At 35.5% G+C, this 288,358-nt stretch overlaps 3 protein-coding genes across 4 annotated transcripts in view; all 3 read left to right on the top strand.

Moving 5' to 3' along the window:
* Positions 1-89,328, top strand: part of LOC148953580 (methylmalonic aciduria type A protein, mitochondrial-like) — a 310,721-nt gene extending 221,393 nt beyond the window's left edge. The window contains exons 7-8 of the mRNA XM_089087742.1: positions 66,949-67,110; positions 86,274-89,328. Coding sequence (XP_088943868.1) covers positions 66,949-67,110; positions 86,274-86,393 — 282 coding nt within the window. The 3' untranslated portion in view covers positions 86,394-89,328. The remainder of the gene's footprint in view (positions 1-66,948; positions 67,111-86,273) is intronic.
* A 62,101-nt stretch (positions 89,329-151,429) lies between these two features.
* On the top strand, positions 151,430-152,077 carry LOC148953579 (protein CFDP2-like). Its single transcript, XM_089088013.1, has one exon. It carries the CDS (start codon positions 151,430-151,432, stop codon positions 152,075-152,077), a length of 648 nt encoding a protein of 215 aa, XP_088944139.1.
* Positions 152,078-163,791: 11,714 nt separating this feature from the next.
* cpx (synaptic transmission protein complexin) lies at positions 163,792-288,070 on the top strand. Of its 2 annotated transcripts, none has more exons than XM_089087740.1 (5): positions 163,792-163,868; positions 217,390-217,475; positions 261,968-262,122; positions 274,449-274,581; positions 286,995-288,070. In XM_089087740.1, the coding sequence occupies exons 2-5, from the start codon at positions 217,421-217,423 to the stop codon at positions 287,066-287,068; spliced, it is 417 nt and encodes a 138-aa protein (XP_088943866.1). In that variant the 5' UTR covers positions 163,792-163,868; positions 217,390-217,420; the 3' UTR covers positions 287,069-288,070. The 2 variants fall into 2 exon arrangements, with proteins under 2 accessions (XP_088943866.1, XP_088943867.1); XM_089087741.1 differs by lacking the exon at positions 163,792-163,868 and adding an exon at positions 215,994-216,123.
* Positions 288,071-288,358: the final 288 nt, after the last annotated feature.

Below are 288,358 nucleotides of genomic sequence, written 5' to 3'. Positions count from 1 at the left end.
AGTTGCAGATATGTGTTTCAGCTATATTATGCTCCGAATGGATACCTTAGCAAAAGACTAGATATCTAGCTTGATTTTTCTGGTCTTTGGTGGTTTTAATAACTACTGATGACCATAAGGGGTATCCCTGAAAAGAAGCTAGGGCAAGATCGAACTGTTTGCATTTTGCCATTTTACAATCTGCAGTCACGAGGGGGGGACAGTTTTATGAAAGACATATCGCCGAACCTTTCTTTCTTTTAATTGTTCAGTTGGTGGGACAAAAACTTCTTTTTCTTCCAACGATTTATCTAGTCCAGGTTTTTGATTTTTAAAGGTATGGTAGGCATTGATGACCTTATCCATGTCAAAATCTAAAACACAATCATCATCGCTATCATTTTCACTTTTGACATGTTTTGATTCTCGCTGTCCAGGTTGATTTTCATTGACTTGCTCACATGCTCGGTTTTACATGTCTTCTAACCGTGATTGTCTTTGCTCTTCATTTTTCTTTTTGACACGCCACCGCTGTTCTTCTAACCGCGTCTATATTTGCTTTTCATTTTCATTTTCGACTCGGTCTCTTGCTGGGTGTCGCATGTCTTCTAACCGCGTGTGCCTTTGCTCTTAATTTTCATTTTCGACACGTCGCCGCTTTTCATCTAACCGCGTGTGTCTTTGCTCTTCAGTTTCATTTTTGACTTGCTTACTTGTTTGGTGTTGCATGTCTTCTAACCGCATGTGTTTGACCTTCATTTTCATTTATGACACGCTGTAATTGTCGTTTTCGCATATCTTCTAACCGCCCGTGTCTTTGCTCTTCATTTTCATTTTTTGTCACGTTTTTGGATTTTGATTACTTCAGACAAATTAGCAATGGCCTTTGCTTTAGCTGCCTGTATTGGTGTTGTCGCAATTGATTGTCCAGGTTGTCAATTTTCACGTCTTAACGCGTTTGATAGTTAAGGTGTTGGTTTCAAAGAATAATCATTAATAGTAACTGCAACTTCAAATTTTGATTTCTGGGCCTTCCAACAGACATTGTATTATATAAATAACTTATTCGTTCGAAACTCAACAATCTTATTTATGCTATGCATGACATCATATAAGAAAATGCTTATATGATGTCATGAGGAATGTTTATATGATGTACTAACATAGTAAATGACACCATTTGCAAAAGCCAAAGTTAATCCTCTTAACGAATTTTCTCAGATTTCTGACCTATATAGATCTTTTTTTTATGTGAGACTATCCCAAGATACCAATTTTCCCGAAAAAATACATAAATACATAAATATACATACATATATATATATATATATATATATATATATATATATATATATATATATATATATATATATATATATATATATATATATATATATATATATATATATATATATATATATATATATATATATATATATATATATATATATATATATATATATATATATATATATATATATATATATATATATATATATATATATATATATATATATATATATATATATATATATATATATGTAGCGATGGAGGTTTCTTATGTGGTTATAAAAATGTGGCTGTAAAAGCAAAGGACTGGGCTTGATTGGTAATAAATATTGACCTCGTCAAATCTAATATCGTACTTTTAAACTGTGAACTTACACCTTATAAGTTCTCCAATAGCGCCGCTTATAGCGCCAAAGATATTGCCATCGAGCCCTGCGCCACAACGATGGGGAGTGAAGTAAATTTATAACCGCGCCACCCTCAATTATTGAGAGAAAATAATATGTGTAGCCATATAAATATGACCTCTTTTCTTCGAGCGATCTGAAGATCAGATTCCCTGGGAACGTGCCTTTGGAGACATACGAACTAATTTGCTATCATTAGGCTGGATACGGACATATAAAATGAAATAAACACAGGTAAAAAGCAATGGATTTATTGAGACTTAAATATTTAGGTGAGCAGCAACGAGTCACTTCAAATGACAATAACGGTGACTGAGATACAACAACCAAAGAATTGCAAAGATCGTACGCCGAAATAATTCTATCTAAGTGGTCCTGATTCTCCAATACGAATACTTTCAAAAAGCACTTTTACCCCACTACCAACCGCAGTTCTTTCGTCCTGCGCTGTAAGGACTGGCTCGCGATTGGCTCAATTGGCCCAAGGATGCGAGCCCTTCGTCCAATAATACGTCTTAAATATTTTTGATGATTTAGACGTTCACACGGTTCTTATCGTTTAAACTTCCTGTGAAAGTGACTGCACTTTTTCTCTTTGCTGATTAAGGACTTTTCATTTTTGAAACTAGATTTAACTTAATTATTGGAAGTTGGAATTATCTTTAAAAGGAAGGAACTTTATTTTGGTATTTTAAATATATCGCATTTTGCTCATGGTACATATTACCCGTCCCATTAATTATTGACGTCCCGTCATTAGTATTTGCTTGCCTTTGGGCTTTTAAAATGTTCGCAATTTATTAACTATTTTTTCTACATAATTATTTTATATTTATGTTATGGCTTAATCAGGAGTGCTAAAAATTTTCTCTATTACTTTTCTTATTTTATTCTACGTCCCTATCTAAAATTCATCTACCGGACTAAGATTATTCATGGTTTTAGGCTAGCTACTATACTAAAGATTTTTTTTTTCTACATCTGACACTGATTACTTTTACGTTTCCAACAAGGTTGGGGCTATTCTACCTTCACATTTTTTTGAATTCACTTTTTACAAGTTTTTTTTTTTTTTTGATTTTGCTGTCTATATGGCACACTACTTTCTATCTACGCTACATTAAATGAATAACATGATAATACTACACCTAATTCTACTTGAACATCTAACACTAAATACAAAAACGATTTAAAACGCACAATATTGGGTTTACCATATTCACTGGTAAAATTAAAACACTTTCACTGGGGATGTTTTGCTACGCAACGTTAATGATGGGATATTGGGATTTCTGAGTAATCAAAGTTATTAGGAGGTTACATATATAAATTCACATTTATTTCAGCACCTTTGAGTCTTTTTAGCGTACCCAATCCTTCTGTTGTAAATTATTTTCCTTCACTGTTTTCGTCTTGGCAAAATTTTTGAAGCGTTTACGTTATGGTTTCTTCATGGGACAGTTCAAGCACGATTGTGTTCACACGACACGCTTTCTCTAATTGTCCACTGGGAAATGATGCTTCCAACTACAGGTGTGGGAATATGCCATCAGAGTTCATTCTCACCTGCTTTTCGATAGTTCATAGGGTGCCATATCTTTTGCGATACTTTGAGGCACTTAGAGAATGTATTCTGGTATGAAACTGTTCTTATGTGTCTCTTGTAAAATTGTTAGCTCATGGCTTGCGTTTATTAAAGTTTGTGGTGATTCTTAAGGTAATCACGGGGGAATTGAAGTTTGGATTTGGACGGGTTGACGTCAAACTATAGTGACTCCTTTAACATATTGTATTCAACTTGTGGGAGGGGCATATGGTCACTGACTTGGTCACTGTGGCTAATTTTGTTTTCTGTGTTCTTTTTTCAGAAATTATCTCGTACATTTATGGCATAACAGAGATATGAACTTTCCACACAGAGGGAATAGGATGGATTTTGAGAGATGGTCGAAAGGGATTTGACGAGTGAAACTGTGTTGTAAAAATAATTTTCGGGATCATCAAATATCATCACTATACAGTCAAATGGTTCTGGGGTCCATAATGATTGTCAAAGGCTATATTTATGTATTAATATCTTGTACTGATCGATGGGGTTCTCAGCATTTATGTGATTATATAGTTCGATAAAGCACTGGATACTGAGATTCAAATAAAATGTTACCTGATAGGTAATATGGTTTGTGGTCGAAGAAACAATGATCAAAGGTAACTGTTGTTTTCGTGGACGAAGCTGGGATGAAAATTGCCTGGAGTGTATGGTGAGTACTCTTCGTTGGTTGAGGTATGATGAAAATAGATGCTACTAGGTTGTATCTGCACTGGGAAACTCATTGTAATGCTCGTTATCCAATGTGTCAATCAACTTCCTGTAATAAAAATATCAAGGCAGAATCACACGTTCTTTAAAGTAAATGCTTATAGTACATAAAAGTCAGGTATTGATCGGATACATGAATTTTACGCTATAAGACAGAATTAAATGAATATACTAATATTATTGCAAAAAACTAATTTTTATCGAGTTCAACGTTCTTTCAACACTCAGTTAATTTTACATCGGATTTAAAATAATCATTTAAACAGAGTTTATGCTGTATGGTTAATTTTGAGGTCTAATTTTACAACATGTTTCATGCCTGCATTATTCACGCACGTCCGTGCTGTTTAAGAAATGCATGTTGCAGAGTCATAACCACACGGTTTTACGTAAACGATACTACAATGAGGGAACAAGACATAACAAGGACGAGTGGAGATCTATATACCACTCGCTTTCTAATTTCTTCCCTATTTCTTGGGTCAGACGTTCTCATGGGGCTCCGGGTATAACTCCTGCGTTTCAGTTGCTTACCTGTGTTCTTCTCTTGGTTTTCGTCTTATTAGTCTTAGGATTTTGCCGTAATTACAAGTCAATAGGGCTCTTATGGTCAGGGAAGTTGCGAATACGACAAATACGGCCAATAGTATGTTCCACCAGAAATTGGTTGAGAACAATCCGTACTTATTATCCACATACCTTAATCTCTGTTATTCATTTGTAAATAGAGGAATCTGTGACTTTAATACTTCTTTTACTTTTGTAAGCCTTATTGTACCTTTATTCTTTTCTATTTTTGACCATATCGAGGTTTTTATTTCCTCGTTTTCTAAATTGGGAATAGTGTACGACAGGTTGATCGTCGTGAAATTAGTTATTATGGGACTTAATATCTTTGTTCTCGTTGTAATTAACGGCGTTCGGACGGTTGACTCTTTAGTTACGAGTCGACACCCTTGTTTTATGGTTATCGTACCTACATTTTGTAATAGTAATTCTGTTTTGTAACTTGGGTCTATTCTTTCTGTTTTACTGTAACAAGACAAAGTTCCAACAGTTTCTCTTGGAAAAGAAATCATGATAGTGTTCATAAATATGAACAGGATCAGCTCATAATTAGACGCTTCTGTACTGGTAGTTTTTTTTTTTTTTTTGACATCAATTTTTGTTAGGATCTGGGTCGATTTTTTATAGAAAATCCGAGGGAACCGCCAAAACCCAGCAATTTAAACGCCACATGGGCCTTGAGTTTCTCCCCGGGCTTCCCACAAGACGTGGTCCAACACCACTTGTCGTTTTCAGTTGACCACGAGCTTCCTATCTTTGGTTATTTTCTGTTCCAACCTTTCTCTCTGATCACCAGTGTTTTGACTTTACTTGTACTATTATTATTTTTTTTTTTTTTTTTTTTTTTATATATATAACCGTTTTGTGGCATTGGCCAAAGAAAACTGGTTTGTAGGCGTAAAACAGAATAGATATATTAGGATTAGATAGGTTATGGAAGTAAAGTTGGAACTTCAAAGCTTTATTTTAGTTGCTATATGCCTTTTTGACCGATTGAGATATAATTTTAAATCTTAGTTAATAATCGCCTTGAAATATAATTTTTCATTGTATTTTTTGAGTAATCAGCAAATAAATAATTAAGCTAGCATCACATAATTATAATGTTATCCTATTTTTTTTTTTTTTTTTTTTTTAACTTATTCCCCCAAATTATATTTTTTTTCAATATACATAAAAAAAGAATCGCCTTTTAATGGTGATTATAAATATTTTTAATTTAATTATTTTAACTGCACCTATTTAAAAGTTACGTGTCACCTATTAACGCCCTATGTAATTGTTTCCGTGATAAGGTTTCTGTTAGCTTTCTAGGCACAATCTATTTGTCGACTAATTGGGATATAAGGGACTATTGGTTTCACTCTATTTGATTTCTACTATCAGATCGTATTTATCTGATATAAAATCTATCTGATATTCGACTAAACTCTACTGATTTATAATCAGACTAGACTTGAGGATGATTCGTCATTGAGTAACCGTAAGAGCGGACCAGAATTATCAATATCAGCTATCCCAAAAGGATGCATTGCCTTCTCTGTTTGTGCTAATATGGGCCTATATTCTTTGTAAACAAGCATGAACACTGTCTTATTTTACGTCTACATGGCTCTAAAGTACCCATGGTATAAAATTCAAATTTGAACTTTCTTGTGACTCATTTTGCGGAGCTAATTCAGAATTCAAATTTTTTCTAACACCATTATTCAGATGAAGGTCGTCTGTGTAGGTAAAGGAGACCCTTTTAAGACCTATCCTCATGCCTCCTTTTTCTGTGATTAACTGTTCCTTTCGCCAAATTTCTCACCTTATGCAGAGTTCAAGTCACAGCTGGGTAACAACTCTTTTTTTTTTGCTTCCTTCGGCGACTTTTGCTAAGCTTCCACTTTTGTTTTCTTACATATAAGGTTACTTTTCTCGTTTTTTTCATCCCTTTCCTCAAGTAATTTAATTATATATTTATATATCTTTTCCTTCCCTTTGCTTGTGAAACTACATAACTAACCTAGTATTTGTTAGCTTTAACAAAGGTAATTCTATTGCTTATTACGTCGTAAAATGCCATATTTTCGAAGCATCTCTACTCCCAAAACACTCGGAAATAGCAGCTTCTAACCTATAATTGTTCGGACCACAATTTATATGCTTCCTTTGCTAAATTGTAGCAGTGTTATCCTTGAACAATAAGTTTATAGCCTGCACCTGTAGTAAGGCTGAATTGGGTGCCCATTTGCTGCTATTATGCCTAAAATTCTTCTGTTTCTACCAACGTTTCATCGGTCCAGCTAGATTTTGTTTTTCTTTACGTATTATCTTTTATTTTGTTCTTTCAATTCACGGTACAAATACTTTATTATTTAGTAATATACGGCACTACTACATTGCATTTATTTCTAACACTAAAAAAACTACTAATTATACACTTGCTTCTACTTGTTAAAAACTGAATACTATTTTTTTTTTTTTTTTTAATTTTACAATTCTTCATTGAGCCTTTTCTCCATTTTTTCTATTGTACCCAACTCTTTGAGGGGATACAACTTTATTTATAATAGCCAAAGTTCAAGCAAAGCTGCTCGAAGCTTTGCTAATTCGAGCGCCGCTAAAAGCGAAGTCCATTTACCTTCCTCCTTTGACAAAGCCATTTCTGTTTCAATATACAATTTTGATTTAGTCAACTCAACCCAGTTTTCCCAACTTCCACCAGTTAAAACTTAAAGAAAATTAAAAATAGTATATATGTATACAAGAATTGAATCAACTCAAAATAAATTAATTTTTTCACTTAACTTAGTTTGTGGTAAGCTATTATCTCCTATGAGATATTCTAAAGGGTTTCCCTGTAGTAGCTTAGCGGTGATAGGCCTAATCACTTTACTTATATGTCTGTATCTCCCCAATAATTAAATTTAAATTACAAAGTTTTATAGCCTAATTAGTTCGCAAGTTTTCCTCCAATTTCAGACCGTGCCATTTGTAGCAATAAAAATTTTATGGCCGTCCTAATAGCGGTAAAGAAGATTGATCGCGTCAAGTCTAAAATTATACCTTAAACTGTGAACTTACACTTTATAGGTACTCCGATAGCGCCGCTTATAGCGCCAAAGGTTGTGCCATCGAGCCCTGCGCCACAACGATGGGGAGTGAAGTAAATTTATAACCGCGCCACCCTCAATTATTGAGAGAAAATAAAATGTGTAGCCATATAAATATGACCTCTTTTCTTCGAGTGATCTGAAGATCAGATTCCCTGGGAACGTGCCTTTGGAGACATACGAACTAATTAGCTATCATTAGGCTAGATACGGACATATAAAATGAAATAAACACAGGTAAAAAGCAATGGATTTATTGAGACTTACATATTTAGGTGAGCAGCAACGAGTCACTCCAAATGACAATAACGGTGACTGAGATACAACAACCAAAGAATTGTAAAGATCCTACGCCAAAAATTCCGTCTCAATGGTCCTGACTCTCAGATACCAATACCTTCAAAGAGCACTTTTACCCCACTACCAACCGCAGTTCTTTCGTCCTGCGCTGTAAGGACCGGCTCGCGATTGGCTCAATTGGCCCAAGGATGCGACTTTTCGTCCAATAATACGTCTTAAATATTTTTGATGATTTAGACGTTCACACGGTTCTTATCGTTTAAACTTCCTGCGAAAGTGACTGCACTTTTTCTCTTTGCTGATTAAGGACTTTTCATTTTTGAAAGTAGACTTAGCTTAATTATAGGAAGTCGGAATTATCTTTAGAAGGAAGGAACTTTATTTTGGTATTTTAAATATATCGCATTTTGCTCATGGTATATATATATATATATATATATATATATATATATATATATATATATATATATATATATATATATATACATAATTATTGCTCGTTTATATGGATAGCATATACATATGGAAATTTTAATGTTTTTAAAAATTGATTGTTTAATTTTAGATTAAATAGATTTCCGCATGCAGTTATCAATCTTTGGTAGTAGCGGGCAGCAAGTTAAAAACAAAGATAAAAAGAAAAGTAAGTGAGAAATAAGCTAAAAAGATACGTGGTACAAGACAGTTTAAGAAAGTGGAGTATTCATTGAAGGTGTAGTCGTCTTCAGGAATCAGTAGATTTGTAATGCTTGGATTTTTACGGATAAAAAGCGTTGTTAAATTTAGCTTATTTTGCTCATTCATTCTCATGGTTCAATTTGGCAACACTGATAAAATAGTGTACTGCCCTAAAAACCTCATAATTTAGAAACAAAAAAAGGGGGAAAAATATATAATAGACCTTAGATGTATCCAAGGAACAAAAGCAGTATTATTTTAATGTCCTTGGTACTTTAAACTTTAGCTATTTCTAATTATTATTTACCATAGGTATAATTTATAATGTATTTTAATGCCTAAAGTCAATAGCCAGCAGGAAAAAAAAAGCAATAAATGACTATCAAATTACAATAACATATTTCGATTCTCCAATTTTCGTTTTTTCGTTTTTTCAAGGAAAAAACTTTCATTTTGTTATAGATTTATAAAAGGAAATTGCGGTAATCCACCAATAACGAATTACTGAATTACCGTAAATCTTTTGTGGAAAGAGGAAATGACAACATTGTTTTCCTGCTGGATTGGATCAAGTAAAATAAATGAACCTTTTCCTTCTAAAATGTCAGAGTCTGCCACAGATTAAGGGTAAATCTTCCTTGGAAAGCTTTTTATTGAAAAGTCCTTAATATTTTGATATTTTGTCTTTTAAACTCTTTAAAGAACTTTATAGTAACACAGAAAGCGCCGTCCTGGTTAGCGGTAAGCTTTCTCCTTCCTTCCCCATCAACAACGGAGTACGGCAAAGGATGCACTGCTGCAACTGAGCTGTTTAACTTCGTCATCGACCACATTCTGAACGAAACACACCATGTCCACCCTTTCGGTTTCAGTTTTGCAGGGAGGACCCTCCCTGATATTGTCTACTCGGACGATGTAGCTGTCCTTATTGACAATCTTGACCAACTTAAATCTGCACTCGAGACACTCCTCTACATGCTCAAGAGTAGGGCTGCGAATTAATTGGAAGAAAACAAAGATAATGCCCATAGATAAGACCGCTTCGAGTTCACCCTTAACTGTTGAGATGAACGGCCAAGTTGTCGACTTGGTAAGGCAGTTCACATATCTGGGATCAATTATATCAAATGGCACACTTGACGTCAAAATCTCTGCCAGATCAACCAAGGCAAACTCTGTATTTGGACGACTCATGAGGGCAGTTCCTTAAACCACAAATTAGTCGCCAAACCAAAGCTGGAATTTACAACGCCACATTCTCAAGCATCATGTTATATTCTTCTGAGACGAGACCCTTTAACTTAGACACAGCTACAAAAAGTCGATGCCGTTCAAACTAGACACCTGCGTTGAATAGAAGGCTTTAAATAGTATGACAAAATCTGCAACACTGAGATCCTGACGACCTTCAAGCTGGTAAATCTCTCTACTCAAGCAGAAGCCCGTTCCCTGAGGTGGTACAGCCACCTACTCTGCCTCCCACTAAGTACCCCTGCAACGATCCTCAGGAATTTCAACCCTCGGGAAATGGGTGGTGACGTTTTAGAGGGAGACCTCGCACCAGGTGGGTTGATATAATAAACCAACGACTCCTCCGCCGCAATATCAACTCAAACGAGGCCCCGTCGCTAGCCCGGGATAGGACCACCTAGAGAAGACTGACGGTGATGTCAAATAGTTCTCTCTACGCTGGCAACCCTGCTGAGCAAGAGCGTTAAGTCAAGTCAAGTCTTTTAAATTCTGGCTTCAACTATGAGTAAGAATGCCCACCTACATTTTTAATGGGGATGGAGAGTCTGTTGAAAATGACCCTTTGGTGCAAAGAAGTAAAAACATTTTTCCAAGAAATTGCCATAATTATGTGAAAATACTATAAAATATTGCCCCTTATATGTTTTTTGGTCTTCTGATGGGAAGAATCATACTACCCTCTAAGGGCCCTTGTGTGTCAAAATTGCAATGAAGTTATGTTAAATTTGCCGATAAAAATCACCATTCTGTTATTGTCATTAATTTGCTGTTATTTAGGCTAATTTAAATTCTAATTTGCAATGATTTAATTTATAACTCATTATTTTACGCTGATTAAAAATATATGAAGCTTGTTAAATTTAAAGGTGTCCATCAGAAGTTATTAGCACAAATTTTGTATTCGGTGTAAATTTGTAATTAGCACAGTTCAAAAAAGAGAGAAAACATCCCTTGAAAATATTCAGACCTTGATGAAAAGTTAACCGCCAAATTGTAGATGCCCACAAAACCCCTACCCGGTTTTTCAAGACCCTAACTACGAAAAGATGCAATTTCATATTTTTCATTGCATCTGTGCGTGTTTACCTGAGTTTTTTTTTGTTTGTTTTTTGTTTTTTTTGTCAATATCTCATTTGAACGATATTTATGAGTTTTTGTGCCCTTTTTCAAAAGCCGAAAGTGGTCGTAATGAAACTAGCCCCCTCTCGCATCATTCTTGCCCCTAGGCCATATCTTAGCCAACTACGGTGTCGCATAAAAATTCAGGTTAGCCATTTTAATCAAATCCATTAAGTTTTAAAAAATAAATTTACGAAGGTTTTACTACTCTTCAGAATTCAGGCCAACAACCCAAAGTTATAAAGCACTGCTAACTTCATACAGAATATAATTAAATTTTCACTCATTCATAAATAAATATCATTCATAAATAAATTTTCAGACAAATGGTAGGCTCGTTAGGTTGTTGTTGAGTTCAAAATTTTCCGATTGTTATGGTCAAGCATAAAATATAGGTTTATAACGAAAGTTTTGGAAAATTGTTTGGAAAAACGTTTGGAAAAACAAGCTACAAGTGAAAAACTTGATCAATGGATTGCATTCAGTGAAACCTTTTCCAAGAAATTGCCATAATTATGTGAAAATACTATAAAATATTGTCCCTTATATGTTTTTGGTCGTCTGATGGGGGGAGCCATACTGCCCTCGAAGGGCCCTTGTCTATCAAAATTGCAATGAACCCAAAAAAAAAAAAAATCAATCCAATCTTTCATCCCTTAATTCTATGACTATCTACCTTAGTTTTGCCCTAGGAATGGCGTATGGACGGATGATAGATAGATTCGTCATAAATGAAATGACATAATTTTTATACAATCCTAGAAGAGCTTATCCCAGATTTGCCTCTCACTCACTCACTCGGACTATTTATCTTGACCTTTTCTACAGTTAATTAAAAAAACTTTTTCAACAAAATAATTTTTTCAATAAAAAGTAAAGAACTCCATTAAAAAGAATGAACAAAAATAAAATAAAATAATCTAACTATCGTGTAACTACCATATATCATCCTTAATAAATAAATGAAACCCAAAACGAACTAAAATTAACTTAAGTACGGCGCAAAACCCTTGTACTCTCCCAAGACCAGAAAATAAATTACACTTTACTGAAAAAATATAAATGTTTTTACTTTTATAACTTTAATAAATCAAATAATATTAACATTTTGATTACTAAATATCAGTATATGTATATTACACTGCAATGCACATTCATTTGTATTTTTTTCAGTAGAGTGCAAATTTTGTTCTGGCCTTGGGAAGGCATAGGGGTTTTGAGCCCAACTTAGGTTAATTTCTGTTCACTTTGAGTTTGACTCGGTTATTTATTGTAATTTTGTTCGTTTTGGGTTTCATTTATTTATCGATGCTGATTTGTGGTAGTTTCACGCTTAGTAGATTATTTGATTTTATTTTTGCTCATTTTTTGTTTAATGGAGTTCTTTACTTTTCTTTGAAAAACCTATTTTGTGGAAAAACTTTTTTTTATTTAATTTCTGTTCGTTTTATATTGACATAGTATTTTCAGGGAAAAAGAAAACAATACTTTAATTCTTTTCGTTTTTTTTAAGACTTTATAGTTTGGCCTGCTATTTATATGCTGGAGAAAAATTTTCAACAATTTTTAACAAAAAACACCGTTTTGAAAATCTGGACACAAATAGTAGTGTTTAATTTAGTTTCATACCTCCTCTAGTTGGCCTGAAATGGAAAACTTGATACCATTCGCAAAAAAATAGCTTGGATACACTTACGCTATTTTGATTTGGTCAAATTTTAAGAGCAGAAGTATTCCCTAAAGTTTGACATAATACCCTCAGTCGTTCTTGGGATACTGCTGAGATGCTTTATTGGGAATTAGCATTAACACAGTGCATTTTGATTTAATCTTAAGGCAACATTTAGATTTTAAACATAATGGCCAAATTAGAGGGTGGGCGTGGGAGGGGGATTAATTGCCCTCCAATCACTGTCGACTATTAAAAAGGGTATCAGCCCTTTCTGTTTTCAATCTAAGGAGCCCTTTTCGAAGTTCCCACGACAACTCCTTCGATACGAAGTGCCCTGGTCTAAACAACAACAGCCAAAAAAAATAATAGATTATACCCACATCGATCTTTACTATACAAATGTCAAGCCTTCCAATCACTTTCGACTATTAAAAAGGGCACTAGGCCTTTCGATTTCCAATCGAATGAGCCCTTTTTGAAACGACAACGCTTTCTATAAACCCCTTATATGCATAAATTACAGCCCTTACTCTAAGGGCTGTTAGGGTGGTTGTCATCCTCTAAGACTTAATTTCCAGAACTTTCAACTACGTTAAACAAAATGGCTATCTCAAAATTTTGATTGGATGTTTTTGGGAAACGGTGGGCGTGAGAGGGGCGTTAGTCGTTCTCCAATCACTTTCAACTATTAAAAATGGCACTAGCCCTTTCAATTTCCAATCAAATGAGCCATTTTGAAGTTTCTACGACAATACTTTTAATACAAACCTTATATCTCCAAGGCCATAACTTACAACCCTTGCCCTGAGGGCTGGGGGGTTGCCATTCTCAAAGACCTAATTTCCAGGACTTTCTACAACGTTTAACAAAATGGCTATCTAAAAATTTTGATTGGATGTGTTTGGAGGAATGGTGGGCGTGAGAGGGTGGTTAGTTACCCTTTAATTACTTTCGACTATTAAAAAGAGCACTAGCCCTCTCAATTTCCAATTGAATGAGGCCCTTTTGAAGTTTTACGACAACTCTATCTATAAAAACCTTATATGTTCCCAGGGCATAACTTACAACCTTTGCCCTGAGGGCTTTGGGGGAGTGTCCTCCTCAAAACATAATTTCTATGTGTAAATCAACTACGCTGAACAAAATGGCTATCTCAAAATTTTGATTGGATGTATTTCGGGAAATGGTGGGCGTTGAAGGGGTATTAGTTGCCTTCCAATCACATTTTACTATTAAAAAGGGCACAAGCCACTCTGATTTCCAATCGAATGAGCCCTTTTCGAAGTTTCTACGTCAACTTCTTCGATACAAACTGCCCTGCTGTAAAGGAAAAATATTAATAAATAATATATTGTGCCAACATCGTTCTTATATTCCCCCAGGGCGTAAATTAAAACCCTTGCTCTGAGGGTTGTGGGGGAGTTTCCTCCTCAAAAACATATTTTCTATCTGGAAATCAACTACGCTGAACAAAATGGCTATCTCAAAATTTTCATTGGATGTGTTTGGGGAAATGATGGGTGTGGGGGGGGCTAGTTGCCCTCCAATCACTTTTTACTATTAAAAAGGGCACGAGCCACTCCAATTTCCAATCAAATGAGCCCCTTTTGAAGTTTTACGACAATTCTATCTATAAAAAGTTATATGCCCCCAGGGTATAACTTACAACCCTTGCCCTGAGGGCTGTGGGGGAGTGTCCTCCTCAAAAATACAATTTTTATCTGGAAATCAACTACGTTGAACAAAATGCCTATCTCAAAATTTTGATTGGATTAGTTTCGGGAAATTGTAAACTTTGGAAGTGGGTTTTTCTAGGTTGAAACCTATAATTAAATTCTAAGTATCTGTCAAAAGGACCATTTCCTAGTCAAATCCCATTTCCTTGATAACTAAATTAATTCTGAATATTTGTTGTAATTCTTAGAAGTTGACAGATTAAAATAGAGCAGTTCTGTCAAATATCCGGATGTGTATCTGCATATTGTGCTGAATATAAGTTACCAATTTAGATTATTTGAGTCAGTTCGAATTCTGTATTTGTCCTTGCCTTATGTACAGTCACTGTATTATATGTATAAATACATATTTTATACTCTAAACATAAACTTATGATGGTTAGATACTCTAGACATCCTCCACCGGTAGAACCCAGGTAATAGGCCAACGCTACCATAAGACTCCAAAGAGAAGAAGTCACACTTTACAGAGTAGTGAACCCAGAAAGTTTACAAATTGATGGGCGTAGATGGGGTGTTAGTTGCCTTCCAATCACTTTCGACTATTAAAAAGGGCACAAGCCACTCCAATTTCCAATTGAATGAGCCCTTTTCGATGTTTCTACGACAACTTCTTCGATTCAAAGTGCCCTGCTCTAAAGAAAAAATTAATAAATAATACATTGTGCCATCATTGTTCTTATATGCCCCCAGGGCGTAACTTAAAACCCTTGCCCTGAGGGTTGTGGGGGAGTTTCTTCCTCAAAAACATATTTTCTATTTGGAAATCAGCTACGCTGAAAAAAATGGCTATCTCAAAATTTTGATTGGATGTGTTTTGGGGAATGATGGGTGCGGGGGGGGGGCTAGTTGCCCTCCAATCACTTTTGATTATTAAAGAGGGCACCAGCCACTCCCATTTTCAATCGAATGAGGCCTTTTTCGAAGTTTTTAAGACAACTCCTTTGATACGAAGTGCCCTGGTATGGAAAAAAAAACAAAAAAATAATAATACATTGTGCCAACATCGTTCTTTACTCAAGCAGCACGATTGCGCTGCCTATGATTAACCATGGCTTGCCCACAACTACGTGATTGTTGTTGTGGGGATGCATGCCCACAACTACGTGATTTTGATTCAAAATCAAGTTTATACGGTCCGGTCCATATTTGTATCCAAAACAATTTTAGGACCCAAGGCACCTTTCCATTTTTATGCAAATGCAATCTAAGCCCTTGGGCTGCTTCGTAAACTTTTTGAAAAGGTGAGTATATTGTAGATTTGTAACATTCAGAACTGAAAATTTAGAGCAAATATAATTTCGAAAGATTGGAGGACTGTATGCCCCCCTCATGACTTCCATGATATTCCCCCGCAACTTCGATCACGAGTGTGATGAAATCGAACCATGGGTCGATGAATATTGGATCATCCCCATTGTGCCACATGGAAAAAAAACGATGTGAGATTGAAAGTTGGATTTGACGAGATGAAAAGAAATGAAAAGAAATTTTTTTAAACTATTGGTCTGGATGCAATTTCCATGAAATAGCCTGACTTAAACAGTACTGCTCGTAACTAAAGATCAATTCTTGCTAGAATTAAATGAAAATCTAAAAAAAGAAATTCTACTAAGTGCGTCTATGGCAAAAGAATGTAATTATAATGATAATTCTAAATACGACGTGAAATCCAATAAGTTTCTTGTTGCTCATAAATAGTTACGGGCCTGATCATATCTGCCTAGAATTAGACAAAAGAGAAACAACTCCTAAATTGGGAATGATCTTAATGAAAACTGCACAATCAAATTCAGCATATCAGAGAACCCGGTTGCAGAGATTTGCAGCGATCTACAATAATATAACATTCTGTATTTAAATATGAAACTTGACATTAGTGATTATACAGATTTTAAACTTGAATATAAATTATAGAGTTTGAAAGAGGAAGTGGTAGTAGGAACCTAACAGGAGGTACAGGGGGCACCATATATGGGCATGTTTTATGGTTTTTCTCGCTGAGAATGTTTTTTCATGTTTTTTTTCACTGATGATGAAAAAACATGGTTTTTCTCACTTTGATGGATGTTTCTTGGATGTCAACAACTATTGCTGGATGTTTCTTGGATGTCAACAGCAATTTATGTATGTTTTTATGGTTTTTCTCACTGAGGATGAAAAAACATGGTTTTTCTCACTTTGATGGATGTTTCTTGGATGTCAACAACAACTGATGAATGGTTCTTGGATGTCAACATCCGGTTGGAATACTATGATAAGAAGGTGACATCATCAGATAAGGTTCATTATTTTCTTAAATGTCAACATCCGGTTGGAATACTATGATAAGAAGGTGACATCATCAGATAAGGTTAATTATTTTCTTGAATGTCAACATCCGGTTGGAATACTATGATAAGAAGGTGACATCATCAGATAAGGTTAATTATTTTCTTGAATGTTCGGTTGGAATACTATGATAACGAGGTGACATCATCAGATAAGGAAATTTCAATATTGGAATATTCTTATTAGAGAGTTGAAAAGACAGACAGGAAACGATAACTGATTGACACAATTTCTCCATGAGACATAATAAATTTGAAAGTAGAAACGAAAATGGTAAACCATCTGAGGGAATGCTAACTCCTATTAAGAGATACATATTGTTTTTTATTTGGACGATTCTTTTCTGTGGTCGTTATAATACACAAGCTCCATCTGAATAGTGTTATAAGGTCCCCTACCCCAACCCCAAATGCCTCCCGGGCCCCCAAAGACCCCCTGGGTCCCCAAAGGTCCACCAGGCCCCCAAAGGCCTCCCCTCCGGGCCCCCCTCAATCAGAGCCCCCAAAGGGCCCCCGGGCCCCCAAAGACCCTCCTCCGGGCCCCCTCCCCCAGTGCCCCCAAAGAGCCCTCTTCACCCCCGGGCCCCCTCCCCCACCCTATTATCCCCTCCTCTCTTCCCCCCAGGGTTGGTGTTTGCAAGTCCAAGAATTTGTCTTTGTTGGTTTGAATGTCTAAAGTGCCTGTTTTTCTCTGTTTGTATGTCTGAATCTATTTGTTTGCATGTCTGGGTTAGTGTTTACAAGTCCGTGAATTTGTCTTTGTTGGTTTGAATGTCTAAAGTGTCTGTCTTTCTCTGTTTCTATGTCTGAATCTATTTGTTTGCGTGTCTGGGTTGGTATTTGCAAATCCAAGAATTTGTCTTTGTTGGTTTGCATGTCTAAAGTGACTGTCTTTCTCTGTTTGTATGTCTGAATCTATTTGTTTGTATGTCTGGGTTAGTGTTTGCAAGTCCAAGAATTTGTCCTTGTTGATTGTATGTCTAAAGTGCCTGTCTTTCTCTGTTTGTATGTGTGAATCTATTTGTATGCATGTATGGGTTGGTGCTTGCAAGTCCAAGAATTTGTTTTTGCTGGTTTGAATGTCTAAAGTGCACGTCATTCTCTGTTTGTATGTCTGAATCTATTTGTTTACATGTCTGAGTTATTTTTTGCAAGTTAAAGAATTTGTTTTTGTTGATTTGTATGTCTAAAGTGCATGTCTTTCACTGTTTGTATATCTGAATCTATTTGTTTGTGTGTTTGGATTGGTGTTCGCAAGTCCATGAATTTGTATTTGTTCGTTTGAATGTCTAAAGTGTATGTCTTTCTCTGTTTGTATGTCTGAATCTAGTTGTTTACATGTCTGGGTTGGTGTTTGCAACTCCAAGAATTTATCTTTTTTAGTTTTAGTTTCTAAAGTGCCTGTCTTTCTCTGTTTTTATGTCTGAATCTATTTGTTTGCATGTCTGGGTTGGTGTTTGCAAGTCCAAGAATTTGTCTTTGTTGGTTTGAATGTCTAAAGTGCCATGTCTTTCTCTGTTTGTACATCTGAATATATTTGTTTGCATGTCTGGGTTGGTGTTTGCACGTCCAAGAATTTGTCTTTGTTGGTTTGAATGTCTAAAATGCCCGTCTTCTCTGTTTGTAAGTCTGAATCTATTTGTTTGCATGTCTGGGTTGGTGTTTGCAAGTCCAAGAATTTGTCTTTGTTGGTTTGAATGTCTAAAATGCATGTTTTTCTCTGTTTGTATGACTGAAACTATTTTTTTACATGTATGGGTTGGTGTTTGCAAGTTCAAGAATTTGTCTTTGTTCGTTTGACAGTCTAAAGTGCCTGTCTTTCTCTGTTTGTATGTCTGAATCTGTTTGTTTGATGGATGTTTCTTGGATGTCAATAACAATTTATGTATGTTTTCATGGTTTTTCTCACTTTGTTGGTTTGAATGTCTAAAGTGCATGTCTTGCTCTGTTTGTATAACTGAATCTGTTTGTTTACATGTATGAGTTGGTGCTTGCAAGTCTAGGAACTTGTCTTTGTTGGTTTGAATGTCTAAAGTGTCTGTCTTTCTCTGTTTGTATGTCTGAATCTATTTGTTTTTATGTCTGGGTTGGTGTTTGCAAGTCCAAGAATTTGTCTTTGTTGGTTTTTATGTCTAAAGTGCATGTCTTTCCTCGTTTGTATGTCTGAATCTATTTGTTTGTATGTCTGGGTTGGTGTTTGCAAGTCCAAGAATTTGTCTTTGTTGGTTTGTATGTCTAAAGTGCCTGCCTTTCTCTGTTTGTATATCTGAATCTTTTTGTATGCATGTTTGGACTGATGTTTTCAAGTCCAAGAGTTTGACTCTGTTGTTTTGAATGTCTAAAGTGATTTTCTTTCACTGTTTGTATGTCTGAATATATTTTTCTGCATGTCTAGATTGATGTTTGCAGGTCCAAGAATTTATCTTTGCAGGTTCGAATTCCTGAAGTGTCTATCTTTCACTGTTTTTATGTCTGAATCTCTTTGTTTGAATGTTTGTGTTGGTGTTTACAAGTCAAGGAATTTATCTTTGTTGGTTTGAATGTCTAAAGTGTCTATCTTTCTCTGTTTGTATGTCTGAATCTATTTGTTTGTATGTCTGGGTTGGTGTTTGCAAGTCCAAGAGTTTGTCATTGTTGGTTTGAACGTCTAAAGTGCCTATCTTTCTCTGTTTGTATTTCTGAATCTATTTGTTTTTTGCATGTCTGCGTGGGTGTTTGCAGGTCCCAGAATTTGTCTTTGTTGGTTTGAATGTCTAAAGTGTCTGTCTTTCTCTGTTTCTATGTCTGAATCTATTTGTTTACATGTCTGGGTTGGTGTTTGCAAGTCCAAGAATTTGTCTTTGGTTGTTTTAATGACTGAAGTGTCTGTTTTTCTCTGTTTGGATGTCTGAATCAATTTGTTTGCATGTTTGGCTTGGTGTTTACAAGTCCGAGAATTTGTATTTGTTGGTTTGAATGTCTAAATTTACTGTCTTTCTCTGTTTGTATGTCTGAATCTATTTGTTTGCATGACTGGGTTGATGTTTGCAAGTCCAAGAATTTGTCTTTATTGGTTTGAATGTCTAAAGTGCATGCCTTTCTCTGTTTGTATGTCTGAATCTATTTGTTTGCATGTATAGGTGGGTGTTTGAAAGTCCAAGAATTTGTCTTTGTTGGTTTGAATGTCTAAAGTGTTTGTTTTTCTCTGTTTGTTTATCCGAATCTATTTGTTTGCATGTCAGGGTTGGTGTTTGCAAGTCCAAGAATTTGTCTTTGTTGGTTTGAATGTCTAAAGGGTATGCCTTTCTCTGTTTACATGACTGAATCTTTTTGTTTGCATGTCTGGGTTGGTTTTTGCGAGTCCAAGAATTTGTCTTTGCTGGCTAGGAATGTCTTAAGTACATGTCTGGTTTGGTGTTTTCAAGTCCAAGAATTTATCTTTGCTGGTTTGAATGTCTAAATTGCATCTCTTTCTCTGTTTGTATGTGTGAGTGTATTTGTTTGCATGACTGGGCTGGTGTTTGCAGGCCCCGGAATTTGTCTTTGTTGGGTTGAATGTCTAAAGTGTCTGTCTTCCTCTGTTTGTATGTCTGAATCTATTTGTTTGCAATTCTGGGTTGGTTTTTGTAAGTCCGAAAATATGTAATTACTGGTTTGTATTTCCAAAGTATAGGCTTTTCCCTAGTTGTATGTCTGAATTAATTTGTTTATATATGTAGGCTGGTGTTGTAAGTCTAAGAATTTGTTCTTGTTGGTTCGTATGTCTAAAGTGCCTGTCTTTCACTGTTTGTATGTCTGAATCTATTTGTTTGCGTGTCTGGGTTGGTGTTTGCAAGTCCAAGAATTTGTCTTTGTTGGTTTGAATGTCTAAAATGCATGTCTTTCTCTGTATATTTCAATCTAGTTGTTTACATGTCTGGGTTGGTGTTTGCTAGTCCAAGAATTTGTCTTTGTTGATTTGAATGTCTAAAGTGTCTTTCTTTCTCTGTTTGTATGACTGAATCTATTTATTTGCATGTCTGGGTTGGTGTTTGCAAGTCCAAGAATTTGTCTTTGTTGGTTTCAATGTCTATAGTGTCTTTCTTTCTCTGTTTGTATGTCTGAATCAATTTGTTTTATCTCACTGAGAATGTTTTTTTATGGTTTTTCTCACTGTTTGATGGATGTTTCTTGGATGTCAATAACAATTTATGTATGTTTTCATGGTTTTTCTCACTTTGTTGGTTTGAATGTCTAAAGTGCATGTCTTTCTCTGTTTGTATGTCTGAATCTATTTGTTTGCATGTCTAGATTGATGTTTGCAGGTCCAAGAATTTATCTTTGTTGGTTTGAATGCCTGAAGTGTCTGTCTTTCTCTGTTTGTATATCTGAATCTATTTGTTTGCATGTTTGAGTTGGTGTTAGCAAGTCCAAGAATTTATCTTTGTTGGTTTGAATGTCTAAAGTGTCTATCTTTCTATGTTTGTATGTCTGATTCTATTTGTTTTTTGCATGTCTGGGTGGGTGTTTGCAGGTCCCAGAATTTGTCTTTGTTGGTTTGAATGTCTAAAGTGTCTGTCTTTCTCTTTTTCTATGTCTAAATCCATTTGTTTGAATGTCTGGTTTGGTGTTTGAAAGTCCGAGAATTCATCTTTGTTTCTTTGAATGCCTAAAGTTTCTGTCTTTCTCTGTTTTTATGTCTGAATCTATTTGTTTTAATGTGTGCTTTGGGATTTGCAAGTCCAAGAATTTGATTTTGTTGGTTTGAATGTCTAAATTTCCTGTCTTTCTCTGTTTTTATTTCTGAATCTATTTGTTTGCATGTCTGGGTTGATGTTTGCAAGTCCAAGAATTTTTCTTTGTTGGTTTGAATGTCTAAAGTACCTGCCTTTCTCTGTTCGTATGTCTGAATCTATTTGTTTGCATGTATAGGTGGGTGTTTGAAAGTCCAAGAAATTGTCTTTGTTGGTTTGAATGTCTAAAGTGTTTGTTTTTCTCTGTTTGTTTATCCGAATCTATTTGTTTGCATGTCAGGGCTGGTGTTTGCAAGTCCAAGAATTTTTCTTTGTTGGTTTGAATGTATAAGCTGTCTGCCTTTCTCTGTTTGTATGACTGAATATATTTGTTTTTATGTCTGGGTTGGTTTTTGCAAGTCCAAGAATTTGTCTTTGTTGGTTTGAATGTCTAAAGTGCATGTATGGGTTGGTGCTTGCAAGTCCAAGAATTTGTTTTTGCTGGTTTGAATGTCTAAAGTGCACGTCATTCTCTGTTTGTATGTCCTAATCTACTTGTTTGCATGTCTGGGTTGGTGTTTACAAGCCAAAGTATAAGTCTTTGTTGGTTTGTATGTCCAAAGTGTATGTCTTTTTGTGTTAGTATGTTTGAATATAATTTTTTGTTTTTCTGGGTTGGTGTTTGCAATTCCGAGAATTTTTCTTTCTTTTTTTGAATATTTTGGGTTCACACCTGTATCAGTTTTTATGTCTGAATATAGTTGTATACATGTCTGGGTTGGTGTTTGCTAATCCAAGAATTTGTCTTTGTTGGTTTGAATGTCTAAAGTACCTGGGTTTCTCTGTTTTTATATTTGAATCTAGATGTTTACATGTCTGGGTTGGTGTTTGCAAGTCCAAGAATTTGTCTTTGTTGATTTGAATGTCTAAAATGTACTTCTTTCTCTGTTTGTATGTCTGAATCTATTTGTTTGCATGTCTGGATTGGTGTTTGCAAGTCCAAGAAATTGTCTTTGTTTGTTTTAATGTCTAAAGTGCATGCCTTTCTCTGTTTGTATGTCTAAATCTATTTGTTGCATGTCTGGGTTGTTTTTTTGCAAGTCCAAGAATTTGTCTTTGTTGGTTTGAATGTCTAAAGTGCATGTCTTTCTCTGTTTCTATGTCTGAATCTATTTGTTTACATGTCTTGGTTGGTGTTTGGTTAGGTTAGATTAGGTTGGCTAGTAAACATTTCTCCATGTTTAATTTAGGTTAGGTTATCTTATCATGAGCGCTCATGATAAGCTAACCTAACCTAACTTAAACATGGAGAAATGTAACTTAAATGTTTACATGGAGAATATTAGAAAGGCAAATACCAACCCACCCATGCAAACAAATACATCCAGACATACAAACAGGAAAAATATACAATTTAGCCGTTCTATCAAGCAAATACAAATTTTAAGACTTGCAAACACCAGCCCAGACAAGCAAAAAAATAAATTCAGAAATACTAAGAGAGAAAGACATGCACTTTAGACATATAAACCAACAAAGACAAATTCTTGGACTTGCAAAAACCAACCCTGACATGCAAACAAATCGATTCGTATATACAAACAGAGAAAAACAGACACTTTAGACATTCAAACCAACAAAGACAAATTCTTGGACATCAAACATCAACCCAGACATGCAAACAAATAGATTCAGAAATACACACAGAGACATACATAAAATTCAGAAATTAAAACCATCAAAAACAAATTTTAGGACTTGCAAACACCGGCCCAGATATGTAAACAACTTTATTGAGACATATAAACAGACAAATATGGGCACTATAGAAATTTAAACCACTAATTATAAATTGGACGTGCAAACATAAACCCAGACTTACAAACAAATAGATTCAGACATACAAACAGAGAAACATAGACACGTTAGACATTCAAACCAACAAAGATAAATTCTTGGACATGCAAACACCAACTCAGAACATGCAAACAAATAGATTCAGATATACAAACAGAGAAAGACAGACACTTTAGACATTCAAACCTACAAATACAAATTCTTGGACTTGCAAACACTAACCCAGACATACAAACAAATAGATTCAGATATACAAACAGAGAAAGACATGCACTTTAGACATACAAACCAACAAAGACAAATCACTTGGAGTTACAAACACCAAACCAGACATGCAAACAATTAGATTCAGACATACAAACAGAGAAAGACATGCAATTTAGACATACAAACCAACAAAGACAAATTTTTGGATTTGCAAACACCAACTCAGACATACCAACAAAAAGATTCAGTTATACCAACAGAGAAAGACGTACGCTTTAGATATTCAAATCAACAAATACAATCACTTGGAATTACAAACACCAGCCCAGACATGTAAACAACGAGATTCAAAGATACAAACAGAGAAAGGCATTTACTTTAGACATTCAAACCAACAACGACAAATTCTTGGACTTCCAAAAACCAACCCTGACATGCAAACAAATCGATTCGTATATACAAACAGAGAAAGACAGACACTTTAGACACTCAAACCAACAAAGACAAATTTTTGGACATGCAAAAATAAACCCACACAAGGATACCGAGAGATTCAGAAATACAAACGAAAATCGACATGAGCTTTAGACATTAAAAAAATCAAAGAAAAATTCTTGATCTTGAAATAACCCACTCGTATATATATAGAAATAGATTAAGAAATATAAACAGTCAAAGACAGACACTTTAGATAATCAAACTATCAAAGATAAATTTTGGACTTGCAAGCACCAACCCAGACATGCATACAAATAGATTCAGACATACAAACAGAGAAACACAGACACTTTAGACATTCAAACCAACAAAAATAAATTCTTGGACTTGCAAACACCAACTCAAACATGCAAACAAATAGATTCAGATATACAAACAGAGAAAGACAGACACTTTAGACATTCAAACCTACAAATACAAATTCTTGGACTTGCAAACACTAACCCAGACATACAAACAAATAGATTCAGATATACAAACAGAGAAAGGCATGCACTTTAGACATACAAACCAACAAAGACAAATTCTTGGAGTCGCAAACACCAAACCAGACATGCAAACAAATAGATTCAGACATAAAACCAGAGAAAGACATGCACTTTAGACATACAAACCAACAACTACAAATTCTTGGACTTGCAAACACCAACCCAGACATGCAAACAAATTGACTCGGACATACAAACCGAGAAACACATGCACTTTATACAATCAAACCAGCATAGACAAAATTTTGGACTTGCAAACACCAACCCAGACATGCAAACAAAAAGATTCAGTCATACAAACAGAGAAAGACATGCACTTTAGACATTCAAACCAACAAAGTGAGAAAACCCATGAAAACATACATAAATTGTTTTTGACATCGAAGAAACATCCATCAAACAGTGAGAAAAACCATGAAAAACGTCCTCAGTGAGAAAAAAACAAATAGATTCAGACATACAAACAGAGAAAGACGGGCACTTTAGACATTCAAACCAACAAAGACAAATTCTTGGACTTGCAAACACCAACCCAGATATGTAAACAAATAGATTCAGTCATACAAACAGAGAAAGACATTCACTTTAGACATTCAAACCAACAAAGACAAATTCTTGGAATTGCAAACATCAAGCCAGACATGCAAACAAATAGATTCAGATATACAAACAGAGAAACGCAGGCACTTAAGGCATTCAAACTAACAAAGACAAATTTTTGGACTTGCAAACACCAACCCAGAAATGCAAACAAATAGATTCAGACATACAAACAGAGAAAGACAGACACTTTAAACATTCAAACCAACAAAAATGAATTCTTCGCGTTGCAAACATCAACCCAGACATGCAAACAAATAGATTCAGACATACAAACAGAGAAAGACAGGCACTTTAGACATTCAAACCATCAAAGACGAATTCTTGGGCTTAAAAACACCAACCCAGACATGTAAACAAATAGATTCAGTCATACAAACAGAGAAAGGCAAGTACTTTAGGCATTCAAACCAACAAAGACAAATCCTTGGACTTGCAAACACCAACCCAGACATGCAAACAAATAGAGTCAGATATACAAATAGAGAAAGGCAGGCACTTTAGGCATTCAAACCAACAAGGACAAATTCTTGGACTTGGAAACATCATCCAGACATGCAAACAGAGAAAGGCAGGCACTTTAGGCATTCAAACCAACAAAGACAAATTCTTGGACTTGGAAACATCAACCCAGACATGCAAACAAATAGATTCAGATATACAAACAGAGAAAGGCAGGCACTTTAGGCATTCAAACCAACAAAGACAAATTCTTGTACTTGCAAACACCAACCCGGACATGCAAACAAATAGATTCAGACATACAAACAGAGAAAGACGGGCACTTTAGACATTCAAACCAACAAAGACAAATTCTTGGACTTGCAAACACCAACCCAGACATGCAAACAAATAAGTTCAGACACATAAACAGAGAAAGACAGGCACTTTAGACACTCAAACCAACAAAGACAAATTCTTGGACTTGCAAATACCAACCCAGATATGTAAACAACTATATTCAGACATACAAACGGAGAAAGACAGGCACTTTAGACATTCAAACCAACAAAGACAAATTCTTGGACTTGCAAACACCAACCCAAACACGCAAGCAAATAGATTCAGACATACAAACAGAGAAAGACAGGCACTTTAGACATTCAAACCAACAAAGACAAATTCTTGGACTTGTAAACACTAACCCAGACATGTAAACAAATAGATTCAGACATACAAACAGAGAAAAACAGGCACTTTAGACATTCAAACCAACAAAGACAAACTCTTGGACTTGCAAACACCAACTCAGACATGCAAAAAATTAGATTCAGACATACAAACAGAGAAAGACATACACTTTAGACATTCAAACCAACAAAAACAAAGTCTTGGACTTGCAAACACCAACCCAGACATGCAAACAAATAGATTCACACATACAAACAGAGAAAGACAGGCACTTTAGACATTCAATCAACAAAGACAAATTCTTGGACTTGCTAACACTTACCCAAACATACAAAAAAATAGATTCAGACATACAAACAGAGAAATACAGACACTTTAGACAATCAAACCAACAAAGATAAATTCTTGGACTTGCAAACACCAACCCAGACATGCAAACAAATACATTCAGACATACAAACAGAGAAAGACATGCACTTTAGACATTCAATCCATCAAAGACAAATTCTTGGACTTGCAAACACCAACCCAGACATTGAAACAAATAGATTCAGACATACAAACAGAGAAAGACAGACACTTTAGACATTCAAACCAACAAAGACAAATTCTTGGACGTGCAAACACCAACCCAGACATGCAAAAAAAATAGATTCAGATGTACAAACAGAGAAAGACATGTCAATTTAGACACTCAAACCAGCGAAGAAAAATTTTTGGACTAGGAAACACAAACCCAGACATACAAACAAACAAAATCGGATATATAGACCTAGGAAGAAATACACTTTATACTATCAAACCAGCATAGAAAAAATTATGCACCTGCAAACACCAACCCAGACATGAAAACAAAAAGATTCAGTCATACAAACAGAGAAAGACATGCACTTTAGACATTCAAACCAACAAAGTGAGAAAACCCATGAAAACATACATAAATTGTTTTTGACATCGAAGAAACATCCATCAAACAGTGAGAAAAACCATGAAAAAACGTCCTCAGTGAGAAAAAAACAAATAGATTCACACATACAAACAGGGAAAGACAGGCACTTTAGACATTCAAATCAACAAAGACAAATTTTTGGACTTGCAAACACCAACCCACACATGTAAACAAATAAATTCAGACATGCTAACAGAGAAAGACATACACTTTAGACATTCAAACCAACAAAGATAAATTCTTGGAATTGCAAACATCAAGCCAGACATGCAAACAAATAGATTCAGATATACAAACAGAGAAACGCAGGCACTTAAGGCATTCAAACTAACAAAGACAAATTCTTGGACTTGCAAACACCAACCCAGACATGCAAACAAATAGATTCAGACATACAAACAGAGAAAGACAGGCACGTTCAACATTCAAACCAACAAATACAAATTCGAGTTGCAAACATCAACCCAGACATGCAAAGAAATGGATTCAGACATACAAACAGAGAAAGACAGACACTTTAGACATTCAAATCAACAATGACGAATTCTTGGGCTTAAAAACACCAACCCAGACATGTAAACAAATAGATTCAGTCATACAAACAGAGAAAGGCAGGTACTTTAGGCATTCAAACCAACAAAGACAAATCCTTGGACTTGCAAACACCAACCCAGACATGCAAACAAATAGACTCAGATATACAAACAGAGAAAGGCAGGCACTTTTGGCATTCAAACCAACAAAGACAAATTCTTGGACTTGGAAACATCATCCAGACTTGCAAACAGAGAAAGGCAGGCCCTTTAGGCATTCAAACCAACAAAGACAAATTCTTGGACTTGGAAACATCAACCCAGACATGCAAACAAATAGACTCAGATATACAAACAGAGAAAGGCAGGCACTTAAGGCATTCAAACCAACAAAGACAAATTCTTGTACTTGCAAACACCAACCCGGACATGCAAACAAATAGATTCAGACATACAAACAGAGAAAGACGGGCACTTTAGACATTCAAACCAACAAAGACAAATTCTTGGACTTGCAAACACCCACCCAGACATGCAAACAAATAGATTCAGATGTACAAACAGAGAAAGGCATAGCACTTTAGACATTCAAACCAACAAAGACAAATTCCTGTACTTGCAAACACCAACCCAGACATGCAAACAAATAGATTCAGACACGTAAACAGAGAAAGACAGGCACTTTAGACACTCAAACCAACAAAGACAAATTCTTGGACTTGCAAATACCAACCCAGATATGTAAACAACTATATTCAGACATACAAACGGAGAAAGACAGGCACTTTAGACATTCAAACCAACAAAGACAAATTCTTGGACTTGCAAACACCAGCCCAAACACGCAAGCAAATAGATTCAGACATACAAATAGAGAAAGACAGGCACTTTAGACATTCAAACCAACAAAGACAAATTCTCGGACTTGTAAACACTAACCCAGACATGTAAACAAATAGATTCAGACATAAAAACAGAGAAAAACAGGCACTTTAGACATTCAAACCAACAAAGACAAATTCTTGGACTTGCAAACACCAACTCAGACATGCAAACAAGTAGATTCAGACATACAAACAGAGAAAGACATACACTTTAGACATTCAAGCCAACAAAAACAAATTCTTGGACTTGCAAACACCAACCCAGACATGCAAACAAATAGATTCACACATACAAACAGAGAAAGACAGGCACTTTAGACATTCAAATCAAAAACGACAAATTCTTGGACTTGCTAACACTTACCCAAACATACAAAAAAATAGATTCAGACATACAAACAGAGAAATACAGACACTTTAGACAATCAAACCAACAAAGATAAATTCTTGGACTTGCAAACACCAACCCAGACATGCAAACAAATACATTCAGACATACAAACAGAGAAAGACAGACACTTTAGACATTCAAACCAACAAAGACAAATTCTTGGACTTGCAAACACCAACCCAGACATTCAAACAAATAGATTCAGTCATACAAACAGAGAAAGACTGACACTTTAGACATTCAAACCAACAAAGACAAATTCTTGGACTTGCAAACACCAACCCAGACATGCATAAAAATATATTCAGATGTAAAAACAGAGAAAAACATGTCACTTAAGACATTCAAACAAACAAAAACAAATTCTTGGACTTTCAAACACCAACCCAGACATGCAAACAAATAGATTCAGACATACAAACAGAGAAAAACAGGTACTTTAGACATTCAAACCAACAAAGACGAATTCTTGGACTTGCAAACACCAACTCCGGGGGGGGGAGGAGAGGAGATGATAGTAGGATGGGGGAGGGGGCCCGGGGGTGAGGAGGGCTCTTTGGGGGACCGGGGGCCCTTTGGGGGCTCTGGTGGAGGGGGGCCTGGTGGACCTTTGGGTGCCTTTAGGGTTGGGGTAGGGGACCTTATAACACTATTCAAATGGAGTTTGTGTATTATAACGACCAAAGTCGAGAATGACCCAATTAAAAAACAATATGTATCTAATAGTAAGAGTTAGCACTTCCTCAGATGATTTACCATTTTCGTTTCTACTTTCAAATTTATCATGTCTATGGAGAAATTTTGTCAATCAGTTATCTTTTCCTGTCTTTATTTTCAACTCTCTAATAAGAATATTCCTATATTGAAATATCCTTATCTGATGATGTCACCTTGTTATCATAGTATTCCAACCGGATGATGACATTCAAGAAAATAATTAACCTTATCCGATGATGTCACCTTCTTATCATAGTATTCCAACCGGATGTTGACATTCAAGAAAATAATTAACCTTATCTGATGATGTCACCTTCTTATCATAGTTTTCCATCCGGATGTTGACATCCAAGAAACATCCATCAGTTGTTTTTGACATCCAAGAAACATCCATCAAAGTGAGAAAAACCATGTTTTTTCATCCTCGGTGAGAAAAACCATAAAAACATACATAAATTGCTGTTGACATCCAAGTAACATCCAGCAATTGTTCTTGACATCCAAGAAACATCCATCAAAGTGAGAAAAATCATGTTGTTTCATCCTCAGTGAGAAAAACCATGAAAAAACATTCTCAGTGAGAAAAACCATAAAACATGCCCATATATGGTGCCCCCCTGTACCTCCTGTTAGGTTCCTACTAGTGGTAGCCTCCATTGCATTTAAGAAAGCCTTAGATCAAACGGTTCGTAGTAACAAACTGTAAGTAAAGAGTTACTTTTGTAGATAGAAACCGAAATTCTAAAAAACGAAGCTTTGATTACAATAACAGAAAGAAATTGTTCTTTATAAAAGGGAGTTTTAACACCCTCAACCCCCTTTCTTTACACCAAAATCTCATATTTTATTTCTCAGTGCTTCAGTTACGTAAGTAAAGGAGCAAAACTGCTAATTCATTTCCTTTTGGAAATATTAGGAGGCTGAAACAGTTTCTGCCGTCTGACGCTGTTCATCTGCTATATCATTCGTTGATTAGTCCTTACGTTTTCAAGCCTGTGTTCTATGGCCAATCAAATACAACCATAGGTTGTTTTAGGGGGTTTGACCCTTCCCCCCGAAATGTTTGTCCGACTCGTAACAAACGCAACGAAAATTAATATAAACCAATTTTTTATGCGTTTTTTAAAGCTTTTTTTTGTTTTTGTATAATTAAATGTATTATATATTTATGAACAAAAACATAATTTTTATTCAAATTTTAAACATGTGCAGATCTTACAAAACGTGGAAGCAAGACTATTTGGAAGATATTTAAAAGACAGTAATGACACGGTTTCATGCTCTAAGAAACTGAAGATTATGGATGTATGCCAGATAGGAGATTATCAGGCCGCTATTTTTGCTTATGAATGTTGGAATGATGCATGTCTTAAAGTATTTCACTCACTTTATACAAGAAATGTGAATGTACATGGTTATAATACGAGAAACGCCGAGGATTTGGTCGTAGAGCATTTCAGCAGTACGCGGGGTGGTTTTACGGTCCGGGATTTAGAACCGAGTGCATGGAATCCTGTTCTGGTAAGCTTTAGGGTGGCTGAACACAAACAGCTTTTTAAAAGTGAAATAAAAGCTATTTTTCGGTAGGGAGTTTTAGGCCCCATAGTTCTCTTTTTTTTCTTCTTATATTCACGAGAGACTTTGTTCACTGGTTCTTTTTTTTCATTGTTTCTTTGTTAGTATTTTGTTTTCGTAATTAGTTAGTTGTTTAGTAGCCGCTAGACTTCAGAGTGTTTAACGTGTCTTTTTTAGAGCGGCTACTGCTATTAATTGAGTATTGAAGCATTTAGGTTGTAATTAAACATATTAATATTAATATTTTGCTTTAAACCATAAAGTCTTCACACCAAATGTTTTGAAAGACAAAGGCATACAATTACCAGCTGGTTATGAACTCAGAAATGCTCAGTACCAGTTGAACTTTTGTCAGAGGTCTCCTATAGTAAAGACCATACGTCTACAATGTTTTATTATTATTATTTATTTATTTGTTCCAGTGGCACTTCATATGGAAGGAGTCATCGCATAAACTTCAAAGGGGGCTCATTCGATTGGAAATCGAGAGTTCTAGTGCCCTTTTTAAGAGTCCAGAGTGTTCGGAGGGCAAGTACCCCCCTCCCCTGCGTGCATCTTTTCTCAGATGCATCTGATAAAAGTTTTGAGACAACTGTTCTGTTAAAAACAGTTCAAAGATCATAAAATAAAAATTCCGGGGTCGACACAATCCGAAGGGACGCTCGTATAAACTTCAAAGAGGGCTCATTATTGGAAGTTGAAAGTTCGGGTTCACTTTTTAAGAGTCGAAAGAGATTCGAGAGCAACTTCCCCCCTCCTCTGCCTTTTTTTCAAACCCGTCTTATGAAAATTTTGAGATATCCATTTTCTTAAAAATAGTCAAAGATCATATAACAAAACTCTGGTGTTGAAACAGTTCCCCAGGGCGAGGCAGGCTTTGTAAGTTATGCCCTGGGGGTATATATGGTTCTTATGGAAGGAATGCTCGTATTAACTTCAAAGAGGGTTCATTTGATTGGAAATTGAAAGTTCTAGTTCATTTTAAGAGTCAAAAGAGGTCGGAGGGCAACTAGCCCCCCTCCACGCCCTTTTTTCCTCAAAACCATCCGATAATAACAGTGAGATAGCCATTTTTAATAAAAATAGTTCAAAGATCATAAAACGAAAACTCCGGGGTTGACAGAATCCCCCAGAGCCCGAGGGCAGGCGTTGTTAGTTACGCCCTGGGGAAATATATGGTTCCTATGGAAGGCCTGCTCGTAAAAACTTCAGAGAGGGCTCATCTGATTTGAAATTGAAAGTTCTAGTTTAGTTTTTGAGAGTCAAAATTGATTGGAGGGCAACCAGCCTCCCCCCCCGTGCCCCTTTTCTTCAAATGTATCCGATGAAAATTTTGATGTAGCCATTTTGTCAAAAATAGTTCAAAAGTCTTACAACAGAAACTCCGGTGTCGACACAACCCCCCAGGGCCTGGGGACAGGCGTTTTACGTTATGCCCTGGGGGTATAAATGGTTCTTATGGAATGGATGCTCGTACAAACTACAAAGAAGGCTCATTTGATTGGAAATTGAAAGTTCCAGTTCACAGTTCTAAGAGTCGAAAGAGATTCGAGGGTAACTGCCCCCTCCTCTGCCTTTTTTTCAAACCCGTCTGATGAAGTTTTTGAGAGAGCTTTTTTTTAAATAGTTCAAAGGTCGGATAAAAAAAACTTTGGTGTCGATACAGTCCCCCAGGGCCCGGGGTCAGGCGTTCTAAGTTATGCCCTGAGGGTACATAAAGTTCTTATGAAAGGGATGCTCGTATAAACTTCACAGAGGGCTCATTTAATTGGAAATTGAAAGTTCTCGTTCAGTTTATAAGAGTCAAGAGATTGGAGGGCAACTAGCCCCACGCCATTTTTTCCCCTAACCGATCCGCTACAAATTTTGATTTTTTAAAACAAATTGTTCAAAAACTAGATAACAAAAACTCCGGTGTTGACACAACCCCCGAGGGCCCCGGAGGTAGGCGTTGTGAGTGTTGTCCTGGGGGCGTATATGGTTCTTATGAAAGGGATGCTTGTATAAACTTCAGAGAGGGCTCATTTGATTGGAAATTGAAATTTCTAGTTCGATTTTTAAGATTCAAAGAATTTCCAAGGGTAACTAGCCCCCCCCCCCCACACACACTCATTTCCCCCAAACCCATCTGATAAAAATTTTGAGATACCCATTTCATTAAAAATAGTTCAAAGGTCAGATAAGAAAAACTCCTGGGCCGACGCAACCCCCCCGGGCTTGAGGGCCGGCGTAGGATGTAATGCTCTGGGGGTATATATAGTTCGTATGGAAGGGAGGCTCGTATAAACTTCGGAGAGGGCTCATTTGGTTGGAAATTGAAAGTTCTTGTTCACTTTTTAAGAGTCAAAAAAGATCGGAGGGCAACTAGTCCCCCCCCTCCACGACCTATTTTCCTCAAACCCATCCAGTAAAAACCTTGAGAAAGCATTTTTTCAAAATGGGTCAAAGATCATATAACGAAAACTCCGGGGTCGACACAATCCGTCAGGGCCTGGGGTAGGCGTTGTAAGTTATGCCTGGAGGGCATATATAGCTGTTATGGAAGGGATGCTCGTATAAACTTCAGAGACGGTTCGGTTGATTGGGAATTGAAAGTTCTAGTTCAGTTTTAAGAGTCAAAAGAGATCAAAGGGCAACTATTCTCCCCCGCGCCCCTTTTGCCACAAATGTATCCGATAAAAATTTTGAGATAGCCATTTTGTTAAAAATTGTTCAAAGGTCAGACAAAACTCCGGTGTTGACAAAACCCCCCAGGGCTCGGGGGCAGGCGTTACAAGTTCTGCCCTGGGGGCATATATGGTTCTTATGGAAGGGATGCGCGTATAAAACTTCAGAGAGGGCTCATTTGATTGGAAATTGAAAGTTCTAGGTCACTTTTAAAGAGTCAAAAGCTTATTGGAGGGCAAATAGCCCCCCCCCTCCATGTCCTTTTTTCAAACAAATCCGATAAGAACTTCGAGATAGCTATTTTTTTAAATAGGTCAAAGATCATATATTAAAAACTCCGGGGTCGACACAACCCCCCATGGTCCGAGGGCAGGCATCGTAAGTTATGCCCTAGGGGTATATATGGTTCATATGGAAGGGATGCACGTACAAACTTCAGATAGGGCTCATTTGATTTGAAATTAAAAGTTCTAGTTCAGTTTTTGAGATTCCAAATAGATTGGAGGGCAACTAGCCCCCCATCTACGCCCCCTTTTCCTCAAATGCATCCGTTAACAATTTTGAGATAGCCATTTTGGTAAAAAGAAATAGTTCAAAAGTCAGATAACAAAACTCAAGTGTCGGCACAACCCCCCAGGGCCCGGGGGCAGGAGTTGTAAATTATGCCCTGGCGGCATATATGGTTCTTATGAAAGGCATGCTCGTATAAACTTTATAGAGGGCTCATTTGATTGAACTTGAAAGTTCGAGTTCACTTTTAAAAGTCAAAGGAGGGCAACTAGCCTCTCTCCCCAAAACTTGTTTTCCAAACCCGTCCGATGAAAATTTTGAGATAGCCATTTTGTTAAAAATAGTTCAACGGTCAGATAATAAAAACTCTTGCGTCGAAGCAATCCCCCCCCCCGGTCAGGATTTGTAAGTAATGCTCTGGGGGTATATATGGTTCTTATGGAAGGGATGCTCGTATAAACTTCGGAGAGGGCTCATTTGATTGGAAATTGAAAGTGGTAGTTCATTTTCTCAGAGTGAAAAAAGATCAGAGGGCAAATAGTCCCTCCCGCCCTCCACGCCTTTGGGTGAAAATGAAAGTTCTCGGTCACTTTTTAAGAGTCAAAAGACATCAGAGAGCAACTATTCCCCCCTCTCCAAACCCTATATTCCTCAAATCCATCCGATAAGATCTTTGAGAGAGCCATTTATTCAAAATGGTTCAAAGATCATATAACGAAAACTTCGGGGTCGACACAATCCTGCAGGGCCCGGGGTAGGCGTTCTAAAATATGCCTGGGGGTATATATATAGCTGTTATGGAAGGGAGGCTCTTATAAACTTCAGAGAGGGCTCATTTGATTGGAAATTGAAAGCTCTAGTTTAGTTTTGAAGATTCAAAAGAGATAAGAGAGCAACTATCCCCCCACGCCAGATAAAAAAAAATTCGGTGTCGACACAACCCCCCGGGGCCCCCGGGCAGGCGTTGCAAGTTATGCCCGGGGGTATATATTATTATTATTATTATTTATTTATTACCCGTCTAAAAAAATGTACAAAACACGGAGTATCACTAAAAAAACACAAGCAACAAAAGAAAAAAAAACATATCGAACAAATTACAAAGACGAGAAACAAAACTCAGTTTTACACTGCGCTGCGGGTACGTAACCTATTTTACTTTATAAACTCCCAAGTACTGAACAAACATAAGCAATATGAGCATCGTTGCATCAAGCCGCAATTGGTAAAAAGTCAAACTAAATAATCATTAGTGAATTAAAAATATACAGTAGATAATCATATCAACTAGTCTAAATATGACAAGAGACAGTAAAACAATTAAACGACACTTTCGTCAGCTGGTCTTGAGTTCAGATCACTCTCAACAAATGTCAAATGGTTGATTTACTCCGATATGCATAAATATCAGAAACAAAGAAATTATTCAATCACGGATTTTTTTTTTTTTTTTTTTTACTTCCTTACATAAAACCAAATGCTTGAAAGAATGGATAATGAATAAACAGTTAAACTATCAGTAATATACGCAATATGTTATCAGAGAAAAATTTACACCAAGATTGAGAATAGCAGCGTCACATAAATTGGACTCTTACGAAAAGAGACTAAAACATCATTTCAATTTAAAATTGCAACAATTACAATGTTAACGCAATTACATCTGACTTAATTAAGGAAGCAACCGCCGATAAAATTATGAACTCCCACTTCCTAGATTTAAGGCAGGAAAGGCTTTCCCCATTTTTAATTAATTCTTTATTTATTTGTAACCCATCTACAACAAAAGGAAAACACAAACGGAGTTTAAACGGAAGAAAAAAAGGAAGGACGAGGCACTAGGGTGAACAGAATTAAATCGACAGCGGTTCACGGCCGTAACAAACGGTACCAATGGAAGGCAAGAAACCTTCTCGTTGTACCGTTTAATTTGTTCAGCTATAGCTGCCGTCGGGTCCACAATTTTAAAATGATATGGTTCTTATGGAAGGGATGCTCGTATAAACTTCAGAGAGGCCTCATTTGATTGAAAACGGAAAGTTCGAGTTCACTTGAAAAGATTCAAAATAGATCGAAGGGCAATTAGCCCCCTCCCCTCCACGCCCTTTTTTCTCAAACCCATCCGATACAAATTTGGAAAGAGCCATTTTGTTAAAAAATAGTTCATGCATCAGATAATAAAAACTCTGTGGTTGACACAAACCAATTTTTTCACTTTGAAATTGTTACTTTGATATCAGTTTTGATATTTTGATGAACATTTGATTTTTTTAAAAAGTTTGATTTTGAAATAAGGAATTTTTAAAAACTTTAAACATTTTGAAATCAAAAACAAAGATAATTAATTTAAAAAAAAAACTTTCCAAAAAATAAGTTTTTCAAAGAAAAGTAAAGGCAATTTTAAACTTAAGATCAGCAGATACAAATACCTGTTAAAATTAAAACTCAAAACGACCAGAAATTACTATTAAAGAATAAATGAAACTCAAAACGGACAGAAATTAAATAAACAATCATAGCAAAAACATACAACAAGTAATAATATAATGAATAAATAGATCTTAAAACAAGTAATGCATAGATTGAATATGAAAATCAAGCTTAAAACGAAAAAAAAAATCTGCTATTGAAGTATAAATGAAACTCAAAACGAACAGAAATGAAATAAAGAATCAATGCAAACAAACATACAATAGATATTAATGTAAATGAATAAAGTAATCTTAAAACGAGTGAAACTTAAACTGAATATGCAAATCAAGCTTGAAACAGACAAAAATAACTACAAACAAGAGTTTGGGTATCGCCTCCTTCTCTCACTGTAAAAGTCTAAAACCTACTGCGTCATTGGCGATTTACTGAAAACTATATGTGTCTTGAACAGTCTTGAAAAGTATAAACCACATCATATTGAATATTTGATATATTATTGATATTAATTTTTGAAAGATCCATCTGTCCAAGAATTTATTTTACTGTAATTTTATTTTCATTTTCATTGCTGTAAGAACTGGAAAATAAAATATTTGTAATGGAATTCGTTTTCAGGGAAGCGCCAATGACGCAGTAGGCTTTTGGTTTTCAAACAGTTCGTGGTAACGAACTGTAAGTATCAGAGAACCCTACCGCGGAGGTTTCAAGCTCCTATCTACAAAAAAGTGGAATTTTGCATTTTTTGCCTGAAGAAAGATCATGGATGCATGTTTATTTGTTTTTTTGTTGTTTTTTTCCCAGGGGTGATCGTATCAACCCAGTGGTCCTAGAATATCGTGAGAGGGCTCATTGGAACGAAAATTGAAACCCGTCAAAAAAAAGGTACATATACGGAGTAATCACTAAAATGACAAAAAAAAACTAGAGAGAGAAAAAAAAATTCATTACATACATTACATTAATACAAAAAAACTATTGTGAACAAATTGTTGACCATGGATGATGAAACTTACTTTGAAAACGGGATAGAGATTTATTAATGCTAATATTAGGGTCAGATAGCTTATACAAATGAATAATTTTACGGTTTCTTGTCCAAGGGGGCAAATGTAGAAGATATTTATCAAATCTGAAGAAGATTGATCGTAGGTACTTTTTATCTGTAACTGTAAAGAATCTCCAGAAAGGAGCAATGTAAAGCAGATGAAGAAGGGCTGTGGCGTTGTAAATGGATGCTAGAAGGTAACGGTTAAAACGTAGTTTACTTTTTACGATTACAGCGTAAGAAATGCTAATTTTACGCTCAACGTGAGAAATCAGCAAACGACGTGTGTGGGCTATAGATGTGCCAATTGGAAGGCCCATGTATGTAATATGGTCTGCGGGTTTAACAAGAGAACCGTCCAGATTAAGAAGAGAAATAGAGGGATTTCGCCAATTGAAAAGGATAACTTCGTATTTCTCAGGATTAAAAGACAGACCGATTTTTGAATATTCATCTTTGAGGATTTTGAAATTCTGCTCAATGCGCTGGATCGTACGGCTGAGATTCAAGATATCACCAGCATTACAAATATGGGACATATCGATTCTTCCAAGAATACATGAAGGAAGACACTTTGCCTGAGCTTCCAGGACACTAATTTTGAACAGGGTTGGGGAAGTGATTTCTCCCTGTCTAGTCCCTTTCTTAACGAGGATGGGGTACTGAGGAATCACAAGTATATTCGAGGCATTCGAAGAGTTTGGCCTCACACGAGAATTAATGCAATTATATTGGGATTGATGAAGAACCGATTGCAGGGGAAAACGGGATGGGAGTTTTAAACGCACTCTTAGATTCCTATATAAATCCCTGAGAACACGGACAACTGATGGGTTTACGATGGGATTACTAATAAAAACGTTCGTAAATAAAATTAAACAAGTTTCGAAAAAGCCATTTAACCAAATAAAAGTAAAATTAATATTCAAATTTTGTTTTAATTATTCATGTACGGTTAGCAAAAAATCTAAACCTGCATTAATTCAAAAATGTTCAAAAATTAAATAAAAAAACAAGTTTTTTTTAACTTAAAGTAAGAAATGACGTTAAAACTTAAAACGAACAGAAATTATTCCGTATATGAAAGGGGATGTCCCCTCCTCACCGCCTCGCTCTTTACGCTAAAGTTTGACTTTCTCACAACTCTTTTTTTTTAACAATGAAAAACTTTAGCGTAAAGAGCGAGGCGTTGAGAAGGCGACAGCCCCTTTCATATACGGAATAATTTATGTTCGTTTTAAGTTTTGACGTCGTTTCCTACTTTCAGTTAAAACTACTTACTTTCAGCTTGTTTTTTTTTATTTAATTACAGTTAGGGAAGGATATAGTATCCAAACTCTTGTTTGTAGTGAAGCTATATTCATCTTAAACAATTTTAGAAATAACTAATGAATTAAGCTGAATATTTGATTTATAATTATATTAATTGCTGAAAGCTCATCAGTTTAAAATTTACTATGATTTTAATGTTTATTCTCAATATTGTAATGAGTACAAAAGAAAATGTTTGTGATATAATTCACTTTCAGTAAAGTGCCAATGACGCAGTAGGTCTTAGACTTTTACAGTGAAAGAAGGAGGCGATACCCAAACTCTTTTTTGTAGAGATTTTAGTTCGTTTCAAGCTTGATTTGCATATTCAATTTAAGTTTCGCTCGTTTTAAGATTTATTTATTCATTTACATTAATATCTATCGTATTTTTGTTTGCACTGATTGTTTATTTATTACTGTTCGTTTTGAGTTTCATTTATACTCCTATAGCAATTTTTTTTTTTCGTTTTAAGCTTTATTTTCATATTTAATCTAAGCATTACTCGCTTTAAGATCTATTTATTCATTTATATTATTACTTGTTGTATGTTTTTTGCTATGATTGTTAATTTCTGTTCGTTTTGGTTTTCATCTATTCTTTAATAGTAATTTCTGGCCGTTTTGAGTTTGAATTTTTACAGGTATTTGTATCTCCTGATCTTAAGTTTAAAATGGCCTTTATTTTTCTTTGAAAAACTTATTTTTTGGAAAGTTTTTTTTTTGTAATTAATTGTAAAAGAAAAGTGGTATAGAACAAAATTATATAGAAAATAATTTTCATTAATTTTAGTTTTATTATTGATCTTTGCTTTCGCTCGACAAAAATGTTTTTGTCTTATTTAACTAAAAACAGCAACATTATCAAAAAGTTTGTGGCAACGAACCCTAAGTTTGGAGCGATGCGGTTCAATAGTAACCGAAACTCTAAGAAACTTGATAAAAATGGATACAGATAACAAGAGACTTGATAATAATGGATGCATCAAAAGGATCGAATTTTGATACTTATTAAAAATGAATAAAATTCATCAAGTTGAATGTTACCCATCAAAAGTAACGAGCCTTAGAAAATTTGTCAAATTTTTGAAAAAGGGGGAAACACCCCCCAAAAATCAAGTGATGATAATGAAAGTCACGCCAACAGATTCAGCATATCAGAGAACCCTACTGTAGACATTTCACGCTCCTATATACAAAAATATGGAATTTTGCATTTTTTGCCCGAAGCAAGATCACGGATGTGTGTTTATTTGTGTTTTTCTTTGTTTATTTTTACCAGGAGCGATCATATTGAACCAGTAATCCTAGAAGATTGGGAGAGAGCTCATTTGATCGGAAATCAAAAGTTCTAGTGCCCTTTCTAATTGACCAAAAATATTGGAGGGCATGTAGCCCCCCTCCCACGCCCCTTTTTTCTAAAAGTCGTCCTATCAAAATTTTGAGATAACCATTTTGTTCAGCATAGTCGAAAGATTATGTCTTTCAGGATGACTTAACCTCAAAGACATAGTAACTTTAAAAGAAGATTATTATTCGAATTAAAGGCCCTTCTGTTTCATTATTCATTCTTAAATAATTGGAACGAAAAGTTAGAATTTAGCGGAAACAGTGGGGTACTGAAGAATGAGCAAACCCCCTCATATACGTAATAATTTCTGTTTTTTTTAAGTTTTAATGTTTCTCTGTACTTTTAGATGAAAAAAACTTGCTTTTCTTATTTAATTACTATAGGAACAGCAACAAAAAAATAATATAAATGTAGTAAGCACTTTTTCAAGTATATCCTTCAGCAGAAGTATTTCAAAACAAAGTTTGAGTAAAAATAAGCGGCTTGTCAACTGCAGACATAGAAAATTTGGTTAAAGAATTGAGACTTTCAATAAATGTCTGGGGAAGTTTCTGTCAGAGCGAAATTGCTTAGAAGGGACTTTAGTAATTGTTTTATATTGTTAAATATTGTGTTCTTTAAGAAAAGCAGTCAACATCTTAATAATTGAAAAAACTCGCTGTTTAAAGTGACCTGCTATGAAACCCCGTTAAATTTTAAAATGAGGTCTATCAATATTATAATTGAATAACATACCCAACATAAAGACATTTTATGTCGTGGTTGCGAAGTTAGAGATAGATTAGTGAAGGTTGTGAATAGATTTTTGGAAAATAGGGAGGTAACTATTGTATTTAGGACAACTTTAATTTTATAAGAAGTATGATAAGAGTGAATGTGGTAATTATAGAGGCATTAACTTGGTTTCTTTAGGAAGTATAGTATAGTATAGTATATATAATATAGTATAGTATAGTATAAATAGTATAGTATAGTATAGTATAGTATAGTATAGTATAGTATAGTATAGTATAGTATGGTATAGTGTATAGTATAGTATAGTATATAGTATGGTATAGTATAGTATAGTATAGTATAGTACATAGTATAGTATATATAGTATAGTATAGTATATAGTATAGTATAGTATATATAGTATAGTATAGTATATAGTATAGTATATATATAGTATAGTATAGTATATTAGACACACACAAAAAAACGCAGGGCCATAGCCACAAAAAAGAGAACACCATGCAAATAAAATTAAAAGATTAAAGTTAAACTTTTAATCAAAACAACTAAGCAGTAAAATCATTCAAAAACACAAATATAAACAAACAAAGTCATCACATAAAACCCTCATGGTGGGTTATTCCCACGCGAATAAACCGCGCCAGATTCTTAGTACTTAAAAAACACCTATTTCCCAACAATTTTTCCACCCAAGGCTCATTCCCCTCATCCACTCCAAAAATCTCCTTTCTCAAATCACTTAATCCCTCACACTTTCTCAGAAAATGCAGCAAATGTTCCTCACACTCTCAAGACATAGTACAACCGCAAGGATCATTCTTCATTACAACCCCCAAGATCATTCTTCTTCCCCTAAGTCGGTTTTTTACTGTAAAAAAAATTGATTTCCAACAAAATGTTTGGCTCGAATTCAAACAAGTAAAAAAAAAAATCCCATCTCTTTATTGGAATTGTGACTTGCTTATTGAATTCAAACAAGTCAAAAAAAAATCTAATTTTTCTGTTGGAATTAAGACTTGCTAATTGAATTCCAGCAAATTATTGAATTATTATTATTTACGCAATTTTCAGTAGAAAAAATGTGATTTTCGACGCAAATAGGTTATATTAATCAAAATGGTTTAGACTTCAACAGTCGATTGAAATTCCTTGATATCATATTAAATTTGACTATAGGACCATTGAAGGATGAATTTTCCTTGGGGAAGGGGGGGGGGTCCACAGAAAAAATTTTCTACGAGGAAGGAAGTTTTCAGCCGAGAGTAAATTCTACATTGGAGGGGGGATTTCCTGGCATGATTTAAAAAAACGGTCAGAAACTTAATATCAAGAGCAAGTTTTTGCTACTGAAAGTAAGGAGTAATTTCACAATGGAAAAACGACTGAAACTTATTTTGTTTATGAGGGGGTTATCCCTTCCTCAACTTCACTCTTTATGGCAAAGTTTGACATTTGTTACAATTCTTTGAGAAAGAATGCTCAAACATATGGTATCTTGAGATTAATAAGAAGTATCTTAAAGTATTTGGACAGTGTGAAGTTAGAAAACAATTCTCACATCATAATATGCAGAATAACTGTACCTAACACATTTTGTATGCAGGCCTACTATACTTTAACCCCACCCGCCCCCCTAATGTGTAAATATATAGCCCAAATTTGTTTCTAAAGTATCATATTTTGTGATATTTCATTAGGATTAGTCAGAAAAATAGGTTCTACTTAGATGAAGAATTTAGCATAGGAGCTATAAAGTGATGCCATTCCACTGATTCATACTAAAAAATCAGACACCCATCTATACCGGCTAGAAAAAAAATAATAAGAACATAATTATTTACCTTCTTTAATAAAACAATTGTTCGAAAATATCTTCTTCAGAAATGATTATTCAAACCTTTGAAGGAGTATTTCGACTCATATACTTAGTTTTAAGTGCACACTTATATGAACCTTAATTAAAGTTCTGAAGAGTTTGGCCTTTATTTTAATATTTTAGAATGAACAGAGGAGGTGATATGTCATATAATGCAGAGCTTTAATTAGATGAAAATAGACAGTAAAGTGGCTACCGTTTGCTCACCAAAATCCAAAACTTAAATTAATAATTTTGGCACTTCTCATACGTTTGATTTCTATTATGCAAATCAACCTAAAAAACAACAATGTTGTAAAAACTACCCCGCTTCGCAAAAAAGCAAACCCAAAAAAACAAAACAGACAGCCAAAAAAAGTAATGATATCGATTTCTTCGCCTCAGTGCCATAGCAAGACTCGAAAGCAAATTTTTGACTTTTCACAGCCCCGTTGTGACAGCACAATCCTGAAATATCATTTCGACAGCCTAAAGAAGTTAGGATTTTAAATTTCCCCTCCTTGTTATTACGAAATGAAGATTTTCGCCCCCCAGTTGGCTTTTGGATGACAGAATGCCAAAGATCATCCTTGTCGGCCAGCCGCCTAGGGCCGAAAGAAAAGCACATCTTCCCTGTGTGGGGTGGGAAGATGTCAAAAGGGAAGATTTGAAGACTTGAGGAGGAGTTTGCGTATGTGTGTTGGCCTTAGATGGCCTGATGCTTCAGTGAGTTATTAGTAGTAGTAGTACTAATAATAAAGGGAGATCAGAAGTTAATGTGAATATTTATTCAATTCACAAATTAAATGGGGAATTTTGTATTATGTGGACAGTGACCTTTACCGTTCTTTGGTTGAGTTTATTTCCTGTTTTCAGAATTACACGAATTTTTCATGGGCTGATAGCAATTGATGAGCGACTTTAAAATTACTGTGTTCTGCATTTATTAGGAGGGGATCTGAAAAATCAAAATTAATCATAGAGTCATCATTTCCACTGGCCCTCCTCCATAACAGTAGAAGTGGGGGTGCCAGTCGTGACACCCACCCCTGCTGCCATCTACAATTTAGTCTAACTCTGTCAGTACACCAAATAAGGGCATAGAGTCCCTGGGGAGAACACGTGGTTAATGGGGTCAATGACCTAAATTTCCAAAGCTCAATGTTGTTGTTGATTCAGATACAAATGTCAAGGTCAATGGTGTAGTTTTTGTTGTAAGTGCACGCTCTCAGCGAATGTTATGATCCAGAAATAGTATTTGTTGTTGTTTCCGAGGCAATTGTCAAGGTCAATGTTGTTGTTGTTGTTGTAAGTGCACGCTCTCAGCGAATGTTATGATCCAGAAATAGTATTTGTTATTGTTGTTGTTGTAAGTGCACGCTCTCAGTGAATGTTATGATCCAGAAATAGTATTTGTTATTGTTGTTGTTTTGGGCATGTACATGCTCGAGGCGAATGTCATGGTGTCCAGAAATAGGAAACAGCATTTATTTGTTGTTGTTGTTTTGGGCAAATGTTAAGAGTTTCCCGGAAACAGTTAGATCACGTGTTTCCCTCTCAGCCAATCAGCGAGTCGGATACATCCCCCTTCTCAGCCAATCAGAGGGCTGGTTACATATGGTTTTCCCCGTTACATAACAATTCGCCCTTGAGATTTCGTATATAACGGACATGCAATGTGATTAAATTATCAGAAAGTATTTTGACACAGTGCAAACAGCTAGAATGGATAATATTGATGAGCTTGAGACCTTGGCAGCCGCAATTAGCAATGTAAGTGCATTTTTTATTTTCAAACGAATTTTCCTTGGACATCCTCCAGTATATTCAGCTAAAACGTAAATATTTTCCTTTACCCCAAACCCCCCCCCCCAAACCATTGTTTTACAATCAAATTCTCGCAAAAAGAAATACCATTTCGTTAAATTCCTTCCTTCTATATTTCCAGCTAAATCCCCCCCACCATTGTTTTACAATCAAATTCTCACAAAAAGAAATACCATTTCGTTAATTTACCTCATTTTATATTTCCAGCTAAATCCCCCCCCCACCATTGTCTTACAATCAAATTATAGCAAAAAGAAATAACATGTCGTTACAGTCGTTCCGTCTATATTTCCAGCTAAAGCGATCACTGACTTCTGTCAATTTTTAATGAAAATGCCGCTCTGGTTTTGACATAATGCTCTACGCAAGATTAAAATTAGCTGTCACCCCTTTTCCTATGTGTTTACGAGCGCGGCAGCCAAAGTCAAAAGGAACTGTTTCTCCGTCAAAATTAAATACATAAAATATTTTCTTTTACCCTCAAAACCTAACCCCCCCTCACTGTTTTACAACAAAACTCTCGCAAAAAGAAATAATTATCATTTCGTTAAATTTATGCAATTTTAAGTGTTCTATATCCTAGCTAAAAGCGACCATTGACTTCTGTCAATTTTTAATGAAAATGACGCTCTGGTTTTGACATAATGCTCTACGCGAGGTTAAAATTAGCTGTCACCCCTTTTCCTATGTGTTTCCGAGCGCTGCAGCCAAAGTAAAAATGAACTGGTTCTCCGTCAAAATTAAATACATAAAATTTTTTCTTTTACCCTCAAACCCTACCCCCCCCCCCTCACTGTTTTACAACAAAACTCTCGCAAAAAGAAATACCAATTCGTTCAATTCCTTCCTTCTATATCCTAGCTAAAAGCGACCATTGACTTCTGTAAATTTTTAATGAAAATGCCGCTCTGGTTTTGACATAACGCTCTACGCGAGTTTAAAATTAGCTGTCACCCCTTTTCCTATGTGTTTACGAGCGCGGCAGCCAAAGTCAAAAGGAACTGTTTCTCCGTCAAAATTAAATACATAAAATATTTTATTTTACCCTCAAAACCTAACCCCCCCCCCCCTCACTGTTTTACAAAAAAACTCTCGCAAAAAGAAATAATTATCATTTCGTTAAATTTATGCAATTTTAAGTGTTCTATATCCTAGCTAAAAGCGACCATTGACTTCTGTCAATTTTTAATGAAAATGCCGCTCTGGTTTTGACATAATGCTCCAGCGCGAGGCCTAAAATTAGCTGTCACCCTTTTTAAAGCACTTCCTGTAAAAGGTTTCTCAGATCAAAATGGGATGTTCTTCTCCTGTCAAATTAAAACGGTTTCATGCAGACCATTGCAATTTATTAAGCGCAGTCCTATATAATCTCTATTCGGAGAACCTGTGAAATCTCGTTATTTTCAAATTAAGGTCTAACAATATATCTAAGACATTGGCGAAAGGGGAGGGGGCCATGCCTCAATTCTAGCGCCATCATTTTAAAATGAAAAACAAAACTGTTTCTTCGCGTTAGGGCAGTAAGAGAACCGAGGGTTTCTAAGAAAAAAAGATAGCTTTATTATGTGTACATTTACATCCAAGATTGTAATTTAGGCCTATAAGCTGCTAGGCTAACAATTTTTTTTCTATTTTAAAGACCTATAGACGGGAAACATTTAAAAAATTTTCTCAGCATGGTAAAAATAGGGACATTTCTTGCAAATTTTACCTATTGCTGTACTTTTGGCATAGAGGTGCTTTCTTAGTGATAAATGCTTTTCTAGAAAAAATTATATGGATGAGGGTACTAATTTTCTTTCTGTAAAAAAAGGGGCATATTATTTTGATACAAATTTTTTCTCTTCTTTTTATGGCTAATTGTGAAGAATTTGTGCTCCCTCCTTCCAAAAGAGCCAGAGAGGATGAGCTAGCCCCAATGTAGTCTGACTGACAGTTTAAGAGACAGTAGGTGGATAACTACAATACTGAAGCTACGCAAGATCGTGAAATAGCTAGCCCAGCCGTGCAAGAACATAGTGCTGCCACCCTCCCCCCACACCCAAACACCGTACCTGGTCCTTAGGGTGCCCAAGCCCAGACGGATTATGCTAATTTAAGCATATTTTCCGACCTATCTATTTCTTACATTGTTTTTTTCTTTTTCAACCCCAATAGAAAATTTTCTCAGCGGGATATTAATCCCTCACCCCCCAACCATTGTTTTAAATTTCTATCCCTCGGAGATATCTAAATATAATTTTTTTGCAAAGAAACCACTCTTTTCTAATCTTCGCTATCGCTTCGATATCTCATAAGTGAATATTTTTATTTAATTTCTATTAATAATCACCGCCTTTGAAACTCAAAATGCTATTTTTTCTAATCTTTACTATTTTCTCTATTGCTATCACATATATTTTTAGGTACCTTTGAAACACCGACTGCTCTTTTTCACCTAATTTATTTCAACTTTTTGGGGGCATTATGTAAATGGCCGGGAGCCACGGAGCCGGTGGGTCCGGGAAGCGTCGGGGAAGCGCCATGGGTCCAAGAAGCGCCACGGGCTCGAAAAGCCTAGTGAGGAGCGATGCGGGCCCCGAGAAGCGCCACAGGGATGCGCTGTGGCTCCGAAAAGCGCCGAAAAAAAAAAATTTAACACTTTGAAAATAAACGAAAACCTTTTCTCGTTAGATTTCAAATATTAGGTTGGAACTTTAAGTTGTATTAAATCAATTTTTATATACAATAATAATCAACATTTTAAAAGCTGTAGGGGATGAGTTTAGCACACTGAAAATAAGCCATTTTTTCATCTGCAGATTGTCCCATTGGTTCCCTACTCCCCATCTCCCCCCTGCTCAGCAGTTGGAGACGGAGAAGAGGCACATGTGGAGTCCCCCAACAATTTAACATGGGACGATAGCATTGAAGTACCTTTTAATATTGACGAGTTTTTAGATGATTTTCTTTTTAATTTCGATAGTAGCACAGTTGAGCTGGTAGACTTGATCAAAAATCCCTTGAAATTTTTAGATTTTTTTCCACGGTACTTAACAGGGACCCCTCCAGCCTCCTTTCCCATCACGAGTCGACTTCGAACACCTGAAGGGGAACATTCGCCATTTATTGTTGAACACCTGGGGGGTGGGGGTAATAGACAAGAGGGGGAGGGGGGTACAACTCTCCCCGATTTTCAGCTGTCCAACAGAATTTTAAATAATATAGTTGTTTTCACTGCAACGTTTGGGGATCCTTTTAATTCACTTCTGGGGGGAAAATTTGTTTATGACCCTGTAGAAATTGTGCATGCATATGTAGATAAAATTCGTGCACTACTGGAGAATCAAATTCAATTGTGGGGGAGGGATTCAATTAAGGTCTCCATTGTTTTAAAGGTTTTTTATTTAAATGAGGGAAAAAGCGAGGTTTATTATCAGTATGTACATTCCGATATGCATTTGGTTTATTCGAATTTGGAAAATTTTGAGGGTGCTTTCATCAATTGGGTCGACCAAGTTATAACGCATCTTGAGAATTTTAACGAAAATAAGAGTGGGTCTCTAGTTCTTTTTGTTGAAAATTTAAAGATTAATATTTGTAAATTTAAGAAAGATTTTATTTTAAAAGGGAGGACAGGTGGGCATGAAAAGGATACAGTTTTAAAATATAATCCAGATCTGGTGGGTTGTCAAGGTGTCCATCGGATTTGTTTTGAAAAATGTCAAAAGTGTTTCAGATATGCTCACCTCATCTCAGCAAATGAGCCTCGATCTCGGGACCCTAGTAAGACGAATTTAGACTCTTGGGCTATACAAGGGAAGCATGGGTCCGTTTTCCCAGTCGTAGATTACTCTTGCGTAGAGGGAAAATACCCAGTGACGCTTCGTTATATTGACATTTTTGAAAGGGCTGATACTCATTTAAATATTGGCGGTACTGTGGTTCAAAATAAAACAGATTTTGAAGATGGAACTTGTTCTAAAAAGAAGGAAGTGGTCTTTCCCATAAGAGATCCGTCAGCTGATTTGGTTAACACTATGTCTGGTTGTTATACACGCCACCTAGTCAACCGAACATAATCGGTCATTTTAACCCTATCACTGACATTAGTAGAGGTTTGGGGGTGTGCAGGGATATAGGGGAACGTTTTTACGTTCAGAAATACCTGTCACAAGTCCGTATCGATTTGAAACGGCGGAATCATTTGAGGCACTGTAGACGGTATGGCTATCAGACAGTGGACACATTTTCTATTGGTAGGACTAATCTACGATTCAAAAATTTGCAAAAATACCCTTTTCCAGTGCGAAAAAATATCTTTAGACTGTGAAGCTAAGCTGGAGGAGGTAAATGACCTCCAATTTCCAAATCGAGTCAAAGAACATCAGGCTATTGCAGTGTCATACGCACACGCGCAAAGAGACAGTTCTAACACCATGCAGTTGTTAGAAATAGTTGAAACATTGGATGAGAATGAGCGCATGGTTAAGGCACTGACTAAACTGATTGGCACGGCTAATGGTGCTATTTCTCGTTTGAGAAATACCCATTATCCAATGGTGTTGTCTGCAGAGGATCGTCTCGCGATTAAAAATCAAAAAATATGTCGGGTATGTAAGGGAGAGTTTGCAGAGGAGGATACGGGGACTAAAGGGAAAAGAGGGGGGAGAGGGAAAGTCAGAGACCATAATCACGTGTGGCAGGAAATTTCTTCGGGAGGTAGTAAGTGTAGAGGAGTTGCGCATCAATCGGGTAATTTAAATGTTAGCCAACAGTTTTTTATCCCTGTTTTTATCCATAAGTCCAATTATGATTTAAAATTTATTTTACTGGCACTAGCACGTTTGCATGGTAAGGGAGGGGGAGTAGATGGTCCATGGGTAAATAGTTCATTTATCTACAACATAATTCCCAAATCAGCTGAGAAGTTATTGCTTCTCGAACTGAAATGGCAGGCAGTGGATAATGGGCATACGTGCTGGAATAAAATTAGGTTTTTAGATTCCTTTAGTTTTTTCCCCAAGGCATTGAGTCAATTGATTCAAGTGCAAAAAAGCGACAATTTTGATAGCTTTCCCTTGCTTAAACAGCACTTTCCAGACAGTGAAATGTATGACCTGTTGACCTGCAAAGGTGTATACGCATACGATTATTACTGTTCTGGCGCACGCTTAAGTGAGGAGAAACTACCTCCAATTGAAGCTTTTTACAATTCACTGACAAACTGTGAATGCACAGCCGAGGAGTAAGAGTTTGCCAAGTAGGTGTGGTCCAAGGGGGTTTGTAAAAATGTGTGGGATTATTGTAGACTGTTCTTGGCCAGTGACGTTCTAACTTTGTTGGATATAATCTGTAAGAACACAGAACAGATCTATTCAGAGTTAGGGCTAGATATAAGCTACTATTTTTCCCCGACCCATTTAGCGATGGATTTAATTTTAAAAATTAGCAGGGAGGAAATAGGCCTAATCACCGATGTAGATCAGCACCTTTTTGTAGAGCGTTCAATGAGGGGGGGGGTATGTTTTTCATGGGGACCGCGTCTTATCAACCGATCCGAGCGGACAAAGCACCGGTGCAAAGTCAAATGCAGTGTTCTTGGACATAAACTCGTTGTACACCTCGGCAATGTCACACTACTCTTTGCCGTGTGGGAACTATCAATGGCTTGAGAATCCTTGTGAGTTCCCCGACATTACCACCGTCGAGGACAATGGGCCACAAGGATGGTTCTTTGAAGTTGACGGTCACATTCCGCTGGCGCTTCACGACTCAGTCAAAGATTTTGTCTTTCCCTGTATCAATCGACCCGTGAGCAGGGGCTCGCTGAGCCCCTACAATCGTTCATTGGTTGAGGATATGGGGATGCACTGGACTCCCTCCAAACAGAAACTGATTGCTGATTTGGACCATAAGGAGAATATCGTTGTTCACCATATGCTTTTGCACTGGATGGTGAACAATGGTTTCAAGATCACCAAAATACACAGGGTCCTGCAGTTCAATCAACAACCCTACTTGAAAACGTTTATCGACACCTTTGTCGATAAACGCTCTTGGGCAAACTCAAAGGTGGAGAAGGAAATGAATAAGCTCATTCTAAATCCAGCGTTTGGCAAAATGTGTGAAAGCGTACGTAATAGATCTCGCTGCGACGTCGTGACTGACCCTCTAGAGTGTGCACGAATTATTGCCGACCCCAATTTTACATCGTTCACGAGCATAGAGACTGGCATGGCTCTTTTACACAGGCGAAAGCAAAATGTGGTACTGAACAAGAATATTGCAGGCGGCAGTTCAGTACTGGAAATTTCCAAAAAGCTCATGTTGTCGTTCTTTTACAATGTGTGCAAGGTGCAATGGCCACGGGAGGGGGAGGTTCAAGTTTATTATGGTGATACAGATTCTCTGCTGTTAAAGGTAAATGGGACTGAATTGATTTAGTTTGTGATTTGCGTCAGTGGATACATATCAGCTCATGAATTAATTTCACCGGTTGAAATATATCACTTTACCATGCGCTGGTAAAACGTCCAGCCCCCAACCAATTATTACTGTTAAAATAGTATACGGGGAGTAAGTGTGCCTCCAGGGGGGTGTTCCTGGTCCCCAAAGTCTATTGCGTGAAAACTCTTAGTGGAGATGAAAAGCAGGCGTGTAAAGGGGTGCCTACACATTTTGTAAAGAGTAATTTCAACATGAGTGTGTACAAACACTTTGTAGAAAGTAACCTAGTGCCAAAAGCACAAGTGCTTGCAATTCGCTCTCTACAGTATAGAAATTATACTGTTAGAGTGGAAAAAAATGCAATGTCATGTATATCCGACAAGGTCTATGTGCTCGAGAATGGTGTGACTGTCCTGCCCCATGGCCACTACCGTATTTCAGATCGGGTTGAATGCATAGACTATCGCAATCAACTTGGTCTGGATAAATTAACCTAATCTGAACTAACCAACTAACCACCCCCAACCTGTTCATAAATTAACTAACCCAATCTCACTACCTTAACCACCACCACCACTAACCTGCAGCGACGACAACTATTGTTTTTCCACCGCCGCCCCCGGGGGGAGGTCCCTTCCCGCGGCCGCCCAGGGTGGTGGGGGTCCCCGCCCGCGGCCGGCCGGCCGTCGGCCCCGCAGGCCCGGGGGGGGAGGGGGGGACACCACCTTTAAATTCATCGTAATGTTCAACTGTGCTAGCGTTCCAAGTGTGTGTGTATTTGTTGTACAAAAAGTGTTATTGTATAGAAAAGTGTTTTTTTTTTTGTACAGAAAAATGTTTAAGTTGTAAATAAGTGCTTTAAATTATGGACAGAAAAGTGTTGTACAGAAAAGTGTTTTACAAATATTTTGTAAAGAAATTTATTGTACAGAAAATTGTTAATTTACAAGTGTTATTCAGAAAAGTGTTTAAAGACAATAAGTGTTTATTAAAAAGTGTTATCATTGCCGATCTCATGTTGATCAAATAGATTTTTCATGTTGACCAAGTGTCATGTTGAACAATTTTTATCATTTTGTTGTAATAAACTTTGCCATTAAATATTGTTTTTTTTTTGTTCTTGAATAGATAGATCCTTGGGGAAATTACTACTTATTTTTTGAGCACATATGATTTACATTTAGTTGTAGTCCGACTGTTGTCAGCAGCAGCAAGTATCAATTAAAACCGCCCTTCAGATTATTTCTGTGTGGGGCCTCAATGTCGGGGAAAACAACACTTTTAGCTAGAATAATTCAAAATTGCGATAAAATGGTTTTGGAGAAGCCGAAAAAAATCTAATAGGGCTATAGTATTTGGCAGGGGTCCTGTGATAAAATAAAAGCTATTGCCATAACCATACCATTACAATTCATACGGGGACTTGATGTTTTCAATAGTATTGAATCGAACTCTTGGTTGATTATTGATGATTTGGCTGAATCCATTGAACAGTTCTCACAGGAAATGCTACAACTGTTCTCACATGAAATCGCTACAACTGTTCACATGTTCGCTCCCACCATGAACACATTTCCGTTACTCTGGTTCTACACAATCTGTTTCATCAGAGCAAATGTATGCGAACCCTTGCTTTGAATTGCACTGTCTATATTATCTATCGAGTCGTTCGTGATTCTAGCTCGCTAATAACTCTCAATAAGCAGATATACCCTGGCGCCCCTAAATGTCTGTTGTCAGCATACACTCAGGCGACTAGCAAGCCCTACGGTTACATTTTGCTGCATCTTAATCAGAGCACGCCCGAGGATCTACGTGTAGTCACTGACATTTTCAAAAATTAAATTACAGTAGATCTACCGCTGAACAGTACAAAAGGCTATTAGTTACCATTATGACACTGAAGAAACTAGGCAAACAACGGCATCTTTTTTCCGTTTTAAGCACTTCAAAACCATTGCTCAGGAAGGATATACTCAAACATGGTGTCGACAATGATTTCATTAATCTAATATCTGAACTTTGTTTAAATTTAACTGAGGGCAATTTTCAACGGTCATAAGGTTCTAGAAACCAGACAAACAAACATCTTACCACTTTCCGCGCGTGGGCTTTAAAAAAAATGTTAAAAAAATTTAAAAGGACACAGCTTCTTCAAGCAGGCGGTAGCTTTTTCACACTTTTACTGCCAATAATTGCAGGACTTGTAAACAGTCTTCTCTAGTAAGAATGGCAAAACCCTATAAATTGTCACCATTTGAGCTTGCCATCTCGCCTATCTAACATTTTAAAGACAATCTAAGCAAATTCATTAATGACGAGAATATTGCCGATGACAAAAAACTGCTTTTACTTCAATATGCATTGCGTCGTGTGGGCAAACATAAACCATATCGTGAGAGACCCGCCGCCACCATCACCACAGATCCCCCCAAACTGAAAACATCTCCTCAAGATTCTGCAGCATCATCAAAGGAGAAGGAATTGAATTCAATTGTATTGAAAATTGGAAACCTATTGCCACTCACCTATCGAGAACAGAGTAAAAGAGTATTATCTTATCTCATGTTGGAAACTGGCAATCAAGTTCAAGTCGAGAGCACAGGGAAACAAATTATAATTCAGGGAAAAACTTATAATATAGTTGATTTAATTTGTGATATGGTTACAAAACATAAAGGACTATTATCCTTTGACGATAATCTATACACCTTTCTGTGTGTATCAAACTTCCCCAAAAGTCTTATTGGCAATAATCAAATTCTAAAGAAACTAAGAAAATATAGTCCTCCTCCAACACCATTTAAAAAAGAAGAAGAAGATTCAATATTTGAAAGATACTATTAGTGCTACTGATTTTACAACACCTGTGGTTGCTAGTCAAAAGCAGAGACGAATTGGATCGCTAATCAGTGTGTAATAGGGGAGAGAACATTACACTACATGTTTACGTTCCAAATGGATGAAGTTCTGAAAGGCGTCTATGAAAATATTGGTAAAGTGGGGAGTTTAAGTTCTCCCAAAACGCTTTCTAAGGCTGTGTCCGGCACCACCACATTGAAAAATGCAAAAAAGTATCTAGCAAATGAATCGAGTTACACACTGCATTGGAATCACAGGTTTCGCAGCAAACAATATCGACAAACTAAATCCTTTTTTCCTCTGCATATAAGGCAAGCGGATCTATAAACTTTAGACAAAGTTCAACAGTATCAAAATGCACCCCATAAATATATTCTTGTGGCAATCAGTGTCTTTAGTCGCTATGCCTATGGTATTCCACTGTAGTCAAAGAGAGGTGTTGAAGTTGCTCGGGCCATTGAAAGTATTCTAGAACAAGATTCATATAGAAAAATTTAATCGGATCGTGGCAGTGAATTTGTTAATCCCCATGTGCAAAGGGTTCTTTTGAAATATATTACAACATAATATCATAGTCACAGCCAAATAAAGGCTGCATTGGATGAACTATTAATAAGAAATATTCTAATATTATTTTAAATATATTGCACATTGAAAAATACACCGGCTTTTATTCATTATTGATATAAAATCATTTTGATTTATAATCAAGGGCCCCATCGATCTCTGTCCAGCTCTACACCAACGGATGTTCACTACAATGAAAATACATTTGATGCCTTTCTAAAGAAATACTCCAATAACAATGAGAAAAAAGAGTAGGATAAATTTAATGTTGGTGATACTGTTTGAATTAATAGAACCACCAATATTTTTGAAAAGGGAAATTATTTATGGAGCACTAAACTTTTTAAAGTGTCCAAAATTCTGGACACAGAGCCCACAACGTAGGGACTGCAAGAGACCAAAGATGATGAGATTCTTGGAGGTTCTTATGAGTATGAACTGCAGACAGTTAGAAACACTAGTGACATATATCAAATTGAAAAGATATTAAAGAGTCGTACAAGCCATGGCAAGAAACAGGTGCTTGTTCGAAGGCTAGGATACAGCTCAGATTTTGATTCTTGGGTCATTGCTGAAGACATTGACAATGCCCAATGATTTTTATGTGACTTTCATGTTCAATGTTTCCGATCCTCTCTACAATGACTTGAATAGAACAAGTGATTTTTGGAAAAAACGCTTCCCCACCATCAAATTTGACGACAGGAAATATGAAGTGTCTCTTGCCAACTATATCCTCAAATATACCTACAGCATCCTGAGAAAAGATTGTAAATATGAAATAAAAATTAGACCCTATGATTGGCCACCGCCACAAAAAGGTGATCAAGAACAAAGTCAAAAAATCAACTGGATGGATTATCCTTATATTGAATTACCCTACGAGGACCTCACTTATATGAACGATTTATGTTGTTCTATTCATAAAAGAATGTCCACTCGTAAAAAAGGAGCTTTTCATTTCAACTATTCGAAGGAGGAGGGCAAGATCTACATTAGTTCACCTATTGCGAGTGAAAAGGTTATTCTCAATGATAATCTAAAGGATACTCTTGGCTTTCAGCTCCACATAATCAAAGGCACAGGTGCCGGAAACACGAATTTCATTTTTTGCTGACTATCTACATGCCTTTTTCACTGACACTTTTGTATTTCTCTATGCTTCATTTGTGGAAATATCACGGATTGTAAATTCAAATTTCACCCTCCTACAAGTTATAGAACGAAAAACCAATCAAGAACATATTCACCACTACAATATAAAGCATCTTCAGTATATTCCCGTAAAAACTTCCTATTTGGAACTCTGTCAGTTAACACTAAGAACCGAATTGGGTGATCCCCGAGTAATTTCAAAAGGTTTGGCTGTGATTACATGTCATTTTCGACGCATCGTTGAACAGCAAGCTGCCTAATAAAAAATTGGTATTCACTTGTCCCGATATTGACTGCTATGTTAATACTCTTTGTTTGAGAAAACCGGGAAATCGAATGAACTACTACACAGGTCACTTGTCAATGTGTGATTATGGTCTTGGCAGTTGATTTGCTAAGCTGTTTCGATCTTCACTACCACTGGCCAGAAAATATCTTGTACCAGCTGTGACAGATTTTACATCCTCTACACTCTAAGATTGGGGCTCTGGCAAGGATTTAAAAAAAAGTGCTTTGGAAAATCTTAGGTCCAGTGCGCGAACCCTTGGCGATAGATTAAAAAAAAATGGTAAAAGCTTAAAAAGGTCAAGAAACACCGCATCGTTCATCAGTCTTCACACACGTCGGAAACGAAAGAAATAACCCCTTTTGTCAAAGAAAAGAAGGAAAAAGACGACGCGTGTTGTAAACAGAAGTCCCAGGAAGGGAATTGGCAGATTAAAGTGTGATTTCTTCTCCTAAAATTTTCTACCTACCGCATAAGGATTCTCAACCTTCAATCACTACCTCATTGAATCTATTCAATGCTGAAAATGTCGATGTGAGTGTCAAGCATGGATACTATGAAGAATTTTATCATCAACAACCCCTCTCAGATAATATCCACTTTCAAATTTATTCCAATGAAGACTACTTTATGGATTTGTCTTCAACATTTATATATTTGAAAATGAAAGTTTGGAAATCCAATAATACAACGCTAATTCGGGCCGATGGGATATCCTATGAAAATTGTATAATACGTAATTTATTTCTTCAAATCAGTGTCTACATTAATGGCACGCTGGTGAGAACAAGCAACAATATCACAAATTACACAAGCTATATGCAATTCATGATGATGAAACCCAAGTCATACAAGGAATTAAGAGGTACTTCCATTGGATATGAATATATTACTAATATTGATAGTACAGATGTACTTAAAAATGCTGCATCTAGTGAATTACATCTAGGTGGAAAAATATATCATGAAATATTTAAAATACCCCAATGGCTGCCGCCGAATGTTAAAGTGGATATAAAACTAACGCTTGCAACCTCCAATTTCATATTGAGAAAAGAACTTGCTGCCAATCCTGAGATAAGTCTCTCCCTAACCTCGGAAATAATTCATGTACGCAAACAACAGGTCATGAGTTCTGTTGCTTTGGCCGTGGAAAAACTGAGACCCAATGGCAATAATATTAAACTACTTGGTCCACATACAATCAACAATCAGCGTCATATTGCAATGGGCTCACGTACCTTCACCTATACATCCATTATCAATGGTGAAATCCCGTCAAAACTAGCTTTGTCATTTGTAAAAAGCGCCAGTGCAATAGGATCATGGACTGAATGCCCACATAAATTCGATATGTTTTGACTTTCCTCTCTTGTGTGCAAAGCAAATAGTATCCCACTCTAAAATCTATCTTTTGATAGAACCTATAGAACATTGTATAAGTTAACCATGCAAACCCTAGATTATGACTCTCAACTATTTGAAAATGGTATAACAGAAGATATGTTTGCTAAAACACATGGTATCATTGTACTTGATTTGTCTGGCACACAGGATATGAGTATAGTAAGTACGGGGAGTGTGCGTTTAGAGTGTACATTTGCCGACACATTGGCTGAGAGTATTGCCCTAATCTCACTAAATCAATATGAAACCTATTGGGAAATCACTCCCAAAGGCAGTGTTTTACTAGACTTGGCGCCATGAACACCAGTCAAGTAATCAGTGAATTTGATCTGGACCTCTATATATCTCAGTACAACTCCTATTGTCGGCCCTCGGAAATTCTTGGAAAAATTCAAAGTGTCAATAATACCTTGATTATTGTTAATAGCAGTCCGTCGACTGTATTGACGGGTCATTGGCTGTTCGTCTTTCAAACAATGAAGACGATTGAATTTTTTTATCCTCTTGGTATACCATATACATTCTAAACGCCTCACATCAGCAACTGTATTGAGTGCAGTGGGACAACTATTATTCAAAATCGAAAGAGGGTTCAGGATGTAACGACTAGAAGCTGTGGCTTCCATGCGCTACTAGATTTGTGTTCCGATGCCGTGGATATACTTACAAGCAGTTTCTCCACATTTATGTTGACAATCCACGTCTGAACGACTTTCTAGTGGAAAATATCCTCTCAGACCTATATAGTATTGATTTCAGTGCACTAAGAGTAAAGTGCTTTAAAAATGTTTGTGAATTTGTTTATTAATAAAATGCGTATATATACAACATTATCTTTAAATTTACACTTTAGATTTCTTCATCTTTGATGTATAGGCAACTGTCGTGAACCACTAATGCTGGTAAATCATTTGGATTCACTGTATATTGATCTTGATTGACTGCAAAGTCAGGGTCACATTTTCTACAGTACAATTTAACTTCACTATTGTCATATATCTTTGTATAGTCAATGATACTATTTGCATTCATATTATGAAATTCATGAGTTTCAATCTGTCTATTTGAAGCAATATCACATACAGTGTTTTCAAGTGGTGACTCACATTCGGTAACTGCCAAATAAAAATCCCTCGGCTTATAGTCATAGTAGGCAGTGCCATCACAGCGATGACGTAGAAGCCAAATTGCCTGTTACCCCAACAGTTGAATCTTAGACCAGATTCCTCTTCCCAGAATAATTTAAATCCACGATGATATCAATCTCGTAGAAATAAACTGAAATCACGTTTAGGATTCTTTCCAATCATAGCGGGGTAAGTATTCTCCCACTGATCACATTTATCATTGTGACAATTGGAGCACAGGTGCCCTCTAGGGTGAGAGTCACACACCTCTTCAAGACATGAATTACATCCTTTAATTTGTACTGCATAGCCTCCATGTAATTTACAAGGATTACATAATTTACACTTTTCACTATAGTCATCAATAATTGTACAAGTCTCACATTGAGTCCAACTGCCAAGAGTGTACATGCACAATGGACATATATAGAACATTTTTTGGTTTCCGATGTCAACTCACTCACAGCTAAAACGAAACTGATCGTCCTCGCTCGATAAATTAAAGGTGGAGGAATGATGGAGAGGAGTAACTCTGTGACGTTATCTGTTTTAAAAGAGGGAGGAGCCATTTAGATGTAATCTGTTGGCAATGTTTACAAAAAGTATATCTACTATATGATTCTGGCTTGTTCTAATTAATATATCAAATACTTGACCATAAGCACTTGAGTCACATATTAAAAGATCAATACAATATTCCAACTGGGGAGAATCACTTCTCATTATGATGTCAAGTGTTCCCTGACAAGAGAATATCCTGCGTTGAAGAGATAACTCGAGAAAATCATCATCCAAAATCAAATGTTTTTCTATAAACACTAGATTTGATCTAATTATCTCTTTCTCATATTTATCCATTTTTCAATCCCTTTAATCCCACTGCTGACTTTTGACTGACCCTGATTGGTTAGCCCTGACCAGAAAATAAAGAGAAAATTTTTTATTTCTAGACGATTTTATTGATTAATTAGAACAACATTAATAATAAAGCTCATGTACAATTAGCGATACTGTTTATTGTCTTCATTATGTTTCACCAATGCACTTAAAGCACATTGAAGTCTATTCACATGTGCTTTATCAACTTTAGCGGCAAAACATAATTGATCCTCCATTTTAAATTTGCTCAAGCATATCACATATCTTGCATATACTGCATCCCATTCAAGACAAAGACGTGATCCTTTCGTGATTTCCACCGCAATGTTTGGTGCTCTTGTACTATTATCATCAGCTCCACTATCAACTTCTAATAGGGTAAACATTCCACTCATCTCTATCACAAATATATATCCAAATGAGTAAAGTCAAACTGTTCTTCTTCTCGCTCCTTGAATTCTAGTCACAGACTAATAAAACTCTAGTAAACATCCATTCCTTATATTCTATCCATCAGTATTATGTAAACAAAGCCCTCTGAGTGGCTGAGAAGGACATATATGATCTAACTGTTTCCGGGAAACTCATAACATTTACCCAAAACAACAACAACAAATAAATGTTGTTTTCTATTTCTGGACACCATGAGATTCGCCTCGAGTATGTACATGCTCAAAACAACAACAATAACAAATACTATTTCTAGATCAATAACAAATCACTGATTTCTGGATCATAACATTCGCTGAGAGCGTGCACTTACAACAACAACAACAACATTGACCTTGACAATTGCCTCAGTAACAATAACAAATACTATTTCTGGATCCTAACATTCGCTGAGAGCTTGCACTTACAACAGAAACAACAATAGTGACCTTGACAATTGCCTCGGAATCAACAACAACATCGACCTTTGGAAATTTAGGTCATTGACCCCATTAACCACGTGTTCTCCCCAGGGACTCTATGCCCTTATTTGGTGTACTGACAGAGTTAGACTAAATTGTAGATGGCAGCAGGGGTGGGTGTAACGACTGGCACCCCCACTTCTACTCATAACAAGCCGATGCGCTATCATGATTTACTGTTCATAATTTTGTCAAGTCTCAAAACAATCGACTTCGAACAATTTTTTTGTAGGAATGCCCCATGGACCCCGGCCCGGGAGCCAAGGGGCAATGCCGCGGAAACAAGAAGACGTTAAACAATATATGTAAATAGGAAAATGAGAATTATTCCAATGAAACTTTGGTAAAAACAAAGCTCTTGGTATCACTTGACCACGCACCACCCCTCCTTGGGGGATTTCCCGACGGCTCTTAAGATCCCCACACCTATCGCCTTGTTCGCTATCACTTTGCAACACCCATATTACAGGCATAGTCCAAAATTTTTCCCGGAAATCAAGGAGAATGAGAGATTAATTTTTACCTCCCTCCTCCCCCAAACTCCATCTAAGGTTCATAAATAGTTAGGAATTTTTGACATAAACAATTTTGGGGACTAGAAGCCCATTCCCCCTACCTACACAAAGATCCCCCGCCCCCCCCCCCGCCATAACAGACGATGCGCTATTATGAATTACTGTACAGAATTTTGTCAAGTCTCAAATCAATCCACTTAGCTAAATGAAGCTTTAACATAGATTAAATTTAAAAAAAACAAGTTTTTTTAACTGAAAGTAAGGAGCGACATTAAAACTTAAAACGAACAGAAATTATTCCGTATATGAAAGGGGCTGTCCCCTCCTCAGTGCTGCGCTCTTTACGCTAAAGTTTTTTATTGTTTAAAAAAAATAGAGTTGTGAGAAAGTCAAACTTTACCGTAAAGAGCAAGGCGTTGAGGAGGGGACAGCCCCTTTCATACACGGTATAATTTCTGTTCGTTTTAAGTTTTAACGTCTCTCCTTACTTTCAGTTAAAAAAACTTGTTTTTTTTAGTTAATTTTTGAACATTTTTTAATAAATGCAGGTTTTGGTCTTGGCTCACAGTACATGAATAATAAAAACAAAATTTTCATATTAATTTACTTTTATTTGGTTAAATGGCTTTCTCGAAACTTGTTTCATTTTATTTACGAACGTTTTTATTAGTAATAAATATACGTAACTTACGAATTAACTTACGTAACGAACTTCTATATTCATATATTTTTAATACGTATATTAGGGGGTTCACCTCCCAGTCAATACCTTGCTCTTTAAGCGAAAGTTCAAATTTTATTCCAATTCTTTAAAAATGACCACTTAATCACAGAGGACGTTAATTAGAATAAATAGCTCTTATGAAAGTACTAAAAAATCTTTGGCTTAAAGAGTGAGGTATTGACTAGGGGGTGAACCCAATCATATATGTAATATTTTCTGTTCGTTTAAAGTTTTGATTTTGCTGCTGTTGCAGTTGAAAAAACTTGTTTTTTTATATTTAATTTCTGATCTTTTTTTAAATAATGCTGGGAAGTCTGGCGTCCCCTTCATAGCAATGCCCCTTCCCCCATTAAAACTTCCTTTATGGAAAGATACTCCTACATACCCCCCTAGCCCTGGCACGTCCGTAGGAATTTTTTTCGGGTGGGGCCAAATCATTCAAATCCATTATTCTGTTAGAAAAATAAGAAAATTATGGGAAAATGAAAAAAATCGTGAGATTTCGGGGGGGGGGGGGCCGGGCCCGGAAGGCCCCCCCCTGCGTACGTCCCTGTCCGATCCCCCGCCCACTACCAGTAAAAATCTCCCCTGAAAACGTTTGTACTGTATACTTCCCAATAACCAATACTATATGTTAACATTGGGTAAAGTTCGTAACTTTCAGCCCTCCTCCTGGGAACTTCGGGTGATTAAGGCATCCTAAAAGACATACTTATAATATTTTCGAACATGCTGAACAAAATGGCTATCTAAAAATTTTGATCAGGTGACCTTGGGAAAACAATGAGCGTGGGAGGGGGCCTAGTTGCCCTCCGTTTTTTTGTCACTTAAAAAGGGCACTAGAACTTTTAATTTCAATTCCAATGGGCCCTCCCACGATATTCTAGGACCACTGGGTCGATACGATCACCCCTGGGGGAAAAACAAAAATAAATAAAAATAAACACGCGCCCGTAATCTTTCTTCTGGCAAAAAATGCAAAATTCCACATTTTTGTAGATAGGAGCTTGAAACCTCTACAGTAGGGTTCTCTGATACGCGGAATATGATGGTGTGATTTTCATTCAGGTTCTATAACTTTTTGGGGGTCTTTCCCCCTTTTTTCGAAAATCAGCAAAATTTTCTCAGGCGCGTAACTTTTGATAAGTACATTTAAACTTGATGAAACTTATATATTTGAAATCAGCATTAAAATCCAATTCTTTTGATGCATCTATTTGTATCAAAATACCGTTTTCTAGAGTTTCGGTTACCATTGAGCCGGGTCCCAATAACCAATACCATATGTTAACATTGGGTAAAGTTCATAACTTTCAGCCCTCCTCCTGGGGGCTTCGAGGGATTAAGTCATCCTAAAAGACATATTTATAATATATAATATAATAATATATATATAATAATATATAATATTTTCGAACATGCTGAACAAAATGGCTATCTAAAAATTTTGATCAGGTGACCTTGGGAAAAAAATGAGCGTGGGAGGGGGCCTAGTTGACCTCCATTTTTTGGTCGCTTAAAAAGGGCATTAGAACTTTTAATTTACGTTCCATTGAGTCCTCCTACAATATTCTATGATCATTGGGTGGATACTATTACCGCTAGAAAAAAAAATAAAATAAAATAAACACGCATCCGTGATTTTTCTTCTGACAAAAATTGGAAAATTCTACAGTTTTATAGACAGGTGCATGAAACCTCTACAGTAGGGTTCTCTGATGCGCTCAATATGATGATATGATTTTCTTTAAGTTTCTATAGCTTTTAGGTCGTCTTCCCCCCTTTTTTCAAAATCAGCCAAATTTTCTCAGGCGCGTAACTTTTGATAGGTAAAATCAAACTTGATGAAACTTATATATTTGAAATCAGAACTAAAATCTCATTCTTTTGATTTATCTATTGCTATCAAAATTCCGTTTTTTAGAGTTTCGGTTACCATTGAGCCGGGTCGCTCCTTACTTACAGTTCGTTACCACGAGCTGTTTGATAGATCTACTTACCTTTTAAATTGTATGGAATATTGGCATATTTAGGAACTAATGCGCCACTGCACTGTATTACTACTTCTGAAACTTCTAAGCTCAATATATATTTTAGTTTTTAAAGTTTTTTTTTATATAGTTTTTTTGATAATTTTGAATTGATTTGATATGTCATAATTTTTATTCAATGGCAGCAAATGGGCGAAAATTGTCATTTTGTGCCACAAAATGACATAAAACTACTTAGTAATGGCTTAATATCTTTTTCTTCTTAAAAAGGGCACTAGAACTTTTAATTTCCTGATATTGTAGGACTATTGGTCCAATACGATCACCCCTGGGAGTAAAGATAAACAAACAAATGAACACACGTCCGTGATCATCATTTTCGGAGAAAATTAAAAATTTCGTGTTCTAATAGATAGGGCCTTGAAACGCTTACAATAGGTGTTCTGATAAGCTGTCTTTAACGGTGTAAATTTCATTAAGAACGCTCGTCATTTTGAGTACTTATTTTACCTTTTTTTCAAAAATAAGGCAAAACTTCCGAGCTCGTAAGTTTTTGTGAATAACTTAAATGTTAACGAATTCTATTCATATTTCAAATCACCATAAAAGGTCATTTCTTTTGATGCATATATTGTTATAAAACACCTTTTTTCTCAGTTTTTATTACTATCAGCATGGACCGCTCCTTGCTCATAGCTCGTTACAACGAACCTGTCTGGAACCTTAGTATGGTGCGATCTTTTTTGGTGTTTCAAAAAGGCAGTAGAACTAAAATTTTTGGTTAGATTGAACTTAATTTTTGCACGTCCAACGATTGAACGTTCAATTTTTGACGACCACTGGTTCTAGATGACTTTGCTGATAACTTGATGAGTTGTTTTAATTTATACAAACTTAATATTTTAAGATCGTTTATTTAATTTTTAAGAACCACAATACGAAGTAGCCGTATTTGATGAAATCTATATACGGTTTCCAAAATTTTGGTTATATTTTTCTTGTTTGCTTACTATTGGCGAGGATGGCTTATTTCTTACCTTTCATTAACATGAACTCTGTGACCAACATCATTAAATATTCATGCAATGGAATTTGACATCTGCATAACTAATATTAATACTAATAATGGTGCTGTGTACGCTGCTCATCCACCCCAAACGGTTCAAAGGGTGACTAATCCTTCCCATGAAGTTTCGGTTCCCCTTAAAACCTTACTTATAGACAGGTTTTAATGGACATAGTAAAGGCGGTGGGTGCAAGGAAGATGTGAAAAGTAGAATAACCAAGGCTCAGGGTGTTTTTTAACAGTTGAAAAAGTTTGGAAAAATAAAAAGATAGTTCTTCAAAGCAAGAGTAAAATATTTGAAGCTGCAGTGATGCCAGGGGTCAAGTTTAGGGCTGATTTTCGGGAATAGTATATAATATTGCATGTATATTTCAGGATGAACAAACCTTGTCTTATCTTATCTTGAACAATAAAATAATAACTAGTATAATGAACTAAATAATAGAGAGAGCAATAGAACTGAAAACTGATTTATTTGTACTCGTTTTGACATAAAATATGGGTTTTTGTACAGTTGTTTAGATGGAGAAAAACAGAAATAATATTTTTACTGCATAACAAAAAATACAAATTGTAAACTGCTACAAAGTGCTGATAGTGCTGATTTCGAGAAGCTATGTCTTATAGATATAGATTCCCGACCCATTCCACAACGTCCTGCTTTTCGTTTGGCTGCAGGTGAATGGTCAAAAAGCCCGATTTTGGGCAACATATTATCTTTTATCCAGTAAACACAATTGAACAAGTTTAACCATTCTTGATGTATAGCCTTAGAAAGTGAGGGGGGACCACAGTTTTCTTGTTTCTTATTGTTAGATAGACGGTTAGTCAAATGAACACCTGAAGCTATCCTTAGAGAACTACTCTAGAAAATTGTATGGATTTAAAACTGAAATTCAGTAACTACATGAGTGCCCATAAGGGGGGGCAGGGAGGGTACCAGCTCTCCCCCTGCATGAATGACGCTGTCTTATATCTTATTTTTGTTTTGAGATTTCTATTATACAGCTTTGGAAGTACTGATTAGTTCAGGTAAGCCGCCTCCCCTGAAATTCAGCTTTTGGATGCCCATGAGTAACTACTTACCAGGTAGTTACGAGGTTAATAGACTTTGGGGTAAGAATTTGATGGGTATGCTCCAAGAACGTTTGGATGTAAAATTGAAGGGATCGGAATTGGATACTGTAGACGATGAATGGAATGGCGTTACGACAAAAGTCCATAAATTAGCAGACGCCATTTTGGGAAGGATAGTATGAAATGCAGTGTTATATTAGCGAATATATTAGCGGAAAATCTTTAGGTTTGGTAGAAGAGAGAAAGAATTTGTATCATCAGTTATTGAGGAATTGATTTTACGAGAATAAGAGGAAAGTAAGGGAATTAGAGAAGGCAATAAGGCATTGAATTAAGAATACGCGACATGAAAGCTGTGGATAGAATTGCTGAGCATGTTGGAAAATTTAGCCAGACAACATAGTATTGGTAGTGAGATATCAAATGGCCATGTTAAGAGTTTGAGGAAAGTAGTCAGTCTGGACTAGTCCAGACTGGTAAGGGTAGTAATTGGGTCTGAATTGATGACAAAGAGTGCTAATGAGAAAAGAAAAATGGCATCGGGAAAAGATTGTATCCTCAACAACGTTTTGTAATTATCTGAAAGGGATAACTGCATGCAGGATGACCCATAAATAAAAATCAAGTAAATAAAATAATGTCTTTTCGTGTCATACTTCTACATACAGCAACCACATAAAACATTACAATGTTCCTCTGGATTGTTTTCCACTAACAACCAAAAATCGAGACGAGACAAGATAAAACATCAACAATCAAATCTCTGAAACTCTTGTGCTTTTGTTTATTAACGTTGCTTCCATTTTGCTCATTACAAGGCTACAGTAGGCTAAATCCCGGAAATACATCTCCCCTCTGGACATGCTGCAATAACATGATGACTAGTTTTATCATATTGTCTACATACATCAACACTATATAATTTGTTGCTTTATTGTTTGTTTTTTAAAGGTTAAAAGGGTTTCTTCAACTACTGGAGATGGAATAGATGAATTATGGTCAGCTATAGAAGACTTTAAAGATGTCATGGACTCGACGGGAGAGTTACACGAAACAAGGATAAAGCAGCATAAAACATGGATGTGGAGACACATCAATAATCATATTATGGACGTAAGCAAACAGTTACTTTCTAAATTTTGAATTTTACTTGTCCATTAGTTCTCAGTGTCGGGCGTTACGATAATTCTATTAAGTAACTATCGTATTCGTATAGCCAAAGTGCCGAGGGTTATTTTTTGTAGCTGAGCTGGCTCTGATTAGGATTTTAGGTGTTCGTTTGATCAACCGTGTACAATGACCTTTTTCTCGCTTGTTTCTATAGTAACTATGTCCTGGAGGTGAGAGCAATGTCCTTCTTTATGATCTTGGCATCCAGTAACGTGCCAATAGTTCGGTACACAGATGACGTCCTAAATTTCTGTTGTGCTTCTTTTTAACTTGACAAAGTTCGAAATCTTCCTTAACAGCTGGAAGAGTTTCATCAGCTCTTGGAAGCTTAATAGTTAAACCTACTGATTGTCATAGTATATTTTTGCCTCTCCGTCACGTCCGCTTTACGTCATATCAGATCTCTTCTAATCTAGCATCTAACCGTCGATTTTTGACATCTTATGCATCTATTGTGATCTGCAAACTCTGCTTCAGTCGTCGGTTACTAGCTAGTGTTTATAATGCAGTACTCCCCCCCCCCCTCACACACACCATATTATCCTATGCATTGAGACGTCCTGAGAAAATCTTCAAAATCAGACCAGTCAAAAATCTGTTCACTTCGTTTCCCTCGCGCAAAATATTTACTATGTTCACCACTTTAGCACAGAAATAAAATAATTATTAAAAAAAACAGCGAAATACATATCTCGGGCTATTGAAGAACATACTACGATAGTTTTGTGATTTTTTTGGAGTTTTTTTTTGTGCCATTTTTTACGTTAAATATTTTGCTTCTATTGTCTTGTTTTCAATTGATCTCCCTTTTCTTGTGACAGGTTTTTCAGTAAATATAACAACGAGATTTGCAAAAACGTATTTGATACTGTTTATATGACTAAAATGAAAGGAAATAAAAATTATTATGTCAGATTTACAGATGAAGAACAACAGATTACCAAAGATTGTGCTTTTTTGGGAATTAAGCAGTGGCCAAAGAAAATTAACCCAATAGTCCAGTAGGAAAAATTTCGCATGTGCGCTGCCGCCAAAACATCTTCCCATTGGGGTTGTATCGTCGTGTGACTGTTGGACAGGTCCTGTCTATATCTGTGACGCAAGGTGTTTTTTGGTCAACCTCTCCTGCGGTTTCCCTGAGGTTGTCGTTCCAAGATCTGTCTTGGGATCTTGTCATCCTTCATACGGATCACATGCCAAAGGTATCGCCACCTTCGTTGCCGAATGATGTCCGTAACCATGGGCTGGCCTGATATAGATCAGGCTTTCTGGTTTCTGACGTGATGTCTCCAGTCGATATTCAGAATCCTCCGAAGGCAATTGTTTTCGAAGGCAAGAATTCATCTCTCTTGTTATTGGCTTAAATTCCAGCACTCACTGCTGTAGAGGTGTGCAGAAAGGACATTGCTATTAAATAGCCTCATTTTTAATTTCGTAGAATACTTTTTCAATGGTCATACTGGTTTTAGTCGTTTAAAAGCTCCACCGGCTTGGTCTATCCTCAACTGCACTTCCCGCTCGCTTGACCCTAAATTTTCCACTGTGTTGCCGAGGTACCTGAACTCTACGACCTGCTCGACAGTTAAATCAGGGGGAATTAGTTGTTGCCATGCTCTGTGTCTTCTCTGTGTTTATCTTGAGGCCAAGTCGGCCAGCATTTTAACGGATAGTATTGAGGAGATACTGGAGTTTGGTAATAGGAAATAAAATTAAAGGAAATAAATGAATAATCCAAAAGTAAAATAATCCAATAGGACGGGAACGTTTAAGGAGAATAGGCGGAGTGAGCTTCATGGTAGGAAGTAAAACTCAAGTTTGGAGCAGAGCGGGGTTGGAAAAAACTTTTCCAGATTTTTGGTGTTAATGTGGCCGGGTGCTTCAAAGAGTTGTTAGTAGTATCAGTCTACTGGAAAAAGAGACCTAAATTAGTTTTTGAGCTCGAAGGAAAATGTTGCATTAAATATGTTTATTTTAGCTCCTTCGAGCTTATTTATCCAATAAAAAATTTAAGATAGCTACAAATCTAGCAATTTGAGCTTGGGTTGATTATATGTGTCACATCTTAAGGAAGCTAAACTCCCCAAATTGATCATGTAAGTTTACTAGGACAAAGTTCAACCGAGCTAAACATTGTCCTACTTTCAACTGAGTAAACAAATTAAAGCAAAATTTAACTACTTAGCAACTTCAAATTCAGCTATCAGTAACAAGAATTTTTCACAACTTAAACTTATCTACTTACAGCATTTTTTACTCAGCAGAAACATTGTTTTATCCGATAAAATTGAACTTAGTAATTCATACCTCATTTTTCAAATCAGGTTTGATCAGACCTGAGAAATTATACTTTGATAAATCCAACCCTGGCTGAACGGTAAGGGAGCCAGTATTCTTATTAACTCAAATTTTTTTTTAATTTAAATTAAAATTACGATTTTATAGTTATGCACATATTAGGTAGCCTGAAGGCGGTTTTGCCGAATCTCAATCGCAGGTTTTACTTTATTCAAGACAAAAACCTTGCCTTGATGCTGAAGATTACAAATGTAGTGTAAACAAGATAGGTAATTATTTATTTTACTATCCCCGTTGGCAACAGCCAAAAGGTTATAATGACTTTGGCAGCTGTATCAAAGTTGAAGCGAACCTCGAGGTTTGGTGCAACCGAACCTCGCTCCATAGTAGAATAAAATTTGAAAAATTGTTTTAAAAGAAATTATCAAAAAATTGTTGTTTATTCAAAAATATTAACTATTGTTTAGGTTCAACTTAAGAGTGATTTGAAACTACGAAACTTTCAATTTGAAAAAAATAATACCCTAAAACCCCCTGAAAATACCGGCGAATCGAAAAACATTTCGTATCGGGCATGGCATGCACTACTACTGCTACTACTAATCCTCACAACTCACTGCAGCACTAAGCCGGCGGGGACCAACAAATCTACGCACGCTCTTTATCCACATCAATTTATGAAAATTTTTCCTCTTTACACCTTCCCAAGAAGTCCCAATTTACTTTAAATGCTTTCCTGCAACCTCGTCCCACCCCATTTGGGGAAAACCTGCTTTTCGTTTGGTCCTAGATGGTTGGCCAAAAGGCCGAATTTTGGCAATCTGTCATCCTTCATCCAGACAACGTGTCCTAGTCATCTTGACCTTTCTCTCATTATAAGCTATGGAAGTGGGAGAGAGCCACATTTTTAGCACAGCTTCCTGTTTGAAGTACGGTCATTCAGACGGGTACCGAAGAGAATCCATAGACATCTCCTCTGGAAAACATCTAACAGCTCCTCCTCCGTCTTTTAGAGCGCTCAAATTTCAGAACTATACTTGACTACTATCATCACTGTTGCTTCCAATATTCTAACCTTAAGTCTCAGACTTAATTTCCTATTCTTCCAAACTTTTTCAACTGGGAAAAAAGCGCTTGGCTTTTCTACTTTTAACATCTTCGATACATCCAGTATTGTTGCTGGATACAACCTAGGTAAGTGAATTTATTGACTTGATCGATCTTCTCGCTACCCAATATCACCTCTCCTACACTTTTTCCCAGTCTAAGCAACTTAGTCTTATTGACATTAATTTTCAAACCTATGCTCGCACCCTGATCTCCCGAAACCTCCAAAAGTTAAATCATTTTGCTAAAATTTTCATCTAGAATACTCAAATCATAATCGTAATCTAAGTTTAGGAGATTTTTATCGTCCCATGCGATTCCATTCTCTCTCATATCCTTTGCCGTGTTCCTTAGGATAAAGTCCATCAAAATGACCCATATAACCCGGGACAGAACTCAATCCTGCTTAACTTTTGAATTAAAACAAAACCAGCTACTAACCTCATTTCCTTCCTTAACCGTGGCAATGTTGTGCTCATGCATAGCACTAACCACTTTGATGTATTTATCCGGTATACCACACAATGTTTGCTCGATAAGGGTCAAAACCTCGTCGTGTGAAAATTGTGAATTAACAATCGATTCAACGTTATTGAAAAACTTTTTTACTTTGGTGTTTCGGGTTGATTCTGTTAAAAAAAAACTGAAAACAAATCAGACGAATTTACTGGAAAAAATGTGCATTGTCAGTTTAATATACATATGCTGATGTTTATTCCTTAAAATTCTAATTAGTTTTTGATTTGAGAAAGTTATAAAAGTGAAAACATTTAATAGAATTTTTTCAGCAAAGTACAAATTATATTCTAGCTTTTAGAAAGCACTGTGTTTTTCAACCCTACTTATATTAATTTCTGCTTGTTTTGAGTTTGATTCTGTTATCTATTTTAATTTCTGTTCGTTTTGGGTTTTATTTATTTATTGATACTTATTTGTGGTAGTTGTATGCTTGGTAGATTGTTTGATTCTATTTTCGTTCATTTTTGGTTTGATGGAGTTCTTTACTTTTTGTTGAAAAACTTCAAACCTTTTTTGAACTTTCTACGACAACGCTTTCTATAAAAACCTTATATGCCCCCAGGGCATAACTTACAACCCTCTCCCTGAGGGCTGTGGGGGAGTGTCCTCCTTAAAGCCATAGTTTCTATCTGGAAATCAACTACGCTGAACAAAATAGTTATCACAAAATTTTGATTGGGTGTGTTTGGGGAAATGGTGAGCTTGGAAGGGGTGTTAGTTGCCTTCCAATCACTTTAGACTATCAAAAATGGCACAAGCCACGCAAATTTCCAATTGAATGAGAGTAGGGAGGCCCTAACGACTCGTGACAGTACATAATTTATTCATGGTTTATTGATCCACTAAAGGGTCAATGACACCTTTTTTAAGGTCGATTTTTTTGTTTTTTCTAAGTGTATTGACTCTGGGACGAAGTTTGCACATGCGCGTTGAATACTAACGGGGCAATATATTGATCCACTAGAGGGGAAGCAGTATTCTGAGAACTTGATTTACATAATCTGACGGTGAATTATTGATCAACGAAGGGAAATTAAGAAACAATATGGCTATTTTGATCTTTAGGTCTGAGGGATAAATGGTCTTTAGTGACAGAGATAAATTAATATTCTATTTTTAAATATGGCTTCTCTGGTCATTAGGCTTAGTGATAAATTCTGGAATTAATATTCTATCGTAGTCATAATAGTGTAGCTAGGAACACCTATGAGATGAAGACAGATTTAATATATTTTATATTTTAAGGGTTTCCTCGGAATTTCAAATGTGACAGCGCAGGGATGCCGAAACAAAGGAACACGCTGAAATTACTTTTAGGGATTATTTGGGCGAAACCGTTTGAGACATTTTAGAAGATGATTTAGGCGAAACAGTTTGAGACATTTTAGAAGATGATTTGGGGTGAAACTCTGTGGTCGTTATAATACACAAGTTCCATTTGAAGTGTTGTTGAATTTGTCTTTGCTGGTTTGAATGTCTAAAGTGCCTTTCTTTCTCTGTTTGTATGTCTGAATCGATTTGTTTACATGTGTGGGTTGGTGTTTGCAAGTCCAAGAATTTGTCATTGTTGGTTTGAATGTCTATAGTGTCTGTCTTTCTCTGTTTGTGTGTCTGAATCTATTTGTTTGCATGTGTGGGTTGGTGTTTCCAAGTCCAAGAATTTGTCTTTGCTGGTTTGAACGTCTAAAGTGCCTTTCTTTCTCTGTTTGTATGTCTGAATCTATTTGTTTACATGTCTGGGTTGGTGTTTGCAACTCCAAAACTTTGTCTCTGTTGGTTTGAATGTCTAAAGTGTCTGTCTTTCTCTGTTTCTATGTCTGAATCTATTTGTTTCCTTGTCGGGGTTGATGTTTGCATATCCAAGAATTTGTCTTTGTTGGTTTGAATGTCTAAAGTGTCTGTCTTTCTCTGGTTGTATGTCTGAATCAATTTTTTTGCAAGTCTGGGTTGGTGTTTAAAAGTCCAAGAATTTGTCTTTGTTTGTTTGAATGTCTAAAGTGGCTGTCTTTCTCTGTTTGTATGTCTGAATCTATTTGTTTGCATCTCTAGATTGCTATTTGCAAGTCCGAGAATTGGACTTTGTTGGTTTGAAGGTTTAAAGTTCCTGTCTTTCTCTGTTTGTATGTCTGAATCTATTTGTTTGCATGTCTGGGTTGGTGTTTGCAAGTTCAAGAATTTGTCGCTGTTGGTGTGAATGTCTAAAGTGCCTGTCTTTCTCTGTTTGTATTTCTGAATCTATTTGTTTGCATGTCTGGGTTGGTGTTTACAAGTCCAAGAATTTGTCATTGTTGATTTGAATGTCTAAAGTGCATGTCTATTTCAGTTTGTATGTCTGAATCTATTTGTTTGCATGTGTGGGTTGGTGTTTGCAAGTCCAAAAATTTGTCTTTGTTGATTTGAATGTCTAAAAAGCCTGTCTTTCTCTGTTTGTATGTCTGAATCTATTTGTATGCATGTCTGGGTTGGTATCCTCAAGTCCAAGAATTTGTCTTTGTTGGTTTGTATGTCTAAAGTGCCTGTCTTTCTCTGTTTGTGTGTCTGAATTTATTTGTATGAATGTCTGGGTTGGTGTTTGCACGTCCAAGAATTTGTCTTTGCTGATTTGAATGTCTAAAGTGCATGTCTTTCTCTGTTTGTATGTCTGAATGTATTTGTTTGCATGTCTGAGTTGGTATTTGCAAGTCCAAGAATTTGTCTTTGTTGGTTTGAATGTCTAAAGTGTCTGCCTTTCTCTCTTTGTATGTCTGAATCTATTTGTTTGCATGTCTGGGTTGGTGTTTGCAAGTCCAAGAATTTGTCTTTGTTGGTTTGAATGTTTAGGTTAGGTATAAATAAATATTAATAAATAAATAGAAACATTTCTCCATGTTTGAGTTAGATTAGGTTAGCTTATCATGACCGCTCATGATAAGCTAACCTAACCTAACTTAAACATGGAGAAATGTTTCTATTTATTTATTAATATTTATTTATAACTAACCTAAACATTCAAACCAACAAAGACAAATTCTTGGACTTGCAAACACCAACCCAGACATGCAAACAAATAGATTCAGACATACAAACAGAGAAAGACAGACACTTTAGACATTCAAACCAACAAGGACAAATTCTTGGACTTTCAAACACCAACCCAGACATTCAAACAAATAGAATCAGACACACAAACAGAGAAAGACAGACACTTTAGACATTCAAACCAACAAAGACAAAATCTTGGACTTGCAAACACCAACCTACATATGCAAACAAATTGATTCAGACATACAAACAGAAAAAGACATGCACTTTACACATTCAAACCAACATTGACAAATTCTTGGACTTGCAAGCACTAACCCAGACACGTAAAAAAATAGATTCAGACATATAAACAGAGAAAAGACAGACAATCTAGACATTAAAGCCAACAAAGACAAATTCTTGGTCTTGCAAACACCAACCCAGACATGCAAACAAGTAGATTAAGACATACAAACAGAAAAAGACAGGCACTTTAGACATACAAAACAACAAATATAAATTCTTGTACTTTCAAACACCAACCCAGACATTCAAAGAAATAGATTCAGACATATAAATAGATACAAACAGGCCATTTAGGCCTTCAAACCAACAAAGACCATTTCTTGGTCTTGCAACACCAACCCAGACCTGTACACAAATACAGTCAGACATACAAACAGATAAAGACAGACACTTTAGACATTCAAACCAACAAGGACAAATTCGTGGACTTGAAAACACCAACCCAGACATTCAAACAAATAGAATCAGACCAACAAACAGAGAAAGACAGACACTTTAGACATTCAAACCAACAAAGACAAAATCTTGGACTTGCAAACACCAACCTACATATGCAAACAAATTGATTCAGACATACAAACAGAAAAAGACATGCACTTTACACATTCAAACCAGCATTGACAAATTCTTGGACTTGCAAGCACCAACCCAGACACGTAAACAAATAGATTCAGACATATAAACAGAGAAAAGACAGACAATCTAGACATTAAAGCCAACAAAGACAAATTCTTGGTCTTGCAAACACCAACCCATACATGCAAACAAGTAGATTAAGACATACAAACAGCAAAAGACAGGCACTTTAGAGATTCAAACCATCAAGGACGAATTCCTTGACTTGCAAACACCAACCCTGACATGAAAAGAAATAGATTCAGACATAAAAACAAAGAAAGACTGGCACTTTAGACATTCAAACCAACAAAGACAAATTTTTGGACTTGCAAACACCAACCCAGACATGCAAAAAAATAGATTCATACATATAAACAGAGAAAGACAGGCACTTTAGATAGTCAAACCAGCAAAGATAAATTCTTGGACTTGCAAACACCAACCCAGGCATGCATACAAATATATTCAGACATACAAACAGAGAAAGACAGGCACTTTAGACATTCAAACCAACAAAGACAAATTCTTGGACTTGCAAACATCAGCCCATACATGCACACAAATAGATTCACAAATAAAAACAGAGAAAGACAGGCACTTTAGACATTCAAACCAAAAAGATAAATTCTTGGACATGCAAACACCAACCCAGACATGCAAACAAATATATTAAGACATACAAACAGAGAAAGATATTCACTTTAGACATTCAATCCAGCAAAGACAAATTCTTGGACTTGAAAACACCAACCCAGAAATGCAAACAAATAGATTCAGACCTACAAACAGAGAATGACATTCACTTTAGACATTCAAACCAACAAAGACAAATTCTTGGACTTGCAAACACGAACCCAGACGTGCAAACAAATAGATTCAGACATACAAACAGAGAAAGACAGGCACTTTAGACATTTAAACCAACAAAGACAAATTGTTGGATATGCAAACACCAGCACACACATACAAAAAAATAAATTAACACATATAAACAGAAAAACACAGGAACCTTAAGCATTCGAAACATCAATGTCAAATTTTAGGACTTTCAAACACCAACACAGACACGCAAACAAATTTACCCGGACACGTAAACAGAGAGAGATATTAACTTTAAACACTCAAACCAACAAAGACAAATTCTCGGACTTGCAAACACCAAACCAGACATGCATACAAATAGATTCAGACATACAAACAGAGAAAGACAGGCACTTTAGACATTCAAACCAACATTGACAAATTCTTGGACTTGCAAACACCAACCCAGACACGTAAACAAATAGATTCAGACATGTAAACAGAGAAAAGACAATTTTGACATTCAAGCCAACAAAGACAAATTCTTGGTCTTGCAATTACCAACCCAGACATGCAAACAAGTAGATTAAGACATACAAACAGAAAAAGACAGGCACTTTAGACATTCAAACCAACAAAGACAAATTCTTGGACTTGCAAACACCAACCCAGACATGCAAAGAAATAGATTCAGACATACTCTTGTCTCTTGGTTTAATTTATTAGTAGCTTAAATTTAAATCTTGAATTACAAATAAAATCAAAGAAGCAACCTTAAAACTTAAAACGACCGTAAATTATCCCGTTTAGGGTGTGGGGTACCGACCCCCTCAACTTCGACTCATCATAAAGTTTTACTGGTACCTTTCTAGAATTCAAAAACTAGGCCTAAATAGCCAGTTGCTAATTGTAAGGGATTCTTATATAACAAATATTTTTCAAAAAATGTGTTCTATAACTGTTTTATTTAAAACAAATTTCAATTAAAAGAGCCCTCTCATTTTCAAAGCAGCATGATAAAAAAAAACTTCTTTAGACAAAACTTCTTATTATAGCCTGTTTTCCACAAGGATAAGAATCTACTTTTATTTTACACTCAGAATATTTTCGGGAAAACATAAAAACTGTCACACTCTCAGCACCAATAGTGTGTACCAGTCTAACCTCATTCCTCCAAATGATTGGATTTTAGGTTGTAAGTTAAACTCCCCCTTAATTTTAATCTCACGGCTTCTCATGGAACGTTCGATCATTGTGACCTAAGTTGGATTTTTAATTTTTTCACGTTTTGTGGGTACCGTTACCCCTCCCATAGAACCACCCACTTCTCCTCTCCCCTCCGACTACTTGCGAAATACTATGATTTATTAGATAAGCTTATTTGAGCCTCATTTGTAACGAAATTATAAATACAGATTTTTCTCCGGCAAAAAATAATATTTCGCTACTTATTAAAATTTCAGGTCATACAAGACATGGTAAGGGATTGCTTTTAAAAAGACTTTAAATAAAATGAACTCAGATTTAGTTTCTTGAATTGCCATTCAGTATCAGATTTTTTATTCAGTTACCCTTTCACCGTTACATGGAAAGGATCTAATTATGTTACTGACTGTCTTTTTGCGTTTTTTTTTATATATTTTAGTGATTTTGTTTTACGGTCTTTTATTATTCTTCTGTCTTTGTACTGAGGACGGCTGAGTAGAGGTCTCGGCCGAATTATTTGCATTGCATTTTCGGTTTTTGACAGGCTGGAAATATCCTCGTTTTTTCTTCTGCTTGAGTTTTTTTCTCATCTTGTCAAAAACATAACAAGGGTTGACACTTACAATTTATTGTCATTCGAAGGTATAAAGAAAATGTCACAAGATATTTAATAATAATGAAAATTATTTATATTTAATTTGAGTTTGAGGATAATACCTAAAATATGCTTTTCCCAAAAGTCCAGTGTTTGAAATGAATTACCATGATCTGCGAGCAAACCCCAAGCAGCGGCAGCCCTACAGATAACTATACGTTCTATCATAGGCAGCGCAATAGCGCTGCTTGAATAAAGAACGATGATGGCACAATGTATTTTTGTTTTAGACCAGGGCACTTCGTATCGAAGGAGTTGTCGTAGAAACTTCAAAAGGGATTGGAGGAAAACTTAACACCCCCCTCAAACCCACCATTTCCCCAAACACATCCAATCAAAATTTTGAGATAGCCATTTTGTCCAACGTAGTTGAAAAGTCCGGAAATTATGTATTTGAGGATGACACTACCCCCACAGCCCTCAGGGTAAGGGTTGTAAGTTATGCCCTGGGGGCATATAAGGTTTTTGTAAAAAGTGTCGTCGTAGAAACTTCAAGAAGATCTCATTCGATTGGAAATTGAAAGGGCTAGTGTCCTTTTTAATACTTGAATGTGATTGGAGGGCAACTAACCCCCCTCTCACGTCCAATGTTTCCCCAAACATATCTAATCACAATTTTGGTATAGTCATTTTGTTCAACGTATTTCAAAGTTTTGAAAATTAGATCTTTGAGTATGACACACACACACACACAACCCCCGCAGCCCTCAGGACAAGGGTTATAATTTATGCCCTGTGGGCATGTAAGGTTTTTATAGAAAGGATTTTCGTAGAAACTTAAAAAAGGGCTCATTCGATTAGAAATCGAAAAACCTAGTGCCCTTTTTAAAAGTCGAAAGTGATTGGAGGGTAACTAACCCCCCTCTCACGCTCACCATTTCCCCAAACACATCCAATGAATATTTTGAGATAACTATTTTGTTCAACGTAGTTGAAAGTTCTGGAAATTAGATCTTTAAGCATGAAAACCCTCCAACACCCCCCAGGGCAAGGGTTATAAGTTATGCCTTGGGGGCATATAAGGTTTTTATAAAAAGTGTTGTCGTAGAAACTTCAAAAATGGCTCATTCAACTGGGAATTCAGAGCGCTAATGTCTTTATTAATAGTCAAAAGTGATCGGAGGGCGAATGCCCCCCCCACGCCCATCTTTTCTCCAAACACTTTCAATCAATATTTTGATATAGCCATTTTATTGAACGTAGTTTAAGGGTCCGGAAATTATGTATTCTTGTATGACAAATCCTCCCCCCCCCCCAGCCCTCAGGGCTAAGACTGTAAGTTATGCCCTGAGGGCTTGTAAGGTTTTTAGAGAAAGCGCTGTCGTAAAAACTTCCAAAATGGGTCTTTCTATTGGAGGTCCAGAGGGTTATTGCTCATTATAATAGTCGAAAGTATTCGGAGAGTAAATCATCCCCCCCCCACCCATCATTTCCCCTAACATTTCCAATCAGCATATTGATATGGCCATTTTGTTCAATGTTATTGAAAGGTCTGGATATTATGTCTTTGAGGATGAAAACCCCTTGCCCCCCCCCCCATAGCCCTCAGGACAATGGTTGTAAGTTATGCCCTTGGGGCATATAAGGTCTTTATAGAAAGTTTTGTCGTAGAAGTTTAAAAAAGGACTCATTCGATTAAAGATTGAGAGGGCTAGTGCCTTTTTTATTAGTCGAAAGTGGTCAGTGGGAAAATGACCCCCCCCCACGCACACCCATCATTTTCCCTAACACTTCCAATCAAAATTTGACATAGCCATTTTTTCAAAGTATTTAAAAAAGTCTGAAAATTATGTCTTTGAGGATAAAAAATCCCCCCAGCCTTCAGGTCAATTGTTGTAAGTTATGCCCTGGGGACATTTAAGGTTTATATAGAAAGCGTGATATTATAAACTTCGGAGGGGGTTCATTGTATTGGTAATAAGACGCTCTGGTGCTTTTTTTAAGAGTCAAAGTGATCGGAGGGCAGCTACCCCCTTCCCCCCAACCGCACACGTCGTATTGTCCTGACATGTATCTAATAAAAATTTTGAGATAGCTATTCTATTCAAAATAGTCTAAATATCATAAAACAAGGCTTTTAGGGTTGAAACAAACCCCAGAGGTTAGGGACAAGGGTTGTAAGTTATGCCCCAGGGGGTTAATTAAGGTTTTTATGGATGGGATTGTTCCAAAGATATTTAATTGCATTTTAGTTTCTTATAAATTAATTACTATCGTTATTATCAGAGGGTGGCCAAAGATCAAAAAGTAATGTTTGTTGATTGAAAGCATTCTTACTTCTAATGCTTTAAATAAGCATTTAAAGCATTCCAAAAAAGATTAATGCTAATTAAAACTGTCCGAGACTTTAAACACTGCATACGTAATTTTCTTACGTGATTTTCAACGTTAAGTGGTCAAGTTACGTTATGTTACGCACTTCCTTTCAAACTTAAGCAAGTCTCTTCACACTAGACTAATGTAAAAATTCGTTTAACTATCAAAATCAAACTATTGAAAAATGAAAAATACGAAATAGAGATCGAAATCAGGCGTGAAAGGCTTTATAGGAAAATTTTAATAATTCATTTTAAAAATTTATTAATTGCTTTTTCATACAATCCATTTTGTTATTTTTTGCTGCTATTGACTTCTAGCTATTGACTTCTGGCTATTTCCATAACGTTCCATAATTCCATTTCCATAACGTAACATGCACTGATGTAGTGGAAAATTCTAAGTAGAGCTAGAGTCTCCTTATCATTGTCTATAGAACATTTGGTCTGAAGTTTACATAACGTAGCATAAAGTCTTAAGTTATGCTAAAGGAAAAGATTCTACAGCGTAGTGTGAAAGAAACATAAGGCTTTCAAAATACAATTTTTTTAAAAGTGAGTAAGTTTCAGTAGGTAAACAATAACTGTACTTTTCTTATATATTTTAAAGCTTTTATGAAATATCTTCGGAAAGTATGGGTTTTTACTGTAATTATCGCAGGGGGATTTAAGTCTGAAAAAAAAATATTGGCCAGAAAGCTTTCCCTCGAATCATTACCATTGTTCAAAAGGTTGTTTAATAGGGTTGTCATTTTTTTTTTTTTTTTTACTATTCTCTTTATACTCTTTGCTTTTAACTCATTCCTGAACCACAGCTAGATTTTTCACTCTCTGTGTAAATGCTAATTTACGGTTGTTGATAATACTCGTTCAAAGGGGCATTTTATTATTCGTGCATTTTTCGCATTTTTTTTCGTAATTTTTGTGTATTTCATATTTTTCCTAATACACAAAATCTCATTGTCTGTTTTTTTGTTTTTTTTGTGTTATAACAGATACATACTCTGCAATACAGACATAATTGACAAATTGGGTTTAAGCTGTGGAAAATCGATCTTACATGAGAATATCTGAGCGTTTCCATATCAAACAATTCGTGGTAACGAATTGTAAGTAAGGAGTGATCCGGCTCAATAGTAACCGAAACTCTAAAAAACGGGATTTTGATACCAAAAGATGCATCAAAAGAATTAGATTTTAAGGCTGATTTCAAACACATAAATTTCATCAAGTTTATCCTACCCATCCAAAGATTCAGCATATCAGAGAACCCTACTGTAGAGGTTTCAAGCTCCTATCTGCAAAACTGTGGAATTTTGTATTTTTTGCGTGTTTATTTGATTTTTGTTTTTGTTTTTTGTGTTTGTTTTTTTCCCAGGGGTGATCGTATCGACCCAGTGGTCCTAGAATATCATGGGAAGGCTCATTCGAACGGAAATTGAAAGTTATAGTGCCCTTTTTATGTGACCAAAAAAATGGAGGGCAATTAGGCCCCCTCCCACGCTCATTTTTCCCAAAGTCACCCGATCAAAATTTTGAGATAGCCATTTTGTTCAGCATTTTGTTCAGAAAATATAATAAATAAGTCTCTTAGGATGACTTAATCTCCCAAAGTCCTCGGGGGGAGGGCTGAAAGTTATGAACTTTACCCAATGATTACATATAGTATTGGTTATTGGGAAGTATACAGATGTTTTCAAAGGGGAATTTTTTCTGGTAGTCGGGGGAGGAGAGTTATGTGGGAGGATCTTTCCATGGAGGAAGTTTTCATGGGGGAAGGATATTGCTATGAAGGGGGTGCCGGATTTCTCAGTATTATTTAAAAAAAACGATCAGAAATTAAATAAAAAAAACAAGTTTTCGACTGAAAGCAAAAACTCACACACAAACTTATGACAAATAGAGATGTTTAAGCAATCGATTGTGTTAGACCCCTGGTGCATATTTTGTTATTTCAGGAAAAGGTTTCTTAGTACTTTAGAAAGATCTAATTGTTCCAATTAACGGCATATGTGATTAAGGGGTATTTTATAAAGAATTGCAACAAAATTCGAACTTTAGCGTAAAGAGCGAGGTATTGACTAGGGGTCGAACCCCCTAATATACGTATTAAATTTATATGGATACAGAAGTTCGTGGTGTAAGTAAATTTGTAAGTAACGTATATTTATTTTTAATAAAAACGTTCGTGAATAATACTAAACCAGTTTCGAGAAGGTCATTCACCCAAATAAAAATAAATTTGATATGCAATTTTTTTTTATTATTGATGTACGGTGAGCCAAAAACAAAGTCTGCATGAATTCGAAAACATTCAAAAATTTAATTTAAAAAAAATAAGTTTTTTTTAATTGAAAATAAGGAGTGATATTAAAACGAACAGAAATTATTCCATATATGAAAGGGGCTGTCCCCTGTTCAACGCCTCGCTCTTTACGCTAAAGTTAGACTCTTTCTCACAACTCTGTTTTTTTAAACAATAAAAAACTTTAGCGTAAAGAGAGATGCGTTGAGGAGGGGACAGCCCCTTTCATATATGGAATAATTTCTGTTCGTTTTAAGTTTTAATGTTGCTCCTTACTTTCAGTTAAATTTTTTTTCTTTTTTAATCAATATATAAGTTTAAAGCAAGAACTTGAAGACGCTTTGGATTCCTGAAGGTTTTATCCAATCTCTTGAGGATGGTTTGTCCAAAGATGGACGAAAAAAGAATGTAAATAAAGTCAAGAAACTTCACAAACTTCAAATCATTTAATTTTACATGGAATATCCTGCTTCGTCTCCATTGCAATCCCTCAGGAGTTCTTTAGAGAAAGTGAGCCTAACCGTTTTGTAAATAGACAGGGTTTCAATTTTAGTGCAATTTGCATTGCACTGAAAGAGAGTTAAGTAGCTAAATATTAGTCTTGAACGAGATTAAATTTTAAAAAAGGAGTTTTTCAAACAGTTCGTGGTAACGAACTGTAAGTAAGGAGCGACCCGGCTAAATGGTAACCGAAACTCTAAAAAACGGAATTTTGGTACCAATAGATACATCAAAAGAATCAGATTTTAATTCTGATTTCAAATATATAAGTTTCATCAAGTTTAATTTTACCCATCAAAAGTTACGCGCCTGAGAAAATTTGGCTGATTTTCGAAAAAAGGGGGAAAAACCCCCTAAAAGCTATAGAACCTTAATGAAATTCACACCATCATATTCAGCGTATCAGAGAACCCTACTGTAGAGGTTTCACGCTCCTATCTACAAAAATGTGGAATTTTGCATTTTTTGCCAGAATAAAGATCACGGATGCGTGGTTATTTGTTTGTTTGTTTGTTTTTTGTTTTTTTTTTCCCAGGGGTGATCGTATCGACCCAGTAGTCCTAAAATATCGTGGGATGGCTCATTGGAACGGACATTAAAAGTTCTAGTGCCCGTTTTAAGTGACCAAAAAAATGGACGGAGACTAGGCCCCCTCCCACGCTTATATTTTTCCCAAAGTCACCCGATCAAAATTTTGAGATAGCCGTTTTGTTCAGCATGGTCGAAAATATGATAAAAATGTCTTTTAGGATGACTTGATCCCCCAAAGTCCCCAGGGGAGGGCTGAAAGTTATGAACTTTACTCAATGTTAACATATAGTATTGGTTATTGGGAAGTATTTAGACTTTTTCAGAGGATATTTTTTCTGGTAGGTGGTGGACGGTGAGGGTCGGGCGCCAGATGGAAGGATCTTTCCATGAAGGAAGTTGTCCGGGGGGAAGGGACATTGCTAAGAAGGGGGCGCCGGATTTCCCAGCATTATTAAAGAAAAAGATCAGGAATTAAATAAAAAAAAAATAAGTTTTTCAACTGATCAACTGATTGTGATTAAGAGGTCATTTTTAAAGAACTGGAAAACAAATTCGAACTATAGTTTAAAGAGCAGGGTATTGACTAGTGGGCGAACCCCCTAATATACGTGTTAAAAATTTATGAATATAGAAGTTCGTTACGTAAGTTAATTCTAAGTTACGTATATATATTACTAAAAAAAACGTTCGTAAATAAAATTAAACAAGTTTCGAGAAAGCCATTTAACCAAATATAATATGCAAATTTTGTTTTAATTATTTATGTACGGTGAGCCAAAATCAAAACCTGCATTAATTCAAAAACATTCAAAAATTAAATAAAAAAAACAAGTTTTTTTAACTGAAAGTAAGGAACGACGTTAAAACTTAAAACGAAAAGATATTATTCTGTATATGAAGGGGGCTGTCCCCTCCTCAACGCCTCGCTCTTTACGCTAAAGTTTGACTTTCTCACAACTCTATTTTTTTAAACAGTAAAAAAACTTTAGCGTAAAGAGCGAGGCGTTGAGGAGGGGACAGCCCCCTTCATATACAGAATAATTTCTGTTCGTTTTAAGTTTTAACGTCGTTCCTTACTTTCAGTTAAAAAAACTTGTTTTTTTTTATTTAATTTAAGTAAGGATCTGCATTAGAACTTAGAACAGATTGATTTTGTTAAGTATATAAGCAAGTTTCCCCCCTTCTTAGCTCCCAACTCTTTACGCTATAGTTTAACGACTACCATACTAAAGGTATTTTAGAATGCAAAAATGAGAAAAAGGCTGAGATGGCTATGACACGTTCTGCGGATTAGAATTGACATATTACCAAAGATTGTCCTTTTCGGCCAACCATCTAGGGTCAAACGAAAAGCAGGTTGTCTCTGATTTGGGTGAGAGCAGCTCTTAAAAAAAGTTTTAAGGGGAATTGGAATTTCTTGGGAGGGTATAAAGAGGGAGACTTTAAATAGATAGAGATGGAGGAGGATCATGCGTAGCTTTTTTGGCGTCTGGTGTTTTGGTACTGCAGTGAGTTGTTAGTAGTAGTAGTAGGAGTAGGAGTATTATTAGTAGTATAAAGTGTATCCAGTTGTTAATTCCAAGCGTTAGCCTGCTGATTGTTTTTCAAAACATTGAACATAAGATGGCATTGTTTAAAGAAAATTTGAATAAATAAACTGTTCCATTCTCGAAGTATTTAATAAAAAAAACATTACTTGTGTGTTAGAGCATTCGTTTTTTAGGCATTGGGAAGGAGGGGGTAAACATCAACTGTAGAAACCAGAGCATTGAGAGGTTGGCAGTCTTCTTACATACAGGCTGTTGCCCCCATCAAACATCGATATTTTCTTTTAAGACCAACTTGTTACTGCGCTCCTTCAACATCTAAAATCTGTTCTTTAACGCTAAAAATTGTCGTTTTTACAATCATAGGGCAGCTGACACCCCCCAAGCTTCCATACCGCACGTTTAGTCCAAATAAATTCCTCTGAACCATTGGAAGTCAGTGATTAAATCCTCTCTCTACACTTATCTGAGACAGCTCCCGCTGAAAGTTTTAAAATTTAACCTTGTTGTGGAGCATTCTCTTTTGTTACTTGAAAAAAGACCTACCATTTTAGATTTCTAGTCGAATGACTCATTTCCTTATTAAATACGACAACTAGTGCTATATGATCACGGTTCCTTACAACAGAAGAAGAAGAAAATTGTCATGCGTATCCGCAACCATTGTTCTCGAGTCTCTGTTTTTGGTTTCATTGACGTCTTGAATTTCGTGGTATAAGTTTTGTCAACACCACACCCCTTTTTGAGGCTGTTTAACCTTTCTTTCTAAAATTGTGCAAATTTTCGTATGGTAAAAACTTTTGATGGACAAATATAGTTATGAGTTAATAATTTATATATTTATATATATATATATATATATATATATATATATATATATATATATATATATATATATATATATATATATATATCCAAGTAAATAAGTAATAAAATAAATTCAAACTTTATCATGTTAAATTCAACGAATTAATTTGAACGAAATTTAAGCAAGTAATCGTTATGCATTTTCTCTATAATGATAGGATATTATTCTTTTAATATTTGAGAAGCGACAAAACGCTGTATAAATGCTTTTTTTTAATGCTGCTCGCACTTTAATTGACTATTAAGAATATAATGAGTTTTCATTTTATGGGCATTCAAAAAAAAAAATTTAAGTGAAAAATCTCATATTCTAATTTGGATATGGATTTTTTCTATAATGCTAGGAAACGTCAGTTTTCATATTTGGTCTAGAAAAATTTAAATATAAAAATTTTAATAAAGAAAATAGATTTTTCTAATATTAATAACGTTTTTGGTTTAAGTTTTTTCCTGGGGATAATGTTACGCTCTTATGTTTTTTACTGTGGTTTCGCTTTCTGTTGTGCTCCCAAATTCGTTTTTTTTTCTAGGTTTTTCGGAGCCACCCATCAGTAAGAGCAAAGGTGCCAATGTTAGAGATAGAAGTGGCAAATGGCACAAAAACTCCTGGTTATGCTGCAGATTTACTACTTCGAGAATTTTTCAAATAAGGGACTTTATTTCTTATTGCAAACTTTCACTTTTCTTGTAGATACTATCTTGAAATTTTGTGTTTACTTTTGCGAAGGTTTTATAGCGTTTATGAAATATTTTCAAATATACTAGTGCATCCCATTTTTTTAAAGCAATAATTTAATCCATAATTACTTCGTATAAAGATGAGAAAAACAATGATGGTTGAAGTGAAAATCTGGATTTCAGAAATTGCAGAAGGAAGTTAAGAAAATAAGAATTATGTGTTATGTCACCTTTTAGATCTAACTTCATACCATCACAATTTCAACTAATTTTCAATATTTCTCAAAAGTACAGAAATTCTTGAGTAGGTCCATGGACAGACAATCTGTGTATTCTCCGAGAGACTTCATAGTATAAATTTGTGCTTTTCTTGTTGATTTTATGTGAAACTTTTGACACATTGTGTTTACTTTTGCAAAGGTTTGGTACAACTTTTCTTTTTGGTATTATTTTGAAATTCTGTGTTTACTTTTGCAAAGGATTTATAGACTTCCTCATATTTTTAAGTGTACTTATACATCCCAATTTTTTTTTTCTAAAACAATACATTTATACATAAATGTATTTAAATAAGGACAAGAATCATAACGAATGGCAGAGGTTGGGGATATAGTTGGTAAAAATGGGAATTTCAGCAATAGCAGATGGAAGTTAAAAAAAAAATATTGCAAGTTATGTGACCCTTTAGTTGAAGCTTTTACTTCATAACATCACGTTCTTAATTAACTTATAAGATTTTTGAATATTCAAAAATAGAAATTCACAGAGTTGGTACAGGGCTGCTAATAAAAGCTGCTACCCAAAATGTAGCCGAGAAATTCCTTGACCACAAAGGGCGTAAAAAACGAATCTGTATTTCTGACTGCACCATAAAACTAGTTGAAAAGAAGTGCCCTGTCGGTTGTGGCGCAAAATAACCCTTAAAAGCAGATCGTAAAGCAGTTAAACTATCAGTGAAATAGGACCAAGAATAGCACTGATTGAATTTTGCAAACGAACTGGAGCATGTGTCCAATAAACATAATAGCGAGAAAATATTTGAACAGCTAAGAGAAGCAACGGGAAAAGCCTTTTCAACAGCTGATACGCTGAAAGGCAAGTCCAGGGAAACCATTCGGTCCGAAAAAAGACAATCGGAACGCTGGGGATAGCACTTCTGAGCTACTGTATCCCATCGAAGCCCCACGTGTTCTGCCTCCTTACTCAGATACTACTAGGGAGTCTTAAGATGTAAATCTGGAGCATCGCAAATGTTCTAAAAGGGCTTAGGTGCATAAATAGCAGTAAGATAGCAAGGGAGGATGGGATCCCTACTGAAATTTATAAGGCCTCTCCAACTATATCACGCCACCTAACTGACCTGTTTGTTAAAGTTTAGACGACAAAGACTTTACCAAAAGACTGGAAAGTATAAGTCTTCGTTCCAGTCTACAAAAAAGGGGACAAGACGTGTATGCAAAAATTATAAAGGCATTTTCTTAATTGAATATGCGATGAAAATTTTCTGTGCCATACTATTGAATATATCTAAAGACGCATGAGACAAACTAATCCGTCCTGAACACGCAGGCTTCAGACCAGGGTAACCCTATCGCCCCCATTATTCAACTACACGATAGACTGTATAATGAATAGTGAGTAATGAATAGTTATCTTTTGACAACTGGATGGTTTTGTTCAATCCCTGACAGATTTAGATTTTATAGACGATGTTTTCTTGCTTGAAACCACCTATTAGGACGGCTTACAGAATATGGTTGATCATGTTTCCAAGGCTTCGAAGGACATTGGGTTTACTATAAGCAGCTCCAAGACTAAAGTGATGCCCGTCAACCATTTTGCTTCATATCAAATCATCTTGGATTACAAACCAATTGAAAATGTCGAGGTATTCAAGTGCCTTGAGTCTATTCTAATACCAAATGACGGAGCTGAAAAATATATTTCTTCCCTAGTTTCAAAGGCTGTAGAGAGTTTTCACCAGTCTAAAAAAGATGCTAAGGGCCAGACGTGAGATATCGACGAAAACCAAAGTTCAGTCTATGTAGTATCTGTTTGACATGTACTACTGTACGCCTGCGATACATAGCTAATCAAGGCAGAAGAGACTAGAGCTTTGGAGGCGTTAGATCACCGCTTCGTTCGCTATTTACTCTCATCAGGTGGTCTAGAATTCCCAAAAGCAAAGTAAGAAGTTGTTGTGGCTAGTCTGAAGAGCTATCTTTCGTCATCAAAAGACGCCGCTTCTAGCTCTTCGGTCGTATCTCGCGTCTCCCCATATATATGATGTGTCGAGACGTCCTTATCCGCGAGCTATCACCATCCTAAGGATGAAATCGTGGGAGACAGAAGAAAAATCTTTTGCAAAAATTCAAAGAGGATGTTGAACCATGCGGAAGCTTCTGGAGCCATGGTCCAAGATGGGAAAGAGACAGGCAGAAGATCACCAGGAAAGCTGCAACCGACAGATCGAAGTCGTTGTCGGAAGTGATTTCAAAGTGTATTGGTGCCGGGCAGGACAGTTCTTCGTCTGGCTCCTGGTAAAAGGAAGTAAGTAAGTAAGTAAGGATAAGAAAAATAACGAAGGGGGATGTCAGGCGGAAATACAATTTTCGCATGTTGTAGAAAAAAGTTTAAACAAACAAAAGCACGTGTTATTTGACGCTGCATTCGAAGATCTAGCTTCATACCATCTGATTCTGAACTAATTTATAAAAATTTTGAAATTTTGTTTTTACTTTTGCGAAGGTCTCGTAGCGTCCATGAAATAGCTTTAAGTATGCTACTGATATACTCAAGTATACCACTTAAGTATTAAGTATACTAGTGGCTTTTGGTATACTTTGGCCCGCGCAAGTTTTAACCTTGTGATTTAATTGTAATGATTTTGTGTTAAACTGTTAAACAATAAAATACATCAATCAATGAACTAGTGCGTTTAATTCTTTTCTAAACCAAAACATCACTCTATAATTATTTTATTTTGGTTTGTTTATTTTATATTAATTAAAAAAACTTTCCAAAGAAGACGTTTTAGAAATAAAAGTAAAAGCCATATTAAAATTTAGACCAGAAGAAATAGAAACCTACAATAACTCAAACTCAAACCGACCTGAAATTACTATTAAAGAATAAATGAAACCCGAAACGAATAGAAATTGAATAAACAATCATAGCAAAGAAACATGCAATATAAATGAATAAATAAATCCTAAAATGATTAAAAATTAAATTGAATGTGCAAATCAAGTTTGAAACGAACAAAAATCACTACAGACAAGAATTTAGCTATTGCCTCCATCTCTCACTGTAAAAGTCTAAAAACTTTTGCGTAATTGGCACTTTACTGAAAACTATATGTGTCTTGAACAGTCTTGGAAAGTACAAATAAAATCAAACTGAATACTTGATATATAATTACATTAATTGTTGAAAGATCATCAGTTCAAGATTTTTATTTCACTGTAATTTTTATTTTCACATTCAATGATGTGATAACTCATATTTTGTAACATGATTTGTTTTCAGTGAAGCGTCAATGACGCGGTATGCTTTAGACTTTGATAGTTAGAGAAGGGGGCAGTATCCAAACTCTTATTTGTAGTGAAACTATATTTGTCTTGAACATCCTTGGATAGAACTAATAAAATTAAACATAATATTTGATTTATAATGATATTAATTTCTGGAAGCTCATCAGTTCAAAATTTAACTTTACTGTAATTTTTATGTTTATTAATGATGTTGTAATAAGCACAAAAGATAATATTTGTTATATAATTCGTTTTCAGTAAAGCGCCAATGACGCAGTAGGTTTGTGACTTTTACAGTGAGATAAGGAGTCAATACCCAAACTCTTGTTTGTAGTGATTTTTTCGTTTCAAGCTTGATTTGCAAATTCAAGTAAACTTTACTCGTTTTAAGATTTATTAATTAATTTATATTCGTACCTATTGTTTGTTTTTTAGCTATGATTATTTGTTTAATTTTTGTTCGTTTTGGGTTTATTTATTGTAGGTATCTATCTCTTCTGATATTAAGTTTAATATGGCATTTACTTTTATTTCAAAAATTCCTTTTTGGAAAGTGTTTTTTTTTTATTATTATTTTCTGTTTGTTTTTTATTGCTATAGTTTCAAGTTTTTCAAATTGCCTATTTCAAAATAATTTTTTATTCCAGAATAAATTACAAAATAAAACTATATGTGTCCGGAGATAGTCTTGGCAAGAACTAATAAAATTAAATTATATGTTTGATATAAAATGATTTTAATTAAAAAAACTTTTTCCACAAAATAAGTTTTTCAAAGAAAAGTAAAGAACTCCATTAAACAAAAATGAGCAAAAATAAAACCAAATAATCTACGAAGCGTGAAACTACCGTAAATCAGCAATGATAAATAAATGAAACCGAAAACGAACAGAAATTACAATAAATAACCAAGTCAAACTCAAAACGAGCTGAAATTAACATAGGTTGGGCTCAAAACCCCTATGCCTTCCCAAGGCAAGAACATAATTTGCACTTTATTGAAAAAAATCTAAATGTTCTTATTTTTATAACTTTAATAAATCAAATAATATTAACATTTTGATTACTAAATATCAGTATATGTATATTAAACTGACAAAGCACATTGATTTGTATTTTTTTCAGTAAAGTGCAAATTAAGTTCTGGCCTTGGGAAGGCATAGGGGGTTTTGAGACCAACTTGTGTTAATTTCTGCTCGTTTTGAGTTTGACTCGGTTATTTCTTGTAATTTCTGTTCGTTTTTGGTTTCATTTATTTATCATTGATGATTTGCGGTAGTTTCACGCTTCGTAGACTATTTATTTTATTTTTGCTCATTTTTTGTTTAATGGAGTTCTTTACTTTTCTTTGAAAAACTTATTTTGTGGAAAAAGTTTTTTAATTAATTTCTGTTCGTTTTATATTGACATAGTCTTTTCAGGGAAGAAGAAAATAATACTTTAAATCTTTTTGTTTTTTAAGACTTTATAGTTTGGTCTGCTATTTGTATGCTGGAGAAAAATTTTCAGCAATTTTTAACAACATTCACCCTTTTAAAAATCTGGACACAAATAGTAGCGTTTAGTTTCGTTCCATACCTCCTCTAGTTGACCTAAAATGGAAAACTTGATACCATTTGCAAAAAAATCTCCTTACTTTCTTTGATAGGTTGGATACACTTACGCTGTTTTGATTTGGTTAAATTTTAAGAGCAGAAGTAGCCCTTAAAGTTTGAACATAATACCCGCAGTCGTTCTTGGGATACTGCTGAGATGCCTTATTGGTAATTTGCATTAACACAGTGCATTTTTGTTTAATCTTAAGGCAATATTTAGTTTTTAAATATAAAGGCAATTGGGAGGGTGGGCGTGGTAGGGGGATTAGTTGCCCTCGTATCATTTTCGACTATTCAAAAGGGCATCAGCCCTTTCTATTTTCAATCAACCCTTTTGAACCCTTTGAACCCTTTTGAAGTTCCTACGACAACTCCTTCGATACGAAGTGCCTTGGTCTAAACAACAACAAAACAAAAATCCTACATTATATCCACATCGATCTTTAGTATAAAAATTTCAAGCCTTCCAATCACTTTCGACTATTAAAAAGGACAATAGGTCTTTTAATTTTCAATCAAATGAGCCCTTTTTGAGATTCTACGATAACACTTCCTGCATGCTCCTTGTATGCCCCCAGGGTACCAGTTGCAACCCTCGTTCAAAGTTATGTTAAGGTGGTTGTCATATTCAAGAACCTAATTACAAGAATTTACATGAATTTTCGACAAAATGGTCCTCTCAAAACGTTGATTGGATATTTGGGAAAATGGTTGGCGTGAGAGGGGCTTTAGTCACTCTCCCATCACTTTCAACTATTAAAAAGGCACTACTTCAATTTCCATCAAATGAGCCATTTTGAAGTTTCTACGACAACGCTTTCAGTAAAAACCTTATATGGCCCCAGGACATAACTTACAACCCTCGCCCTAAGGGCTGGGGGGTGTAACCCTCAAAGACCTAATTTCTAGAACTTTCTACTACATTGAACAAAATGGCTATCTGAAAATTTTCATTGGATGTGTTTAGGGGAATGGTGTGCGTGAGAGGGTGGTTAGTTACCTTCCAATCACTTTCGACTATTAAAAAGGGCACTAGCCCTCTCAATTCCCAATTGAATGAGCCCCTTTTGAAGTTTTTACGACAACTCTAACTATAAAAACTTTATGTGCCCCTAGGGCGTAACTTACAACCTTTGCCCTGGGGGGTTTGTCATCCTTAAATACATAATTTCCAGAACTTTAAACTACGTTGAACAAAATGGCTATCTCTAAACTTTGATTGAATGTGTTTGGGGAAATGGTGGGCGTGAGAGGGGGGTCAATTACTCTCCACTCACTTTCGACTATTAAAAAGGGTAATTCAATTTCCAAACAAATGAGCCCTTTTTGAATTTTCTACAACAACTCTCTATATAAACCTTGTATGGCACCAGGGCATAACTTAAAACCCTTGCACTTAGGGCTCTGAGGGGTTTATCATCCTAAAATACCTAATTTCCAGAACTTTCGACTACGTTGAACAAAATGAATATCTCAAAATCTTGATTGGATGTGTTTGGGGAAATGGTGGGCGTGGGAGGGGGGTTATTTGCCCTTCAAACACTTTCAACTTTTAAAAGGGCACTAGGCCCTTCAATTTCCAATTGAATGAGCCCTTTTTGGTGTTTTTACAACATCGCTTTCCATAAAAACCTTACATGCTCCCTGGGCTTTACTTGCGACCATTGTCCCTGAGGGTTGTGGGGGGAAGGGTTGTCATCCTTGAGGACCTAATTTCCAAAACTTTCAACTATGTTGAATAAAATGGCTATCTAAAAATTTTGATTGGATGTGTTTGGGGAAAAGGTGGGCGTGAGAGGGGGGTTAGTTGCCCTCAAATCACTTTCGACTATTAAAAAGGCACTAGCCCTTTGAATTTCCAATCGAAAGATCTCTTTTTCAAGTTTCTACGACAAAGATTTCAATAAAAACTTATATGCCCCCAGGGCGTGAATTATAACCCGTGCCCTGAAGACTAAGGGGGGGGAGTGTCCTGCTCAAAGGTATAATTTCCTGAACTTTAAAGTGCGTGAGACGAAATGCCTATCCCAAAATATTGATTGGATGTGTTTGGGAAAATGGTGGGCGTGGAAGGGGTGTTAGTTGCCTTCCAATCACTTTCGACTATTAAAATGGCACTAGCCATTCCAATTTCCAATCGAATGAGTAATTTTTGAAGTTTCTACGACAACGCGTTCTACAAAAACCTTATATGGCCCCAGGGCATAACTTACAACCCTTGCCCTGAGGGCTGTGGGGGAATTCCCTCCTCAAAAACATAATTTCTATCTGGAAATCAACTACGCTGAACAAAATAGCTATCTAAAAATTTTGATTGGATGTGTTTGGGGAAAAGGTGAGCGTGAGAGGGGGGTTAGTTGCCCTTGAATCACTTTCGACTATTAAAAAGGGCACTAGACCTTTGAATGTCCAATCAAATGAGCCCTTTTTGAAGTTTCTACGACAAAAATGTCAATAAAAACTTATAACCCTTGCCCTGAAGACTGTGGGGGGAATATCCTGATCAAATGTATAATTTCCTGAACTTTAAACTGCGTGGAACAAAATGGCTATAGCAAAATTTTGATTGGATGTGTTTGGGGAAATGGTGGGCGTGGAAGTGTTTGAAGTGTTAGTTGGAAGTGTTAGTTGCCTTCCAATTACTTTCGACTATTAAAAAGAGCACTAGGCATTTCAATTTCAAATTGAATGGGCCCTTTTTGAAGTTTCTACGACAACGCGTTCTATAAAAACCTTATGTGCCCCCAGGGCATAACTTACAACCTTTGCCCTGAGGGCTGTTGGGGGGTTATCATCCTCAAAGATCTAATTTCCTGAACTTAAAACTCCGCTGAATAAAATGCGTATCTCAAAATTTTGATTGGATGTGTTTGGGGAAAAGGTGGGTGTGAAAGGAGGGTTAGTTGCCCTCCAATCACTTTCGACTATTAAAAAGGTCACTAGCGCTTTGAATTTCCAATAGAATGAGCCTTTTTTGAATTCTACGACAACGCCTTCTATAAAAACCTTATATGCCCCCAGGGCATAACTTACAACCCTTGCCCTGAAGGCTGTGGGGGAGTGTCCTCCTCAAAAAAAAATTTCTACGTGGAAATCAACTACGCTGAACAAAATGGCTATCTCAAAATTTTGATTGGTTGTGTTTCTGAAAAGGGTGGGCGTGGAAGGGGTGTTAGTTGCCATCGAATCACTTTCGACTATTAAAAAGGGCACAAGCCACTCCAATTTCCAATTGAATGAGCCCTTTTTCGAAGTTTCTACGACAACTGCTTCGATACGAAGTGCCCTGCTCTAAAGGAAAATAATAATCAAATGGAATATAAATAATCCTTTGTACCAACATCGTTCTTTTATGCCCTCAGGGCATAACTTAAAACCCTTGCCCCGAGGGTTGGGGGGGGAGTGACCTCCTCAAAAACAAATTTCCTATCTGGAAATCAACTACGTTGAACAAAATGGCTATCTCAGAATTTTGATTGGATGTGATTTGGGGAATGATGGGCGTGGGGGGGGGGCTAGTTGCCTTTTAATCACTTTAGACCTCTAAAAAGAGCACTAGCCACTCCAATTTCCAATCGAATGAGCTCTTCAAAGTTTCTACGACATCTCCTTCGATACGAAGTGCCCGGGTATGGAAAAAAAAAATAAATAAAAAATAAATAATACATTGTTCCAACATCGTTCTTTACTTAGGCAGCGCTATTGCGCTGCCTATGATTAATTTCCGAAAGCTTATCAGCTCAAGATTTTATTTAACTACATTTTTCATTTTATTTTCAATGTTGTAACAAGTACAGAAGAAAATATTTGAACATAATTCTTTTTAGTAAAGTGCCAAATTTGCAGGTGACTTTAGGCTTTTACCATTAAGGAAACGGGCAGTTGCCAAACTCCTGTTTGTAGTGGAAACTATAGGTGTCTTGAAAGGACTTGGATAGAAATAATAAAATTAAACTGAATTCCCACTATTATCGGAATAGAATATCGTTAATAATTTTTATTTTGTGTGTGTGTGTTAGGGGAGCGGTCCATGGAGGGAGGGCCAGGGGTCACCTCCCACGAGTTTTGGAATAAAATATCGTTAATTAGTTGTTTTGGGGGTGGGATTAAACCATGGAAGGAGGGCCAGGGGTCAGTTCCCATGATATTTGTAATAAAATGTTGTTAATTGTTTTTGGGGGAGGAGGGTCGGGCCAGGGTTCAGCTCACATGATTTTTGGAATAAGATATCGTTGATATTTTTTTGGGGGGGGGAGCTTGGGCAATTGAGAGAGGAGTCAGGGGTCAGCTTTCACGACTTTTGGAAGAAAACATCGTTCATAAGCAGTTGTTTGGAGCGGGGGGGGGGAGAGTCATGCAGGAAAGACCAGGAGTCAGCTCCCATGATTTTTAGAGTAAAGAATCATTAATAAGTTAGTCGTTTTTTGTTTGTTTTTTGGTGGGGGGGGGGAGTTAGGCCATGGAGGGAGGGTCAGGGATCAGCTCTCATGATTTTTGGAATAAAATATCGTTAATAAGTTTTTTTGGCTTTTTGTGTTTTTAGGTAGGGTAATGGAGGGAGGACCAGGGGTTAGCCCCGGTGATTTATCATGATTTATGGGGATGATTTATTGGGATCGGGCCATAGAGGGAGGGGTCAAAACTCATAAGTTTTTGAATAATATACCGTTAATAAGTTGTTTTTTTGGGGAGAGTAGCTCTTGGGGATTTTGTCGACCCCGGAGTTTTTGTTATCTGATTTTTGAACTTATTTTTTAAAAATAACTATCTCAAGATTTCGTTCAGGTGGATTTGGGGAAAAGAGGGCAGGGAGGGCTAATTTCCCTCCAGCCACTTTGGACTCTTAAAAAGGGAATTAGAACTGTTAAATTCCAATTGAATGAGTCCCTTCCGAAGTTTACATGACCACCATTCTATAAAAACCTTATATGCCCCAGGGGCATAACTTACAACACCTTTCCCCGGGCTCTGGAGGGTTGTTTCAACCCCGGAGTTTTTGATATCCGATATTTGAACTATTTTGAGCATTATGTCTATCTCAAAATTTTTATCGGATGCATTTGGGGAAAAAGGCCGGAAGGGTTAGTTACCCTCCAGTGTCTTTTGACTCCTAACAAGTGAACTAGAACTGTTAATTTCCCATCAAATGAGAGTAGTAATGATAGTGCTGATTTCAACTATACAAAACCTACCAGACAGCTTTCTTGGCCAATCAGACAGGTTTCAGGGCCAACCAGACAGGTTTCTGGGCCAACCAGACAGGTTTCTGGGCCAACCAGACAAGTTTATGGGCAAAAAGATGTATGGTATTATTTTGGGTACACCTCATATGGGAATCTAACTGGAATTTAAGGTTTGATAAAGTAAAATTAAGTCAATGTTCTAGTTTTTCTAAATCATTATTACCTATAACTTAATATGTTCAAATATTTTTTGAAAACTTGATTGGTGATTGGATATGAATGAAATGAATTCAAATATTTTGCCTATAAAATAGACCGTTGTGTTGTAGGCATTTCACAGTTTGATTAACTCGTTCAAAGAGTAAAATAGATTATTTGCTCTGAATATTCAAATATGGAGAATTTTAAGAGAGTACATGTGAGTATATTTTTTTTATGTTATATTAAAAGAATCTATTTTGCGTTGCATCAAGTTTTCACTGGCCTATATTGAACTAATGTGTAAACATGCTCTTATCAGATAGTGGAAAAACACCCTTTTCAGGTATGATGATGTAAAGCGATTTGATTATTTTATGGTGAACATGATAACAACCATCCGCATGGACATTGCGAAAAAAAAAGATAATCAGACTGGTTTTTACATTGCAAAAAAAAAGCTGGCAAGGTGTGCGCTGCTTCCTAAACATTGGAAAAAAGCAAAATATTTATTATAAATTTGGAACAATATCAATCTTTGGAAATGGTTAGCGATAATATTTTTTGGCAATTGGCATTTTTGTCTGATAACAGGTACCATTCATTGCGATCATAGCTCTAAAAAAAGAGAAAAGGGTTTAGCATTTGCGAATACTTTGATGTGTTCGGTATGATAGACAAGTGGAGTTTTTAACAGGGGTGACAGTTTAAAATAGAGTCTAACAAAGGCTTGTTAGCTCAGACAATTTGTTATAAATGGGTATTTATATTCTAGTCGCTTCTTGTTCCCCCAATTCTTAAAAGCTGGTGTTCACAACTAAGAGGAAAGTAGAAAGGCCTTATTGACTCCGACGCCCACAATACCCCTTCGAATCCCGAACTTCGCCCCGGAATTAATGAAATTCGCCCCGGAAACAATTCTACTGGTCGAACTCCAAAGATATTAATAAACTTGGCCATGGAAACAATTCTCCAAGAAACATCTTAGCGATGAAGAGATTAACGCGTGAAAGGGTTTCCCAGTAATTTGAAATGTGACAGCGCAGGGATGCCAAAAAACAAAAGGAACACGCATAAATTACGTTTAGGGGTTATTTGGGCGAAAGCGTTTTAGACATTTTATGGACTTATTTCGGTGAAACAGTTAGAGACATTTTAAAAGATGATTTTAGAAGATGTTTTAGAAGAGGTTTTGAGTGTGGTCGTTATAATACACAAGTTCCATTTGAACAGTGTCGTGAGGTCCCTGCCCCAACCCCAAAGGACCCCGATCCCCCGACCCCCGCCCCGAAGCAAGTCATCGGTCTCCAAGGGTTCTCCAGGCTCCCAAAGAACCACCCGACCCTCAAGGGCCCCCCAGATTCCCCAACTACCTCCCCGGGTCCTCCAACAGTCCCCTCCCCCGTTTGTTAATAATTTTTTATGCACTTTATTATATCTTTGAAGAGCAAGTTCCTTTCTTAATGTCCCTCCTAAACCCATTTTACAACTTGAAGTACACATCCTTCTCATCCACAACTTTACTTTACAGTTATTTGGATACCTCAACACCAAGAAATACTTTTCAAAAGACATTTCAGAGCGAGTTACTTTCTTAATGTCCCTTCTAAACCCATTTTCCAAGTTGAAGCACTTATCTTTTTCACCACAACTTTACTTTACAGCTTTTTGGATACCTCAACACCAAGAAATACTTTTCAAAAGACATTTCAGAGCAAGTTACTTTCTTAATGTCCCTTCTAAACCCATTTTACAAGTTGAAGTACCCATCCATATCACTCACAACTTTACTTTACATCTTTTTGGATACCTCAACACCAAGAAATACTTTTCAAAAGACATTTCAGAGCAAGTTCCTTTCTTAATGTCCCTTCTAAACCCATTTTCCAACTTGAAGTACCCATCCTTTTTACCCACAACTATACTTTACAGCTTTTTGGATACCTCTACACTAAGCAATACTTTTCAAAGGACATTTCAGAGCAAGTTACTTTCTTAATGTCCCTTCTAAACTCATTTTCGAAGTCGAAGCATCCATTCTTTTCACTCACAACTATACTTTACATCTTTTTGGATACCTCAACACCAAGAAATACTTTTCAAAATACATTTCAGAGCAAGTTCCTTTATTAGTGTCCCTCCTAAACCCATTTTCCAAGTTGAACTATCCCATCCATTTCACCCACAACTTTACTTTACAGCTTTTTGGATACCTCAACACCAAGAAATACTTTTCAAAAGATATTTCAGAGCAAGTTCCTTTTCTTAATGTCCTTCTAAACCCATTTTACAACTTGAAGTAGTCATCTTTTCCCCCACAAATATACTTTACAGCTTTTTGGATACCTCAACACCAAGAAATACTTTTCAAAGACATTTCAGAACAAGTTCTTTTCATAATGTCCCTTCTAAACCCATTTTCCAACTTGAAGCATCCATCCTTCTCATCCACAACTTTACTTTACTGCCTTTTTGGATACCTCAACACCAAGAAATACCTTTCAAAAGACATTTCAGAGCAAGTTCTTTTCATAATGTCCATCCTAAACCCATTTTACAAGTTGAAGCATCCATCCTTTTCACCCACAACTTTACTTTACAGCCTTTTTGGATACCTCAACACCAAGCAATACTTTTCAAAGACCATTTCAGAACAAGTTCTTTTCATAATGTCTCTTTTAAACCCATTTTACAACTTGAAGCATCCATCCTTTTCACCCACAACATTACATTACAGCTTTTTGGATACCTCAACACCGAGAAATACTTTTCAAAAGGCATTTCAGAGCAACTTTTTTTCTTAATGTCCCTTCTAAACCCATTTTACAAGTTGATTCATCCATCCTTTTCACCCACAACTTTACATTACAGCTTTTTGGATACCTCAACACCGAGAAATACTTTTCAAAAGGCATTTCAGAGTAAGTTCCTTTCTTAATGTCCCTTCTAAACCCATTTTACAACTTGAAGTACCCATCCATTTCACACACAACTTTACTTTACAGCTTTTTGGATACCTCAACACCGAGAAATACCTTTCAAAAGGCATTTCAGAGCAAGTTACTTTCTTAATGTCCCTTCTAAACCCATTTTCCAACTTGAAGTACCCATCCATTTCACCCACAACTTTACTTTACAGCTTTTTGGATACCTCAACACCAATCAATACTTTTCAAAGGCTTTTCTGAACAAGTTCTTTACGTAATGTCCTTCATAGACCAATTTTACATGTTGAAGTAGTCATCTTTTCCCCCACAACTTTACATTACAGTTTTTTGGATACCTCAACATCAAGCAATACTTTTCAAAAGGCTTTATTATATCTTTTCATAACAAGCGCTTTATGTAATTTTCTTCCTAAACCCATTTTACAAGTTGAAATACTTATCATTTTCCCCACAACTTTACTTTACGACTTTTTTGCACACCCAAACATCAAGCAATACTTTCCAAAGGGCTTTATTATATCTTTTCAGAACAAGTTTTTTTCTTAATGTCCTTCTTAAACCATTTTTACAAGTTGAAGTAGTTATGTTCTTCACCACAACTTTACTTTACGACTTTTTGCACACCCCAAGATCAAGCAATACTTTTCAATAGGCTTTATTATATCTTTTCAGAACAAGTTCCTTTCTTAATATCCTTCTTAAACCAATTTTACAAATTCTAAATTTTTTCTTAGGAATATTTCAGTAGTGTTTTGTAGTGGTTTACCTCGTCACAGTTACACTTTCTTGATTTTTCAAAGTTCATTTTGGATTTCTTTCGATGAGATGCAAGAGTTGGAATATTTCAGTAGTGTTTTTTCATGATTTACCATGTCACAGATACATTCTCTTTATTTTTCAAAGTTTATTTTCGATTTATTTTGTTGAAATGCTAGACTTGGGATATTTCAATAGTGTTTTGTCGTGGTTTACTTTCTCACAATTACATTCTCTTTATTTTTCAAAGTTCATTTTAATTTATTTAATTGAAATTCAAGAGTTTGAATATTTCAGTAGTGTTTTGTTGTGTTTTACCTTGTCACAGTTACATTCTCTAGATTTTTCAATTTTCATTTTGAATTTCTTTCGTTGAAATGCAAGAGTTGGAATATTTCAGTAGTGTTTTGTAGTGGTTTACCTTATCACAGTTACATTCTCTTGATTTTTCAAAGTTCATTTTGGTTTTCTTTCGTTGAAATGCAAGAGTTGGAATATTTCAGTAGTGTTTTGTCGTGGTTTACCTTGTCACAGTTACATTCTCTAGATTTTTCAAAGATCATTTTGAATTTCTTTCGTTGAAATGCAAGAGTTGGAATATTTCAGTAGTGTTTTGTCGTGGTTTACCTTATCACAGTTACATTTTCTTGATTTTTCAAAGTTCATTTTGGTTTTATTTCGTTGAAATGCAAGAGTTGGAATATTTCAGTAGTGTTTTGTTGCAGTTTACCTTGTCACACTTACATTTTCTTAATTTTTCAAAGTTCATTTTGGACTTCTTTCGATGAAATGCAAAAGTTGGAATATTTCAATAGTGTTTTGTCGTGGTTTACCTAGTCATAGTTACATTCTCTTAACTTTTCAAAGTCCATTTTGAATTTCTTTCATTGAAATGCAAGAGTTGGAATATTTCAGTAGTGTTTTGTCGTGGTTTACCTTGTCACAGTTACATTCTCTAGATTTTTCAAAGTTCATTTTGGTTTTCTTTAGTTGAAATGTAAGAGTTGGAATATTTCAGTAGTGTTTTGATGTGGTTTACCTTGTCACACTTACATTCTCTTAATTTTTCAAAGTTCATTTTGGATTTATTTTGATGAAATGCAAGAGTTGGAATATTTCAATAGTGTTTTGTCGTGGTTTACCTAGTCATAGTTACATTCTCTTAATTTTTCAAAGCTCATTTTGATTTTCTTTCATTGAAATGCAAGAGTTGGAATATTTCACTAGTGTTTTGTCATGGTTTACCTTGTCACAGTTACATTCTCTTGATTTTTCAAAGTTCATTTTGAATTTCTTTCATTGAAATGCAAGAGTTGGAATATTTCAGTAGTGTTTTGATGTGGTTTACCTTGTCACAGTTACATTCTCTTGATTTTTCAAAGTTCGTTTTGGTTTTTTTTCGTTGAAATGCAAGAGTTGGAATATTTCAGTAGTGTTTTGTAATGGTTTACCTTGTCACACTTACATTCTCTTAATTTTTCAAAGTTCATTTTGGAATTTCTTTCGTTGAAATGCAATAGTTGGAATATTTCAGTAGTGTTTTGTCATGGTTTACATTGTCACAGTTACATTCTCTTTATTTTTCAAAGCTCATTTTGAATTTCTTTCATTGAAATGCAAGAGTTGGAATATTTCAATAGTGTTTTGATGTGGTTTACTTTGTTAAAGTTACATTCTCTTGATTTTTCAAAGATCATTTGGGTTTTCTTTCGTTGAAATGCAAGAGTTGCAATATTTCAGTAGTGTTTTACTGTGGTTTACCTTGTCACACTTACTTTCTCTTAATTTTTCGAAGTTCATTTTGGATTTCTTTCGATGAAATGCAAGAGTTGGAATATTTCAGTAGTGTTTTGTCAAGGCGTACCCTGTCACAGTTACATTCTGTTAATCTTTCAAAGTTCATTTTGCATTTCATTGATTGAAATTCAAGAGTTGGAATATTTCAGTAGTGTTTTGTAGTTGTTTAATTTATTATATTTATATTCTTTTGATTTTTTAAAAAGTTCATTTTGGATTTCTTTCATTGAATTGCAAGAGTTTTAATATTTCAGTAGTCTTTTGTTGTGGTTAACCTTGTCACAGTTACATTCTCTTGATTTTTCAAAGTTCATTTTGGTTGTCTTTCGTTGAAATGCAAGAGTTGGAATATTTCAGTAGTGTTTTGTAGTGGTTTACCTTGTCACACTTACATTCTCTTAATTTTTCAAAGTTCATTTTGGAATTTCTTTCATTGAAATGCAAGAGTTGGAATATTTCAGTAGTGTTTTGTCGTGTTTTACCTTGTCACAGTTACATTATCATGATTTTTCAAACCTCATTTTGGATTTCTTTCATTCAAATGCAAGAGTTTGAATATTTCAGTTGTGATTTGTCATGGTTTACAATCTCACAGTTACCTTCTCTTGATTTTTCAAACTTTATTTTGAATTTCTTTCAATAAAATGTCAGAGTTGGAATATTTCAATAGTGTTTTGTTGTGGTTTACCTTGTCACAGTTACATTCTCTTAATTTTTCAAAGTTCATTTTGAATTTCTTTCATTGAAATGCATGAGTTGGAATATTTCAGTAGTGTTTTGTCATGGTTTACCTTGTCACAGTTACATTCTCTTACTTTTTCAAAGTTCATTTTGAATTTCTTTCGTTGAAATACAAGAGTTGGTATATTTCAGTAGTGTTTTGTTGTGGTTTACCTCGTCACAGTTACATTTTCTTGATTTTTCAAAGTTCAATTTGAATTTCTTTCGTTGAAATGCAAGAGTTGGAATATTTCAGTTGTGTTTTGCTGTGGTTTACCTTGTCACAGTTACATTCTCTTGATTTTTCAAAGTTCATAGTTGGAATATTTCAGTAGTGTTTTGTTGTGGTTTACCTTGTCACAGTTACATTCTCTTGATGTTTCAAAGTTCATTCTGGATTTCTTTCGTTGAAATGCAAGAGTTGGAATATTTCAGTAGGGTTTTGTTGTGGTTTACCTTGTCACAGTTACATTCTCTTGATTTTTTAAAGTTCTTTTTGGAATTTTTTTCGTTGAAATGCAAGAGTTGGAATATTTCAGTAGTGTTTTATTATAGTTTACCATGTCACAGTTACATTCTCTTGATTTTTCAAAGTTCATTTTGAATTTCTTTTGTTGAAATGTAAGAGTTGGAATATTTCAATAGTGTTTTGTCATGGTTTACCTTGTCACTGTTATATTCTCTTTATTTTTTAAAGTTCATTTTGAATTTTTTTCTTTGAAATGCAAGAGTTGGAATATTTCAGTAGTGTTCTGTCGTGGTTTACCTTGTCACAATTACATTCTCTTGATTTTTCAAAGCTCATTTTGAATTTCACTCATTGAAATGCAAGAGTTGGAATACTTCAGCGGTGTTTTGTTGTGGTTTACCCTGTCACAGTTACATTCTCTTGATTTTTCAAAGTTCATTGAAATTTCTTTCAATGAAATGCAAGAGTTGGAATATTTCAGTAGTGTTTTGTTATGGTTTACCTAGTCACTGTTACATTCTCTTGATTTTTCAAAGATCATTTCGGATTTCTTTCATTGAAATGCAAGAGTGGGAATATTTCAGTAGTGTTTTGTCGTGGTTTACCTTGTCATAGTTACATTCTCTAGATTTTTCAAAGTTCATTTTGGTTTTCTTTCGTTGAAATGTAAGAGTTGGAATATTTCAGTAGTGTTTTGATGTGGTTTACCTTGTCACACTTACATTCTCTTAATTTTTCAAAGTTCATTTTGGATTTCTTTTGATGAAATGCAAGAGTTGGAATATTTCTATAGTGTTTTGTCGTGGTTTAAATAGTCTTAGTTACATTCTCTTAATTTTTCAAAGTTCATTTTGGATTTCTTTCGTTGAAATGCAAGAGTTGGAATATTTCAGTAGTGTTTTGTTATGGATTACCTTATCACAGTTACATTCTCTTAATTTTTCAAAGTTCATTTTGATTTTCTTTCATTGAAATGCAAGAGTTGGAATATTTCAATAGTGTTTTGATGTGGTTTACCTTGTCCCCGTTCACATTCTCTTGATTTTTCAAAGTTCATTTTAAATTTTTTTCAATGAAATGTAAGAGTTGGAATACTTAAGTAGTGTTTTGTTATGGTTTAACTTGTCACTGTTATATTTTCTAGATTTTTCAAAATTCTTTCGGATTACTATAGTTGAAATACAAGAGTTAGATTAGTTCAGTTATGTTTCGCCATGGTTTACTTTGTCACAGTTACATTCTCTAGATTTTTCAAAGTTCATTTTGGTTTTATTTCGTTGAAATGTAAGAGTTGGAATATTTCAGTAGTGTTTTGATGTGTTTTACCTTGTCACACTTACATTCTCTTAATTTTTCAAAGTTCATTTTGGATTTATTTCGATGAAATGCAAGAGTTGGAATATTTCAATAGTGTTTTGTTGTGGTTTACATAGTCTTAGTTACATTCTCATAATTTTTCAAAGTTCATTTTGGATTTCTTTCTTTGAAATGCAAGAGTTGGAATATTTCAGTAGTGTTTTGTCATGGTTTACCTTATCACAGTTACATTCTCTTAATTTTTAAAAGTTCATTTTGAGTTTCTTTCATTGAAATGCATGAGTTAGAATATTTCAGTAGTGTTTTGATGTGGTTAACCTTGTCACAGTTACATTCTCTTGATTTTTCAAAGTTCATTTTGGTTTTATTTCATTGAAATGAAAGATTTGGAATTTTTCAGGAGTGTTTTGATGTGGTTTACCTTGTCACAGTAACATTCTCTTAATTTTTCAAAGTTCATTTTGGAATTTCTTTCATTGAAATGCAAGAGTTGGAATATTTCACTAGTGTTTTGTCATCGTTTACCTTGTCACAGTTACATTCTCTTAATTTTTTAAAGTTCATTTTGAATTTCTTTCATTGAAATGCAAGAGTTGGAATATTTCAGTAGTGTTTTGTCATGGCTTACCTTGTCACAGTTACATTCTCTTAATTTTTCAAAGTTCATTTTAAATTTCTTTCAATGAAATGTGAGAGTTGGAATATTTCAATAGTGTTTTGTTGTGGTTTACCTTGTCACAGTTACATTCTCTTGATTTTTCAAAGTTTATTTTGAATTTCTTTCATTGAAATGCATGAGTTGGAATATTTCAGTAGTGTTTTGTCTTGGTTTACCTTGTCACAGTTCCATTCTCTTAATTTTTCAAAGTTCATTTTGGATTTCTTTCGTTGAAATACAAGAGTTGGAATATTTTAGTAGGGTTTTGTTGTGGTTTTCCTCGTTACAGTTACATTTTCTTTATTTTTCAAAGTTCAATTAGAATTTCTTTCGTTGAAATTCAAGAGTTGGAATAATTCAGTTGTGTTTTGCTGTGGTTTACATTGTCAAAGTTACATTCTCATGATTTTTCAAAGTTCATATTGATTTCGTTCCTTGAAATGCAAGAGTTGGAATATTTCAGTAGTGTTTTTCTGTGGTTTACCTTGTCACAGTTACATTCTCTTGATTTTTCAAAGTTCATAGTTGGAATATTTCAGTAGTGTTTGGTTGTGGTTTACCTTGTCACAGTTACATTCTCTTGATTTTTCAAAGTTCATTTTGGATTTCTTTCGTTGAAATGCAAGAGTTGGAATATTTCAGTAGGGTTTTGTTGTGGTTTACCTTGTCACAGATCTAATTTCCTGAACTTAAAACTACGCTGAATAAAATGCGTATCTCAAAATTTTGATTGGATGTGTTTGGGGAAAAGGTGGGTGTGAGAGGGGGGTTAGTTGCCCTCCAATCACTTTCGACTATTAAAAAGGGCACTAACGCTTTGAATTTCCAATAGAATGAGCCCTTTTTGAATACTACGACAAAGCTTTCTATAAAAACCTTATATGCCCTCAGGGCATCACTTACAACCCTCGCCCTGAAGGCTGTAGGGGGAGTGTTCTCCTCAAAAATATAAATTCTATCTGGAAATCAACTACGTTAAACAAAATAGCAATCTCAGAACTTTGACTGGATGTTTTTCAGAAAATGGTTGGCACGGAAGGGGTGTTAACCGACTTCGATTCACTTTTGAATATTAAAAAGAGAACAAGCATCTCCAATTACCAATTGATTGAGCCCTTTTTCAAAGTTTCTACGACAACTGCTTCGATACGAAGTGCCCTGCTCTAAAGGAAAATAATAATCAAATGGAATATAAATAATCCTTTGTACCAACATCGTTCTTTTATGCCCTCAGGGCATAACTTAAAACCCTTGCCCCGAGGGTTGGGGGGGGAGTGACCTCCTCAAAAACAAATTTCCTATCTGGAAATCAACTACGTTGAACAAAATGGCTATCTCAGAATTTTGATTGGATGTGATTTGGGGAATGATGGGCGTGGGGGGGGGGGCTAGTTGCCTTTTAATCACTTTAGACCTCTAAAAAGAGCACTAGCCACTCCAATTTCCAATCGAATGAGCTCTTCAAAGTTTCTACGACATCTCCTTCGATACGAAGTGCCCGGGTATGGAAAAAAAATTAGTAAAAAATAAATAATACATTGTTCCAACATCGTTCTTTACTTAGGCAGCGCTATTGCGCTGCCTATGATTAATTTCCGAAAGCTTATCAGCTCAAGATTTTATTTAACTACATTTTTCATTTTATTTTCAATGTTGTAACAAGTACAGAAGAAAATATTTGAACATAATTCTTTTTAGTAAAGTGCCAAATTTGCAGGTGACTTAAGGCTTTTACCATTAAGGAAACGGGCAGTTGCCAAACTCCTGTTTGTAGTAGAAACTATAGGTGTCTTGAAAGGACTTGGATAGAAATAATAAAATTAAACTGAAGTCCCACTATTATCGGAATAGAATATCGTTAATAATTTTTTTTTGTGTGTGTGTGTTAGGGGAGCGGTCCATGGAGGGAGGGCCAGGGGTCACCTCCCACGAGTTTTGGAATAAAATATCGTTAATTAGTTGTTTTGGGGGTGGGATTAAACCATGGAGGGAGGGCCAGGGGTCAGTTCCCATGATATTTGTAATAAAATGTTGTTAATTGTTTTTGGGGGAGGGTGGTCGGGCCAGGGTTCAGCTCACATGATTTTTGGAATAAGATATCGTTGATATTTTGGGGGGGGGAGGTTGGGCAATTGAGAGAGGAGTCAGGGGTCAGCTTTCACAACTTTTGGAAGAAAACATCGTTCATAAGCAGTTGTTTGGAGCGGGGGGGGAGTCATGCAGGAAAGACCAGGAGTCAGCTCCCATGATTTTTAGAGTAAAGAATCATTAATAAGTTAGTCGTTTTTTGTTTGTTTTTTGGTGGGGGGGGGGAGGTTAGGCCATGGAGGGAGGGCCAGGGATCATCTCCCATATTTTTGGAATAAAATATCGTCAATCAGTTTTTTTGGCTTTTTGTGTTTTTAGGTAGGGTAATGGAGGGAGGACCAGGGGTTAGCCCCGGTGATTTATCATGATTTATGGGGATGATTTATTGGGATCGGGCCATAGAGGGAGGGGTCAAAACTCATAAGTTTTTGAATAATATACCGTTAATAAGTTGTTTTTTTTGGGAGAGTAGCTCTTGGGGGTTTTGTCGACCCCGGAGTTTTGTTATCTGATTTTTGAACTTATTTTTTAAAACTGACTATCTCAAGATTTCGTTCAGGTGGATTTGGGGAAAAGAGGGCAGGGAGGGCTAATTTCCCTCCAGCCACTTTGGACTCTTAAAAAGGGAATTAGAACTGTTAAATTCCAATCGAATGAGTCCCTTCCGAAGTTTACATGACCACCATTCTATAAAAACCTTATATGCCCCAGGGGCATAACTTACAACACCTTTCCCCGGGCTCTGGAGGGTTGTTTCAACCTCGGAGTTTTTGATATCCAATATTTGAACTATTTTGAGCATTATGTCTATCTCAAAATTTTTATCGGATGCATTTGGGGAAAAAGGGCGGAAGGGTTAGCTACCCTCCAGTGTCTTTTGACTCCTAACAAGTGAACTAGAACTGTTAATTTCCCATCAAATGAGAGTAGTAATGATAGTGTTGATTTCAATTATACAAAACCTTTCAGACAGCTTTTTGGGCCAACCACAAAGCCTTCTTGGCCAACAAGACGGGCTTCATGGCCCACTAGACAGGTTTCTGAGTCGACCACACAGGTTTCTGAACTAAAAGGTGCATGGAAATACTCAGGATGCACCACATACGGCAACCTAAATGGAATTTGATGCATAATAAAGTCAAATTATGTCATTATTCTAGGTTTTATAGACCAGTATTATCTATTATTTAATATACTCAAATATTTTTTGATAAATCATTTGGTGATTGGCTTTCAATAAAAGAAATTTAAATATTTTGCCTAGAAAATAGACCGTCGTGTTGTAGCATTTCACAGTTTGAATAACTCGTTCAAAGAGTAAAATAGATTATTTGCTCTGAATATTCAAATATGGAGAATTTTAAGAGAGTACATATGAGTATATTTTTTTATGTTATATTAAAAGAATCCATTTTGCGTTGCATCAAGTTTTCACTGGCCTATATTGAACTAATGTGTAAACATGCTATTATCAGATAGTGGAAAAACACTCTTTTCAGGTATGATGATGTAAAGCGATTTGATTATTTTATGGTGAACATGATAACAACCATACGCATGGACATTGCGAAAAAAAAGATAATCAGACTGGTTTTTACATTGCAAAAAAAAAGCTGGCAAGGTGTACGCTGGTTCCTAAACATTGGAAAAAAGCAAAATATTTATTATAAATTTGGAACAATATCAATCTTTGGAAATGGTTAGCGATAACATTTTTTAGGCAATTGGCATTTTTGTCTGATAACAGGTACCATTCATTGCGATCATAGCTCTAAAAAAAGAGAAAAGGGTTTAGTATTTGCGAATACTTCGAGGTGTTCGGTATAACACACAAGTGGTGTTTTAAACAGGGTTGTCAGTTTAAAATAGAGTCTATCGAGGGCTTGTTAATTCAGGCAATTTGTTATAAACGGGTATTTATATTCTATTCGCTTCTTGTTCCCCCAATTTTTCAAAGTGGGTGTTTACAACTAAGGAGAAAGTAGAAAGGCATTATTGACTCCGACGCCCACAATACCCCTTCGAATCCCGAACTTCGCCCCGGAATTAATGAACTTCGCCCCGGAAACAATTCTACTGGTCGAACTCCAAAGATATTAATAAACTTCGCCATGGAAACAATTCTCCAAAAAACATCTTAGCGATGAAGAGATTAACACGTGAAAGGGTTTCCCAGTAATTTGAAATGTGACAGCGCAGGGATGCCAAAAAACAAAAGGAACACGCATAAATTACGTTTAGGGGTTATTTGGGCGAAAGCGTTTTAGACATTTTAGGGAATTATTTCGGCGAAACAGTTAGAGACATTTTAAAAGATGATTTTAGAAGATGTTTTAGAAGAGGTTTTGAGTGTGGTCGTTATAATACACAAGTTCCATTTGAACAGTGTCGTGAGGTCCCTACCCCAACCCAAAGGGCTCCGATCCCCCTACCCCAAACCCGAAGGAAGCCCTCGGTCCCCAAAGGTTCCCCGGGCTCCCAAAGGACCACCCGGCCCACAAGGGCCCCCACACTCCCAAAGGCCCTCCCCGGGCCCTCAAAGAGTCCCCTCCCCATTTTGTTAATACTTTTTTATGCACTTTATTATATCTTTTCAGAACAAGTTTCTTTCTTAATGTCCCTTCTAAACCCATTTTACAAGTTGAAGTTCCCATCCTTCTCATCCACAACTTTAATTTACAGCTTTTTGGATACCTCAACACCAAGAAATACTTTTCAAAAGACATTTCAGAGCGAGTTACTTTCTTAATGTCCCTTCTAAACCCATTTTCCAAGTTGAAGTACTTATCTTTTTCACCACAACTTTACTTTACAGCTTTTTGGATACCTCAACACCCAAGAAATACTTTTCAAAAGACATTTCAGAACAAGTCCCTTTCTTAATGTCCCTTCAAAACCGATTTTACAAGTTTAAGTACCCATCCAATCACCCACAAATTTACTTTTCAGCTTTTTGGATAACTCAACACCAAGAAATACCTTTCAAAAGGCATTTCAGAGCAAGTTCCTTTCTTAATCTCCCTCCTAAACCCATTTTACAAGTTGAAGTACCCATCCTTTTCACCCACAACTTTACTTTATAGATTTTTGGATACCTCAACACCAAGCAATACTTTTCAAAAGACATTTCAGAGCAAGTTACTTTCTTAATGTCCCTTCTAAACCCATTTTCCAACTTGAAGCATCCATCCTTTTCACCCACAACTTTACTTTACAGCTTTTTTGATACCTCAACACCAAGAAATACATTTAAAAAGACATTTCAGAGCAAGTTAATTTATTAATGTCCCTTCTAAACCCATTTTACAACTTTAAGTATCCCATCCATTTCACCCACAACTTTACTTTACAGCTTTTTGGATACCTCAACACCAAGAAATACTTTTCAAAAGACATTTCAGAGCAAGTTCCTTTTCTTAATGTCCTTCTAAACCCATTTTACAACTTGAAGAAGTCATCTTTTCCCCCACAACTATACTTTACAGCTTTTTGGATACCTCAACACCAAGAAATACTTTTCAAAGACATTTCAGAACAAGTTCTTTTCATAATGTCCCTTCTAAACCCATTTTCCAACTTGAAGCATCCATCCTTCTCATCCACAACTTTACTTTACTGCCTTTTTGGATACCTCAACACCAAGAAATACCTTTCAAAAGACATTTCAGAGCAAGTTCCTTTCTTAATGTCCATCCTAAACCCATTTTACAAGTTGAAGCATCCATCCTTTTCACCCACAACTTTACTTTACAGCATTTTTGGATACCACAAAACCAAGAAATACTTTTCAAAGACCATTTTATAACAAGTTCTTTTCATAATGTCTCTTTTAAACCCATTTTACAACTTGAAGCATCCATCCTTTTCACCCACAACATTACATTACAGCTTTTTGGATACCTCAACACCGAGAAATACTTTTCAAAAGGCATTTCAGAGCAACTTTTTTTCTTAATGTCCCTTCTAAACCAATTTTACAAGTTGATGAAACCATCCTTTTCACCCACAACTTTACATTACAGCTTTTTGGATACCTCAACACCGAGAAATACTTTTCAAAAGGCATTTCAGAGTAAGTTCCTTTCTTAATGTCCCTTCTAAACCCATTTTACAACTTGAAGTACCCATCCATATCACACACAACTTTACTTTACAGCTTTTTGGATACCTCAACACCAAGAAATACATTTCAAAAGGCATTTCAGAGCAATTTACTTTCTTAATGTCCCTTCTAAACCCATTTTTCAACTTGAAGTACCCATCCATTTCACCCACAACTTTACTTTACAGCTTTTTGGATACCTCAACACCATTAAATACTTTTCAAAGGCTTTTCTGAACAAGTTCTTTACGTAATGTCCTTCCTAGACCAATTTTACATGTTGAAGTAGTCATCTTTTCCCCCACAACTTTACATTACAGTTTTTTGGATACCTCAACATCAAGCAATACCTTTCAAAAGGCTTTATTATATCTTTTCAGAACAAGTTCTTCATGTAATTTTCTTCCTAAACCCATTTTACAAGTTGAAGTACTTATCTTTTTCCCCACAACTTTACTTTACGACTTTTTTGCACACCCAAATATCAAGCAACACTTTCCAAAAGACTTTATTATATCTTTTCAGAACAAATTTTTTTCTTAATGTCCTTCTTAAACCATTTTTACAAGTTGAAGTAGTTATCTTTTTCACCACAACTTTACTTTACGACTTTTTGCACACCCCAAGATCAAGCAATACTTTTCAAAAGGCTTTATTATATTTTTTCAGAACAAGTTCCTTTCTTAATATCCTTCTTAAACCAATTTTACAAATTCTAAGTTTTTTCTTAGGAATATTTCAGTAGTGTTTTGTAGTGGTTTACCTCGTCACAGTTACATTTTCTTGATTTTTCAAAGTTCATTTTGGATTTCTTTCGATGAAATGCAAAAGTTGGAATATTTCAGTAGTGTTTTGTCATGGTTTACCTTGTCACAGCTACATTCTCTTAATTTTTCAAAGTTTATTTTGGATTTCTTTCGATGAAATGCAAGAGTTGGAATATTTCAGTAGTGTTTTGTCGTGGTTTACCTTGTCACAGTTACATTCTCTTGATTTTTCAAAGTTCATTTGAATTTCTTTCATTGAAATGTAAGAGTTTGAATATTTCAGTAGTGTTTTGTTGTGGTTTACCTTGTCACAGTTACATTCTCTTGATTCTTCAAAGATCATTTTCAATTTCTTTCGTTGAAATGCAAGATTTTGAATATTTCAATAGTGTTTTTTCGTGGTTTAACTAGTCACAGTTACATTTTCTTGATTTTTCAAAGTTCATTTTGGTTTTCTTTCGTTGAAATGCAACAGTTGGAATATTTCAGTAGTATTTTGTCGTGTTTTACCTCGTCACAGTTACATTCTCTCGATTTTTCAAAGCTCATTTTGAATTTCTTTCGTTGAAATGCAAGAGTTGGAATATTTCAGTAGTGTTTTGTCGTGGTTTACCTTATCACAGTTACATTTTCTTGATTTTTCAAAGTTCATTTTGGTTTTATTTCGTTGAAATGCAAGAGTTGGAATATTTCAGTAGTGTTTTGTTGCAGTTTACCTTGTCACACTTACATTTTCTTAATTTTTCAAAGTTCATTTTGGACTTCTTTCGATGAAATGCAAAAGTTGGAATATTTCAATAGTGTTTTGTCGTGGTTTACCTAGTCATAGTTACATTCTCTTTATTTTTCAAAGTCAATTTTGAATTTCTTTCATTTAAATGCAAGAGTTGGAATATTTCAGTAGTGTTGTGTCGTGGTTTACCTTATCACAGTTACATTTTCTTGATTTTTCAAAGTTCATTTTGGTTTTCTTTCGTTGAAATGCAAGAGTTGGAATATTTCAGTAGTGTTTTGTTGCAGTTTACCTTGTCACACTTACATTTTCTTAATTTTTCAAAGTTCATTTTGGACTTCTTTCGATGAAATGCAAAAGTTGGAATATTTCAATAGTGTTTTGTCGTGGTTTACCTAGTCATAGTTACATTCTCTTTATTTTTCAAAGTCCATTTTGAATTTCTTTCATTTAAATGCAAGAGTTGGAATATTTCAATAGTGTTTTGTCGTGGTTTACATAGTCTTAGTTACATTCTCTTAATTTTTCAAAGTTCATTTTGGATTTCTTTCGTTGAAATGCAAGAGTTGGAATATTTCAGTAGTGTTTTGTTATGGCTTACCTTATCACAGTTACATTCTCTTAATTTTTCAAAGTTCATTTCGAATTCCTTTCATTGAAATGCAAGGGTTGGAATATTTCAGTAGTGTTTTGATGTGGTTTACCTTGTCACAGTTACATTCTCTTGATTTTTCAAAGTTCATTTTGGTTTTCTTTCGTTGAAATGCAAGATTTGGAATATTTCAGTAGTGTTTTGTAGTGGTTTACCTTGTCATACTTACATTCTCTTAATTTTTCAAAGTTCATTTTGGAATTTCTGTCGTTGAAATGCAAGAGTTGGAATATTTCACTAGTGTTTTGTCCTGGTTTACCTTGTCACAGTTACATTCTCTTAATTTTTCAAAGCTCATTTTGAATTTCTTTCATTGAAATGCAAGAGTTGAAATATTTCAGTAGTGTTTTGCTGTGGTTTACCTTGTCACACTTACATTCTCTTAATTTTTCAAAGTTCATTTTGGATTTCTTTCGCTGAAAGTTGGAATATTTCAGTAGTGTTTTGTCAAGGCTTACCCTGTCACAGTCACATTCTCTTAATTTTTCAAAGTTCATTTTGAATTTCTTTCATTGAAATGCAAGAGTTGGAATATTTCAGTAGTGTTTTGTTGTGGTCTACCTTGTCACAGTTACATTCTCTTGATTTTTCAAAGATCATTTTGAATTTCTTTCATTGAAATGCAAGAGTTGGAATATTTCAGTAGTGTTTTGATGTGGTTTACCTTGTCACAGTTACATTCTCTTGATTTTTCAAAGTTCATTTTGGTTTTCTTTCGTTGAAATGCAAGAGTTGGAATATTTCAGTAGTGTTTTGTAGTGGTTTACCTTGTCACACTTACATTCTCTTAATTTTTCAAAGTTCATTTTGGAATTTATTTAGTTGAAATGAAATAGTTGGAATATTTAAGTAGTATTTTGTCATGGTTTACCTTGTCACAGTTACATTCTCTTTATTTTTCAAAGCTCATTTTGAATTTCTTTCATTGAAATACAAGAGTTGGAATATTTCAGTAGTGTTTTGTCATGGTTTACCTTGTCACAGTTACATTTTCTTAATTTTTCAAAGTTCATTTTAAATTTCTTTCAATTAAATGTGAGAGTTGGAATATTTCAATAGTGTTTTGTTGTGGTTTACCTTGTCACAGTTACATTCTCTTAATTTTTCAAAGTTCATTTTGAATTTCTTTCATTGAAATGCATGAGTTGAAATATTTCAGTTGTGTTTTGTCATGGTTTACCTTGTCAAAGTTACATTCTCTTACTTTTTCAAAGTTCATTTTGGATTTCTTTCGTTGAAATAAAAGAGTTGGTATATTTCAGTAGTGTTTTGTTGTGGTTTACCTCGTCACAGTTACATTTTCTTGATTTTTCAAAGTTCATTTTGAATTTCTTTCGTTGAAATACAAGAGTTGGAATCTTTCAGTAGTGTTTTGTTGTGGTTTACCTTGTCAAAGTTACATTTTCATGATTTTTCAAAGTTCATATGGATTTCGTTCCTTGAAATGCAAGAGTTGGAATATTTCAGTAGTGTTTTGCTGTGGTTTACCTTGTTACAGTTACATTATCTTGATTATTCAAAGTTCATAGTTGGAATATTTCAGTAGTGTTTGGTTGTGGTTTACCTTGTCACAGTTACATTCTCTTGATTTTTCAAAGTTCATTTTGGATTTCTTTCGTTGAATTGCAAGAGTTGGAATATTTCAGTAGGGTTTTGTTGTAGTTTACCTTGTCACAGTTACATTCTCTTGATTTTTCAAAGTTCATTTTGGAATTTCTTTCGTTGAAATGCAAGATTTGGAATATTTCAGTAGTGTTTTGTTGTAGTTTACCATGTCACAGTTACATTCTCTTGATTTTTCAAAGTTCATTTTGAATTTCTTTTGTTGAAATGTATGAGTTGGAATATTTCAACAGTGTTTTGTCATGGTTTACCTTGTCACAGTTACATTCTCTTGATTTTTCAAAGTTCAATTTGAATTTTTTTGTTGAAATGCAAGAGTTGGAATATTTCAGTAGTGTTCTGTAGTGGTTTACCTTGTCAAAATTACATTCTCTTAATTTTTCAAGGTTCATTTTGAATTTCACTCATTGAAATGCAAGAGTTGGAATACTTCAGTGGTGTTTTGTTGTGGTTTACCCTGTCACAGTTACATTCTCTTGATTTTTCAAAGTTCATTGAAATTTCTTTCAATGAAATGCAAGAGTTGGAATATTTCAGTAGTGTTTTGTTATGGTTTACCTAGTCACTGTTACATTCTCTTGATTTTTCAAAGATCATTTCGGATTTCTTTCATTGAAATGCAAGAGTTAGAATATTTCAGTAGTGTTTCGTCGTTGTTTACCTTGTCACAGTTAAATTCTCTAGATTTTTCAAAGTTCATTTTGGTTTTCTTTCGTTGAAATTTAAGAGTTGGAATTTATCAGTAGTGTTTTGTTTTGGTTTACCTTGTCACACTTACATTCTCTTAATTTTTCAATATTCATTTTGGATTTCTTTTGATGAAATGCAAGAGTTGGAATATTTCAATAGTGTTTTGTCGTGGTTTACATAGTCTTAGTTACATTCTCTTAATTTTTCAAAGTTCATTTTGGATTTCTTTCGTTGAAATGCAAGAGTTGGAATATTTCAGTAGTGTTTTGTTATGGCTTACCTTATCACAGTTACATTCTCTTAATTTTTCAAAGTTCATTTTGATTTTCTTTCATTGACATGCAAGAGTTTGAATATTTCAATAGTGTTTTGATGTGGTTTACCTTGTCCCCGTTCACATTCTCTTGATTTTTCAAAGTTCATTTTGTATTTCTTTCATTGAAATGCAAGAGTTGGAATATTTCAATAGTGTTTTGTCGTGGTTTACATAGTCTTAGTTACATTCTCTTAATTTTTCAAAGTTCATTTTGGATTTCTTTCGTTGAAATGCAAGAGTTGGAATATTTCAGTAGTGTTTTGTTTTGGATTACCTTATCACAGTTACATTCTCTTAATTTTTCAAAGTTCATTTCGGATTCCTTTCATTGAAATGCAAGGGTTGGAATATTTCAGTAGTGTTTTGATGTGGTTTACCTTGTCACAGTTACATTCTCTTGATTTTTCAAAGTTCATTTTGGTTTTCTTTCGTTGAAATGCAAGATTTGGAATATTTCAGTAGTGTTTTGTAGTGGTTTACCTTGTCATACTTACATTCTCTTAATTTTTCAAAGTTCATTTTGGAATTTCTGTCGTTGAAATGCAAGAGTTGGAATATTTCACTAGTGTTTTGTCCTGGTTTACCTTGTCACAGTTACATTCTCTTAATTTTTCAAAGCTCATTTTGAATTTCTTTCATTGAAATGCAAGAGTTGAAATATTTCAGTAGTGTTTTGCTGTGGTTTACCTTGTCACACTTACATTCTCTTAATTTTTCAAAGTTCATTTTGGATTTCTTTCGCTGAAATGCAAGAGTTGGAATATTTCAGTAGTGTTTTGTCAAGGCTTACCCTGTCACAGTCACATTCTCTTAATTTTTCAAAGTTCATTTTGAATTTCTTTCATTGAAATGCAAGAGTTGGAATATTTCAGTAGTGTTTTGTCGTTGTCTACCTTGTCACAGTTAAATTCTCTTGATTTTTTAAAGTTCATTTTGAATTTCTTTCATTGAAATGCAAGAGTTGGAATATTTCAGTAGTGTTTTGATGTGGTTTACCTTGTCACAGTTACATTCTCTTGATTTTTCAAAGTTCAGTTTGGTTTTCTTTCGTTGAAATGCAAGAGTTGGAATATTTCCGTAGTGTTTTGTAGTGGTTTACCTTGTCACACTTACATTCTCTTAATTTTTCAAAGTTGATTTTGGAATTTCTTTCGTTGAAATGCAAGAGTTGGAATATTTCACTAGTGTTTTGTCATGGTTTACCTTGTCACAGTTACATTCTCTTAATTTTTCAAAGCTCATTTTGAATTTCTTTCATTGAAATACAAGAGTTGGAATATTTCAGTAGTGTTTTGTCATGGTTTACCTTGTCACAGTTACATTCTCTTAATTTTTCAAAGTTCATTTTGAATTTCTTTCAATTAAATGTGAGAGTTGGAATATTTCAATAGTGTTTTGTTGTGGTTTACCTTGTCACAGTTACATTCTCTTAATTTTTCAAAGTTCATTTTGAATTTCTTTCATTGAAATGCATGAGTTGAAATATTTCAGTTGTGTTTTGTCATGGTTTACCTTGTCAAAGTTACATTCTCTTACTTTTTCAAAGTTCATTTTGGATTTCTTTCGTTGAAATAAAAGAGTTGGTATATTTCAGTAGTGTTTTGTTGTGGTTTACCTCGTCACAGTTACATTTTCTTGATTTTTCAAAGTTCAATTTGAATTTCTTTCGTTGAAATGCAAGAGTTGGAATATTTCATTAGTGTTTTGTTGTGTTTTACCTTGTCAAAGTTACATTTTCATGATTTTTCAAAGTTCATTTGGATTTCTTTCCTTGAAATGCAAGAGTTGGAATATTTCAGTTGTGTTTTGCTGTGGTTTACCTTGTTACAGTTACATTATCTTGATTATTCAAAGTTCATAGTTGGAATATTTCAGTAGTGTTTGGTTGTGGTTTACCTTGTCACAGTTACATTCTCTTGATTTTTCAAAGTTCATTTTGGATTTCTTTCGTTGAAATGCAAGAGTTGGAATATTTCAGTAGGGTTTTATTGTAGTTTACCTTGTCAAAGTTACATTCTCTTGATTAGTCAAAGTTCCTTTTGGAGTTTTATTCTTTGAAATGAAAGATTTGGAATATTTAAGTAGTGTTTTATTATAGTTTAACTTGTCACAGTTACATTCTCTTGATTTTTCAAAGTTCATTTTAAATTTCCTTTGTTGAAATGTATGAGTTGGAATATTTCAACAGTGTTTTGTCATGGTTTACCTTGTCACAGTTACATTCTCTTGATTTTTCAAAGTTCATTTTGAATTTTTTTCGTTGAAATGCAAGAGTTAGAATATTTCAGTAGTGTTCTGTCGTGGTTTACCTTGTCAAAATTACATTCTGTTGATTTTTCAAAGTTCATTTTGAATTTCACTCATTGAAATGCAAGAGTTGGAATACTTCAGTGGTGTTTTGTTTTGGTTTACCCTGTCACAGTTACATTGTCTTGATTTTTCAAAGTTCATTGAAATTTATTTCAATGAAATGCAAGAGTTGGAATATTTCAGTAGTGTTTTTTTATGGTTTACCTAGTCACTGTTACATTCTCTTGATTTTTCAAAAATCATTTCGGATTTCTTTCATTGAAATGCAAGAGTTAGAATATTTCAATAGTGTTTCGTCGTGGTTTACCTTGTCACAGTTAAATTCTCTAGATTTTTCAAAGTTCATTTTGGTTTTCTTTAGTTAAAATTTAAGAGTTGGAATATATCAGTAGTGTTTTGTTTTGGTTTACCTTGTCACAGTTACATTCTCTTAATTTTTCAAAGTTCATTTTGGATTTCTTTTGATGAAATGCAAGAGTTGGAATATTTCAATAGTGTTTTGTCGTGGTTTACATAGTCTTAGTTACATTCTCTTAATTTTTCAAAGTTCATTTTGGATTTCTTTCGTTGAAATGCAAGAGTTGGAATATTTCAGTAGTGTTTTGTTATGGCTTACCTTATCACAGTTACATTCTCTTAATTTTTCAAAGTTCATTTTGATTTTCTTTCATTGAAATGCAAGAGTTGGAATATTTCAATAGTGTTTTGATGTGGTTTACCTTGTCCCCGTTCACATTCTCTTTATTTTTCAAAGTTCATTTTGAATTTCTTTCATTGAAATGCAAGAGTTGGAATATTTCAATAGTGTTTTGTCGTGGTTTACATAGTCTTAGTTACATTCTCTTAATTTTTCAAAGTTCATTTTGGATTTCTTTCGTTGAAATGCAAGAGTTGGAATATTTCAGTAGTGTTTTGTTATGGCTTACCTTATCACAGTTACATTCTCTTAATTTTTCAAAGTTCATTTTGATTTTCTTTCATTGAAATGCAAGAGTTGGAATATTTCAATAGTGTTTTGATGTGGTTTACCTTGTCCCCGTTCACATTCTCTTGATTTTTCAAAGTTCATTTTGAATTTCTTTCATTGAAATGCAAGAGTTGGACTATTTCAGTAGTGTTTTGTTATGGTTTACCTAGTCACTGTTATATTTTCTTGATTTTTCAAAGTTCATTTTGGATTACATTCGTTGATATGCAAGAGTTGGATTAGTTCACTAGTGTTTTGTCATGGTTTACCTTGTCATAGTTACATTCTCTAGATTTTTCAAAGCTCATTTTGGTTTTCTTTCGTTGAAATGTAAGAGTTGGAATATTTCAGTAGTGTTTTGTTTTGGTTTACCTTGTCACACTTACATTCTCTTAATATTTCAAAGTTCATTTTGGATTTCTTTTGATGAAATACAAGAGTTGGAATATTTCAATAGTGTTTTGTCGTGGTTTTCATAGTCATAGTTACATTCTCTTAATTTTTCAAAGTTCATTTTGGATTTCTTTCGTTGAAAAGCAAGAGTTGGAATATTTCAGTAGTGTTTTGTCATGGCTTACCTTGTCATAGTTACATTCTCTAGATTTTTCAAAGTTCATTTTTGTTTTCTTTAGTTGAAATGTAAGAGTTGGAATATTTCAGTAGTGTTTTGTTTTGGTTTACCTTGTCACACTTACATTCTCTTAATATTTCAAAGTTCATTTTGTATTTATTTTGTTGAAATACAAGAGTTGGAATATTTCAATAGTGTTTTGTCGTGGTTTTCATAGTCATAGTTACATTCTCTTAATTTTTCAAAGTTCATTTTGGATTTCTTTCATTGAAATGCAAGAGTTGGAATATTTCAGTAGTGTTTTGTTGTGGTTTAACTTGTCACAGTTACATTCTCTTAATTTTTCAAAGTTCATTTTGGATTTCTTTCGTTGAAATGCAAGATTTGGAATATTTCAGTAGTGTTTTGTAGTGGTTTACCTTGTCATACTTACATTCTCTTAATTTTTCAAAGTTCATTTTGGAATTTCTTTCGTTGAAATGCAAGAGTTGGAATATTTCACTACTGTTTTGTCAGGGTTTACTTTGTCACAGTTACATTCTCTTAATTTTTCAAAGTTCATTTTGAATTTCTTTCATTGAAATACAAGAGTTGAAATATTTCAGTAGTGTTTTGTCGTGGTTGACCTTGTCACAGTTACACTCTCTTAATTTCTCGAAGTTCATTTTGAATTTCTTTCAATAAAATGTGAGAGTTGGAATATTTCAATAGTGTTTTGTTGTGGTTTACCTTGTCACAGTTACATTATCTTAATTTTTCAAAGTTCATTTTGAATTTCTTTCATTGAAATGCATGAGTTGTAATATTTCAGTAGTGTTTTGTCATGGTTTACCTTGTCACAGTTACATTCTCTTACTTTTTCAAAGTTCATTTTGGATTTCTTTCGTTGAAATGCAAGAGTTGGAATATTTCAGTAGAGTTTTGTTGTGGTTTACCACGTCACAGTTACATTTTCTTGCTTTTTCAAAGTTCAATTTGAATTTCTTTTCGTTGAAATGCAAGAGTTGGAATATTTCAGTAGTGTTGTGTTGTGGTTTACCATATCACAGTTACATTCTCATGATTTTTCAAAGTTCATTTGGATTTCTTTCCTTGAAATGCAAGAGTTGGAATATTTCAGTAGTGTTTTGTCGTGGCTTACCTTGTCACAGTTACATTTTCAAGATTTTTCAAAGTTCATTTTGGTTTTCTTTCGTTGAAATGTAATGTCATAGTAATGTTTCGTTGAAATGTGTTGAAATGTAGTCATAGTTACATTCTCTTAATTTTTCAAAGTCCATTTTGAATTTCTTTCATTGAAATGCAACAGTTGGAATATTTCAGTAGTGTTTTGTCGTGGCTTACCTTGTCACAGTTACATTTTCAAGATTTTTCAAAGTTCATTTTGGTTTTCTTTCGTTGAAATGTAAGAGTTGGAATATTTCAGTAGTGTTTTGATGGGGTTTACCTTGTCACACTTACATTCTCTTAATTTTTCAAAGTTCATTTTGGATTTCTTTTGATGAAATGCAAGAGTTGGAATATTTCAATAGTGTTTTATCGTGGTTTACATAGTCATAGTTACATTCTCTTAATTTTTCAAAGTTCATTTTGGATTTCTTTCGTTGAAATGCAAGAGTTGGAATATTTCAGTAGTGTTTTGTTATGGCTTACCTTATCACAGTTACATTCTCTTAATTTTTCAAAGTTCATTTTGAATTTCTTTCATTGAAATGCAAGAGTTGGAATATTTCAGTAGTGTTTTGATGTGGTTTACCTTGTCACACTTACATTCTCTTTATTTTTCAAAGTTCATTTTGAATTTCTTTCATTGAAATGCAAGAGTTGGAATATTTCAGTAGTGTCTTGTAGTGGTTTACCTTGTCACAGCTACATTCTCTTTTTTTTTCAAAGTTCATTTTGTATTTCTTTCGTTGAAATGCAAGAGTTGGAATATTTCAGTAGTGTTTTGTCAGGGTTTAACTTGTCAAACTTACATTCTCTTAATTTTTCAAAGTTAATTTTTGAATTTCTTTCATTGAAATGCAAGAGTTGGAATATTTCACTAGTGTTTTGTCATGGTTTACCTTGTCACAGTTACATTCTCTTAATTTTTCAAAGCTCATTTTGAATTTCTTTCATTGAAATGCAAGAGTTGGAATATTTCCATAGTGTTTTGATGTGGGTTACCTTGTTACAGTTACATTCTCTTGATTTTTCAAAGTTTATTTTGAATTTCACTCATTGAAATGCAAGAGTTGGAATACTTCAGTGGTGTTTTGTTGTGGTTTACCCTGTCACAGTTACATTCTCTTGATTTTTCAAAGTTCATTTCGGATTTCTTTCATTGAAATGCAAGAGTTGGAATATTTCAGTAGTGTTTTGCCGTGGTTTACTTTGTCACAGTTACATTCTCTTGATTTTTAAAGATAATTTTGGTTTTCTTTCCTTGAAATGCAAGAGTTGGAATATTTCAGTAGTGTTTTGTTGTGCTTTACCTTGACTCAGTTACATTTTCTTGATTTTTGTTAGGTTAGGTTAGGCTAGATCAAATTAGGTTAGGTTAGGTTAAGTTAGGTTAGGTTAGCCTACGTACGCGCGCGTACGTACTACTGAAATATTCCAACTATGAACTTTGAAAAATCAAGAGAATGTAACTGTGACAACGTAAACCACAGCAAAACACTACTGAAATATTCCAACTCTTGCATTTCAAGGTAACAAATCCAAATGAACTTTGAAAAATCATGAAAATGTAACTTTGACAACGTAAACCACAACACAACACTACTGAAATATTCCAACTCTTGCATTTCAACGAAAGAAATTCAAAATGAACTTTGAAAAATCAAGAAAATGTACCTGTGACGAGGTAAACCACAACAAAACACTACTGAAATATTCTAACTCTTGTATTTCAACGAAAGAAATCCAAAATGAACTTTGAAAAAGTAAGAGAATGTAACTGTGACAAGGTAAACCATGACAAAACACTACTGAAATATTCCAACTCATGCATTTCAATGAAAGAAATTCAAAATGAACTTTGACGAATTAAGAGAATGTAACTGTGACAAGGTAAACCACAACAAAACACTATTGAAATATTCCAACTCTCACATTTCATTGAAAGAAATTCAAAATGAACTTTGAAAAATTAAGAGAATGTAACTGTGACAAGGTAAACCATGACAAAACACTACTGAAATATTTCAACTCTTGCATTTCAATGAAAGAAATTCAAAATGAGCTTTGAAAAATTAAGAGAATGTAACTGTGAGAAGGTAAACCATGACAAAACACTAGTGAAAAATTCCAACTCTTGCATTTCAACGAAAGAAATTCCAAAATGAACTTTGAAAAATTAAGAGAATGTAAGTGTGACAAGGTAAACCACGACAAAACACTACTGAAATATTCCAACTCTTGCATTTCAATGAAATTAATCCCAAATGAACTTTGAAAAATTAAGAGAATGTAAGTGTGAAAAGGTAAACCACAGCAAAACACTACTGAAATATTCCAACTCTTGCATTTCAACGAAAGAAAACAAAAATGAACTTTGAAAAATCAAGAGAATGTAATTGTAACAAAGTAACCCACATCAAAACACTACGGAAATATTCCAACTCTTGCATTTCAATGAAAGAAATTCAAAATAAGCTTTGAAAAATTAAGAGAATGTAACTGTGACAAGGTAAACCATGACAAAACACTAGTGAAATATTCCAGCTCTTGCATTTCAACGAAAGAAATTCCGAAATGAAATTTGAAAAATCAAGAGAATGTAAGTGTGACAAGGTAAACCACTACAAAACACTACTGAAATATTCAAACTCTTTCATTTCAACGAAAGAAATCCAAAATGAACTTTGAAAAATAAAGAGAATGTAACTGTGACAAGGTAAACCACAACAATACACAACTGAAATATTCCAACTCTTGCATTTCAATGAAAGAAATTCAAAATGAACTTTGAAAAATCAAGAGAATGTAACTGTGACAAGGTAAACCACATCAAAACACTACTGAAATATTCCAACTCTTGCATTTCAATTAAAGAAATTCAAAATGAACTTTGAAAAATTAAGAGAATGTAACTGTGATAAGGTAAGCCATAACAAAACACTACTGAAATATTCCAACTCTTGCATTTCAACGAAAGAAATCCAAAATGAACTTTGAAAAATTAAGAGAATGTAACTATGACTATGTAAACCACGATAAAACACTATTGAAATATTCCAACTCTTGCATTTCATCAAAAGAAATCCAAAATGAACTTTGAAAAATTAAGAGAATGTAAGTGTGACAAGGTAAACCCCATCAAAACACTACTGAAATATTCCAACTCTTACATTTCAACGAAAGAAAACCAAAATGAACTTTGAAAAATCTTGAAAATGTAACTGTGACAAGGTAAGCCACGACAAAACACTACTGAAATATTCCAACTGTTGCATTTCAATGAAAGAAATTCAAAATGGACTTTGAAAAATTAAGAGAATGTAACTATGACTAGGTAAACCACGACAAAACACTATTGAAATATTCCAACTTTTGCATTTCATCGAGAGAAGTCCAAAATGAACTTTGAAAAATTAAGAGAATGTAAGTGTGACAAGGTAAACTACAACAAACCACTACAGAAATATTCCAACTCTTGCATTTCAACGAAAGAAAACCAAAATGAACTTTGAAAAATCAAAAGAATGTAACTGTGATAAGGTAAACCACGACAAAACACTACTGAAATATTCCAACTCTTGCATTTCAACGAAAGAAATTCAAAATGAACTTTGAAAAATCTAGAGAATGTAACTGTGACAAGGTAAACCACAACAAAACACTACTGAAATATTCAAACTCTTACATTTCAATGAAATAAATACAAATGAACTTTGAAAAATCAAGAGAATGTAACTGTGACTAGGAAAACCACGAAAAAACACTACTGAAATATTCCAACTTTTTCGTTTCATTTAAATAAATCAAAAATGAAATTTGAAAACTCAAGAGAGTTTAACTGTGACAAGGTAAACCATGAAAAAACACTATTAAAATATTCCAACTCTTGCATTTCATCGAAAGAAATCCAAAATGAACTGTGAAAAATCAAGAAAATGTAACTGTGACGAGGTAAACCACTACAAAACACTACTGAAATATTCCTAAGAAAAAACTTAGAATTTGTAAAATTGGTTTAAGAAGGATATTAAGAAAGGAACTTGTTCTGAAAAGATATAATAAAGCCTTTTGAAAAGTATTGCTTGATCTTGGGGTGTGCAAAAATTCGTAAATTAAAGTTATGGTGAATAAGATAACTACTTCAACGTGTAAAATTGGTTTAATAAGGAAATTAAGAAAATAAATTCTTCTGAAAAGATATAATAAAGCCTTTTGGAAAGTATTGCTTGATGTTTGGGTGCGCAAAAAAGTCGTAAAGTAAAGTTGTGGGGAAAAAGATAAGTACTTCAACTTGTAAAATGGGTTTAGGAAGAAAATTACATGAAGAGCTTGTTCTGAAAAGCCTTTTGAAAGGTATTGCTTGATGTTGAGGTATCCAAAAAACGGTAATGTAAAGTTGTGGGGGAAAAGATGACTACTTCAACTTGTAAAATTGGTCTAGGAAGGACATTACGTAAAGAACTTGTTCTGAAAAGCCTTTGAAAAGTATTTCATGGTGTTGAGGCATCCGAAAAGCTGTAAAATAAAGTTGTGGGTGAAATGGATGGGTACTTCAAGTTGAAAAATGGGTTTAGAAGGGACATTAAGAAAGTAAATTGCTCTGAAATGCCTTTTGAAAGGTATTTCTTGGTGTTGATGTATCCAAAAAGCTGTAAAGTAAAGTTGTGTGTGAAATGGATGGGTACTTCAAGTTGTAAAATGGGTTTAGAAGGGACATTAAGAAAGGAACTTGCTCTGATAAGCCTTTTGAAAAGTATTTCTCGGTGTTGAGGTATCCAAAAAGCTGTAATGTACAATGGTGGTTTAAAAGGATGGATTCTTCAACTTGTAAAATTGTTCTAGAAGGGACATTAATAAAAAAAGTTGATCTGAAATGCCTTTTGAAAAGTATTTATCGGTGTTGAGGTATCCAAAAACCTGTAATGTAAAGTTGTGGGTGAAAAGGATGGATGCTTCAAGTTGTAAAATGGGTTTAGACGGGACATTATGAAAAGAACTTGTTCTGAAATGGTCTTTGAAAAGTATTGCTTGGTGCTGAGGTATCCAAAAAGGCTGTAAAGTAAAGTTGTGGGTGAAAAGGATGGATGCTTCAACTTGTAAAATGGGTTTAGGATGGACATTAAGAAAGGAACTTGCTCTGAAATGTCTTTTGAAAGGTATTTCTTGGTGTTGAGGTATCCAAATAGGCAGTAAAGTAAAGTTGTGGATGAGAAGGATGGATGCTTCAAGTTGGAAAATGGGTTTAGAAGGGACGTTATGAAAAGAACTTGTTCTGAAATGGCTTTGAAAAGTATTTCTTGATATTGAGGTATCCAAAAAGCTGTCAAGTATAGTTGTGGGGGAAAAGATGACTACTTCAAGTTGTAAAATGGGTTTAGAAGGACATTAAGAAAAGGAACTTGCTCTGAAATGTCTTTTGAAAAGTATTTCTTGGTGTTGAGGTATCCAAAAAGCTGTAAAGTAAAGTTGTGGGTGAAAAGGATGGGTACTTCAAGTTTTAAAATGGGTTTAGAAGGGACATTAAGAAAGGAACTTGCTCTGAAATGTCTTTTGAAAAGTATTTCTTGGTGTTGAGGTATCCAAAAAGCTGTAAAGTAAAGTTGTGTGTGATATGGATGGGCACTTCAACTTGTAAAATGGGTTTAGAAGGGACATTAAGAAAGTAACTTGCTCTGAAATGTCTTTTGAAAAGTATTTCTTGGTGTTGAGGTATCCAAAAAGCTGTAAAGTAAAGTTGTGGTGAAAAAGATAAGTACTTCAACTTGGAAAATGGGTTTAGAAGGGACATTAAGAAAGTAACTTGCTCTGAAATGTCTTTTGAAAAGTATTTCTTGGTGTTGAGGTATCCAAATAACTGTAAAGTAAAGTTGTGGATGAGAAGGATGGGAACTTCAACTTGTAAAATGGGTTTAGAAGGGACATTAAGAAAGGAACTTGTTCTGAAAAGATATAATAAAGGGCATAAAAAAGTATTAACAAAATGGGGAGGGGGCCCTTTTGGGGGCCGGGGAGGGCCTTGGGGGGTCTTGAGGGCCCTTGTGGGCCTGGTGGTCCTTTGGGCGCCCGGGGGACGCTGGGGGACCAAGGGCTTCCTTCGGGGTTGGGGTAAGGGGATCGGACCCCGTTAGGATTAGGGTAGGGACCTCACGATACTTTTCAAATGGAACTTGTGTATTATAACGACCACACTCAGAACCCCTTCTTAAACATCTTCTAAAATCATCTTTTAAAATGTCTCTAACTGTTTCTCCGAAATAATTCCCTAAAATGTCTAAAACGCTTTCGCCCAAATAACCCCTAAACGTAATTTATGCGTGTTCCTTTTGTTTTTTGGCATCCCTGTGCTGTCACATTTCAAATTACTGAGGAACCCTTTCACGCTTTAATCTCTTCATCGCTAAGATGTTTCTTGGAGAATTGTTTCCATGGCCAAGTTTATTAATATCTTTGTAGTTTGGCCAGTAGATTTGTTTCCTGGGCGACATTTATAAATGTCTTGGGTCTATTCATGGAGAATTGTTTCTGGGTGAAGTTTTTTAATGTCTGACAGATGATGTCATGGTTGATTGATTTGTCAAGAAAGGGGAATTAATTTGTTGTTTCTAAGGGAAATTATTGATTCACGAAAAGGGAATTGAGGTCATTGAATCTTGACATTTGCCTCGAGCGTGCACTTGGCCAAAACAACATTATCAGCAAATACTGTTTCCTATTCCTGGATCGTGACATTCACTCCGAGCATGCACTTGGCCAAAACAACAACAAATAAATCGATCTTTGAAAAAGAGGTAATTGACCGATTAACCACGTGTTCCCCCTAGGGACTCTATGCCCATATTTGGTGTGGGCGTGGGAGTTTTTAAAAAAAGTGTCCGGATCGGGATTCGAAGGGGTATTGTGGGCGTCGGAGTCGATAAGGCCTTTCTACGGGGATAACTGACCCGATAAAAGGTTATTCATATCCTTGTCACACTTCATTCCCCAAATACCTCAATTAGGGTGTTTAAAACAAAGAGTGAACTGTACCAGACAATTAGTATGTCTATTATTGTTACTTTTCGGTAAACTAAATGTTATCAGCGGTTGTTTGCAACTAAGGGGGAACCTGGGCTGACCAAGGAGTAGTTATATTCTTGTCACGTTTCGTTACCCCAAATTTTTCAAAGCGGGTGTTTACAACTAAGAGAAAACTGGCCCGACCAAAGAGTATTTATATTTTCGTCACTTTTCGTTCCCCCAAATTTTCAAAGTGGGTGTTTAAAACTAAGGGGGAAACTGGCCCGACCAAAGAGTATTTATATTCTTGTCACTTCTCGTTCCCCCAATTTTTAAAAGCGGGTGTTTAAAACTAAGGGGAAACTGGCTCGATCAAAGAGTATTTATATTCTTGTCACTTTTCTTCCCCCAATTTTTCAAAGTGGGTGTTTACAACTGAGAGGAATGGCAAAAGGATGTATTAGCGAAGTTATAGTGGAGGGCGAGTTGCTAGCGAAAAACCCGTGGGGATGAGTTGAAATAAAAATTTTAATGAGAAATGACTGAAAAGTGTTTTGGGGGAGATGGGTTGATTGACAGAAGGATGTATTAGCGAAGTTATAGTGGAGGGCGAGTTGCTAGCAAAAAACCCATGTGGATGAGTTGAAATAAAAAAAATTTAACAAGAAATGACTGAAAAGTGTTTGATTGGCAGAAGGATGTATTAGCGAAGTTATAGTGGAGGGCGAGTTGCTAGCGAAAAACCCGTGTGGATGAGTTGAAATAAAAAAAATTTAACAAGAAATGACTGAAAAGTGTTTTGGGGGAGATGGGTTGATTGACAGAATGATGTATTAGCGTAGTTATAGTGGAGGGCGAGTTGCTAGCGACAAACCCGTGTGGATGAGTTGAAATAAAAAATGTTGACAAGAAATGGCTGAAAAGTGTTTTGGGGGAGATGTGCTGATTGGCAGAAGGATGTATTAGTGAAGTTATAGTGGAGGGCGAGTTGCTAGCGAAAAATCTAAGCTAATAAGGGTTTTTGACCGTAAACTCTAGTTTTTTGTAAGAAAATTATGGAAAATACAATTCGTTGGTTCATAGGTGAAACTTAAGTCCAGGTATGGATCGAAAAATAATTTATTTCTGTAGAATCTGAGCTAATAAGGGTTTTGACCATAAACTCTAGTTTCCTGTAAGAAAATTATGGAAAATACAATTCTCTCGTTCAAATGTGAAACTTAGGGACATTCTCTGGTTCAAATGTGAAACTTAAGTCTAGTTTTGGATACTCATAATAATGAGGACTGATGGTTCTAATTCAATATTATTTTTTTTCATAGAAACAAACTATTTTTTTTTTAAACTTCGAAATTATTCAACTTTATTAATTTTTTTTGTACGTATCTTAAAATGACAAAATATGCTTACGGCTCTAACAATTGTACTCTGTGATTGGTCAGAGACACAATCTGGCTTTCCCACTGGTATTCTATGCCCGGATATCGACACTACCTAGTCTATTGCATGTATTAAATCAGTATTTTTACGCAGTGGAACGATAAACACATAAGTCATATCTTTTAAAGAAGTGAAGATGGAGCATTTTAATAAAGTGTGTTCACATGTCAATGTTATTGTACCATTGAATGCTGACAAGGAGAGGTATTTAAACTATGAAAGAAGTAAAAATGGTAGCACTATTGGAAATGTATGTTTGCATTGTCATGACAGTAAGGAATTTAATTTCTTTGGAGTACCAAAAAAATTCAACTCTTCTTATGGTGGATATACAAGAGTGAGATATTCAGAGATGATAGCACTCAAAGAAAATGCCAACATAAAAATAATAGTTGATGAAGAGGGACATCTTCTTGCCAGTGCTTGTGGCAACATGCTACCTCTTGTTGTACCCCATCGTCAACTTTCGGGTATTAGCATTAAACGGAAGATCAAAAGAAGACATGCATACTCTTCTACTAATATGATATACCATATCTTGTTGAAGTGTCGAAACTGTTACCTTTGTAAAAATAATGTTGTAATAGACGGTGAAATTGTCGGGAACATAAAAAAGACATTGGCAGAAAATATCACTCAGGAATATAAAGATGAATCAATTAAAAACAAAGTGTCAGCAAACGCCACTACCATTAATCAAACAATTAATGAACCAAATAATAGTAAAAATTAAGTGCATATTGAACATGTGGATGACCCCCCATTAGAAATGTGTTCACATGCTAGTGTTATTGTAGCATTGAATGCTGACAAGGAACAGTATTTGAACTGTGAAACAAGTACAAGTAGTAGCACTATCGGAAACGTATGCGTGCGTTGTCATGACACTATGGAATTAAATTTATTTGGAGTACCAAAAAAATTCAATTATACAAATGGTGGATATGCGAAAGTATCATTTCCAAAGATGTTAGTACTCAAAGAGAATGCCAACATAAAAATAACAGTTGATGAAGAGGGGTATCTTCATGCTAGTGCTATAGGTAATATGCTACCTATTGATATAACTTTTCGTTGGCTTTCATGTATTAGCATTCAAATGAAAGCAAAGAGGAAAGGAAAGGCCTACTCTGCTATTAATATCGTAAACCATATCTTGTCTACGTGCCGAAACTGTTACCTGTGTAAAAATAATGTGATAATAAACAGTGAAATTGCCAGAAAAATAAAAAGGGCCTTGTCAGAAAATATTACTATGGAATATAAAGATGAAACGATGAAAAACAAAGCACCAGCAAACGTTACTGGCATTGATCAAACAGTCAATGAATCAAATAATACCAAAGACGAAAAGCATATATAGCCTGTTCATGAGACACCAGTAAAAATTGTGTATGATTCAAAATGGAATAATGATTATTCTACTGATTACGAACTAAGAGAAGACAATAACTACAATATCAAGATAAAACATGGTGAACTATTTTATGGAACAGATTCAAAATGTCCAAAGTTAATCATTGATATTAATAATGTATCATAATATATTTTTGTATTAATATTCTACATAACATTATTTCATTAAAAATATTACATTTTTATGTGTTCATTATTTTTAGAGTAAGCTAACATATCAAGCGTTTAGAATATCTATTAAAACATCGACGATGTAAGAAAAGGAATTTGCCTACATCTATTGTCAGACACATGGGATAACATTGTCAAAATCTAGGTATCAGAATGAAAAAATTGTAGGTAAGTATATAAGCAAGTAAGTAAGTAAGGAAGTAAGTAAGTAAATAAGTAAGTAACAAACTCTTTCTTGAAGTCACCACTTGGATACACAATACAGAAATTTACAAGCACAGAGACAACCCACACACACACACACACACACACAAACACACACACACACACACACACAAAAACACACACAAACACACACACACACACACACACACACACACACACACACACACACACACGCACACACACACACACACACACACACGCACACACACACACACACACACTGACTTTTAGACAAGATATGGTTTACGATATTAGTAGCAGAGTAGGCCTTTCTTTTCCTCTTTGCTTTCATTTGAATGCTAATACCTGAAAGCCGAAGAAAGGTTCTATCAATAGGTAGCATGTTACCTATAGCACTAGCATGAAGATACCCCTCTTCATCAACTATTATTTTTATGCTGGCATTCTCTTTGAGTACTAACATCTCTGGAAATGATACTTTCGCATATCCAGCATTTGTATCATTGAATTTTTTTGGTACTCCACAGAAATTTAATTCCATAGTGTCATGACAACGCACGCATACGTTTCCGATAGTACTACCACTTGTACTTGCTTCATAGTTCAAATACTTCTCCTTGTCAGCATTCAATGCTACAATAACACTAGCATGTGAACACATTTCTAATGGGGGGTCATCCACATGTTCAATATGCACTTCATCTCTGCTATTATTTGGTTCATTAATTGTTTGATTAATGGTAGTGAAGTTTGCTGGTACTTTGTTTTTCATCGATTCATCTTTATATTCCTTAGTGATATTTTCTGCTAATACCCTTTTTATTTTTCCGGCAATTTCACTGTCTATTACAACATTATTTTTACAAAGTTAACAGTTTTGGCACGTTGACAAGATATGGTTTATGATATTAGTAGAAGAGTATGCATGTCTTCTTTTGATCTTCCGTTGAATGCTAATACCCGAAAATTGACGATGGGGTACAACAAAAGGTAGCATGTTACCACAAGCACTGTCAAGAAGATGTCCCTCTTCATGAACTATTATTTTTATGTTGGCATTTTCTTTGAGTGCTATCATCTCTGAATATCTCACTCTTGCATATTCACCATATGAAGAGTTGAATTTTTTTGGTACGTCCAAGAAATTAAATTCCTTACTGTCATGACAATACACACATACATTTCCGATTGTGCTACCATTTTTACTTGTTTCATAGTTTAAATACTTCTCCTTGTTAGCAAACAATGCTACAATAACATTGTCATGTGAACACACTTTATTAAAATGCTCCATCTTCACTTTTTTTAAAAATATGACTTATGTGTTTATCGTTCCACTGCGTAAACAATACTGATTTAATACATGCAATAGACTAGTTAGTGACGATAACCGGGCATAGACTACCAGTGGGAAAGCCAAATTGTGTCTCTGGCCAATCACAGTGTACAATTGTTAGAGCAGTAAGTATATTTTGTCATTTTAAGATACGTACAAAAAAAAATTGAATAATTTCGAAGTTTAAAAAAAATAGTTTGTTTTTATGAAAAAAAAAATATTGAATTAGAACCATCAGTCCTCATTATTATGAGTATCCGAAACTAGACTTAAGTTTCACATTTGAACCAGAGAATGGACCTGAGTTTCATATTTGAACGAGAGAATTGTATTTTCCATAATTTTCTTACAGGAAACTAGAGTTTATGGTCAAAACACTTATTAGCTCAGATTCTAAAGAAATAGATTATTTTTCAATCCAGACCTGGACTTAAGATTCACTTATGAGCCAACGAAGTGTATTTTCAATAATTTTCTTACAAAAAACTAGAGTTTACGGTCAAAAACCCTAGTAGCTTAGATTTTTCGCTAGCAACTCGCCCTCCACTATAACTTCGCTAATATATCCTTCTGCCAATCAACTCATCTACCCCAACACTCTTTTCAGCAATTTATTGTTAATATCTTTTATTTTAACTCATCCACATGGGTTTTTCGCTAGAAACTCGTCTTCCTGTATAACTTATCTAATACATCCTTCTACCAATCAACCCCTATCGCCCAAAACACTTTGAAGTCATTTCTTGTTAAAAAATTTGTATTTCAACTCATCCACATGGGTTTTTCGCTAGCAGCTCGCCCTCCACTATAACTTCACTAATACATCCTTCTGCCAATCAACCCATCTCCCCCAAAACACTTTTCAGTCATTTCTCAATAAAATTTTTACTTCAACTCATCCATACGGGTTTTTTGCTAGCAACTCGCCCTCCACTATAACTTCACTAATACATCCTTCTGCCATTCCTCTTAGTTGTAAACACCCACTTTGAAAAATTGGGGGAACGAAAAGTGACAAGAACATAAATACTCTTTGGTCGGGCCAGTTTCCCCTTATTTGTAAACACCCGCTTTTAGAAATTGGGGGAACGAAAAGTGACAAGTACAAAACTACTCGTTTGTCAAGGTATGGTCCCCCTTTTCGTCGAACCCACGCATTGAAAAATTGGTGTAAAATACTTTGCCGAGAAAAATTATCCTGCAGGGTCGTGCCTTTTTCTCCTTAGGTGTAAACATCAACTAGGAGTAATTAGGGAAAAATTCTTTGACAAGACTATAAAAGCTCATTTGATTGACAGGTTTCCCCTTAGTTTTAAGCTCCCGATGGGAGTATTTTGGGGAACAAAATGGGACAATAATATAAATACTCTTTGGTCGGGCCAGTTTCCTCTTAGTTGTAAACACCCGTTTTGAAAAATTGGGGGAACGAAAAGTGACAAGAATATAAATATTCTATGGTCGGGCCAGTTTCCCCTTAGTTGTAAACACCCACTTTGAAAAATTGGGGGAACAAGAAGCGACTAGAATATAAATACCCGTTTATAACAAATTGCCTGAGTTAACAAGCCTTCGTTAGACTCTATTTTAAACTGACAACCCTGTTCAAAACACCACTTATGTATTATACCGAACACATCGAAGTATTTGCAAATACTAAACCCTTTTTTTAGAGCTATGATCGCAATGAATGGTACCTGTTATCAGACAAAAATGCCAATTGCCAAAAAAATGTTATCGCTAACAATTTCCAAAGATTGATATTTTTCCAAATTTATAATAAATATCTTGCTTTTGCCAATGTTTAGGAACCAGCGTACACCTTGCCAGCTTTTTTTTTGGCAATGTAAAAACCAGTCTGTTTATCTTCTTTTTCTTCACAATGTCCATGCGGATGGTTGTTATCATGTTCACCATAAAATAATCAAATCGCTTTACATCATCATACCTGAAAAGAGTGTTTTTCCACTATCTGATAAGAGCATGTTTACACATTAGTTCAATATAGGCCAGTGAAAACTTGATGCAACGCAAAATAGATTCTTTTAATATAACATAAAAAAATATACTCACATGTACTCTCTTAAAATTCTCCATATTTGAATATTCAGAGCAGATAATCTATTTTACTCTTTGAACGAGTTATTCAAACTGTGAAATGCTACAACACAACAGTCTATTTTATATGCAAAATATTTGAAATCCTTTTACTCAAATCCGATCACCAATCAAGTTATCAAAAAATATTTGAATATATTAAGTTATAGGCAGTACTGGTTTAGAAAAACTAGAATAGTGACATAATTTCTCTTTATCGAGCATCAAATTCCATTTAGATTGCCGTATGTGATGTACCCACAGTATTACCATGCACCTATTAGCCCAGAAACCTGTCTGGTTGGCCCAGAAACCTGTCTGGTTGGCCCAGAAACCTGTCTGGTTGGCCAAGAAAGGTGTCTGGTAGGTTTTGTATAGTTGAAATCAGCACTATCATTACTACTAATGAGCATGCCTATGAAGTTTATACGACCACCCCTTCCATAAGAACCATATATGCCCTAGGGCATAACTTACAACCCTTGCCCCGGGACTCTGGGAGTTGTGTCGACTTTGGAGTTTTTGATATCTGATCTTTAAACTATTTTCAGAAAATGTCTGTCTCAAAATTTTTATCAGATACATTTCGGGAAAAATGGCGCAGGAGGCTAGTTACCCTCCGATCACTTTTGACTCTTAAAAAGGTAACTAGAACCTCCAATTTCCAATCGAATAAGCCCCCTCAAAAGTTTATACAGCCACCCCTTCCATATGAAGTTCCTCTGAAAAAAAAAGAATAATAATTAAATATTGGAGCCTTATGGCCTTTACTAAAGGCAACGCTATAGCGTTGCCCCTGATATTGCAGCTAAATAGATATGACTAAATTGAGATTCATGTTGAAAACTTAAAGGTAAGGGGGAGGGATATGTATCTTTTTCCTTTGGCCTTGATGCATGCTTTGATTGCATATATATGAATATCTTGAACGTCAAAAAGTAACCCCTTTCTCAGGTCCGGATTGAATGCAATTTTAACAAAATTTAAACGAATCTGTCAAGCAAAATTAAAGCATAATCATTTTTAGTGTATGTTTGTTTGATGACCGTTTATTATGTATGTTACCGGCGAATTGTCATGGCTGTTTTTTGCACTCTGCTAAACTTTGTATCACTTTCTATGCTAAACTTTGACTTTTTGCCTCAGTTCTATAAGGAAGACTGCTCAAGCACAAGGGCTGTTGAATTGTAATTAGAAGTTTTTAAGCACCTTAAAACTGAAGTGTAAAGAGTGGGCGGTTTTGGATGAGGCAGACCCCATCATACACGTAATAGTTTTGTTCGTTTTGATTTTAATTAAAGCCTGCCACTTTAAAGGAGACATTAAACTAAGTTCTGAGCGTCAACTACATGATTGCGAGTTCGCCGACGATATCGCTCATGCTGCCGCTGCCAGGATGGGAAATTCTGGATAATTTGAATAAACTAGCACCAAAAGTTGCCCCTACTAGCATACAGATTTCAGTGATAACTACCCTGACTGAAAGTATTCAATACGTGGGTACTAGTATTGAAGATGTCAGAGAATTCAAATATCTTCGTAGTACAGTGACCCAAGATGGGAATTGTGATAGATAAGTATGTCGTATGCAGATGCAGCATTTCCTCAGCTGAGTAACGTTTGGAAATCCAGATATTACTCCCCAGACTATTTAGGAGTAATTTACTCCCTAAAGTTATGAATGGATCCAAGTCATAGCGCCTTTCAAAGAATTCGGAGAAGCGATTACTGAACTTCGAAAATCATTGCCTACTTAGAATGCTGGCAATCCCCTGGACCAACAGAGTGACGAACGCCCAGATATAGGACTCGTGACAAACGAGATCAGAATGAGGAGATGAAGATTTTGAGTGCATATGATCTGCCTGAATGAAGGACGCCTCCCGTACAATGTAAGGTGTTTCATCCCACCCGGTCCTCGAAAGATGGGAAGACATTGCAACACAATAGGTCAGTTCCTGGAGAAAGAGGGAACCAGTCTTAAAACTACTCTGAATAAGCTCTCGTCCCTGGCACAAGATCGGTTGAATTAGAAGTCTAACGTTGCTGCCTAGTGCATCTCTAGGCGTGGGTATCCCTAAGTAAGTAAGTAAGTCTTTATTTTAATAAAAAAAAAAAATAATTTAGTATTTCAAAAGGGTTTGAATAAAAAGCACAATTCTTACGAGCACAATTTAAAAAAAAAAAACAATTTTGCATGAATATGGTCCTCTTTAAATTTTAGATCTGAACTGGGTGAGCATAAAGGGCCATTTTAACAAATACAAGAGTTTTTGAACATTTCTTTATAATCAGTCTTGTTTTATATCAGCTCTGTCTGATTTTTTATCTTTATTCTTTCAATGTCTGCAGCCAAAAGTCTTTTTTATCTATAGCCCAAAGTAGTTTTTGAGAACTGCACCTGGGATGGCCAAATGAATGTTCAAATACTCCTGTCATTTTTAACGTGTCCAACCATAACCATCTTGCTGCTCATTTACTAAAAACAGTTACAATTCTTTCATCAGACTACATGAATTTTACCAGCAAGTTAAACACAAATAATAACGACATTTTTCACCAGCAATCAAAACATTGTATTCATCAGGAACGTAGTTTCGTTTGAGCCTGGAATAAGAGCTAATTGCTTGGGGGGGGGCAAAACTCTCGAAGATCTTTTCTTTCTTTTTCAAAGCCCCTGTCCTCCTCCGCCGATATTTAATGAATCTCAATTTGGGTTGGGGCACGAGACCATCGTCAAAGCTCATAATTTTTTCTTAAAGGGAGTAATTTTTAGCCCAGAACAAATGGCAATAATTATTTATAGAATTGTTTATATCTAAAGATTTAGATTGCTAGAAAAAGACAAAGCGCATTTTCGTTTAAAACGAAAAAAAATCTTCTAATTATCCTGGAAATCAAAGGAGATATTAGAAAATCGATTTTTGGCTAAGATCAAAGTAAAGTCCAGATCAAAGTATTTGGTTTCTTGCTGACACCTCTATTAAACTAGGAATTTGTTCCTGGATGTGTTTTCCTAGGAACATGTGTTTTCCTCAGAATTTGTTTGTAAACTAGGAATATGTCAATAAAGCTTCCGTCTGAAGAACAGTTTTGTCAGAAGTCACACAACTAAATTCGCTTCAGTATTGCCAAACTGTTTTGCAAATATTAATAGTTAGGGCTTGAAAAAAAATATTATACTGTCAATAATGAAAAAAAGCTATTCCTCTATATTTAGCTTGAGTTTGCTCTTATACATAGGTTAATCAGAAAAAAAAACCCGAAAAAGAAGATTTTCAAAGAAAAGTAATGAGCCGTATTAAACTTAAGACCAGCAGAAATGAAGTTCTATTATAGTAAAAACACAAAATGACCAAATGTTACTATTAATGAATAAATGAAACTCAAAACAAACAGAAATTAAAATAAATAATCATATCGAACAAAAAGATGACAAATACTGATATAAATAAATAAGTATTGTAAAACGAGGAAAAATAAAATTGAATATTCAAGACAAACTTTAAACGAGAAAAAATTATTATGTACAGAAGTTTGGCTATTGCTCTCTTCCCCGTCCCTTAATGTAAAAGCTCTAAAGCCTATCGCGTCATTTGCGTTTTATTGAAAACCATTTGTGTTTAAAACAGTGTGCTTTGTTTTACAAAACATCGACGATAAATAAAGAAAAATCACTATAACTATCAAGATAACCAGGAAGAACCCAGGAAGATACCAGGATACCAGATACCTGGAAGATACCAGGAAGATGAAAACAAGCTGAATATTTAATACCTAATGATGTTAATTTCTTGAAATCTTGGCAATTCAAGATTTGCGATTTTTGTATTATTATTTTTATTATTCTCAAGGTTGTAAACATAAAAAATTTATATATATATATATATATATATATATATATATATATATATATATATATATATATATATATATATATATATATATATATATATATATATATATATATATATATATATATATATATATATACAAATGACGCTATAGGCCTTAGAACTTTTATGGTTAGAGGAGGGGGAAGGGGGCAGTAGGCAAAATCCTGTTTATAGTAGTTTTGTTCGTTATAAGTTTGACTTGAATGTTAAATTTAATTTTTAGTCGTTCTACAATGTTTATTCATTTATATCATCATCTGTTATCTTTATATTTGATATGAGTATTCATTTTAATTTCTGTTTGTTTTAGGTTTAATTGTTCTTTAATGGCATTGTTTGGTCGTTTTGAGTTTGAACTGCTATAGGACTTTATATCTGCTGGTCTTAAGCTCAATATGGCTCTTTACTCTTCTTTGAATTACTCATTTTTGGAATTTTTTTCAATTAATCTGTGTTCGTTTTCCCGTGCCAAAGTTTTATGATTGGTCAATATAATGAATATTTTTCAATTTTTTCGTATCTTAGTCTTAAGAATTACAATATACTATTATAATTTATTAATTGTAATTAGTGTCTTCTGATATATTTCAACATCCCCCTAAACATTCCCTAAAATTTCAACTAAATGCCACTATCCGTTCCTGAGATATTGCAGATATGGCTTTTTGACAATCCAGATGTACATAGTGTCTTTTGATCTAGTTCAACATCTTCCTGAACACTCTGAAAGTTTCAACTTAATACCCTGAACTGTTCCTGAAATATTGCAAACACCATTTAAACTAGCTAGTTGTATATAACATAATATCTTTTGATTGATCCCCAAAAGTTTCAAAAAAAAATACCATTACCCGATCCTGTGATATTATTACTGACGCGCCCTTTTGACAATCAGCATACATATAGTGTTTTTATTTTGTTCAACATCCCCCTCAATATTTCATGATAGTAGTCATAAATAGAAATAGTCGCAGTCGCAGTCAAAATCGAAATTCTTTGAAGTCCTAAGCAATCATAGTCAAACTAGCTACCAGTTACAATTGTGACCAAAAGTCTATTGGGGGCGGACATACGTGAAGCAGATGAGCGATTCTAGACCCAGACCAAATTACTATATGTGGTTATGTTATTATTATATATTTATCTTAAGTTTTGGTCATTTTACCCTTAAGTAATTTTACACTCTACCATTTTCTCTCCGTCCATCACCCTATGGCAAATGGAAAGCTTTACCGCGCAAAATTACCGCACAAAAAGAATGGCTGAGATTATAGGAGAAGCTTAGGTATTCACCTGTATAGTACTCAGGTGAAGATTCGAACATTATTGAGGAGGATAGAAGCACCTCAAGTAATAATCTGAACTAATTTTTCTATCAGATCCCTTATAAAACCAAAACACCCTTTCTTGGATTTTTTTGAAAATTTTCTTTCATTCTATTCCACTAAGTGTAACCATCAACAAAATCAAGTAACTGAATAAGTGTAAATAAAAAAAAAAGCTAGATGAAGAACTGTCTATGCATAAACACATATTGAAAATAAATGTAAGGATATTATTATTAGCTATATATGTCATGCAAAACCACTTGTGACTTGTGTTCCACTTGTGACCCCAATAGACTTTTGGTCTGTGTTAGCAGCCTCAGTAGTTGTAATTGTAGCGGTGGTTCTGAAACTTTCAAGTTAATACCCTTTGCTTTTCCTAATATGTTGCAAATTCCTTCTAATGCTGCCCTGGATACGCACGGTGTCTCTTGGTTTAGTTCAGCATCTTCCTAAGTTTCACCTTAACATCCTTATCTTATTCACACACACCCAGGATAAAACATTCCCCCTTTCCCAATGATAAATTTCGTATGAAAATAATAGAAAAATTTCGTAATTCACAGCCCTTGCCAGGGGGACTGCGGGGGGGGCATCCCCGAAGGCATAGTCATTAGATCTTTTGACTATTTAGAAGGAAATTTTTTTCAAATTCCCAATGAGTGTTTGGGAGGGGGCATCTAAATAGAGCAAGGAAGAGGGGCTAGGTGCCCTCTGATAGCATTTCAGCCCTGAACATGCCCTGAAAGCTTCAGCTTGATACCCTCAGCTGTCTCTGAGATATTGCTGATGCGCCCTTTTGACAACCAGCATATACATAGTGTGGTTTGATTCTGTCCAATATTAAATTTAAAAAAAGGTTTTTTCAACTGAAAGTATGGAGCAACATCAAAGCTTAAAACGAACAGATATTATTAATTATATAAGGTGAGTGGCCCCCTCCTCAATACCTCGCTCTTTACTCTAAAGTTTGACTTTTTGTCGCAAATCTTTAAGAACAACTCCTGAAACACAAGGCCCGTCTCATTAGAATTAAGAGCTGTTTTAAAAGTTATAAGGAAAAACTTTAGTTTAAAAAGCAAGGTATTGAGGAGGGGGCAGCCCTCTTCATATACGTAATAATTTCTGTTCGTTTTAAGTTTTGATGTTGCTCCTTACTTTCAGTTGAAAAACTTGTTCTTTTAGATATTTCTGATCGTTTTTAAATAATGCCGGGAAATCTGGCTCCCCCTCAACGGAAAATCCAAGGAAAGTTCTTGCAAAGTAAAATACCACCCCCCCACAGTAAAATCCCCCCAGACAATTTCATTCTAGCTGACAAATCTCCCGGAAAATTTCTTGCGGACGATTCTGACTGAATTTTTTTTCTTAGCTAACTTTCATTTGAAAAAGACTATCTATGTAATTGTTTTGAAAGTCGTGCTAGAAATCACCCCCTCCGAGGAAAATACTACCTGAAAATCCCCCCCCCCCAACCCCTTAATTGAAAGTTGCACTCGCAGAATATTCCTTCTGGAGAATTTATCCCGTGAAAAACTCACCCGTAGAGAATTTCTCCCATGGAAAAACCCCCCTACGGAGAGATACTCTAGACAGTGCCAACCCGGTAAAAACTTTACCCCGAACAATTCCCCTCAACATCTCCACATGTAAAACTAAGTCGACAAAGTGAAAGTAAGACAGATAAAAAGAATTTTGTATAGGAATTCTGGCAAATTCCTCCAGTGTAAAATTTCTCTTGGATATTTCACTCCCCAGAAACTTTCCTTCCCAGGGAAAATTATCCCCGTGGAAAGTCCCTCTCAGCAGAAAATCCCCCCGAGAATTGTCTGTATATTTCCCAATAACAAATACTTTAAGTAAACAATGGGCAAATTCCTTGACCTACAGACCTTTCTCCAGGAGCTGCGGGGAGTCATGTACGATCAGCCCAAAGGCTGATCGTACGATCGTACTATTTTGAGAAAAAAAAGGGGTGGGAGGGGGGCTAGTTGCCCTCTGCTATTTTTGGTCACTTTAAAGGTTATTAGGACTTTCAGTTTCCATTTGAATGAGCCCTTTTTCGATGTTCTAGCCCTATTGTTTCGATGCGGTCACCCCTGGGGGAAAAAATAAATAAACACGCAACCCTGATGTGCCTTCTGGCAAAAAACACAATATTCCAGAGTTTTTAGATGGGAGCTTGGAACTTTTACAATAGGGTTCTCGAATAAACTGAATCTGATAGTGTGATTGTCACTAAGATTCCTTGACTTTTAGGTTTTTTTTCCCTTTTTTCGAAAATCAGTCAAATTTTCTCAGGCCCGTAGCTTTTGATCGCCACTTATTGATGCAAATATGGCACAAAAGGGTTGCTATGCCACTTACTCGAAGGGGAGAACCCCTTGTCGGCCCAAATGTTAGTGGGATTCCCGCTCTTACCCCAACAGTTAAGAGCGTTGCCACCAATGTTCGTGGTGTTTAGTTACCAGTGTTATACCGGTAAGCCACAACGCCACTGGCGTGGTAATATACGGGTGTCACCACTTATTGGAGGGGAAAGCCCCGGCCCCAAATTATAATGCTATGCCCGTGTCTACCACATCGGTTCTGCAAATATCGGGTTTGGTACTACCCTATTTACAGTATACCCTGTCCCAGGGTACGATAACGCGGTCGAGTGGTCAAATGGCCACTGTCTAAAGCCAAATGTACCCGCCTTGGGTTACGGCTAGAAAATCTCTTAACTCTCTCCTTGGAGGTAACAAACCTCCCTGTCCATATAATAATGATGGTACCTCGTAGTTCTATTCCTACCCTGCCTGGGTTACGGAAAATAGTACACAGTTTGTAGAAAATACCTTACTTGTATTCTTCCAAAAGGGTCACATATAACAACAGATATATCCTTCCCCAAACGGGGTCAAAACGCAGACTCCTTCCCCAAACGGGGTCAAAACATAGACTAAAAAATAATAATAATCTTTACAGCACTGTTCATATGGGTGGACCTCCACTTGGCCCAGCCAATCAGCTAGATCCCCATTCAAACCCAATTCTAACTCTTAGATTTATCCTTTCAATGACTCCCAACCAGGAAATATAAAAATACACTTGTTTCAAAGCTCACCTATTGCAAAACCACTATCGCTTAGTAACGGGAATTTAACCTGTCTTTTGAAATTATACTATAAGCAAATGTAATTAAGAAAAAGAAAACAGGTCATTTATCTGAAAGGAAAAGAAACAGGGGTGGAACCCCAACAGGTAACATTCAACTTAATCAATCTTATATATATTTAGAGTCAGCATAATAAGTCAATTCTTTTGATATATCTATTGATGTCAAAATTACGTTCCTTTAGAGTTTTGGTTCATATTCAGCCGTGTCGCTCCTTACTTACAGTTTGTTACGGCGAACTGTTTGATTCCCCTCAAAATTCCTGCAAGTTGCCGCAAGTAAAAGTAGTCACAGTCGCAAGTAGTTGCAGTCACAGTAGCGAGTAGTCGCCGTATAAGTCGTAAGTAGTCACAGTTGCGAGTAGTCTCTGTCGCAAGTAATCCTTGTCGCATTCGCAAGTAGTCGCAGTAGGAGTCTGAAATAGTCGCGATTGTTATCACAGGAGCTGTTGCAGTATTACCGGCCCTGAAAATTTAAAGTTGATACCCTTACCTGTTCCTAAGATATTCCAGATACATCTTTTTGGTAACCTGGATGTACATAATGTCTGTTTATTTAGCTCAACTTACAATTCAAAATTCTCCGAGGTTGCACCTCAATACCCTTAGCATTTTTGGACACACCCAGGAACAAACATTTCCCCCTTCCGTAATTATACTTCCTGCATGTAAAAAAATGGACAAATTAGATAATTCATAATCCTTTTCTCGGGGGCTGTGGGGGCCAAGGCATCCTCGGAGTCATAATTGTTAAACCTTTTGACTATTTTGAACAAAATGACTTTTCAAATTTTCTATCAGTGTTGAGGTAAGGGAGCAGGTTGCCCTTCGATTAATCTTCAACATTCCCCTCAACATGCCCTAAAAGTTTTAACTTAATACCCTCAGCCGTTCCTTAGATATTGCTAATCCCTCCCTATTGACAACCATCTTGCATAGTATGTTTAGATTTTGTTTCAACTCCCCCTCCACATTTTCTGAAACTTTCACCTTAATACCCTTTGTCCTTTTGGAGGACTAGAGTCAAACATAGCCCCTATTCCCAACGACCAAACTTATATATAAACAATTGGCAACATGCATAATTTATAACCCTTGACGCGGGGTTATTTCATCCCTGGAGGCACAGTTATTCCACCTTCAGACTATCTTAAACATTTAGACTATTTTAAAGTTTGATCGGATGTCTTTGGGGAAGGGCAGCTAAAAAGGGCATGGTGGTTAGGATACTCCACGACCTCTCTTTAACAATCCCCTCCGTTTCCCCTAAAAGTTTCAACTGAATACCCTCAGCCGTTCTTAAAACATTGCAGAGATGCCTTTTTGATAAACTGGATTTTGATAAACTTGAAACGGATTTATATCACCTTTAGATTATCTTAAACAAGATGACTATTTTAAAGTTTCATCGGATGTCTCTGGGGAAGGGCGGCTAAAAAGGGCATGGTGGGTAGGATACTCCCCGACCACTCTTTAACAATCCCCTCCGTATCCCCTAAAAGTTTCAACTGAATACCCTCAGCCGTTCTTAAAACATTGCAGAGGCGCCTATTTGATAAACTGGATGCAAAAATGGTCTTTTGATTTACTTTTACATACCTCTTAACATTCCCAAATATCACTTAGCCTTTTTACATTCCGAAATATCACTTAGGCTAAGGGAGATATTTTTCAATATCACCCTTAGCCTTTTTAAACACACCCAGAATCGATCATTTTCCCTTTTCTTAATGATAAATGTGTTTCTCAAAATTTCGTTTAGTGTTGAGGGGATTTAAAAAAGCCAAGGGGGCTTGTTGCCCTCCAATCACTCTTCAATATCTCCCCTAATATATCTTGAATGTTTCAACTTACTATCCTCAGCCGTTCCTTAGTTATTGCTGATACGCCATTTTAACAACCAGCTTGTACATGGTGTGTTTTGATTGTGTTTGAGAGCCCTCTGATCATTTCCTTAAAATTTCAACTTAATATCTTAAGCCTTTTTTAGACCCAGGATAAAAACATACCCCCTTTTCCGCATAAAAAACCTTATATTTAAACAGTGGGAAACTTGCATAGCTTACAGCCCTTGCTCCGAAGGCTGTAGGGGTATATGTCAACCCCAAAGGTATTGTTATTTTACCTCTGACTATTTTGAAGAAAATAACTGTCACAAAATTTTAATTGGATGTCTTTGGGGAGGAAGGAGCCTCAGAGAGTGAATGGTAACCCTTCAATCCGTTTTGACTATTGAAAAGAGCTTTAGAACTTCCAATTTCAAATGGGACGACCCCCCCCCCCCCGACTTTTATACGAAAACCCCTTCTATGTGAAGTGGCTATTTCAATGTATATGAATACATTGAAGCCTCTGAAAGTGCGTAGAATCTAACTACATCAGTCATTTGATATGTTTTAAGACGACTATATCATATTTTGTTGAGAAATACTTTTTTGAAGTTTTTGAGGTTTGTTTCTCATTTTGAATATTTCATAAGCATTTCGGCTTCGGTAATTCAAAAGGCGTTACGTGACATTCATAGCCTAATACGTTTGGATGTTCCTTATACGTTTTAAAGTTTCAGCTGTTTATGATATACATTAAGTTACTTTTCTCGCTCGTGGGAATACATACGCAAACAAATAAGCATTAAAATAGGGATAAGTCCATTTATTATATAGTGAAAACATATACAGAAATCTGAATATTTTGACCACATATACAGCGATATATAGGCAATAGTATAGAAAATATATACACAACTGCACCCGGCGAATATAGCTTGCGTAAAAGGCTGAAGTTGTTTGACTGTTGTGAGACGGTTGTGGGTCTGTTTACTAATCTGCTCGTCCAGAACCATGAATGCGAACAGCGCCACAGGCTGACCTTTAGGAGTGGCACCCCTTGCGGAAACTATAGCCTTGTAAAAGATACAGCATCGTTCCAGATTTTCAGTGAAGGATAGTTGTTGTGAGTTTCGTTTGTTTTGATCGGCTATTGAGGCTTCAAGTTCTTCTTCAGTTTGTCTTGAATTTAGATGTTGTGAACTGAACTAGTATATAGATGATGAGTACGATTCAGGATCAACAAGGAAACTTCGAACTCTTGTTTAGATTGAGAAGGGGATAAAAATTGAAGTCTAGTTACACACTTTGTGACTAAAAATTTTCTCATTATTTTATTTACATTTTCTACATTTTATTACAGTCTAGCAGATTCTCAGTGTTTACACCTTTCCATAACGCTGTTTTTATCACTAATTGAAGCCCCGTTTCGGTCTTTAACTGGGAGACGTCCAAAGTGACAACTCCCTCTCAAATTACTAACATGCCAATTAGAAATATAATACTGTTATTTCGTGTGGCTGCATCTCCCAGGTCCCTAGCAATTTTATCCATAGTCTCCGATTTGCATCTCCCTAATTAATCCTTTATTGCCTTCTCTACTTCCAAAACTTTTCTCTTATTATCGGAAGACCTGTCACTTAGAAACTTTAACACTAACTTATTTCTCTTCTACCAATTTTACGGCCGTTTTTCTAATATCCCTAGCTGTTTTACTAAATGAAAAATCTTCTATATGCCTTACCTCGCAAGCCATTACTGGCTTGCTAGCTACTTGGCAACCTATTTTTTTAAATGATTCCATCCTCAATCTGTGTTATTAGTTTCTATACTATCCAGTTTCCTATCCAACTGTTCTCTGAGTGCTGCTCTCAAATTTTCATCCTGTAGTCAACCAATGACACAGCTACAGAGAAATTAGTTACCTTTTCTAAAACCTATCTTTTACCCTGTATACTCCTAGATACTCCTTGACTCAACTTGGTCAAAGTGATGAAAGACTTGAGAGACTAAATAGAGTAAATCCAAGGCAGATAGTCTCTGTGAGAGGGAAGCTGGCATAACTTTTTCAGAGTAGTATAGAAATAACTATTTTCACTTCTTGATGATAGTCTATTGTCGTAGGTGCCATCCATGGTGCCATCAAATTACCATTTTGAGATAGACAATTGATTTAAAAGCCTCAAAAACTTGTATATTGACATTCCCAGTTGTAAGGGAAGTAATCCCGCACGGCGGTGAATTAATTCCTGAAAGGACACGTAGTCCATACAAAATAAATAAATAATATACACTCATTTTAATGCTTGATGATTCGCCCGATTTAAGCTGAGTTGTTTCACTTGATTTTTCATGAAAATGAGCTCAGTAATGTGTGATCAGCTGTTATGGATGAGGTGTGAAGAACTAAGGCAAATAGTTACACATTCATACATCTTTACTTTTAACACAAATAACTGCAATCCTATATTACCCTTTAGAAAGTAGTAGTGACAACCTTCTTGCAGTGCTCAGAGATTAGTGGACATACAAAGGACCACCCATCCACTAGCCGTCCTGCCCAGTGTCTGACCAGAGACAGAGTCAAGACTTACAAGAAGTTACTGGACTTACAAGAAGGGTTTCTGATCAACCGATCAGTTCGCTGAAATTTTGCACCTTTACTATTAGTCGTCTTTCCTTTTAGTAGTAGTGTTAACCTTCTTGCAGTGCTCAGAGATTAGTGGACATACAAAGGACCACCCATCCACTAGCCGTCCTGCCCAGTGTCTGACCAGAGACAGAGTCAAGACTTACAAGAAGTTACTGGACTTACAAGAAGGGTTTCTGATCAACCGATCAGTTCGCTGAAATTTTGCACCTTTACTTGTAGTCGTCTTTCCTTGTAGTAGTAGTGTTAACCTTCTTGCAGTGCTCAGAGATTAGTGGACATACAAAGGACCACCCATCCACTAGACGTCCTGCCCAGTGTCTGACCAGAGACAGAGTCAAGACTTACAAGAAGTTACTGGACTTACAAGAAGGGTTTCTGATCAACCGATCAGTTCGCTGAAATTTTGCACCTTTACTTGTAGTCGTCTTTCCTTGTAGTAGTAGTGTTAACCTTCTTGCAGTGCTCAGAGATTAGTGGGAATACATAGGGACCGACTCCTATTAATTTCAGTCACCACCCAGCCACTAGCCGTCCTGCCCAGTGTCTGACCAGAGACAGAGTCAATTGAAATCAGATTTATGTAGTAAGGAAAAAGTACAAATGGTACTAAAAGGATTGGAAATCATAAGAATTCGTGTCCAGAAATCATGTTAAATGAGCTTTTCAAATACGATGGTTAGGATTGATGTGTTACTGAAAATTAACAGTATTATTTTTATAAAGGGGAAGTACTGAGTTGATGTCAGTCTAGCCTGAAAGTGATCATGTTAAATGAGCTTTTCAAATACGATGGTTAGGATTGATGTGTTACTGAAAATTAACAGTATTATTTTTATAAAGGGGAAGTACTGAGTTGATGTTAGTCTAGCCTGAAAGTTGACGATAGTTGTTGGAAGTAAGAAGATTTCTGACGTTTTGGTTTTTCAAAATCATGTGAAAGAGTAAGTGAACTTCATTGTAATGAAATTATTGGAACTGTTGACTGCTTAAATTTTGTGTATAGCGTTTTTGGTTAATAAAGTCAAGTCAACTCAACTTCCAGAGATGAAAGAGGTTGGAGATTGAAGGTGAATATTTATGAATCTGATCTGAAGGAGATAAAGCAAATACTATGTTAAGATTGATTAAGTTGAATTCGTCTGGGAGTAATGGTCTTAATCTATAAACACCTAAATTAGCCATGGTATATTCATTGCCTTGTCTTTTTTAGCTGATAAGCTTATCCCTGAAAAAGAATATGTTTCATTCATATTTAAAAGAAGACAAGGCCAACCATTTGCATATAGACGCAGCTCACCATCTCACTGATTTTATTAGCTCTGTGCTTAAATTGAAGATTGTGTTGTTTAGGGATTCAGGACGTATCTTGGAAATGATTTGAATCTTGTTGGGAGAAGGCTTAGGGCGAAGATTGATGTTTGTGTCTCAAGTAGTTTATTGTCCGATATGGAGTTCAACGAGATTCAGTACTAGAACCCCTACAGCACCTAATTTATTTACATGCCATGATATTTTACATCCCCGTGGCATTACGCACGTCTTGTGCTAACGAAACTGCCTTACAGCAGCCATCACCTTGACAGAATCTCTTGATTGAAAAGGCTAATAAAGTCTTGGATGAATTGGTAAGTTTAGCGAGGTTGAGCTTTCTATCAGTAAGGTTGTTACGTTTTAGAAAATAAAATTTGTCTGAATGTGTATTCTTAAATCAAGTTTTCACTGTTAAATACTTAGGTTTTTATCTTGACTTTAATTCTAAACTACATTGTGATGCAGTACCAGCAAAAGTGGCGAGCGGTTTGAATCTTCCAAGAAAGTTAAAGAATGAGATTCCACCAAGAATCCTATTTGTCTCATACCAGTTTCTTGTTGACCTGTATTTGCCTTACGGATGTCCGTTGCGGACAATTTCTTTTGTGTCAAGTTTTAAAAAAGTTCAGATTTTACAAAATAATAATAATAATAATTTATTTATTGTTATGTTGTTTGTGCTTTGCGAGATCATATGAGATTTAAAAATTGAACCTTGAGTTGTTTCTAGTAAATATAAAATAATTAATATATCAGGGATTGAAGAGGGGGCACTCCCCCTCATATACGGAATCATTTCTGTTCTTTTTTATTTTAATGTTGATCCTTACTTTCAGTTGAAAAAACTTGTTATTTTACATAACTTCTGACCGTTTTTTAAATCTTACTGATAAATTTTCCTCTCTCCCCACCCTTTGTGTAAAATTATCTCTGGAAACTTTCTTCCGCACGGAAATTTTTCCCCTTTGAGAATCTTCCCCTCGCAGAAAATCTCCTGCTCCTGAAAAATGTCGGTGTGTTTCACAATAACGAATACTATGTGTAAACAATGGGTAAATTGCATAACTTACAGCCTTTCTCCAGGGACTATGGCTTTCATGTCATTCCCATAAGTACAGTTATTGGACCTTTCAACTAAGCTGAACCAAATCACCATCTCACAATTTTGACCGTATGTCTTTGAAAAAAAGGGTGTGAGGGCTAGTTGGCTTCCAATCTTGTTGTTCACTTAATAGGGCGCAAGAACGTTGAATTTCAGTTCGAGTGAGCTCTTCTGCGATATTCTAGAAACATTGGTTCGATACGATCACCACCCCTGGGAAAAAACAAATAAACACGCATCTGTGATCTTTCTTCTGGTACAAAATACAAAATCTTTCTAGATAGGACCTTGAAACCACTACGGTAATATTTTCTGATAACCTGAATCTGACTATGTGATTTTTATTAAGATCGCTTGACTTCTTGGGGTGTTCCTCCCTGTTTCGAAAATCAGACAAATTGTCTCTGACTCGTAGCTTTTGATGGGTAGTAATACGCTTGAAGAATTGTATATAATTAGAATCAGTATAAAAAGCCAATGCTTTGGATGTATTAACTGTTTTCAATTTTTTTTTAGTTCCGGTTACTATTGGGCTGAGTCGCTCCTTACTTACAGTTGATTACCACCAATTGTATGAAAATATTAAGTGTGTTTAAGTTACAAGATTATCAATAGAGTGTAAGTACAAATTACTACTGACAACTATGAAAGGGTGGAAGGCACACATAAGGGTTTCAACGGTCCCTGCTAGAAGCAAAGAGGATTGGCTTGCCGTTGCTTCGAAAGTAAGCTTAGAAACTTCTTCTTTTTATAAATTATCATTGGGCATTCAATGAGATTAAGAACTAGGGCTACCGCGTCCGGGTAAACCGACGAACAGACTTCAGCACCCGGGGAAACCAACAAACAACCTACCGCATTCGGGGCAACCGATGTATTGACAGCCAACAGTGTTGGAAATAAATCTAGAGTATATTTGACCAGTCCGTCTCAATTGGATGATAGACCAGCCTTATGTGCAAGACACAACCAGAATTGGAACATTAAACCTCCGGACACTCGTGAAACCAGGAAAGAAAGACATGCTCCTCCGCGAAGTAAACCCATACAAGTGGGACATCATTGGTGTCTTACAGACACATTTACCAGGTAACAGCGAAGAACGACTAGGAGACGTGACCCTCCTACTCTCTGGCAGGACAGATGGAATACACAGGCAAAGAGTTGGCTTTTTGCTGACAAAAACAGCAAGAAAATCTCTAGTGTCAGTGGTGTCTGTCTTGGAAATATTGATGATGATCCAACTCAAAAGCAAGTTCAGCAACCTCTCTCTAGTGCAGGTTTATGCACCTGATTCGTCAAGATCGGATGAGGAGTCTGAAAATTTTTACTCTCAGTTTCAGATTCTTGTCGACACCATTCCAAAGAAAGACTTCGTTATAGTCCTTGGAGACTTCAATGCCATCTTGGGAAACGACAACAGCGGAAGCGAATATATCATGGGCAAATTTGAAATCGGGCAGATCAACAGCAGAGGAGAGCGACTCATCAAATTTTGCCGAGACAAACACGATGTTCAAAAACCGTTTGAACGAAAAAATAGAGGGAATCCAAGCCATCGTAAACGCTATCGTCGAAGCAGCTAGTTGCTTTGGAATGAAGATAAACGCCTGAAAGGCCATGGTGATGAGTGTAACATGGCATGCAGAGACTAGTCCCCCCCTCACAGCAGTCACTGTTCGGGGCATGGAATTCAAAAGGGTCGATAAATTTATTTACCTAGGAGGTGTGCTGACATCCACAAACGACTCTTCAAAAGACATCAAACGACACCTGGCTCTTACCTCCACATGCTTCCAGTCTGCGCTCTATCTGTAAAAAAAAATACCTCCCCTTAAAACTGAGATTTAAATCTTCCGTGCCTTAGTGATTCCAGTTGCAACGTATGGAGCAGAGACATAGACTCTAAAAGCCGATGACAAGCACCGACTGGCGGCCTTTGAAACTAAATCGCTCCAAAAGCTCAGTGTTATCACTTACCTTGACCGACTATCAAAGAAACAACTGCTGTCCTCCTTGGATTACCCTCAAACCATCATGCAGACCATCAAACTGAATGAATGAATGATTTTTATTACCCATCTTTAACAATACAAAAATAGTAAAAATGGAGTAGAGAGAAAATGAAAAGAAAACAACAACACATCAAACAAACGAGCAACTTAAATTAATACTTCAAAAACCAATGGCGAAACTATTTACATAAAAAGACAACCATTACACAGTACTAACTATAGCTTCAAACATACTATGCGTTGGGTCTAAAGATTTCAGAAACTTTTCCCTCCTGGTCACGATCACGACAAAGGGGTCATCGAGTCCGTAACGTGCTGAAATCTGGCGGTTTCTTTGCCAGGGGGGAAGGCTAAGCAGATATTTTGCAAACTTATAGAACACTGTACGGATTGTTTTTTTATCATCAACAGTGAAAAAAGACCAGAAAGGTGACAAAGCTAAAACATGAGGGGTGGCAAAGGAATTGAAGATCAGTGCTAGAATGTGGCGGTTATATAGGCGTTTGCATGATAAACATGATAGAATCATCCCATACGCTTTTTGGACTTTCTGTTTGAGATCATTTATTAGACAGGACAGGGTAGCTTTAAGATTAGACCCAATTGGCAAACCAAGGTAAGTCATTGATGCTGCTGAAGTTACAGTATTACTACCTAGTGCAAATATGGAAGGTGCCAACTCTTTCTTACGACAATTAAACACGACCACCTCGCTTTTGCTGGAGTTGAATTCTAGGCCTATGTTAGCATATTCATTAGACAAAACTCTGAAATTACTCTCTATGCCACTGACGGATCTACTCAGATTTAAAATGTCATCGGCATAATTAACAAGAGATAAATCAATTCCACGAGAAATAAAGCTCGTTTTCACCGTCTTCTGAGCCTCGATGGTGCTGTTATTATAAGGAGGTAGTGACGATAAAGCCCCTTGATAAATATCTTCCTGTACGAGTATGAGGAATTTAAGTACTGTTGGTATCTGGCTTTTTACTATCCTTACTCTACCATTCAACTTAAAATACATGTGACTACAAGTATCAATAATACATATTTCAAGACATCTCTTAAAGGCAGAGACAAGCAGTTGTACATGGATACCCGAATCAAAAGCCCCGCGGACGTCGTGGCCTGCAAGTACTACGGTTTCACCTTTAGCATCAGCATCCAACAAAACATTAGACAATAGGCGATGCACGTGCTCGCGGCTAATATTTCTCTTGAAACCGAACTGCGAGTCTGGCGTACTACAAACATACTTTATCTCCTCAATAACTAATAACTCTATCAATTTACAAAAAATGGGAGCAACAGTTATCGGGCGGTAAGAACAACATTCAGATGGGTCTTTACCTTTCTTGATGACAGGGGTGATTACACCGGTACATAAAATATCTGGCACTAGACCACAACTAAAAATCATTTGGAGCATAAGTGCTAGATGTATTTCTAACAGTTCACTACCGAGAATCAGATGTATACCACAGATATTATATACTCCTTTCGAGTACTTCCTTTTTTGTTTAAGAATAGCTGAATGAACATCCGACATAGTCACTGGGGGACCAAGATCCAGTTCGAAAGATTCTAAACAAAGATCAAGATCTATCTCACACTTGCTCTCAAATTCAGGATCAGATGCAGCAAACGTGCTCGCGAAATAACTGTTCCAATCACTTTGACTAGGGGTGGATTCGTTACTAGGCGCTTTAGCAGATCGATTCTTTTTGATAAACTTCCAAATTTTATTTGGATCGACTCGTAGCGACTCACTATTTTCATCAATCACACGATAGCGATGCAAGGCGAGACATTTGGAGAACTGCCGCTTTGTATACAATCGAACACTGTTTACAGCACCATGTTTAGGACGGCCCGAATCAATCCACACACTATACCACATTTTAGCTTGTCGACACGCATTAACCAAAGCTGGGTTTTCCGACCATCCTGGAACTTCTGACCCAAGTCTCACTTTACGAATAGGAACCGTGGTTTTTTCTGCATAGCGCAAGGTGTGAGTTATTTCACTACAGTAGATATTTAGAAGTTTTTGTTTCTCATCACATGCGATCGGTGAGCTTAGGAGTAGTAGCTGGAAAGGGACTTTAATCTTTTCCAGGATTCCGTCACACACAGACCCGAACATGGCTAAATTAGCTTTTTGCCATTCAGTCTTCTGGAACCACTTTTTCTCCTTTGGAGCATCATTTGGGGTATTATTCAGGAGTTACTTAATAATGAAGATATTAGCCACTGGAAGGTGATCAGAAACACAAAAGCCGATATCTACCTCACAGTCACCGTGAGTCCTCAAGTCGGGAAAGCCGAGCAAAAAGTCGAGCGAGGACGTGGAACCGGATTTATGCACATACGTGAAGTCTACTCTGTTTCTTAGTACCCTCAGACTGGGGCAGGCATCGATCAGGATTTGACCTCTCGGATCATTAGCATCAGAGAGGTTAGAGTTCATATCTCCGGCAATAATGCATGAAAGTTTTTCCGCCACCCATAATGTAGCAACAGCGGCTACTTTTCCACAAGCAATATTAAACTTATTGTCACATTGAACATTCCTGTAGTTCGTTGGCATATAGACTAAGAACACTACAGTATTTTCAATTTTCACTGCAATATAAGTCTGCTTCTTTAAACGTCGAGGCACGAAGTGAGGCACGGACAATGATAGCAACACCCCCAGAAGGACGACCTCTTCCCGAGCTCCTAGAAGGAATGCCAAACACATTTACGTTTTCGTTTAGTTGTAAGAGCTACAGTCCCTCAGCCGACAGGAAATGTTCCTGCACGCACACACTGTCAAATTTGTTAAAAACAATATCAAAAACAATATCAAAACAATATCAAAACTCTAAGAGTTTTGATGGTTAGGACACGTTCAGCGCATGTCCCCAGCGCAACTGCGTAAAATGGCCTTTGAGGGAAGAATAAATACTTCTCGCCCTAGGGGTAGAGCTCCCAAGCGCTCGTGGGAAAATTTCTCTGACCACCCCACCCAAGAACTGCTGAGGACTGCAACAAACAGGGAGGCATACCGAAAATATTGTTATGATGTCATTAGAGGAGAAGCTCCGAATCGGCCAACCCGGCCGGGTAGGAGTTAAGTAAGTAAGTAAAGTTTTTTCTCAGTGTTTAAATCGATATTCACCGGAGTGCTTTTGTGAGTTATTTGGGTCCCACTTACTTTACCGTTGTTACGAAACTAGGAGATCTTCGGGGATAGTGCCTAGGGCTCAGAGTACTCAACGAGCATCTTCGTTTCCGCTTTTCGTGGGACTACAGCTCAGAGTTGCCAGATGTGGTGCCTTTGCGCTATTTGGGCGCTTTTTTGAGGCGGTTACACATTGATTTTTAAGATTGGTCTATTGCACCGATTTTTTTGGATCGTTTGGCGGATATTCGCAAGAAAATAGCGGTTTTGGTGCATTTTCACAAAAGTGACGGCACAACTTTAATCAAGACACCTGGTTTAACACTGCTGCAATTGCAGAATTGTCTCCTGCAGGGTAAAATAAAGAGTATATAACTGATACCCATACTGTATCAGCTACCCTTAGTGTTTTGGGGTATAAGCCTAGCTAGAAGATGAGGTTAACCAGTTCATAAGTAGGTTGAAACATTACTTTTTGAAAGTTAATAATGAGTTCTATATTTTTTTAAGACTAGTTTTATTTTTATTTATTTATCTATCTGTTATTATAATTCATTTATTTTATTTTGCAATTTTTGGTTTATAACTGAAGCTAGGAATTTTTGGGGGTTTGCAAGGATGAAAAAAAACAACCATCAGATACAACGCAGTGGCTTTCCCCGACGATTGTTGACAGGGAATTTTAACGTTATTTTGTTTATAAGTTTATCTTATCTATGTATCTTTTAAGAAAGGTGACAAGAGTACATGTAGCAATTACGGGGCATTAGGTTTATTTTTATGGGAAGCAAATAACTTAGCATGACGAATCTTATTAGACTAATAGATGCTTTGGATGAAGTTTCATGACAGAATGTCCATGTTCAGATTAATAACTGTGAATTAACACACCCCTTTAATCCTGAGTTTTATAGATGTGAACACGCAATGGATCCACCTCGTAGAAAAGATGTAGTAAAAGTTCTATTCTTGTACGATATCCCAGACTACGACGTTATAATGTAGTTGGTATGGTATGGAATTAGGGGCTAAGTAGGGTTATATCTTATACCCTTTTATATTGATTATTTTGATGTATTCTGTCCTAAGGAGCACAGCAAGTAGAATAGCCATGGTGCTGAGTATTTTCCGCAGCTGAAAACCTACACTATACACTGGTAGGCACGTTGTAAAGAACGATGACGCTTCAGAAGGTTGATTTATCTTCTGAAGATTAAATTAAGTAGAATTTCATGCGAGGGGTAAATAGTAAAGCTCAAAGCAGGTTTGGACGGAGGAAGAACATCGTGCGCAGCTTTATTGGCCTCAGGTGGCTTAGTGCTCCGATGTAGATGCAGTAGCAGCAGGAATAGATACTTACTCGTGTGTAAATCCACATGACATTTAACCAAAATACCAGGAATGTTGAATTCAACCAAATTTTTGGATTAAGAACAGAAAATGTGCAGGTGCATTGTCGCTTTGGAGGAGCCTACTTTTGTTTTTGGAGAGGGCAGTGTTTTCAGGCAGAAATTTTGCGTTAATGCAGCAGGACAATATATCTGTCCTGTAATTTGTGATATGTCATTTTGACTGTCATTCCTCTAAAAGTAAATTCTCAAAACACACAAGTACTGTCTTCACATTCGAACATGTTTTTCACGTTTTCTTCGGTCATGATGAATTTGGCCTCGTTTGTTTCTGGATCATCATCTTTGGCATCATGCCCAGACGACGATGACCAGTCACATGTTATGATCCTGTTCAAAAGTTTTGGATCCATTTTGGTGCGATATACAAATCTTGAGACACCAAGCCATTGCTGTTTTTGCTCATTTGACGGCAATTTGGGAATGGATTTTGTGGAAACTCTAAACAGGTTCAAATCATTAAATGGACTCATTAAATTGACTCATTAAAATGAATAAATTGAATTGATATGTAATTTTGAGTCTCTACCCATTCCACTAATTGTAAGTCTACGATTCAATCACTCTAAATCATGAATTTTTCTCGATGTTTTCGCTTCTTTTTTTCTGTGGAAGGCCGACTAGACCAGCAGTTCTGAACTCTTTGAATCTCTTATACAAGATAAACAGCCTTGACTAGTCCATACATTAATTTCTAAATGATATTTAAAAGTTCATGAGTCTTCATATCAGATTTCTCAGTTTTCAAAATAAAATTTAACACAAACATGTTGGCCCAGTTTCTTAACAAAGTCTGGGCACATACGAGTTTGGATATTTTATCTATTTACCTTATTTATTTTTATTATTTTTCATTCCCAGATCGAATGATGGCTGTGTCTAATGAAGAAAAAATCTAGTTGGCACTATTGAGTTCTCGAGAAGGATGGCCCTATCACAAAATCACTGATGAACTTAACCTCCGGCATCCTGATCGGTAAACTATTTATTTTACTTCCGTCATGAAAATGGTCTCGAAGTTTAAAGAAACAGGTAGTGTTCTGGACGAAGCACGTTTCGGAAGACCAAAGACTTCAAACGACACGAAAGAAGTTGATATGGCCGAGTTTGCTGCCAGCCCAAAGCAATCACTTCTTCGGACATCCATGGAGTTGGGTGTTCCAAGGCCAGCTATCCGTAGAATTTTGGCAGAAGAGAATTTCCATCCATACAAATTGCAGATACTGCATCGCATAAATGAAGTCGACCCCGATGACGAATGCAGATGTGCGAATGGTTTTCAGATAAATTGTATGAAAATATCAATTTTATTAAAGACTTTTTGTTGCTCAGTGACAAAGCTCAGTTTTATGTAAATGGTGAAGTCAACAGATAAAATTTTTTATACTGGTCTCCAGACCATCCCCAATGCATGAGTCCATCCAAACAGCAAGACTGCCAAAAGCTGAAGGTGTGGTGTGGCTTGTCGAAAGCTCATATGCTAGGACCCTTCTTCTGTCATAGACATGTAACCGGTGAGGCTTATCCGAGCATGCTGAGAGACCAATTAATGCCTCAAATAGAGCGCCTATGGGAATTAGCAGGTTTTTAGCAGGATTGAGCCCCTCCTCATTTTGCTACAACTGTTAGAGATTGGCTGGATGGCAGTTTTCCTTACTGTATTGGAAGAAGAGGTCCCGTGGAGTGGTCCCCTCGTTCACCAGATCTTTCTCCCCTTGATTTCTCTTTCTGGTGTATGCTAAAAGAGGCAGTTTACTCAATGAAGATTGCAAATGTAAACCATTCGAAAGAACGTATTATCGGTAAATGTTCTGAAATTTACGATGATGTGCGCCTATTCAGTCAAGTTCACTTGATTTTAGCAAGGCACATCAGATTATGTATTACAAATAATGGAAATCATATTAAACGTACAATTCCCTATTTGTTATAATTAAGCTAAATTGTTTGGTTCTCTGAAAAATAAAATTTGTATGTACGCGGACTTTTTGGCTATTACTGGATCGGAATCATTTCGTCAATTTTGGTGTCTTCAACTTTAAGAATTGTGAATATTACCCTATTCGATGTGAATTTCATCTTGCTAACATTTATCCCTAGAGTAGATGGATGGATTCTGCCAGTGGCTCTTTAATGATATGGTGATTATTTTGAATAACATTTCAGATCACGGAAAAGCCAAATCTAGGACCAGGTCACATGTCAGATCAGCAATATTCTATCCATTGAGTTTAACTTTGAGCCTGTTCAGTTTTGTTTAGTTGACCTTGTACGCTTCTACGGAATGTCAAGATCGAATGAACGAGACATGATACCCGAATAAAACCTGCAGTATACGACCATTTGTCAATCTGTTCTTTGTTTGAACTCCACATAGCTGATTGCCATACACAGTTTTAGTTATTTTACAAGAGAATTCTTCGTGACATCATCCTTTGTGATAATTTTCCAAGTTATATCTATTTAGCGTTACCTGACTTGGGTACCTTATTTTCACTTGTCTGAACTTTCCCTGCCATTATCACACCGATTTTTCTCTAGGGGACCAGCTCAGCTTGAATCTCTAGTTTTGCAAATATCCTGTATAGCTTTTAGTTAGAACCAAAGAGGTTCCTGAGAACTGACAAAAGAGGAAACAAAAGAGGAAGACATTGTAGCATTGGTCTAATCGGAATTCAAAATGATCAGTGCCACTAACAGTTGAGTGCCATACAGCAAAATTGCAAAGCAAAATTAACTGAAATCTATGGGGATCTGGACCATTTCAATTTCAGGTGTAGACTTTTTTTTTAACATTTGGTAAAAAAGATGTAGATCTATTTGGATGCAGCCTGATATTTACTTTTATAGGAATGTATATTTTTTTTTGCCACCAGTGGAAAGCAAAGGTAAAAAAAAAGAGGAATTGAAATGCAAATGATGTCACATCCATGTCTTTGAAGTTAAAACCCTTTTATTGTGTAATCCTAGATGGCGTTAGTTTTTTTTACGAACATTAACTTTCTTTCATATTAATTTTCCATACTCTTTGCTCAGAATTTTGGCAGAAACTTAACCGTGCTCAGTAATTCTGTTATTTCTGAAATGAAACATCTAATGGTATATTTTTGTTTTGTGTTGGTAATGAATTTAGTACCTAAAGCAGGAACAAAATACAAATTTTGCCTTAAGTGCACTATAGACTTACACAGAGCTGAATGATAGATCCTACTGTAAATAACATTAGTGGGTAATATCAACTCTATGTTTTCCTATCTAATCTATTATTGGAAATTGTCAATCTCTGCGGGTCATTTATAAATTCACATGATCTTTTTGCTCTTATAATCAGCTTAGAATTACATAGTTAAAAAAACAATGTTTTTCAACTGAAAGTAAGGAGCAGCGTTAAAACTTAAAACAAACAGAGATTATTACCTATTTGGGGTGTTGCTCCTCCTCAACACCTCGCTCATTACGCTAAAGTTTTTTAGCACTTTTAAAAAAAATCTTCTTATGGTCCTAGTTAAACAAACATAGTGTTTCAGGAGTCGTTCTTAAAGAATTGGGACTGAACTCAAACTTAAGCGTAAATAGCGAGGTGTTGAGGAAGAGCAACCCCCCTCGTATACGTAATCTATGTTTTCCCCTCTAATCTATTATAGGAAATTGTCAATCTCTACGTCCTTTATAAGTTCATATGATATCTTTGCTCTTATAATCAGCTTCTTAGTATAAGTCTAAGGATAAAAAGGACAAAGATCGTGTATAGCCATTAATGGCAGATAAGACGTCGAATTGGCGTATTATATGCTGGGTCTTTTGTACAGGGACATGTAGAAAACCCAGGGGTGAATCTCTAGCATTTTATTAGGAGGGGGCGAGAGGGGTTCATATCCAGATAGTCAAGGGGCATGGAACATATCAAAAAAAAATTCTCCACATTAACGAGGGGGGCAACTACCCCCTTGCCTCCCCTAAACAACGCCCCTGATTAAGCCTGTCCCTCAGCCTTGAAGTAGCTGGAACCAAGCCTAGGGCCCTACATTGCCAATCACATTGGTTATTATAAGTGCAATAAGACATAAAATGGCTTGCCAGGAACGCTAATTAAGAGTAAAAGTAATACCTGTTGAATTCATTTCTGTAGCTTTTTTAAAATACTACCATGGCTTGTAAAAACAATTGGGCTTGTAAAAATAATCTTTACGCTAAATTTAGACTCTTTCTCACAACGCTATTTTTTAAACAATAAAAAACTTTAGCGTAAAGAGCGAGGTGTTGAGGAGGGGACAGCTCCTTTCATATACGGAATAATTTCTGTTCGTTTTATTTTTTAATGTTGCTCCTTACTTTCAGTTAAAAAAAACTTGTTTTTTTTTATTTAATTTTTGAACTTTTTTGAATTAATGCAGGTTTTAATTTTGGCTCACCGTACATGAATAATTAAAACAACTTTGCATATTAATTTTACTGGAACAAAATGGAACAAAATTCGAACTTTAGCGGAAAGAGTGAGGTATTGACTAGGGGGAGAACCCCCTAATATACGTATTACAAATATATGAATATAGAAGTTTGTTACGTATGTTAATTTGTAAGTTACGTATATTTATTATTAATAAAAACGTTCGTAAACAAAATTAAACAGATTTCAAGAAAGCCATTTAACCAAATGAAAGTAAAATGAGTATGCAAATTTTGTTTTAATTATTCATGTACGGTGAGCCAAAATCAAAACCTGCATTAATTCAAAAACGTTCAAAAATTAAATAAAAAAAAACAAGTTTTTTTTAACCTGAAAGTAAAGAGCAACACTAAAAGTAAAAACGAACAGAAATTATTCTATATATGAAAGGGGTTGTCCCTTCCTCAACGCCTCGCTCTTTACGCTAAATTTAGACTCTTTCTCACAACGCTATTTTCTTAAACAATAAAAAACTTTAGCGTAAAGTGCGAGGCGTTGAGGAGGGGACAGCCCCTTTCATATACGGGATAATTTCTGCTCGTTTTAAGTTTTGATGTTGCTCCTTACTTTCAGTAAAAAAAAATTCGTTTTTTTTATATTTAATAACATATTAAAATCTTGCTCATCTTTCTGTGAAAATAAAACAACCAGACAATGGAACTAACTCTTATATGTAGCCTAGTGTGGAAACTGATATCAAAATGAGCTTAAGAAATTATAGGCCTAATCATAGGCTATATCAGGATTGATTTATATCAGGATATGTTTTGTTAAGCTTCACTACTGTTGGTGTTTATATGTCTATCTTGGGAGGATGAATAAGGTCATTGCTAAGGAGGGTGAGGTCTCCAAAAAGTGAGTTTTTAGTTTCAACTTTTCGTAGTACGTACTGGCCCAATGGCCCCAAAACTCGATTCACGCTAAAAGTATTTTCACAGTTACAGAGGAGTTTTTCTCCCCTAAGCATTCATTTTAAGTGCTTAGTCCACTTATACGCTTCAAGTGAGGTACTGGAGGTCAAACCTCTCTCCTTATTGATCAAACGACCTCAGTAAACAATTCGGGAAATTTTCGGTTAAAACGTACTTTTTAGGATTTTTGTCCCCATTCCCCCTCAAAACACCCACTGGACATCCCCATTCTTCCAAAAAATAGTTTGCAGCAATGCAATAGTGTACAAGTATTAATAATACTACAGATACGTTCTAAATAATATCCCTTCATTTTTAATTGACTGTGCAGGAGGAATGTGGTGCCACATGACAGTATGCTTTATGAAACCTTGAGGAGATAACTGATCCATAGTTCTTGGCCAATTGGTTATATCAGAATTTTTACTTGATAGTATTTTGGTTATTTTATATATTTTGAGTCACCGTAAAAAGGAAAATCTTTTGATATATCAATTTTTTTCATAGAGTTGGGTCAATATTGGCAGGGGCGTCCTGAAGCTCATTTTATTGGGGGGCAATCTTCATAAATTTTACCGAATTTCTACCTGATTTATGCCGAATTTTCTGCAGAAATCAAGAATTTTGCTAAATTTTGGCCGAATCTGCAAAATTTTGCCGAATCGCTACCTGATTTATGCCAAATTTTCGGCAGAAATCAAGAATTTTGCAAAATTTCTGCCAAAAGTTTCGCCTTCAGCGAAAATTTTACCAAATTCCAAAAAAGTTTGGGGGGTGGCACCCCCCCCCCTTCAGGACGCCCCTGACGATTGGTACATATCACCGTTATCAAACACATCACGGCTTGATTTGAAAAATTAAATATTTGCGGACTCTTAAAAATATTCCTCTGAAAATATATAAAAAGTTGCTGCTAAAAACTTTATGCTGTCGACCGACTCGGCTGATATCTGGCTTTTTAAAATGGCAAAAAAATGCGATAGGGGATTCTAGGAACCTTAACATTTCAAAATTTACAAATAAATATCCCCATATATCCCATCGTCTTATGGTGTCATCTCTATTTATTTATTCCAGTTTCTTCTCTGACCCTCCTAGGAAGCCCATCTCGATTCAAAGGAAAATATCGCTTATAGGTTTTCATAGTCAGCAATTTTTCGTTGTTTACATGAAATTCCGCTGGGAGAAGTTGGCACCCGCTCCCATTTTTAAGTAGGTCTTCATGGTGATTATTCAACTAGGGAAATTTCTGGCATTTCGCCACTGAAGAGAAAGAGTTCCCTTTTACGATCGATTCCCTGGAATCTCCGACTATGGAACTAGGCAAGCTTTCGAGCATCGCGTCACTTGGCTCTGGTGAGTTGGTTGTGAAAGAGTCTCAGTATCAGTTATAGAAGTGAATAAGTAGAAGCTTGAAAAACTAAGGGTAAGTGACAACGATGTTTCGTTTATTCCAAAACAAAAACCTTTGTTTGGATATCTGACCTTTTTTTTCAGTAATTCAGGACAAAATCAATATTAATTAGCTCGTATATGTGGTATTAATTTAGTATCTTGAATTTTTTTTCTGTTTAATAATTTTTATCACTGGAACCTTTCAGTTCGGTTGAATTGAACGTACATTTTAGGCGTGTCTTTGTTGTTCTCCCTTTCAAGGGCAGTCATTTACGCCCTTTCCTATTAAGTTGTAACTGGTAAGATTGTATAAAGTAATTCCTGTTTAGATTGCACCTAGTCTTTTGTTTTTCATGCTTTGTTTTTGGAGTTTAAAATGAAGGAAAGACGTTTAGAAGCAATAAATAGTGATAAAATAATAACATCGTAGTCAGAATAGATTTGTGCTGTAATGGCATGACATGCCCCCACTATTGTTTCATTATAATATAATGTCTCTCTCTCCAATTTGGAAAAGTTCTTTCCATTCTGAAAATATTCCCAGGAACTAGAACTATTTTCCGAAGCGTTAATTGGAAACGAATTAGAACTACAAATCAAAATTAGAAGAGGAACTTCTAGACTTTAAAAGCTAATTAGAACTAAATAGGTGCAGCTATTCAGAAAGAATGCTACTAAAACTGCAACGTCTCCGACTAATTGGAATGCTTTTACTACTACTACTGCTATTAATATTGTTACTACTTCTACTGCTACTACTACCACTACTACCTACTACTGCTGCGACCGCTGCTGCAGCCACTGCTATTACTGCTGCGACTGCTGCTGCAGCCACCACTATTACTGCTAATGATGCTACTACTACTACTACTGACGCTGCTGCGACTCTGCTGCAGCCACTGCGATTACTGCTGCTGCAGCCACTACTATTGATGCTAATGATGCTACTACTACTACTACTATTGCTGCTAATGATGCCACTACTACTACTACTACTACTACTGACGCTGCTGTTGCTATTATGAATATTATAAGCCAGTTGGAGGTTTAAGCCACCTCTTGCCCGAAATCTATTGAATAAATCCTCCGAATCTTTCCGTGTTTTAACCTTTTTTGGCTTCCACCTTACGGTTTTCTAAATAGTTTACGGGTCTCTTTTATTATTTTAGTTAAGTCTTCTCTGAGTAGTTTTGCTTTTCTCTTTCTCCTTATGGGATAGTTTGCAAAGTTGATTCTTAGGAAATATAATTTGTAGGTCCCAAGGAAACTCTAAAGTAACGGGGCCCGTCTTTCAGTACTACAGTTGATCCTATAGTCCAGTCTGAGATATCAAGATTTGATTCATACCCCCCTTAATTTTGATTTTTTTTTTTTTTTATTTATAGATTGTCTGTTTTGTTTTAGCTTTGATCCCCTTGTTTAAAATAATGCCCCCAGTATACGTTCCTGGTCCTTGTATTACGTCCAAACTATTTTGACCTCTCTTCATGGTATGCACACCGATTGGACTCAAATTCAACGCCCTATAAATTAAAAGTCAAATAGATTATTTTTAAATAGTTCAGATTAGATGTTACTGCAAAGTATGCAAATATAATCAGTTAAGCAATTACAAAATTAAATGTCATCTAGGACGTATTGTTTTGATATTGGAACCTATTCTCATGAGAAAGTGAATACATAAGACACGTAGATTTAACAATAATTAGGTTTTATAATTGAAAAACTAACAAACCTATGAAATTCGTTCCAGGGCAAAGATCATAAATAAAACTCCTTTTATAATAAGTTTTCTTGGGGAGTATGAAGTTTAAATAGTTCGAATTTCAATGATTTTTTTAGCTCCCCCAGATGGTTGTCCGACTGGTAAAAACGAATCAAAAATGAATATAAACTCCCCCCTCGAAAAAATCTTTTGTAAACCACCCCCTTCGGATTTTTTTTAAACACCCCCCCCCCCGTATTGGACGATGTCCAAAATAAAAATACGTTGTTTGTATTTTTCCTGTATGATAACGCAACTGGATTTACGTTGCTAGGGCAACATCAAGTATATCTGCAATCTTTGATTTGCTTCTCTGACAATGGCGTTGCGGGGGCAGCATTATGATTTGTTTCTTTGCCATGAATTAAATGCCTTAGTTAACAAACCCTTTTAATTTATAAAATTGTTTGTCTCAAGGAGAGTTAGAAAAAAATGACGACACATTCCTTAAATACTATCTCAAAATCAGGGGCGTAGTTTGCTATGGGGCAGAGGGGCAGCTGCCCCCGTCCAGACCCAAATTTTCCCCCACCCGGACCTCAGTTGCCCCCAATTGAAATTTAGTTTCTGCAAAAAATCTTGTCAAACTAAAATAAGCCTGCGTAATTCAAGTACCCAGAAAAATAGGTCAGTTTTTTTTAGTATATACTTGCGTTAATGGTAATATATGAACTGTTTTTAGTTTTACTGTAATTTTCACTTGGTTTGGGAAAATTGGCTCCAACTCCCCCCCCCCTTCAGAATTTTGACGAAATTACGCCACTGCTCAAATTTCGCTGAGTTCTTAAAACAATTTTGTTCTGCGTTTAATAACGCTTAATCATCGTTTTTAGATTTTGTATATACTATGTATATAAGTTAATGCTTTAATACTCTTTCACAAAACATAAAACTTAACAACATCTTAAATTGCAGTATATAAAGGGTTTGTAAACTTAAATTGCAAACAAAACGGCGACTTTTTAATAATCCAATAAAACAATTCAAGTAATATCTGCAAGATATAAGATAATAATAATAAGATAATAATAAGATAATAAGATAGCCTTATTATCTGTATACATACAGCCAATATCAAAACCAAAGACAATCCATCCAATTAAGATGGCCCAGTTTCAGGATTTCAATTATCCTGATTATTTTTTTTTAAGGTTTTATTGGATGTAAAAATTTCCTTTGCTTTTTTTGGGAGGTTAAACTACGAAACAAGGCGGAGTTTACTTCGTCTAAAAAATATAACTCTTTTAATTGTTTCTATATAATTGATGTTAACAACAATTTTACTACGTCTATCACCAAGTTATTGCCATATAAACATTTTACTAGTAATAACAAAACTACGTCATTGCCCTGCATTACGTTTGTATTAAGATAAATTTCCCTGTTGTGAAATATATTGAAAACGAATAAAAAGTAAACAAATTTGCACAAATACACAACCCCTCTTCCATGAGGATTAAATAAAAAAAATAAGTTTTTTAAACTGAAAGTAAGGAGCGACTTTAAAACTTAAAACGAACAGAAATTATTCCGTATGTGAAAGGGGCTGTCCCCTCCTCAATGCCTCGCTCTTTACGCTAAAGTTTTTTTTTGTTTTAAAAAATAAAGTTGTGAGACAGAGTCAAACTTTAGCGTAAAGAGCAAGGCGTTGAGGAGGGGACAGCCCCTTTCATATACGGAACAATTTCTGTTTCTTTTAAGTTTTATTAATGTCGCTCCTTACTTTCAGTTTAAAAAACTTGTTTTTTTTATTTAATTTCTGATTGTTTTTTAGTTAATGCGGCTTTTATTTTGGCTCACCGTCATTGAATAAGCAAACAAAATTTGCATAACAATTTTACTTTTCTTTTGGTAAATGGCTGTCTCTAAATTTGGTTCTGACGTAATTTACAAATTAACTTACGTAACGAACTTTTATAATGGTATATTTTTCTTCTGGCAAAAAATACAAAGTTGCAGATTTTTGCAGATACGAGCTAGAAACCTATGTAATAGGGTTTTTTGATAAGCTGGATCTGACGGTGTGATTTTCATTAAAATTCTTTCACTTGTAGGCTCGTAGCCTTTGATGAGTAATACTAAACTTAATAAAATTTATATATTTAGAATCAGCATTATAAGCCCATTCTTTTGATACATTTATTGACATCAAAATTCCGTTTTTAAAAGTTTCGATTGCTATCGAGCCGTATCGCTTGTTTTTTTTTATTGTTTTTTTTTATTAAGTATATGTTATTATGTATATGAGGGCCCCTTAGTCAATACCACGCTCTTTACGTTAAAAGTTAAAAAAAATTTGAATTCTCAAACCCCTGAATTACAAAGGCCGTTTAATTAGAATAGATAGCTCTTTTGAAAGCACTAAAAAAAAAACTTTAGCGTAAAGAGCGAGGTATTGACTTGGGAGAGAAACCCCTCATATACGTAATAATTTCTTTTCGTTTTAAGTTCTAATGTTGCTTCTTACTTTCAGTTGATAAAACTTGTTTTTTTAAAATTTAATTTCTGATCGTTTTTTAAATAATGTTTGGAAATCCGGCGCCCCCTTCATAGAAATATCCCTTACCCCAAAGAAACATCCTCCAAGGAAATATTATCCCGAGTAACCCCCTCCTCCAGCCCCCCCCCCTCCCCACCAGAAAAAATCCTTCCTGAAATTATCTGTATATTTCTCAATAACTAATACAATATGTAAGCAATGGGCAAAGTTCATAACTTGCAGCCCTTCCCCTGGGAACTGTGGGGGATTAAGTCATCCTAAAAGACATATTTATAAAATTGTCGACTATGCTGAACAAAATGGCTATCTCAAAATTTTAATTGGGGGACTTTGAGAAAAAAAAAGCGTGGGAAGGGGCCTAGTTGCCCTCCATTTTTTTTATCACTTAAAAAGGGCACTAGAACTTCTAATTTCCGTTCCAATGAGCCCTCCTACGATATTCTAGGACCATTGGGTCAATACGATTACCCCTGGGGAAAAAAAAAACAAATAACAAACAAACAAATAAACACGCATCCGTGATCTTTCTTCTGGCAAAAAAATTGAAAATTCCACATTTTTGTAGATAGGAGCTTGAAACCTCTGCAGTAGGGTTCTCTGATACGCTGAATATGATGGCATGACTTTCATTAAGTTTCTATAAATTTTAGGGGATCTTTTCCCCTTTTTTTGAAAATCAGCCAAATTTTCTCAGGCGCGTAACTTTTGATGGGTAAGGTTAAAATTGATGAAACTTATATATTTGAAATCAGAATTAAAATCTGATTCTTTTAATGTATCTATTCGTATTATAATTCCGTTTTTTAGAGTTTCGGTTACCATTGAGCCGGGTCGCTCCTTACTTACAGTTCGTTACCACGAACTGTTTGATGAACAATCTTTACGACTCTTGCTTACCAGTCACTCTTTGTGACCTGTAAAAACTCCTGAACAATAAAACTGAAGCCTTCTAGTGCCTGGCATGTAAAGCTAAACGGGCTAAAAACTTTATGTTAACGTCTCCTTGATTATTGGCACCCTCTTACAATATTTCTAATGAATGCGGACACTGCATAACGGAAGATAAGTTGGGTTTAGAAGTGCTCTGCGCCCTTGAAAATTGATAAAAAAAATGATAAAAAAAAAATAGAAATCATCATTCTCATTTCCCATAGTCCCCGGTTAAGCCGACAAGTAAAAAAATAATCCCTACCTACTTTTTTATTGTTTTGAAAAACAGAGTTTTGATAAAGAGTCAAACTTTAGCATAAAGAGCGAGGCGTTGAGGAGGGGACAGCCCCTTTTATATACGGAATAATTTCTGTTCGTTTTAAATTTTAATGTCGCTCCTTACTTTCAGTTAAAAAAAATTGTTTTTTTATTTAATCATTGAAAAGATACAGTATGAAAAGACATTAAATTGCATAAAGAGCAAAAAACTGGTAGTTGCAAAAATATTTGTATATATTTTAACAAGGGATTACAATAGTTCAAAACCTTATAGAAAACCCAAAAGTTGGAAGCTTAGTAGATATTGTTGTTAGAAATCGGACTTGCTTTAATAATTAAATATCTTTGAAAAGACTGCAGTAGGAAAAGACAGCAAATTGTCTGCGTTTTTTTTTTTTTATTTAATTTCTGGACGTTTTTGAATTAATACAGGTTTTGATTTTGGCTCACCGTACATGAATAATTAAAACGAAATTTGCGTATTAATTTTACATTTTTTGGTTACATGGCTTTCTCGAAAGCTTTTTAATTTTATTTAAGAACATTTTTATTAGTAATAAATATACGTAAGTTACGAATTAACTTCCGTAACGAACTTCTATCTTCATTTATTTTTAATACGTACATTAGGGGGTTCGCCCCCTAGTCAATATCTCGCTCTTTACGCTAAAGTTCGAATTTTGTTCCAATTCTTTAAAAATTACCTCTTAATCACAAAGACCGCTAATTAGAATAAATAGCTCTTATGAAAGTACTAAAAAAAACTTTAGCTTAAAGAGTAAGGTATTGACTAGGGGGTGAACTCAATCATATACGTAATAATTTCTGTTCGTTTTAAGTTTTGATGTTGCTCCTTACTTTCAGATGAAAATATTTTTTTTTTTTTAAATTTAATCTCTGATCGTCTTTTTTAAATAATGCTGGGAAATCCGGCGCCCCTTCATAGCAATGTCCCTTCCCCCATGAAAACTGCCTCCATGGAAAGATCCCCCACGTAACCCAACACCCACCCACCCCCACTACCAGTTAAATCCCCCCTGAAAACGTCTGTATGCTTTCCAATAACCAATACTATATGTAAACATTGGGCAAAGTTCATAGCTTGCAGCCCTTCCCCCGGGAACTGTGGGGGATTAAGTCACCCTCAAAGATATAGTCAATATATTTTTTGACCATGCTGAACAAAATGGCTATCTCAAAATTTTGATCGGGTGACTTTGGGAAAAAATTGAGTGCAGGAGGAGGCCTAGTTGTCCTCGATTTTTTTGTCACTTAAAAAGGGCACTAGAACTTTTAATTGCCGTTCGAATGAGCCCTCCCGCGATATTCTAGGACCACTGACTCGATTTGATCACCCCTGGGAAAAAAACAAATAAACACGCATCCGCGATCTTTCTTCTGGCAAAAAATAAAAATTCCACGTTTTTGCAGATAGGAGCTTGAAATCTCTTCAATAGGGTTCTCTTATACGCTGAATCTGATGGTGGGATTTTCATTAAGGTTCTATTAATTTTAGGGGATGTTTGCCCCTTTTTCGAAAATCAGGCAAATTTTCTTGGCGCCTAACTTTTGATGGATAGAACTCAACTTGATGAAACCTATATATTTGAAATCAGCATAAAAATTCAGTTCTTTTGATGTATCTACTGGTATCACAATGCTGTTTTTTTTAGAGTTTCAGTTACTATTGAGCCGGGTCGCTCCTTACTTACAATTCGTTACCACAAACTGTTTGATACATAATAATAAAAGCAAGAATATTTCGGCTTCATATCGGGAAGCTTTTGTCAATAGAGAAAAAAAATTGATTGATCAATAAATAAAATAAGACGAGGAAAAAAGCTCAGACTCTAAAGAAAAAGAAAAAACGAAATATTCCTCTGATGTAAGACAGTTGTTGCTTTTAAACAATTCTGGCATGGTGATTCAAACACAAGACAAATCCAGAAAAAAAACTCTTTTTAATATTGGTTATGTGTTTAAGGTGTTTTCTGATACGAAATAATCTGATAAAATGTAGTTTTCTTCTTCAAACAAGTCCGATACAATGATTCAAATGCAACACCAGTCCAAAAAACTTTTGTATAATAATAGTAATAATAATAAGAAAAATAATTTATATACACCATCTGTACAAGTATGAAATGCACTTAGGGCAGAGGCGTAATTTGCTATGGGACAGGGGGCAACTACCCCTCCCAGACCTCGTCCCCACACCTCAGTTTGCCCCCCCCCCAAGCTGAAATTTAGTTTCTTCCAAAATATTGTCAAAACTAAGATAAACCTGCATAATTCAAGCATCAATAGAAACCGATCAGTTTTTTTGTACATATTTACCTTTATAGTACTATAAGGTACCTTTATATAGTACTATAAAGTACCTTTTGTACTACTTTTAAAGCACTAAATAGTACTTTTATGGTACCAAACAGCTCATTTTTTTAGTTTTTACTGTCATTTTCACTTGATTTGGAAAAATTGGCTTCAACTCCCCCCCCCCAGGATTTTGACGCCCCTGACTTAGACGAGCACAAAGACACAAGAAATTAAAGAAAAATAAAATTCACTTTCAAGATAAAAACTCACGAGAAAAATAACATGTCAACTACGTAGACAACAGAATTCTACACAGTTAAGCGGAAACTTGACAATACTTTCGTGACGCTCACAGAACCTTTCCACAAGCTGTTTCATTTTTGGAGAGATATCAAAAGCCCCAGATATACTGGAAATGTACCGGTTACGATTCCAAAGCGGAAACTGCAGAAGATATTTGCAAAAACCGAAGAATAGAGTTTTAATTTTCTTCTTCTCAGATGGAGTTAAAAAATTCTATATTGGGACTAAGGAAACGACATGTCGGGTGAAAAAAGACTTATAAATTCTGCCCAGGGTTATTTTGTAAAACTGGCCTTCAACTCGAGCAAGCAACCCGTACGATTTTATAAGCTTTTCTTTCAATGCTGAGATAACAAGTGTTGTAGTAGCTTTAGCGTTTGAGCCAAACGGGAGACCTAAATGTTTCAGAGAAGACGACGCGAAAGTAGCTGCTGGGCTAACATTGATAGTAACGGAAGGTTGCTGAAACCAACCGTAGACGAGAAAGTCAGTCTTAGGACTTGGAGATCGTCTGATAGTAGAAGAATGTCGTTTGCTTAATAGAGATGGCTAGTATCAATATAGGACTCAATCAGGGATGGAGCAATATTTTTAGTAACGGTTCAGATGGTTCTATTGAAAAGAGTTGGACTAAGCACAGAGCCTTGTTTCACACTTTTTCGAACAGTGACGGAGTTACTTAAGTCGCTACCTAGCCATACCCGTGTGGACGCATTGCCAAAAACAGACTGTAGAGAAAGAGTTGATTCCACTTCTCAACAGAGAAAGAATAGCCTGTAAATGCATAATGGAACCAAACACCTTTGAAATGCTGATTGCACACACCTACAGAGTCTTTTTCAGCATCTGAAAGTGGTCTAAAAGAACCAAAAGAGTTGAGTGTGTGTTTTGCATGCCCAAGCCTTCGTGGAATCCGAACTGGTTGTCTCCTAGGTTGTCACCTTGTGTTGATTTTATGGAAGATTAGCTTTTCAAAAAGCTTCAAAAGCTTAATGGAGCAAACGGTAATTGGCCTGTACGATTCACAAACCTTTGGGTTTTTGCCCTTTTTTAAGACACAAATAATAAAACTTTCCGAAAAGGTAGTTGAAATATACTGCTGAGCCATACAAGCCTGAAATAGTATTGTCAAATTTGGTGTAAGAAGTGGGATAGTGGATAGGAGGTGCTGAGTTTGTACAACATCGGATCCTGGGGCTTTACCAAGTTTTATTAGACGAATTTGAATCTGGACAGCTGAAGGTTTTACAATGAGGAAGTTCCACCGGTGGTCAAATTGCGACATATGGTGAAGGAGAAAAAGTTTATAGGTAGCATCAACCGGAGGAGGATCATCGGAGAAAAGAGATGAAAAATGTTTTTCCTGAGCAGCAGCATCGATAGGATTAGATTGTGAAGACGAATTTTGTCTTGGATTTAAAACACTTTTCCAAAGTTGCAGTGGATCATTCCTTATCTCACGTGTTGCAGTTTGAACTTTTCTACTTGTGCATACTGTAGTTTGCGTGCGTAAGTTACCCAGTGGCAGTTCTAGGCCTGGGCCTGAAGGGGGGGGCTACTCACCTAGTTTTTCTGACATATTACATTAAATTCCTTTTATTGTATATTTTTACACTCCTATGGTATACCTCCCCCCCCCACCAGGCAAAAACCACTACTGTAAGCTGTTTGATATAGCTTTTTTTCCTTTTCCCTTTCATTTCTCCCGTTCATTCTGACCTCTAGATGTCTAGATAATCGGAAATTTTGCCCGTTTCTCTGTTTTCATTTCATTATAATTGTTTGATTTATTTAGTTTTCATTTAATTTAAATTAGCTTTTATAGTTTTTTTATCATTATGTATTTTTACTGTTCATAATATTTTATTTTTTAAACTAGTATTATTTTTTAATTTAATGAGTGTAATTTAATTCATTTAATTAGCTTAATTCATTTTAGTTAGTTTAATTTAACAAAATTAGTGCTCTTAATACTGCTAAAAATCGTCGCAGCAACGTTATCTGACTAGTTCTCTTTTTGACTATCCTAAGACCACACTGTTTATTTCAATTTGGAATATTTCGAAAGTACTGTTTCAGCTGAATGGGTCTGAGTTAGAATAAATGAACCTGTAGCATTTAACATCCAGTTTTATTTTGAACACCGAGCAGGTAGGATCATTAAGTTGAACAAGTTGTTTAGCGCAAAATATGTCTTTCCAAATTATATTGAATTCGCCAAGAGAATACAAGACTGCGAGGAACCGTTGGGAGTGGAAACCCAAGTCTCAAGATTGTCTGTAATAAAGAAAAGATTGTTACTGCCATCTAGCCTGTCCTAGTAAAATAATAGGGTCATCTATGTTTTTTCCACTACTAGTTTTATAGGCAATAAGATAAGATATTTATTGCAAAACAAAAGCCTCTTTGGGCCATGGCAAAAACAAACACAGTTGCATGTAAAGTCAAAACACATGATAATAACATATATAACAATAACTAAACATAGCCCATAGCAAATAAAAATAACATAACAATTGCAACACAAAAGCACACATAATACTATAAAACTAACTCACATAATTACACACAATGTAACACACTTAAAAATAATAATCGTGTATTCAAACGCCTTTATACAGGGTCATATACACTATACATCAAATATATCAGGAAAACAAAAGTAAAACTCCCTTCAGCATTCTTATTCCAAACCATAACAAACCTTCTTCACAATAGTTCCTTTCTTATCTTTAGTGCCTGATCAACAAATCTACATAATCTACACATGAGGCTAGGTACCGTCAGAGACAACATGCCCCGAAGTGAAAAATTACAATTCCCCAAAATACCCTCCCTCAAATCAGTAAGCCCCTGGCACCGGCACAGAAAATGGTCCAGATTTTACTCTTCAATATTACAAATGGGACACGTGTACCTAGACGCCGAGAACCCCTTACCTCTCTCAAATACTTTACTCCTCCATCTTAAAGGCAAACAGTTGGCCCGCAGCTGCAACCAACATGACAAATACTTACTTGGCAAATTAAATTTAAAATAAATCTCCTGGCCAAACACCTTTTTAACTTCCTTATAAACACTTAATGTCTCGGACCTCTCAATTTCATTTCCCCATGTCTGTATCTCCTGATCTTATAATCTTTGTTTAACTAATCCTATTATATCAATCTGACTATTAGCGGGGCCTCTACCATCATTCCATATATATGACAATCCTAATCTGTCTAATAAGGATTTAACCCTAAACGGCCACGACCTCGTACGCCCTGAAGCAAGTAGCTCTTCATAGGCCTCTCTAATAAGTTTACCTCGTGATACCTTCACTATCTTCATCCAAAATCTAACTACCTGAACTAGCCTATGTTTACGGAGCGAAAAAAGCCCTAGCTCCCCTTTCAAAATCTGGGTATGCGTAGTCCTATAGAGGCCGAAAAGCCTTTTGTAATAACTTACCTGAAGGGTCTCCAGCTGTTCTGCCGCTTCCATCCCCCATAATTCCCCACCATAATGAATCACTGGCATAATCTTCGTTAAAAATATTCTCTTATGCATTGCTAGACTTTTAATACCCATAACTGTACCATTCCTAAAAACCGTCGATATAGCCGCTTTCCCCCTTTTTACTGACTCTTTAATGTTGACACACCAACTACCATTATTTTGAAATACAAAACCTAAATATTTTGAATTTTCAACTATCTTTATTTCATCTCCATTAAACATAAACTTACCATTACTTTCTTCATCTTTTCTTTTACCAAAAATAACTATTTCAGTCTTCTTAACATTAAGTTGGAGCTTCTTCAGATCTAAGTAATCTGCAACAAAATCTAACAAAATCTGTAATTCCTGGGCAGACTTATATTAGCTACAAGTAAGTAATCATCAGCGAAAAGCAAAACTGAAAATAATTTTGAACCAAGACCCACTGTCGGAGCCCACCTTCTTTCCAAAAACTGAACTAAATCATTTATAAAAATAGAAAACAAACGGGGGGAAAGAGCACTACCTTGTTTTACCCCTTTACGGTTTCTATATACTCTGGAAGAACCCTTATCTAATACCTTCACTACTGTCTTAGTTCCGCAATATATGCTAGTAACTAACCTCCGAAAAACACTAGGTAGTCCTATACTTCTAATGATATCCACCAAAAGCACCCTCTCAACATTGTCAAAAGCCTTTCTTAGGTATAAAAAAGCTACATATAGACGGCTAGTCCCTGTTCCATACTTATCGACTAAAGATCTAAGCACAAATGCCCTACCTGCTGTACTATAACCTTTCCTAAATTCTCCTTGCTCTTCATTTATAATTTTATTTTTATCTAACCACCTATCTAGCCTCCTATCTAAAATTTTTTCTAACACTTTACTAAAAACTGGTGCTAGCGCTATGGGCCTATAGTTATCATTGGAGCTAGGGCCCCCCTTCTTAAAAAGCGGTATAACAACTGAAGTCTTCCATAATTCTGGCCACTTACCTGTAGATACAATACTATTAAATGCTGTAACTAATATCGACAAAAACACCGACAAATACTTCTTAACCACCCAGGCTGGTATCCCATCCAAACCTGGTGCTGAACCTTCTTTCATCTTACTAACTACTTCTCTAACCTCCTCTCTTGTCACTTCCCCTACTAATTCATAATCATTCTCCTGCAGCAGGAAAATACTTTCACCTGAACATGACGACTGACTATCCTCTTCTAGCCCTTCACAATCTCCTTCTAAATTCTCAAAATAACGAGGCCACGATTCCAGTGAAGGAGTTCGACCTGAAATATTAGCTCTTTCCTTTCTCAATCTACTCCAAAAATCTTTAACAGTCCTTAGTGTAAAATCCTATGTCGTTTTATCCACTTCTCAACTATCCCATTACCGGACTCCACTCTTTAATCATTCCTTACAGATCTTTTTCTTAACTCAATAAAATTCAACGCTTCTAACCGCAATACTTCGTACTGTCACCGCCTAAAAATTCCTAATCCTTTTTCTAACTACAGCTTTAACCTTCTACAGTCCACATCATAATATCCTTTATCTCCTGATTTAACTTTCCTTACTACCACTTTTACTAGACCACTGGTGCACTAACTCATATAACTCGGCAAAGACTTCCTCAGCACCGCAATTTAGATCTCTAATCTCCTCTAATCTATCAATTACTATCGGTCTGGCTATTACCTCATTCATCTCATCAATTTATTTATTATTCCAATCTCTTTTTAACGCTTTCCGAACTCTAAACTTCACCTGACCTACTGTCTCATACCTTTTTCCAATACCGCTCCTCTTACCTTCAACCTCTAAACCCAACTCTAAATTAACTGGCCAGTGGTCTGAACCACCTGACTGAAGTGCCTCAACGTCAACTGATTGAGCTGCAAGCCCACTGTCAACCAACACATTATCTATCAGACTCGGACGAGCTCCCGACATACAGGTAAACTCCCCTACTCCCCCAGCAATTCCAAATTTCCCATTCCCAATTATTAGACCATTCTCCGAGCAGAGCTCCAAGAGCCTTCTCCCCCAACAATTCACCCTCCTATCCATATCTCTGCTACATCTAGGCATTCCATACTCAGATGGAACCTAGTCAGGTCCTTTTCGGAACGAGACACTCCATTTCTAATAAGCACCCGTATAAGCGTTGAAATCCCCCAAAACAACAAAAATCTCCTCTGTCAAATCCCTTCTTAGTCTACTTAACTCTTCAGCTAACACGTCCCATGTTTCCTCTCTATTGTAGGAACTATTCTGAGGCGCTATATACACAGATCCTAAAGTCATCCATTTGTTTCTCACTAACTCCAATCGTACCCAAAGAATGTTCTCTGAATTACTAGCAATTCTATGATAACTTCGGAAACGAGCTTTACATATTAACACTGTTATCCCTCCATAGCAGCGCATGTTTCCAGCTGGCTTTCGCGCAACATGCTCACACTAAAACCGTCGAATATCGGAGGGTCACTTGCGCTATGCCATGTTTCAACTAACCCTATAATATCGAATGACTTTAAATCTTCACTAATCTGTTTCACTTTATTTTTCACACCTTGTACGTTCCAGGTTACTAAACTTATTTGATTTATATGGCCGGGTTTTTCCTAGTCAATGCATACCTGTCGCTCTTCGGTATTAGGTGCATCAAAATCTGAATCTTCCGGAGTAATGCGGTAATAGTCACGATATCTGTTACTATAGGGGATACCTCCACGGGGGCCCCTCGACACGTACCGACCAACTCTATCTGGCCAACCACCCGTGGGCGACACTCGCCTGGAAACATTCCTACTCTTTCAGCTTGATTATTCTTCAGGACTAATAACTTCCGAAAATTTTCGCGTCTTCTTGTCATTACCCTTTAATGGAGACCTCGCTAAAATAGTGTCTTTATGAAAGGTTTTACTGCCTGTAGGTGCGGGGATATTCAAATCAACTTCAACTACTGTTTCCGCATCGCTATCCGACATTGTTGCATCGCTACCCGAATTTTCTTCCCCTTAAAATCATATTTCTTACATCCATCGAATTCAGCTTTAGCACGATAGGACCCGCCTTCAATCGGAAAGAGTCTCTTACATCACTGAGGGTGAGGCGCAAATTGGGAATTACGTCGTTCAAAACCTTCATAATCTCTTCACTAAGGGTATACGTTCTCGGATCCACCGCCTCAAAGTTGTAGATTATAACATTGCTGCGCCGCAACTCATCCTCTAAACGGTCAGCTCTAAGCTTGGCTGACTGTAAATTTTGGCGAACCAGTATCAATTCACTCTTCAGTTTCTCGTTAGCTTCTGCGTTCGATTTTAGCTGAACATTCACTTGTGCTAACTGTGCCTCGACAGAATTTACACTTTCCACAAGTTCCTGGAGAGCGTCCATTTTTTATGTCAATTCCGGCAGCAAATCCAACTTAAAATTTATCTCTTGTAGAAACTGACTGTCTATTGTCGGATCCCCTCTATCCGCTTGCATTGTAACAATAACTAATCAGTGACGTCACCGAGTAATAACAATCCAGTCAAAAAATCCAATCTCCTGTCCGTATTCCACGCAGTCCTTTATCTGAATCAATTTGTATTATTTCACTATTGCCAAGCTCTCACTTGGTATCAAATCGATGTTCTCCCTTCGAATGCTGAATGAATATGGCAGGGGGGGGGGCAATTAAATCCCCCGTTTTCCAAAAATTCCTTGCAATAAACCACGTCCGCCAGCGGTTAGTTAGCTTATCCAATAATTAGTTTGTTTATCCAATAGATTACGTCACAGTGTGCTTGACACGGAATACAGCACAGATAAATTTTCGAACTTGCTTGGTTGAATGCTAGTTGCTAAATTCCCTATGAAATATACTTGCGCAATAAATTATCCTTTTTGTCACTTCAAATATAATCCGATTACGAAGGCTATTTATTTGCTTAGATGTTCACAGGACGGGAGCTGAACAAGAACTTATTTGATCAATATTTTTCCAAGAAACGCTGAAAATTTCGAAAAAAATGTATAATAGTAGTTGCCATCGCCCCCTTTGAAATTCACTACTTTTTTTTAACTCCTTGATGGGATAAGAGGATAACATATTTATTTCAAAAAATGACTATCACAAGCCCCGAAGGGCCGAATTCGCATTTCGGAGTCATAAAAAAAATGTTAAAATAGCACAACAACTAAAAAATTAGCTAAACAATGCCAAAAACAACAATATCAGAAAGGCAAAGCCATTTTTAGTAAACTAAAAAAGCGTCAAATGTAAGAAAGTTAAACAGGTAAAAACTAAAAAAAAAAAAAAAGATTGAGATAAAAATAGCGTTAAAATGGTTTAAAAGAGAACAAATAAACAAGGGGGAGGGAACAATAGAACCAAACGGACAAAAACTTGGGTATCACCAGTACAAAAAAAAAACAAAAAAAAACTAGTGGTTTATTTGATCAGTAACGAAGGGGATGAAGCTTTTTTCATACCTGGAGGTTAAGCAACGGATGGGGGACAAGATAGGGACGGGTTTAGAAACAGTACGTGGCAGGTGGTGTCTGGATGGGGAGTGTCTTTTGGGGAAAATGTTTTCCTTGCGAGGGTTTATTATTGCATTTTTGCAAAACGGAGGCACAGCGTTCCTCTCCTGTGCTTAAGAGTTTCCAGCTTGGCCTTTTTTCCACCTTGATACATTCATTATAACAAAAATGAAAGCAGCAACAATGGTAATAATAGTTTATAACAGTAACATGCCCAGTGGTAGGAGGAGGGGGATATCAATGCAAATATGCCTTCTTTTTCTTATTGACGAATGTATACTCAACCCCCCTCCCCCCCTCAGCCTCCCTGCAAACAGATCCACACACTTAGAAACACTCAAAAGTATGGCAGCAGCACCTCCGGATTCCTTTTGACTTTAGGGAGATGAGCTTTTTTGGTAGATTTTTTTGGATTAGTTCCCCCATTTAATTAATGATCAATAATATCAGGAAAGCTCATTCTGATTAGAAAAATGTTTTTTTAATTTTTTGTCAAAAAATTTTAATGAAAAAATGTTTTTTTGTTATTTTTCAAGCAAAATTTATCTTCGATTGTATATTAGGCCAAAACTTAAGACGAAGAAGATGAAATATAAATTCGTGCGATATATGATAGGGATATTTCAATGGGAGATTTGAAAATATTTATTCTAAAAGAAAATGTAGCAAATCTTAGAATCCCTGCATCTGCATTAGGGTTAATTATATCAAACGATTAGAGATTTTAATCAAATATTTTTCTATTCAGCAACATTTACAATTACATTTCAAAGGTGCACTATAGGACTAGAAACTTCAATATGTTCTCAAATTTAGAATTTATTTGTTTCAGTTTAGATCCAATTTTTTCCCCAGAATTTGTTACAAAGAAAACATTCACATTGTCACGACACTTTGACTATTTTATTTTGACAATTTGATTATGAGCTCGGAAAAACCGCCGTCCATACTTTCGTATAGCACTGAAAATACTTGTGGTAGCTTTGATATTCGTTAAATTTGAAAAAGTATGGTCGAATATAAGCACAGAAATGTTGGTCGCCTCTAGAAGATACAGGGAGAATATTGAAGATATAACAGAACTGGAAGAAGGTGAAATATCAACTTGTGCGCAACAAGCCAATTGTGTTAAAACTCTTAAGATCTCAATTTCGTATTTTCTTCAGATCAAACAACAGCCCAAAGAGTATAGAAATCTCCGACTGAATCTCTCGCAATCTAATATGTGAAGATAGGGAAAAAAGTAGTGCCACTTTAACTGCAGCGTCTAGTGACTACTTTAGAAAAGTTGAAAATTTCAAAGAGAATTGCAAAATTGCGATTACCGAATCTCCAATTATGCTTAAAGCTGAAATTTCTCTGTAAGAAATAGTTAATCATAGCCCTCTTATTCTCAATAATTGTCTTGCCTCAAAATCCAGTCTGCACAAAGTAGGAAAAATTGAGTTGGGGTAAACCTTGGCAGGATAAGTAGGTTAGCTGACTTTAAGCTAGCTGGTGCATGGGGAAGAATTTGGATTTCCTTGCCCTTTCCTATGCTTTATATTGCCTGAAAAAGCGAGTTCGGTGCAGTTTAAGATGATTGACTATTTAAAAAACCTAATATGTATAGAAACTTTGGGCTCTGGATATGCTTTCAAACCATTTTAAGGTAAAATTTCAGCTTTCCACTGTCTTGGAAACAGAAAGAACGTTTAGCTAGAAAATGACAGGAACTGATCTAGAGCCAATACTATGCTCCACGAGAGTATTTCTAAGCCACAATGAATATTGGCTTCACAAAAAAAAATACTAAACACTGGGTGGCATTGACGATTTTTTTTTACGCTAAGGGGAATTCTCACTCCTAGCCCTTTTCAGTTTTCCGCTATACTTTGCCCTAGACAAGAGTAAAGTAATTTTTTTTCAAAACCAATAGCACTTTTCACTCTAACCTTTTACTCTTCCCCTCTGTTCAGTCTTTTACTATTCTTTGCCGTAGACAAGAGTCAAGTATCTTTTTTTTCGACGACAGTGGCAGTTTGCACTCTTAGCATTCATCACCCCTATTCAGTTTTCTCCCATTCTTGGACATAGACAAGATTAAAGTATATTTTTTTTCCGACGCAATTAGCAGTTTTCGCTCTTACCTTTTATTCTTCACCCATATTCAGTTTTCTCCCATTCTTGGACATAGACAAGATTAAAGTATATTTTTTTCCGACGCAAGCGGCAGTTTTCGCTCTTACCTTTTATTCTTCACCCCTATTCAGTTTTCTCCCATTCTTGGACATAGACATGATTAAAGTATATTTTTTTCCGACGCAAGTGGCAGTTTTCGCTCTTACCTTTTATTCTTCACCCCTATTCAGTTTTTCCGCATTCTTTGCCAGAGACAAGTGTAAACCTCTCTTTAGTTCTTTATTTGTATGCCCTTTTATAATTGGCAGATGTAATGGTTTACGTAAATTCCAAAGATAGACAATAAACGTTGGTATAAGGTCTTTATTGAATAACGTGAGAATACACACTGAGAAAATAAGGTAGCAAAAGAACAACTAGCTACGACGGAGACGACAGATGGACTCCCTTTAGAAATGATCCGAGAATATAACTTTCCTGGAACGGAAGTTCCAGCTATTGGTTGTTCAACCATGCCAGGGAACGGACCCTTTCCCACGACTAGTCTTCGTCCCAAAAGCCCCCCCCTGGACTGGTCTCGTTGACATATACATGGCGAAATCTTTAAGAAACGAGACACCAGAAAATGCCTTCTCGAATTTATGTTCCAAATACTTTACAGATTCTCCCCCCTGTTTTAATTTGAATTTCCCAAATTTGGCTTATCCACTGCTCGTTAAACCCTCAAACTTTAATTGAGTTCAAAACATTCCCTTCCCAAATTATTCACTTCTCGCCTACTAACATTCTACAGCATGAACTAGTAAACAATTACATAATACAAACACTACACACTACTTCCATAAGTAAAAACTTACATAGTATAAATGAACCACACTAACAACCGTAGTCGGAAACTGGATATTTTAACACTTCATTTTTCTCTGTATACTTTAAAATAGACTTTTTCCCCATACCCCTGTATTTGAGGAGGACAAGTAAAGTTGGGATTATGTATAAAGTTTTAATTAAGGCAAAAGAAATGACCGAGAAAAGCTAATTAATCCGGAAAATAGCAGCGACAAATAAATGAAATTGCAGAAACTTTAAAAATCATACCCTGCTGCAATGACATTAAGGTATTATTCCCAATAAAATCCTCGGGGCTTTATTGCTATGGAGCGCCTCGGTTTTGACCTATTTGGTTTTGCTCTACTAACTTGTGGTTCGACAAATGGCAGTACTACTGTTGATATCTCTACATAACTATTAGCGCTACGCATTAAAACCATCCCGTGAGGCATCAACCTCATCCCACTGGACCTAAAAACCATCACCCTTTTCCTGGGTATCCAAACTGCCCTGTGAGGAATCAGTACCATCTCGCAGTGCAGCAACAAAAAACAACCCGGGAGGCATCAGTACCATCCCACGGGACCTCAAACCCAGCTCCCTTTTCTTGGGTAGCCAAACCGCCCTGCGAGGAATCAGTACCATCTCGCAGTGCAACAAAAAAAAAACCATCCCGTGAGGCATCAGTACCATCCCACGGGACCTCAAAACCAGCTCCCTTTCCATGGGTAGCCAAACCGCCCTGCGAGGAATCAGTACCATCTCGCAGTGCCTTCTCATTATCATTGAGTCCAAATTTCACCCTCGTCAGCGCAGAAAGAAATTCATCGGAAAAAGAAGACGTGTCTCCTTTCCCCACTATCTGTTCTATCTGTTCATATTGTATTGCAACCTTATACGCATCACCCAAACAAAAAAAAAATCTGCACTATTCTCTAACAAAAACCGTTTGTAGGACGGTCTGATCCACTCCTTGAATAAATTAAGAGCAAATCTTCCAAGAACTACACCATCATCCCTGGCTTCTAAGGACACCCTACATGACCTTCCTAACTTTTGCATCCTTCTATAGAATAGATATACCCTTTCATCCTTAAATTGAGCCACGCCTACAAACTCTGCAACCATTTTGCCTACTATTTTGCCTGGGGCATATACTACAAGTAATCCACCTTTTAAACTTGAAAAATTTATAATCGAGGGATCCAGATTCTTAAAAAAGGGGCGAAACAACCCATGGGCCAAAAGTGACGCGGTCTGTAACGCTCTTGAATCAGGCACATTCAACAACAATTGAAATTTTTGTAACTGCGAAACAAACTCAATTATTTTTCCACTTTCTGCCTTTGTGACTGGCGTTATTACTGAAAGAGGGTCAATTAGCGATCCTCTTACTTGGGACTGTTGACGCTGTTCTATTGGAGGATTAATTGGGGTGGTGCTCGGTGGAGTTGGAGGGTAAGTTGGGACCCATGTCTTGATCTTTTGAAGGTAATCATAAAGTTCATCTTGATCGAAATCAGGATCATTTGAGTCAAATAAAAGAGGTGGAAATATGCCATTTCCCCTCCACTGTTTTACAAAATCAAAAGCAACCTTTTTGTTATATCCAGTTTCCGCCGGATCGAGAATAGGAATAAAAACTGACATATTGAGATTAAAATTTGAAAAAGCAGTTATTCTAAAAATTTAAATATTTGTTTTAAACACCGTTCTTTAATTACGGACGCTAAATTTTGGGCAATAACTTCACTTCTAACAACAAGGGTCTAATAAAATTTACTGGGTTGTTTAGTCGTGGTAAATCACTTACGAAAGATAGTCCTTTCCAAATCCCTGCGAAAGATAGTCCTTTCCAAATCCAATTGTAGTTGGTTTCAATTAAATCACTAGCGTCAAATGTAGTCACAATTGAGAATTAATTTTCGATTATCGAATTCAAAATGTAAAATTGTTGTTGGAAACTGTCAAATGTAGATCACACGTCGACTGTATAAAATCAGGTAAAAAAAGCCACCAACCGTAGAATGGCTAAGTGAAGGTAGAAATCAACCGGAGACTCTCAGTTGTAGAAATTTGAATTAGTAGGTAGAAGCTATCGCGAGGGAATCCATATTAGGCATTGTGTAACAGCCTATTTCAAAATGTTCATTTAAAAGAAAGTGTTTTTCAAGAAGGCGCTTTGAATATAAGAAAGTTCAATAGCTCGTAACGTTTCGATGTCTTATTAATCAGTCTTTTGTAGTATTTGTAGCTCAATATCACAGTCTGGTAGCGGGCGAAATACTCTTCAATATGTTGCCAGTATTTAGCATAAGATGTCATAAATACTTATAACGGTCACTCAAATGTCACTTGGAGGTTTTCCACTAGTGATATAGGCCTATGCTCCACTAGTTTTAACCGCTTGCCACCACTATGTAAACTACTGCTGCCACCAATTTGTAAACCTCTGTTTCAGTTATTTACTTGTGTTCCTTTTTATAATTGACAGATGTAATGGTTTACATAAATTCCAAAGATAGACGATAAACGTTGGTATAAGGTCTTTATTGAATAACGTGAGAATAAACACAGAGAAAATAAGGTAGCACAAGATCAACTAGCTACGACGAAGGCGAGAGATGGACTCCTTTAGAAATGAGCCAAGAATATAACTTTCCTGGAACGGAAGTTCCAGCTATTGGTTGTTCAACCATGCCTGGGAACGGATCCTTTCCCACGACTAGCCTTAGTCCCAAAATCCCCCCCTGGACTGTTCTCGTTGACATATACATGGCCAAATCTCTAAGAAACGAGACACCAGAAAAAGCCTTCTCGAATTTATGTTCCAAATACTTTACACAAGAATAAGCTATTTTTTTCTAAGGAACCAGCTCACTACTTTAGGCTATTATTATTAGCCAGAGAGTTAGTTTAGCTATAAATAACGGTCGACAAGAATGATCGCTTAGGTGCCATGTTCATCCAGATTCCTGAGCTAAGGATGGGGCATGACTGACAAGAAATTTTCAAGCCTCTCTTTCTTTCTTTCTTTTTTGATCGACACACCAGGCCCTTTATTTCCTTCATTCTTTTCTTTTTCGTTTTTTCCCTTCATCTTTTTTTATTTAGTCCCTATGCAGGTAAATAAAGAAAAGAAGGAAAAATCCTTTAGTTCTAAATAATACTTTCAAGTGCATGTATAACATTACAGATTGCATGCTTTGCGTTTCAAAGACATCAAAAAGATTGTTGTAAGAAGATATGAGCTATTTTTTGGCTAAACTATTGAATTACTCAGAGCAAATTAGAGTAGCTTTTGAGACGATTCTAAATATTAGCTACGTAAACATTTAAATGCCGCAAGTAACTTCCTTTGTATCAGCTTTCAGATGGATAAAACCATTAGCATAGGATGAAATAATATTCAGTAAGCTTTTGAGATAAGTAACTTAGATGACATTATTCATTTTACCATTAAAATTTAATATAAACAGCAAATAGAGAGATAATCAAAGCTTAATTTATCGGACTTTACACTGCAGATGCAATACGTAAAAAGTTTTTTGCTGAGCCTTTGGAAAGCATTTTACAAACAGCAAGTTTGAGTCCATCCTTTTTATATTGCTTTAACGGATGTTACCTGCTCCCCCAAAACCCAAAAATTAAAAGACCATGAACATTTAATTTAATTTTTGATTTATTAAGATCTTATCATGGACAACACAATGAGCCCTGAAATCTTGTTGAAAATTGAAAAATTGCTGCCGTCCAGATCGCCCAAGAAGTATCTCAAGACTGATTTTGCTAGCTCTCTTAAAAAAAAAACATTATCCTGTTTTAGTGAAAATAGTAGAAGAGACATTGCCCTTTCTCCCCAATTGTCCCTATATAGCTCCCCTACTTTTCATAGACAAGGTTTGAAGACTTAGCACAGTCAGCTGCATGAGCTTTTCCTGAAGCAATTTTTTGGACTTTTTCTGCATGAAGCTGAAACAAATAATATCCTTGACATGCTGTAAAGGTCGTGTCAAGCTCAAGTGTTTATTATAAAAACTTGTTCTGCTGTTAATAGGATAGTTTTTATTGAGAAAGGAGTTTTCATGAGAAGAGGATTAAACCTTGCTGTAGTAAACAGGTCACCTGTAGTTTCCGTCTTCACTGATAGAAATAATTAATGTTCCTAATGGAGAAAGATAAATTCTTTAAAGATCTTCAGGCCCTTAAACGTCAACCTTAATCAATTTCTCACCTCTGTGTTTTGCCTACACGTGTGTATGAGAATTCCTTTGGTCTTTTCCTGGAATCAAGTACGCCAGAATCAATAATGAGGACAAGGGGGATATGTTAAATGTTTTACAGAGGAATTGTTTTAGTGCAGTTTTAGATACTTGTTTGACAGACCATACACCAAACAATAGGTCGAATGAAGAATTTGGTTTAATCCCACTTTCTAAGGTTATAATGAAGAAAGGCGAAAATGGCTGAGCCACGTTCTATGGCGAGGATGGCTGAGCCATGTTTTATGACAAGGATGGCTGAGCCATGTTCTATGGCGAGGATGGCTGAGCCATGTTCTATGGCGAGGATGGCTGAGCCACGTTCTATGGCGAGGATGGCTAAGCCACGTTGAACGCATGAAGGCTGCTAGGTTGTCGGAGATTTGTTTTTTTGCCATTCATCTGGGTTCAAACTGGGGGCAGCTCTTCAACGAATGGAGTGAGGACTGGCTATACGAAGAAAGAAAATTGGAACTCCATGGAAGGGGGTAAAAAGTTAAGCTTTCTTGGGTGGTTTCGTACTGAATTTTTATGAAATTTTAAATGAATGACTGAAATCAATTTTTCGTAGATGTAGTAGCAGTAGACTTGATAAATTACTCCTTAGATTTTACCTGAAAGTTCATGTCTATATGTATGGGGCAATCAAAGAGAATAGATACAAGCTCTTTTGGGGATCTTAACTGCCTACATGGATTTTTTGCATGAACCTGTTTGTTCTGGTTAAATCCAGGGAACTTTACACTTTTAATTTCATTGATACATGTTAGGGAATTATGTTTGTGGTATTACCAACACAGGATTACCGATATATGAGTATGTTCTCGTTGATTTTAAAAATTTGAATTTTTTTCAATTAATAAATCAATTCATCACATTAAGAATTTTCATAATTTCTTTCTATTTTCCTATAATCTGCACATCTTATCAAATTTGAATAACAGAAATTTAAATGCTTATTCTAAATAGTTTATCAATGGGCATTTTAGATAAACTAAACTAAGCATTTTAGACCAAAACATATAACCCTGAGAAAAAAGTCGCAACTTTTGATAACAGCTAGAACAGGACATGATGTTGACAAAAACCGTATTATACTTAAAATCAAATTTTCAAGGCCTTCTGCATTAACACTAAGAATTTTCGGATTGTTTCCTTTAGATTGAGGATTTAAGGATACATACCCTCCAATTGTAATAGCGGATGAAGGGGGAAAATGTAGAAAATTATAAGAGTAATCGGCAAAACATCCATAGTTTGGGAGGCACGACCAAATCCTTACCTCCCCCTCTTGTTAAGTGCCTGGTCTGAGGTTACAGTCAAAGTTTTGCACGAGCCTGGTGCCTCATTTCCTTTTGTATTTGTTTCGGTTCTGAAACAACTAAGAAATTTAACCTACTACCTTTGTTGTTGTGAGGGATTCAACTCTGAAAAGGACTTTTTATAGGTATTATTACCAGTTAAATAGCCGAAAAGTGTGTAACTTTTGTCAATATTTCCCTTTTTGAGGAGTGAGGGTTCATAGCTGTATGCCTCCCTTTTCTCCTCTCCATATCTCCCTTCCTTGGTAAAATATTGAGTAAATTAAGTTGAGTAAATTAAATTAAATAAATTAAGTAAATTGAGTAAATATATTGAAGAAAAATGTCAGAATGAGCCAAAGTTGTTTTCTCCCTCTAAAAAAAGTTATCATTTGAGGAGTGTCTTTTTATAGATTAATTAAAAAACTGTTTCCACTAAATAAGTTTTTCAAAAGAAGTAAAGAAGTCCATTAAACCAAAAATGAGCAAAAATAAGATTAAATATTCTACCAAGCGTGAAACTACCACAAATCAGCATCGATAAATAAATGAAACCCAAAACGAACAGAAATCACAATAAATAACCGAGTCAAACTCCAAACGAGCAGAAATTAACATGAGTAGGGCTCAAAACCCCTATGCCTTCCCAAGGCCAGAACATAATTTGCACTTTACTGAAAAAATATAAATATTTTTACTTTCATAACTTTAATAAATCAAATAATATTAACATTTTGATTACTAAATGTCAGTATGTATATTAAACTGACAATGCACATTCATTTGTATTTTTGTCAGTAAAGTGCAAATTATGTCCTCAAATCACTTTCGACTATTAAAAAGGGCACTTTGAATTTCCAATCAAATGCGCCCATTTACAAGGTTTCTACAAAGAATTTTTCAATAAAAAACCTTATATGCCCCTAGAAAATAACTTACAACCCTTACCCTGAGAGCTGTGGGGGGAGTGTTATCCTGAAAGATATAATTTTCAGACCTTTCAACTACTTTGAACCAAACTGCTGTCTCAAAATTTTGATTGGATGTGTTTGGATACATGGTGGGCGTTGAAGGGGTGTTAGTTGCATTCTAATCACTTTCGACTATTAAAAAGAGCACTAGCCATTTCAATTTCCAATCAAATGAGCCCTTTTTGAAGTTTCTATAACAACGCTATCAATAAATACCTTATAAGCCTCCAGGGCAAAACGTACAACCCTTGCCCTGAGGGCTGTGGGGGAGTGTCCTCCTCAAAAACATAATTTCTATATGAAAATCAACTACGCTGAACAGAATGACTATCCCAAAATTTTGATTGGATGTGTTTGGGGAAATGGTGGGCGTGGAAGGGGTGCTAGTTGCCTTACAATCACTTTCGACTATTAAAGAGGGCATTAGCCATTCCATTTTCAATCGAATGTGCCATTTTCGAAGTTTCTACGACAACTCCTTCGATACGTAGTGCCCTGGTATGGAAAAAAAAAATAATACATTGTGCCAACATCGTTCTATACTTAGGCAGCGCAATTGCTCTGCCTTTGATAGTTTGCTATCGTAATAAAACAATAATGCGGACTTACCACACAAGGATTTAGAATTACTTTAACTACTTCCAAATAATTCCAAGGAATGCATTGATTCTGCTATTTCGAAAATATTAATATTGTTTTCTCGGAGTCAATAAGGTGCTATGCCTTTCGGTTTCAATTTGGTTTTAAGTCCCTATCTTCGTAACAGAGGGGCAATTTTTCTCTTATAGTAGAAAAGAGGCTTATACAGCTTCATTGACAAAGCTTATCATTTCCTTGAGACACACCCTCCGGAATTTTGGAAGGAAGTCGTTTCTGCAGCATGGCTTGAAAGCAAATTGGTTATCGATTCCATATCAAGGATTCTATTCTATTCCAAGGATTCTATTCCAAGATCCATCAATGAATTTTTTTTAGCATTAATTGGGCATATTTTATTTCGATCATATCTCCAGCCTACCGGGGAAATCAAGAACTGAACCCGTACACCAAATGCCGTCGGCAATGTCTACAGCCGAACTATGAGTGACAAAATTATTTTTTTTTTTTTTATAATATAAATTTGGTACGAAAGGGTAAAAAAAAATACTCCTTTCTCAAGATACATAGTAAAAACTAGAAATAATGGGTCTGAACACAAGAAGAAAAACAGGGGAATATACGACAAAAAGTGCATATCTTTAGTTGCAATTCACCAAAACAATTAATTATAGATATCGCCTCCACATATCAATCTGGTTATACAGATGTTCTTAGTATGTGCGTCAGGATTATGCCAAGGAGTATATGCCCTCCGCCATCTCTTTTTGTCCCTCCGTAATTCCTTCTTATTTATATAAAACCCAATTTTTGTTTATTTTTTTTTAATTTATGGCCCCATCTTCCTCGAAAACTTCTCCGTTCTGAAATATTTTCCTTCCAGCGTGACTAACGCATTTGAATTCCTTGTAATACCTGAAGTCATTCTTATTATAAGAAAATATTGTAACATTTTAACAGTTCAAATAAGTTTTTATCAGCCGTATTTGACGCTTTGAATAAATTGTAAATATTTCTGTCACTATTTTTTGCCAATATTGTTCAGAGACTTTTCAGATCTTATATACTTGAAAGAAGAGGGACTTCAAAGAAATCAATCTTTAGAATAGTTCAGTGCTCTAGCGCTCTAAAAATATTGAAAACAAGTCCTTGCATAGAATTGACAATTTAAATTGTATTACTTTATTAAGTTTGAATCTAAAGATTTTAAAAGCAATGCACTTTAAAGGTATAAATAGCACTATTCGTTGCAACTTACTCTCGACGCAACACTTTTCTACTTTTCCTATCAACCTGGTGACCAATTTTCCAGTCAATAATTTTATTAGTGAGGCAATGACGTTAAAATTGTCCAAGGATAAGAAATTGTTCAGCTAGAGCTTACGTCTTATTTTGCTAATATAGGAAAAACGACTGCTTCATCTGTGAGCTCTACAACTCCTCGTTGCGATTTCAGAGCCTATCTTGGACCCCCATGTTTAAAGTCAATAGTCTTGAACCCTGTTTCTGAGTTTGAGGTAGCTCGGATCGTAAATGCGCTTAAAGGTTCATCGTCTTCAGGGCCAGACAGAATTCCTACAAGGGTTATCCGTGCCGTTCTTCCTGCTATTCTGTCACCATTGACTAAGCTTGTCAATCTGTCTTTCGTGAATGGAATTTTCCCTTAATCACTCAAGCGAGCTAAGGTTATAGTGCTGTATAAAGGTGGGTCCCGGAGTGATCCTGCTAATTATAGGCCAATTTCTCTTCTATCTGTTTTCAGCAAAATTATTGAGAAGGCTATGCTATCCAGGCTTCTTAGTTTTCTGGATGTCAAAAATTTTTTCCATGATTTCCAGTTTGGATTCCGAGCGAATCACTCTACAGAGCATGCTTGCGCATATCTCTTGAATTTAATTCATTCGGCAATAGATTTTGGTCTTATCCCGGCAGCTTTATTTTTGGATGTTCGTAAAGCTTTTGATTCTTTGACTCATCATATTCTTCTTTGGAAATTATCGCGTATTGGTATAAGATCAAATGTTTTCTCTTGGTTTGAATCATATCTTTCTGGTAGACTTATTTCAATTGATCCGTTTTTCCGGAGCCCTTCTGAAGTAGAATATGGTGTCCCTCAGGGATCTGTTCTTGGCCCCGTTTTATTACTGATTTATGTCAATGATCTGATTTCAGCAGTCAAGAACACCAGTCCTCTAGTATGGTGCAATCTGTGTCATCCGGATGTTCCTTCGTGTCCCAATGCTACTTCTAATGAAGATTGCCTCGTTGCTTTTGCTGACGACAGCACTTTTGGGACTCTAGGGAGGATGGAATGTGATGTCAGGTCTAATCTGGTGGTAATATTTGAGAGAGTAGTTTCATGGTTTGAGGCGAATTACTTGGCCTTGAATGTTACCAAGTCACATTTTCGTATTTTTTCTCGAATTGGTGTAGCTTTCCCTCAACTGACACAGCTTCAGGTGTCACAAGGCTCCTTGTGTAGACCAAAGAATCGGTTGGTCTGGTTTCTTGGTATCCTGCCTGATGAGAACCTTTCGTTTAGACACCGTATAGCCCTGATTAGGGTTAAGGTTTCACGGAGTTCGGGTGTCCTTCGAAAACTCAAACACACCTTTCCTGGATCTATTCTGAAGCTTCTTTTTTTCTGCCTTGTCCAGTCATATGTCTCTTATTGCCCCATAGTATGGATGTCTACTTTTCCTTCTACACTTCTGTCACTTTTTGTTATGTATAATAAAACTCGGCGTCTGATTATGGATACCAATCGTTCTTCACACAGACCACTTCTAAATATACATTCTATCTACACTCTTTCTTGCGCTTCTTTTGCTTTTTCTCACCTTGACGTCGCTCCTCCAAAATACTTTCAAAAAACTTCTCAGTTTATTTCTGATTCAGCTCCATATAACCTTCGTTCGTCACATAATATCTGCATTCCTCCTACTCCCACTGTGCGGTAAGATTTCAATCCCCTCATCGCTTGTCATCAGGTTTGGAACTCCCTGCCTTCTTCAGTACAGAAATGCCACTCGTTTGGCACTTTCAATAGGTTTCTTAAGGACCATTTATTTAAGAATAAAACTGAATAATTAATTTTTTTTTTTTTTTTTTTGTCCCCTGAATGTTTAGTTGTGTTTTATGGTGGTCTTCTCTGCGCTATGACTCCCCGGCATCAGGTATGATTATCAATATTTATTGCTGAAACTTGTATAGTTCACTAAGGAGTAGCATTCATGAAGACGGGTTAAATTTTATTGCTTTCGCACCATTTTATTACAGTCCAATAATTATAAGCCTTATGACTGAAATAACCGATAAGCGTCAATTTTGCTACCTAGCCTCAGAAATAAGCAGAGCTGATTGAACTGGGATTTATATAGTTTTAAATATAAGCTTAAAAGGGCTGTACATGGCTTAAGTTATGATATTTTAATATCTTGGATAAGAGTTATGAATAATATCGTAACAGCTATTAATATGTTGGTTCTACCTGACAATACACATAATTCTGTTTCGACGATAGGAATTCGCTTATAGTAATAATTATATATATATATTTTTTTTTTTTTTTTTTCATTATTATTTTTCTTTTTGAGTCTATTTAATATAATTAATTAATTTAGTTTATTTATTCTAATTTTTTCTATAGTTTCTATTTTATCTATATTTTCTTTTCTTCTCCTTCATATGTGAGTAAGTGATCATTTTAAATTTTCTTTTGTTTTTTATCTCTGAGTATGTAATTCATATGTCTTCCCTCTTTGTACAGGCCAATGAGCCTTTGAGGGATTAATAACATGTAATATTGTATGTGTATTTAATGAAGAATAAAACTTATCTTATCTTATCTATCTTAATACTGTATTTAATAGCTTTTAATATCACCTTGTCAAATGACATTTCGTCAGATTAATTTCAGGGTTCAGCATGTAACCTCACGTTTCTATGGAAGTTAGATATCTCTAAGCAGTAATCATCAAAACTGATCAGAATATTAATTAATATATCGGCCTTTTGAGAAAAGAATCCGTAGATTTTTTTTAGCTTAGAATAGATTTTGGCAGGTACGCACTCCCGAACTGTTGACAAATATTAAGAGATTTGACCAGGGGTGTCAACGAATACGTGCCAGCCCTATATTCCCTCCCCCTCTTAGATTTGCAAATACTTTTTTGGGGGCATTTTCATTGAAAAAAGGCTTTTCTTCACATTTTTTTTTGGAAGATTGAAGTAAAGTGGCACATTTGCCCCCCCCTCCCCTAGATTTTGATAAATACTTTTTGTCACCCCCCCCCTAAATCTTTGTGAATTGACACTAATGGATTTGACAAGCTCATGACAAACCGACAAATCTATTTGATTAAGGCCATTGTGATTATTTAAGCGAGACTAATGCGACTTCTTCAACTCGAGTTACGTTGTCATAGTTGTAAGTAGTATCTATATACGCAATATGAACCATACAAGAATATCTCAAAAGTGTAATAGATATGAACTCTACAAGAAAACCTACGCCTGAAGCAGTGTAGTATCACGTGGACATTGCAAAAAAGCATGCAAAACCTATAAAGTGATTAAACACGTTTTGAAACTATAATCAAGGTTGCATAAGACAATCGGACTGGTTTTTTGAGGCAACATCCGTTTGATGGGCCAATCAGAGACAGCGGAGGTTGCTCAATATACGAACACATGATTGGTGATTGAATTTGAATAAAAGGAGTGATTTTTATTGCAATTCATATTAGTAAGATAATTGAATTAAGAGAGAATAGTATATTTGAGAGGATATTAGTAAAGAAAATGAGTGGTGCATTTACATTATTGGAGATTGATGCTGGAGCCGGCAGCAGCAACGATATACGAGTACCAAATGTGGCTGTGTGTACCAAATATGGTTGAATGGGACGATATGCATGCTAGATACGTGATATCATTAAGCAAATTTAAGCAGGAGGAGCAACTATGTTTTGCTGCGAAACTGAATATTGTGCATATAAATAGACTTTGGGCAGCATTAGATGTGCTAGTGAAATATATTAAGGAGAACAAAATGCATCAGTGAGTATTATTGTTGTAATTGTGCTCAATAAAATTGTTTCTAAATCAAAGGTATTTTTCTTTCTATAGTAGACTAGCGTATTTTTTTAGAGTAGAAAAAATTCTGGTTAGTCTGAAGTTGGTTGTGAGAGTGTTAGGACTCTAAAATGGATAGATTTGAGAAAGAGCAAATCATGGGGAATCTAGTGCTTATTGAAAACTTTCGATTCTAGATGACGATTTTCTAGAGCTTTCTATTCAAAGAAATATATTTTCTCGGGGAATGCTTGTCAATATAATAAAAACTAATTCTCCGTCATTAGACTATTGTATGAAGCTTTTACGTCGTGGTCCACATGCATTTACACAATTTATTGATATATTGATCACGACACGGCAAAATGATATTGTGGATATGCTTTTAAACATTAGTTTAGAAATTTAGGACTTTTTTTTCATGAGAAAGATGGCGTTCAAGAATGATTTACTCCTCTCTCTCTCTCTCTCTCTCTCTCTCTCTCTCTCACTATCCCAGTCAATTTGTTGTTGTTGGTAGCTCAGTTTCATTGTGTCAGTGAGAGTGTCAACACATGAAAAAATGTTCCATGCATGTCCACTATGTATGTACACACTGGGCAGCTGGTCATAATGTGAGAATTGCACAATGATTGATGAGTATGATAAAAAGTGTAGATTATGCAAACCGTGTAAATTGCATAGAGGATATGATGTACAAATTAAGGGTTGTAATTCCTGTCTTGAAGAGATGTGTGACACTTATCCAAGGGGGCATCTATGCTCCAATTGCCACTATGATAAATGTAATCAGTGGGAGAATACATATCCCGGTATGATTGGAAAGAATCCTAATCATGATTTTAGTTTATTGCTACGAAATTGGTATCGTCGTGGTTTTAGATTGTTCTGGGAGGAGGAGCCGGGTCAACGATTCAACTGTTGGAACAACAAAAGAATGTAGTTTCTACGTATTGTTGTGAAGACAAAGGATGTTATGGTTATAAACCTACTGATTTTTAATTGACTGTGACGGAATGTGATTCGACACTTGAGGACACTGTTTGTGAAATTGCTTCAAATAAGCAAAGTGAAACATCTGAAATCTATAGAATGAATGAGAATAGTATCATTGACAATACAAAGAGATATGACAAGAGTGAAGTTACGCTCTACTGTAGAAAATGTGACCCTGACATTGCAACACATCAGGATCAGTACACTGTGAATTCCAATAATCTACCTGCATTAGTTGTTGTCGACAAATACCTATACCTAGTAGAAAATGAAATCTAAAGAGTAAAAAAGTCGTTTTATCATGTATATAAATTTTTATCATTTATTAATAAACAATTTCACATACATTTTTAGAACATTATATTCGTAGGGCACTAAAATCAATATCAAATACGCTTGTAAGTATATTTTCCACTAGAAAGTCGTTCAATCGAGGTAAGTCAACGTAGATGTCAAGAAACTGATTGTAGGTATAGCCACGACATCTGAATATGAAAAAGAGTAGTGCATGAGAATCACATGTGTTAGTCTTTGTATTCTGTACTCTCCGCTTATTTTGAATAATAGATTCCCCACTGATTGCAATAAAACTGGTGATGTATGGTGTATAGAAGTTATATGATTGGCCAATAAGATCGAAAAATTCAATATTCTTTACTGTTTGAAAGAGGCAAAGCCAATGACCTGTCTTCAAAGTCGATGGACTGCTATTAACAATGATTAGGGTATTGTTAACACTTGGAATTTTTTCGATGAACTCCGATGGTATGCAATAGGACTTGTACTGGGACATGTATGGATCCATACTAAATACGTTGATTATTTGGTTTGTGTTCATGGTGCTAGGTCTAGTAAAACACTGGTGTCGGGTGTGATTTCCCAATAGGTTTCAAATTGACTCACTGATATTAGCGTGATACTCTCAGTCAAAGCATCGGCAAATGTACACTCTAAACTTACATTCCCTGTTCGTGCTATGTTCATATCCTGGGTCCCCGACAAGTCTAAAACAACTATCTCATGATTTTTTGAAAACATTGAATTGGCTATTCCATTTTCAAATTATTGAGAGTCATGATCTAGGGATTGCATGGTCAACTCGTATAGAGTTCTATAGGATTTTTTGTCAAATGATAGAGTGTACAGTGGATAACCATTCACTTTGCACACAAGGCTAGATAGACCAAAAAAATTAAAATCATGGGGGGATTCAGTCCAGGATCAAACGGCACTGCCACTCTTCACAAAGGCCAAAGCCAATTTTGATGGGATTTCTCCATTGATAAATGATGAATCACTATAGCTACGAGAACCGGTGGCAATGTGACGTTGATTGGTGATTGTATGGGGGACAAGAAGTTTAATTTTGTTACCATTGGCTCTTAGCTTTTTCACTGCCAATTCAACAGGGCTCATAACCTGTTGTTTTCAGACGTTGAGAATTGACGATGTGATAATGACATTTGCATCGGGTGCTGCAGGAAGTGTTTTTCTCAAAATGAAATTCGATGGGGCCAGCTGTAACTTTATGTCAATCTTGACATTGGGGCGTAGCCATTGGGATATATTGAATATCTCATGATTTAATTTTCCAACCAGATGATACTCCTGGGTCACTGCAGTAGTCAACTCACTGTCAGTATCAACACCTGATCGAAATAGCCGAATGATTGTCCTCTCAACTCCTTGTATGCCTTTGGTGTCATCATCATAAATTGTATGTAGCTTGCATAGTTGGATATATTATTGCTAGTGCTCACCAATGTTCCATTAATAAATACATTAATTTGTTTTAACAGATTGTGTAGAATACAGTTTTCGTAGGAGAGACCATCGGCAACAGTTGGAGTGGTTTTTTCTGACTTTTTCTTCACCGCAACATTTAAATCAATAAATGTTGATGACAAATCAATGAAATAGTCTTCATTGGAAAATATTTGAAAGTGTATATTTTTCCGAGAGGGGTTGTTGGGGGTGAAATTGTTCATAGTAGCCATACTTGACACTGACATCAACATTTTCAGCATTGAACAGATTCAATGAGGAACTGATTGATGGATATGATTCCTTGTGGGGGAGATAAGCCATCTTAAGAGAAGAAATCCTACTTTGTTCTAACAGTCTTTTTCTTTTTCTTCTTCTGCTTATTGGTTTTCCTTGTTTTACTCCTCAAAGTCCTTGTTGATGTCCTTCACTTCCCGCCTGGATTGAGACTGATGAGTGAATGACGTGCACGCATCCTTTTCAATCCCTCCCCATTTTGCCGAGATTTTAATTGCTCACCAACGGCTCTTGCTGAAGATCTAATATTTTCATTAACACTCTCCTTGAAATTCATGCCCGACCCCCAGTCCTGTAGTGTTGATGCAACAAAATTCGATAAAGATGGGACAATATATTTTCTAGCAAGGGATAGTGCAGAACGAGATTGCATAGCAAACCAGCTACCAAAACCAAAGCCAGAGATTGTAGTACGCCCCTTGTAGTAGTCCAATCCATTGCCTATTTGACGTGGACTCAGAGCACCAACATAGCAATCGATATCGGGACAGACAAATGGAATTCTTCTATTGTTCATTTCAGGTGAATGTGTTGCCGACAATGGGTCGAAAATGACATGTAATCACTGCTAAGCCTTTTGTTATTGCTAGAGGATCACCCAATTCACTTCTTAGTGTGAACTGTCAGAGCTCCAAATACGAAGTGTTTACAGGAACATACTGAAGATGCTTTATATTATAGTGATGAACAATTTCATAAGATGTTTTTCGTTCAAGAACACGTAAGAGGGGGACATTTGAATTACCAACTCTCCATGTTTCCAAAAAGGATGCATAGAGAAATATGCAAGAGTCCGAGGCAAAAACAGGTGGATAGTCAGCAAAGATTACTTGATCGATTCCGTAAACCGTGACAGCGTTTTTACCATTGATCGTATTTTCCTTAGGACGTCTCTCATATTATCATTTAGAATAAGTATTTCGGTGTCAACAGGTGACGTAATTTAAATCCTCATCGTGTTTTAATGAATAATTAAAATGGAATGTACCATTCCTGCGATATGAGATTTTTCTATTGATTGTACGACACAAATCTCTCATATCATCATATTCAATATATTTCAATTTAACATGGGGATATTCGTTAGATTTAAGTGCTTCAACCCATTCATAGTCGACAAAGAGTGACCAATCAAATGGTATAACTTTTGTATTATACACACGATCCTTTCTCAGGATGTCATAGGTATTTTTGAGGATACAGTCGACAAGAGCCACTTCATACGCACCGTCAAATTTGATGGCGGGGGAGAGTTTTGTCCAAAAATCACTTGTCTTATTAGAGTCCTTGTAGAGAGGATCGGAAACATTGGACATAAAAGTTACATAGAAATCATTGGGCATTGTCAATATCTTCAACACCGATCCAAGAATCAAAATCAGAGTTGTATCCTAGCCACCGAACAAGTAACTGTTTCCTACCCCTGCTAGTACGAGTCTTTAATATCTTTTCAATTTGATAGATTTCACTATTATTTTTAACTTTTTGTAGTTCATAGTCATAAAAGCCACCGAGAATCTATTCATCTTTGGTATCGCGCAAACGATAAGTTATGGGTTTAGTGTCTAGGATTTTTGCCACTTTAAAAAGTTCTTTGGACCACAAGTAATTCCCCTTTTCAAAAACATTAGTTGTTCTATTAATTTGAACAGTATCACCAACATTGATTTTTTTTTCTTCTTGACAATCGTTTCATTGGAATATTGCTTAAGACAAGTGTCGATTGTATCAAGATCAGAATGATGAACTTCTGTTGGGGTTGAGTTGCACAATGATCGATGAGGTCGTTGATTATAAATCAACATGATTTTATATAAATCGTGAATAAAAGCTGGTGTATTTTTCAATGTACAATATCTTGAAGTTAAAAGTCGAATAGTTCTTATCAATCGTTTGACCGTTGCAATCTTTATAGGAGAGTGACTATGATAAATCAGTTTACTATAGTTCTCTAGTAATCTTGCAAAATGGATATTAACAAATTGACTAATGCGATCCGTTTGAATTTTTTTATACGAACCCTGCTCGAGAATACTTTCTAAAGCCTGAGCAGCTTCAACACCTCTCTTTGATCGCAATGGAATTGCATATGCATAACGACTATAAACACTGATTGCAAGTAGAATTTACTTGTACGGTTTATTGTGACATTGTTGAATATCATCTAAAGTCAGGAAATCTGCTTCCATTATATGCAATGGAAAAAAGGCTTTAGTTTTTCGATATTGATTAGTACGAAATCTATGATTTTTATGCACTTGATTCATTTTTAGATGGTCTTGTACACCTTTAGTGTGAACACCACTGACTTTGGAAAGAGTGATGGGGGAACTTAAACTCCCCGCCTCACCAATATTTTCATAAGCACCTTTCAGAACTTCAACCATTTTGAACGTAAACACGTAGTGTAACGTCCGCTACCCTTTTGTATACTAGTTGTTGGTGGTGATGGGGCTGATCGTGACATGATACGTTTTTGCTTTTTGCTCGCCATCATTGTCAAGTTTTCACTAGGTGTAATAGTATTTTCCAAGATTGATTTAAAATCTTCTTCTTCTTCTTCTTACTCTTCATATTTCAATGGTGTTGTTGTTGTTGTTGATGCATGTTCATTTAACTTTTTTAGAATTTGTCTATTGTTAATAAGGCTTTTGGGGAAGTTTAATGTATTTAGAAAGTTGTATAGATGAAGGTCAAATGATAATAGTCCTTTACGATTAGTAACCATATCATAGATTAAATCAACTAGATTGTAGCTCTTGCCCTGAATTATAATCCCTTTCCCATTGCCATCAACTTGAATATGATCTTGACCACTTTCCATGAGATAGGTTAGGAGTCGTTTACTTTTTTCACGATATTATTGGGGCATTAGATTTCCAATTTTCAATAAAATTGAATCCAATTCCTCCTTCTTTAATTGTATTCCAGCAGCAGAATCCTGAGGAGATGATTCTTTTTTGTGATCAATACCATTGGCCTTCGTCCGATAGGGCTTATGTTTATCCACTCGGTGAAGTGCATCTTGAAGTAAAAGCAGTTTTTTATCATCCTCAATATTCTTGTTGTCAATGAATTTACTTAAATTGTTCTAAAAGTGTTCCACAAGCCAGAGAGTGATTTCTATTAGGGACACTTGATAGGGGTTTTGCCATTCTCTAGAGAAAGATGTTTACAAGTCCTGCAATTACTGGTAGTAAAATTGTGAAAAAGCTACCGCCCGCCTGAAGAAGTCGTTTCTTTTTAAAATTCTTTCCTTTCTTTTTAGAGGCCAATGTTCGTACAATGGAACGATGTTGCTTTGCCTGTTGCTTAACTACTTCTGGCAGTTGAACATTACCCTCGGTCAAATTTAAACAAAGTTCAGATTAAAGATTAATGAAATCATTGTCAATACCGTGTTTGAGTATGGCTTTCCTAAGCGAGGGTTTTTAAGTGCTTAGAACTGAAAATAAATGTCTATTTTCATGTAGTTTCTTCAGTGTCATGATAGCAACTAATAGGTCTATTTAGTGTTCTCGGGGAGATATACTGTAATTTAATTGTCAAAAATATCTGTGACCACACGCAGATCCTCGGGTGTATTTTGATTAAGATCCAGTAGGATATAGCCGTAGGGTTTATTAGTTGCCTGATTTTATGCTGAGAGCAGAAATTTAGGGGCACCGGAGCATATCTGTTTATTGTGAGTTATTAGTGAGCTAGAATCACGAAGAACTCTGTATATGATATAGTAGATACTGCTCAATACAGATGTTGACATACATTTGCTCCGATGAAAGATATTGTGTAGAACTAGAGTGACGGAAATCTGTCTATGAAATGAGTAAACTAAAAATAGTTTCAGAATATTCTGGAATTATTATTCAACGGATTCAGGCAAATCATCAATGATCAGCCACGATTTTGGTTAAATAAGGCTTAAAACATCAAGTCCCTGTATTTATTGTATCTGCACCAATCCCATCGTGGCAATTGCTTTTATTTTATCGTATGACTCCTACCAAAAATGTAACAGTAGTAGATTTTTTCGACTTTTCCACAAACATTTTATCGCAATTTTTAATTATTTTAGTTAAGAGTGTTGTTTTGCCAGACATTGACGGCCCACACAGAAACGATCTGAATGGTGTTTTAAATTGATACATGTTCCCTTCAACAGTTCACCTAGACAACTAACTGTAGACTATAGCTGTCTAATGACTAAATAATTTCCCTACTACTACTCCGTTCAAGAAGAATAATGAGACGAATAAAGAATCATATTTTCTTTTATTATACACACATAAAAAAGTAACAACACTTAAAAATACTACATTGAAAAAAGCACATTAAACATGAAAAAATACACTTTTTAATTTATTTATAATAAAAAATACAACATGTACATAGGCACTAGAAAAAACACTTTAATAGATACACTTTTTTTCTTAATTTATTTATAAAAAATACAACATTTAATCAATAATGCACTTAAAATAATAATATCACCTTTATTTACAGCATTTTAAATGGGGTCCCCCCAGGGGGGGTGACCGCTGCGGCAGCCAGGGAGCGGGCCTGCTGTAGCGGGCCAGGAAGCGCTGCGGGAAGCGCCGCGGGCCGGGAAGCGGGGCCCGCTGCGGCGGAACGGGGGTTGGCAAAAAAAAATTTAAAGACACCCATTACCCAAAAACCCCTCCCATCCAATTTATACTTTATTTTAAATGAATTGAAGTGAATTTTTGTAGACCGAGTTGTGTTATTTACTCTCCGAATTCAAAATTGTATGAAATTAAATAATGAACATATGGCATTAACTTAAAACCAAATACAAGTAAGTATAAGTTGTCCGATATGGCCAACATGGCGTTTTTATCAACTCTAACTGTGTCGTTTTTAAATTGTAAAGAGCGAATCGCCATGACTTTCGTTCTTGGGACTAAGCTACGTTCCACACAGTTTCTATAAACACTCATGTCAATATTATTTCTTACAAAGTGTGTAGGTACCCCCTTGCAAACTTGTTTGATATCCTTGTTGTGCGTTAGCACACAGTATACCTTCGGTCCAGGAAACACACCACTGGATATCAGATCGCTACCCGTTTCAGATTTTAACATGAACAATTGATTTGGGGCCTGGCGTTTCACTAGCTCTGGGTAGAGGGATTCATCCCAATTAGTGTAGTCCATTCGTGAGCTAATTTACTCACCATTTTCAAAATCATTCAATAAATTTTCAGCTTTGACTTTTAACAGGAGGGAATCAGTTTCCCCGTAATACAATTGAAGTGATCCTTCAATCGGTCACAGTACCTTGAATACATAATAATAAAATGACAGCATGAGTTTTTTGGATATTTATTTTATTTCACTTCCGCCTGCAATATTTTTATTTAATAAGACTTTTCTTTGCTTATAATCTAGGAGCACTATATTAGAGTCTATTATTGTGAAAGATGTGAAGTTTGGATCCGTAATGATTCGAACACAATCTTTGGGATTGGTTACAATGTCACATCGACTTCTGTTTCGTACGCTTTCGCACATTATACCGAAAGCTGAGTTCAAAATGAGTTTATAGACTTCTTTTTCAAATTTTTTTTTCGCTTGTGATCTCTTACCTAAAAAGGTGTCAATAAACGTTTTCATTTAATGCTTTTGATATAAATGGAGGGCTCTATGAATATTTGTTACTTTTAAAACATTGGACACCATAAATTTAAATAGAATGTGCTTAACAAATATATTCTTTTTCGGGTTGAGGTCGGCAATTAATTTTTGTTTTGAAGATACCCAGTGCATACTACCATCCTCTACTAAAGATAAATTGTAGGGGCTCAAAGAGTCATTACCCACAGGTTAATTTTTGCACGAAGAAACCAAGTCTTCTACCGAGTCTTGAAATTTCATAGGTATATCCCCGTCAATTTAAAAAAAAGATCCCTCTGCCCCATTCTCATCAACACTGCCACTGTTAGAGAAATTCGAAGCATACGGAATTTCAAGCCATTTATAATTTCCACACAGCAAACACCAGTGAGCGATTGCCGATGTGTAAAGGGACTTCATATAAAAAAAACTGCATCTGATTTTTATCGGCGTGCTGTCCGGGCGGATCAGTTTTCGTGATACTGTTCCCGTGAAAAACATACCCACCCCTCATTGATCTCTCTATAACAAGATGCTGATCCAGATCGGCGATCAGACCTATTTCTTCTTTGCTGATTTTAAGTATCAAGTCCATTACCAGATGAGGAGTGGAAAAATAATAACCTAAATCCAACCCAAATTCCCCATAAATTTTATCCGTATTTTTGCACACAATGTCCGGAATATTGAGTGCGTCACTGGCCAATTAAAATTTACAATATTACCACCCATTTTTACACCCGCCATTTGCCCGAACCCTCTTAGCAAATTCGTAGTCACTAGTGGTGCCCTCACTCTCAGTAAGAGAATTATAAAAAGCTTAAATAGGTGGTAATGACACCTCATCTAGCCTCGAGCCAGAGTTGTAATAATCATATGGATATATACCCTTACACGTTAATAAATAATACATTTCATCATCGGGGAAGCGCTGTTTAAGGAGGGGGAAGCTATAAAAATTGTCGCTTTTCTTTACCTGAATCAATTGACTTAAGGATTTGGGGAAGAAGCTGAAATAGTCTAAAAAACGGATTTTATTCCGACACCTGTTACCCTTGTCAACTGTTTTCCACATGAATTCTAGCAGCAGTAGCTTCTCTGATGATTTGGGTATGATTTTATATGAAAAAGAACCATGTATCTATGCGTCAACTACAACTCCACCCTAGGCAATGCGGGTCAACGCCGGTAGAACAAGCTTTAAGTCATAATTGGAATTGTGTATAAAAACAGGTACGAAATATTGTTTTCTAACGTTTAAATTGTATGACTGGTGTGCAAACCCAACACATTTTACGATTTTTAATAGCCATTGTGTCATCTGGTGATAGGAGCATGGGATAGTTTGTATAACGAAGGCGCGAAATTGCATCGTTCGCTGTTATAATTAGACTGACCAATGCCGAGCGCATGAAGTCTTCATCGTCACTCAACATCTCAAATACATCCAGCACTTGCATGGTATTATTGGAATCTCGTTGCGCGTGAATGTGACAGCCCCTATGGCTCCGTGTATTTTAACACGATTTGAATTTGACGAATAGTACACGTCTGTCAGTTTCGCTTCACAGTCTAAAGCGATCTTATTGCTCTGCAGGAGCGTGTTTTGGAAGTTTTTTAAACGTAAGATCGCTCTATCTCCGCTTACCGTCTCCACAGCCTGGTATCCATGACGTTTACAGTGTTTCATGTGATACTTTAACTTTAAATCAGAGCGAAATCTTGAGAGGCATGTTGGACAGTAATAACACACTCCCCCATTCCCCTTTTTATCCTCACATAAAACCCTACTAATATCGGTAATTGGATTAAAATGTCCAATTGAATCGGGGTCTGTGGGTGGCGTGTATAGAAGCCACACCCAATGTTTCACTGATTCAATTGACTGGAAATAATACGCCCTTCTTATCGGAACGGTGACCCTCCTCAAATTCTGTTTCATACTTTAACACCTTGACACTAATGTTTAAATGTGCATTGGCCCGCTCGAAAATATCTATTCCTTTTAGTTTCAAGGGAAATTGACCATTTAAACAATTAAAATCTACTATTGGGAACTTTGAACCCACCCTACCATTAACTGCCATTTCATCCAACTTTTTCTTAATGGCATCTTTTTTAAGTGGTCTGTAGGCGCCAATTAAAATGCATACTTGAAGAACTGTAGCCTCGTATCCAAACAGATTCGTTGTACCCACTGACATCCCTCTAAATCTGAATGATATTTTAAAACTATACCCCGCTCCCAGCCCCACCTCTTAAAATAAAATCCTTTTTAAATCTACAAATATTAACATTTAAACTTTCAATATATAAAACCACCGAGCCACTACCCCCCTCGTTACACTTTTCCCACTTAGTTTGAATGCTATTAACCCAATTTAGAAACACCTCCTCATAATTTGATAAATGTGGGCGAATTGCCAATATATCTGTGTGCCAGTATTTCAAATACAGCTCGCTCGCATTTTCATTAAAAAAATATTTTTAGTGCTATTGATGCTTTTAAACTGACCTCCACACCCCACACCCCCATATGTTGTTCAAGAATGGCTCAAATCTTATTAGTATATAAATGTGTAATGGCCTGGGGATCTGTTATTATATCCCCCGACACTGGAGAGTTAAAGGGGTCACCAAATTTGGCACTGTAGACCTTTGTGCGGTGCAAGGCAGAGTTGGAAAGAAAAAAATCTGGAAGAGGGGATACTTGTCTTGTTGCTGTATCGTTACTACTACTACTACTGGCTGTATCATTAAGCGGAATGGTGGGGGGTGAGATAGAATTGTTGATAGCACCACCCCCCGTTTGTTCAATTGCAATGGATGGAGATGGCATGAAGTCCTCTAAGTCAGTTAGCACGTATTCCAAGGTGTTTGGGGATAGCTGATAAGGCCATCCTGTATTGTTCTGTGACGAAATTTCTTTATGAGGACCCGGCTCAGATGCACTGGTAAAATCGCCTATATGCTCACGCATAAATCTATCAGTCCATTCTGGTCACACCACTATTGCAATATCACAGTTTAGATTATTTAGGCTAGCCATATCCCCAAAACAATCATTTAGAAACCCCCTTTGCCATTCCATATTGTCTACAACTTACGTAGGTTCGTCTCTAAACTCCATTGGTGGTGCTAGGGTTGGTTCAGCTCCACTAAATGTTGATGTTTCATGACCCAATGAAGATGGCGCCTCTATTTTATGAATCTATAGAAAAAAGGTTTATTTTCTATGTGAAATAACCATTATTTTATAAAGTTAAAATAAAATGTTCATTTTTTCACCCCCACCCACAAAACTCAATTCCTCCTAGCATTATTTTAACTAAATACTTACCCCCACCCCCTCCCCCGAAAGTTCAGAAATACACAATACCCATATTTATGCTGAAGCATTTCTAGTCGTATGTTTACCAGGATATTGAATAATTACTATTTTTTTCACCCTACCCACAAAACTCAATTCCTCCTAGCCTTATTTTAACTAAATACTTACGCCCACCCCCTCCCCAGAAAGTTCAGAAAGACGCAATACCCATATTTATGCTGAAGTATTTCTAGTCGTATATTTACCAGGATATTGAATAAGTGCCATTTTTTCACCCCACCCACAAAACTCAATTCCTCCTAGCTTTATTTTAACTAAATACTTTCCCCCCCCCTCCCCAGAACGTTCAGAAAGACGCAATACCCATATTTATGCTGAAGCATTTTTAGTGGTATGTTTACCAGGATATTGAATAAGTGCCATTTTTCACCCCACCCACAAAACTCAATTCCTAATAGCATTTTTTTAACTAATTACTTACCTCCATCCCCTCTCCCCCGAAAGTTCAGAAAGACGCAATACCCATATTTATGCTGAAGCATTTCTAGTCGTATGTTTACCAGGATATTGAATAAGTAACATTTTTAACCCCACCCACAAAACTCAATTCCTCCTAGCATTATTTAAACTAAATACTTGCCTCCATCCCCCCCTCTCCAGAAAGTTCATAAAGACGCAATACCCATATTTATTCTGAAGCATTTCTAGTCGTATGTTTACCAGGATATTTAATAAGTGCCATTTTTCATCACTCCCACAAAACTCAATTCCTCATAGCATTTTTTTAACTAAATACTTCTCCCCCTCCCCCCCCCCCATGAAAGTACAGAAAGACGCAATATCCCTAATTGTGCTGAAGCATTTTGAATAAAATGCTTCATATTGAATAAGTACCATTTTTCCACCCCACCCACAAAATTCAATTCCTTCTAGCATTTTTTAAACTAAATACTTACCTCCATCACCCCCTCCCCAGAAAGTACAGAAAGACGCAATACCCATATTTATGCTGAAGCATTTCTAGTTGTCTGTTCACCAGGATATTGAATAAGTACCATTTTTCACACCACCCACAAAACTCAATTCCTACTATCATTATTTAAGTAAATAATCAGGTATAAGGTAGAGGTAAAATACCTACATTTCCCAATTCAGACTGCACTTGTATGCCTGAAGTCCCTGGCAAAGCATGAAGGGTGGTGCCCTCATGATCTTAAGTAGACAAGACTGATGCATTATGAGAAGCCATCCATTCCCTCTTGAATTTTCTGCCAGGTTGCATAGAGGTTGGTGCAGAGCTGACACTGGCATGAGAGGGTCCTGGTATTAAAATTTGTGTGGCCATTGGCTGGTCCAGAGAACTTGTAATGGAGCTAGCATATCTGATGATGGAAGGCCTTGTAGCTTGCATCGATGTGGTATCGTTCCATCTTGGTCTCTTTTCAGGGGGGAGTAATTGTATGAATCCATCTCCTCCTTAAAAAAGAAGAAAAATTTAGTAAGGAAATAATAACCCCACTTTTTTAGATAAATTGCCCTCTAAAGTTGATTCTGATGTTTGTAGTGCTCTATCTATTAGTGCTTAAGAAATAATTAAAAAAGCTTCTAAAGTATAATTTTGGAAAATTTGAGTTTGGGGGGAAGGGAGGTTTCAAAAACATCTCCCCATAATATAAATTACCCTCTAAAGTTGATTCTTATGTTTGTAACGCTCTATGTCTTAGCGCTTTAGAAATATTTAAAAAAGCTTCTAAAGTATAATTTTGGAAAATTTGAGTTTGGGGGGAAGGGGGGATTTCAAAAACATCTCCCCCTAATATAAATTATCCTCTAAAGTCGATTCTGATATTTGTAGTGCTCTATGTCTTTTCTATACAAAACTTAGATTTCTTCCCAAGAAAATATTTGAATACGATTTGGATGTATATAAATTCTAAGTTTAGTGTACCATTCTTTTAATTAACGATTTTAATAACAACTTTATCTCTATTTTCAAAGTCTCATGAAATAGACAAACACATGTGTTATTAATCTATGTGATAACACGAGCGTGCGAAGTGTGGTTCCAAAACTGACCCTTTCTTGTAACACAGGGGATTCTATTTAAGCAGATAAAGAAAGCACATTTTAATAGAACGAATGAGGAAACTGACATTTTTGAAGGAAAAGAACTAGATCTAATGAAATAAACTCGTAAACAGAGGAGGGGGGTAGGGGTTAGATTTATATAATAGAAAAAAGGGGGCATTTCACGTTTTCTAGCGACTATAATCGTCATATTGAAGGGTTTGTATTGTTGGGGGGTGGGGGGCTATATCCCTGAATTTGAATTTACTAGTGGGGTGGTAAAATGATTTTATTTGGAAATAAATTAAGAAATTTACTAAACTGTACTCACATTATAAATCGATGTATCCATTGCTTCAATGTCAATAATATTTAGTGTACTATCCATGATATGTTAAATCATTATGAAAATTTAATCGTAAGGTATGAGCATTTTATACAAAATCTCAAGGACGAATAAAAAATCACTCCTTTTATTTGTAACCAATCACCAATCAACTTACCGTATATTGAGCAACCTCTGCTGTCTTTGATTAGACCCCTAAAAACGGATGTTGCCTCAAAACCACTCTGCTTGAGTTATATAATTTCGACTATACTCTCAAATCATGTTGGACCACTTTATAGGTTGCCAGCTTTTTTAAAATGTCCACGTGAAGCTAAGCTACACATTCTTGTACAGTTGATATCAATAACAAAAACCTAGTCTAGTTGTCTTATACAACCATGACCATACTCTCAAAACATGTTGGACCACATTATAGGTTGCCAGCTTTTTAAAATGTCCACGCGAAGCTACGCTGCATATTCTTGTGAAATTCATTGTGCAATTGATATCAATAGCAAAAAAAAACAGTCTAATTCTCTTATACAACCTTGACTATAGTTTCAAAACGTGTTTACTCACTTTATAGGTTTTGCATGCTTTTTTGCAATGTCCAAGCGATACCACACTGCCTCAGGCGTAGGTTTTCTTGTAGGGTTCATATCTATTACACTTTTGAGCATATTCTTGTGCAATTCCATGTATGGTTCATATCTATTACACTTTTGTAGCATATTCTTGTATGGTTCATATTGCGTATATAGATACTACTGTTGTATAGTGACATTTTGCTTTTTTTCTCTTTATAGTGCTCCGTCATTTTCTTTTTGTCCAAAGACAGGTCGGCGAAATACCCCTCCGGAAAACACCCCCCCCACGTGGAACCCCCCTGAAAATACCCCCCCCCCGCTGAAAATATCCCCTTCCCCTGGAAAATACCCCCCCCCCCAAAAAAAAATAATACCCCCCGTGGAAAATAAGGCTTTCCAAATTTGAATTTTAGAATTTCCGAGAATTTTTTTTGAGTTTAATTTTTTTAATTTCCGTAGGGGGAAGGATTTTTTGTATTTGTGTATTATGCGCCAGTCACTCAAGTTTACGCTGTGTAAAATTCGAGAACACACCGTTTTTTTGTTAGTTTCTTCGTTACTTTAGAAATACATTTGCGCCGTATATTTGCACATTAGGGGGGGGGGGTAAGCAAAGCGGGTCTGCATGCAAAATGTGTTTGGTACAATTATTCTGCATATTAGATAGATAGACAAATAAGTGTAAGATAAGATAAGATATTTATTTCAAAAAATGACTATCACAAGCCCCGAAGGGCCGAATTCGCATTTCGGGGTCATATAATAAAAAAAGACATAGAAATAGCACAATAACTAAAAACTGGCTAAACAATACCAAAAACAACAATATCAGAAAGGCAAAGCCATTCATTAGTCTAAAAAACAAAAAGTGTCAAATGTAAGAAAGTTAAAAAGGCACAAATTCTAACAAAACCAGAAAAAAAATGAGATAAAAATAGTGTTAAAAAGGTTTAAAAGAGATTATATAAAAAGGGGAGGGAACGGAAGAACCAAACGGACACCAGCATGAGTATCACCAGTACAAAAAAAAAACAAAAAAAAAACTAGTGGTTTATTTGATCAGTAATGAAGGGGACAAATGTTTTTTCATATCTGGAGGTTAAGCAACGGATGGGGGACAAGATAGGGATGGGTTCAGAAACAGTACGTGGCAGGCGGTGTCTGGATGGGGAGTGTCTTTTGGGGAAAATGTTTTCCGTGCGAGGGTTTATTATTGCATTTTTTGCAAAACGGAGGCACACGTTCCTCTCCTGTGCTCAAGAGTTTCCAGCTTGGCCTTTTTTAGAAGGAGTGAATATGGTACCAAAGTTTCTTTAAAAATTATTCTTATGGCTCTTTTTTGAATAGATTCAACTTTTTCTGATTCATTACGGGAGATGCCAGGATGTCAAACTGGACAAGCATATTCAAGATGCGGGTGGACGAAGGAAGTATAAATCATTAAAGAATGGGATGGGGGACGTTAAATTTATTCAAGAGCTTAAGGAGAGACATGGACGCATTAGCTCTACGGAAAATATCTTTCACGTGGATGTCCCACTTTAAATTAGAGGAAATTGTAACCCCGAGTAATTTAAAGGAAGACACAGAAATATCTGGGGGGATAGGGTCAAGGAAGGTGGGAATAGATTTCAAGAAATTTATCGTCATTATATTTGATTTAGTGGAATTTACTTTCATATTTAGGTTCTTAGCTTCATCCGAAATGTGGGTTAGAATTTCAAGGGGGTCACTTTTAATATTCCTGTGACATACTTCGAGGAGTATGTCGTATTTTAAAGCCAAATATACGGCCATGAACACAGTAAAATAACATAAATGAAAGGCATAAATAACAGAAACTTTGATCAGCGATCAAACAGTTCGTGGTAACGAACTATAAGTAAGGAGCGGCTGGGCTAAATAGCAACCGAAACTCTAAAACACGGAATGTTGATACCAATAGGTATATTAAAAGAATCAAATCTTTTTGCTGATTTCCAATATATAAGTTCCATCAAGTTTAGTCTTACCCATCAACAATTATGAGCCTGAAAAATTTGCCTTATTTTCGAAAAAAGGGGGAAACACCCCCCAAAACTCATAGAATCTTAACGAAAATCAAACCACAAGATTAAGCGCAATAGAAAACCACTGAGTTTGACTAGGCTATCTATTGTAATTTCTGTTAGTTTTGGGTTTCATTTATTTGTTAATGGTGATTTGGTGTCATATGTTTTAGCTTAATTTTGATGATTGTTTCCCTAAATTTTTTTCTTCTTCAATTTTTTTTTTGCATTTAACCTTGTCTTAATTTGGCACCCGCTACTGCCAAAAATTGCAGAAGTTAATATGAAAGTCTTTTCAACACAAATGATTTTTTTTCTAAATTTTTAAGACACTTCTGGTGTATAAATTCCTCTTTTTCCCGTTCCTTAGCACTTTTCAACCAACCTAAAAAAACTCAAATAAAAGTTTCAAATTTAGAAACCTTATTTTCCACAGGGGGGGGGGGGTATTTTCTGCGAGGATATTTTCCAAGGAGGGGGAATTTTCCGCAGGGGTTACTCTCTGTGGGGGGGGCATTTTTTCGGGGGGTTAAACACCCCCAATTCACTATATTTATTTATGTTATTTTACTGTGTTCATGCCCGTATATTTGGCTTTAAAATACACTTATTTGTCTATCTTTCTAATATGCAGAATAATTGTACCAAACACATTTTGCATGCAGACCCGCTATGCTTACCTCCCCCCCTTAATATGCAAATATAAAGCGCAATTTTATTTCTAAAGTAACGAAGAAACTAAAAAAAAAAACGGTGTGTTCTCGAATTTTACACAGCGGAAACTTGAGTGAGTGGCGCATAATACACAAGTACAAAAAATCCTTCCCCCTACGGAAATTAAAAAAATTAAACTCAAATAAAATTCTTGAATTTAGAAAGCCTTATTTTCCACGGGGGGGGGGGGTATTTTCCGGGGGACATTTTCGCAGGGGGTATTTTCCGCCGCCGGCCACCGGTAAATTTTCGCAGGGGGGTATATTATAAACGCCGGCCACCGGTAAATGTGGCGCATATATAAGTATACATCTATAGTTATTACATATGTCGTATATCTGGTGACACATGTGGCTTTTGTATCAGCATTCATTTACCATGTATAGCGGTTGTGTATCATATTATCTGACTTATGAGAAGATCACTTTGCTGATGCATTTGGTTCGTGTATTGGCATACGCTAATCATGCACAATGAAACGTTTATTGTGCTCTCCAGCTCATGACATCAACATTCTGATATATGTGGTTCGTGTATTAGTATAAACCTATCATATACATCGATAAGTCTACCACACAGACTGCTTTGTAAGAAAATTGACCTGGCAATACACATGGCTCGTGCATCAGTATGGAAATATCATATTCATCGATACATTCAAAAGATAATCTGCTTATGCTTATGAAAAGATCGACGAACTGATGCATGTTGCTTAAAAATAAAACTTCATTTTATTGCTTAAAAATACTACTACTATTATTAACGACTCAGTATATATATATATATATATATATATATATATATATATATATATATATATATATATATATATATATATATATATATATATATATTTATATATATATATATATATATATATATATATATATATATATATATATATATATATATATATATATATATATATATATATATATATATATATATATATATATATATATTTATATATATATATATATATATATATATATATATATATATATATATATATATGTGTGTGTGTGTGTGTTTATCAGAAAAAGAAAAAAAATTCTCTAGGTTTCTAGGTCTTTCATACAGGTTGAATTTCATTGCATATTTTCCATCAAGATTTGAGAGAGTCTAATTACTGTTTCTGAGATTATACAAGTTTTATATACTAATAGCTTTTTAATGAGAATCTTTAAAATTAATTCATTTTCCATATACAGAATCAGCATCAATAATATACTTTGTTGTCCCATATGTTGCAGTCGAAACTATTTGTCAAAATCTTTTTAGTAAAGCCTTCTGAAATCTCCCTTCATATTTAGATGATTGTTTAATTTATATAATTATGCTTTATTTTGTCCAAATGAGCTAATTTTTTTAAACATTGCAGTGCAAACAGAGGCGGTTTTAAGGGGCACTTTCCCCAGGCGCAGAGATTTTAGGAGGGCAAAATTTCAAATAAGTAATATAATGGTTATAATCATTTCGTAATTTTCGATTTTTTTTAAAAATAAAGCAGAGGGCACAGTTGGCTGTAAGCATAAGCAAAATGAATCCGAAATTTTAATTTTTCCCATATTTTCATCACCATTCCTTGAAAATAAAAGTAAGTAGACCAAATTAATTGATTTTAATATCTTTTTGGGATATTTTGCATTCAAACCCGTCCGTATTTTAATAGGATGTCGTGATAATTAATAATTTTGCGGAGGCTAAAGTCAGAAAAGTCAGGTTTAAATAAATGCAAAATTTTGTTAATAAATGAAAATTTTGTTAAAATTTGGCCTGGAAATTTGGGGAGCCAGGGGGGACACTAATCAGGTTCTGTACCGGGTACAAGATAGGCCAGAACTGCCACTGAGTAAAAAAGTTAAAAATTGTGATTTAAAGAGTCGAGTTTTGATTTAAAGAATCGGGTTTGAGGGGTGGTATCCCTTCTTGCATTCAGAATAACTCTCGGTATACTATAAACAAACGAGCAGAAATTAAATAAAAAAAGGAAGTTTTCTCAAATGAAACTAAAGAGTGACATTGAAAATTAGAACAAATATAAGTTATTCCGGCTGCCCCCTCATCAGCCCCCGCTCTTTTCACCAAAGTTTTATGATGCTTTAAATATGCTTCTTTTCGCAATTCAACGTCCCTTGTCTTTGAGCAGGTATTGTAAAATAATTGGGACACAAAGTCAAACTTTAGCGTAAACAGCGGGGAGCTGAGAAGGGGGCAGCCTCCCCTCATATATTTAATCTTTTATGTTTATTTAATGACGCTCTTTACTTTCATTTGAGGCTAGCCCTCTTACCATCATGTTAGCACCATGATAACTTGCCTTTTTTTTACAAGGTAGCATTGCCTTGCCTTTTAAATTTTAAGCTAGCAGCGTAAAGAACACTCCCATATTTCTTGTTCTTCTTCTTTTTAGCATAATATTCAAGACAACATAATGCCCCGGGAAACTAAAAAAAAGAACCTCAAATTCAAGACTGTACCAGATTTTTTAGGGAAAATCGTAACCTAATCACAACTTGTGAGTTATAATTGCACATGTTCACTTTAAACAGCAATATTTCTTTTTATTCAGATAAAAAAATAAAAAAATATTGCTTTTTTTTTTTTTTTAATAAAAAACAAATGACTAAGATTGAATTTTTTACTTGGAAGCCAAAATGTGCAGAGGCATTTCAAAATTATATTCAAGAACTTCACACTTGCATAATATGTTTTTCAACTCCCAACGTAAATATTCCCCCCAATTTATGGAAATTAAGGGGGAAAGGGGCAAAAAGTATATTCTCTTCAATATCAGGGAGGGGGGCATTTTATTTTTACTTTTTCTATGGAGATACGAAAAAAACACATTTCAACGAAAATACCAAAAACATATGTTTCGAAATGTAAGGATGCTAATGCCCCTCCCCCCATTTGACGCCACTGAATTCAAGCCTTAATCATTTTTTTGTTTTGCTGTTCGTTCTGGCTAATCCCATAGACCTGGATAATCTGCCAGTTACACCGCTGTTATCTGAATATCTGGTTTTTACGTATGCGTCATAATGGATGACTGCTTCGTGACGTAGATTTTTCTTGTTTTTTAAACGTGTTTTTGGCGTATTTTTGTTGGAAACAGATTCTATAGATTATCAGTTAGTGTGGATAAATAGACCATAATCTGAACAAACTTGCCTCCTATTATTGAATCTTGTAAAAACTTTGTGGCATTTGGATAGGACTAAAGACTTGGTGAACTGGTACCGTGCTTTTATAAGTGTTTAGATTTCTATATAGAGAAGCCAGTTAAAAAAAAAAGTGGGCAGAATCTTCGAGTAGGTGTTGAGGTCCATCCACACTGAGATTTAGCTAATGAAGAGATTTAGCTTGGTTTTGCAGTGAGCTGTTAGTATTGTAGTAGACGTTTCAGTGAAGATTTAGCCAACACCAAGAATTAAATCAATCTAGCCAATCAGATATATATTACTATAATAATTCATAATTAAGAAGGAATATAAAACTCTTAGCTATATCTTAGCACTAGTTAAATCACGGTGTGAATAAGCCTTTACACCAAGTATTATTTTCACGAGTATCGAAAATACTCTTTATTATATTACTGCTACTACTAATAACTCACTGTAGCACCAAGCTGCCTAAGGCCAACACAGCTACACACGGTCCTCCTCCATCCCAATCTATTCAACGCATCCCTCTTTGCACCCTCCTAGAAAGTTCCCATTTTACTTAAATCTGTAGTTACGACATAACCCCCCGACCCCAACCTGCAGGACCCCCCTCCCCAAAATTGGATTTACATGCATCTATGTATACGATATTTATTATCCTTGTGTAGAAGTCAAAAGTTTCTATTACGAAGCTCGTGTGAAGTAGCGTTACCGCAATGCCAAACTTCCAATTTTGAATTTTTCTTGTACCTCCAAAACATTATTGCCAATACTTACTAGTAAAAGAGGGGGTACTTGTGCACTATCTGGTACCCCCCCCCCCCCGCTATAACTGTATCAAGGAAACCAGACACGAAACCCGCCAGACGGGTATTTGCATCAAAGAAATGGAATGCAAAGCGTGGTTTTCATTCCGTTTACAATATATAAACTGTTGTTTTTGGGGGTTTAGGGGGGGGGGGTACCTAAGTTAGGTTAGGTTGGGTTACGTATATGCTTTACCCCCCCCCCCCTAATGTGCAAATATATAGCCCAAATTTGTTTCTAAACGATTATATATTCATCCTCTTTTTTTTATTAGTATTAACCAAACTTTACTTCTTTTGTGGGTACCATATTATGCACAAGTACCAAAGAGGGTTATGGAAAAAGAATGCTTGTTATGCTATTAGACTCCACGTCAAACATACACAAACTACGAGTATGTTTTAGTCCTTTTTATGAGGTAAAGCTCGTTAAGTTTTTGTTGTTAAAGTATACTCTAGCCTAGATTATAGAAATTTTTGCAATTTTCTACTTGAGTGCTCAAGTTTTGTTTCTAATAGCACTTTTTTCCAGTGGTTCCTAAGCTACAAAAACGGATTAAGAGATGGCTGCATTCATAGCGAAACAAATGATGGGAAATCAATTAAGTGCGGTTACGGGTAAGTGTCGCAGCATAATTTATTTAAAACCATTTTTTTCTTCTAGACTTGCCTGAAATAGTACAGAAAAGGAACACACTTTGGCCGAGGGCGTTTGGGCTCATGCCTCCTTTCCAATATTATTGATCAGGGGAAATGCCCTTTTCAAGGAACAGGCTTATAATAAAAAGCAGACATGGTAGAATATAATGCATTATTTCCTTAAACGCTCGAAGAGATAAGCCGTCCACTCCCGCAGAATTTGATTTCAGAGATTTTATTATTTTAAGCAGTTCATCACTTGCACATGGATCAAAGGCTAATTCAAAATTCTCACCTCTATTATCACATATAATGTATATAAGGAGTAAAGAGTGAAGTTCTGAACATTTTGGGTGAAGGAGGAACCTCTGAAGCTACTTTAACCTCAGTTGACTTGATGATGTGACAAGCTCTCAATAATATCCGCAGCAGTGGCAATACAATCAGTTTCCTATAGCTTGTTATATTTCGGCAATTTTTTATTTTTTCCTGAACTTGTGCAATCCCTGTTGGAAACACTACTTCCCCTTTCGAATGCCAACCCCGCTCTCGAAGTAAATTTCCAGACACATGGCTTGATAGCATTTATATTTTTACCAGAGTTCAAGATTTAGTAAACAACATCGGATAATACAACAAAAATCTCTTGGAATTAAATGGGTACAGTAAAAATATTTGAGACATCCAACAATTCGAATGTACATGGTTTGGAGATAGATAATTTGGATAATGATGAAATCAAACAAACATATGAAAACAAACATATCTTTAGAAATCAAACAAACATATGAAAATGATTTGAAGATACATTCCCCGTTCTTTATTATTCACGATTTTTTTTCAAGTTTTATCAGACAAAGAACTTGAGAAAAAGCGATGATTTTAATATTCCCCTTGAGTGAAGTACAGCCCTTCACTTTTTTTTTATTAAAAGCAATAATTAATAGTTATGTTTTATGTTTGCAACGCGGCTTCTGCTTCCTGATAATTTGAACTTATCATCGTCACGAGCTTATCTCTATGACTTGAGAGTCTAATTTATTTCCTCCCAATTCCCTTGTATTGTTTCCAGCATCCATTTGCACTGCTGATTGGAATTGGATGAAAGTGTATTTAGAAAGGGAACAAACCCTAGGATGCTATTACTGATCTAAAATACTACAGAAGAGGGAATAATAGGAGGTTTGGTCGTTAGAGCCTGGGACAATTATCTTCACAAGACTGTTTTTTATCTAATGATTCAGAAGTGCTGATAAAACAAAGGAACAGATTGCTTTTACTCTGAGCCTTTGAAGATGGAACTTTTCCCTTGACGCTAGTTCGTTAGCTTTGAAAGGCTTCAATTTACTCTCTAAAAAATTTCAAGACTATAAAGTCTTTATGAGTGAAATAGAGTAAAATAGTGAAAAGAGAGAGTTCTTTCTTTCTGATTATTTTTTCACAGCAGAAAGTGAATATATGCTTTCTCTTATGAATGGGACAAAACAAAATAAATCAAAGAATTTTTTTCCCATTTTCTAAAGTGCTAGCAGATGAAGGCTTCTCTCTCACTTAAGAGAGAAAACAGTATTCTTTCAGTTGCTTTCTACTTTTGGTGGATTATGTTACTCTGTTAGTAGTTTGGTTAAATGTATTCATAAAAGCTGTACATTACAATTAGCCTAGTCAGAGGGATCTGCCCTCATTTGCCAATTTGAAAATTAGTCTTAATATGGAATGTTTGAACTTATGTCCCTTGTCTAATAAGCTATCCAACTAAGCTCATAAATTGGAACGAAATCACTGGGATTTTTTTTTTAAATAGGATTCTTAGGGGGGTAGATAAACTTGTTCACGCCTCTTTGAAATCCTTAGTACGATGTTTTAGTGGCACCAACAATAACCTTGTTCATAAGCGTCACAATAGTGATTGGAGGATAGTGATTATCCTCCATGGATAGTGATTGACCTTTCTTGAGGCCTGTGTAACCTTTTTACACTACCGTCGTCATTGTTGTTGGCACCTTTCCCACAATTTTAAAATTGGGCTCTTCTTGGCTATTTTTGAGCGGATTGGATCTTGGCTATTGGCTATTGGAGCGGATCTTGGCTTTTGGAGGCTGATTGGTGCATCATAGGGTAGGAGAGGGGAGGGGCGCTGTGTTTCATATAAGACGTGTAGTTTTTAAATTTTATAAGTTAGATTTGGTTATGTCGGGTTTGATTGAAAAATGCATTCAGGATTGAAGAATACGAGGAATACAGCTTTGTTGATGTTTGAATTGTATCAATTTTTCCTTTAAATATATTTTTGTACTTTAACAAAATTTTTCGTACATTACGTTTATTCAGAAGTGCGAATATCCAAATTTCGATAGTTTTGTGTTATTTAATTCTAATGGATATGTTAATAAGTGAGAAGTCTCAATCATGAACTTGAATTCTTTTAAATTGATAACTTAATAAAACACGCTGCCTATCCATTTACAATTAACATAAAATAAAAATATTAAATCTTTTAAATAAGACAGTGAATTTTGAAAGAAGAAAAACAAAGAACTCTTTTTTCTCTTCTCTTTTCTTTTGTTAGTCAATCAATTAATTTAAACCAATTTCCAATTCTTTAATAGGGCTAAATATCGACTTCAAAACCTAAAATACCAAGGACAGTGAAAATAAAGTCTGATTTGTTAGATTGTATAAGTGGGAAATTACACAACTATATATATGTTTATTATTTAAACAACTTAAAGAATTATCTTAGAATGTATAAGCCTATGATGATTCCAGGGGCCAAAAATATTTTTATTTTGATGTTGTTCGTACTTTAGAATAAGCGTAAATGATATGAATATGAGAGGAATTGTCGTCTCCCCCAAAACTTACTCTCTACATCAACGTTTAATTTGCAATCTGCTGGAAACTTCGAATACAAAATGTACGGCTTCCTTGCAATTCCAAACATTTTATTTAGCTATCTTTTTCTAGCAAATTTGGACTGGGATTCAATTCTCAAAAATAAAGGTTTACTTAAAAAGTGACATGTTACTCTCAAGATCAACAATCACACTTTTCATTCTCTAAGCATTCCAGAAAAAAAGAAGATGCGAAAGATAATATTACATTCCGTTGTTATGAATATTTTTGTGAAGAATACAAAATTAAAACAAAAAAATCTCCAATTTTAAGAGACCATGTTCACCCCCCCCCCCGCCCCCAAATTCTGGGACTCCTTGAGACTTCTAAACCAGTGACCAATTCATGTACGCCTTGACAGCATGGATGAAATAAAACCATAATTACCAAAAAGTTCACTTAGTTACACATTTTGACACCCCTAAGATGTTCTAGTGCCCAGCCAAGCCTGGAAAAAAAGAAAAAGAGCCATATCAGCGTTTCAAGCTTTTTTTCGAAATTTCCGAAAAAACTGTTTTCGCAATTAACTTTTACTTTTAAGAGTTATATAATAACAGTTGTTATTCCAAAATCAAATTTAAATCTTTTGTTTCACTGGACAGCTTTCTTTTCAGAATTCGCTTTTCAGTTTCATTGTAAATAATCCTCAGAGGCTTAATTGTTGGAATTTTCAATTATGCTGACTAATATGTCTCTTTGAAAATTTTGATCGCATGTCTTTGAAGAAAAAAGAGACGTGGAATGGATCTAGTTGCCGAACAATATTTTTGGCTACTTAAAAAGGACACTAGAACTTTTAATTTCCGTTTGAAAGAATCCTCTCCCGGTCTTCTATAACCATAAACCCTGGGAAAAAATCAAACTAATAGCAAGTAAACACACATCTGTGATCCGATTTGCTATTTACATGTAACTTTAAACTTGAAAAAACTTATATTTGGAAGGAAGATTAAAATAAATGTTTGTGAAGTACATATCATTTCCAAGCTTCCATATTTTTGTTTTAGTTTCACTTACTATGGACGAAGGCCACTCTTTACTTACCGTTTGATGCCCTGAATGGTTTGATGTAAAATAAAACTGTTCTAACGCAATTAAGTTCCATGGGCCCTGAAAGCATCTTCTACAAATAATTTTCCTCATTTCATGGAATCACATTTTATGGAACAATTAGAAAAATATAACGAACTAATTAATTAGGTGGCTGAATCAAAGACTAACTAACTAAACAAGCTAATTAGGAAAACATGAGGTCTAAAAGGCTGCTAAGATCTTGATCCTCAGAAACAAAAAATGTTTACTCAATCAATAAAATGAACGAAAATTAGACCTGGTCAGCAAAAAAGTGCCGCCTGATATTCTTATTCAGGAACATGGATCGGCTGTGGCTGAGGGAACGAGGACTTGTGCACCTCTTTTCTATATGGAGAGGCTCAGCTCTGGAAAAAGCTTGCTAAGTGTATTAGGCCCTCTCAAATTAAGCCCATGGTTTTTCAAATGAATATCATTTATTGACGTTAAATTTTAAGATGAATGGAAATGACTGTAATTAAGGGAGTTAAAAGAAATAGTTGTAATTAGTGGTAATTATGGTAATTAGTTGTAATTGTAATAGTTGTAATTAAGGGAGTTAAAAGGAGTTAATTAGAAGAAGTTAAAACTTTTTCTAATTAAATCAGAAAGGGTTAGATTTTTTTAAGGTACCAGAATCCATATGTGGCAAATATATTTAGTTTGCCCGTAATAATTCCAACAAATTATTTGCCAATGGAAAAAAATGTTTTTAACTTTGTTTCTTGTCGGGGTGTGAGAACTTAAGAATGATTGATTTAGTTTTAATATTGGCTTGATTTATACTTACGCTGGGATTGCCATTGCTCTTTTTTTCTCTGACTTTTCTTCTTCTGTTTTTGCCTGTTCATGCTTCTTTTCTTGTCTTGTCTTTTTTTTTGTCTGAAGATGCTCATGTTGCTTTTTGTTTCTCTTCAGTTACGTGAAGAGAAACAAGAGAGACAAAAAGAGAAGCAGCTAACATGAATTGAAAAATTCAATAAAGCTGACATGTCGAGCTTTACTCTCTGTTGGCTAGAGCCGAATTTCATTGTAACTATATTGCAGCTATTCCCTTATTTTACAGCAAAATGTTTCTTCTTGTTTTCCTCTCAATACTTTTACAATGAATGAGTTCAGTTAGGTGTACCATTATTTGCTGTACACAGTAAAATTTTCGGTTGAAACTTTTTAAATACCAGCCACCTAAATTTATTACAGTCTATTATCCTTTCAATATTTAACAAACTAAATTGTAGCATGAAGAGTGAGAATTTGAGGCGGTGATAGGCCCCAGAATCAGCATTGTTTTTGTTCGTTTTACGAGGCTCGCAATTTAGTTTTTTGTGTCACAGCTCTTCATGGTGTTTCACAGCTCTGCGCATAAAGAAGGAATGCATCATAGCGCGGGAATATGCCCATGGATTCTGATAGACCCTTTATAAGAATTTTCAATAATTTAATTCAAATTGTAGTATCATCACTTTTATTAATTGATGTCAAAATCAGGGGAGTAGCTCTAGTATTTTTATTGGGGGGGAAAGAGGGGTTCATATCTGAATAGTCAAGGAGCATGGGTTATATAATATATTTTTCTCCAATTTTTTTTTTGGGGGGGGGGATTGCCCCCTTCCCCCTGCAATGACGCCTCTGGTGAAAATTGTTGCTTTGCAGCAAAAAATGTCAGAATATTGAGATGTAATCTTTCATGTCATTTGAAAATGGCACTGGTGTTAAAAGATTCACTTGAATGAGCATTTTCTTTGTTTTTTATAACCAGTTTTCTGATATGTCCAGCCCTGAAATTTCCTCGAGGATTGAGGTTCTCAAATTCCAAACCTTTTTTCTTGGCTAATAATTTCCTAATTATCAGAGATGGGCTCTTTGGGCAATTATAATTTTTGTGGTATCGCCTTTATCATACCCTCTTCCCTCTTTTTTATGCAGCTAAATATACGAATTTGGTGTTGTGTATTATAATCAAGATCAAGCAGCTTCTCATCCCAGCACCCATCCTTATCATTTAATCTAAGTAAAATCATTCAAACGAAAGTGGATTAGGGGTAAATTATTCCCCCAGCCGCTTTTTTACATTGAGCTGGAAGACGTCTGAAGACAAAACGGAGCCTCAAGATGGCTTTAGACTTAAGAGACCTTCCAGCAAACAATCCCCTGACCTTCCATATTAATGCTCGTTTCCATCAATTCGCTACTCTGCATGAATGAATTAAGTTTTTGATTCTTTAATGGGGACTTCATGCTGAAGGAATTCATTACCTATATTCATTTACTTACCCCAGCCCATTTCTGTTTATCATCAGAAACGGCGATATTTCCCTAAATCTTTTCAATAGTTTTAAATTGACTGGCAATCGGTTTTCGCTCTATCGCTTTTTGCCCGAGATCTTAGAAAAATTCCAAGGAGAGGCAGAGTTTTTTGAAAGAGTTACAAAAAAGTCTTTGGAAATCTCCAAAAACTTCCAAAGAGAGTCTTAGATTTCACCTCGATTCTCTGATAAGCAATAGATTTCTTGTCAGTTATATTACATTGATATGTGATTTTGTTGTATGTATTTCCTTGGAGCCAAGAGCTCCTCAAGGAAAATAAATTCATTTAGCTTTCAATTTTCCATGGACTTCCTTACCAAATGTTCACCAAATCGTTTAGTGGTTCTTATTTCGTGAAGACTGTACCTGGCAACACATCTTCTATTTTTCTTTCGCAGTCTTTAATTTTGCGATTTTGTTCTTTTATTCCTATACTACTACTACTACTACTACTACTACTACTACTACTGCTGCTGCTGCTGCTACTACTACTACTACTACTACTACTACTACTACTACTACCACTACTACTAACAACTCACCGCCGATTCAAGCCGCATCAAGCCGTCCATGCCTGTCCTTTTCGAATTAAAATTAAAAAAATTCTTGTCAGGTCATGGTTGAAACAGTAGCTACAATCTAGTAAAGGACAAACCTCGGCCAAAGGTAATCCATGGGAACACTTACGTGTCCTCTTTTTTTTTTCTCCGCTGCTAGCGGGGCACTGTAACATAGAGAGGTTTTATATTAGATAATTTGAACTTCTTCTTGATATCATGGCGTCAGGTTAGGTTTAATACAACACAACCACCCTGGGAACATTGATTTACACTATCCTCTACACTTACACTATCTTCTCGTATTTTCATATAACCTTTTGCATTGTTGTTTGTGTCGCGCAAAATATTTTACATTAAATCCATTAGGTTATGGATTTAATTAAATCCATTAATATCCCATAATTTAAAGGAAGTGCAAGGCGTTCTTCAACAGCTTCATAGGGTTCTAAAACTTTCATTTGGCAATATGAAGGTGGTCCAAAATCACCCACGGTGGCTTGTGGTGGGTATACCGATAAATTGATTTTGGGATGCATTTGTCAAGTTACTTAGAAGCTAAGAACATTACGACTATTAATGGTTCGATCTTCGCTTACGTTGAATGAAGTTAAAGCGGAACGTGAATTCAAGTTTCGAAACTTTTGAGAGAGCAAGTGATTTCTTAAAGAAAAAGGCAAGCCAACTCATTTGGAAATTGTGGAGGTGGTAATGCAATTCGACCATGAAGGCAGCAATCCCCAACTGAATCACCTTTGTTTGCTACTTTTTCCTCGGGAAAATGGAGGACTCCACAGTGAATGTATAAGACGTTGAAGGGCTCAAATGAGTTCAAATTAATACTTGCATAGTTTACGGCATCTTTGTAGGGTTGTACTGGATTTTGTGCCACGACTTGTTGGTGTCGAAGATTGTGACGGCGTTCTTCTTCTAATTAATATTCGTTTGTTCTTCACTTTTGTTTTTGACTCGTTTTGATTCTCGTCGTCGCTTGTCTTCTAAACGCGCTTTTTTTGTTCTTCTCTTTGTTGGTGTTCTAACCTAATGTTTCTTTGTTCTTAAATTTCGTTTTTGATTCGTTCTGATTCTCGCTGTCACTCGTCTTCTAAAAAGACATTTCTTTTTTCTATACTTCCGTTTTGATTCGTTTTGAGCCAAGTTGTCGCAAGTCCTCTAACCGCATATGTCTTTATTATTCACTTTTGTTTTTGACTCGTTCTGATTCTCGCTGTCGCTTGTGTTTTAACCCCCCCCCCCCATTTCTTGGTTTTTCACTTTAGTTTGTTACTTTTTCTATTTGTCTCGTTGTAGCCACACATTCCTCTGCTCTTCACTTTCGTTTTTCATTTGTTTTGAACCTGGTTGTCACAAGTCTTCTAACCGCATATGTTTTTGTGCTTCACTTTTGTTTCATATATCTTTGCTCTTAATTTTGGATTTTCGCTACTTGATAAATTTTTTCGATGCCCCCCGCTCGGATTGGTCTTGTCACATTTGATGAGGTATCGTAATTTATAAATACAAAAATTAGCAAATAATACGAGAAAATTTTAGAAATAACAAAATATGCGCGTTGCACAAACCGTGACAGACTGAACGATATCTCAAGAAACAAGGAAAACTTGGACCTAAAAACACACTTTTTAAATGCTCAAACTCCCCCTCCTCACACACAAGATAAGCAATCCGGCCCCTTTTTTAAACTTGGTATAGATTTTTGCACAATTACACATAGTTATTCCCAAGAACAAATGAAGCTTTCAAATTGTCATCCATAAAAAAACTGATGACTTTGTATAGACTGTAGGTGCATCAGTGAGGAAATTAAATAGGAAATATGTTACTGTGTGGAAAAATGTCCTTAGAATCTATAAAGTTTTAAGAAAACCTTTTAGATTGTACTAAGATCATTGGGGCTCGTAGAATTTTCATTTGGTTCTATTTAGGCCAAAAAAAAATTTCTGCACAAAATGACCAATTTTTTTTATTTATTCATGTAGGGTCTAATTTTCATTTGGCTCTATTTAGGCCACGATTTTTTTATAGCACAAAATAGCCAACTTTTTTATCTATTAATTAAAAAAAACTTTCTGAAAAAATAAGTTTTTCAAAGAAAAGTAAAGTACATTTTAAAATTAAGCTCTGTAGATACAATAACCTGTAAGAATTCCGTCTATGCACAACCAGATACTACATGTAAAGAGAAGGTGGCGTCCCTAACAAAAAAAAACTAAATAAACACCCACAACAAAATCTTACAGCAAGTAACGTTATTCATGAAATGGTAGATATTAATTCAAGTAGTACTTGGATTTAATATTAATATCAAGCTTAAAACGAAAAAAATGTTTTTCTATTGAAGCACAAATGAAACTTAAAACGAACAGAAATTAAATAAACAATCAATGCAAACAAACATACAATAGATACTAATGTAAATTAATAAATAAATCTTAGCTTTAAACAAACAAAAATCACCACAAACAAGAGTTTGGGTACGACCTCCTTCTCTCACTGTAAAAGTCTAAAACATACTGCGTCATTGGCGCTTTACTGAAAACCAATTTTGTGACAAATGTTTTCTTTTGTACTTATCTCTGAAAATAAACATTAAAATTATAGTAACATTTTTAACTGATGTGCTATCAATAATTAATATCATTATGCATCAAATATTCAGTTTAATTTATTAGTTCTTTTTAAAGTTGCTAAAGACGAATATAGTTTCCCTATGAACAAATGCTAGGATACTGCCTCCTTTACTAACTGTAAATAAAAAGCAAAAGCCTACTGCGTCATTGGCGCTTGACCGAAAACGGATTATATTACAAATACTTTCTTTTCTAGTTCTTACAGCATTGAAAATAAAAATACAATTACAGCGAAATAAATTCTTGAACTGATGGATGTTTCAACAATTAATATCATTATAAATCAAATAATCAATTTGATGTTGTTACTACTTTCCAAGACTGTTCAAGACGCATATAGTTTTCAGTAAAGCGCCAATGACGCAGTAAGTTTCAGACTTTTACAGTGAGAGAAACAGGTCATACCCAAACTCTTGTTTGTGGTGATTTTTGTTTGTTTCAAGCTTAATTTGCATATTCAATTTAAGTTTCACTCGTTTTAAGATTTATTCGTTAATTTACATTAATATCTATTGTATGTTTGTTTGCATTGATTGTTTATTTAATTTCTGTTTGTTTTAAGTTTCATTTGTGCTTCAATAGGAAATTTTTTTTTTCGTTTTAAGCTTGATTTTCATATTCAATCGAAGCATTAATCGCTTTAAGATCTATTTATTCATTTATATTATTACTTGTTGTAAGATTTTGTTACGATTGTTTATTTAATTTCTGTTCGTTTTGGGTTTCATTTATTCTTTAAAAATAATTTCTGGTCGTCTTGAGTTTGAATTTTAAAAGGTATTTGTATCTGCTGAGCTTAGGTTTATAATGGCCTTTTCCTTTCTTTGAAAAACTTATTTTTTCGGAAAGTTTTTTTTAATTAATTTTTGTTCGTTATTGTTTGCAAAAAATTTAAGTCTTTTAAAATTGCTTATTTCAAAATCAAACTTAAAAAAAATTGAATATTCATCAAAGTATCAAAACTGATATCAAAGTAACAATATCAAAGGGAAAAAATGGGTTTTTGTCAACCTCGGAGTGTTTATTGTCTAATGTTTGAACTATTTTTAACAAAATTTCTATCTCAAAAATTTTATCGGATGGGTTTGGGTAAAAAGGGCGTGGGGGTACTAGATTAAGCTGAGGTCTCTTTTGACTCTTTAAAAGGGAACTAGAACTTTCTATTTTCAATCAAATGAGCCCTCTCTGAAGTTTAAACGAGTATCCCTTCTATAAAAACCATATAAATACCCAGAGTATAACTTACAACACCTGCCCCTCGGCCCTGGGAGGTTGTGTCGACCCTAGAGTTTCAATATCTGATCTTTGAACTATTTTTAACAAAATAGTCACCTGAAATTTTTATCGGATGGGTTTATTCATCCGATACGCCCAAAAGTGTGGAGGGCGGGAGGGGCTAGATGCGCTCCGATCTTTTTCACTCTGCGAAAATGAACTACAACTTTTAATTTATTTTTTTTTTTTTTTTATTCTATTATTTACCGCGCCAGGTATTTTAAAGTATGTGATATGCCGGTATTAATTTACCTCGTTCAATGGCCTCGAGGTTTTAAATATCTATTAAACCTTCTTTTTTAGTTGTCAACAGAAGGCTTTGCAGGGATAATATCCCCAGGAAGATCGTTCCAGATACAAGTGCAACGCCGGATGAAGCTGTTCCTCAAGTACTCGGTTTTTGGCGTATCCTCCTTTAGATAATTGGACCGAGCTGTGTGCCTTCGTGTCTGCCTTGTCGGCTGGACAAAGGGGGGAATAATTCGAGAGAGCTCGTCTGAGGGAGGCGAATTCCTGTACTTGTAGGAAACAGCCATCGACGCTACATCAAAAATTTCATTTAGAGGCTTGACCAATTCTTGTGTAGAGGCGCAGCCCGCCCTATTTGCCCTATTCGTGATCTTCTGAAGTGGTGCCAACAGCGTTTTCGGAGCACCAGCAAATAGCGGGCATCCATATTCAGCTATGGGTCTGATGCAAGACTTGTAGAGTGGGATGATCGAGCTGGATGCAAGAAGGTTTTTGCAGCGAAGAGTAACTCCAAACTTTCTTGTGCAGAAGGTTATCACCCGATCAAGGTAGTTGTTCCAAGAGAGATTGGTGGAGAAATGAATCCCCAGTAGACGAAGCTCGTCGACTCTCTTTATAGTTTCATTTTTGAAGATGAAACTGGGGTGTTCACGTGGCACCTTTGATCGGGTAATTAGAAGCTCCTTTGTTTTCGATGCATTGAAGTTGATCTTCAATGCATCAGACCACTTGTCAATTTTCAAAAGATTCATCTGCAGGGAAAAGGAGGCTTGTATTGGGTCTTCGTGTTTAAGGACTGCTGAGTATGTCGTGGTATCGTCGGCAAAGTGATGCAGAGGGTTTGTAAGGTTGTCTCCCATGTCGTTTATGTAGATAAGGAAAAGTGTAGGTCCCAAGACCGTGCCCTGGGGTACCCCTGCTTTCACTGGATATTCGCGGGAAATAAACCCGTCAAGAACAACCCGCTGTGAACGATCGGAAATAAAGCTCTCAATCGTTTTTAACAGATATCCACGAACACCACACACATAGAGTTTCTTTAGCAGGTCACGGGGTCATACTCTGTCAAAAGCTTTTGCAATGTCGAAGGATAGCAGCTTGATGTCGTATCCCATTACCAGAAGTTCAATCCACTTCTAATACGGGACCACTCCGTATTCAAATGTTGAACATTTCCGGCTAAATCTATTGTAACGACTGCCTACAAGGTCATTTGATTCCAGATACTGAAGAAGTTTTTTATTGGGGACGCTCTTACCAAAATTGCCAGCACAGAAGAGAAGGCTAATAGGCCTGTAGGAGCACACGCTCCTTGGATCGCCTTCTGGCTTTAGAGTAGGTATAACATGGGCGGACTTCCATGTTCGTGGGAAGGTTCCGGAGCAAAAGCACAGCCGGAAAAGCAATGACAAGGGTCCAGCTAGTTCGGCACTGCAGGATTCGAAGACAACATTTGGTATGTTGTCAGGACCCGTGGCTTTTGTCATATCCAGATGTTGCGGAATGCAAAGGATCTTGGGAGCAGAAAAAATCACGCGTTCCAGGACAGTGTTGGTTCGGTCAGAGGATATTGGCACTTCTCTACCGTCATCGTCTAGATTCGAGAATTCGGCAAAAGCCTTAGCAAGAGGTTCAGCCTTTGCCTGTGGATCTTGTACCACTGTCCCGTTACTCTGGAGAGAAGGAATTACGGTCACCTTGGACGACGGTAAAGCCTCCTTGACAATTTTCCACCAACTCTTTGCCGAAGCAAGTTGAAGTTTGGTGGAGAATTTCTCCTTATACTGAACCCGGGACTGCCGAATCGCTCGAACTGCATCTTTGCGTGCATTTATGAATGCAATTCTGTCCTCTTCGCTCTTTGAAAGTAGCCATCGCTTGTGTGCCTTTTGCTTTGCTTGGATTATCTTCTTACACTGGGCGTTGAACCAAGGTTTGTCCTTACTGGACACCTGGATCCGCTTTGAAGGGATATGCTTTTCGACAGAGTCAACTGTGGCCTGCTGGTACCGATCTGTAGCTTTCTCTGGGTCTTCCAGGAGGAAGGCTCTCCACTGCTGAGAAAAAAGAGTGTTTCTCAAACCGTCCCAATCACCTCTTTTGTATAGCCAGATTGTTCGTTCATGCTTTAGCCTACTGGAGGCGGAATACGTAGGTTTCCACGTGCAACGACGGCAACGTGGTCACTGGTGAAAGCATGAGCGTCTACCTTAAAGGAGTCAGGGTGATCTGTAAGGAATAGGTCAGGACGAGATGACCTGTTTGGGCCGTGATACGTGTCGAAATCAACAAGTTGTTCCAGCCCGTAAGAGAGAGATATCTCATACAAATCCGACCCTTCCCTATCAGTATTTTTGCTGCGAAGCCACATGCTTTGATGGACGTTGAAGTCTCCATGAAGGATAATTACAGACTTAGCGTACTTGCCCCGAATATATTCAAGGGAGGTTTCAATGTAGTTGGTGATTTGGTAAGTTGGAGGGTTATACACGGTACCAACAATCACGGATTTATTTGGGAGGGTCACCCTAACCCACAGAGCTTCTTCGCCTGCTGAATCTGGTATGTTCAGGCATGAGTAAGGTATATGGCTCTGAAGATAAACAGCGACACCTTCTCCTCCGTATTTAGTACCGTCAGTACACTTTCGATCCTGCCTGAGGAGCGTGTATCCCTGTATGGCAACCTCACTGCTCTGAATTTCTTGGTTTAGCTTGGTCTCAGTGATGCACATGATAGATGGCTTGACCGAGTTCACTAAATGTAGGAACTGGTCAAACTTAGATCTGAGACCTCGTACATTGCATTGGGCTACCGTAAACAGGTCTGTTTGGATGGTCAGTGGACGTGCTACACTTCGTCGTCGAAATGGCTGTTTGGTCCGAGGCTTTTTGCTGTTAATCATAACAAGGCAAAAGAAACTTTGCTGGGTGGTTTGCTCGACAAAGCCCATAAATTCATTGCCATGCATCATTAGACGGGGAACGGTGCCACCTGCCACGCACCTCATTACCGCATCTTCAACATGGAGGTGGTACCCCATAATGGGTTAGGATTCGGCACAAGTACCTCCCACCCAGTAATTTCCATTCAAATTAACCCTCTCTGAAGTTTATATGAGAATACCTTCCATAAGAACCATATGTGCCCCCCAGAGCAATACTTACCACGCCTGCCCCGGCCTTGGGGGGGGGGGTGTCGACACAGGAGCTTTTCTTATCTGACCTTTGAACTATTTTTAACGAAATGACCATACGTAAAGCAGTTTTGTTATATGATCTTTGAACTATTTTTAACAAAATGGCTACCTCAAATTTTTATCAGATGTAGTTGGGGGAAAAGGGCTTGGGGGGCCAGTTGCCCTCTGATCCCTTTTGACTCTTAAAAAGGGCTTGATTTCAATATCCAATCATATGAGCCCTCTCTGAAGTTTATACGAGCATCCCTTTCATACAAACAATATATGCCCCAGGGCATAACTTACAACGCTTGCCCCCGGGCCCTGGGGGGTTGTGACGACACCTGAGTTTTTGTTATCTGACTTTTGAGAAATTTTTAGCTTCATGCCTATCTCAAAATTTTAATTGGATTTATATGGGGAAAAGGGGCGAGGGGGGCTAGTTGCCCTCGAATATCTTTCGACTCGAAAAAACTTAACTAGAACTTTCAATTTCCAATCAAATGGGCCATCTCTGAATTTTTCACGTGCATCCCTTCAATAAGAACCATATATTCCCCAAGGGTATAACTTACAACACCTGCCCTCGGGCCCTGGGGGACTGTGTTGGCCCCTGTGTACTCGTTATATGGTCTTTTAACTATTTTTAAATAAAAACTATCTAAAAGTACTTATCGGATGGGTTTGAGGAAAAAAGGAAGTGGAGGGGGGGGGGCTAAATGCCCTCCAATCACTTTTGACTCTTAAAAAGTTAACTAAAACTTTCAATTTCCATTCAAATGATACCTCTTTAAAGTTAATACGAGTATCCCTTCCATAAGGCCCATATATGCCCCCAGGGCATAACTTATAACGCCTGCCCCTGGGCCCTGGTGGGTTGTGTCAACACCGGAATTTTTGTTATATGATCTTTGAACTATTTTTAACAAAATAGCTATCTTAAAATTTTTATTGGATCCATTTTGGAAAATAGGGTTTGGGGGGGGGGGGGGAAGCGGGTTACCCACCAAAATCTTTTGACGCTTAAAAAGTGAACTATAACTTTCAATTTCCAATCAAATGAGCCCTCCCTGAAGTTTATACGACAATGTTGTCTATACGAAACCTTATATGCCACCAGGGCATAACTTACAACCCTTGCCCTGAGCTCTGTGGGGGAGTTGTCATCCTCAAAGACCTAATTTCCAGAACTTAAAACTACGTTTAATAGAATAGCTGTCTCAAAATTTTGATTGGATGTGTTTGGGGAAAAGGTGGGCGTGAGAGGGGGTTTAGTTGCCCTCAAATCACTTTCGACTGTTAAAAAGGGACTAGCCCTTTGAATTTCCAATTTTTGAAGTTTCTATGACACCGCCTTCTATTAAAGACCTTATATGCCCCAAGGGTATAACTTAAAACCCTTGACTTGAGGGTTGTGGGGAAGTGTCCTCCTTAAAAACATATTTTATATCTGGAAATCAACTACGCTGAAAAAAATATCTATATTACAATTTTGATTGGATATGTTTGGGGGACTGCTGGGCGTGGGGGGGGGCTAGTTGCACTCGAATCACTTATAACTATTAAAAATGCCTCTAGACCTTTGAATTTCCCATATGATTAGCCCTTTTTGAAGTTCCTACGACACTTCCTTCTATAAAAACCTTATATGCCCCCTAGGCACAATTTACAACGCTTGGGCCAAGTCCTTCGGGGGAGTGTCTTTCTTAATAACATATTTTTTATCAGGAACTCAATTACGCTCAACAAAATGGCTATCTCAAAATTTTGATTGGATGTGTTTGGGGGAATGTTGGGTGGGGGGAGGGGGCTAGTTGCCCAGCAATCACTTTCGACTATTAAAAAGGGCACTAGCCCTTTAATTTCTAATTGAATGAGCCTTTTTGAAGTTTCAACGACAACGCCTTCTATAAAAACCTTATATGCCCCCAGGGCATAACTTAAAACCCTTGCCCTGAGGGTTGTGGGGGAATGTCCTCCTCAAAAATATATTTTCTATCTGAAAATCAATTACGCTGAACAAAATGGCTATCTCAAAATTTTGATTGGATGTGTTTGGGGGACTAATGGGCGGGGGGGGGCTAGTTGCCCTCAGATCGCTTTCGACTATTAAAAAAGGGCACTAAAATTCTCAATTTCCAATCGAATAATCCCCCTTTGAAGTTTCTACGACGACCCCTTCCGTATGAAGTGCCTCTGGGAAAAAAAAATAAATAATAATAAAACATTGGAGCAGTATGGCCTTTACTATAGGCAACGCTACAGCGTTGCCTCTGATTCAAAAGACTTATAGCCCAGTAAAAATAGCCTTTTAGGTCAAACAAATTGCAACAAAAATGATTTTTGCAGCAAAAAATGCAGAAAAATCAGGAGAACAACATACTAAAATCCCACCAATACCCATCAATGGGAAAAAGTTTGACAGGGGAAAAAAGAGGGGAAAGAGGGAAAATTCTGAAAAAATGCCAGGACCTCTGATTTTAGCCCTGTAAATACCCAGTCCTACGTAGTTCAAGTCGCAGAACTTGAATTCTGCATCATAATTATTGTATCGCACCACCGGGGGTATCTGATAGGGTTAGCGGGGGAAACAGGGGAAAATGAGGAAGACTCAGATTCGCTCGATTTCATCGCTTTAAAGACTATTTCTGATATTATTTGAGACAGAATCCAAATCTTCCTTCAGAATACTCGTTTTCCCTCATCGGAAAAAAACTGGCAGAGGGTGAAAAGTAGGGAAATTGAATTCTCTTTCTTTTCTTGTTTTTGGCTGCGGAGCCCATTTCAACAAGGATTCGATCACAGTATATTAAGAATCATCACGGTGTATAAAATTGGTACAGATTGATTGTACTTCGGCAAATAACAGACTTAAAACAAATCAAATAATAAAAAACTTAAAACAGGAACTTAGTTGTTAAAATCACCATCAAGGTCAATGCTTTCTGAATTTTGGCAGTTGGTACCATGACACTCGGCACATGCTTTTCCGCAGTGAAGTCCGTTTCTTTTGCAACTGCAACGCTTTGTTTCACAACCTGACTTGCAAGCACATCGTACCATTCTCAGTAGTGCTTCGGGTGCTGGCTTCGAGTCCATCGTAATAGATACGTAATTAGTTCTGTCTAGCCGCCAACTCCAGTCACATGGGTCCAGATCAGCTGAGCAGCCCGTCCATTCCATGACCTGCAGGAAAACTCTGAAGAAGTGAAACTTCGCAGCGGACAATGTCGGAGGCACGCTTTCTGGGTGGACGAACGAGGTTGAAGAAGCCAGTTTTGTGACAAACATGGTGTGACGCAAATCCTGAAGGTTGGTATCAGCTTTAGCCCGATAAACAAGCAGTTTGAGCTTTTCGCCTGCACTGATGATCTGATGCTTTTCTGAGTTCTTCCGGCAAAAAACCGCCGCATTTTTTCGGAATTCTTCATTGATCATAGTGACACTGGTGACACTGGCTTTCCTACGCCGTAGAACCTAGAGGTCGTATCGCATTCTAGGAAAGCATGGATGGGCAGTATGACCTTTGCGATTTCCCCAAGCTTGCTTTTTAGTTCTCTTATGTTGTAGAGTTCGGATGTTCCCCGCTTGGTCTCCGCTCGAAAGAAAAGTGGGTAGCTTCCTGGCTGGCAATGGGGAAGAAGCAAGACGAGCAGGTCTGTGTCATTGCCAACAAGACAGGTTTCTACCTCAGAAAAACTTGTCACTGCGGCTGTCGCAATCGTGAAATCTGCATCACCTGAAACATACACGACGCGACATCCTGACGAGCTTAGCACTCCACCAAGCAGGAGGATGAATTTTCCCTTGTTCTTCAGGTTGTTCAGGAAATAGTCTTTTTTGAGGGTTACTGTTGTTGTCCCAGTAAAGTCGATATCAGGAGATCTTATACCTTTCGATCTTTTCAAGTGAGTCTGGTCTTTTGTTGACGGTCAATCTTCGTATCCGTCGAACACAACCGTAGCATTTCCAAAATGAGCTTTGACATCGCTAGTGTAGGCCAGACATATTTGTCCAAAAGTAGTGCCAGTTGTCCAAGGCAATTTATGTAGGAGCCATCCTTCATCTACAACATGTTTGCAACTCGTTGAAAGATTCGCAGAAGAACCTTCGATCATTTTCCAGAGGGCATTTGAGAGGGAAGCCTTGTCAGCTGTGCGTAGTAGTTGGTATGACCTGTAAAGAGCAGAAGGAAAAGAGCAATATTCATAACCATGAGTATCCGACAGATCCTGATCGTCGGCAGTGGCTACAGCCGTTAGTCACTGGAACAATAGCGTATGGTTAAACTCGACCGGCTCACCATCAAGCTTCGGAGCCGACTTTGCAGCCAAAGTTACAACTTGATCTCTCCTTTTGAGTACAAAAGTTTCTACTGGCTTTCCAACCATCCCTTGCAGTATGTGCAACCCAACGTCTTTTGCTTCGTCGATGTTGACCTCTGGCGAAGCATTCACTCCGGTAACAATATTCATTAGCTCCTGACCCCTGTTGAACGGCTGCAAAGGCTCAAGGAACTTGAGCAACTTCTGCAAATCTTCGCTGTCTCTCAATATCCTGGACCCCGATGTATCAACGTGCTGGTCGCGTTTGTGGTAAACATTCATGTTTGTGGATTGCATTCATTTAAGCTCTCACTGTCATAGATAGTGTCCAGATCGACCGCTGTGCTTTACTCATACCTCTCCCTCTAGTGAGACCGCCTGCGGCCTTCAGAGTTTTCATGAAGACGTGTTCTATAACTAAGTCTTCTGCCAGTCCTGACTACGAATGTTCGGTTCTGTTAACTAAAGAGTGACCAGTTTGGAATTTGTCGTATAATTCTGACTGCGATTCTTTCAAACCGATAAGGGTTTGTAAATGAAGACGGGCTGATTTAGCTCATGCAGTTCGACCACATGCCACGAAATAAGAAAGCATACTAAACCAGCTCTGAAGATACAGGTCGAAATCTCCAGTCCGTTCAGCGCGAACTGACAGCCTAAGAATTTTATTCATTTCAGAATACTGTTCAAGTCACAGTTTTGCAGTCCTAGATTCGCTAACTAGCTCCTTCTTTACCTGCTCAGTTTCTTCTAAAAGTGAAACCACCACTGGAGACGCAGAAAGGTCTTCAATAGAAATATTTTCGGATGTCAGCTCTGCATAGACACTGGCTGCGCTCACCATTTGGGGTGCGAGTTCACTTCGTAGACCGTCGGCAGTATTTTCGAAAGCACAGGCAAAAAGTAAGATGTGCAGAGCTAAGTCAAGAAGAGAATGTGCCCTCATTGCTCTAGAAACTGCTTTGCCACAGATGATGTGTTTTACAGTGTTCGGTGCGTAGATCTGTTCAAGGACTTCAACCAAACCTGCTTCTTCCATTAAATAGCCCATACACCCAAGAAAACTCATTCTAAGTTGACCTTCCCAAAATGCTGGTCGACTATTCGTCTTGTCTTTGTGAACACAGAAGTCTAACACTGGCTTGAAATGTGTCTGTTCTAACAGTCTGGGATCGCGAATAGCCTGGATGACGCGGATCAGCAATGACAGGGGTCGCACAAAACAGACAGTTTTTGTTGAATGCGAATAAAGAACTTGCAGAACGTAAGGATCTACTGTTACTTTCTTGACTTCTTCCTGAGTCCCTTTTATTACAACGTTTAAGACTAGAAATCCTTATCTGGTTACTGAAGTCTCTTCGGCAGTTAGCATGAACTTTGTCACGGGGGTTAACTTCAACAGAATCACCTCTTTCTTTACTGGCAGTATTAAGTGTGACGGCACCTTTGCTTCCAAGCGTAGATAGACTGTTATCATCTCCTTCGCTCTGAAGACAGATTGCACATTGTGAAGCCATACTCGTCTGAAATGAAGATACGAAAGATGCAGTAACAGAGAACTTGATGAATAACTTAATTAGAATATTAATATTAATATTAAAATATTAGAATATAATTAGAATATAATATTAGAATATTATATAATTAATATAATTAGAATATTTATATAATTAGAATATTAATATAATTAGAATGTAATAATAGAATATTAGAATATAATATTAGACTATAACTTATTTAGAATATTAGAATAATATTAGAATAACAGAGAACTTAATTCAGTAACAGAGAACTTGATGTGGGAAGAGGACTGAAGCCACGAATCTCCTTTATTAATATTATTATTATTATTATTTGTTGGAAAACCCGTCATACAAAAAAGGAAAAGACGGAGCAATAAGCAAAAAAAAGCAATACACATAAACTTAGGAGTTATACATGTGGTTCTTAGTGACGAACGCTGGATTTAATATCTAAATCAGCTCTTAGAACAAATTACACAAAACGAGAAAGAAAAACTCAATTATACGCTGCTCTGCAGGTACGCGACATGTTTCTTTTTTTTAGGTTCCTAAATACTGAACAAACATAAATAATATGAACATCATTGCATCAAGCCGCAATTGGTAAAAAAAATAACCCAAATAATCATCAGTGAATTAAAAAAGATATACAGTAGATAATCATATCAACTAGTGTAAATATGACAAGAAACGTTAAAACCAATTAAACGAACCAATCCCCGACGCAAGCACAAAACTGAAGACTTTGCACGACTGATAAGATGTTGTCAGCACTCCCTGTTTGTGAAATTTTTAGTTGGATAATTAGGGAGATACGGAGCAAAGAAATTCACGAGATTTGTCCTCTTGTTGTAGAAAACTGAAATTGAAGCACAAATTGAACGAACATAGTGAACTGTTGTCAGTGAGGTAACTAACACAGTTTCCACGGATTGATCATTTCAAGAATTAAGATTTGATTCCAGGAGCCGCAAGATGGCGTTGGTAAAAATAGAGATAAAATGTCACGAAACTGAGCATATTAGTCACTTAAAAGCGAAAGAATTCTCAATGGTACAAGATAAACAAAAAATGACTAACATTCTTGAAGATAAGGAACAAAAATGACCAATTATTAACAAGAAAACTGACCTATTTTGAGTATTCAGCGCGTTACATTTTGGGTAATTCAGTCACTGAAGAGAGACTAGATGTCAGTCCAGAGAACTCGTCGCTAGGTTTCATGCCGAATGCTAACTTGTTGATGCCAGGCCTATATCCGGCTAACAGGACTGTCGTATTATACATTCGCAATGACCCGGAAAACCATAATCTCCCCTTCTTCCCCCCTTTTCCCCCTCCTCTCTGTCCCGAATCTCTATCAATTGTAAGTACTATCCAAGATTCTAGTTTTACTTGAGAAGTTACACCGGATATCTTATCAACTTGAATGCATCCAACCATTGCAGCATTTCGCAGAATTTCCCCTGGTTCTCCCGTTTTTTCTCTACCACGGATTTCCCCATCGATGAATTTTGGTGGGCTTTTAGTATGTTATTCTCTGATTTTTCTGCATTTTTTGGTGTAAAAATCATTTTTGTTGCAATTTGTTTTAGGTTGGGCCTTGTTTTAGCTATTTTTACTGGGCTATTATTCATATAAAGTTTTTGACTAACCTCATTTTTACATCAAATCCATCTCCTCTTCGCCAGGTGAAAGAACATTTTTTCTCTTTTAAAAGAGACAAGCTACTAAGCCTTTCAGGAGATGTATATGAAAATGTATTATTCTGTCATCTTTGTCGTAGTCTAGAATATATTGCTCCTTAGAGTAAATTATTTCCTAGATCTAAAATAGCATATTCTTGCACGATAAATCTAAAAGTTAATTAAATGGCTCCATAATACGGATAGAAAGCTATAGTATTAGTAACTTGGTTCCCAAAATAGATAAGATGTAACGTATAGGCTGATGAGGCAATTCCATGGCACCAACTCCTACTAAAAAAAATACAATCTTGATAAGTTAGTTCGTGCTTGTGTGAGCTTAGACGATAGTTCGAATAGATTCGTTTCATGTCCAAACTGGGTCCTCTGTTTCTAATTGCGTCAAACAGTTCGTGGTAACGACCTAGAAGAAAGAGCGGCTCGTGCTAATAGTAATCAAAACTATAAGCAAAAGGTTTGATAACATCAGTGGATCACTTATTGTGGAGATTATAAATATGTAACATTTATTAAGTTTAAAGGTACACATGGAAGATCTTAAGCCGCACTGGCCAGCCATGACAAAAAACTAACAAAGAGACAAAACTCAATGAAAAAACGACAAACGAGACTGCGGCCAGTAAATAGAAAAGAAGAAAAAGTAAGACAACGTGGATATTTCACCTATATGCAAACGGGGCGTCTTCAGCATAAGAGAAATAAAGATAAAAAACCTAACTAAACTAAAAACAAATTAAACAACCACCAATATTAATAAAATACAATTGTTGTAATAAAATACGTGGATCAGTTGCGACAATTGTATTTTATTAATATTGGAAGAGGATTTGTTTGTTTTTAGTTTATTTTAGTTTTTTATCTCTGCTTCTTTTGTGCTGAAGACGCCTCTTTTACATACAGGCGAAATATCCACGTTGTTTTACTTTTTCATCTTTTCTTTTTACTGGCCGCAGTCTCGTTTGTCGTTTTCTCATTGAGAATTTTCTCTCTTTGTTAGTTTTTTTGTAAAGGTACACATCAGAAGTTGTGAGCCTGGAAAACATTTGCCTGATTTTTGAAAAAGGGGGGGAAGCATCCCGGAAAAATGAAGTGATCAGCTAACCCCTTTCTGAAGTTTCTAGCCCCTGTCTATAAAATTACAAAGTAATTTTTTTTCTCAAGTAGGAAGATCACGGACGCGTCTTTATTTGGTTGCTGTTTGTTGTTATTTTTTTTTCTACTACTACCAGTAACAACTCATCGTAGCACCAAGCCGCCTGAGGCCAACACAGCTACGCATGCTCCTCCTCCATCCCAATCTATTCAATGGGTGATCGTATCGAACAAATGGTCCTAGAATATCAGGAGAGGGATCACTTTAAAGGAGATTGAAAGTTCCTATGCTCTTTTAAGTTGTAAAAGAAATTGTGTCCCAGCGAGGTGAATTTTTCTGCCATTTGGAGGTCCAAAACAACAATTTCGGCCCTAAGAGGGCCAAGATACTGTCGAATAAAAATTTTGAGATAACTAAATCATTAAAAATTATCCGAAGATTATATATTTAGCTTCCCACTTTCATAAGCAATAGTGCCACGTGATTGCACATGGTTTCCTAAAGATGCACGGAGTCTACACAAAATAAAGTTTAATATAGACAATCATTTTAAAGCTTCAGTCAACTGAGTTGATTTATTTGAGGCCTCATAAAACTATTTGCAATAGTGTATAATTTACGCATTATTCATTTTGAAAGGGGGACATTGGATCTTTTTATGGGTGGAAAGGTTGTCTGAGGCCTTTAAAAGGTACATTTTTATGTATAGAAGGTGGTGTGGTGGGGGAAGGGAGAACAATTGTATCCCTGATCTCCCATTGTTCCAAGGAATGTTTGGGTTGGGTTCGCAAAGAAATATCTTAAGTATAACATAAAAGATTACATTCATATACTTATCAGCACGAAACGGGAAGAGGTGGGACGAAACATCCGTATAAAAAGGTCAATTGTAAGAACTACCTTTCAAAACCACAAAAATAATGACCCTAAAATTGATTTATTATATTTCATAATCCGTTCCTGGGAAATATTTGAAGAAACACACTTTTATAGGGGTGATTGTCATTATTGGCGTAATATTAATCGAATATTAAACTTGAATGTGATAAATGGGGGTTAAAAGATACTGTGGTATTCTCCCTGATATTTAAAAAAGCCTTGAATCAAACAGAATGTAGCAAAAAAACCGCAAGTAAAGAGCGAGTATTATCAATAGAAACCGAAACTCTAAAAAATGAACCTTTAACTATAATGTATACATCAGCAAAATCTATCATTTGCGCTCATCCAAAAAATACAAAATTTATTAATTTGAGAGCTGCGTATCAAAAGTTATTAACGCATGAAAATTTCAAAGTTAAAAAAAAGGAGTTAAACCTCCCGAAAAGGGGAGCAATCATCATGGCAATTATACAGAGAGATTCAACATGTATGAAAACGATTAAGCAACTACAACCACAACAATGAACAAATTTGAAGTTTTTCACTTTTCCAGAGAAAAGCTGCATTGCATATGAGATACGTTGTGGTGCTTGGCACTTTGATGTAACACAATATCTTTTGTTATTTGAAAAGCCATTAGAACTTTAAATTTTCACCCACTTTTGATGTCTCACGTATTATGTTTTGACACGTTCCCCATTTGAGCGCAAATACTTTCATAGCCCTAAGTCTTGGGAAAAATAAGAAATTTTCGGATTTTTAGATAAGAGTTGGAGATGTCCGCTCGAGGGTTCTAGTTCTTTCTTCTCTGGCATTTTGAATCTGATTGCGTAATTTTTATCAAGATCGCGTATTTTATTCTGTTTTGCCGAATTTTCTGCAGAAATCACGAATTTTGCTAAATTTCGGCCGATTTTGCAAAATTTTACCGAATTGCTACCTGATTTACGCCAAATTTTCTGCAGAAATCAAGAATTTTGCTAAATTTTGGCCGATTTTGCAAAATTTCTGCCAATATTTTTGCCTTTGGCGAAACTTTTACCGAATTCCAACGAAGTTGGGGTGGGGCCGAAACTATTTCAGAGTTTCCAGGGATGATCGTATCGAATAAGTTGTCATAAATTGCTGAAATAGGAATAATTAAAATTAAATTTCAATGGTTTAGTGCCCCCTTTGAGCTACAAAAGAGATCACTCTACGTGGAAGTAATCTAATACTTCAGTTTTAAAAGAATTCTAGCGATTTGGCTTGTAAAACAGTGACTTTGGCCCGAACAGTAACGAAATGCTGTTGAAAAAAAATTTGAAAGGCTATGGATATAATCTGCCGAATCAGAGACCCTACTGTTTGCCCCTAAATATGCAAGCTATCCACAAAAATAGTCCTTGAAATATAGAGCTTGAAAAATAGAGCTTAAGACCTCTATCGTAGAATTTTTTGATATGATTTTTTTATTAAGGGATTTTCAATAAGATCGCTCACATTTCTGGGGGTGTTCCTCTTTTTTTTCAAAACTAGCCAAATTTTCTCAAATTTTTAGCAGTGGGTGGGAAACAATAGACTGAAATAATTTCATATATTTAGAATCAGCATAAAAAGCCAATGTTGTCGGTGTAGCAATTGTCACGAGAATTCCATTTTTAGTTTTGGAGGATATTGGCCCAAGTCACTTTTTACTTCCAATTTTTTTTATCACAAAGTATTTGATAAGATTCTCCTGTGACAATTTTTTTTAACCTGTTCATTTTGTCTAGTTGAATAGGCTAATAAAAAGAAAGAGAATCTAACACCTGGATAGTAAGTTTAAAATTAGTTTTTTTTCGCTATTCTGTAACTTTTGTAAATGTCTGAATATAAAAGGGATTTAAGTTCGAGGTGGAGAACTGTCCTGTTATGAAAGAGGTAAATTTAACATGACCGATATAAAATCGATACATGGTATCTATGCAGGCAGGATGATTTTTGAGCATATCTACTATTTCTGTAAACTATTCAAAGGAGTAGGAAATTGCATAAAGACGAAAAATAAATATCCTGAAATATATTTCCTGTCCCCCAACCCCCACTGCTATTTTGGCGTCTGCCCCCCCCCCCCTTGGACAATTTTCTGCCGGTGCCCTTGCTAAATAAGTGTATTCTTTCCTGTCAATGTTTTATCAATTTTACTAAAGGCTAATGCTGAGAGGGAAAGAAAATTCTACGCATTTGTCCGCTTTTCACCTTTTTTGGGGATTTTGTCCTTTAAAATCAGGTGAGAGCTTGAAACCGTGCTATTAAAATTTTGCAGTCAAGTTAAGGACCGCCTTCTAAATCCGTTTGCATTCATCAAAAGATAACCGCCCCATTTTTGCCCAGTAAAATCTCTTCTGCATAGCTAATTTTCGGTTTTCATTCTGTCCAGCCTTAATACAGACTTTTTATCAAACAGTTCGTGGTAACGAACTGTAAGTAAGGAGCGACCCGGCTCAATGGTAACCGAAACTCTAGAAAACGGGTTTTTGATACCAATAGATATATCAAAAGAATTAGATTTCAATGCTAATTTCAAATATATGACTTTAATCAAGTTTAGTGCTACCCATCAAAAGTTAATGGCCTGAGAAAATTTGGCTGATTTTCGAAAAAACGGGGAAAGACACCCTAAAACCTACATAACCTTGATAAAATTCACACCATCATGTTCAGCGTATCAGAGAACCCTACTGTAGATTTTTCCAGCTCCTATCTACAAAAATGTGGAATTTTGCATTTTTTGCCAGAAGAAAGATCACGGATTCATGTTTATTTGTTTGTTTGTTTTTGTTGTTTCCCCAGGGGTGATCGTATCGACCCAGTGGTCCTAGAATATCGTGGAAGGGCTCATTGGAACGTAAATTAAAAGTTCTAGTGTCCTTTTTAAGTGACCAAAAAAAATGGAGGGCAACTAGGCCCCCTCCCACGCTCATTTTTCTCCCAAAGTCACCCGATCAAAATTTTGAGATAACCATTTTGTTCAGCATGGTCGAAAATATGATAAATATGTCTTTTAGGATGACTTAATCCCCCGAAGTTCCCAGAGGGAGGGCTAAAAGTTATGAACTTTACCCAAGGTTAACATATAGTATTGGTTATGGGGAAGTATACAGAAGTTTCAGGAGGTTTTTTTATGGTAGGGGGAGGGAACGGTGGGTCGGTGGTTATGTTGGAGGATCTGTTCATGAAGGAAGTTTTCATGGGGGAAGGGAAATTGCCATGAAGGGGGCGCCGGACTTGCCAGCATTATTTATTGGTTATTGGGAAGTATACAACCATTTTCAGGAAGGATTTTTTTCTGGAGGGGGGCTAGAGGAGGGGCTGACTCGGGAGAAGCGTGACGGAGAAGATTTTTGTTGTGTTGACGGTAAATGGAGATGAAGGGGGTGCCATATTTCTAATAACTATTAAAAAAAAGAGAAGAAATTAAATAAAACAAAAAAAACAAGTTTTTTCAACTGAAATTTTAGAAGGAATATTAGAAATAAAAATTAACAAAAATTATAAAGAATAGGAGGAGGTTTTCTCCCAACTCAATACCGCACTCTTTACGCTAAAGTTTTTTTTAGTGCTTTGAAAAGAGCGATCTATTCTAATTAAACGGCCTTTGTAATTCAGGGGTTTGTGAATCAAATTTGGTTATAACTTTTTACTTGAAGAGTGTGGTATTGACTTAGGGGAGAACCCCCTCATATACGTAATAACATATACGTAATAAAAAAAACAATGAAAAAACAAGCGATACGGCTCAATAGTAATCGAAACTTTTAAAAACGGAATTTTGATGTCAATAAATGTATCAAAAGAATGTGTTTATAATACTGATTCTAAATATATAAATTTTATTAAGTTTAGTATTACTCATCAAAGGCTACGAGCCTGAGAAAATTTACCTGATTTTTTAAAGAGGGGGAAACATCCCCTAAAAGGGAAAGAATTTTAATGAAAATCACACCGTCAGATTCAGCGAATTAGAAAACCCTATAACATAGGTTTCAAGCTCATATCTGCAAAAATCTGCAACTTTGTATTTTTTGCCAGAAGAAAAATATACGAATATAGAAGTTAGTTACGTAAGTTAATTTGTAAAGACATCCATTTAGCAAAAGAAAAGTAAAATTTTTATGCAAATAAAAGCTGCATTAACTAAAAAACGATCAGAAATTAAATAAAAAAAACAAGTTTTTTTAACTGAAATTAAGGAGTGACATTAAAACTTAAAATCGACAGAAATTAATCTGTATATGAAAGGGACTGTCCCCTCCTCAACGCCCCGCTCTTTACGGTTAAGTTAGACTCTTTGTCACAACTCTACTTCTTAGAACATTAAAAGACTTTAGCGTAAAGAGCGAGGCATTGAGGAGGGGACAGCCCCTTTCATATACGGAATAATTTCTGTTCGTTTTAAGTTTTAATGTCGCTCCTTACTTTCAGTTTAAAAAACTTGTTTTTTTTTATTTTCTATTAAAGCTAGCGGATATAGCGAATAGCGTTGTTGCACACAATCTATTGGGGTGTTAGCCAACCGAACCTTTCATTTCGAGGAGGGTAAGAAAGGGTTCAAGGAAGCGTGTTAGGCCCATGTTTTCGTACTTTCTGTGAGAGTTGCTTCAGATTAATTGAATGAATTTTGAGATGATTACTGATTTCACCTCTGACCTCTCTTCAATAGGAAGAACATAGGCCTATATATGCTACATATAGGTTGAAGCGCGCAGTTTAGGTGCTGAGGGGATGAAAACATCCCTTATTGCGGAGATCCTACTTTATTTTGAAACCATGCCGTTTTCGAAAAGCGGAAACGTTAAATGAGCGTTAAACGTTAAACGTTAAATGAAACATCAAAGCTTAATTCTCAAAAAAATGAAACTTAATTGTAAAGAGTGGGGATTTGAGGGGCGATATTCCTCATCATATCTAATAGCCATGGATAAGATATTTGAAAAGATTCGAAATCAAATACAAAAAACGATTTTTTTTTCAAATGGTAGTAAAGAGCGACTTAAAATGAACAGAAAGCTTTCCGCATACGATGGGGGCCTTCCCTCTTACTCTATACGCACAAAGTTTGGTTTTCACTCCCAATGTTTAAACACAACGACAACATGAACTGAGTAAAAAGCATTTTCTAAAATGCCGCAAGAGTGAATTACCTTATTGAAGGGCATTTCCTTTAAACAATAAAATTTTCAATTCAAATATTTTAAAAGGCAATTGGTAAATAAACACTCGCAATTTCTCACTGTCTGTAATTTGTGCACTTGCAAATTCTATCGCTAAAGCACTTTTAGCTTGAGTCCAAAGACCGGGGGGCTGAGGATCGGGAGTTCCCTCATATGCAGGATGGTTTTGTTTGTGTTAAGTTTTAATGTAGCTCTTTAATTTCATTAAAAAAAGCTTGCTTTTTATTTAATCTAATACTAAGTAAAGATATTTTTCGATATAATCGGAAACAATTGGAAGATGTGATTTCTGCTGCCTTAGGAAGTAGTATTTATATCTGCAGAATAACCAGTAAACCTGACATGGGTCAGAATACTAATTACATTTCATAAAATATTAATTAATTGCTTTGTTCAAAACACTGTGTCACACTTTTGCGGAAATTCATTATGGAATAGCAAAGTGATTCACACATAAATATATTCAGTGACGTCAATTTATAAAAATTCAGTGAGGAGGGTGTAAAATGTATTATTATAAATCTAGGGGGACAAATTTGTCATTTTTTTCAACTTTTTAATGAAAATACCCCAAAAAGGTATTTTTTTCATAATTTGTGGGGAGGGGGTCTGGGGAGTACATTCTCACTTCCCTGCCCCCTTCCCCAACTGGCGCCACTGAATGCATCTAAGCTTTACTTAATGAATCTAAATTTTTCTCTTTTTTATCAGGTAGCCTATGTGTTTCTTTTAATTGAATTCCTTATTAATTTTTTTGTATTTTTCATTATTTCTATTTTCTCATTAAAAAAATAATCTCATCATCATAATCTAAAATTGTAATGGTTGCTTCTATCTCAAAACGCAGGGTTTCTAAAGATTTAAAAATTTTAATGAATTCAGGTATAAATATATAGTAAATATATTTCAGGATATTCTTCGTAGGAATATGTTTATTTTTAAGTAATTTTAGGATATAACTCTTAAATAAAAAGAGCAATTAAATTGCATGCGAAAATGAAACAAAATACAGTAAATCTTAAACTACAAGGATTTCCGGTAAATGGATCAATTTATCCAATCAATAATGTATCTAATTATTATGCATTTAATCTTAAAAGTATTTATCGATAAGAAAATCCTATTTTAGAGGTTGTGGTGGCTTCAGTTATGCAGAAGATCAAAAATCTCACAAAATTTCCATCCATACAAACAATAATACTCCTTTTCATCCAACAACAATTCTTTAATAGTAAAATTAACAAGAACTTTTTACCAAAATTGCTAATCATCGCCATTTTTATAAGCATATTCGAATTTATCCAATATTGAAATTGCAAATTTAAATGTATGACGGTACTAATCAACGTACAATTATTGATTTACACATTTTAACAGCAATAACCAGGGATTTAAGGGACCGGTACCTCAAATTATGTCTTGGTTAGGCCTGGATGTGATTTGAAAAACAATCAGAAATTAAATAAGAAAAGGAGCTTTTCAACTGAAAGCAAGGAACAGATTTGAAACCTATTTGAACAGATTATTCTTTATATGAAGGGACCTGTCTCCTCCTTAGCTCCTTACTCTTTACTGTGAAGTTTGGCTTTTGTCCAAATTTTTAAAGAAAATTTGCAATTGGAAAAAAAAATATTTTTCATAGCACTAAAAGACTTATGTTTAATGAGCTAGGTGTTGAGAATTGGCCAGTCCCCCTTATATACAGAGTAATTTCAGTTTGTTTTAAGTTTTAAACTTGCTCCTTATTTGAGTTGAAAAACCTTTTCTATTTGTGCAATTGCATTTTATGACCCGTACAAATTTATGAGTAAAACAATACTTTTGGTAACACAGAAGAAACGATCAATATTTCAATGATCTTTGTTTGGATTTTGATGTGTAATTAAACAGTTCGTGGTAACGAACTGCAACTACGGAACGACCCGGCTAAATAGTAACCAAAACTCTAAAAACAGAATTGTGATACCAATAGATATATCAAAAGAATGGGCTTATTATGCTGATTCCAAATATATAAGTTTCATTAAGTTTAGTCGTACCCATCAAAAGCTACGAACTTGAAGAAAATTGTCTGAGTTTTGAAAAAAGGCGGGAAAACCCTCTAGAAGTCATATAATTTTAATTAAAATCCCACCATGAGATACAGCGTATCAAAGAACCCGACTGTTGAGGTTCCAAGCTCATATCTGCAGAAATGTGGAATTATGTAATTTTTGCCAGAAGAAAGATCACAGATGCATATTTATTTGTTTGTTTTTCCCCCAGGGGTGGTCGTATCGACCCAGTGGGCCTAGAACATCGGGAGAGGGCTTATTCTAACGGAATTGGAAAGTTTCTAGTGTGTTTTTTAAGTGACCAAAAAAACTGAAGGGCAACTAGGCCCCCTCCCACGCCACTTTTTCCCCAAAATTATCCGATCAAAATTTTGAGATAACTATTTTGTTCAACATAGGTGAAAGGCCCAATAGTTATATCTTTGGAGATAAAATGACCCCCTACAGCCCCCGGGGAAAGGTTTTTAAGTTATAAAACTTCCCCATTGTTTACGTATAGTATTTGTTATTGGGAAGTATAGCCTACATATATTTTTTCGGCTGGGGAGGGAAGGATGAATTTTTGCTGGGTCGACTTTACACGGGGATAATTTTTCATGGAGAGGGAAGTTTTCAGGGGGTAAAGTTAATTTTACAGTGGGTGAATTTGCTAGAATTCCTATACGAAATTGCTTTATATGTCTTGTTTTCTCTTTACCAATTCAACTTTTCGCGTGGAGCTGTTAAGGGTAATTGTCCGGGTAAATTTTCGTCAGAATTGAACTGTCCATAGGATAAGAATTTTGGTAGGGGGGGGGGGGTGCATGGTCAACCATAAACTGCAAGTATGTATATTAAATCTATACGGCCAATCATAAACATAAAGTCTGGTTAAATAGCCAATGAGAAATGGTTAATCATTATCAGTCCTTAGGTCATTTTCCCGTATTAAATTGTCACCAAGCTCCAGGGTAAGGTTAAATCTGTACCTTAAACACATCTCTACATTAATTATGGTAGGGCAGGGGGGGGTGCAGGGTCAATCATAAACATCAAATATGTATATTAAATCTTTACGGTCAATCTTTAAGCATCAAAACTGATAAAATAACCAATGATAAATGGTTAATCATTATCGGTCCTTAGGTCATTTTCCCTTATTAAATTGTCAACAAGCTCTAGGGGAAGATTAAATCTGTACCTTAAAGGTAGAGCCGTGGAGGTAGGGCCAGATATCATGGCGTTATTTAAAAAACGATCAGAAATTAAATGTAAAAAACAAGTTTTTTTTCAACTGAAAGCAAGAAGCAACATTAAAACTGAAAACGAACAGAAATTATTGCGTATATGAGGAGGGTTGCCATCTCCTCAACACCTCGCTCTTTACGATAAAGTTTAAAATTTGTCCCAATTCTTTAAACACGACACGTGAAACACAAGGGTCACTTAATTAGAAAAATAAGTAACTTTTTTTAAAGTGCCGAAAAACAGTAGCGTAAAGAGAGAGGTGCTGAGGAGGAGGCATCCCCTCTAGTATACGCAATAATTTCTGTCCGTTTTGAGTTTTAGTGTTGCTTCTGACTTTCAGTTGAAAAGACTTGTTTTTTTTATTTAATGAAGCGTAAAGACAAACATTTTTCTAAAGGCAATGAAAAAAGTATGTCAATTAAAGTAAAACTATACAAAAATCAAAAAATTAAGTAATTACAAAAATAAATACAACAATAGCCTGCTTACAAAAACTAAGATATAAACTCCCAGCATTCAGTTCTGTTGAGCAATGCCGAAGCGTTGGACGGTTTTTTTTTTTTTAATTTGAATTTGAATTTTGAATTTGGTTACCAAACACCAAAATATTTTGTGTCTTTAGACTCAGTGTTTATAAAAAGTAACGCATTATCAAAGTAGTCTGTTCAAAATAAAACATTAAAACTAAGATTAAGAAAATCAAATAAATTGTTTTCTGTCACACAATTTTAATTTTTTAAACAATTAAAAAACTTTAGTATAAAGAGCGAGGCGTTGAGAAGGGGACAGCCCCTTTCATATACGGAATAATTTCTGTTCGTTTTAAGTTTTATTGTCGCTCCTTACTTTCTGTTAAAAAACGGCACCCATGTACATTTTACTAGTGGACCCGGTTGGTAATTATAAGTATTTCATTTTCAAAACATTTGGACTAAAAATTTGCTGTCTGAGCCACATCGTTCTAGAAGCATGGCGAAGCAACTTTAAACTTTAGAATTTAAACTTACACATCGTTCGAGGAACGTGACGAAGCAAATATAAACTTTACAATTTTAACTTAACTTACAAACAAATTTGAACTAAAAAAAAAACTTTTTATCTCATTGCTCGTGTGTTAGAACTTTTATTCCATAAATATTGAGATGATAAGAGAGTCAGACTTCAGTGCAAAGAGTGAGTGACTGAAGAAAGGGGTGACAAAACCCCGCATATAAGTGAAAAGTCTTTTGCATTTAAATTTTACCGATACTGTTTACTTTTGTTTGAAAAACCATTCGTTAAAAAAAAAACTTGTTTTTTATGTTTGAATTATGCCCGTTTTACCATTATTCAGGGTTGATCCAAAATAGGAGAGGGGCTACCATCCCTTCAATCCCCAGACTTTTACACAAGACAGTTTTTTTTCCAAACAATACTTTGAGAATAAGGGAATTTTTCGATGTGTTTGATCTACACACACACACACACAAATTAGTATTCTCCTAAATAGGAAGAACATTGTTACCTTTATCAAACCCGGCTTCTGAGGCTAAGGGTCAATTTTAAAGATTGGTTTTGATATTTTTTTGGACTTGATTTTTTTTAACTCGTTCTTCTCAATTTACCGAATAATTCATATATGCATTTATAACTGACACCAAACAAGGGCGGATCCAGGACTTTTTTTTATGGGAGTGGCGCAAAATAGGTTGATCCGCGTCAGGAGCAAGTTTAATTAACGCAAAATTGCGTTAATTAAATAAATTACACTACTTTAGACTGCGTTAGGGCGGGCGCGCGCCCCCCTCGCCCCCTGGATCCGCCACTGACATCAAATTGCTGTATAGTTAGAAGCCAGTCCGTTTTGTGCCCCTCTTTTTTACTTATACTCAGATCCTCGAGAAACAAAAAATGTATTCTCTACTTTAAAATCCATTTTTGAAAAGAAGTTTTAAAAATTACATTTATCATTTAGTATAAAGAATACTTTTAAATTCACTTTATCATATAGATTCTCAGATTAAATTATAAAGAGAGCATTTGGCATTCAATTGATAAAACATTTTTTATCATTTTAGATAATATGTCCTTATTCTTCATGAATATACAACATTCAGAAAGTTTACATAATCGGTTGTGTTTCTGAAAGACCAAAGTGAAATTGGGAATTAAAACAAAGTTATATAATAAACTAAAAAAGATAATAAATTGGTAACTAATAAAATAAGAATAGATGTTGCGTAAATAATTTTTCAGTTACAAGTTTTAACTTGTGATTTATATATTGGGGGAAATAGAGGTTGATGAAAAAGGATATGAAAAGTGTAATTTAAGCTCACGATGGAGAGGTGCCCTAAGGGGGAAGGGCAGTCTTAGATATCGGATGAACCTAAAAGGTATAAGGAAATTGAATTGTGGTATACCTCTATTTTTATACCCTGGTATATTTTGGAATGCTCAATCTTTATATAATCTTAATAAATTGAATTTTTTGAAGAAGTTTTTTTTTTTTTATTAAGAAAAAAGTAGGTGACATTAGATAAATTATGAGATATTTTTAAAGAAAATTTGAAGGTCACCCAGAAGAGAGGAGGTGGGATTAACACTCCTATATATAAAAAAAAGTTTTAACCAACATTTTTGCTCTTATTATAGCGCACGATTCAAGCCTCAGTCCTAATTAGATTTTAGCTCCTTGTGCAAATATAGGCTACCTTATGGCTCAAATGCATTGGCTTAGCTAAGGGAGCCCGTCTGGGCAGTGATGCCCCCTAGAAAACTTACATTGGCCCCAAGAAAAATCTATATTTACTGACTTTATGCAATTTAAAACTTTCAGAGGGCTAACTACTGCCCCCTTCCCAAAGAAGAAATACTATAACTTATACTAATGTCTCTATTGACTCTTTTATGATCCTAGGATAATGTAAAGCAAACATTCTGAAGTCTATTGATGAGGGCCGGTGACTTCAGATCACCGGCCCTAAAATGGCTTCAGATCCATAAAATCCTAAAACCCTTCAGATCCTAAAATGGCTTCAGAAACTAAAATGGCTTCAGATCCATAAAATCCTAAAATCCTTCAGATCCTAAAATGGCTTCAGAAACTAAAATGGCTTCAGATCCATAAAAAGCATTAATGCTTCCAGAATCAATACCGTGACATTGGTTCTGAAACTATTCCAAAATTAGTGTCCATATTTTAAGCCATTTGGCTCTGGAAGTCAGGCTCTATCAGGAGATTAAATTTCCATTATTGACGGTATTCCAGAAAAAAAGGGAGATAACATGACAGTAGCTGAATTGAGTTTTCCTAAAACAAATTGCCCTTTTTGCAGAAATCTTGTGACACAACTGCAAAAGTATTGTTGTCTAAAATGAATTCCCATCTTAAGGCTAGAACACTTTCTAGTGTATTTGCTTCTTCTTTTAGGCGACGACTTAGTTGTGCTAAAATAGAAAGTTTGTGGTTAAGCCTCGTTCGGGTAACGGTTCATGCAATGTTTCGTATAGAATGATCATCGAAGATACACGACCCTAATTGTCATTAATTTGTTCTTGTTGATGATTTGGTCAGCGTAATTCGCTTAATTATTTTTAACGTCAATTGTTTAATCAGTGTTACTTATAATGTCGAATCTACGCTACTTATTATTGGCAGTAGTCGAAATTTAATCGACATTACTTATAGCGTCGGTTGCATCGGTATAGCATCGGTTGTTTAACGTTGATTTGTTTGATAAAAGCCTGTATTCATGCTTAAATACTTAAAAACGGAATCCCAATTTAGAACTTTCGAGTAAAGTTAGAAAATGATGGACTAGAATGTTTTTTTTCGTATTTAATGAAAAGAAATAATTGAAAAATTGTTTAAGTATAGTTTTACCCGTCAAAAATAACCAACTTGATAAAATCAAAACAATAGATAGGAAAACGTGAGAAAAAGCACTCAAAAGAGCCCTATGATATTGATGAAAAATAACAACATCACATTCATTATGTCTGAGAAGCGTAGAAGGAAGCCTTTATGATCGCGAACATGAAGCTTTAAGGGAAATTTCAGGGGATTTTAACCCTCTTCATACGTTGGATAATTCATGGGTAAATATGGAGACTCTCTCCATTACTGAGCTAGGAATTAGGTCAACACACTACTCGATCCCTTTTTTGTGCTCTTTCCCAATATAGTAATTGCTTTTCTCAAAAATTCAGTTTTAAGCCTTTGTTGAGACATTAACGTGATACCTTTTCCCCTTAATTTGACTAGAAAAGGGTTAGAAACTACAATCTTTACTTCATATATACAATATAATTGAAGTTAACACATTTCGACTTGCAGCTCCAATATAGTTTATCCCCACCCCTCCCCCTAATGTCAAAATACGTATATAGCTTAAATCATGTATTTTCCATGTATTTTCCGGTTCTTGATTTCGCCACAGTTGATTCAATTTAGTGGTACACGAGTTGAAACATGAGTCACACATGGCAAAATAGAGCAGCGTTGCCACCCTGGCCTGGAAGAATTTACTAAATCTGAAAGGAAAAATTTACTAAATCGTATCTGTTTTTACTAAATGCTAAAAAAAAATTTTGCGAACCATCAAGCATCGATTTTTACTATAGGAGGATAATCAATAGGATCTTCACAATCTTTTTTCCCTTTTCTTCCTTTTTTCTCTTTTTCTCTGTCTTTTCCTCTTTTCTTTCGTTTTCATAGTATGATTGAACTTTCCGGAAACCTATAGTAGACTTAATATCTAACGTAATCGAAATCAGATTTTGTAATAAATGGACCCTAACTTTTTTCCTGAATTCATGGAAAATAAAAAAAGTTTTGTTAACTATAAATCATGACTTTTTACTAGATTTCGAGAAATTTACTAGATCTTCTAAATTTACTAGATTTTTTTTTTACTTGATCTAGTAAAATCCTACCGACGGTGGCAACCCTGAAATACAGCCTTTGATAGGATGTAAATGACATCTTTAAGGGTATATCGCTAGGTTGCAGCTGTCGCTGCAATTACGATAAAGGACTTCAGATATAATTTTCGAGTAAAGCGATTATGATATTCGGAAAGAACATAAAAAAAAGGCCTCGAGTGGTATATTCACCTAGATCCTAGCCATATTTACCAATTTATATTCGTTTTAAGTTTTAATGTCGTTTGTTTCTTTCAAGTGTAAGCCCAGAACGTTTACTTTTCTTATAATGGCTCTCCCTTTTTGTTTTGGAATATTTTTGTAATTATTTCGTGATCAAATGCGACATTTTTGGAAATTTAGTTTCATCAAACCAAGTTAGGTTCAAAAATAGAGCATGAATTAACTATTATCTCCCTACAGCCAAATTCATAACCAATTCAATGATGAATTCTAGAACCCAAAAATAGTCGGAAAACTAAATGAAATATGGTCATTTATCTTTTGGTCATTAATATTCTGGTCATTAATATTTTGAGTTTGTTCGTTCGACATGCAATGCCTTTCACAGATTGAGACCAGTATACATCGGTAGGTTATCATGTTCGATCGCAAGTTCTTTCATAATCAGTTTTCCAAGAAAATAACGTCGTTGTTTGATATGAAAGATGGTAATATTATTATATTTATTTAACCCAAACATCACTACGGTCAAGTAAAACTAAATAATTCAATTATGTTCATTTTCAAAAGATTTCATATTTCCCTTTATCGCAGTTTTGATGGAGAACAATTCTAAAACAAGAGTTGGATATCAGACAGCAAAGAATTATAAAATATCACAAAACCATGAAAAAACAGTTGACAGTATGCTGACTATTCATAAATTCAGAATTTAATAATATTCTAAATATTAATTTTTTTACGTCGATTTTCGTACGTGATTTGTGTTTATTCTGTTATGGCATTTTGGTTGTTTGATATGAAACACTTTTATAAATTTGGCAAAATTTTATATCTATAAGATAAGGTACTCGTATATTAAAAGTCACTATCATCAAGTAAAAGACTATAAATAGCTTACAGCATGCTCAATTTCACAATGGAAGGAAATGTCACAACATGAAGGAAATCAAATCTAAAACAAAAAATTTAAATTAAAATGTAAAAAATTAAATTTAAAAAGTTTAAGAGAAAAATGTTGACAGTATGATGGCTAGGTCAGACAAAAAAGTTAAAGAATTTAACTATTAATTCTTAAACTTCATTTTACTTTTACGACGTTTTTCTTATTTGATTTGTGTTTATTTTGTTATAGTATTTTGGTGGTTTGATATGAAAAAATTGGTAAATTTGGCAAAATTTTACATTTATGATACAGGGATGTCAATACTCACTATCATCAAGTAAAAGACTATAAATAGCTTACAACATGCTCAATTTCACAACTGAAGGAAATGTCACAATGTGAAGGAAAACATAACTAAAACAAAAACTTGATATTAAAATGTAGAAAATTATAAAATCTCAAAAATTTAAGAGAAAAATTTTGAAAGTATGATGATTAAGTCAGACAAAAAAGTTAACGAATTTAACTATTAATTCTAAAACTTCATTTTACTTTTACGACCATTTTCTTATGTGATTTGTGTTTATTTCGTTATAGTATTTTGGTGGTTTAATATGAAAAAAATTGGTAAATTTGGCAAAATTTTACATTTATGATACAGGGATGTCAATACTCACTATCACCAAGTAAAAAACTATAAATAGGTTACAACGTACTCAATTTCACAATTGAAGAAAATGTCACAATGTGAAGGAAAACATAACTAAAACAAAAACTTGGTATTAAAATGTAGAAAATTATTAAATCTAAAAATTTAAGAGAAAAATGTTGAAAGTATGATGATTAGGTCAGATAAAAAAGTTAAAGAATTTAACTGTTAATTCTAAAACTTCATTTTACTTTTACGACGATTTTCTTATTTGATTTGTGTTTATTTTGTTACAGTATTTTGGTGGTTTGATATGAAAAAAATTGGTAAATTTGGCAAAATTTTACATTTATGATGCAGGGATGTCAATACTCACTATCACCAAGTAAAAAACTATAAATAGGTTACAACGTACTCAATTTCACAATTGAAGAAAATGTCACAATGTGAAGGAAAACATAACTAAAACAAAAACTTGGTTTTATAATGTAGAAAATTATTAAATCTAAAAAATTTAAGAGAAAAATGTTGAAAGTATGATGATTAGGTCAGATAAAAAAGTTAAAGAATTTAACTGTTAATTCTAAAACTTCATTTTACTTTTACGACGATTTTCTTATTTGATTTGTGTTTATTTTGTTATAGTATTTTGGTGGTTTGATATGAAAAAAATTGGTAAATTTGGCAACATTTTACATTTATGATACAGAGATGTCAATACTCACTATCATCAAGTAAAAGACTATAAATAGGTTACAACGTACTCAATTTCACAATTGAAGGAAATGTCACAATGTGAAGGAAAACATAACTAAAACAAAAATTTGGTATTAAAATGTAGAAAATTACATACATAATACATAACTAAAAACAAAAATTTGGTATTAAAATGTAGAAAATTATTAAATCTAAAAATTTAAGAGAAAAATGTTGAAAGTATGATGATTAGGTCAGATAAAAAAGTTAAAGAATTTAACTGTTAATTCTAAAACTACATTTTACTTTTACGACGATATCTTATGTGATTTGTGTTTATTTTGTTATAGTATTTTGGTGGTTTGATATGAAAAAATTGGTAAATTTGGCAAAATTTTAAATTTGTAATACAGGGACGTCAATACACACTATCATCAAGTAAAAGACTATAAATAGTTTACAACGTACTCAATTTCACAATTGAAGGAAATGTCACAATGTGAAGGAAAACATAACTAAAACAAAAAAATTGATATTAAAATGTAGAAAATTATTAAATTACAAAAATTTAAGAGAAAAATGTTGAAAGTATGATGATTAGGTCAGAAAAAAAATTTAAAGAATTTAACTATTAATTCTAAGACTTCATTTTACTTTTACGACTATTTTCTTATGTGATTTGTGTTTATTTTATTATGGTATTTTGGTGGTTTGATATGAAAAAATTGGTAAATTTGGCAAAATTTTTAATTTATAATACAGGGATGTCAATGCTCACTATCATCAAGTAAAAGACTATAAATAGGTTACAACGTAATCAATTTCACAATTGAAGGAAATGTCACAATGTGAAGGAAAACATAACTAAAACAAAAAATTGATATTAAAATGTAGAAAATTATTAAATCTAAAAAATTTAAGAGAAAAATGTTGACAGTATGAAGACTAGGTCAGACAAAAACTTCAATAATTTAAATATTAATTCTAAAACTTTATTTTACTTTTACGACGATTTTCTTATGGGATTTGTGTTTATTTTATTATGGTATTTTTTTTGGTTTGATATAAAATTTTGTTATTTGAAATTTTGATCGAAATTTTGTCACAATATGAAATAAAACAAATCTGAAACAAAAAAATTTACATTAAAATGAAAAAAATTATTAAAACCCAAAAATTTAAGGGAAAAATATTGATTAGGAGAGACAAAAAGATAAAGATTTAAAAATTTGTATTTTTCTTTATGTCGATTTCTTATGTACGGTGTCTTTATTTTTTGGCGGTACTTTGGTCGTTTGAAATGAAAAATTGTAAGATTTTTTTTTATGAAAGTATCTCAAAGATTACCATGAGTTGCTTTCTTCACCGTTTATTAGGGTCTCTGGATGTGGAGCTGAAATGTTTTGGGTTTTTATTGTTTAAAGTTTTTTTTTATTTGTGTCCACTGTCATTTTTCAGTATATTAAATTAATTTTTTCTATTTCATTTGTTTAAATTATCTACTTTTTTGAAAAGAAAGCACCGAAAAAAGGTTTTTCCAAGACATAGGGGATTATTCCTACACGTATTCCCTAGGATTTCTAGTGCTATTAATTCTCTAGGATTTCTAGTGCTATTAATAATAGCTCTGTTGTATTTGTTAGTGCTTGTGTATTATACGGTACCCACGAATACGGTACCCTCGAATGTATTATACGGTACCCACAAAAGAAGTCAAGTTTGGTTAAAGCTAATGAAATATAATAAAATAGGAGATTTATACAAACAAAAAGATTAGATTAACAAATTTGGGCTATATTTTTGCACATTAAGGTGTGTGTGTAAAGAATAGCATATATTAAATACGTAACCTAACCTAACCTAGGTACCTTCCCCTCCCCCTAAACCCCGAAAAACAACAGTTTAAATATTGTAAACGCAATTAGCAATCACACTTTGCCATCAATTTATCTCTTGCAAATACCCGTTTGACGGGTTTCCATTAGTAGTTCCTTGTACAGTATATAGCGGTGGGTATCATAAAATGCACAAGTACCTATTTGTCTTCTACGGGAAATACAGATCAACTTTTCCGCTTTTTTTATTGTATTTGCCGTCCTCAGGAAATCTAACTTGTCTCGACCTCTCTAATGTAACTTCACTGACGTTTGGTGTCTAGTATTAAGGTCTTTGGTTTAAACCTAATACATGCTTTATAACCCCTGCAAAGCTTTCGAAAGAGTGAAATATTTTTCAATTCTAAATTTCTAGAAGAAAGTAAACTTTTGAATAAGTTAGGATATGTCTATAGGAAAAAAAGAGTTTACTTTTAAATGATTTTGCGACTCAAAACCTCTTCGTTCTTTTTTCTGTCTCAAAAGCAGACCATTGAAGTAGCTTTTAAATTTCAGTTTTTCTCATTGGCTTCAAGGTTCTCATAGGAAGCTTTTAAACTAATCAGGTTTTAAAAAGAGCGGGTTATTTGTCAATCCAGAAATGAGAAATAACTTGGTTTGCTTACGAAAATAAGTCACAGACGTAAACCAATGAAATTAAAGCAATGATTTTTTTTTTTTTAAGAGAGTCACCGCAACTTTTTGGTAAGGAATCTAGTCTTACCAGCCGATGAGATACCCATGCTCTATTGTCTGACCTTTAAGATCTTGTTGTAATGGCACCAATCTATTGTAGGCTGTGTGTGACCCATGATTGTTGGAAATAAAGGCTTAAAAAGAGTCAAACCGAAGCCTTGCCATTCTAAAAAAAAATAATTAAGAGACGCATCAAAATTTGTTTATATTCATTTTTGTTACGTTTTTTAGGAGTCGGACAAACATTTCGGGGAGGGGAGGTCAAAACCCCCACCCCCTGGATACGGCCTTGGGGACAGGGGTCAGTGGTCTGACTCTCAAATTTAAGCCCTAGTCGCCCTGCTCTAAATCGGTGCGTTGAGAAATCTTCGGAGGGTAAATAGGGAGGGTGGGTGAAAGTACAGGATAATTGACTCCCCCCTCCCCCCATAGCACTACTCTGACTGAGGGGCAATGAAGCACCATCGGTAGGGACTATAAAGTCCAAAGCCATATTCTTTACCTTATCTTCTACCTATAAAAATTTGAAACTAAAAGTAAAATTGAAACAACAATCATAACTGCAGTCAAGAACACCCCCCTTGAGACGGGCACGCGCACATGTCAAGACCTCGAAAAATTCATTTCAACAACGTTTCAACCACTGTATATAAATATAATACAGTATGATCATTCAGTATTTCAACCATAATACAAAGCCGAACCGAGATGAAAGTGCTCCGAAGAACATTTAAAGAAGTATAAGACTAAGTGACACTAAGTTTTTTTAAGTTTAAATAAGTCCGATTTCTCTTGAACGCGAAACTTGGCTTTATTTTTGTAGAGCTGACTTTTAAAGAATCTGACCTTAAAGCGACTTACACTAATACATATATAAGAATCGATAATTAGTAGTGCAATGTTATTATTAGAATGTTCTTAGGAACTACAAGTAGGTTTCGAAGTCTCGAGTTGGTTTCAAAGGCATTTTGAGAAAGTTTCTGCGAAAATACGCGTTCCAGGGTAATATACACTGGGCCGCTGATGACAGATTCAATGGGACGAATTGTTTGTACGTGCCGAGGATGTAGTAGCAAAAAATCACTGAGCCGTTATCTTACTGTTATATCATTTATATACAGTGGTTTCAATATAAGACAGGTAAAACTCGTAACAGGCTTAACTTTACGTAACGGAAAAGATAAAATTTCTTTTACGAAATCATTATGCTTATGAACATCCTTGAGAGGCCATTTTGTTGCGTGATAAACCCTGAAAACAGAACATATCTATTCTTTCTCTATAATTTTATTAATATAGCAAATAAAGGTTCGAATGGAGATAAGTCCATTTATTAGACAGTGAAAACATATACAAAAGTCTGGATATTTCGACCACATATACAGCGGTCGTCACCAGCAGAAGCACTAAAGTATTACAATTAAAACTAGCATAATTATGCAGAACAAAATAATAACTTCTTGTTCATTACTAGATATGTCTGAGAGAGTTCAATAACTGGGTTCATCCGAAATCTTGAGTTTGAATTTTCTTCTTTGATATTGCCTTAATGTAAGAATTATCTGAACCCTCAGAGACAAATCTTGTGAATGAACTGGAAATTATTATTTTGTTCTGTTTAAATATTTTAGTTTTAATTTTAATACATTAGTGCTTCTGCTGATGACGACCGTTTTGTGTGTGGTCCAATATCCAGACTTGTGTTTCTGGAAAGAAAAGAGCTCCACCAAACCAAAAATGAGCAGAAATAAAGTCATTAATCTTCCAAGTGTAAAACTACCACAAAATCCCCATCAATAAATAGATGAAAACCAAAACAAAGAGAAATTACAATAAATCACTGAGTCAAACTCAAAACTAGCAGAAATTAACATGAGTAGGGCTGACAACCCCCATGTCTTGAACATAATTTGCACTTTACAAAAAAAAAGAGAACAATGATCAAGGATTGTCAGTTTAATAAACATATACTGATATGTATTCCTTAAACTTTTAATATTTCTTATTTACTAAAGTCAAAAGAGTAAAAACATTTAAAAGGTATTTATTTCCAGTAAAGTTTTCAATAAATAATGCGCCAATGTTTAAAACCAAATACCAAGCTGGCTGGGATACAGGACAGTAAAGCATCAGACTCCCAATCTTAAGGTCATCCAATATCTAGGGGATGAGTTTTTTTTCTCTTAATTTCGGCGATGAAAATGCCAGCAGACATTTTCTCATAAAAATGCCCAAATATTATATGAAAATAATAAATTGTAATTTATTCTGTTTTGAACCAATATATCTTAGGACTAACTAATTAGGACTAACTAATTAAAGTTGATTGTAGTTCCTTTTCAAAAAATTGAGAACAGTTAAAAAAAGGCTTTCATTTTATGAAACGATTTATAGGAGGAGGAGGCGAAGAGAGTGGAGACAAGGAAAAGGAAGAGGAGGCCGAACGAGAAAGGTTAGAGGCTATAAAAGAGGCAGAAGATAGACGAAAAGAAAAACACAGGAAAATGGAAGAAGAAAGAGAAAATATGAGACAAGAAATTAGAGACAAGGTAAAATTGTAATTTGTATTAATTGATAAATATTTAATAATATTAAGTAACATATAAACTAATAGATTGTAATTCTCCATGGTTACCAAACGTGTGAAAAGAAAAAATCAGGGAAACCAAGTTCTTCATTCCTTTCCAACTTCAAAAATACCCTGGATGTAGACCAAGGGCGGACCCAGAATTTTTTTTTGGGGGGGGGTGGCAAAATAGGTTGATCCGATAAACTTGCGTTAGGAGCAAGTTTAATGAACGCAAACTTGCGTTAATTAAGTAAATTACACTACTTTAGACTACGCTAGCGGGGGAGAGCACTTCCTCGCCCCCCCTCCTCTGGATCTGCCACTGCTGTAGACTGCGTAAACAAAGGTATTAACGTTTTCAATCTAGTCGGTAATTAGACAATGAATAATATGACCAATAATCCTGATCAGCCTAATAAAATTCGAATTTCACCCTTTGAATTTCTACCATTTGAACTTCAAAATGAAGAATTTTCGAACATAGAATAAATAACGAAAAACGAGTAAGTCACAGCCAGCGTAAAAAGAGAGAGTTCTGTTAAGTTTTGCTCGTAAGATTTGTCGTTTAATATTTTCCGATTTACTTTAATCTGTAATTTTTTTTTATTTTAGTTCTTTAGTGAGAACGATTTAGCGGAGGTCTAAAAATATTTGCATTTTCCTCTGTTTTTCGCTAGCTGTTATTTACCTAGTTTTGTCTTTGTTCTCCAATATTTCCTCTTTTCCATTAAGTATAGGGTATCCTTCAACTCAAAAATGTATTATTTTTCTTTGAAGTTTTTATCGAATAAAAAAATTACATTGAACCAACGGCTTTTAAGCAAAGGTAGAACTCATTCGAACGGAAGTTAAAAGTTTAAGCGCCCTTGTAAGTGAACAAAAAGATTGTAGGGCAACTTCCCCCTCCCATGCCCCCTTTCCCCCAAAGTCGTCAGATCGAAACTGTGAGATAGCCATTTTGTTTAGCATGGTTGAAAGGTCCAATAGATATGTCTTTGGTGGTAATATGACCCCTCATAGCCCCAGGATAAAGTGTTTCAAGTTATTAAATTTCCCCATTGTTTACGTATATATTTGTTATTAGGAAGTATACAGACATTTATCATGAGTATTCCACGGGGAGAGTTTTTCGTGGGAAGGGAAGTTTCCGAGGCTGAATTTTCCAGGGGAAATTTTACACTGGGGGTATTTGCCAGAATTCCAATATGAAATTCTTTTATTTGCCTTACTTTACCTTTGCCGACTCAATTTTACATGTGAATAATATTTCCGTACGTTGGGGGATATTTTCTGTGGAAGAAATTCTCTATGGGTCAATTTTTCGTGGGAGAAATTCTCCAATCGAGAGTCTTCCCTGGGAGTATATTTCCACTGGAGGGGGGGGGGGTTCCGGGAATAATTTTGCACGGAGAGGGAATTTTCAGCATGACTTAAAAAATGCTCAGAAATGAAAGTTTTTTTTTTCAAATGCATGTATGCTATGAAGAATTTTTACTTTCATCTGTATTTTTTTTTAATTTTAAATCCTTAGTGAGAACGATTTAGCGGAGGTCTAAAAATATTTGCATTTTCCTCTGTTTTTCACTAGCTGTTATTTAGCTAGTTTTGTCTTTGTTCTCCAATATTTCGTCTTTTCCTTTAGGTATAGGGTATCCTTCAACTCAAAAATGTATTATTTTTCTTTGAAGTTTTTATCGAATAAAGAAATTACATTGAACCACCAGCTTTTAAGCAAAGGTAGAACTCATTTGAACTGAAGTTAAAAGTTTTAGCGCCCTTGTAAGTGAACAAAAATATTGTAGGGCAACTTCCCCCTCCCATGCCCCCTTTCCCCCAAAGTCATCAGATCGAAACTGTGAGATAGCCATTTTGTTTAGCATGGTTGAAAGGTCCAATAAATATGTCTTTGGCGGTAATATGACCCCCCATAGCCCCAGGATAAAGTGTACGTTGGGGGATATTTTCTGTGGAAGAAATTCTCTATGGGTCAATTTTTCGTGGGAGAAATTCTCCAATCGGGAGTCTTCCCTGGGAGTATATTTCCACTGGAAGGGGGGGGGATTCCCGGAATAATTTTCTACTGAGAGGGAATTTTCAGCATGACTTAAAAAAATGCTCAGAAATGGAATTTTTTTTTTCAAATGAAAGTATGCTATGAAGAATTTTTTGGACGAAATCGTCCGCAAGAAATTTTCCTGGGCGAATTTTCAGCGAGGGTGGAATCGTCCGGAGAAATCGTCTCAGGGGGGGGGGGGGTTATTTTCATTGTGGGAGCTTTCCATGGAGAAATTTTCCGTGGGAGAGGAAATTTTCCATGGAGAGGGTACCAAATTTCTCGGTATTATTTTAAAAATGATGATAAATTAAACAAAAGAAAAGTTTCTACAACTGAAAGCAAGGAGCAACATTAGAACTTCAAACTAACATAAATTATTCCGTATATGAACGGGTTGCCCCCTTCTCAATACTGCACTGTTTGGGCTAAACTTTACTTTTTTCCCAATTTCTTAAGAATGACCCCCGAAACGCAAGCGTCGTTTAGTTAGAAGAAGAAGCTCTTTTTAAAGTGCTAAAAAACTTTAGTTCAGAGAGCGAGGTCTTGAGGAGGGGGCAGCCCCCTCATTTACGGAATAGTTTCTGTTCGTTTTAAGTTATAATCTTGCTCCTTACTTTCAAGTGAAAAAAACTGGTTTTTCTATTCAATCTGCACAAAAACGGTGATTAACGCACTAATTCACGTAACCTGTATTTTTTCGCAATGAAATATGTCTTATATTTAGTCTTGTTTTCTCGTTTTTAACAAACAGGAAATAAGCTATTACTAATTCTAGGTAAATGGTAATCTTGATTCTTAATAAAATGACCTGATAAAATCCTTTTGACAGGACTATAGGAACTGTTTTTCGGAGTGAGTTCAAGTTGGGGAGTTCTTGAGTTTAAAACGCTTACGAGGGTATAAACTAGTGAGCAGTTTTTTCCCCTTGTGTTTGGGCCATCATTTATCGAACTGATCCTTAGTTATCTAGACTAATTAATTTTGCTGTACCAAAACCAAGGAATTAATTATCCTATTATCTTAAATATCCAAGACTAATTGATTAGACACTGGCATAATATGGCTTTGAATAAAATAGGCTATTTTTGGTTTCGAGTCAAAATCGGTAAGGGTCCTATGGATGTGATGTTTTATTTCCTTCAATTCCAAAATATTGTTGAAATTAAGAGTTCTGCTTCTATTAAAAATCTAGTGATTTATTTGCCCAGGAGGTATCTCTGATCGAGTTTCGTAACCAATTTTCTGTTTGGTGGATTCTTTGAATTGAAACAAAATTGTAATTTTGTATTTCCCCAGGCTTCAAAGAACCGAACTTTTCTACAAAATTGTGTTTTCTATGAAGTGGTCTATTCTTAAAAGGAATGTCTGAAACAAAAATGTTAAGTATAAAGTTGATGATTTGGTAAAGCGATGTCAAAACATGACACTGCTGTGATTTACGTCGTTTTCGGAACAAAGTGGTATTTATATTAGTTAATAAAAAAAAATATCAATGTAAATAATACTATAAGTAATAGATAAGTAGAGGGGTGGATCCAGAGGGTGGGGGGATCCTGCCCCCCAAGATTTTCCCTGGTGCCCTCATTCCGTTTTCTTTTTAAATAAACTATTTTTTACATAAACTCGTCACTTTGGTCTATTATTGGTGCCCTTGTCACATTACCCCCTCCCTCCTCCCGATATTTTGTGATAGATCCGCCTTTGAAATAAGTACAAGTAACTGAAATAGCTAGGAAGCATTGTAATAATTGTTTCCTTACTTTCTTCTCCTAAAAACATTAGAAATATAACATGAAGAAATGTCTCACTTCAGATAAAAATTCACTGAAAATTCAATGTTTAATGGGTCCAATTTTATAGTTTGAAATTATTTAATTCAGTTTTTTTACTATTTTATTTTTTAAATTTATACATTTTACAGATCATTATAATATGTCAGTTACTATTACATGTATATAAACATGTAGAACTTAAACAATTTTGTCCGAGTTTTGCTTTATAATTTTACAGTTTTATTCAGTTTTATAATATTATAAGTCCGCGGTATAGCTTCTTCTGATAGTACAGTTTTAGTACTTCTGATAGTTTAGTTTTACTCCTACAATATCTGTTTTTATTCGAACTTTTTTTTTTACTTTATTATAGATCTCGTTGAAAAAAGAAGAAAGTTTGCCATTCATTATTAATTAAGAGGTATTAGGGGTTTTACTTTTGAAAGTAGAGGAGTTTTATGTCTCATATAAAATGAAGTGTGTCATGTGTCCATCTGCCAGTGTGTCTGAACTACTGAACTATGGACATTGCTATATACTGCAACAATCCAGAAAATGAATATAAGAAAATCCAGGTATATCAGAAAATGAATAACAAAAAATGACGTCTTGCAAGGAATTCATCTAAAAGGGGTTCGATGGAAGGAATTTATTTTAAACATGTATGTGACTAACACCTCTTCTAGCGTTCAGTTGGATGGGAGAATACTACACTTTCTAGACACATACTACTATTCTTGGCAATCTCTAGAATTTATTATATCTTAAATTCAGTAGCGTAATTTCGTCAAAATCCTAGGGGGGGGGGGGTCTAATTCGGGGTCAATTTTCCCAAATCAAGCGAAAATGACAGTCAAAACTGTAAAATGAGTCATATACTACCATAAAAGCAAAGATATAATAAAGAAAACTAACCTGTTTCTCTAGATGCTTAAATTATACACGCTTATCTTAATTTTGACAAGAGTTTTGGCAGAAACTAAATTTCAGCTGGGGGGGTCAAACTTGGGTCTAAAGGGGGCAGTCCATCCTGTCCCATAGTAAATTACGCCCCTGCTTAAATTTCTTTCTTTCTGAAAATTATAAAACTATAAATATTTTTCTTTTAATTCCAAAGGCTATTAGGAGGAATTTAGAAAATCCTATCAATTTGAATTTCTTCGTTTATCCTTCGAAGGAGTGGCAGGAAACTGCTAATTAATTAATTTTAATGCTCAATTTATTTCAGGGGTAAATTACTGCAAGAGGTTGTACAAGCTAAAAATAGTAGAATTGTGAAAAACATTACAAATTGTGGAGAAAATTAAAAATAGCAAGACCTCAGGGAACGAAACCGGGAGATGTCTAAAAATAAAAGAAGTTTGTATTACTTTGACAATAATTCAAATAAAGTGCCGGTAATGTCGGTTTTATTTGACAAAAATTACGATTCAGGTTGGTATTTAATAAAATAAATATGTTTAATTTTTGAATTATCTTCTGTTTAATTATCTTCTTATATTTTTACTTTCATAAAAAATAACTTAATTCACATTAGACACACTAGGGGATCATAAGAAAAAATTGCATTATTTATAATATATTATTATTATATATTATATTATATTACTATATCATAAATGCAATATTATATATTATTTATAAATTATGTTTATATTCCACCTTTTGATATTTCTAAAATACTTTTCAGGAAAGTGCTGATGAAACTTTAGCGTGAAGAGTGGAGGGTTAAGGGGGTAGCATTTCTCTTTTATATATGGTATAGTCTCTTCACTTTAATATAACTCTTTGTTTTCAGTAGTTTCACTTCTTTTCTTTAATTCAGAGAAGAACCATTTCAGGATTGTAAAAAAAAGCTGAACACATATTGTATTTAAATTATCCATTTAAGTGATTGACTGATACTGTTTTTTATTCAAATGAGTCCAAACGCTTTGTTTATTAGGCCAATTTAGACAGCATTTAGAACTGATAGCTCCATTCCAAATTCAAATAATTTTTTGCTTCAGCCTATTAAATGCTGTCAGGCATAACTTCAAATAATTGTAGAGAACTACAAAGATTATCTAACAAAAGACTCTTTGAGTGGAAATTAAAGGCTAATCCTGTTTATTCGAGGAAATTAAGTTCCATTTGAGAGGAAATGCTATTTCCACAGTTTTGGTTGTTTCTTAACGCGGAAAGAAAGTTTTGTTTAAAAGTAGACAGAACGACAGCATTCCAGAAACGGATTTGTTAATTGTAACTGAAACGTATTGTATCTTAAAGTAAATTAGTTAAGAGACATTTACAGCAAACAGACAAAAAAAGAAATGAAATAGTTTTAAAGGGGCTCGATCCCAATAAAAGAAATACGTGAAGACATTCATTTTGAAAATATTCACAAATTAATATTCCGAACCGACTGAAAACATCAATAGAAAGCACAGCCGATATTCTTATTATTGTTATTAGTCCAGGCCAACTCACAAATCTGATTCGCGGCTCAGGCTATATTGGCCCTTTTTCCACGACACTCAAATAGCCACTGGGCTATTAGGGCTTCCTCGGGCGTAGTAATTTGAGATAGGGGTTGACTATCTTTTTTCTCTTTGTAAAATAGCCATCCTTGGCAGTGTCAAGGTGTCCATCATTGTCGTCCACCACGTCCTGAGAACCCCACCTGCTAGCTTTAGGCTGGCGCGGAAAGACAACGCACGTCCCCAACACAACATACGCCACCCAACACATACCAGCGGCAAACTCGGTATATGCTAGATCCGGGAATAACAAGAGAGCCTCTTTCTCTCACCTCGGATTGTTCCTCGAGATTTATTCTTGCACCACGGTCAGTGCTTCAGATTTTCCGAAGGATTTACCTTCTGCACACGATTTTGACAGCCATTCCTGGCTTCAATTCATCCCTTTTAGGTAACGTATTCCACAAAATGTCTTGCCTTATGGTCAGTCCGGGGACCGGACGGCCATTGAATGAAATTAGCAGTATTAGACTGGCCTCTATTTCTGCGCACTGCTCTCAAGAGCGACACTAGAAGGTCGTCACCGTACAAACCATAAACCATAAACAACCATACAAACCGTACAAACCATTAAACTGAATGGAAATAAAAAGACATCTACGAATGTGGTCCTTAAAAATTTCCTTGTGTATTCTTGGGACAATACTCTGTTGTATGTTTTGAAACTAAATTGATGTGCAAATATAGACAATACCGAAACCTCGAAACACCAATAGAAAATACTAATCATAATATTAAATTATGATATTAAAAAAAAATGTTTGGTTTTCAATAGTAAAAGGGCCTTGTTTGTTGTTTGGAACAATATTCACTATGTTTCGACATAAATTTTTCTGCATTTGTAAGCTTTAGGACATCTGTATCTCGTAGGTTGTACATTTTAGTCTGATTAAAACGCAAAAAACAATAGCCAACTAAAACACTAAACACTAGAAAAACAATAAAAGCGCTAAATACTTCAAAACATTTAACCGTCCTTTGAGTACTTCCCAAAATTGTACAAATAAAAATAAAATTTATAACACAGATTGTGACAACAATGAATTTTAATATTTAGCGGTCTAGCTACTAATTTTACCAAACAAAATCGATTTTCTACATAAAAAAAAAAAGAAACAAAAAGTGAAACTGAAGTAAAATCAGAAGTTTCGGTATTTCTCTCCACAATTTTAACAATCAAATATGTGTCCACTGGCAGGTCCAGGAGGAGGCCAGAAGGACAACAGACCCCACCTCCCCCCAATATTTTTTCTGACGTCCTCTTTCTCTGTTTTTCTTCTCTTTCTTCACTCTTTTTTTTAGAATAAATTTGTCAATTTGGTAAATTATTGGCATCTTTATCACATTGCCCTCCCCCCAAGATTTTGCTCATTGGCACCCTTGTTACATTACCCCCCTTCCCCAATATTTTGCTCTAGATGCACCCCTGTATGTGTCCTCCTTCCCATATATGGGTGCATCTGATGTCTCTGACAAAATATTCTGAGTTATATGGTTATATCTATACTAAAAGTTATAACCCAAGTCGTGACTATGAACTTGCTTGACTACAGGCTAAGAACTGATTGAGTCAGACAGTCAGTCCTTATCCTCATCAATATGGAAGTGATTGAGCTTGAGCTAAGATAGGATTGAGCTAAGAACTGATTGAGTTCTAAGAACAGTCAGTCCTTATCTTCATCAATATAGAAGTGATTGAGCTTGATCTAAGATGTGATTGAGCTAAGAACTGATTGAGTTCTAAGAATAGTCAGTCTTTATCCTCATCAATATAGAAGTGATTGAGCTTGAGCTAAGATGTGATTGAGCTAAGAACTGATTGAGTTCTAAAAACAGTCAGTCCTTATCTTCATCAATATAGAAGTGATTGAGCTTGAGCTAAGATGTGATTGAGCTAAGAACTGATTGAGTTCTAAGAACAGTCAGTCCTTATCCTCATCAATATGGAAGTGATTGAGCTTGAGCTAAGATGTGATTGAGCTAAGAACTGATTGAGTTCTAAAAACAGTCAGTCCTTATCTTCATCAATATAGAAGTGATTGAGCTTGAGCTAAGATGTGATTGAGCTAAGAACTGATTGAGTTCTAAAAATAGTCAGTCTTTATCCTCATCAATATCCTCACCACTGCATCAAAACCTGTTATAGAAAGGTAAAAAAAACTTTCGAAATGAGCATAAGCACTTTGGCCTGTTGGGGCGTATTAGACAAAAGAGAATAATCCTGGGATTACTTTTCAAAATGGCGTTCAAGGTGAGACACAATACTGTCTGTCTGTTGATTTAACTTTGCTTGTTATGCTTTCAATCATACGCTTCGGGGCCCACCAGGTTCGTAATCTTATTTTATAGTGAAATTGGTACAAATTGGTACATTCTCTATGCTTATAATATGCAAGGCCAGATGATGTAAGCCAAAAGCCAAATCATGGTTGCAGTGGTCGTTATAAACTAGTAAAAACCAAACTCTGGGCCAACAAAAATGTAAAAATGCGTTTTGGAAAAATACTATCAAGTGAGGAAGAATCGTCATTTGAAGTTGATTAAGAAGTAGTAACTATTATTTTTGTTGATCTTAATCGTAAAAGTTGATTTCAAAAACACATTTATGAGAATTTCCAAAAATAGTTTGAAACCCCTGGGAAATGGGGTCTAATTGAATTGTAATAAAGGATTTATTTTCACAAATATTTTGCACGATCATCATTAACATACATGATAGGCTGCCAAATAGGCTACGAGCCTATTGCAGTACAAGTGGGTTGATACACGTTTGAAGGTGTTCGTCCGTTACACTTGTGGATTCAAGTACATAAATATTATTCCATCAAGATTTTTAAACATAGAGAAAAACGTAATAACTTTTTTTCTTCTTACCAAAAGAACTTATGATGTGAGGTAATATCACGGCAAGAAGAAAATTACTTCCGAAAAAAGGCAATAAGAACGCTGATCAAAGATTACACCATGGAGACGGAATCTGAATAAACTCAGGAATGATATTCTCCAAACGAACATTCTGGGAATTCTGAATTTACCAAATCTTTGTTAAAGAGTAATATCCAGTTATTGCTTTTTTTCTTTCATTAATTTATTTATTGCTTGAGTTTTAATTCGTTGCGATGGTTTCTCACTTTTGCATTAGCCTATTTATATTTTATTCTTCAAATTTGATTTCTTTGTTTATTGCCCGTTGAACAAAATCCACATACTAATTTAATATGCAAACAAGAGGATATTTGGAATGAGGAACTTTTTCGAGACAATGATTAAAAAAAGTTCAAGTGAACATTTCGACTAAATGGCCAATAAAGCGAAAGATATAGACTAAAACAAAGAAATAAAAAAAAAATATTTAAAATTTAATTTGGCATAAAAATTGACAATTTGAATATTAAGAACCAAAAATTGGGAACAGATTAGGATTTTGGAGGGAAGTTAAAGTTTAACTCACTTTAAAATTTCTCCAATACAAATATAGACGAGCTAAAAACTAAAAGCAAATCAAAATTAATATAATTAAGTATCTAGTTTAATAGCTCTTACAGAACAGGGAAATTGTAAAAAAACATTTTTTCAGCATAATATATTTTCTTATCTAAAATGTAATTTGTTTTCTTTGTTCCTGAAGAATCAGCTTTCTGTAATTCCAATTTGATATTATGTTTTCACTTCTGGTACTAATAAAAATTCAAATGAGAAATGTGTTTTTTATGATTTAATTATTAAGTTTTTTTTAACGCAACGTTGCAAATGGTAGCTGATAAATGCTTAACTATCCCTGATCTACTAATACTTATTTAGTGTTTATTCTTAAATTTTAAATTTTACTTTCAAGTTTAAATTTCTTTTAGACTCTTTTATTACAGGTCTTTCAAAAGGTTTTTTGGCTATTTGCGTCAATTTACAAAACTGTAGGAGGGGGGGAGCAAGGATTTTTTTTTTTATGAAGACACAAAAGAGTATTCTTCCAAATCTGGAAGGGTTTAAATGAAGACCCTAAAGATTGTAGGTTCAAAGTTTAGTGGAGTATCTCCTCTGCCCCTCCTCTAATTGGCGCCACTGCTTCTGGTCTCTATCATCAAGAAATTCTTTTGTTTTAGTATTTTGATGCTTTAGTTAGAGCGTCTTAGGACATTCTGTGGGAAGAGTACTCTTAGGGGGAGCAACTGGTACCTTATTATGCCGCAGCATAGCTATTAATAATCAGTGCTCTAAACTGACGAATTTATCTAAGAGTATTGACAAAAACGGACGACATTTAGGATACAAATAAGTTTTCCATAAAATTGTGAAACATAACCTTTGGTTTTTGGCCCGATAATAAATCTATTATTTTGAATCTAAGTATAAGATCTATAAAATCTAAGAAAGGAAAACCAGAACGCCCCTGTTTGGGCTAAGTCGCTAATTAAAAAATTTTCAAAATTATTTTGATATCACTTGTTCCTATGGGGGGTAATTCCAGTCCAGTTATAGCGGACCTGTTTTTAAATTATTTAGAATATGATTATATGATGGATAGAAAGAATCCAAGTAACATAAAGTATTTGCTCTCAAATAATAAAAGATATTTAGATGACCTTCTGGTGATAAATTGTTCAAATTTTTTAGAGATTTCAAGTAAAATATATCCACCAGAGTTAAAGCTGGAATCCAGTAATGGGAATGGAAATTATGACCATTTTCTAGATTTAGAGATTAATGTGGCACCTAATAATGCAATAATTTTTTAAATATATAATAAAACAGACGATTTTAATTTTGAAATAGTTAATTTACCATTTCCAAAAAGTAATATTCATTCGAATATAACATATTCATCGTATTTTTCCCAACTATTTAGATATGCAAGAATTTGTACTAATTACATCGATTATAGAAACAGATGTATGTTACTTAGCAAGAAGCTAATCGTAAGAGATTTTTCCGCCAATAAACTTACTTGGCAATTTAAAATGCTTTGCTCTCATTATGATAAGCTTTTACATAAGCATAATAAAAGTTATCAAGAAATCTTGAATGATATTTTACGGTAACCTGTTGAAGGAATATAGTTTATCTTCCCGGTAGTTTAGGGTTGGTCGCGATACTAGTGGTAAAGATTAAAGTATGATATTTGGAATTTATTTCTTAGAATTTTAGTGAAAGTGAAATTGTTCCGTGGGGATGGCTAGTGCTATGTAACTGTTTGTATTTAAATTGGCTGAAGGTTTGGCTCTCAGTGTTAATTGAAGGTTAGTTAAGGATGCTTGTAAATTTTGTTTTCTGGGGTATATATTTTTGGGATATTTTTGATTTTGTTTATGATTATTCCATAGGTGTCACTACATAGGGGTATGCCAGATTATGGCATGGCGCGCTCATTTTGCCTGGGTAATTAAATTTAAGCGCCGAAACCCATTTAAGCAATGAGTTTTCATCTGATGAGCCCCGATATGTGGTGATCACCTTGGGAATATAAAGTTTTTGTAGATTTAAGGTGTTATAACTTGGTTTCGGAACATTGACGTATATTTATTGATGTTGATTTTGCTCTAATTTGGACTTGATTTTCGGATTATCAGATTGGATATAGTGTTTTGTCCTAGGGAACTGGATGAATGAGTAGGGTCTACCTTGTTCATATGCTCAATTATTTCAGTTACTAAAGTAGGAAGACAATTTTTTTTTTTAGCCAAGTAATTACCGTAATACATTATATGGTAAACCTTGTTTTAGAGCAAAATCTAAAAGTGCTAAAAAAGGGAAGACAATTATAGAAAAAATCAGTACATCAGGAAATAGGTTTCAATACTTTTGGTCCAACAAAAGTATAAAAAGCTTTCGGTATATAAAGATATTACAATAGAGAAACATTTCACATGTAAGATGATTAAAATTAATAGAGAAATCAGTTTTTCAAAAAGTAATGGAAAAAAGTGCAAGCCAAAAATATTTAATGAAGTCATTTTTTTTCCAGTACAATATTAAAAAGAAGGAGGAAGTTCAAGAAATTAAGGAGCCTGAACCAGAGAACCCACTGATGCGAAAGAAAAAGACCCCAGAGGAGTTAGCCAGAGAAGCAGAAGAAGAAGATCAGGATGAATTCACTAGTGAGCTGGATTTTATTCTTTTAAATGCATGTATTTTGCTATTTCTAAGCTATAGTTTTAATGATAGTACTTAGTGAGAAGTAATTTTTAGAAATACGTTCAGTTAATAGACCATTTATAGTAACTTTTTTGGTTCCAGCTGACGTTTTGTAGTAGCAGGAACAGCAGAAAAGTAACTTTGGATTTACTTTTTGAGTAACTTTTACTAAAGATAGTTAACGAGCATCTTTAGTGAAGTAACTGCTTATCATTATCATCTTTGTTATTAATATCAGTTTGAAACATATTGGAAGTATTATAGTCTAAATTGTACTGGAAGAGTAATGAATAGTCTACAATTGAAACTCGTAGAGATTATACCCTTACAAACCTAATAAGCCAGTTACTTCGCAACCGTTCCGGGTGGGATGTCACTTCAAGTAACTTCTATAGTTAAAATTAAGTTACAATGGTTTGTAACCTGGAATAAAGCCCATGTCTTAGTTCTGAAATTATTCTTCATCTTCTTGTTCGGATTAACATAGACACGCTTTAACATAATCTTGTCACCAGGATCAAATTTTGAGCCCTGCAGTGGGTTACTGCACCTGAATTTGAACTCTGTGTCCCGTATTACCAAGCAGAAATCAACCCTACTACACCACTACTTGACATTTGAAAAATTCTTGAGGTATGCTGAAAGGTTTCTGTTGACCACAGTCATTTTATTACAATTACAGTAGTAGCCTACAAGCAATAAAGAATTGTTCCAGTTCAGATATGGAATATGTCAAAGGGGTTGACATATTCAAAGAGGTCAATCAAAGAGGTTATATGCTGGTGTTGGTTACGCATTCAGTCTGTGGAAAAGCGATACTTTGTTTTTTAAATATAAAGTGTCAACTGAAGATATATGTATTATGTTGTAAGTAACCGATATCAAGCCTGTTTAAGCGCTAACTTACCTCGGAGTCCCGATTTGTGTATTACTCATGACTGGTGGTACCAGACTACTACTACTACTAACAACTCATCGCAGCACCAAGCCGCCTGAGCCCAACACAGCTACGTACGCTCCTCCTCCACCCCAATCTATTCAAAGCCTCCCGTTTTACTCCCGCCCACCAAGTTCCTATTTCCTTTAAATCTTTCTTTATGATGTCCTCTCACCCCAGACGAGGACGACCTGCTTTCCGTTTAGCCCTAGAAGGTTGGCCGAAAAGAACAATCTTCGGCGATCTGTCCTCCTTCGTTCGCACAACATGCCCTAACCAATTCAACCTTTCTTTCATTATAGCCCTTGAGAGTGGTATTGAACCACATTTTTCGTATAGCCTATTGTTTGAAATACGGTCAGTCAGCCGAGTACCCAGAACAATCCTTAATCAATTTCTCTGGGAAACATCTAGCAAATCTTCATCCGCTTTTCGGAGCGTCCATCCTTCAGAGCCATATTTGACCACTGTCATCACTGTAGCTACTAATATTCTATTCTTCGTTTGCAGACTTATCTTCCTATTCTTCCAAACTTTTTTTAACTGTGAAGAAACACCCTGAGCCTTGACTATTCTACTTTTAACATCTTCACTGCTCCCACCATCTTTACTAATACTACTACCAAGGTAAAGTGAAGCTTCCCACCTGATCAATCTTTTCATTACCCAGCGTCACCTTTTCATCTTCAATTATTCCTAGCCTTAGTGACTTAGTCTTCTTAACATTAATTTTTGGTATTTAAAAATAAATATTTAATATATTTAATATAATATATTTAATATAAATATTCAATATATAAATATATTGGTACCACCAATATAAATATTGGTGGTACCAGACGTGTATTTATTATTGCTGATTTCCATGGGAAATTTTTCCCTGCATTTGGATAGCATGTCCCAAGCAAGGCGAGGTTTAGCCCTGATATTCAACCTTATTTTTATCAAGCTTTTGTCTTAATACACATTCTTTACGGTTTATCTCTCCGGTTTTGGATTGGTTCACACATAGAGAAGAAAAAGCTAAGCATCGTGTATTTCAAGTATGTGAAGTATTTGCTTTGGCTACCAGTGTGGTCTCGGGACTTGGTCATTAAATTTGGACCGAAGAACCCTGCTTTAGCAGTTCCTACTAGGGCAGCTAAATTCCAAAGACAGTTTGTGACTCTAAGTCCTCTTTGGAACTCTTTAGGGATAGATTCGATTTAAAATGGCTATATAAATGTGAATGTTCGGTTATCCCACTTCATTAAATGTATTCTTGTTAACTTTACTCCAGTGTTTGCCTTTTTTGAACTTTCTCATACTATGCAGTCCATTATTTTTATACAGTTTTGGCTATGTCACGCCATCTACGCCATCTATGTTACGCCATCCTGTCAAACCAGCACTTAAATCCATTCTATCTCATTAAAAGTTCTAACCTGGCATATTTGATATAAAAGATTGAATTTGATGGATGAAGACAGGCTGGAGTAATAAGCATCTTCAAGATGAACTTTGAACTTGTCCATTATGTCTGGTTGTGGGACAAACTGTTTTCTTTAAGATGTTGTTGGCTTAAGCATTTAAGGGCAAGTTTATTTAAAAGTGAGGGAAAATGAGCTGCTTCTAGGGATCCTTAGGTCAGAGAGAACTAGATACATGATTGCTTAGAAATAAATTAGATACTAGAGCATCTAACATCTGTTCGAATGAGCCCTCTTCTAATATTGTATGATATTAAACGTATGATAATATTGTAATATAATAATAATAACAATATTGTATAAGCGTATCGTTCAATACGCTCACCCTAAGAATAAATAAAAAATGAATAAATAAGATAAACCGCTTCCATGACTATTCTCGTAAAAACTTGAAAATTCAAATTTTGTAAGTCACCGCTTAAACGTTCTTAAACATTTTCAAATGTGGGTAGTGGTTTTGATTGGCATAGCACTCCTTTTGATACTGTTTCGCCATTTTTAGGAGGAAACGCCATAGAACTTGTTGTGACATGCAGGCTTTGCTAGATACATAATTTTTCATAAAAATTTTAGAACCTAATCAACAGTAACTGAAACCCCATTTCTTGGGGAGGTAAAAAGAGGGAGGCTTTGAATATATTAGGATGGAGAAGGAGCGTGCGTAGCTGTTTTGGCCTCTGACAGCTTGGTTCTAAAGTGAGTTGTTATTAGTAGTATTAAACAGTACAAACATAAAATTCCAAAAAAGTGGCAAACTATCAAACTGATGTCCCTCCTTTCAAGAAAGCCGCCCTTGTAAAGAGGGAGGTTCTTTGGGTTAACCATTCGTATAGCTTGGCTGTGGAAAATTGATTTTGTATTTTATTTCTAGTATTTTATTACCCTTACGCAGGTTGTGAGGGAGGGGATGTATGTTTTTCTTTATTGAGTTTGTATAGTATGTTCTATTGCCTATGAATTGACCCTCTGTGTATTTTTTTATTGGGTAGTGTTTGGATTTTCTTTTAAAATGTGATGGCTTCCGTACCAGTATAAACTGGCCTCTGTACTAAGGACAGTGAAAATGAAATCTGATTGTTCGAATTGGTTACATGGAGATTCTCACACTCATGTATATTGTTACAAATTAGGAAGAATTTGAATCCATTTTTTAATGAAAAAGGCCTCCAGATACTGTTATGTGGTTTTCAGCAGCAGTGCCACATTTTAAAGTGTGCCACAGTGGATCACCAAAAAGTAAGATAAAAACTTATAGTATTAGACAGCTTAAGAAAGCGAAGCTTTCCTTTGAAGGTGTTAATGTCTATAGGAATCATCAGATAGTAAATGTTTGCATTTCTACAGACGAAAAATTTTGTCAAACTTTGGTAATTAATTTTTCTTAGTCTTCTCTATGGTTCAATGTGCCAAAACTAGCGAAAATTTGACACTGTCCTAAAAATGTCATAAATTTTATACAACTGAAAGAAAATATTAGAAAATTTAGGTTTTTAGATATGAATAGGCCTAAGATAGGTGCATGGGGGGGATTTTTTATCTTGATACCCTTGTTAATTTCATAATAACAATCCTATTGATATAATAATTACTTTACAAATATGAGAAAAAAATGATATCTATCATCGCTAAAAAGAAAAATAAATTCATTACTAAACATATCGGTCGGCAAAGTATCACTCAGTTGGAGGATCAGGCTTCATTTTAAGAATATCGTGTTTCAGTTCATTGCTCTGGCACAGGTTTGGTGACAGATTGATTGGTGCTCAATTCTCCTTTTATACTAAGTTTAATCAAACGAAGGACTTGATATGTTCTTTGAACTTGAGTTCTTCAAAGATGAAAAAAAGACAAAATTAAATATCGGTTGGTTAACGTTCTAGGAATAAAATTACGTTTAGGAATTACGTTCTAAGACTAAATGGACGTATGTGACAGGTATTACTTTTTAAGGAACAGCCATCGCAGCGTAAATACAAGGGACAAACCCAAAGGAGATAAAAGGGTAACCCTAAAAAATTTTATACTCGGAAGTTCTAGAGGGGAGGAGGGACAATTGTTATAAGATTGATTCTAATTCACGAAAAAATATCATTTTTTGCAATATTAAAGAAATACACGTCCGAAATAGAGTGTACTTACTTACTTACTTTCGGCGGGAACCAGACGATGATCCATCCTCCCCGGCACCAATGGACGATGGGATGACTGACGTAGTCCAACACGATCTGTCGGCAGCAGCCTCTTCTGCAATCTTCAGCCAGTATTTATCCCAACGACGTCCGTGTCGTCAGAAGCCACCCAAGGATCCAGGTCATTCTTGAATGTTTGCCAGAGATTCTTCCTTTGGCCACCTGGTCTCCGTTTCCAAGTTGAAAGGGTGTCGCGGGTGATGACATCGCAGGATATAGTTCCAGCTGGTCGTCGTAGTTTGTGTCCCAAGAATATCAGTCGTCGTTGTTTTATGATTACCGAGAGGGGGGACTTCTGGGCACAACGCCTTCAAACCTCAGCGTTTGAGATATGAAACCATCGGCTGACCCGTAGTATGTGTCTCATGCAGCGATGTTCGAATATCTTCTTGACCAGCAGCTCCCCAAACTTCTGGCACCCTGTTGCGTTAGCCCTTCTGCCGGTCGGACTAGGCAACCAGCATAACGTTTCACCACTCCACCGCGATGAGGTGCAAATTAGGGCTCTCCTCTAGCCTCACTAGGGACACTAGAGTCTAAAATATTTAAACTGTTTTCCTTCCCTGCAGATTTTTTTTTTATCACGTTTCAGTGTGCTATCATCTCACGATGTTTTGTTTGTCCTGGCAATTCTAATTTTTTGGGGCATTTCTTGTATCTTCTTTAAAAGTAACTGAGAAAAGTTTGTTTAGTATTATTTTTGATGGTAGGTCATTCCATATGGCAACTTTACTCTTTTTTAACTTCTGGGGGAAGTTCACAGCTGTAGGTAGTCTTGACGAGGAGACTCGTTGACTCGGCTCAATATGAACCGAAACTCAAACAAAACGGAATTTTGATATCAAGCGATGCATCAAAAGGATTGAATTTTTATGCTGATTCGAAATATACAAGATTCATTAAGTTTCGTGTTACCCATGAAAAGCAACGAGCCTGAGAAAATTTGCCTGATTTTTGAAAAAGGAGGGAAACGTCCCAAAAAATGAAAGACCCCTCAAAAAATAACACCTCCCCAAAAAAAATCCTAATGAAAATTATAACATCAGATTCAGCGTATCATAGAACCCACTATAGAAGTCTTAAGCTCCCATCTGCAAAGATGTGGAATTTTATATTTTTGCCAGAAGAAAGGTCACGGATGCGGGTTTATTTATTTTATTTTTTTTTATTCTATATTTTTATTTTGTTTTCAAGTTTACAATTATAGCTAACCCTTGCTTTATGCAAATTAGACTCGTTTTGAACCATAATAAAAGCAGCCTGGTCTCATCAGCTTCCGTCTGCAGCTTTTTTTTTTATGTGGTATTCTCCTAGCCTTCATCGCCTTTTTCCATTCGTTTTAGAATCAAAGGTTATCCTCCAACAATCTTTCAATTAGCATAGATGGTACTAACTATCCAGTACCCTCTGTAATTATATTTTTATGTATTGATATTCATTTTTGTACAAACCTTTGGGGATCTTTATTTCTGATCTGCTACAGGTCAAGGAGTTTCGAAACTCATCCTAATTTGCACACTGGTGAAACCTTATAATTTTTTCAAATATTATACAAAGTCTTTACGACTTTGAACCAACCAGTAGTGGCTGGAAGCGTCCAAGAGGAAGACCCAAGTTCCGGTGGAGTAATAGTCTCGAACAATCACCTTCTCTCAAACACCCCCAGGGTAACAACCACCATCCAAATACAACTCTATTCACCCCCTATACCTTCAAACCACTCCTCCCTTCAGCCTATAACCCACTCACAACCCCCTAAAAAAAAAAACTAATTCCACAAGAGATACTCTTTTAATATTTTTTTAAACTATGGGAAGGGCTCAGCCGCCCTAACACTCACATAAAGCGAATTCCATACAGAAGGGCCAAGAAACTTCGAAGTAAAACCAGATCTCACACTATTTTCAATCTCCATAACCAAGTTATCACCATCTTCTTGTATCATGCTCATGAACTGAACCGTAAAACTCATTAAAAGTTTCTGGGACTAGATTATGTTCACAATTATTTTATGCTGTATTTTGAAGACTAGATAGTGAAATACTCTGTACGGGTTCAATCACTGAATAAAATAATTCATTCACACAATTAAAGACAAACTTCGCTGCTTGATAGTCCCTTATTTATCCGACATTGAGTAGCTTTAGAGACTCAAAGCAGGCACTGATGTCTTACACATTTTTTACGCACTTCCCAATTATTCTTGCTGCTTTATTTTGTAGAATTTGTACATAGTTTGTAATTAACATAAAAATTGCTGTTCCAAACTAAACATCCGTATGATATATACGGGTAGATTATTGCAAAATATATCGTACGAAGAGTACGTTCCGGCAGAACATATTTCAGTCTTCTGAGAATGTCAACTCCACGTGCAATTTTGGCGGAAATAATGTCGCTGTGATGCTTCCACCAAAGATTAGAATCAATATAGAAGCCAATGTACCATAGTGATTTAACTTGTACAAGAGGCTTTTCACACAATAGGACTTTACCTCTTACATCAACAGAATCACCCACTCTACAGAATGTCAGTAAAAATATCTTCTTTACATTTACGCAAAACAACTCGTAAACACCTCCACTCTTTTGAGAACATTAATAGCTTTTGCTATTAAATCATCGACTGATTTTGCAAAGACTGTTAGTGCAATGTCATCTGCAAAAGAAATAATGCACACATCCTGCTGATAAAAGTGCATCGTGTCCACGTAAACTAGGTAAAGTAAAGGGCCCAGCACAGAGCCCTGGGGTACACCACACTTCACAGGAAAAGACGATGAGACTAAGTCATTTAAAATGACTTTAAGGGACTTACCGTAAAGATAGCTCTCAAACCATCTTAGACAAACTCCATCTATTCCAAGACTTCTCATTCGATGAAGCAACGCCTGGTAGTCAACCGTGTCAAACGCTTTTCTAATGTCAATGACATAGGCATGTTACCTGAGTTTAATGCACAGTTAACACTTTGAACCAGGTGCTGTAAGGCTTGCGTCGTGGTACGACCCTTACGAAACCCAAACTGTGTCTGACTCAAAAGCCTATTCATCTGAAGGAACATATAGAGCCGTTTCTGTACCACTTTCTCCAGTATCTTTGAAACAATAAATAGAATTGATAGGGGTGTCCAATTTTCTATATCTGCCTTGCGACCACCTTTGTGAAAGGGACTGACTTTCGCCACCTTAAACTGCACCGGAAAACTTCCCTTTTCTAGGGAAAGATTAATGATAAGAACTAGACAGGAAAGAATATACCCGAAAATTACTTTAAGAGCTCGAAGGGACAACCCATCAACACCGGCAGAATTAGACTCAAGTGACTGCACAACTTTACGCACTTCTTCACTCGTGCACGGCTGAAATTCCATATTTATTGTTCCACTACGGACGTCATTAATAATATTGCAGTTCAATTCATTATATATATTAATAACACTAGATTCTACCTTGGACCCAATATTCAAGAAAGATTTAGCAAACTTATTTACAATTTCAGTTGAATAACCACAATTACATCCTTCCAAATTAAAATCTGCCGTGGTCTCTTTTTTCTTACCATGATCTCATTTAAAATATTCCACATTTCTCTCATATTACATTTAGTTTCCTCCAACTTATTTCCATAATGATCAGACATTGCTTTTCTCCTCAGTTTACTCCCCAGATTTCTTTGCTTTGTAAATAAAATAAAAGACTCATCAGTTTTGGAATCCAAATATGTTTCATAAAGCTGGTTTCTTAATTCTATTGGGTCAATTATCTCCTCTGTTATCCATGGTTTGCAGGAAACAAGCTTCTTCGATTTAAAACTTTTAGTGGACACGTCCTTTCATAAAAAGGGTTAATGACTTCCATCGGACAATCCAGGGCTTTAGTATTCTTTCTCTTCAAACAAGCATTCAAGAAAGCATTCTTTCTCTTCATTCTTTCTTTCTCTTCAGTAGGGCATTCTTTCTCTTTAGTAGGGCATTCTTTCTCTTTAGTAGGGCATTCTCTCCAGTCTATTGCACTCACTTCCTCTAAAAACCCTTGGAGATTTTCGTTTTTCGTCAGCCAAATTATAGTTATTTTTTTTCTAGACTCGTTTAGCACTACAACACATTGTAGCTGAGATTGGAAGATGATCAGACCCAGGAAACATGACCACATCGGAAAAACTTCGATTCAAATGAATTGAACGAACAAATACAATGTCAATAATCGTTGCAAATAGACTTGTGATTCTCGTTAGAATATTGACGAGTGAATATAAATCATTTGCTAACATCAAATTTAAGAAATCACCATTTTGACTACATATGTCCAATAAATTAAAATCCTCCATCACTATATGACTAATACCGTTCGGGACTTTATCAAGAAGCTCATTAAACTCATCCATGTGAGCCCTAGGAGGCTTATACACCATACTAATCATTTTTTTGGCTATTAAGTTCTATCTACTGAAAAACATTTCCACCTTACCTTCTCTCCATATACTAAGATCATTCCTTATACCACTCTTGATCCCTTCCTTCACCAAAAGTGCAATATCACCTCGGCCTAGTGAAGCATGATTTTCGACATGTAGGTTGTACCCTGGAAATAAATAAAGCGAAAGAGACTGATTTACACAAAAAAAGGTTTCACATAGCCCTACGACATCAAACTGGGAAGAAAAATCATTTAGTAACTGTAGTATATCTAAGTAACTTGATATTACATGGACATTCCAAGAACATAAATACAAACATTGGTCATTCTCTATTGACAAAAACTCATATGGCGCACGCAGATAAGCACTATTTTTTGGAAATAATAATAATAATTAATAATAATATGTAAATATTACCGTCGAGACCTCCGCTCAACCTGTGCAGACTCAGTGCAGAATAAAAGACGATAAAAGATAAAGAATTTGTAGGAATGAAAAAAAAGTCGACTGGACAATACAAAAAGACAAAACTTAAAAACAGACGTATTTTCGACATAACACCTTAAACTAGATATTCTTTTCTTAGACCACACTGCCGTTCTATAATGAACAAACAAATTTTCAAATGGGGATAAATCCATTTATTTAGACAGTGAAAAAAAAACAGGTACAAAAGTCCAAATATTTTGATCACACATGCAGCGACCGTCATCAGTAGTATTACTCTGATACTACTACTACTGATGACGGTCGCTGTATCTGTGATCGAAATATTTGGACTTTTGTACCTGTTTTTTTCATTGTCTGAATAAATGGATTTATCCCCATTTGAAAATTTATTTGTTCGTTAAAAACCGACATAAAATAAAAGAGACCCTTTTCTAGGCAATAGTGAAAGGGTTTGTGTCTAAAGTTTGTCTTTTTATAATGTAATGTGCATTTTTAGCTTTTATTCCTAATTCTGCACTGAAGACAGTTGACTGGAGCTTCTGACCGAAATATTTGCAGTGTTTTACTTTTTTTTTTTTTTTTTTTTTTTTTTTTTTTTTTTTTTTTGTCAGGCTTAGAAAATGTTTACTATTTTGTTCCAAAATGGAACTCATGTGGGTGCAGGCAGTGCTAAAAATTTGTTAACATGTACGAGAAGCCTATTTTTCCCTGATTTACAACATACCATGTGTAGGTCCAGACCATGGCCATATCCACGGAGAGTTACTTTCCCCCACGAAATTTTTGTCCGACTCATATAAACGCAACAAAAATGCATATAGAAAATTTTCGATGCGTTTTATAAAGTTTTTATTGAAACCCCCCCCCCCGAACGAAAATCCTGAATATGCCCTTTGCCTAGGTTATACTTAAAATTGATAAACGTGAGTCGGTACTAGTGTGTCCCACACTTACTAAATACTTTAACAGAATTAAAATAAAGATAGGGTAAACAGTATATTTATTTGGGACAGAGAGTAAAAATTAGGACAAAAAAGAAATAAAATTAGGATACTAAGGATTTAAGAGTGGAATCTTATGGAGGTTGCAGCACCTCTCATATAGAGGGTAATTTCTGTTTCTTTTCTATTTTATTTTCACTCTTTATTTTCCTTCGGCCTTTTTTTTCAGTTAAACATCTCAGCTCGTTTTTAATATATTATTCGGGGTTTTTTCAAGGAATTTGCTTCCACAAACATGGCTTTGGCTTTCAATATCACAGTGTATATTGCTAATGAGAGACCCTGGGCCAAAAAGGAAGTGAATGAGCATTGATCTGCTCTAGCTACTTCCAGTTCACAAAAGAAGTAGTAGAATTTTTAATTTTAGCTTCAAAAAGCCCTCTTCCAATATCCTATGACAATTGGTATCATTCGAACAGCCTTCTTGATCACATTCATGGAAGATACAGGGAGCTGAAGGACTTAGATCCCGTTATTCATACAGGAATATATCCGAAGTAATACATAACCTTAAGCAAGAGTTATGTCAAGTAAGGGTATTCCTTCAGATTCAGTAGTTCCACTTATCAAACATTGGCTACGACCAATCTTGCAGGTACTTCAGATAGATCCCATTTGATCCTCTTAAATCCTAGGGATTCTTCAAGATAATCAGGGATCTTCATTGTCCATGGGCTGTAAACTGTGACAAAGAACTTGTTAAGAATGTCTATTTTTATCCAAAGAACCTTTCTGCCACTGAGGCTTGGAGCCTAAATTGACTACTAAGGGATATCGTTCTGAATATATACACCAACTCCACTGTCTCTGTAGGTTGGGCAGATCTCTCTCATCCTATCCAGCCTGAGCAGAGTAAAATCAGAAACACCTGTCCAGGACTATCCTGACATTTCCATCTGACATCTCCTAAATACTCCATTGACATCTCCTGTCAATGACTCCAAGATTAGGGTTTGCCTCAATGAAACACATGTCAAAGTCGAGCCTTATTTTCATTGTGGACCTGTTTGTATCAAACTTTTCTTCGGCACAATCTTTTTTTGATTGAACAGGGCTCTCGAAATTTGCATTTCCATTTGAATGATGCCTCTCTCGATGTTCTACTATAACTGTAACAAATGGTGAAACAAACCGAAAACCCACAAACAAATAAACACACCCATTATCAAATTTTTCGGGGGAAAAAATGTAAAATTTCACATATTTACAGACAGGAGGTTGGAACCTCTGTATTAGGGTTTTTAGACATGCTGAATATAACTTGGAGATTTTCATCAAGATCGCACCCATTTTAGAAGTTGTTTCCCCCCTTTTTTGATTTCACAGGATTTTTCAGGCTTGTAACTTTTTAAGAGTAATTTTAAACTAATGTATCTTGTATATTTAGAATTACCGTAAAAACAGGATTCTTTTGATATATTTCCTGGAATTGAAATTTCGTTTTTTTGAGTCTCGGTTACTGTAGACACGTCATTCTTGGCTCACAGTTACCATAAGCTGTACGATTATACTTTATCACAGAAGGAGTGACTAGAAAGGGTCCTATTGATTGAATTCATTTATTTTATTGTAGGTATCTTAAGTATGATTGAAGTGTAGGTTAATGGATTCATGTTTCAAATAGAGATATTGTGTGCCTTCTCAGACTCGTAACTTGTAATGCGTAAATTTAAAATCAATAAATTTGTGGATTCAGAATCACAATAAAAAGGAGATTAATTTTATATATTCAATGTTATCAGTATTTTGATTTTTAGGGTTTCAGTTACTGTAGACACATGTCATTCTTTTACTTAAAGTTCCTTACCCCGAATTTGTTTGATTTTGTTACCACGTTGTGGTGTGTCATAGCATAACATAACAGGAAGAGTGAGTAGAGAGGTTACTAATAATTCTTTTATTTTATTGCAGGACTTAAAAACACGATTGAAGCCCAGGTGAATGAATTGAAGTCTCAGATAGAGAGCAAGTGCGTTCTACAATAGTCAAAAATGGATCTTGCCTGAAAACAACTTGTTACTTGTTACTTGTTGATTTTATTTGCGCGTATTTGTGTCCTTGTAGTACTGACATAAGGTTTGAACATAGTTATGATTATACGTAGTATAAGCATTTTCTGGAAGCATAGTTATATGTAACTCAGTAATCATGGTTCCACTCCTAGAGAGAACCTAGTAAAGAGCAAACTCTAGCCCATAATAACCGAAAAATCAAAAACTTATTTTGAACCAAACTATCTAGTGAGAAAAAATATTGTTTAATGCTGACTCAGGACTGGTAAGTGCTATTTTGGTTCATCTGAATAGTAAAATCATTGTATAGGGGTATCAGCAAGGTTCTAGCCTAGTTTTGGGGGCTTTTCTCATCGAGCAATCAAAATAAGATTTTCAAATATTTTTTCTTGTGGAGGGGGGTGGAGACGTATGGGCTTAGACGTATTATAGATACTATCTTAAACTCCTCCCACAATAGCTAATCAAGACCACATAAAAAAATGAAATGTCTATAGTTTTAACGTCTCTAAAATTCGTTTTTAAGGATTTTATAGGAAAGTCGATTAAAAAAAAGTAAATATGAATATTGATTTAAGTACAGAAAAAAAAAAGTCACTATGGTGTTAGTTCCAGTGGCTAAAAAAAAATGGAAAATCAACGACAGTAAAAGTCTTTTGATTTTTCTTTCCTTTTTAAATAAACAAGTAAATTGATGGGTTATCTTTTTTTTTGTCTACAAAATTCGACTTGAGGAAAACTATTTTTTGCTATTATTTTTAATAATGTTTATATTATTATTATATGTAATTATTTGATTGGATAATTATTTTTAGTGAGCTATGCTTCCGGATTGTTTGCCTTTAGTAGTATTTACGTGACATTGTATATAAATAAACTAAGAAGTTTGTTACTTATTTCCTACATTTTGTAACAAAGTTACGAGGTAAAAAAAAACCTCTGTTTTTATTTCAAAGTTTAGTTGCAGATTTTTTCTTTTAATATATATATATATATATATATATATATATATATATATATATATATATATATATATATATATATATATATATATATATATATATATATATATATATATATATATATATATATATATGCTTTAGTTTAGTTTTGTGACAAACTATTGCTTTGTATAATTAAAGTGTTGTTAATACGTTGCGTGGAGTATAGCCCTCTATCTAGGGTTCTAGATTTGAGGTGAGTATGTATTTTGATTTCTTTTGATTAGACTTTCATTTAATGAGAGGTTTATGTGATATGAAT

The sequence above is a fragment of the Artemia sp. Qi Xiang Cuo genome, chromosome 4 (assembly GCF_049724085.1).
Source record: "Artemia sp. Qi Xiang Cuo chromosome 4, ASM4972408v1, whole genome shotgun sequence".
NCBI classification, from domain to species: domain Eukaryota; kingdom Metazoa; phylum Arthropoda; class Branchiopoda; order Anostraca; family Artemiidae; genus Artemia; species Artemia sp. Qi Xiang Cuo.
The sequence above is the reverse complement of the archived record's forward strand: the minus strand, read 5'-3'. Positions and strand labels throughout refer to the sequence as shown.

Coding starts and splice junctions, on each gene's coding strand:
- LOC148953579 (XM_089088013.1), top strand. CDS start 151,430: ATGATAGACCAGCCTTATGTGCAAGACACAACCAGAATTGGAACATTA.
- cpx (XM_089087740.1), top strand. CDS start 217,421: ATGGCTGCATTCATAGCGAAACAAATGATGGGAAATCAATTAAGTGCG. Junction 262,123..274,448: donor GACAAGAAATTAGAGACAAG/GTAAAATTGTAA, acceptor TTTTTTTTCCAG/TACAATATTAAAAAGAAGGA. Junction 274,582..286,994: donor AGATCAGGATGAATTCACTA/GTGAGCTGGATT, acceptor ATTTTATTGCAG/GACTTAAAAACACGATTGAA.